Source organism: Schistocerca piceifrons, chromosome 7 (genome assembly GCF_021461385.2).
Source record: "Schistocerca piceifrons isolate TAMUIC-IGC-003096 chromosome 7, iqSchPice1.1, whole genome shotgun sequence".
Taxonomy (NCBI): Eukaryota; Metazoa; Arthropoda; class Insecta; order Orthoptera; family Acrididae; genus Schistocerca; species Schistocerca piceifrons.
The window spans coordinates 337,519,404-337,807,761 of record NC_060144.1 but is presented as its reverse complement, the minus strand read 5'-3'; the positions used below and the strand labels follow the sequence as shown (position 1 = coordinate 337,807,761).

The following is a 288,358-nucleotide window of genomic DNA, read 5'->3' as shown; positions in this document are numbered from 1 at the left end:
GTAGTACTTGAAAGCGTTAAAATGCCTGGGAACGCTGTAGCTTTCTAAGTAAACGAACAGTTCGTAAAATTACTCTGTTTACTGTTCTAATATGCCTCCGGTAGCTGTGTCTCCGTCAGATCCGGCTGAAGAATGATTTTCGAAAGTAGGCTGAGTCAAGTGATGTCCACACGAGATTTATAGTCCAAACCACTTTAACTGCAGTTTCATATTAAATAGCCTACAGTTTACAGCCAGATCGAGTTTCATTTACTATTATCTACGCACAGATACACTCGATTGATCTCCTGTAATGATGATGATTATCTGAGTGCAATAACTTAACATGTACTGATTCACAATATTTAATGTATGGCCATTAAATCATGAACACATTCATTAATTACACTGTTCTTCAAGGATAACTGCCATATCAATACGAAGAACGATGTGCACAGTAAGTATAATTCAGAAATAACACAGTAGACAGTCTAACAATATTGTAACAGTTTGCAGAATGCATTTTTTAAGTTCGACACAGATTTGAAAATTGACGGGAAATTCACAGCAAAACTTTAAAAACAGTCGCTGAATTACAGTAAGCTTTCCTGGATATTAAATTTAGATAAAACTCGGCACATTGTACGAATTGTAATTTATGCTAAATCGTCGGCTCTTTATTTTTAGACACAGATTTTTCTCACATGATACTCTTCCGCAGATTGACTAAAATGATTTCTGAGGAACTTCTTATATAGATTTACAATTATAAGAAATACTTTCAGGTATTGTTCTTTGCTGACTTTTTATAAACTACAACTAATGATTTCTATTCCTGAATAACGAAACAGTAGTGGAATAAGATACGTTTGACTAAGATCTTTTAGATAAAACAATAATTTTTGTTTGCCAAAACATAGGATTCTGCTTTACCAACAATGTTTTGGATAAGACTGCTAATTTCTCAGAAACTAAATAAGGGCAAAAGTTACTACCAAGCTTCGAACATTGGCAGTATAAATGATGTAATTATTCATCTGCTTTTTCCTCTATTATATGCAAAAGTTAATGACTGGGTATATGTGTTTACATATGAACAATGGTAATGAAGTTTTAAATTACTGGTATTTGTAATTAGCTCGGATTTTATGTAAAACAACCACACTCACGAATGAATCAAAAGAATGTACTGCATAATAAAATTAGGTAAGCCCTGAGCTAATATTCAAGATTTCTGGTACTGTGCACATGTCATGTAAGTGATAAACTCGAATATATTTGCAAAAAAAGAGGGAGAAGAGGAACATAACAGGGGTGAAAATCCACCTGGTTTGTTACAAATTGATGAACGACAAGCGGTATCTATCACCATCAACAAGTTCATACAGGTGGACAGAAATCATCTCTAAGTCATCAAGTGGTGCAAAGTAGCTGAAGTTCAGATTTACATCGGAGTTAACGTGATGATACGAATTTTGGAACCTTGGTAGAACTGCTCGTATCAGCCCACATCTAATCGTTGCCATTTCTTTCTAATCTCAATGCCATAGATGATGATTTTTCAGTTATTACTGGTAGCTTCCTAAATTCAACTTAAGAGACTGACTTTCTCACCTCTCTTATGTATGAGGATAGAAGTGACTCAAGGTAGCCGAAGTCTTCAATATATCAGCCAGGAACTTTTTCCTTTCAGATTCTTAGTGGCTGAAGTTAAACTGACGACATTTTAGTGCCCAGGAGAGTAATTAATAAGCATTTATTAAGTGCAGGTATTTTTTCAAAGATGCTACAATTTTCAATATTTTTAAAAGATTTGTGGAATTTATTTAATTTTTCAAGTGATTCATCAGGTAACCTATCGGATTTGTGTGGGGGAGTCTTTGATGGCTACCCATTTTTCATAAATTACATTATTCTAGTTAATTTCGTAACTTTATTTTTAGTAAAAAGTGCACAAGTGGCTAAATAACTTCTTCACTTTTTGGTTGGTGGGTCGGTATTCAGTACAAGAATACTAACTAGTATTCACACTCTTACTAAGTACAGCACCTCTCTTTTGTGCACCGAGAGAGGCAGCGCAGTGGTGAAACACAAGGAGTTCAAATTCCTATCCAGTCATCCAGACTGATGGTTTCAACTCACTTAAAGTAAATAGTAGCACTACTCCTTTTTAAAAAGGACACGGCCGAGTTCCTTTCCCAACCCAGACTTTCCGAACTTGTACTTCGTCTCTAAAGACCGTATCGTCGACGGGGTGTTAAACTGTACTCTTCCTCCCTTGTTTTAGATTCTGCTACTTTCACAACCATGAATAAAGTCTGCAGAAAAGCAGATCATAATATGCTGAAGGTTGACACCAGAAAAGAATTAAGTGGTAATTCCCCGATCATGTTGCCATACAAAGGAGCATTTAAAATTTCTATCAAATAACTAGCACAGTCACCCATTTCTACTACCCACACAGAGATTGGCATGAAATCGAACAAAGTGTTATCGGACATTTACCTTGATCGGCCTGTTTGACAATTCAACAAGTGTGCAGTGACAGTGCTGTCTCTATGCAGATAGTTACCAGATTCTAAACGCCCTGCGATATAAGGAAACGTTTTTCTGCTCAAAAGATCTGACCACAAGTTAACTAAAAATTAAATGAAAATCACTGAGTTTCGTGTACAAGGGACTAAGTGAAGGAACTATAGAGATTGACTGAATTCAGTTGAAATGTAGTATTGAGAGCATACTTCATGAAAATGAAGGTAGTGAGAAATGGTAAAGATTACATACTTCGAATAATTACCTTAGAAAGATGACCAAGAGAAAAAATTAGACCATGGTTCAAGAGACGTAATGAGAGTACAGGGAATACAAAATTTAAAAGAAATCAGACAGTGAGTAGACGTTTGTAGGAAACCTGCTACAAATTGTTTCTATAACGTATAAAAAAACAAATAAGTTTTGATTACACAAAATGAAATGATTATCTGAGTACTCGTCAAGCGAAACATCGGTTAACCAAAGCGTTCCATTTAGCATTTGTTCACGACTCTGTGAACAGTTGCGTTCAAAAATGGCTCTGAACACTATGAGACTTGATATCGGAGGTCATCAGTCCCCTAGAACTTAGAACTACTTAAACCTAGCTAACCTAAGGACATCACACACATCCATGCCCGAGGCAGGATTAGAACCTGCGACCGTAGCAGTCGCACGGTTCCAGACTGAAGCGCCTAGAACCGCTCGCCCACCCCGGCTGGCGAACAGCTGCGTATTTATATTATATAAACCACCACACATTCCTCTTACCAAGTCAAACTGAAACTGGTGAGAGGTATGTGCGGATTGTGGCATCATTCTGCGGGCATTTATAAAGTATCTGTTGCCATTTGATGTTTATTATTAAGATCAAACACTGTCAGTGTAGCCTCAGTAAGATAGGCTTGAAAATGAACCTGTAAAGTTCGAAACTTGTCGCTGATGTAACTACTGAAACAGTTGACAGAAACGTTAACAAACGTTTCAAAGAAGTTAATAATGTTGCTGGTTCCTTGTCAATAAAAATTGGAAACTGTGGAAATGAAGCAAAGCGTTCCAGCCGACGAGTTTAAATTTGCGAATTCGCCACATAGAAGTCCGACTGACGCTGTATTGGCCAATTCAGTGGTTTCCTCCTTCCTGCCGACCGCTGTCTTTGTTGACGTCTGAACCTTCTCTTGCGACAGGTCGTGCTCTTGTGTCGTTCTCAACGATGAATCAACGTAAACGCGTTTTTCTTAGAATCTCCGATAAACTTAAAATAGTAGAGCAGTTGAAGAAAATTGGAAGTGGACCAAACTTACCTCAGTAATTTGGAGTCAAACATAAAAATTAACAGTGATGTCGTCACTAAATTTTCCAGAGTACTTGACTGTGAAGGTGGAAACTTGCATACGAAAACAATGAAAAAGACACGAAACCAGTACTGAGACTATACAGTTTACATGTGGTTAATGCAAGTACCTAGCCAAGGACATGGCTAAGCATGGTATTAGGGAATTAGACATCAAGGACAGAAACCGTCGGCTGGTGCTGAAACGGCTGAACCTTCCAAGGTGTCTTTCAAAAAACATAGTTGATTTGGAGGGAGAAAAATTAATGTCTACGAAGCGGATGTAACTGGTTTTTTATGGAATAAAATCTGTAGTTTCTTAAAATGAAGCGCCATAACCTGGTTTTAAGGCAAGTAAATTACGTATCACTGCTATATAATGCGGAAAATTTACTGGAGCACAGAAGTGTGTGTGTGTGTGTGTGTGTGTGTGTGTGTGCGTGTGTGTGTGTGTGTGTGTGTATGTGTGTGTGTGTTTAGAGGTTATCAGCGCCTTTACAAATATTAAAAGCAACGAACTTAGTTAAAAGGGCTAAAATGTTGTCACACCATGAGGAGTAAACCCACAAAATGACATTCTCTCACTCATTCCCACTTCACTCGCGTTGGTCCACACCATCATTCCATCTCAGACGCCTTGAGACAGCTAAGAAAGGGTGAAAAGTGCTATACCAGGGATTAAAACATAAAGTAAACAATAGAGGAGATAAAACAACAGCTCAGGAATATGTGACTGGTGGACCACTTACAAAGACTGGGGTCAGCCGGTCTGTAAAGGTGCTAAAACTGAAAGTAAAGTAAGAAATACAAGAGCTAAAACAGAAGCATAAGGAAATGTGACTGGCTGGCCATTTAGAAAAAAACATGAGGGAGACAGTCACTCCGTTAACACATTAAGCACATCTTCCTGAAATTTTATGAAACAAATTGGACATATCACAAACCCTCACAACTCTTAGCACATTTATTTGAATGTCACTTAAGGGGAACCCGAACGATGAAAACGACAAAATTAACGTTTTTTGGTTTTTTCATTGTAAAATTATTTGGAGTTTTCTGACTAAAACAAATCAAGTTTCAGCCTTCTAAGTGAATTCTAAGTGTTTTTTTATAGCTGCAAAGTTGACGCGCCGCGTAAACGACTGTAACGACTTGGTGTGTCATCTCTGACGGCGCCGCTCGCTGGCTGCAAACAGGATATCTCTGCGGAATTAGACAGTGTTTTGTTTTCCAACGTTGTATGGCTAATGTGATCAGACAGGTTTACTCACCTACTAATTTGAGGATTAAATGGCGTAGCGTTTACCGATATGAACAGTCACTTGTCACAAAGATAAACGCTATACCGTGTGTGTTGACTTGTGGAGTTTTCTTTGTATTGTTTAGCTGTTCAACTTTGCGTATTTGACGAATTTTGCTCGTACCTGTAACATTGAACATATGAGGAGAGCAGTATGGGCATTGTTTTCTCATACTGCATCAACAAATGAGCACCCACAACATGCACTGTGCCCCACAGGTGACGACTCATGGTGTAAGTACCAATCAGGAAAGGAATATGCCCATAAAAACAGTTTGCGAAATGCTGTAATTGATGTATTCAGAGATTTATCAAAGCCAATTTTATTGGAAAGTGTTTACATGGGAAAACACAAAATCCAAATGAAAGTGTAAATAATTTAGTTTGGATTGGGATTGCCAAAAAAGTGTTTGTACAGATAAAAACATTGCATTTTGGAGTTAATGATGCAGTGACAACATACAATGAAGGAAACATTATCAAATGTGATGTGCTGAATCGTTTAGGTTTCCAACCAGGACACAAAACCATTTCCACAATGCGCCTAATTGATGAAGAAAGACTAAGAGGTGCAGGAAGAAAAGACAAAAGCCTACAACATGCAGCAAAAGGGAAGAAAAGACCAGTGAAAAGGAAACTTTCATTGGCAAAAGAAGAGGATGCTGATAATCCATCATATGGGGCAGGAAAGTACTATTAACTTTCGAAGCCATTTCCCATAACTTTAAAATTTTCATCTTTGAGGAACATTTTCTTAAAAACTGCTAACAGTATATTAGTAAAATTTATACACAATATTGTTTACTTCTTTTCCTTCATTTTTATAACAAGTTGTAAAAACATTTTGTATAATTCATGAGTTACAGAAGAAAAAGTGCAAACGTTTGGAGAAAAAAATAAGCATCTGTTTAGAAAAATTGTAAAACAAAAACCAATAAATATTTCTTAACATGGCATTATAACTTTGTAGAGAAATATTCACTGGACATATAGTCCTTCTATTTGCTAAAATTAACATGGAGGAGATGGATCGTTCCGGCTCCCCTTAATGGAGCACACAAGCTTCCTTTGCTGGTCACAAGAAATCTACATATCCGGAGTGCTTTAAGGGAATTAAAAGATTTATCGGTCACCTACAATAACCAAAAAAATTCATAGATGGAGAAAATTAGAAATTGGTGTTGTACAACAAAATAAAAAATACTTTATTAGTCACTTCTTCTGTAACTTATGAGAGTATTTAGAATGATTTATATAAATTCTGGTCGATACTTAAGTTCATAAAATACGTGATGAAAAGTATCCGGACACCTGACTGAAAATGATTTACAAGTTCGTGGCGCCCTCCATCTGTAATGTTGGAATTCAATATGATGTTGGCCCACCCTTAGCCTTGTGTCAGCTTCCGATCTCGCAGGCATACGTTCAATCAGGTGCTGGAAAGTTTCTTGGGGAATTGCAGTCCATTCTTCACGGAGTGCTGCATTGAGGAGAGGTATCGATGTTGGTCGGTAGGCCTGGCGCGAAGTCGGCGTTCCAAAACATCCCAGAGGTGTTCTACAGGATTCAGGTTAGGGCTCTGTGCAGGCCAGTCCATTACAGGGATGTTATTGTCGTGTAATCACTTTGCCACAGGCCGTGCATTATAAACAGGTGCTCGATCGGTTTGAAAGATGCAATCGTGATTCCCAAATCGCTCTTCAACAGTTGGAAGCAAGAAGGTGCTTAAAACATCAATGTAGGCCTGAGCTTTGATAGTGCCACGCAAAACAACAAGGGGTGCAAGCCCCCTCCATCAAAAAGATGACCACACCGTAACACTGCTGCCTCCGAATATTACTGTCGGCACTACACACGCTGGCAGATGACGTTCACCAGGCATTCGCCATAGCCACACTCTGCCATCAGACCGCCACATTTTGTACCGCGATACGTCACTCCACACAACGGTTTCGCAATGATAAATTATCCACTGTTTACGCTATTAACACGAAGCGAGGGGTCGTTTGGCATTTACCTGCGTGATGTGTGGCTTATGAGCAGCCACTCGACCATGAAAGCCGAGTTTTCTCACGTCCCGCCAAACTGTCATAGTTCTTGCAGTGGATTCTGATACGCTTTGGAATTCCTGTGTGATAGGCTGGATAGATGTCTGCCTATTACACATTACGACCGTCTTCAACTGTCGGAGGTCTCTGTCAGTCAACAGACGACGTCGGCCTGTACGCTTTTATGCTGTACGTGACCCTTCACGTTTCCACTTCAAAATCTCGCTTACAGACGTGTGACACAAATGATGCCTGATTACCTGACCACAATCTAAGTCCGTGAGTCTCAGGGAGCGCCCCGTTCTGCTCTCTCACGAAGTCTAATGATTACTGAGGTCACTGATATGGATTACCTGGTAGTAAGTGGGAGCACAATGCACGTAATATGAAAAACGTATGTTTTGGGGGTGTCCGGATACTTTTGATCACTTAGTGTATTCAGAGGCTGTGTGTGTGTGTGTGTGTGTGTGTGTGTGTTTGTCATCCTTTCGTAATTGCTCTGCAAACCAAGGCTTTAATTTCCTTGCACAGTGCTTTCCTGCTGCAGTTTAGCCTTGAAAATGACAGGTTGATTTCCTGCCAAAATATCGGCGATTGTCGACGATTTCACATGGCTCCATTCTCGTAAGTTATTTGCAAATTGTACACGCCGTGAGAAACTCAGGTCACATATTTACTATTTTTTCTTTACTTTTCCGTAAGATTATTGCTTATCGCCTCATAGCGATTATTACAGGGTGGCCGGGCTAGAGGTATACACAAACAAATGCGTATAACGAAGTAAACCGACAATTTATGCAGTTGGGTAAATACGCAATCGATAGAGACAGTCTCCAAGATGTCATCCTCACTATTTCATGAACAGCATTGAGTAGTATGATGCATGCGTGCAAATTTTGCTGTGCAGCAGACAGACATACTCCTGGCATTCAACATGTGGACGCGACGGAGAAAGGTGCAGAGTGTGTTATAGTTAGCAGACTTAAAATCTGTAACACGTTTTCAGTGACGAGCAAAAAATGGAAAGTCGATCCTCCCACACGTAAATGAGAACTTTGATTTCACATGCTGGAGAACATCCGCCAACACATGTAAATGAAGAGACGGTGAACGTATGCGCAAAGCATTGTCTAAAAGCCAATGTTAATTCATTAGATAAACTATTGGGGAACTAGGAGTCCTCCATTCGACAGTCCACGACATTGTGCACAATCGTCTCCGCTTGCGTGCTTACAAACTATAACTATTGCATCAAATTAAGCCGGAGGATCACCACAAACGAAGTCATTTTGCTGCTGAAATGTTGCATTGTATAAATGAAAACAACGACTACCTCAACGCAATGCTGTTCAGTGATGAATCTACCCGCCTCCACTCCCTTCCAATCTCTGGCAAAGCTAACCGACATAACTGGGGAAGTGAGACTCCAGAAGAAGTGACTGAGTACGAAAGGGACACTCCTGTGGTTGGGATTACATTAAACATCGTGTGATCCGTCAATTGTTTGGAGTCTACAGTGACAGAGAACAACTATCTCGACATGTTGACGAACTTTGGAGTTCCACAATGCCTCCCTAGGTCATTTTCCAGCAGGGTGGTGCCCCACCTCACTATCAAGGGGATGTTAACACATTTCTCCATGAAATATTTCCTCAACGTTGGATTGGAAGGGAAGTCTCATTTTCTGCCTCTCTCTGTCTCCTAATATGACTCCGTTGGATTTCAATGTATAGAGGTTATCAAGGACATTGTGTACAGGAGAGGGTAGATTTGAGACAGTGGATCTACGCCACAGTAGAGACCACAACACCTGTCATGCTTATCAACATGTAGCGAGAAATGGAGAACCGTTTCGATATCCGTCGAGCTACAAAAGGTGTCTACACTTAACTGTACCAGCACGCTTAAAAATGCATGAGCTCCTGTGTTCAGTGTCGGACGAAAAAAGTCACAAACATTAATAGGTAGCGAGATATATACGATTGTTTTTGTATACCTCTAGGCCAGGCACCCTGTATATTCATGTAGCTACAGTCGGTTAAGCTGTCACCAGCAGTTCAGATTAGTCTTCAACTGCTCACAATACTTTTGGAATTATTATTGTTGTAAACGTGTCGTCCATACGCTTGGTGTACTACGTCAGGCAGTCAGATGGCAGCTAGATTCTGAAGTTGTCATTGTTCAGCTGCGCTCGTTAAATGCTGACAGATGGAAGTGGGCGTTCGGATGCAATACATTCAGTCTAATTTCACTGAACTACAAATTTGAAGTGAAAGTGTATAAATTGCATGATTTTGAGTTAGTTATGGTTATTTCAGTATATGAAGATACAAAATCATCACCTTCATAAATATTTTTTTTTAAGTAATCTACATTTTTGTATATATAACTCACTGACTAAATATGCATTCACGTTCCAAGATTCAGTATAACAAATTTTACATGAATAATTACTTGAATTATGTTATGTGTTATGCACTGATGAATTTCAGTGCCATTCTGGAAGTACAAAAGTAAAATATTAAGAAAAAATGAAGATAATATTACATGAATGAAAATACTTTGTAAGTCTACTTTGTACCACAACTATATAAAGCACAAAAGAAAATATATAAATTAACTGGTCACAAATGTATATAAAGGATTACAAATGTTACAGGTCCATATGTACAATATGTAATTTAAATATTTTGTTCAGAGATAAATTCAGAAGATGACCGTTTTCGCTTGGCTTGACGTTTATACACGTACTCGTTAACATCCCTTATGACAGTCCAGCAGTAATCTGCTAAAATAGTAGGGCTCCACTTTCGGGCACACCTCTTCTTAAATGTGCCAGTATCTTGATGAAGTCGCTCCCCATGTTCATCACTAACTGCACCACAATCTTTGGGGAAGAAGTCAAGATGATTATGTAAGAAATATATTTTCAGTGACATTTTGCAATCGAGTTTTTCATAAGATGACAACATGTTATCTACAATCTCCTTGTAATTTATTGCTCGTTTGTTCCCTGATAACTGTAAACAGACTGTCTTAAAACATTTTCATGCATGCTTCCCATCACCTTGTATGATTCCATCAAAAGTATGGTCTCCAAAAAGCTCACCAATCTGTGCGCCTACAAACATTCCCTTCTTTACTTTGACATCACTTAAGTAAGGGAATTTTTGCCTTAAGTACTTAAATGCATCAACTTTTTTGTTCATTCCCTTTTTTTCATGAAACCCAACCAGAGTTGCAAGGGCGGGAGCAAAATTTACTAAAGGTTCACTCTTAATGCTCTTTATACCTGGTTGAATAGATTTTCGGGTGGGCCATTCATGTTTACTGTTCATGTTTACGACTCGGTTATCCCATTCACAGAGAAAGCAGCAATATTTAGTATACCCTAACTGCATACCTAATAGCAGTGCAACCACTTTCAAGTCACCACAAATCTGCCATTGAGAGTCATTATACTTGATGGCTTCTAGTAAAATTTTCATGTTTTGGTATGACTCTTCCATATGCACATTATACCCAACTGCAATAGAAGTAAGGTCATTACCAATATGTAAAATCACAGCTTTTAAGCTCAACTTTGACGAATCAATAAAGAATCTCCACTCATCAGGGTTGTAATTAATTTTCTGAGAGCCTTCATTAGAAGATTTATTTCTACACATGCCAAAAGATCTTAAATGTTAAAACAGGAGTGAATTGTTGCTCTCTTCTGCGGTAGAATGAAACATTTACATTGCTTTCCAGAAATTTGTGCCGCTGCAGTCTTGATGCTAAAATCTCAGCCTTAGCTTTAGAGAGCTCCAAATCACTAATGAAATCATTTAACTCATTTTGAGACAATTCTTGTGGATCATCAGTTGATGACATATTTGATAGAAACTCTGTATCTTGTGATGTACATGGTTCAGGACATTCAGAATCCCCATCAGAAGTAATCTCATACTCTGTCGATGCTTGAAGTACTGGCAATCCTTCCCCATGTAGAACTGGATGAATGGCAGGTGGAATGTTAGGATGGATCACTGTCTGCTTCTTCTTCTTAAGTATTCCCTTCTTGATAGGAAGAACCATACAAAAGCAGCAGTCACTGACGTGGTTAGATGGCTCACGCCAGATCATGGGCACTGCAAAGGGCATTGAACGTCTTTTCCCATGCATTCGATTCCTGAGGTTGCTGGCACAAGGATTCGAGATCACATGTGGAGCCCAGGGTTTATCCTGATCACCTATTTTGCACCCAAAATTACAACTGTAAGTTTTTTTTAATCAATGGAGTTATTTGCTGTTTTATGAAGCAAATGTCACTTCTCCATACACATAGAAAAATGTGTCAACACTGTTAACACAAACTCGTGGCATTTTTGTTCACTTCAATAGCAGCCAACTCGAACAACTGGTAGTTAATCTGGGAATAAATGTCCAAAAATTATTACATGCATTAATAAAATCACTTAAGTTGAAGAGAAGGGAGACGAAAAGATCACTAAAATTGGTATCAAAAAGTTTATATCCAAAATATTGCAGACAAGTAGGACCAGGGACAATAATATAACCCATTGTTACTAGTTATTATGACTCTGACAAACCATTATAACATTTGATTGTAAACTTAACATAAAAATCTCTATACAATTACCTCACCATAATAAAACAGTGTAATATGAAAACTAGAGATAATTTTGAATTGTCTTTGTGATATTTGCGATCAGCACATTAGAATTGATAGGAACTGGCTATCTTCATTCGATTTACATTTTCATTGTTGCACAGTGTTATTTGTGCCACGTTTTGATGGTATCAAGAGCTTCAATGTGAAGGGGTTAATGTTGAATTGTGGCATATGGGACGTGAAACTGAATGTTGTTGTTTTAAGAAGACGAAGATTTGCCAGTTTCAGTCATTAACAGACCATCTAATGGTGCCTGGAAACAAAAAATACCACATAGGGAACAATGTTTCGTCACAAAGATAATCTTGCATATAGTAACACTCTTACACAAAATACTGGAAACTTAAGACAAAACTGAATTCATGAGCGATCCTCAGTACAAAACACATCGTCAATGTAGGTGGACAGTAGGAAGTGACCCTACACCACGCCAAAGAATAGGCATATATTCTCGAAGCTCAGATAACATTCGATATGTAGCACCTGAATAGCATAAATACAATAACAAATTAATACTGTAAAACAGACGCTATATAAAATAATTGAACAAACCACATGAAAAAAAATGGCCTTTCCCATCCTTCACCCTCTCCAACCCAAACCACCCTACTTTCATTTCACTTCGTACTCCTCGCCATTTCCTCCAGCTCACTCTCCATCACAGACTAAGCACTTATGTCCACTCATCTTTGCTTCTCCCTCCCCCACTTATTCACAACAATAAAATTCTATCACAATTCCTCCTTTCCTCTTACACAATGAACAAACACACAGCAACATAATTAAGTAGAATAACACACATATAATTAAGTAAAGAGAAAAAGGAAACAAAATACAGGTCAAAGACGAAGCAGTGGCAATACTTACAACACTACAAAATGCAATACAAACTTAGAAGTATACAAATAAACAGTAAACAGTAGTGTACTAAAAAGCGTGTTGTGTAAAATCTAAAAAATTCATAGTTCTGCAAAGCAACGAAACGTTAGACTACAAGTATCACTCTTTAATGAAGAAAGAAACAAAAGACGTGCCAGCACACGGCATTTCCTGATGTAGAAGAAGAAATTACCGTAAGCAAAAACCAACAAATTGTGACCAAACTGTTTTTCGATCTCAAAAACAAACTACATTGCAAACATCTTTAATTACAGATCACTGATTATACTTTAATTTAATAAATCGAAAAGTGTCTGGTGAGAAATACCCGCATTTCTTATAGTCGTAATGACGAAACACAACTACTCTCCAGAACAATAACAAAATACAAAAGCTAAACGGAAAAATGATGAAGAACATTTCGGATCTGAGCCAAGCAATAGCATATTATAAAATTATATACAATAATGTAGAATGTTATTTTACGAGTACATCGTCATACAATATACGCATACAAAAGAACAATAGGAAACATGAGAACATAATTCTCTCAAAAAAGTCTAAACATCCCATTTGTCAAAAAAACTTAACAATATTTCATACAACCATTTGCCATAGAAAGGTAACACACTGTATGAATTGAAGTATTTATAAAAATAAAAGACATACCATGATAAACCAACAAACACCCTTAGTAAACATTTTCAGAAGCTTAAGTTAACTTACATACTATCCTCATTATTTGTATGTGCACAAACCATCATCTCATTTCATAGTGCTATATAAATTTACAGAGCTGATACCGCATTATGTTGTTTAGCAGTAACGAATAAAACCATGGACGTCTTGTCAATGAGAAATTGCCTCTCAATTATGGACTAAATTCACAGTATCAGTGAGAACAGTCCAAGAACTGAAATGCTTTGTCCTGTACTTAAGGTAACAACAACATAAGACGTAAAACAAAAATGGTGTTAATCTCAGTTTATATAAATTAGAATAATAGTGTGCATTCAGATCATATGGTGACAAATCTCGTGAAAATAAACTACCAGAGTCTCCTGTACTGCATTATGTGGTTCAGCAGTAACCAATAAAACTATGTACATCTAGTCAATGAGATAGTGCCCCTCAATTATGGCCTACATTAATTGTTACATCATGGTACAGTGAGTGAAATGTTCATTCAACTTGACAGCTAACTGGACAGAACCTGCAACAATTGGCATTGACGTTATGCCTATCTCATAATTCCTAGGACAATCTAACATAATCAAACAAAAAAATGGTTCAAATGGCTCTGAGCACTATGGGACTTAACGGCTGTGGTCATCAGTCCCCTAGAACTTAGAACTACTTAAACCTATCTAACCTAAGGACACCACACACATCCATGCCCGTGGCAGAATTCGAACCTGCGACCGTAGCGGTCGTGCGTTTCCAGACTGTAGCGCAAAGAACCGCTCGGCCACTCCGGCCGGCCATAATCAAACACCTTATACAAAGTTTACACCACTGTGTAATGGGTGGTGTATTCCCTGCATCTTCAAAGGGGATTGTGATGAAGTACTTGTTGGTAAATAAGAATAAAGGCAAGTAATAAATCTTAACGAATACAGAAAGCGCAGAGTTATATGCTCAGTAACCCTCCTCAAAAAGCAAATATATTTTTTTCATGCTCTCTCGTGGGACACTAGTTAGGTCATTGCACGAACCAAAACCAATCAAGTGCTCAGTAATGAGCATCATACCTGCTCAAATGGCGTGAAATAGGCTCTGTAGCGAATAAACATCATAACCATCTGAAAGAGTTCAAACACCAGAAACCATTTCTTGAGTGAAGGTTACCCCTGGAACAAAGTTCAACAATATGTCATTGCCGTTTATCTGTTCAAGTAGTAATTTAGACATCGTCATGTCGAAACGTTATCAAAAACGACCTGCATCTGTACCGCTACAAATTTTACTGTTGCAGATGAGTAAAAGCAAACACATAGGAACCATAGTGAGTTGAGTTCTGCCAGTGTTATCTGAGTGAATGGAATCAGAACTTTTGGATCCTCAGACTTCATTTCTTCAGATCAGGCCTGGTTCGGTCTTTCAGGCTATGTGAATTGATAGAACAAGCGCTATTATGCATCAGAAAATCCTCATCTTTACTTTGAAAAGCCGTTACATAATCTCAGGTTTGGTGCATTAAGTCTGGTGTCCACACAGTATCACGACTGTTTCAACACGCTATTAATGCTAACTGGGAAGTCCAGGAACGGTTTTATTCGTATATGGATCAAACCACAGAAGATGCACAACTGTATGGTTATTCTCACCAAGATGGAGCTACAGCACACACTGCTTTGACAACCCTGTCATGTGTCCAGAAGGTGTTCGGTGAGGAAACAACAATCGGCGGAGGCAGTGCAATCTCCTGGCGACCTCTGTCGCGTGATCTCTCTCCCCATGCTTTTTACCTGTGGTGCAAATTGAAGCATCAGGTGTACTCATATAAGCCTCACACAAGAAAGGCTACAACAGAACATTGAAAATGCCATTGCTTGTCATCCACCAGACACAGCTGACTCGCGTGTCCCATGGTTTATAAGTAGAACAAAGCGCTGCACTGACGACAATAGTGGCAATTCCCAGTAGCTTCCGTGGTGCATTAGCAAGAGTCAATGCTACATCAGCCGTATTGTCAGTATTTTCTGAACCAGTTTTATTTTTCCCACATTGCACAGCGTAATATGGATATGTAGAGGCACAATCTTCATCTGAATTTACCTCCATACTGCCCAAGTCACCTTATGGTGTGTGGTGAAGGATACTTTGTCTATCATTGGCTCTAACCTCCTTTCCTATTCCTACTTTGAATGGTGCGCAAGCGCCTGTGTTAGCTTGAATAATGACAGAGCATATTAGCTTCATGTTCTTTCCCTGAGGTACACGTAATTCTAAGAAGTATACGGGCTGACTAATTTGGGAATGTACACTCTCAATATTTTAACAGTCAGGTACTGCGAAACCATTTTTCCAGAAACAGTCACGTAACGTTCCTAGCAAAAGTTCCATCTGATCACAATGTTTAATCGACACCAATGAATATGATAAGCCACAGTGATTGTTGGCAACTGGATAATGTAGCTATACTCTTCATTTCCTCTTCATTCAGACATGCAGGCCTTAGATAAGCGAGAGGATGTTGAAAACATTCTAGAAACGGCAGAAGCACACGGGCTTCCAGGGGAAGGTAGGCCGCCACATTTGGAGCCATTTTGCAGAAGGATGCCCGAGGGAGGCGCAGGTGAGTAACCAACAGGCCAGACAGCTCTGTATATTGCCGTTTTGTGGTGCCCAAAGCATCATGGATGAAAATAGATAGGATCTCCTGTGGGGCAATCCCCCTGCAGCCAAACATTTTACAGCCCAGGATAGTGGAAAGTGGAGGGCCGTTTTTATCAAAATGCACTACTGTGCAAAAAAGTAGAAAGCTGAGTTTTACCCGTAAAGCACCAGATGCCAGAGATAAACATCTCGAAAATGGAATGGTGACCCGCAGTGTTTGGGTCTTTAGAGGCGTGAGACACCGTTGGATGTGATGACTCCACAAAAATGCAATGTTTTTGCGATATGAGAATCACAGGGATTGGCGAACTTAAGTAAACATGTTAGACTGAGAGGCTCTACTGTGCCAATGAGGATCACAGAGAGAGAGAGAGAGAGACGGAGAGCAAGACGACTTTTTTCTGTGCAAAATGGTGGAATACGCGTTACTGGTTAATCAAATAGAGAACAGCCCTGGGAAGGGGACTAGCGTTGGCAGTTGGCACTCCGATTATCCGAAGCCCAATCAATCGAAATACAGTAAGAGATGCAAACTGCAGCAGTGCGAGATTTCCTTACAGAAAACGTTCGATCAGTAATCACTCCATCTTAGACTCCACCGGGAGCCTTTGATGGCCTTCTGCCACCAGAGCTGATGTATCTAGGGACTTGGAGAAACCTTGGGCTGATTTGCACTTCACCATTAATGAGGGTCGTTGGTGAACCAATGACTGATTCAGCGGCTACTTCAGTCTCTACCTACAACACTGTGGTTAAATCAAGCCACATCCGCGAGACAATACGTACAGCTATTAGTCATTTCATAACATTTTCATTACCTCAGGCTTCACTTTGAAGACTTGTATTTTCATTCAATGAACAGTCTGCTTTCAACTCCAACCACAGATGTGACATATTCCTTCCTGTAGCGCTATTTGTCTTTTAGTTAACATCACAACAATTGTTGTGCACTGTCTAGTTCCAATTAATTCACCAGTGATTCAGCAGCCACTTCAATCTCTACCTACAACACTATGGTAAAATCAAGCCACAACTGCGAGACGATGCGTGCAGCAATTAGTCATTTCATAAATTTTTTTTTACCTCAGGATTCACTTTGAAGACTTGTATTTCCATTCAATGAACAGTCTGCTTTCAACTCCAACCACAGATGTGGTGTATTTCTTCCTATAGCGTTATTTGTCTTTCAATTAACATCACAACAATTTCTGTGCACTGTCTAATTGCAATTAATTCACTTTTGTAATTATTAGAATCCTCCCCTATCCCTTTTGTCAGATATTCCAAGGTCTTATACGAATACTGCCCCTGCTGGTCGACTGTTTATCCATAACTTTACCAGAATAAAATAAAATAATTTTGATTCATGTCTCATTTAGTTGTTTGTAGGATTCCTAATTTATTATTTTGGAGGGTGATTAACGTTTTTCAGATGCAGGGTCCACTTTCACATTCTTACATAAATTAACAACCGCAAGCAGTGTCAACCAGCAGAAGCAAACCATATTGCACAACTCCTCTCTTACAAACTCTACATCTGGAGCTAAATGAGCATCTCTGTGACGCTTTCATGCTTACTAAACGAACCTACGACGTCTTCGGATTCGATCCATATCCTCTAGCGATCCTATCTTGTAAGCTTCTCCTGTTGATGAGTAGTACTGAAGAATTGGTAGAACACGGGTTTTGTTAGCTACCCCCTTCGTAGGTGGACTATACTTCCTGAGGATTTTACCAATGAATCTATCAGTCATCTCTCTTTTCTACAAATAGTTTTATGTTGGCGTTCCATTTTAAATCACTTGTAAAGCATGTGCCCAGATTTTAATGGATGTGACTGAGTCCAGTGATTGTTTGGAAATCCTGTGACCGTATAATAATGGGTCTTTCTTGCTATTTATGCAGAATTCATTACGATTCTTTATGTTGATGGTCAGCTGATAATCTCTACACCAAATGTCAAACCTCTGCAGGTATTCTTCATTTTGCTAAATTTTTCTAGCGTTGCCCTATCGTTACAGGCAACAGCGTCATCACGAAACAGCTTCATCGAGCTTCCGACTTTATCCAGTTGGGAATTTATATATACACTGTGAGCAGTAATGGTCCTATAACATCCTCTTTGGACCCCATCAATGTTAACATATTGCGAGAGGTAAAAATTGCGGAGACCAATACATTGATTACAGTCAATAGGTCATAATGGATGTAGGTTGTGGTAGTTATGTAGAGATGAAGAGGTTTACACAGGCTAGACTAGCGTGGAGAGCTGCATCAAAAGAGTCTTCAGACTGAAGAACACAAAAATAAAACAACATAAGCATCAGTTATCACAAAAAATCAGTAAGAAATTCTCTCTTGTGGTTAATAAAGTATATAAGCATCTGCAAAAATAGACTAGTTGTGAAGCACTACATGTTGTGGAGTTAAAGAGCAATCTTCATGAAGTGGAGAATTTTTTTGCTGTAAATATTTAATTGATTAGATTAATAGATCTTGCATTTTAGTCTGTGATCTAGCCACACAATTTAGTTACAGATATTAGTCGCATCTCCTCAAACAGAAGTGAAACAGGCTACTTCCAAATACACAAATAAACTTTTCACAGGGTAAATATTCATCGGTAATTACACCTTAGCAACCAGGCAATCAGTGGCTCTCTGAGATTATCCTCACTTCGTTCCAAAGATAAACAATATCTGCTCATCAACAGACGTGACAAGCCCCAAACATACTGCAAGGTACTTGAGATTTCGATCAACATTCATGGCTGGAGCTGAGAGAGACTACGTTATCACAACATCTGCTGTTGGCAACGGATATCAGTGATTATTTCAAACATCAATTTGCAGCGATAATATTTCCTTATCTCTTTCCACCGTACTAGGTACTTATACATATAAAAGCTTGTGATGCGGCCTGTAGCAGCATAACAGGAATACGTCTGTTCATTAAAATATCTCGACTGCACACAGTAAGACGACAAAGTTGATATTCCCAGTGAAGATGGCAGTTTGTGTTCAAGCAGTCTTTGCTGCGATGGTGCTCGTGACAGCCCATCTAACATTATGTACGGTAAGTAAGTATTTTATGTAAACGCCCAGATTTATGTAGTATCTCCAGCTCCCTTCCATTAGAAGATAGTCCTTCATTGATTAAAGATTCAGCAATGAATACTTACGAGAGGTTAAAAATATTTGTTGTCCGTAGAGCCCACGTCTTGGCGTGCCAAGGTAGTCCGTGCAATTGCAATGAACACTGTGTCCAGGTGGCACATTGGTTAACGCAGCTGCTTAGTAAATGGGAGATCTTGGGTCGAGTCCCGATCTGGCACACATTTTCACTTGTCGTTGCTGATTCCGCATAAAGTCCCGATTCAATTGACATCAATAGTCCCTTCCCTTTCCTTTCTTTCTCTTCCCTCCACCTTCTATTTACATAATATGAATCACAGCTGTGGATTCCACGTGGTGTCTGTTCTTTTGGACATGACGGATTCGCCTCGATGGGCAATGAATCCACCACTTTCATCGCACGTGCATAATTACGTCCGACCTCCTGTGGGAATAAAGTAGCAAGTATGGATGACATGGACAGGTACTGTGGATAGGTGGTGCTAGGTAGGAATGTGGAGCGCCCAAGGAGCATGCAAATATAGTCCACGCAGTTGCAGTAAACACTGTGTCTGGGTGGCGCAGGGGTTAATGCAGTTGCCAGGTAAGCGGGAGGTCCCGGGTTCGAATCCCGGTCCTGCGTGCATTTTCACACATCGCCGCTGATTTGGCACAAAGTTCCGATGCAGCTGACATCAACAATCGATTCTCTTTTCTTTCATTTCTCCCTTTTCCACCTTCAGTTTACGTAATAGCCCCACTTGAAGTATCAAATGTAAAGTGCAGTCTGATGAAAACGAGACTGATGAAATAAAAGTAGGTACGTTGTTTATTGTTCCAAAAGTAATTGCCGTAACTGTCAACATATTTATCCCACTGTGGGACAAAACGTTCAATTTCTTCAATGCGATTACCTACTGATCCATGATTATACACACTGTGTATGCTTCATCCGAAGCAAAAAGACAGCCATGAATGTCTTTCTTCATTGCTAAAGAGATGCGAAAATGGGATGAAGAGAAATTGGGACAATATGGAGGATGGGCAACGGCTACCCAACGAAATCTCTAAAGCGTAGTCGAAACAACCTTTGCAACCCTTGGGTGGAGAACTGTCTCTGGCTGATCACTAGAATTAAGAGGATGAGTCGGTTACTCTGCAACAACTAAAATGTCCTGTATGGAAGCTTGGGCCGGAGTCCAAACACAACTTTAAAACCTTTTGTCATATATTGACGACGTAATGAGTTGTACACTGTTACTTTTAAGGCTGCTTGGAGCCAAGATAGGAAATCAAAGACACAATGCAGAGAGTGGGCAAAAGCGATAGCGTTTATGTTACCAGAGCTATGGGCAGTTCTCTCGAGGAAAAAGTTTCACTTCAGAGAATTACACCTAGGCGCTGGTACAGGTGTCACAGAAGAAATAGAGGCAGCAAGCTTGATACTTGCCCCTGAGAACTGCAACATCAGTGGGTTTACACAGGTTAGAGTGCTACTGCAGCCGTTGCCACTCATAAAAGGACTGAGGGCGGGCACAAGTGACGTAAAACACTGTTGTTGCTGCCCATAATGGAGCTGGCAGTGACGTTTAGCTTTCAGCTGAACGCTGTTGCTACCAAAATTGCAGTTGTTTAATGTAAAGTCAAGAAGTATCCCTACCTACCGAGTAGGAGAAGGGGAGGAAGCTAAATGTGATTGGAGAGATGCACCCTGGAGGTGTAGAGTGAGTCGTGAGATTGGCTGAAGCTTGTTAAGTGCAAGTGGATCGGTGGGTCGACTATAGGATGGGAGAAATATTGCGCCGACATGATTCTTTAAAGGAAATGTTTTTGGGTTCAGATCGAGGTCTCAATCAGATCGCTGGGGCGCTGACTCCTTGTCGCTTATGGTCAGCCTCGTTAAGCTCCAACATGTCTGTTTCTCTCACTTGGACTGCTGCTCCCAAATTTGTACTAAACATGCTGCTAGTGTTCTCTACTTTTGGTAGCCTCAACCCTGAGGTTTCAGACACTGACTTCTGTTGTGCAACCAGCTGCCCTCTTTGCTTATTCTAATGTGGTAGTTAGTCTGATTGCTAATAACCAGTGTTAATGAGGATCCCGGATTCCATGAGTCGACATCCTGTCAAGTTCCAAATCCTCGCCTCTCGTAGATGTCATGTGACACTGTTTGCGGATGATCGAAGCCATCACCCTGCCTTCACTGGGAATTTGTCTTCCTGCATTTGCTCCTCACCGCTCAGAAATTGCAGACTGACCTCAAACCCCCCGTCTCCACCTATCCTTCGTCGGGACACGACTCTTGGCCAAACATGTCGTCAGCTAAAATAGAGGACAGATTCCATCCGAAATTCGCTTCCACCTTCTCATCACAATAACGAAACGCACTCAGTTAAAATGTGGAGTGCAGTGATTTGAACACAGTAGGGATCACAGACTGGGTGATCCTTTCGCCGGAGTAAGAAGCCATGCAGTAGGGGAGAGTGTTCCATTTGGAGGCGGATCAGAGTCATTTCATCCAGCCTGAGTGAATGGCTTGAGGAACGCCGTGGTCAGTTAGCTAGATTTGGAGCAGATGAGAACCTGTTTGCCATGAAGGTGCTTCACCTCCTCCAGTGCCTTTAGAGGCGTATGGAGCTCTGCAGTAAATACAATATATAACGAGGAAAGTGAATCCTCAATACGCGGTCGGGGAACACTAGTGAAGAGCTAATGAAAAGTCCTTGTTTGGAACCATCAGAGAACACAACTGTAAACCTGTGATACCTATCTACATAGATGAAAAAAAACGCTACACCAAAAAATAATTAATGTAGGGTAATAACTTTCGGAAGCATGTTTGTCTCTGTAACATATTTCAGAGTTTAACATTGCAGGATCACAGGTTAATGTAAGCGCGAGGTAAGCCAATGCGAATTTGAAACACTGTTACACTAATAGCCGATTTAACCTCCAGAATGTTGAACGCAATCATGGAAAAGTGCATACATCGTGTTGTACAGGTTGTCGAAAGTAGGACTATACCACCACAGATCACGTGGTGTATGGTCACTCCTGCCCAGAACTTACACTTCCTTACGGACGTTTTGCAGGCGCAGGACGTGTACGTGACGGTGCAGCAGGGCAGGCTGAGAGGCGCCGTGGAGACGAGCGCGCTGGGCCTACCGTACGCCAGCTTCAGGGGCGTGCCCTACGCACAGCCACCCGTCGGGGAACTCCGCTTCCAGGTAAATGATGTCACTTCTTATCCACAGTTATTAGACGCTCCCTGGATCATGCATTTGTACGCACACTTCCAGAGCACATAGACACACCTTCATGGAAGATACATGGGAGATACAAAAACACGCTGCTGTTGCTGTAGACCTCACTCTGGAAACTGCGCAAACTCTCACATCTGTGCACAAGTACTGCAGCATACAGTCACTTGAGCCTGCTCACTATAGTCGAACGTCAGCTTCGCTCTAAAGTTTTTACCAGCCACACCCCTTTCCGTTAAATAATCCCTTTTTACTTGATGCCTGACGATCTATCCTGTCAAACTGTATCTTCTTTTACTCAGTCCTCCTGCTTAGCTGGGTGATAACGTGCTCGCCTCCCATGCAAACGGGCTCGGGTTCGATTTCCGGCCGGGTTGGAGATTTTCTCTGCTCGGGGACTGAGTGTTGTGTTGTCCTCATCATCATTTCAGCCTCATCACCGGCTCACAAGTCGCCCAATGTGGCATCGACTGGAATAAGTCTTCCACTTGGCGGCCGAGCTTCCCCGATGGGGCTTCCAGCCAACGATGCCATACGCTCATTTCATTTCTTTTATTCAAATTGTACCATGCAGACATTACTCCCAGACACAATTCAGTTCCCGTTCCTTGGTTATCAAAGCTACATATTTAATCTTTATCATTCTTCAGTAACGCCACAATTCAACAGTTTCTATAGTTTTCTTGTACTGAATTGTAATAGTGCCTGCCATTTAATGGCCTAGGTAGCAGATACGGCACAATTAAACAGTCCCCAACAACACCGACCCACAAATTAACGCAGAACCGCACTTTATGAGTGACATGTGGGTTATCCTCACTCCAGACATGCGAATTGTGCGTGTTGAAGACTCCATCACGCCCGAACTTTGCTTCATCGGTAAACAACACAGAGGACGGAAATGTAGGATGCATTTCACACTGTTCCAGGTACCACTGCGGAAACTGTGCTCTGGGTGGATAATCAACTGGTTCCAAGTGGTGGACACGTTGTAAGTGAAATGGACGTAACAATTGCTCTCGAAGGACTGTTCTTACACTCGTCTGATTCGTCCCCATGTTACGTGCAATTGCACGAGTGCTGATTGAAGAATCCCGCTCCACATGCTGCAAGACAGCTTCCTCAAATCGCAGCGTTCTTACCGTGCGACGGCGTCCCTGTCCAGGTAATCTGCTAAATGACCCGGTCTCACGCAGACGTTGGCACACAGCAGCAAAGGTCATATGATGCCTGATACGACGATTAGGATATTGTTGTTGATAAACCCGCTGTGCAGCTCGTCCGTTGTGGTGCGTTTCGTAGTACGCACCAACCATATCAGTGTACTCACTCCAGGTGTATCGTTCCATTAGTAAACAGAGACAAAGCACTGGGGGACAGCAGTTGCCTGCAACTGAAGAGCGTAATACGCCCTCTAACAACTGAAGATCGTAATACGGCCTCCACCGGTTCAGATATCCTCATAGGAAAAAATGACATTAGGGAAAAATATTTGTTTTGATATCCCCTACAACCTCCAAGAGTTTGTCGGTTTAAATACTTTTCACTATGTATACGGAAACATTTCTATACGTCTTTCTTGCATTAACAGGCCAGATTTGCACCTGGCGGCCGAATTTGAACTAATTCTTTTCCAGCGTAAACTGATTCTACATTAACTCATTAGCATATATACTAAGATTCGCTGCCGTACCATAATCGAGCGAGGTGGCGCAGTGGTTAGCACACTGGACTCGCATTCGGGAGGACGACGGTTCAATCCCGCGCCCGGCCATCCTGATTTAGGTTTTCCGTGATTTCCCTAAATCGCTCCAGGCAAATCACGGGGTGGTTCCTTTGAAAGGGCACTGCCGACTTCCTTCCCCAATCTGATGAGACCGATGGCCTCGCTGTTTGGCCTCCTCCTCCAAACAACCCAATCCGTACCATAACTACAGCCCACACTGGACCTCTGCCAGTAGCTATAATTAAAACTATCCGGTGCTTAAGAATAACCTGTACAACCTCTTTGCTTCGTTAACCGTCAGCTACTTTCATTGAGGTATAATAAGGGTTATTCTTATGGTGTCACAAATTTGAATTAGACGTTCGCCATGTCAGCTGACACAAACATTAGCTTCTGATGGAAGCGTTTTGATAAAACATGCAAGCCTGCATCATTTGCTGATGTACTAGACATCTTCATTATAGTCTAAAGTCTAAAGGAATCACATTTAATTCGGAAGTGGACTCGACCAAATGATGTTGTCTTTTATCTACACGAAGTCTGTTTGCTGTGTTTACTTTTCTAATAGTGCTTTTATTTCTAAGATTTTACTTTAGATTTCCTATCTATCCAAGTCGGAAAAGCTTTCTGGGAGAACGCTATGAGAAGGAAAGATTGGAAAGCAACCAAACTTATGTTCCGTGCATTTTTCAAAATGGTTCAAATGGCTCTGAGCACTATGCGACTCAACTGCTGAGGTCATAAGTCGCCTAGAACTTAGAACTAATTAAACCCAACTAACCTAAGGACATCACACACATCCATGCCCGAGGCAGGATTCGAACCTGCGACAGTAGCGCGTGCATTTTTGGGAAGAGATCGTAGACCGAACATCAGTTTCGCTAGTCCGAATTTTGAGAAGATTACAAAAACAGCCAAAAACAAAGTCACATTAATTAGGCAAAATGCTTCGTATTACTTTATCAGATACAAATTTGAGATCGGAAAAAATTCTGAAAATTGCTTCCAGGCACTCTTTTATCCATGAAATCACAGTAACACTTTCTATTTAAAACAACTGTTACGTAAAGATGGAAATTAAGACCAAGATGCAATCGTAAAAAGTAGTCTGCTAATGTTTTGGGGTATCTAACATGATGGCGGTGGCTTCACAGCAATGTACAGGGTAAATCTGTAGCGACATCTCTACGTATTATATTTCCATGGTTATTTTACTACCCAATCGCAAGATTCCTCTACTAACTTCAGTGTCATTTGCTAATTACCTCAACGTCACCTGATTTAAGTCTTCTATTCTTCATCACCTTCGTTTTAGTTTTGTTGATGTTCATCCATTGGCCGATACAGAAAAACCTCAAGGAGGGGGCATTAAAAATATCTGGAGCTACCTTTACTTTTACCGTAATAGTGTGGCAGACAGAAACGTATAAAATGCGATGACGCGGACGCGCGTGCTACATAGGAAAGTACAACTACTCGATAATTCGATTCAGCCGAGTGGACTGACGAAGGAACCCAACGAATAGCTGCGGGCTGACTGGCGGGGGCGGCGCGGGTGGCAATGCGGGTGGCTCTCAAGGGCCAAGGGTATCTGCCACTGTGTTCATCTGGTGCCCTCTCTTCAGGCCACTATCAATTACACTCAACTAATCTTCCAAGTCATTTGCCGTCTGTGTCATAATTACAAGTCATTTTTCATCGCTTCAGCAAGGTCCATGTTTAGTGAATCGTTATATACGTACATACATTGCTCCTTGTTCCATAAATCATGAATACGACATTTCGTAATGATTCGGAACGTGTCACTTTAACATAAGTTTTCTTTACACAAAATAATTATTTTTTTACAGTTAATATTTCAGTTAAGAATTCATCTATTGAGTAGAAGGAGTTGTCATTCAGAAATTCTTTTAATTTGCTTTTAAATGTTAGTTGGCTATCTGTCAAACTTTTAATTTTATTTGGCAAATGACCAAAAATCTTTGTGACAGCATAATTCACCCCTTTCTGTGCCAAAGCGAGATTTAATCCAGAATAGTGAAGATCATCCTTTCTTCTAGTGTTATAGCTATGCACTTCGCTGTTATTTTTTAATTGGGATGGGTTGTTAATGACAAATGAATGTCTATTTATTACGAAGGTACTGTGAATATCTCGAGTTGCATAAATAAATGTCTGCAAGATGCCGGCCGCAGTGGCCGTGCGGTTAAAGGCGCTGCAGTCTGGAACCGCAAGACCGCTACGGTCGCAGGTTCGAATCCTGCCTCGGGCATGGATGTTTGTGATGTCCTTAGGTTAGTTAGGTTTAACTAGTTCTAAGTTCTAGGGGACTAATGACCTCAGCAGTTGAGTCCCATAGTGCTCAGAGCCATTTGAACCCCATTTTTTGTCCGCAAGATGATCTTGGGTAGGCTCCAGCTATTAATCTGGTTACACACTTTTGTGCAATGAATACTTTCTCTCTTAATGACGAATTGCCCCGAGTCAAAAAAGGCTACAATAATATAATAATCCTCAGTCCGACAACACCTCAGTTGTATGCCACAACTATCAATAGGCACTAGAAGGTAGTAGGAGATTGTACATACATTAAGAATAGCTCTGTAAAATTGCAAACCTTAATTTCAGTACAGGCGTGAGAGCACAGAGGGCTCCACCCCATCCATCTAAGCGACGTTATACTCTGATTAACGAGGCTTGGTGCTTTTTCATCTCTAACTGAAGAGAAAATCAGCACCTGTTCCTCTTGTATATGTTTTACAGTTTTGTAGTGTATGACAGATAATGTAAAATAATTTCTAAACAATTTTAAATTACTTTCATGAATTTAGGACTGTTGATGTTTATAACCTCCCCTCATGAACCATGGACCTTGCCGTTGGTGGGGAGGCTTGCGTGCCTCAACGATACAAATAGCCGTACCGTAGGTGCAACCACAACGTAGGGGTATCTATTGAGAGGCCAGACAAACGTGTGGTTCCTGAAAAGGTGCAACAGCCTTTTCAGTAGTTGCAGGGGCACCAGTCTGGATGATTTACTGATCTGACCTTGTAACACTAACCAAAATGACCTTGCTGTTCTGGTACTGCGAACGGCTAAAAGCAAGGGGAAACTACAGCCGTAATTTTTCCCGAGGGCATGCAGCTTTACTGTATGATTAAATGATGATGGTGTCCTCTTGGATAAAATATTCCGGAGGTAAAATAGTCCCCCATTCGGATCTCCGGGCAGGGACCACTCAAGAGGACGTCGTTATCAGGAGAAAGAAATCTGGAGTTCTACGGATCGGAGCGTGGAATGACGGATCCCTTAATCGGCAGGTAGGTTAGAAAATTTAAAAAGGGAAATGGATAGGTTAAAGTTAGATATGGTGGGAATTAGTGAAGTTCGGTGGCAGGAGGAACAAGACTATTGGTCAGGTGAATACAGGGTTATAAATACAAAATCAAACAGGGGTAATGCACGAGTAGGTTTAATAATGAATAAAATAATAGGAGTACGGGCAAGCTACTACAAACAGCATAGTGAACGCATTATTGTGGCCAAGGTAGACACGAAGCCCACACCTACTACAGCAGTACAAGTTTATATGCCAACTAGCTCCGCAGATGACGAAGGAATTGATGAAATATATGATGAGATAAAAGAAATTATTTAGGTACTGAAGGGAGACGAAAATTTAATAGTCGTGGGTGACTGGAATTCGAGAGTAGGAAAAGGGAGAGAAGGAAACATAGTAGGTGAATATGGATTGGGGCTACGAAATGAATGAGGAAGCCGCCTGGTAGAATTTTGTGCAGAGCATAATTTATCATAGGTAACACTTGGTTCAAGAATCATGAAAGAAGGTTGTATACATGCAATAACCCTGGAGATACTAGAGGGTTTCAGATAGATTATATAATGGTAAGACAGAGATTTAGGAATCAAGTTTTAAATTGTAAGACATTTTCAGGGGCAGATGTGGACTCTGACCACAATCTATTGGTTATGAACTGTAGATTAAAACTGAAGAAACTGCAAAAAGGTGGGAATTTAAGGAGATGGGACCTGGATAAACTGAAAGAACCAGAGGTTGTACAGGGTTTCAGGGAGAGCATAAGGGAACAATTGACAGGAATGGTGGAAAGAAATACAGTAGAAGAAGAATGGGTAGCTTTGAGGGATGAGATAGTGAAAGCAGCAGAGGATCAAATGGGTAAAAAGACGAAGCCTAGTAGAAACCCTTGGGTAGCAGAAGAAATACTGAATTTAATTGATGAAAGGAGAAAATATAAAAATGCAGTAAATGAAGCAGGCAAAAAGGAATACAAACGTCTCAAAAATGAGATCGACAGGAAGTGCAAAATGGCTAAGCAAGCGTGGCTAGAGGACAAATGTAAGGAGGTAGAGTCTTATCTCACTAGGGGTAAGATAGATACTGCCTACAGGAAAATTAGACCTTTGGAGAAAGGAGAACCACTTGCATGAATATCAAGAGCTTTGATGGAAACCCAGTTCTAAGCAAAGAAGAGAAAGCAGAAAGGTGGAAGGAGTATACTGAGGGTCTATACAAGGGCGATGTACTTGAAGACATTATTATGGAAATGGAAGATGATGCAGATGAAATGGGAGATATGATACTGCGTGAACAGTTTGACAGAGCACTGAAAGGCCTGAGTCGAAACAAGGCCCCCGGAGTAGACAACATTCCATTAGAACTACTGACAGCCTTGGGAGAGCCAGTCCTGACAAAACTCTACCGTCTGGTGAGCAAGATGTATGAGACAGGCGAAATACCCTCAGACTTGAAGAAAAATATAATAATTCCAATACCAAAGAAAGCAGGTGTTGACAGATTACCGAACTATCAGTTTAATAAGTCACAGCTGCAAAATACTAACGCGAATTCTTTACAGACGAATGGAAAAACTGATAGAAGCCGACCTCGGGAAAGATCAGTTTGGATTCCGTAGAACTGTTGGAACACGTGAGGCAATACTGACCCTACGACTTATCTTAGAAGAAAGACTGAGGAAAGGCAAACCTACGTTCCTGGCGTTTGTAGACTTAGAGAAAGCTTTTGACAATGTTGATTGGAATATTCTCTTTCAAATTCTGAAGGTGGCAGGGGTAAAATACAGGGAGCGAAAGGCTATTTACAATTTGTACAGAAACCAGATGGCAGTTATAAGAGTCGAGGGGTATGAAAGGTAAGCAGTGGTTGGGAAGGGAGTGAGACAGGGTTGTAGCCTATCCCCGATATTATTCAATCTGTATATTGAGCAAGCAGTAAAGGAAACAAAAGAAATATTCGGAGTAGGTATTAAAATCCATGGAGAAGAAATAACATATTTGAGGTTCGCCGATGACATTGTAATTCTGTCAGAGACAGCAAAGGACTTGGAAGAGCAGTTGAACGGAATGGACAGTGTCTTGAAAGGATGGTATAAGATGAACATCAACAAAAGCAAAACGAGGATAATGGAATGTAGACGAATTAAGTCGAGTGATGCTGAGGGAATTAGATTAGGAAATGAGACACTTAAAGTAGTAAAGGAGTTTTGCTATTTGGAGAGCAAAATAACTGATGATGGTCGAAGTAGAGAGGATATAAAATGTAGACTGGCAATGGCAAGGAAAGCGTTTCTGAAGAAGAAAAATTTGTTAACATCGAGTATAGATTTAAATGTCAGGAAGTCGTTTCTGAAAGTATATGTATGAAGTGTAGCCATGTATGGAAGTGAAACGTGGACGATAAATAGTTTAGACAAGAATAGAATAGAAGCTTTCGAAATGTGGTGCTACAGAAGAATGCTGAAGATTAGATGGGTATATCACATAACTAATGAGGAGGTATTGAATAGAATTACTGAGAAGAGGAGCTTGTGGCACAACTTGACTAGAAGAAGGGATCGGTTGGTAGGACATGTTCTGAGACTTCGAGGGATTTAGCATTGGAGGGCAGCGTGGAGGGTAAAAATCGAGGAGGGAGACCAAGAGATGAATACACTAAGCAGATTCAGAAGGATGTAGGCTGCAGTAGGTACTGGGAGATGAAGAAGCTTGCACAGGATAGAGTAGCCTGGAGAGCTGCATCAAACCAGTCTCTGGACTGATGACCACAACAACAACAACAACAACAACTTCTCTATAAATTAGTTGACACTGCAATAAAGTTTAGGTCCATTAGAATGGTAGGGAAAAATGTAGCTTACAGAAAAAAAAGTAGTGAACTGCTTTATAAACTTATGAAGATATGTGTACATAAATTCTGAAAAACAATACTTGTGAGAAATTGTGGATGAAGATTTGAGCACATTAAATTCTGTCTCAGAACATTTCTGATGGGTAATATTCATCCTCCTTCATTTCTGAGTCTTCAAGCTTCTTGACTCCCTTTAAGCACTTTTTCCTGATTTGGTGAAAATACGTTAATTATATTTATCTCCAAATATTTCAGCAGAAATAACTATCAAATTCCTGTTTGTACCATTATGTTACTATTTTACACGAATGAATACATAATCGCCTACAATCAATAGAATTCTACTGTTGATTCGTTATTATGCTTAAAAACTGTGGGAGGGAGTATTCTAATATAATTCCTTTTCTGATGATGGAAACTGCGTAATGTAGACAATGTGATTGTATAGATTTTCTGGAAGTAACAAAAAGATATTAGGAAGGGCTTAGCGTCGACTAAAAACAGCATTACAATTAATATAAAAATTTCAGCCATCAGAGAGACTAGCCATATGAGAGTTTCTTCCTTAAAGAACTGATACAATAGTTCCTCTCAGTAGTATGGACTGGTCTGTTTCTAAATTGGTTACACAAAAATCTGTAGCACTTAGGCAACAAACTTTCACTAGGATGTAAACAAAACACTTCTCCAAATTCAAAATAAACAGGGATGAAGATGATCATTTACAGTTCATGGAAAGCAGCAGTGTTACCAGCATATGCAATGCAGCCTAAACTGAATCGGTGAAAGCGAAAATGTTGCGTTTCTTTTGTGAAATAATAATGGTTTTCTATAACTGAAATAAGGGGAGTGTGGCAGCGTAGATGACTATAACTCTAAAATTTAGTACATAGCGTCATTTTCCTTCTAAACCCAATAAAGTTAATGAATTTATAAAACAGATCAGTTTCCCTCATCATTTAAAATATAGTGTCCTTGAAGCGTCTTGTTATTTGTCAAGCAGCGCTACAGCGTTGCCACAACGTCTGTCAGCAGCGTTTCGGCTAAGGCCTGGACAACAGGGAGCCGGCTGCAAAAACTGAAAGAAACTGCTTTTGCTTCCCGCGGCATGTAACAGTTAAGCTGAGTGCTTGGAAAGCTTGATTAAAAAAACGAAAAAAGGACAAGGAAATGGTGCAAAAGCCAGAGTTCATAAATAATGCATAAGAACTGATACGTTGCTGTGGAACATTGGCAACAGTGGGCACCTCAGGTGCGATACTGAGAGCTCTGATTAGAGAAACTAAATGCCGGTTAACAAGTAATTATCATCACATGAAACATATAAGAGCCAGCAGGTAGTATATGGATTTCTCTTCCATTTTCTGCAGGTGTCTCACAGATCACCCTTAATTATGCCCAATTTGAAAAAAAAAAATCAAGTGGTGTTAGCCTGGATGAACCTGCTGGCACAGAATAATGACCTCATATTCCACTCTACCTTTTTCAGAGGACCCATGAATGCGATACGCAACCAGGACAGTGCACATACACAGAGTGATTCATGAAGATATGAAAATATTTTAATACGTTATTCTACTAGGAAAACTAAAGAAAAAAGTTCCTGATAAAAGATTTTGCCTGAAATTTAGCAACTTTGTGTTGTGGCGTAACAAGACAGCTACGCCACACTGAAGTAGCCGAAATGCACGCGTAATCTTAAGTAGGCTAGATAGAGGTCTGAAACAGGATACTTATTAATGTTATAAAGAAAAGTATGTAGCTACTAGAACACTTAACTTTTATATCTTCATTGGTTTACAACGTTCTTGGTGATACAAGTGAGACTCTATCTTGAGGTACATGCAATGTTACAAATGGCGCCTTGCTAGGTCGTAGCCATGGACTTAGCTGAAGGCTATTCTAACTGTCTCTCGGCAAATGAGAGAAAGGCTTCGTCAGTGTAGTCGCTAGCAAAGTCGTCGTACAACTGGGCGAGTGCTATATCGTATCTCGAGACCTGCCTTGTGGTGGCGCTCGGTCTGCGATCACACAGTGGCGACACGCGGGTCTGACATGTACTAAATGGACCGCGGCCGATTTAAGCTACCACCTAGCAAGTGTGGTGTCTGGCGGTGACACCACACTTTGCTAATATGAAGCCATCACAAAACTGTATGAGTTTAAAGTAAAGCACGGTTTTCATTTACTTTGTTGTTATTGGTCTGGTGAATCTAATAAAACATGTCCCAAAAGTGTATCTGCAGTAGTTTTCCAGAACATTCAGAGAAGCAAAGAAGTAATTTTGTAAAATTTTTAATTTATTTATTATTTGGATCAATTTGTTTCTTAAATTCCAGACTATTGCACGAAGTTTTCAACAGAAGTTGTAGAGAATTTAATTTTGGAAAAATGATGGTAATAACGTTAACTGAAACTGTATGAATGTGTCAGATAATCTGCTTTTATTAATACCATAGCACATGTGAATTCATGTTAAAACGGAAAAAACAAGGCTCAGTGTTAAGAAAGTTGTACAGTGTATGCACAATTTCACAATACATTCACAACAAATGTTCAAAAATGTCTCGACCAAGTTGAATGCGTTTAGCTGCACGTGTATGAACAGATTTTGTTGCTTGTTTCAGTTTCACAGGGTTGTTTTTAATTTCGCCTATTGTATTCGTGATGCGAGCAAGTAATACCTCACGTGTGCTGACTTGTCCTCATAACCATATCTTTCGTCCGTCCCCATGCTTTACTTTGACCTCGTACAGTTTTGCGAAGGCTTCATATTAGCGAAGTTGATAAATTTTAGGTAAAATCTTTTACTAGCCGTAACTCCGTAACTAAACATTTGCGGACCTATGTATATATGAACTTTTTTCTTTAGCTTTACTTGTAGAATAACATATTTGTTTCTGACCTATGCTAACGTCAGTGAAATTACCTGGGTACGTTAAGTAATCGCTCACTATGCTACTTCATATGCTCTCACGCTATTTCTTGGTAACTAATCCCAACTGTCACAGTGGAAGTCACGCAGGTCCGCATTTGACAATTCCTACTACTAACTATGTCATTTATGTTGAAATAGTTCACACATTGTTTCCTTAAGCACAGATTAAACACACTGCCAACTCTGAAGTCAGTTCAAGGTACTAGCTCTGTGGACTGTTGAGTACAACAGTTTTTCTATGATTTCCAAACATTGTTGTTTCATTGTTACATAGCACTGTTACCCAGGCTTCTCAAGAAGTGTCCGCGGAGTGCTACAAACCGCACAGTATAATGCCCTGAATTAGAACTGAGATTTCCCTGTCCTTATATACACCAACACATAATGGTTGCCTAATTTCGGTTTGGTTAAGTGGATTGCCTCAGTGTGCCTGCCTGCGTTTTGGATTAGAAAGTGCACCGGTATTTCTGGATTGATAAGTGTACAAATTCATTTGTCATTCTCAAGAGATCCTGAGTACTACGCTCTTGCTATAAGCAATAAAGGAAGGTTTTCCTCGACGTATTGCAGGGATTTATTAACTGCAATATCCCTTCGTTTAAAATCCTCTGTTGGTGAACAGCATTCAGAAAAAATTTGAGGAATGTTTTTCAAAGCCACTTATTACATCGCCAATTCTGACTCATATTACCTACAGTTAGAAGCTTTTCACAACATATTGGCCACACGTGGGTAATTGGAGCACGATACTGAAATGCTCTACGAGTCTGCTCTGTCATAGCACATATCCTAGTGAAGCAGCTTAAATCACTTAATAAGAGCAAGTCTTCCGATCGAGACATTATACCAATTAGGTTCTTTTCAGCGTATACTATGTAATAGCTCCACACTTAACAACCACATACAACCGTTAACTCGATGGAAGATCCGTACCCAAAGACTGGAAAGTTGCACAGGTCACATCAATATTCAAGAAAGGCAATAGAAGTAATCCACTGAATTACAGGCCCATATCATTAACGTTGATATGCAGCTGGATTTTGGAACATATATTGCGATCGAACAATTTGAATTGCCTCGGAGAGAACGGTCTGTTGACTCATAGTCAACGCAGATTTAGAAAACATCGTTCTTGTGACACAAAACTAGCTCTTTACTCAGACGAAGTTTTGAGCCCTGTCAACAAAAAATTTCAAATTGATTCGATATTTCTAGATTTCCAGAAAGCTTTTGACACCGCACCTCACAAGCGGCTTGTAATCAGTTGCCTGCTTATGGAATATCGTCTCAGTTATGCATCTGGATTCGTGATTTCCTGTTAGAGATGTCAAAGTTCGTAGTAACTGACGAAAAGTCATCGAGCAAAACAGAAGTGATTTTTAGCGTTCCCCAAGTTACCAAATAAGCAGCAATTAGTCGCAAGATCATGTTTTCTTTATTTAATTTTGCATATCGATTTCAACTGATTTAACAGCCATCATCGGTGCTTTCAACGTGTATGTTCCCTGAGTGATAACACTGTCTTAAACAGGCGTCAAACATGGAGGTAGTGTTGTAGGCCCTTTGTTGTTCCTTCTCCATATAAACGATTTACGAGACAATCTGAGCGGCCGTCTTAGGTTATATGCAAATGATGCCGTCATTTGTCGCCTAGTAAAGTCATCAAAAGATCAAAACAAATTGTGAAACGATTTAGATAAGATGTCTGTATGGTGTGAACACTGACGATTGACGCTAAATAATGAAAAGAGTGAGGTCATCCAGATGAGTGGTGAAAGAAATCCGTTAAACTTCGGTTACACGACAAATAAATCAAGTCTAAAGGCCGTGAATTCAACTAATTACCTAAGAGTTACAATTACGAACAACTTGCGGCAGGCGAATCAAAGCCTGCGTTTTATTGGTAGAACAGTTAGAAGATTCAACAGATGTACTAAAGAGTCTGCCTGCACTACGCTTGTCCATCTTCTTTTGGAGTACTGCTGTGTGGTGTGGGATCCTTACCAGATATGATTAACAGAGTACATCGATAAAGTTCAAAGAAGGGCAACACGTTTTGTTTTATCGAGTAATAGAGGAGAGAGTGTCACAGACATCGTACAGGATTTGGGGTGGACATCACTAAAACCAGAGCATTTCTCGTTGCGTCGGGTTCTTCTCACGAAGTTTCAATCGCCAACTTTCTCCTCCGAATGCAAAAATATTTTGCTGATACCGACCAACATTAGGAGAAACGAGCAATATCATAAAATAAGGGAAATCAGAGCTCGCACGGAAAGATATAGGTGTTCGTTTTTTCCGCGCGCTGTTCGAGAGTGGAATAACAGAGAATTATTGTGAAGGTGGTTCGATGCACGTTCTGTCAAGCACTTAAGTGTGATTTGCAGCGTAGCCATGTAGATGTAGATGTAGACAGTGGTCGCCTTCATTACCTTTTTAGATGCCTTTACAGTCCATACATATCTAGAGGAAGTCGCTCTATCCTCCATAGCAGACGAGAGGTTCCTGACAGCAGGCAGTTATCGGATCCATGTAGGGCTCTGTATTAGGCCTATACTCTAGTGTGTACCTGTCTAGTGACCTGATGAATCTCTTGGCAGGCACCGCAACCCCCGGCCAACTGGGATGGTGACCGCGATGCCTTGGAGGACCCTGATCCCTGCCCACAGGTAGGGATGTCTGGAGGGTTTCAAGGCAATGAAGACTGCCTATACGTCAACATATACGTGCCTCTCAATGCTTCGGGCCCTTTCCCGGTGCTCACGTGGTTTCCTGTAGGCGCCTTCAAAAGTGGGTCTGCGACAGACACAGGTCCAGACATATTCCTGTCACTAGACATCATTGTAGTCGCTGTCCAGCCTCGAGTCAGTGCCATGGGTAAGTAGTTTTGATATGTTCCTTGTGATCCATACATACGAGGTGTCGTGACCGTAGATTATTCTAATGACAAATCAAAATTAGCATAAGGAAATGTAACTCATCCACGAAAGAAGCTGTTAATAAGGCTTTTGTTCGCCCAATTCTTCAGTATTGTTCATCTATCTGGAATCCCTATCAGGCAGGACTGATAGAGGAGATAGAGAAGATCCAGCGAAGAGTGGCGTGTTTCGTCACGGGATCGTTTAGCTGGCGACAGAGCGCTACGGAGATGCTAAAGAAACTCCACTGGCAGGTGTTACGAGAGAGGTGTTGTGCATCACAAAGATATTTACTACATAAATTTCGAGACAGCACTTTTCAGGACGAATCGAGCAACATATTACTTCTCCCCACATACATCTCGCGTATTGACCAGAACGAGACAATTCAGGAAATTAGAGGCAATATAGAGGCCTACCGACAATCATTCTTCATAAGCACCATTCGCAAGAGGAACAGGGTTGGAGGGATCAAATAGTGGTACCGAAAGTACCCTCCGCCACAAACCATTAGGTGGCTTGCGGAGTATGATGTAGATGTAGATGCAGATGCTCTGCCAACAAGCAGTATTAAAGTTCAATCATAGAGACAAAACATTATGACCATCTACTTAATAGTTTTTTTGTCCGCCTTTGGAACGAAATATTTCACTGATTCTGTGTATCAGGCATCCGACAGTTTGTTGGCAGGTTTGTCGAGGTATGTGGCACTAGATGTCTGCGCACAGATCATGTAATTCGCGTAAATAATGTGTCACTGATTTGCATTCGCCGTGATGCGGCCGATAGCGACCCAGATGGGTTCTGTAGGATTTACACCAGACAAATTTGGTCGTCAGGACATCAACGTGAGTTCACTATAACGTTCCTCAAACCACTGTAGCACGGTTCTGGCTCATAGACACGAACAATTATATTGCTGAAAGGTGACGTCACCGTCGGGGAAGACATCAAATATGAAGGGATGCAGGTGGTTCGGAGCTGTCAGCGTGTCTTCGATTATTGCCACATATTCCATGAAAGAGCAGGGGAATGTCTCCCATAGCATAATACCGATCCCAGCAGCCAAAATCGGTGGCGTGCTGCACGTTTCGAGCGACCGTTCAGATCGATGACGGCGTTTGTGGAGACGATCATAGGCTTAGTGTAGCAAATATGTGATTCACCCGATGAGCCAACACGTTTCCATTGATCGACGGTCGAATCCCGGGGTCCAGTGACCATTGCAATCGTAATTGACAATGTCGTTGGGTCAACATGTCAACACGTAGGGTGGTTTGCTGCGGAGCTCCACGTTCAACAATGTACGATGATCGACGTGCTCCGAAACACTTTTGCGTGCCCCAGCATTGAGCTCTTTCGGCAGATAACCATCTATCCACTTTACAGAGCAGACAAGCCTCCGAACCCCACCTTCTGTGAAGAGTCGTGGACGTCCAGCCATTTAACGGTTAGTGGTAGTTTCACCGTCCTCTTAAATCTTTCTGTAGGTGATCACGACAGTAGCGCGTGAACATTCGACGAGCTTCGCCGCTTTCGAGACACTCGTTCACAGGCTTTGCGTAATAGGAATCTGCCCATTGTCAAAGTCTCTTATCTCTATTGATTTCATTGGAACAGCACTGTCTCTGTCTCAAATAGTGAGCGTTTAGTATTTTTCAGTAAATAGTAGGAACAAGACACTGGTTGTCTCCTTTCATTTCGGCTAAGGGGCCGTAGAGTATTAGTTAAATAGGCCAAGGGGCCAGTGATCAGTGATGAAATAATTAGGCCAAGGGGCCAGAGATAAATTATTTAGGCCAAGGGACCAGTGATTCAGTAGTTAGCAGGACAAATTATACCATAGGTGTCTGTCTATGATAAAGGTTATAGACTGCGTGTTTTCAGAGGGGTATCCTCAGGAGAGCTGCTGACTGAATCTGTAGGAAGTTACTGGGCTTCATATTTATCAAGGTGTAATTGGTCCTACAACCTCACATTTAACTGTGTTTACATCGAATAAATGCTGTTAAAAGAAGACTAATAATTTGCTACTTCGACAGAGCATTTCTGCCAAACACAAGTCCTGTTCCCAGTCGCAACCGAGGAGGTTCTTCTCTCTCTCATCTCCGTTATAAAGGTTAATTAGAGCAGCACAACGACCTCCCGTTGTCATCAACGTCCTGATTGCGCCATGCGACCCACACCGACCCCATATGGGTTTGTCCCAGGACGCGGGAGACGTGCGTTCAATTTCTAAGGTCTCCGGTTTTCGTTTCTACAAAATAATCTCATAACAAATATGAATCGTCTCAAAGTTTTCCCTCTGCAGCCATAGACATCGTTCACAATATCGCCGGTGTGAACGCTCCTTTAGGAGTCTGTTTTGACGACTGGAAATAGCCGACGACTAGAAAATTTTTGACCATGGAGTGCGTCTTTCATCGTTGGAAAAAGATAGAAACCGTTAGGAGGTAGGTCAAAGTTGATTTCACGAAGACACTCGCCGGCCGGTGTGGCCGTGCGGTTCTAGGCGCTTCAGTATGGAACCGCGTGACCGCTACGGTCGCAGGTTCGAATCCTGCCTCGGGCATGGATGTGTGTGATGTCCTTAGGTTAGTTAGGTTTAAGTAGTTCTAAGTTCTAGGGGACTGATGACCACAGATGTTAAGTCCCATAGTGCTCAGAGCCATTTGAACCATTTGAACGAAGACACTCCTGCATTGTATTCGCCCTGTGCACCGGTGCATTGCCTTGAAGAAAGAGCACACGTGTGGTCTTTTACGTCCCTTTTTTCATGTAGAGCTTTTTCTTTAAAATACAGCTCGCACCTATCGCTGTAGACCCATATGACGCAGTGGGTAAGGATTACGCTTTCGCTGACCCTACATATGGCTACCTTTGCCTCTGTAGTGCTAACTCTGTGTGCGTCCACTGAGCTGCTGGCACCTCTCAGTTCAGTACTGAAAAATGGCAACCATGCCCTACCCATTGCCACAATTGTTGAAAAAATTAAGCTTCCTGCTGCCACCATCGCCGGCTGGTGTGGCCGAGCGGTTCAAGGCACTTCAGTCTGGAACCGCGTTACCACTACGGTCGCAGGTTCGAATCCTGCCTCAGGCATGGATGAATGTTATGTACTTAGGTTAGTTAGGTTTAAGTAGTTCTACGTTCTAGGGGACCGATGACCTCAGGTTTAAGTCCCATAGTGCTCAGAGCCATTTGAACCATTTGAGCTCCCACCATCACTTGTCAACATCATGTGGCAAATTGCCCCTCGCGGAGCCATACGATCGCCTTTCGGTATTTGAGATACGCACCTAGTTTCACTTTCCGCATTGTAAGGTCATCATGCATAATTGGGCCCCCTTAACCCACTGAAATGCCAAGGATCCTCCAAAATTACGGTCTCGAGGCCGAGACTGTTTGGTTCGCTGTCACATGACGTTTGGCCTTCTTTGGATGCACGTTCTTCACATTCACCACCACCAAACGTTTCACTCAACCGACTGTGAGTTTCAATGAGTGTCACCAGAACCTGTTCTAGTTACACGAGCGACATATCATTTGCCCACTCGTTCCCTATAGTCCTCCCCCCCCCTCCCCTACACATACACACCACGTGCTGTGGAGAAGAGATATCACGCCCGTAAGCTTGAGATTAGTTTGTCTGAGAAAGGCGAAAGCTTAAAGGTAAACGGATCCTTGATTCCCGTGTTGCAACGAACGACATTTCCAAGGAGCTACAGCGATAACGACCAGGGTAACAACCCCCCTCCCCCCCTCCTCCCCCCCTCCCACTTCCACACCATCCCCATTCCGCGGTCGTTATTACCTACGGCCACGCGCTTGACTTCAGTCCGCTGGCAGAAATGGAGGGAGGATGTTGGAGAGCGCCAGCCACTCGTCTTCGCGAAACAGGAGAAAAGTAATAAAGAAACGTCGACTGAAGATCCCGAGATGAAAGCCGGCAGATAATACATCGACGGTTCAGGTCTCGTAGCTGTAGGGGGGTCCAGCACTTCATCTCATAGTATTTCTATTAGAGGAAACAACTTGTTTACAAGATTTTTCGCTGCTTGTAGAAGGCGAAGTAAAACATCTTTCACAGCCTTAGCTTAATTTTCATTTTCCTTCTTTCCATGCGCTTTTCTTTTTCGATAACATGTGCCACATAGTTCCTTTTCTAGACGTATTTTTGTCAGTTAGATCTTCGTTATGAAGGCAGTAAAATCACAAAGTAACTTCACTAAAGCGCTGGACATGCGGACACAACACAGTGTACTTGCATGGCTCAGTATTACTCGTACTATAGGAGACCAACTGAACACTACGCTCAGAAAGCAAATGTTGCTAACTGCATTGTTTGGATGCCATTATCGGGTATGTAGTAGGGAAGGAGAGAAGGGAGGCATCGCATAGCTGCCTAGGGTGCATGATTCTTTGTCTTTAAATGGTTGATTCCTCATCACTGAGCATTGGCGAGGCGTCCGGTATTTTGCTGTGAAGAGCTGTTACAATTTACTAGTCGAAATGTCCTCAGGTTCATAAGCATTCACAAATACGGTAATCGCTGTGAATGGTAGCGTTCATGCTTTCCACGCTGCGGATCTGGGTTCGATTACGGGGGCAGCAACAGGACTGACACATCTGTCACTGAAATGCCATCCAATGAAAATACGAGGGTAATCCCAAAAGTAAGGTCTCCTATTTTTTTATAAGTACATTGACCTGTTTATTTTTACAATGGTTTACATCAGTTTACAGCTGGAACATTTAGCTATTTTTCGACATAATCACCATTTCTGTCGATGCATTTTTGTAGACGCTGTGGCAGTTTTTGTATGCCCATCTCATATCAGCTCACCGCCATGCTGTTCAGAAATTTACGAACCTCTCCTTTAACCTCGTCGTCGGAGCTGAATCGCTTTCCGACCAAATGTTCTTTTAACCTAGGGAACAGGTGATAGTCACTGGGCGCCAAGTCAGGATTATAGGATGGGTGGGTGATTATGTTGCACTGAAACTGTTGCAGGAGAGCAACGGCTTGCTGAGCGATGTGTGGGCGAGCGTTGTCATGGAGAATGTGTACGCCCTTGCTCCATATTCCTCTTCTCCGGTTCTGAATGCCCGTTTGAGTTTTTTCAGTCTCACAGTACCTGTCAGCGTTAATTGTGGTGCCAGCGATTCAGCTCCGACGACGGGGTGAAAGAAGAGATTCATAACTTTCTGAACAGCATGGTGGCGAGCTCGTATGACATGGGCATACAAAAACTTCCACAGAATCTACAAAAATGCATCGACAGAAATGGTGATTATGTCGAAAAATAGGTAAATGTTCAAGCTGTAAACTGATGTAAACCATTGTAGAAATAAACAGGTCTATGTACTCATAAAAAACAGGAGACCTTACTTTTGGGATTACCCTCGTATTTGTACCAAGCTGTGAGCCATAGGAGATTTATAATTTATTTATCTATAAATATTGTAATCAAACTTTTGTTATTATACAAGGGACTATAAAAAGCTTCCGTCCGTTCAGAATCGGTATGCCGATCACATGAGAGTATTGACGCAATCATCCCACCCACGCGTTAGGGTCAAGATATCTATCTGTAAAACACCGTGTCATGCTGTTCTTAACTGCCAGCTGCACGTCCTCGTTCGATAGGAGTCTTCGACCCTCCGAGGCCTTTTTTTAAGGGACGAAAGAGCCGTACTCGAGTGACTCCCACTTGAGTTGGCGCAACTTCAGCATTACGATATTTGCAAGATAGGGACGTGTGTTATCACGACACAGTAGCACCTCTTGTCTCACTATTCAACAACGGGGTTTTCGACAGGCATGCTGCCCCATACGCACTCTTCATTCTCCGATGGATGCTGCCACCGGAGTTTGTCCTTCAACAACCAAGAAAATAACAACTACACGTTGGTCCAGTTTAGACGCATTTGGTAATAAAGTCGTCCCAGTTCACGTTCCTGAATTTACCATACGCACGTAGTAAAGATACAAATGCCACACACCTCCTTTGCCCGTATGTCGCTGCTTATACGGGGTGTTCCAGAAATGCTGCGACAAATTTCGAGGAGTTGTAAAGTGTGTCTTGAGGAATAAATCGAGAATAGGAATCCATGTCCGAAAACGTCATCCAACGACGCTACAGAGCGTCGAAATTACGTATAGGCGCCGGCGCTTGCCTCTAGGCCACACCATTGGCTGCAAACGTTACTTTGTACGCTGACAGACCGTAGACAGAATGTCTCGCAATGTTTTGTTTTTTTTACTCTGTGATAGTGACTGATGGCCATGATAGACAGTGGCGTGTACATGCCTTACGTCCCATGAACGCGATGCTCTGTTGGCTTGGTCAATGTTTCAGACACAGTTTCCATCTGAAGTTTATTTTCCTCCTGTGTACCGAAAAATAGTGGAGATTTTGGAAGGTTTTTGCTGCTGATACAAGACGACATCCAACTATGTAACAGGTCCCAAGACGGAAACGTCGAACAGGGCCTATACCTTGGTCTCTAAGATCATTTTACCTCATTCCTCGATATTTCTGTCTGATGTCACCCGAAAAGTTAAGTGTACAGCACTCCCGTCGACATAGCTGAGGAACTGGAGCTGCAAGTTGTACAGTCTTGGCAAGATTTGCGAAATAATGCCGGGGTGTATGAAATAATTCTTCATTCACTGCAAATTCCAGAGTAGTATTGCATTCAAATGTGATGATGACACGTGGAACACCTCGATTAACTGATAAAGTGTAACGTTAATAGTCACTTCGAATGTGAGTTTTCGCTACGAATTATAATACACCCTGTACACAGATTCGTGTATCGTCAGGGCATTAAACCGATTGTGGTGCTACCCAACACAAGTAGAGAAAATAAATGAATAATCACTGTTCTTGCAGTGGGGGAACACCATTTCTACAATCAAAATCAGTCCTCAGTCTCGACGCTGCCGCTAGCATTCTGTGTGTGCCATAGAGTGCTGCCATCTGTGTCACCTATATTCAAGCGGCGTCTGTATGGTTAATGTGAAAACACATGAAGGATAATAAGAAAACAGATCATGTTTTGCTGGACGTATGCCAGTCTTTTCGGAAGTGATCAGTACAGTCTCAATTTGTTTCTTGGTAGAGAAAGACGACGGTCTTCCAGAGCTTTTACAAAAATTAGTGTTCCACCAACTTAACCTGACTGGCACCAGTCATGCACATGCCTCAACTCCACCCTCCCTGTCAACTCCTCCAAGTACTGGTCAGCATCCTTCCACCGCCTTACTGGTAGCCATCCTACCCCGCATTACCCTATCCTCTACAACAATCGCCCCTTTCCTTACAACCTCAGTAAGGCTAACCACATCGCTTCCCACCCTCTCCGAGGTCTTCTCCATTCCTGACAATCCCCACTTTGACTACTCCCTCTTCCCCATTATCCTTGACTGGACTGATACCTGTTTCCCACCACTCGCCCCTAGCTTTCAGTACTTGGATCAGTCAGCCCCCTCAGACATCAACACTCCCATCACCGCACATGGCATCACACTCGTCCTCTGCTCCAAATGCAACACCGCTGCTGGTCATGATGGCGTCACCTACCGTCACCTCAAGGAATCCCCATCCCCCCATCCTCCCTGGCTTTCCTTGCTAATCTGTACAATGTCCTCCTCTCCACTGGCTTGTACCCCAACCTGTGGAAGACTTCCCGTATCCTGCTGTTCCCTAAGCCCAGCAAACCTCCCTCTGGTACCTCTTCCTATCGTCCCATCTGCCTTACCTCCACGTTCAGTAAGGTCTTCGAGACCATCCTCTCCTGCCATATTCACGCCACCTTAACCAACACCACCTCCTTCCCCTTACCCAGTGTAGCTTCTGGCCTTCCTTCTCAGCCAACGACCAGCTCCTTAACCTTACCAATCTTCTTTCCCTCCAACTTAGCTCCCATTGCTCCACTATCTTTGTTTCCCTTGACCTCCAGAACACGCCTACGACCATCTCTGGCATCCCGGGCTCCTCTTCAAACCCCAGATCTATGCTCTCCCTATAAATTTCGTCCATCTCGTTGCTTCCTTCCTCTCCCGTTGTTCTCCTATGTCACTATCCACAATTGCAACTCCCATACCTTCTATCCCTCCGCCATCATGTTCCAAGGCTCCGTCCTTTCCCCTCTCTATCTCCTGTGCATGGCTGATATGCTCAAACGTCCACCACCTGTTCATCGCCTCCAATTTGCTGATGACATCGCGTTCCTAGCACTTTATCCTACCCTTCAAGGGTCCTAACATACCCTGCAAACCCACCTTGACCAGTTCAGCACTTGGAGCAACCAGTGGTTTCCTTCATAACAACCCCTCCAAGACCCAAGCGTTTATCATAGGCCACACCACCCATTCCTTTCGTCTCTATGATTTCTACTAAACCATTTATGGCCATCCTATCCACCTCACTCCTACTCTCAAATACCTTGTTCTCACCCTCGACCACCACCTCATCTGGACTTCACATCTCCTTACAATCCAACACAAAGCTCACAACAGACTCCACCTCCTGAAACTCCTGTCTGCCTGGACATGGGAACTGCATCCTTCCACCAGCCTTCACACCTACAAATCCTTGATCTGCCCCATCTTTCGTTATGCCAACATTGCTTGGATTTCCGCCTATCCCAGGTTCTATAAAGCCTTCCAAATCCCAGAACGCCACGCACTCCACCTCGCCTTCTGTATCTGCCTTCCGTCCCCCATGCGCATCCTCTATGATCTCATCCCTTTCCCCCACCTTCTCCCTTTCTTTGAACACATCCGCACCCCGTATATTGCACACCGACTTGATACCCCCAACCCTTGTGTCCCCCTTCCTCTCCACCCCCAGCCCATTGCTGTGCCTTTACTGTGTCCCATCTCCACACCCTTCATCTCCTTTCCCAACAAAACTTCCAGCACCTACCCCTCCCAGATGATAAACTTCGCCCTGATGTCTGTCCCTCCTACCAACTCTAAGCCCACCTTCCTCCTGCCTCCTCCTCAGGGCTCCCTCTCCTCCCCCTCCCTTCTCCTGAGTGGCTTTCCCCCCCTACACTCCCTCCTTCTCCTGTGCTCGCCTTCAGTGTCTCTGCACTCCCTTTTGCCTTGTCTTCCCTCTTCATCTCCCACCCTACCCATCTCCTGCCTCTCGGCATGCCTCCTGCTCCGTTTTTTCCCCTCTTCCTCCCACCCCTCCCAGCCACCCCCTCCCCACTGCACCTCCTCCCCTCTTTTCCTCTCCTGTCCAGTTCCTCAGCAGGTCCCTACCAGAGGTTTTTTTTTTTATTCTTCATGAGTACTCTGTGGTTTCCAGTGTTTTTTAAGTGTCTTGCTCTGTGTGATTTTTATCCTGTGACCGACTTTTAACTTGTGTTTGCCTCCACGTTTTTAAGTGCACTTTCAGTTGCCAGCTGTGTTCTTTTAACTTTATGCCGACTTTTTAACTGTCCGCCATTGTACATTCCCATCTTTGCGTATATTTTAACTCCCATCATTTCCGTTTACTGTGGTTTTTATGTACCCCTTTTTATCCCCCCTTTTTATGTAATCACCCTTCTATACTTTTGTAAAGCCAATTGAATGAAGAGTAGTGGACTGTGCCGTTGCCAGCCCTCCCCTGCCCATATGGGGAAGGGAAATGAAATTACAATTAAAAAAAAAACAAGTTAATCTATGCTGCTTCAGATGAGAGCCATTTCGGTATGGATGACCTGTTTCATGTTCACTTATTTTCCTCCAGACAATCAGTGACTCATATCGCCAACTTACGAATATTTCATGATCTGTTTGATGACATTTGTTCCTTGATTATTTCCGCAGTTGGTTGTGGAAAAAAACGTAGTCAGAGGGACATTACTGATTTATTTCACTGCTCTTTACATAACTCTAAAATAAACAGACAGTTCTCAAAACCAGCCTGTGCTTTGACTAAACGTGATAGACAGCTACGCTAAAGATTCACCAAGAAAATTCCAGTCAGTCGCCAAGTAAAACAGGAGGAATAACCACAGAGAAGTGCTAAATTGTAGCCAGGCAGAACGGGGTACAGTGGCAGCAAGAGTTGCTGTGAAGCACAGAACGGTCTGGTAGTTGTGCTCCACTGGACACGGAGCTATATTAGCTGCCTGACGTCAACAGCTCCGAACATGTGATCCATTTATTTCGCTGTCTCGAGGCAGTCACTGAATTCTGTGCAAAGATGAATTCAGGCCATTGAAGGTATACTTGTATCAGGTTCTAAGGTACCTCTACAGCGATATTTTGTGTTAATTGTCTGAACAACGAATCCATTCGTTCAATGCGGCATTTCAGTTACTTGTTTTGTGGTAGTAGCTGAGTTCCTTATAGTGTTTCCTAATTCACATTTGCCTGCATATGCCTATGGTACACATAGATATCAGGCATTATAACGCTTTTTTTACCCTACTCCCACCCCAATGGGAACCAGATGGTGGTTACCCCAACAATGTTTCTTTCCAGACAATCAGTAATACATGTGCCATATTTGGTTGAAATCCCATCCAGTGGTTTGGAAGGAGATGTGGAATGTGCATACACACACACACACACATATATATATATATATATATAAATAATTGCTCGTTTCCAAATGGTACCAAACTGGACAAATTGTTCAGTATAGCAGAAAAATTTCCTGTAGCCACAATGGTTCTCATATGCAAACCATAGTCGATATGCACAAACCATAGTTGATATGCAACTTGTCTGGGACTCACTAATATATCTTTTAGAAAAATTTAAAATATTTCTCATTATTATTCTACAGTTATTGGGAATTTAATGTTGTAATTGGTACTTTTAGTCATAAAAAATATTTTCAAAGTGTACAAACTACGCTTCATGAACAAATAACACTCAATACTAATATATTTTGTGTCATTTGTTGCAAATGACTTTGGAAGACATGTTTATCAATCAAAACTTTAGAACATAACTTTATCTTTCTCTTACTTAGAGCATAACTTGTCATATATTAATTCTCTACAGGACCTTCTAGAATGGTAGTTACTTCAAGTCTTACAGAATTGTAAGAATTGTTAACAGGTACTATCTCAATAATGATCATAGTATAGGAACTAATTGTTTCTAGTACTACTGTTATTTGCTGCAAAACATCAGTCATCATTAAGAATGTCTATCTTGTCACTGTCTCCATCCTCATTAACTAATAATACTTCAGTATCCTCTACCACAAACATTTTTAGAAAGGGATTTGGTTCAATTCATACCCCACTCCAGAAAGTCATTTTTCTTTGCTTGTTGTTTGTTTACTTGAGGCAAAATACGACCACACCTTACCCTGCCTCTGAACATTTTGTGTTTACACTTTGGTGTCATTGCGTATGTAGCATGCAGACCAACCAGTGCTGACGGATGACGACCAGTGAGACGGTCAGCTTCATTAATTTTGAAGTTTTTTTTTTTTAGTTTGGAACTAATGTTTGACTGATTTCTTACCAACTGTTTGAGGAAAAACCAGAACTTAGGGAGTAAAGTGTCCCTACTGTCTCAAATACATTATGGTGTTCTTCTGGGAGCATTACAGTTTCAAGTTATCAGGGTTTCTTTTCTACAATACCAAAAGACCTAACTGCAGGCCTCTATAAATGACCATATACAGGGAAGAACCACTCGATCTGAAATCCATATTGTCAGGCATCACACAGAACGGAAACAAAATACAATAATTTTTGTTTTCAGACGAATAATTGTCACAAAACAATCGAATACGCTCTATATTATTTGCATCACAGAAAAAAATGCCACAGATGGCTCAGTGCAGGGGGATCTGGTACTTCTTGCCATAAAAGTTCAAAGGGATTTGGTATGCTTTGCCGGCCAGAGTGGCCGAGCGGTTAAAGGCGCTACGGTCTGGAACCGCACGACCGCTACGGTCGCAGGTTCGAATCCTGCCTCGGGCATGGATGTGTGTGATGTCCTTAGGTTAGTTAGGTTTAAGTAGTTTTAAGTTCTAGGGGACTTATGACCACAGCAGTTGAGTCCCATAGTGCTCAGAGCCATTTGAACCATTTTTTTTTTTTTCGTATACTTTGATGTAAAATGCTGGATCTGACGATCTCTGTATAAGACATTTTGGTGTGTGTGTGAGGGGGGGGGGGGGTGTCTGTGTGAATCCTAAAGGCACAATTGCAAGGATTCATTTTTTAATAGTTGCACTATGGTGCACTTTGCAGGCTTGCTGAGCACTGGTGACGAGGTGATCCCTGGGAATGCCGGCATGAAGGACATGGTGATGTCCCTGCAGTGGATACAACAGAATATCGCTGCCTTCGGTGGGGATCCTAACCAGGTGACCATCGGTGGTGAGAGCTCTGGAGGCTGCTCTGTCTCGCACCTGGTACTGTCACCTCTCACTGCAGGTTGGTGCATAAAACCATTTCATATAACAGTGGTACACTTTTGGATGTCACTAAGGAAACCCAATTTTGGTCAGCATTTATCATGGTGGCAAAGCTATCGCCTCTCGCCACAAATCGGTGCATAAAATGAGTTCACCCGACTAAATAATTTCGAAAGAGTAGCACACTGAGTGACACTAAGCAGGTCGCCATTTAGGTCTTTAAAGTATACCGGGTTTGTGTTCTCTTGTCCAAATTTATTCTCTACGTTCAGAAGAATACAATGCTGAAGTCTCCATAAATGTATCAAACTCAAGGGAGAAAGGGTCTTTTCACGTTAGAAAATTTTAGTTACATTCTCCCAATCAGTAGTCTGGTATCCAACGGTTGCTTAATATGTTAACATCTTTATATAACCAGTTTCTAAATCTATGCACTAGCAAAACAGTTTCGCTAATGTGGCACTGGTGAGTGCAGGATGCCTGTCCGCCGAAATTAAAACCGAAGTCTCAAAAGTGCTACTGATATGGCTCGTCTCATCCAGTTGTTGCTATTGTCAGCTAGTAATTAAAAGATCTAGGGCTCGGTTTCTACAGACTATCTCAATTTTTACCAGGGGGCTTACACAGACATAGAAAACCTAGCTTCTTCTTCCATAGGTTGGCATATAAACCATAGTAGTATTAAATACATTTCACTATCATACAATAAACTCTGATGCCGGCATATCATTACTTAGTTGTTATGTAAAATGCTAGAGCTGGGAAGGATTATTCTGTAGCCGATGTACATGCATACTACGATCAGATACTCTAGCAACTCACCTTTCAATTCCTACTACCATTGTTAGTGAAATCACTACACTGTGTTTGTTCTTACCTTAGACTTTTTACTTGCAGTGCACTCTCGAATTTTTCAGAAAAGATCTGCTTTTCCCCAAGCAACAGCAGACATGCAGAATTCCTTAGCGCAGACGTCACAGAATTGAGGGAATCTTTGATTTCGTATTTCGTTTTTCGTTTGCTTTGTAAATGCTGAAAGTTCCATTTGATCCCTTAAGACACAATACCCTTGGCACAGTACTCTCATCTCATATACCATTCTTATTTCAGTAGATGTATAAATACAGTCACGACAGCTGTCCTCAATGAATATACAGGGTGGTCCATTGATAGTGACAGGGCCAAATATCTCACGAGATAAGCGTCAAACGAAAAAACTACAAAGAACGAAACAGCTAGCTTGAAGGGGGAAACCAGATGGCGCTATGATTGGCCCGCTAGATGGCGCTGCCGTAGGTCAAACGGATATCAACTGCGTTTTCTTCAATAAGAACCCCCATTTTTTTATTACATACTCGTGTAGAGCGTAAAGAAATATGAATGTTTTAGTTGGATCACTTTTTTCGCTTTGTGATAGATACCGCTGTAATAGTCACAAACGTATAAGTACGTGGTATCACGTAACATTCCGCCAGTGCGGACGGTATATGCTTCGCGATACATTACCCGTGTTAAAATGGACCGTTTACCAATTGCGGGAAAGGTCGATATCGTGTTGATGTATGGCTATTGTGATCAAAATTACCATCGGGCGTGTGCTATGTATGCTGCTCGGTATCCTGGACGACATCATCCAAGTGTCCGGACCGTTCGCCGGATAGTTACGTTATTTAAAGAAACAGGAAGTGTTCAGCCACAAGTGTGACGTCAACCACGACCTGGAATAAATGATGATGCCCAAGTAGGTGTTTTAGCTGCGGTCTCGGCTAATTCGCACATCAGCAGCAGACAAATTGCGCAGGAATCGGGAATCTCAAAAACGTCGGTGTTGAGAATGTTACATCAACATCGATTGCACCTGTCCCATATCTCTATGCACCAGGAATTGCATGGCGACGACTTTGAACGTCGTATACAGTTCTGCCACTGGGCACAAGAGAAATTATGGGACGATGACAGATTTTTTGCACGCGTTCTATTTAGCGACGAAGCGTCATTCACCAACAGCGGTAACGTAAACCGGCATAATACGCGCTATTGGGCAACGGAAAATCCACGACGGCTGCGACAAGTGGAATATCAGCGACCTTGGCGGGTTAGTGTATGGTGCGGCATTATGGGAGGAAGGATAATTGGCCCCCATTTTATCGATGGTAATCTAAATGGTGCAATGTATGCTGATTTCCTGCGTAATGTTCTACCGATGTTACTACAAAATGTTTCACTGCATGATGGATGTCCGGCACATAGTCGCGTGCGGTTGAAGCGGTATTGAATAGCATATTTCATGACAGGTGGATTGGTCGTCTAAACACCATACCATGGCACGCACGTTCGCCGGATCTGACGTCCCCGGATTTCTTTCTGTGGGGAAAGTTGAAGGATATTTGTTATCGTGATCCACCGACAACGCCTGACAACATGCGTCAGCGCATTGTCAATGCATGCGCGAACATTACGGACGGCGAACTACTCGCTGTTGAGAGGAATGTCGTTACACGTATTGCCAAATGCACCGAGGTTGACAGATATCATTTTGGGCATTTATTGCATTAATGTAGTATTTACAGGTAATCACGCTGTAACAGCATGCGTTCTCAGAAACGATAAGTTCACAAAGGTACATGTATCACATTGGAACAACCGAAATAAAATGTTCAAACATACCTACGTTCTGTATTTTAATTTAGAAAACCTACCTGTTAGCAACCGTTGGTCTAAAATTGTGAACCATATGTTTGTGACTATTACAGCGCCATCTATCACAAAGCGAAAAATGTGGTCCAACTAAAACATTCATATTTCTTTACGTACTACACGAATATGTAATACAAATGGGGGCTCCTATATAAAAAAACGAAGTTGATATCCGTTTGACCTATGGCTGCGCCATCCAGCGGGCCAACCATAGCGCCATCTGGTTTCCCCCTTCAAACTAGACAAGTTTCGTCTTTGTAGTTTTTCGTTTGACGCTTATTTCGTGAGATATTTGGCCCGGTCACGATCAATGGACCACCCTGTATACAGTGACGTCACAATAATCATAGGCGCAAAGGAAAATGTACGAGGAGACACAATATTTCTAGCTCAGAGACTAAATAACGCTTTATGATACCCTTCTGTTTTGCTAACAGTGCTGTACATCTTCATCATTCATTTCTCTATTTATCGTCTTCCAGCATAGGAGAATAACTTCGAAACGAGTCCAAGTACACAATGGCAACACTTAATGGATACATGGAAAGCATGAGCTTGCACTTAGTATCTTAACAGTTTGTCTTTCTACTTTCCATTTCACGTTCTTGGTCTATGTAAGACATACATAGTAATGACAAGCGGTTTGACCACCCCATATATCTCTCAAGAGTCACAGTTTACTTATAAAGTCCACCAAATATTTTAAAAAATCAGTATAGGTAAATGGCTAAACATAGCTAACGAACAATACAATCAGTGATGAACAAACTCTGAGAGTTTCTTTTGAATGTGGTATTCCCAAGTTAACTTGCAAATAGCCAGAAACGGTGACACCGACCGATGTTGCACAAAATGGCAGCGAAGAAGGCGAAGAAAGCATTTTGTATGACCGCATTTGCCCATTGCCAAACGGTAGTGAGTATGCAAAGAGCTTTCCATGGCAAGTTTCACAAGAAACCACCACTTCACAATAGCATTGTTGCAATGATACAGGAAATTCGAGAAGGATGGTTGTTCGTGAGATGCGAAACGATCGGGCATGTCGGAATAGACAGTGGACCATGTAAAGAACGTGAAACTGTTAAGTCCCAGAAAGCTCTGCTACGTCCTACAAGACAGTCTATGGACCATTTTTCTTCACTGGGAGAGTGGTGTCGCCTATCTCGACATGTTGCAATCATGGCTCATGACACAACTTGAAACTAATAGCAGCGATTTCATTTTTCAACAAGATAGCGCCTCTCCACATTTTCACAATTGTGCACGAGATCACCTGAATGAGACTTCGATACGTCACTGGGTAGGCCGCATTGCTGGCAGTACTACTCGAGTGGCTAACCATAGTCGTCAGAGTTGACACCTAGAGATTTTTCGTAAGGGTTTCCACCTCTATCACTGGACCTCTAAGACTTGTGACACAGCAGCTGTTTTTACCTTCACTCCTGATATACCGATTCGGGTATGGGCTGAATTGGACTACAATTGAATGTTCCACGTGACGAAGCGTGAACACACAAAACGTTAATTATAACTATTTAAAAAACTGAGGTTCTGTCTTTCACATACTGTATCATTTTTACGTTGTTCTTGGCCTTTTATCTGTACCGATTTTTTGGAAAGTTCGTCGGACTGTATAATTACTCCATATTACATGATGCAGGCCGCTACAGAATATGGCTGCCACCGAAGTAGCATTTGTTGGTTGATTTCACAGTCCGACCGGAACACGTGGTAGCAGTTGTTTGTTTTCCTCACAGGCCTCTTCCGTGGTGCCATAATCCATAGTGGAGAGGCAGCCAGCCCCTGGGGAATAATGGCCGACCCTGCGGCCAAGGCGTTCCGTCTGGCAGAGGTCCTGGGATTTACTGCGAACAACACTCAGGAGCTGCGAGACTTCCTCCTGACGGTTGACCCACAGGACCTCGTATCTCACGATGACGACATCATCACTCCAGAGGTAACTCCAGCAGATTTGTACAATAAGCAGCCGTATCGACCACTACGAGGACTATTATCCAGCTATATGAAGGTGTCAGACAACCCCTTAAAGAACATGATGGACTATATACTCAGGTCAGTGTATCTTCGTCAGAGGCACAGGTGCACAGTGACAGTGTGTCGGGATGGTTCAAATGGTTCAAATGGCTCTGAGCACTATGGGACTTAACATCTGAGGTCATCAGTCCCCTAGAACTTAGAACTACTTAAACCTAACTAACCTAAGGACATCACACACATCCATGCCCGAGGCAGGATTCGAACCTGCGACCGTAGCGGTCACGCGGTCCCAGACTGAAGCGCCTAGAACCGCTTGGCCACACCGGCTGGCGTGTCGGGATGGCGTAGTAGATAAGAGCCAGGCTGCAAATCAAAGGCCTGGTCTTCAATCCCTTATTCGACTCTCGAAATTCTCTCGGTCACTCACATCACTTCTTTCAATTGCGGCAATGATTTGTCAGTGTGAAAGATGCCAAGTTGTATCGTGCTTCGGGTTCCACATGAAACTGCAGACTCTCCTATAAAAGTCTAGGAAAATAAGTTCAGAATTTGGAGGAAGACGAGGGTATACCACATACAATAGTATGCACTACGGTGTTCAAACCACATTCCGGTTGACAACAGCTTTGCTTTTATCTGCACTACAAAGATGACAGACAGAACTACCCATATACCGAAAAGATTTGTAGGTATCATCATTAAGTAACTGAAAGGAACTGTAAATTACACAGAATATTTTGTTTTGGATAGTAAGTGACAGCAGACTGAGCGATATGACATAGTAGTTAAGAGACTGAGCTCCCATTCAGGACAGCAGTTAAAATCCTTCTCTGGCGATCCAGTTTTACCTTGACTGTCGTTTCCTAAGTTTATTAAAGCAAATGTGGGAAATGTTGTTTTGAAAAGGACATGACCGAATCCCTTACCGAATATAAGTTTGTGCTCTATTTACAATGTGTAAGAGGTCCATGACTAAGGAATTTATTACTAGCGCACTCGAGATGTAATTTTGATGGATTGCTCACGCGCTGCCTGCGATATGTAAGCTATAAGAGAATCTCAGAGCAGAGAGCAGTGTTGGCTGCGGTAAAAGCAGTGTCAGTAGGAGTAAGTAGTGGCGAGCAGTCAGGTGTATGGAGTTGGCGGGACCGGTCGTGGGGAGCGATGAGTGGTTTGTTTCTTTTAATAATAATCTTTTTTATAAAATTAACCTTTTTGACAATCATTCATTTGAATTTAAAGAATTTACTAATTTCTGCAATTCATGGTCATCCCAATTATCGTAAAGAAAAATCAGTTGTTTCTTTTTATACATGACAAATCTAGCGGCCAGCATTGCACTGCGCTGTGCCAGAAAAATTTATCATAGGAGTAGATATATACGGGTTATCCGGCGACTTCATTGAGGTAAGAATTTTCAATTTATTCAGAATGATCTTTTAGGGCCATGACGCAGCACTGCTGACGTCCAAAATTTATCAATTTAAATTCACAGTCAATTATTGAAAGGTTATAAGTGAGCCACAGTTTTATTGAGAGGTTAGTCACATTTTTATTACGAGGTTACGGAATGTTATACGTATTTTTACTGCTGGAAGGTTACAAATGGCTTTGTCATTAACAGAAAACTAAGCCTCAATCTTCCATTTCCTTCTAGTTGTTGACAGCTTCTCTTGTACACGACTAAGTGAAAGAGAATATGTAGAAACGAAGTCATGTTTGCAGTGACTAAACTATTGACAAAAAGCATATCGACTCTGCCACATCAATTACATAGCTAAGGATATATTAAAATGCGATACGAAATGAAATAAACATTTAAAGTTACTTATAGGGTGTATGAATGGTACACTTTATAATCTGAAATGTTTGTCAGCGAAATTCTGTGAGAATACAACAGATACCGAATAAAGGATTCTTGTGAGAAGTTTCCTCGTGTGCTCTTATATTACTGAAGTTTCATGATACATTAAGAACGTGTGCTTAATTATCTCTTGCAGCTATATCTTTCCCTTTTAACTGACACACCCAATCGCTGGGTCATATGCTATCAGATACTGTTCTCACACATTGAAACTTTTGTACACCTTCAAAAAATTCTTTCTATTTATAAATGTCGCTGCTCGTTATCATGAAACAAGAAACTGCTCGACTACAAGCTGTTTATAGAATAACGCTGTCACTGAATCTCATGTCTCCACAACAAACCTTACGGGCATGTGGTTTCCTGAAACTGGTTCAGGCAAATCCTGAATCGTTCCCTATTCTAGCGCAATTAGAACTTTCCTCCATCTGTAATGATCTCTTCATTGACAGGACGTTTCTTCTTTTGCTAGTAACGAAAACTAAGACAGGACTGGTGATACTGTTTAATGGAGGTAAGTCTCATTGTCCTCAAAGGTTTCGTCATGTCCATGTAATTTGGAACCAGTTGATTATAAATAATACAATAAAATTATCAAATCTCATTTCTTTCGGTGAACGAAGATCTGAGTAAATTATTGATAACGAAGTGGTGGAAGAGTGGATTTCCAATAAATCTTAATCATTTGCCTTATATCAGTTGCTTGAAAGAAAGGATGCTTGAAAGATAGGATTAATGAGATGTGGGCAATTTGACATTAACGACTATCAGAAAGGTTCATCTCGCTGAAAGACTCCTGTGGTGTCCCAAGGCAAGTTGCGAATAGTATCGTAGTTTCTTTCTATCATTTCAGTGCAGATGTTTGTGTTGATTGCAAGAAAAATGTGGTGATATTTATATGGTAGATAGGAATTTTTAACAATGAACGAGCATTAAATGTATTATCAAAAACCACACGTTCACTAGTAACACAAAGAGTTGATATTGATCCGTATGTAATCAACATGAAACCATGGCGAATCAACCGCATAATAAAAGGAAGCGATGCACAGAGTATAATAAATAATTGCAGGAATAAAATTTTGTCAGAAGCTGACTGAGGCATCACTAAGCGGGGAACGTCTGCCGGCTATGAAACAGCGTCATAGCCGAATGTCAACACGGATGGTCCAAAGTACAAACAAGCTGGGAGCTCGTTTCATCAGACTATGTGAGAGGGAAGCCAAGAATAACTGATTCAGCACTTTGAAAACAGTGCGGAACAGACAGAACGCTCTACTGTAATGACGATAAATACAGTAACTTCACCTATAAATTCATAATAACACCTTTCAGGAGGCAAACACCCTCAAACTCTGAAATGAAACACTAGAGCAACTGAGAGTGTTGATAGGCTCCGAAAATGAGAGCATACTGTAGGGCGGTGGGGGGTGGAGAGGGAGGGCAGGGGAACTATGTCATCCCCTGCTATACAATCTCTGCCCTCCTCAAGCTTATTCTCAGAGAAAGGCTATTCCTTCTTCATCACCGATACCAATGCCAGACCAGCTCTATAAGTTGCAGAATGCTCTGATGAATTCAACAAGTATCTACAAGGTGCCGCTAATCTGAAGCCCACAGATGCAAGTCCACAGCCATCTGACAGTGGAAGAGACTTCTGAACGGCAAGCCGCAGTCATTCCGGTTATAACAGCACTGACAGAGGTTGGGGGCCTGACCGATCTTCCGTTGATGAACAACCGACCTGCCCATCTACAAACTGTCCAACTTGGGCACTGGGTGCCTATGTCGCCGCAACCGGGGCAGCATTAATACCGCAATACCGCCTTGCCGGCTGTGTGCTGGGACCGTCACTCAGGCTGTCCTTCGTGTTGCTACTGGGTTTTTTGCCTTCGCGCCATCTCGAAAACCGACTACAGTGGGATGCAGTATTCTGGGAACAGGCCTAAGTACAGCTTCACTCATAGAGGGTACTGAGGCTCTGACGTCGCCCACAGCCACGCTTCGATGCGCAGGCGCACAGCCGCTACACCCTCCTACAGGTCTCGGTACAAACCAAAGGCAACGTCAGGGCCTGCCACCTCGACCTTTCAAGCAGCGGATTCGGTATTCAGCACGGTCGTTCCTAGGCAACGCCGGCAAGAAGACTCTCGCCAATAAATGATTGTTAATTGAGTAATGTTTAATTAGCGCCCTGGCACTCCACAGTGTGAGTTAACGAGCATTGCGTTCTCATTTAAATATATGGCCGAAAGAGTCAGCCTACAGGAACTGTGAAACGAACCCTGTCGTCCAGGACCGCGTACCACAAAGGGCGCAGATTCACCACGAGGTGGGGAAACTCACAGACGTCTCTTGTCTATTGGGGCCTAAGCACTGTAGCGTGCGAGTGAGACAGATGAGAACCTACGTCACAGGGAAACCCAATAGAAGGCTTTTGTGGCCGAGGAGACGTAGCAGTGTTAAATATGGCGGACCTAAGATCGGCTATAAAGGGAAACATTTATGGAAACTATTTAATTCTATAGTAATACGGGGAATGAAGCCGCAGTAATTTCAATTTGCCATCCTCGATAAATTTTCATGGTGATCCCAATAAAACTTGAATATTGATCATATCTATAATAGTTTAGGATTTATTGTTAAAGTGAAATTAATAAGTTTTTTAACAAAGATCTGAATGCTAAAATCTGAACGCTTTGGTCTTAACGATCTACATTTCATATAGAAGCGCATCATTAAAATGACAAACGTTGTAAATATCAACTCTGTAACTTTACTTGTTTAAAAGATATAGCAAATTTAAATTATCAGCATTTTAATCTAAGCATCAGATCATCATTTCCTGCACTCTAAACCGGTTGAACGATAACAGCATGAAACCTTATTGAATCATTAAGTAATAGAATATTTGTTGTAAAATATACTGCAGAATAGTTACTTTTGTTCTTTATTTATTTATCAGAAAGCACGTTGGTGCAAGGCTACTGCCCGTGAGATTCAAATTTATGAATGACATTGTTTTGGTTTTCTGTATAAGAATTTACCAAAAAAATGGCTCTGAGTACTATGGGACTTAACATCTTTGGTCATCAGTCCCCTAGAACTTAGAACTACTTAAACCTAACTAACTTAAGGACATCACACACATCCATGCCCGAGGCAGGATTCGAACCTGCGACCGTAGCAGTCGCGCAGTTCCGGAGTGAGCGCCTAGAACCGCTATACCACCGCGGCCGGCAATAATTTAACGTTTATTATGTAATGGATATTATTGTTGCTCTATTTAGAACTTGAAAGTGGTCAGGTTTTGATCATTTAAATATATTAAAATGTAAAATAATGTAGAATAAGCTGTAGCCAATCAGACGGACGGCTTCAGGAAAGGGAACTGCGCTGGCAGTTGAGCGAGTATGTTCGGCGCGCGGGAGACGCTGCCTGGGACGGGCAGAGGGACGGTGTTGGTTCAGACGCGAAAGCGGACAGTTAGGCTGGAGACACTAGACGGTACAGATCGGAATGAGACGCGAAAGCAGGCAGTTGGTCTTTAGGCAGCGAGGAAGTGAAACGACTTAGAAAATTTGCCGTTATGTGGTAGTCTCTGAGCTGTGAGCAACCGCGCGCCTGGTGTGAACTCTTGACTTTTCGCGTAGTTAACCAGATGGAGTATTGGACTCGTTATTCGCAATGAGATTGTGAATGATCGAACTGTGTCAAATATATATGCACTCGAGTGTAACAGTAACCTTAAATCCGACCACTTTCGCTATTAGTTTGTTTTCTGAATAATTCGCAACTGTGTGGCCTACATTATTTATGGGTCGTTAATTTAGTTCCCGATATTATTATTGCTGCTATTTTATGTTATGTGAACTTAGCATTTCGCAAACTTGCCATTGGCCAGACAATTTAACGAAAGGGTCACAAGTGTCTAATTCAGGGCGTGTAATGCGACATGTGCGGTTCAACCCTAGACGAGTTTGAGCCAAGACATTTCGACGAAGAGGGATCACATGTGAGCCCGAACATCTTCGGGATGTTATCTCGCAACAGGATCACTCACCATCACTCTTCGCTCAATCTTATGATAATAACTCGATCCCGGATCCGGACTTTACAGAAGTACTAGTCGAGCTTTTGCTACCTTCACATTATTTCAGCACTATAGTTGTAGAGGCCTCCAGCGCTAAAAAGGTAATGGAAAACAAACTGATACCGTAATGAAAAATCGTTTAACTGACTGATAAGTTTTATTACTTCAGGAGATGCATCTCGTCGTGCAGTCAAGAGCATCTAAAACAACTAGGCAAGACACAAATACGTTATAGATAAACTTAAGGACTTCTGTCATTGGGCCGGTCGGAGTGGCCGAGGGGTTCTAGGCGCTTCAGTCTGGAACAGCGCGACCGCTACGGTCCCAGGTTCGAATCCTGCCTCGGGCATGGATGTGTGTGTTGTCCTTAGGTTAGTTAGGTTTAAGTAGTTCTTAGTTCTAGGGGACTGATGACCTCAGATAGTGCTCAGAGCCATTTGAAACACTTTTCTGTCATTGGGGAAAATGTACCACTCTGGGTAATTTCCAAACAGTGCGTGATTAATCCTTCATAGTTATAGACATGCTGCTAACTCCTTATCTGTTTCTCGAATTCTATCTAGTTCCAGATAATCTGATGTCTGCTTCATTCATTAGTGGTTGGTTGGTTGTTTGGGGAAAGAGACCAAACAGCGAGCCGGCCGCGGTGGTCTAGCGGTTCTGGCGCTGCAGTCCGGAACCGCGGGACTGCTACGGTCGCAGGTTCGAATCCTGCCTCGGGCATGGGTGTGTGTGATGTCCTTAGGTTAGTTAGGTTTAAGCAGTTCTAAGTTCTAGGGGACTTATGACCTAAGATGTTGAGTCCCATAGTGCACAGAGCCATTTGAATTTGAACCAAACAGCGAGGTTATCGGTCTTATAGGATTAGGGAAGGATTCGGAAGGAAGTCGGCCGTGCCCATTCAAAGGAACCATCCCGGCATTTGCCTGGAGCGAGTTAGGGAAATCACGGAAAACCTAAATCCGGATGGCCGGACGCGGGATTGAACCGTCGTCCTTCCGAATGCGAGTCCAGTGTGCTTCATTCATTAGTGAATCATACTGAGCTATACACTATCTCCTGTGTCTGCCATTATTGAATCCAACTAGCTATATACAGGGTGTTCTGGTGTATCGCATTTATCTTGAACCCTTCAAATACGTTTTTTTTTTTATTTATGGAAAAAGTTATTAGGCAAATGCTGTTTAGATATATGTAACACAAAATGGTAGTACACGGTGAAGGTATCCAAGGTAAACTAGTCCACTTTTGGAGTTGACAGTAAACAACTGGAAACACAAGTAAACTGCACACTAGTCATTCATTCAATTGACATCAGCTGATGGTTTGTGTAATAGAAAGACAATGTCGCATTGTTACTCATCGATGGACAATACAAGTTAGCAGAACGGTAATGACTGGCGTGCATTTTCCTTGCGTTACCATTTGTTTACTATCGACTCCAGCATCTGGACGAAGTAAGTTACTCTAGAGAACTGGACTAATATAGGAGAGCCAAAGTTAAAACTCTTTTAGTGTTTTAGTGTCGTGTTTACTTGAATGGTACACTGTGATACGTTTCTGAACAAAGTGTATTACCGAAAATGATGTAGCATGCTATTTAAAAAGGCGTATTGCTGTTCATACTTTCGGTAACGCGGAAAGTTACGTTAGGCGCACTCATACTAGTTAATGTTCCCCTGTCAGCTAAACAACATTCGGTTGATACATTTTTTATTTTGCTTCCGGACAAAAAGTTACCGGCGTGATCAAGTTAATTGGGACACCCTGCGTAATCTGCTACCAGTACCCTTTATTCTTACAGCCTACTAATTCTGCCGTTGCCGCCTTTGCAGGAGGAGATCCGCATCCAGCATCTTGCCTGGCTCCCCGTGATTGAACAGGACGTGGAAGGCGCCTTCGTTACCGAGTGGCCGGCCGAAAGCCTGAAGGCAGGTCGTTTCAACAAGGTCCCCGTCATCACGGGCTTCACGTCCGGGGACGGGCTCGAGCTGATTCGACGTGAGTTGAACCTGCCCATCTGACTCTGACCACCGTAGTTTTCTATTCGTTAAATTGACAATCTGGTACACTACTGGCCATTAAAATTGCTGCACCAAGAAGAAATGCAGATGATAGACGAGTATTCATTAGACAAATATGTTATACTAGAACTAGCCTGTAATTACATTTTCACGCAATTTGGGTGCATAGATCCTGAGAAATCACTTCCCATAACAACCACCTCTGGCCGTAATAACGGCCCTGTTACTCCTGGGCATTGAGTCAAACAGAGCTTGGATGGCGTGTACAGGTACAGCTGCCAATGCATCTTCAACACGATACCACAGTTCGAGTAGTGACTGGCGTATTGTGACGAGCCAGTTTCTCGGCCACCATTGACCAGACGTTTTCAATTGGGGAGAGATCTGGAGAATGTGCTGGCCAGCGCAGCAGTCGAACATTTTCTGTATCCAGAAAGGCCGCTACAGGACCTGCAACATGCGGTCGTGCATTATCCCGCTGAAATGTAGGGTTTCGCAGGGATCGAATGAAGGGTAGAGCCACGGGTCACAACACATCTGAAATGTAACGTCCACTGTTCAAAATGCCGCCAATGCGAACAAGAGGTGACCGAGACGTGTAACCTGTGGCACCCCATAGCATCACGCCGGGTGATACGCCAGCATGGCGATGACGAACACACGCTTCCAATGTGCGTTCACCTCGATGTCGCCAAACACGGATGCGACCATCGTGATGCTGTAAGCAGGACCTGGATTGATCCGAAAAAATGACGTTTTGCCATTCGTGCACCCAGATTCGTCGTTGAGTACACCATCGCAGGCGCTCCTGTGATGCAGAGTCAAGGGTAACAGCAGCCGTGGTCTCCGAGCTGATAGTCCATGCTGCTGCAAACGTCGTCGAACTGTTCGTGCAGATGGTTGTTGTCTTGCAAACGCCCTCATCTGTTGACTCAGGGATCGAGACGTGGCTGCACGATCCTTTATAGCCATGCGGATAAGATGCCTGGCGTCTCGACTGCTAGTGATACGAGGCCGTTGGGATCCAGCACGGCATTCTGCATTACCCTCCTGAACCCACCGATTCCATATTCTGCTAACAGACATTGGATCTCGACCAACGCGAGCAGCAATGTCGCGTTACGATAAACTGCAATCGTGATAGGCTACAATCCGATCTTTATCAAAGTCGGAAATGTGATGGTACGCATTTCTTCTCCTTACACGAGGCATCACAACAACGTTTCACCAGGCAACGCCAGTCAACTGCTGTTTGTATATGAGAAATCGGTTGGAAACTTTCCTCATGTCAGTACGTTATAGATGTCGCCACTGGCGCCAAGCATGTGTGAATGCTCTGAAAAGCTAATCATTTGCATATCACAGGATCTTCTTCCTGTCGGTTAAATTTCGCGTCTGTAGGACGCCATCTTCGTGGTGTAGCAATTTTAATGGCCAGTAGTGTATTTATCATGCTAATGAAGTTCTGTCAGTTCTAAAAGACACAGTCAATATGGAGATAGGTTTTAATAAATGACATAAAAAATTTATTAATTATTAGTTCTCAACACTAATTTTAATAGAACAGCTTCCATTCTGATGGTACAGCGAGCAACTGCCTCCTATTCGCCTTGACAATATTCCAGTACTGTATCAGAAGACAGTTAATAACTCAGTTGTAAGTCTGCATGATCATTTCAACTGCTGATTGTTTTTTTGTTGGAGCTTCAGGGTGCAAAACAGCTGAGCTCATAAGCGCCCAAATACCGACTTAAAATATGACATTTCAGGGAATTCATTCCTTGGTTGAGTGAAGTTAAATGACACATTGGTGCCGAAACCTCATTAGCAGGAGGATGAAACCTTAATGAATAATAATATTGAGCCTAGAAATCTAGTTACAAACTAACAAATGTAGTGGAAAGGTAAAATGAGCAATTATAACGTTCCTCCTTTTTTTTAACGGGCCGTTCGGTAAGAGATTCTAGAACAACCAGGTCTACAGCCGAAAATTAATATTGTTTCTCCACGTTGTTATGGCGAGTAAATAATATAACGCGTACTACCGCCTATGCTGTACCTACTAAAACTTCGTGTAGCTCAGATGAGACAAATCTGACACAGGATTAGGAAGTGGCTCACTGTCAGTAGTTCGTTATAGTGACAGCAAAGTGGTGTGGCGTCACCGATTAACAGATGACGATGACTGAAAAGACAGTGACCTATACGTAGTCCAGTAACAGTGACCTAGAATGAAATTTTCACTCTACAGCGGAGTGTGCGCTGATATGAAACTTCCTGGCAGATTAAAACTGTGCGCCGGACCGAGACTCGAACTCGGGACTTTTACCTTTCACGGGCAAGTACTGTGAGGACGGGGCGTGAGTCGTGCTTGGGTAGCTCAGTCGGTAGAGCACATGCCCGCGAAAGGCAAAGGTCCCAAGTTCGAGTCTCAGTCTGGCGCACAGTTTTAATCTGCCAGAAAGTTTCAACAGTGACCTACTTGCAACGAGATGGGCGAGAGGAAGTCACGCAAACGATAGGGAGGGGGTTTAATCACCCAAAGTTTGTTCCCACCGAGACTGACCAGCGTTCGTATCTGTGTGATAAAGTATCCCTACGTATAGCAACGTTGAGATCGTCCGAAGCAACAGAACTGCTAAAAGGCCAGGACAGCAGGGTTGCGGCCCTGACAGCAGGAGCCTCGTCCCTCGAGATGCCAACATAATAAGGCGACACAAACGAACGTTACGTTGGTAACAGCATCAGCGAGCGATGAGGTCATTCCTAGATCCGATATACTAATGTGTGGTACGTGTACATCGCACCCGGTCTCTGGAGAGCACTGAGGAAATCAGAGTATACAATAGGGATGTGTAAAGCACCGTGATAAAGGGCGATATTCAAATATCTCTCAAAGGTGCATCAGGTACCACGGGCAGATAATACTGTTGCCACATTTAGGAAGATTCCCGCTTGCCTGTGTAGACTCTATTTCGGAACATATTTGCAAAGGATGGCAACGTATACTTCTGCAGTCATTCGTTCTAGTAAACTTTCATTCAAATGGTTCAAATGACTCTGAGCACTATGGGACTTAACATCTGTGGTCATCAGTACCCTAGAACCTAGAACTACTTAAACCTAACCAACCTAAGGACATCACACACAGCCATGCCCGAGGCAGGATTCGAACCTGCGACCGTAGCGGTCACGCGGTTCCAGACTGAAGGGCCTAGAACCGCACGGCTAAAACCTTCATTATTGTGAAATAATCCAACATATCATGAGTGGTGAGAATGCTAGGTGGTTACAAGTAACGAAAAATTCTTTTGTGCGGTACATCTGCAACATACGTCCGTTTGACGATCTGAGTACTCCATACCCTCGTTAAGGTTGGCTGCGGCCAGATAAGTCGCGGGACTACCATACACTCAGTTTACTTCACTGGCTACTCGGTGCGAATCCACCCCAGCACCTCACATCACATTTTAAGTACATTTAATCTCATCATAATCGAAGCACAAGACCTAACATATCTAAGATCCTAGTTGTGCCCATTGTGAAAGAAAACGTTCGCAGATACTTTTCTGTTGGTGAGGTCCGCCTTTGGAATAAGCTGCCCTGTTTTCCGCACAAAATTCAATTTCCTGTTGCTAAGGCTAAGCACTTTTTCTGACACTCCCGTAACATGCTGCAAAAATTAACTCTCATGACAAGTGTTTTCCTCTGTCAAACAGTGTAACAAATGCCCCCATCTTCTCGCAGCTACACTTCTTTCTCTCTTCATTTCTCGATCAGTCGCAACCCATTCTAGTCCCTCATTCAATCTTTTTCTCATGGTCATCTCCCCCTTGGCAGTCACTTCCTGCACATCTCAATGGGGGACTACTCCGGAATCTTTTGTAATGGAGGGACCATGATGACATTCTTTCAATTACAGGCCACATTTCCCGTGGATACACATCGGGTCTTTAATGCAGTGGTTTCCTTTGCCTCCTGCATCCTCATGCCGTTGATCACTACTGACTCTTCTCCCTCTCTTACCCCAGGGGTAAGAGAGTGCCCTAAACCTCTATCTGCTCATCCGCCCTCTCTGACAAAGCCATTCGCAGAATGATGGTGACTTCGAATGCCGGAAGCCTTCAGCCGTTGTTGCTCATGATTTTTACTCAAAATTTAAACGGTGACAGGGTTCGAACTCGGGACCCAGGACGATTTGATTGCTAATCAAAGACACTACCCTTAGACGACGCTCTCTTTTCCCTTATCTTCATTAATTGTGTTTTATAACTTTCCTCTTTCTCTCCCTCATCCCCCATTCTGTTACGTCCATTGCTGGCAGCTCTCATAAAGTGATGAGCCAAAACATTATTACCACGTCTTAATAACAAGCTAATCCATCTATGGAACGCAATACAACAGCAATTCTTCGTCGTATGGATTCATCAAGTCCCTGGCAGCTTTCCTGAGGTACGTCCCACCACATGTCAAGGCACAGGTCACACAGTTCCCGTAAACTGCGAGCCCGTGGTTTGCGGGATCGGTGCTCGCGCCCAGTAGCGGTCGCGAATATGGCGGCAAAACATGAAGTGTACTCTCATACTCCACAGACCACTCTAGCGCCATTCTGGCTTTCTGACATAGACATTCATCACACTGGATGAAGGCTTCGCCATCAGAGAAGACATCATCAAGAATGGGTGCAGGCAGTCCACAGTAATGTTCACGTAGACATACCTGACATGTTTCCACCGATTACTACCAGAGATCCTATGGAAACACAAGTGAATGTCCCCACAGCGTAGTACCCCAGCGTCCAAGGCGCAGTGCGCCCGTGTAGCAGACGTTCTCATGGATCTGAATACGCCCATCGACCTGGCTAAACAGGACACGTGGTTCATTCCACTAGGCGATACGTTTCCACTGATCTATAGCCCCTTCTCGATGATCTCGTGCTCACTACAGTCGTAACTGACGAGGTCTTTGTGTCAGCTTAGAAGCATGTAGCGATCGTCTAATATGGAGATGTTTGTATGCAGATTGAAGCGACTAATGAAAATTTAGATCGGGATACGAACGTGGGACTACTGCTCACTAGGTGGATGCGTTAACCACTACGCCACCCTGGCACAGAAGCTTTGCGCAACTGCACGGACTACTCTAGCACACCTCCCTCCTCAGTCCAAATTCCCATTCATGCCTCAGCCCACTTGGTATCTACGTTCAATACCGAGCACTGAATGGTCTTCTCTATTGCTTGCATCAGCATTGTACTCTGTCTCCCACAGATCGCTAGCTATCCTGCTTTACAGGCCGGACATACCTCACGTCCTGTCGTGCAACATCTGGTCATGTGGTTTCATCTCCGATCAGCAGTTTTCCATCGACGTTCAAGACTGTAACAAGTGAACAGCCGACCAGCTTCGCCATTTCGAGAAGCTCTTTCCCAGGTGCTGGACCATAATAATCTGCCCTGTGTCAAAGTATCATGTGTCAGTAGATTTCCCTATCTGCGATCCGTATCGTCGCTAAAATGATTTTCCCTTGCGTCTCTGCTCCGCTTACATATTTTCTCTACTGCGCCACGCGCCTGCAACGCTTTCTGGCGGTTTACAGTCTCACTGTGGGCAGTAGTCACAATGATTTGGCATGTCACTGTAGTTTAAATCCACTTTCCTGTTATTTGTCTTTATTGTTGTACCTCTCATTAACTAATGTTATCTCTGCCTTTTTTTCTCTGCTCTGGTGTAATTTCTAAATGTTATGTTCTATATTAGATGAAGCTTATAACGTTGTTATAGTTGTTGTTGTTGTTGTTGTGGTCTTCAGTCCGAAGACTGGTTTGATACAGATCTCCATGCTATTCTATCCTGTACAAGCCTCTGCATCTCCGAATAACTACTGCAACCTGCATCCTTCTGAATCTGCTTCTGTATTCATCTCTTGGTCTCCCTCTACGATTTTTACCCTCTCCCCTTTCCACCCCACATATACACATACCCTTCCAATAACAAGGTGGTGCTCCTTTGTTGTCTCAGATCTTGTCCTATTAACCAATCCCTTCTTTCAGACAAGTTGCGCCACAAATTTCTTGTCTCTCCAAACTATACTCAGTACCTCCTCATTACTTACGTGATCCAACATTTAATCTTCGGCATTCTTCTGTAGCACGACATTTCAAAAGCCTCTATTCTATTCTTGTCTAGACTATTGTTGAAACATGTACGTTTGAAATATGATTGAAATTACGTAACTGACAGTAGTCTGAAACACAACTGTCAGAATGGGGATGTGTATTTTGTCTCGCCGTTTATGTGCTTGGCCCTGTAGTGAACTTTTCTGTGTGCAAGAATGTAATTGTAATTTAGCTGTGAGAATGTGAAATGTCAATAACTTTAAACCAAACCAAACTGCATGAATTTACGTAACACGAAAACTGGATCTGGTGCAGCAGTATTGATTTGAAATTGGCTCTGTTAATAAAACAAAACTTGGTCAGTTTGAAAATAATAGTCCTCGTGGTTAATGAATGCTATCCCTGCAGTACTAAAATTTCTTACCTTTATCTGCGCTATGGTAATGCTCTTCGCACTGCTCCCTGTTAGTACTTAAAATTGTATAGTTAGCAAACAGCTATTGTGCAAAGCTGTTGCTTAGCACACATTTTCATTAAATAAAATATGACTGAGACAATAACTTCTTGAGAAAAGTAGTTAATCAAAATGACATGGATCGGGATCTCGTATTGACTTGCGTAAGTAACAATATGGCACTAATTTTAAAACTTGTATTTTGACTTTTTGAAAATTAATAATGATCACAATTAACACATTCAATAAACTGTTTATACATTAACAACTACCTTTACAAAATCATTGGATGTGAGTGATATACACTGTCTTAATCATCACTTATGAATACGCGCATTGCATTAGTAACAAAACAACTTCCTTTACCTTAATTTTTGCAACTTCTGTTGAGTTTTATTTTACAATTAGCAATCATCATAGTATCTTACAAATAAAAAAATCAATACTACCTTTAGCGAATAAGTATATATCCAGCACACACCAGATACAATACATTTTTACACTTGAGGGTCCTCCATACATCACTCGATCTAAAGATACTCTAACACATTACCCATAACACCTTGAATTAGCGATCGCTGTTGAGCAGCGACGCTACTACACAATCGATACTACATTTGACCACCTCTGATTCAATGCAATATTTTCTTACAAAACTTGAATTAATTTACCCTGTGTATGACCATGCTTCACTTTAATACATGGCTACAGTCCAGACAAATACCTTCAGAAAAGCCTTCATAACATTTAAGCTCATATTCCATGTAAGCAAATTTCTCATCTGCAGAAACTTTTTTCTTGCCGTTGCCAGTCCACATATTACATTCTCTCTACTTCGCCCACCATCAGTTATAGAGGAACTACGAGATTTATGAAAGTAGGAAAACCTTATACAACAATACATGTCCACGTTCTGTGTTGTTTTATGTACGGTACCTAAATAAATTCTATTCAGTTCCCAATGACGTTAGCTGCATTTGGGCATTGAAGTGAATCAATGGTAACAGGCGAAAATTTATGATAGACCGGGACTCGAATCCGAATCTGCCGCTTGACACAAGCGGTCGCCTTATCCACCTCGTTCATCCGTGCACGCCCCACAGCCGCCCCAAATTCCCACCCTGTCACCCTCTTTATAGCGTAGCCTCACCTACCCGTGAACACTTACTCGCCATTTCGGATTCCAGCAAGAGGTCGGGCTTGGTGTGCATTCTCACTGAAAGAATGGACTTTGGTCGTCGCACCTTGTGTGTATGTGTGTGTGTGTGTGTGTGTGTGTGTGTGTGTGTGTGAGTGAGTGAGTGAGTGAGTGACTGGTGTCTGTTCTTTAGGACACAACATATATCTTTTAAACTCCTCATCTTGCGAGTTTTCGTGCCATGGTGCATCATTAGATGGCTTTATTACGAACGATTGAACGGTTACAATTGCCTCTTGCAATGCTTTCCTGACATTAGATCGCTTATTTTCGATAAACATGGTTGCTACCCAATTCTCCTCTACTCCAGTGATTCTACAGCCAATTACAACTGCTCTTCCGCTGTTCGCGCTATGTTTTCGCGTCTGCTAGCGACTACTCTTCTAGAATAATTGATAAACATTTTTCCCACAGAGAAGCTGTACCTCTCTGACCCGGCAGCAGTGCAGGAGCTCAGCGACAACTTCGTGCAGATAGTGTCTCCAATCCTGCACCTGCCAACGGCCGAAGAGCGCGAGGAGGCGGCACTGATGATGCGAGACTTTTACTTTGGCCATGAGAACATCACCATCGACGATGCTCAAGCCATCACCGATGTAAGTGTCAACAGCACTGGACAGTCTGGGTGTGGAAGAGTTACTTCCTGCGAATTAAGAGATTTCTTATCAGTCTCCCTGCTTGTGGTAGACTACGATCCCGCAGTAATACTGGAGGAGAATCCTTTGAGTAGGTCTGTATTTGATATATAGGTCATGGCTTTATGGATATACCGTTAAAAGACTACTGCTTTATCTACACATTGAATTCATGAATTGTTTGAAAAGAAACAGAGAAAATTTAGTAATGCTTGGAAATATCTTTAGCAATGCGAAACGAGCCCTTACAAACGGGATGTACACTACAAACCATACTGCTGGTATAACAAGAGAACAGGTGGAGAAAACTAAAAATCTGTCAGTCAGCAACGACAGAACGATATTGATCGGTTGATAAACGAGGGCTGTTCGGAAAGTAAGGTCCCATAGGTCGCAAAATGGAAACGTCAGCGAAAATCAAATGATGCTTTGCACAGATGTGCTGGGCAGTGTCACTAGTATGCCTGTCGATCGAGTCACGTCGCTCCTTTCAGCTGTGAGACCACAGTGAACATGTAAAGACACCTGGAGCAATAGCGTCTCCCGCCAGATATGGGTACCCACTGCGAGATTTCGCCTGATTTCACGCAACCCCAGAAAACGTACCTGTCATACATTTTTTTCTTCATGGCAATTCTCCGGCGCCCAATGGAGGGTCAATGAAGACACCCCTGCGGCGTTTCCGATGGGAAGTGTTTGATCACCCACCATACAGCCCGGAATTGGCGCCCTCTGACGTTCACCTCTGCTCACATGAACCGCTGGCTGTGAAGACAACATTTTGGCACAGACAACGAACTGCACACCAGCGTAGAGAAGTGGCGGGAAGCAGAAGCGGCTGCATTCTATGACAAGATTCAAATGGCTCTGAGCACTATGGGATTTAACTTCTAAGGTCATCAGTCCCTTAGAACTTAGAACTACTTAAACCTAACTAACCTAAGGACATCACACACATCCATGCCCGAAGCAGGATTCGAACCTGCAACCGTAGCGGTCGCGCGGATCCAGACTGTAGCGCCCAGAACCGCTCGGCCACCCATGCAGGCCTATGACAAGGGCATTGTGCAAGTTGGTACAACGCTACGACGTAAGTCGGAGCGGCCACTTTGTAGAGAAGCAGCTGAAAGGCGTAGCTAATTAACACAAACAAAACATTTTTTATTTTCACTGTGGTTTCCATTTCGCGACCGATCGGACCTTACTTTCTGAATGGCCCTCGTACCGTCATTGACATCCAAAATTCCCTAATACCAAACAGGCGAGACAAACGCTGTTGGGATAGGTACTCAAAATAAACACTGTTTTGCTGTTGTGAAGTCTCTTACAACAACTGTGGAAAAAAATCTGATGTTAGGTTACAATCAAATTTCCTTGTTCAGTCACGTAGATTCTAAACCTTCATGTTGTTGTGATCTTCAGTCCTACGACTGTTTCCAAGTAGCTGTCCACATACCTTGTTAACCGCTCAAAAAAGGTTTTGCAGCATCTCCTAGAGCTGGATAGTTTGCGCGTAGTTTAATAGATAGCCTCTTTCTCAATAACTTTTTGGTAGTAGGAAATCGCTCTGTACAACCCCCCGGGTAGAAGGGATGCAAGTAAATCCGCATTCTCGGTGCACCTCAGCAGAACTCGTTGTGTCTCCAATCCTGGACTGTTCAGAGCTGTCACCGTGTTTAGAAGCGTTATTTTCATCTTAGGCCGTACCTTCATTCTACGTCAAGAAAGCTTGTCAGCATGGGAAAGTGTCCGCCGAATTGGCGCACACCACAGATCACAGCTACGTCAACCGAGCAATCAGCCTCTATAGTTCTTCTTCTTCACTTAATGGATTAACCACTCTTGCTCGTTCCGGCTTCACAGCTGTATCCAACGCGACCCGGGTCGTTACTGATCTGTTTTTCCCATTGGTATGTAATCTAACACTCTCTTGGGAAGTCTAGTATTTTCCACATGTTGTTAGTGGTCGGCGCAGTACTATCTGCTACTTAGTATTTTGTTATGTACTGATTCTATATTTCTTTCTTTCCTACTATCTCCACTTCGTTTCCTATCCATCGATAGTTCTGCCGATTGTATTTTGCTCACTTGTTTTTGAGTCGGCACCCAGGCTTCACTGTCATAAAGCAATGTGGGTAAATCCATTACATTACAAAATGTAGTTTTTGTTTCTTTCGTAACTTTATTTTCAAAATATTTTTCATTTGTCCCACATACAGCTTCAAATTAGCTAACTTTTTTCTGAATGTCCTCATTATAAACACTCTTGGCACGAACAAGATGTTTAAAATTCGGTACTTGTTCTAAAACGTTATTTCCTGGCAAAATTTTTATCTGACTGGATCTTTTACTCTGAAAGCCATAACTTTCGTTTTATTAAATGAAACTTTAGAATTCTAAGGTTTATATTGATTAATTAAATGATACGTGGATGTTTGTAACTTTCTCTCATTTACTTAAATCATTGTTTCATCATCTGCATGTAAGAGTGTTTGAACAGACTCTGTTTGATAATGAAATACCTAGGTCTGGCACCAATTCCCTTCACTTTAAAATGTCGTCAATATATATATATATATATATATATATATATATATATATATATATATATATATAGCTATAAAAAATTTGAGCGATAGGCTACACCCTTGTCTAACTAATATATTTGCTAAAATCCGTTCACTTCTTATAATTCCAGGGTCTATGATGAAATTAGCATTTGCATAATGACTCCTATACCAAAAGTAGGTGTGGTGGATAGTCCTCATTTTATAGTATTTTTCATAATTCTATTCGATTTATTATGTCAAAAATCTTCTCAAAATCTACAAAAGTGAAATGTGTTCCGAGCTATTTTCTGTTCTTTCTTCTATCTTTTGTCTAAATGCGAAGACATTATCCATGCACGATGTCCTATTCCCAGATCGAATTCGCTCTTTTCCTAACAAACAATCTGTAACAACTTTTAATCCCTTAATTATTACGTATTTTAGTATCTATGTTATAGTTCGCAGTTTTGAACATGGTTTTTACTAAGGAAGCCTATACTAATTTCAATACAGAATTAAAGAGCCAACCGGTTGCATAGTAACTGTACGTACATTGACCTAGGTTTCGACACCTACTAGAGGTGTCTTCATAACTCTGTAATGTTGCTAAATCGAAAAATTACATTGCTAAAACTCAATAGTCAGAATCTGGAACAGCTATACTTTTGATATGAGCATAGCTGCTCCAAATTCTGACTATTGCTTTTTAGCAATATAATTTTACGATTTAGCAATATTTCATTTCAGATTAAGACACCCCAATTAGGTATCGAAACCTAGGTCAGTGTATCTACCGTTTCTGTGCAACCGGTTGACTGTTTAATCCTCTGTTGATGTTATGTTTTGTATTCACGAAGCTAACTGCTTTACAATTTTCACGATTTTTGCAGTCTCCTCCTTTGAATATATATTTTAACTACAGATGTTGACCAAGAGAGAGGTATTTGCCAATTTTCGCAGCATTTATTGAGTACATGTAAAATTCGTAATTTGTATATCATATAACTCTGTTTAATAAGGTCATATTCATTCTGGCTAATCCGGGTGCCTTCCCACTTTTTTCAGATTTTAACTGTCTACCTAATTCTTGTAACGTTGTGGGGTCTGGATCTGGAACATTATTACCAAGGGAGCTGTCTATTTCTGTTCAACTTTATACAGTAAAACCTCTATCGTTAGACACAAAACTTTGAGGATCTACCTCATAGTGGCCGCCTGCGGTTCAGAACGGCAGCTGATGACCGTCGACGTAAAAATTATGGTTTCCATCAGGAGTAGAATCTGACAGAATCGCTCACTGTCATTTTGAAGGCAACTGGGAGGGCTGTGTTGACGCACACAGTAGGTGCTCTTCTCCATACAATCTGTTTTGTCTCTAGGCAGCCATTACTAACAACAGTACGAAGCTTTCAGCACAACAGTGAGTAAAGAAGGTGGGCGAAGGAACTCTTAGAAAAGAACCTGGATCAGTGATATTGAGTTCTCTTCATTGACGAATGCTGGACTTGTCTGATACCTTAAAATCGTTGCAAAATAGTGTGAAGGAGACCAAAAACCAGTTCACGATTCAGGCCTGCAGTCCCATGGGTTCAGGGTAGGTGTCTTGTGCTGGTATCATGTATGAACGCCAGCCACCTCTCACTATCATCGATGGTAATTTGGGAGTTCTGTATTAACATAAAAAGTTACTGGGTATGTCCCGCCATACTGTAAAATAACTATCACTGATAAATTCAACGTTTCGGTCGCGGTTGCGGTCGCCTTCCTCTCGGTCTGCTGAAGCCCTATAACAAGAAAACAAGATTAGAACTGTGGAAATGTGCCAAACAGAGCGCTGAGCAGTATCGGTACAGGATACTCCCCACCTATTGTCCAACCTTACTGTCAGCAATTCGGCGATGGTTTTGATGTGTTGGCAAATGTGCCAACACCTTGTAGATAGAGGAGGCCGAAATGCACGCTATCTAACGCAGATGGGCGTGAATTCTGGAACAGGATAAGTAGTGAATGCTAATAAGAAAAGTTTGCAGCTCCTCGAATACTTAACTTTTAATCCTTGTTGTATACATCGTTCTTGATGAGACATTTCATACGATAACTATCAAACTATGTAAGGCTAATGGCGCCTTGCTAGGTCGTAGCCATGGACTTAGCTGAAGGCTATTCTAACTGTCTCTCGGCAAATGAGAGAAAGGCTTCGTCAGTGTAGTCGCTAGCAAAGTCGTCGTACAACTGGGGCGAGTCTATCTCGTATCTCGAGACCTGCCTTGTGGTGGCGCTCGGTCTGCGATCACACAGTGGCGACACGCGGGTCCGACATGTACTAAATGGACCGCGGCCGATTTAAGCTACCACCTAGCAAGTGTGGTGTCTGGCTGTGACACCACAGGTTTCGTCTTTGAAGACGATAACAGACGAACACATGCCCATGTTCAGAACAGCTTCCTACGTGTGGCAAGAATCAATCAAACAGAATGGTCTGCGGTATTTTAGTCATCAACAAGACTGTAACATGCACCTGAAACATGCAGTCCGTGGTCACAGCAGCCATCCTCACACGCTGAATGACTTCAATACGTCCGCCGTCGTAGTGTGGGACGAACTTGAGCGGCAAAACTGCTGCCACCTTGCTGACAGACTGGGAAAGCGGGTCCAGGAATATTAAAACGCGCGGGTGTAGTGTAATGGTAACGAATAACACCCAGCAGTAAATTACGTATTACCTCTGTATTGATGAATTGTTTTTACGTCATAATTCTCTCATTTCCTGCTCCCCTTGAAACTCTAGTTCGATGTTTTGCGCAGCTCGTGGTCTTGTGGTAGCACTCTCGCTTCCCGCGCACGGGGACCTGGGTTCGATTCCCGGCGGGGACAGGGAGTTTTCCTGCCTCGAGATGACTGGGTGTTGTGTCATCTTCATCATCACCATTCATTCCCATTACGGTCGGAGGAAGGCAACGGCAAAACACCTCTGCTAGGACCTTGCCTAGTACGGCGGTGCGGGTCTGCCGCATCGTCCCCTACGCTCCTCTGAGTATGCGACCTCATCATCATCAAGTTTTTAGAGCCATAAGTCATTTCTTTCGTGACCGTGGTGATCTAGTGGGTAAAGATGTAAGCTGCGGGCCTGGACGTCCAAGTTCAGTCCAGGATAGGAGTGAGGATCTTTGCTCACTCTAGTTCCTCCAGGATTGACCAAGTCCACTCAGCCCGTTATCAAATGCGTACCAGAAATCATTCCCAGGAGTACAAGGTGGCTGGGACGATGGACCTGTCACTCTCCCCCTCCTAGAATCGACGTTAAAAAAGAGTGCACTCGACCTACAGTCAGGGAAATATTTGTGTCACGGGCTTCTGCCACAGTCTTCACCATATTTTTAAGTTATCTGTTTTATTCTCAGCTTCCCTAGCCTCTAAGTCCCTACACCTTCATAGATGATGTATTTACGTCATTTGCAGACTAATACACTACTGGCCATTAAAATTGCTACACCAAAAAGAAATGCAGATGATAAACGGGTATTCATTGGACAAATATATTATACTAGAACTGACATGTGATTACATTTTCACGCAATTTGGGTTCATGGATCCTGAGAAATCAGTAGCCAGAACAACCACCTCTGACTGTAATAACGGCCTTCATAGATTGGCATTGAGTCAAACAGAGCTTGGATGGCGTGTACAGGTATAGCTGCCCATGCAGCTTCAGCACGATGCCACAGTTCATCAAGAGTATTGACTGGCGTATTGTGACGAGCCAATTGCTCGGCCACCATTGACGAGAAGTTTTCAGTTGGCGAGAGATCTGGAGAATGTGCTGGCCAGGGCAGCAGTCGAACATTTTCTGTATCCAGAAAGGCCCGTACAGCACCTGCAACGTGCGGTCGTGCATTATCTTACTGAAATGTAGGGTTTCGCAGGGATCTAATGAAGGGTAGAGCCACAGGTCGTAACACATCTGAAATGTAGCGTCCACTGTTCAAAGTGCCGTCAATCGAACAAGAGGTGACCGAGACGTGTAATCAGTGGCGCCCCATACCATAACGCCAGTATGGCGATGACGAATACACGCTTCCAATGTGCGTTCACCGCGATGACGACAAACACGGATGCGACCATCATGTTACTGTAAATATAACCTGGATTCATCCGAAAAAATGACCTTTTGCCATTCGTGCACCCAGGTTCGCCATTGAGTACACCACCGCAGGCGCTCCTGTCTGTTCAAAATGGTTTAAATGGCTCTGAGCACTATGGGACTTAACAGCTGAGGTCATCAGTCCCCTAGAACTTAGAACTACTTAAACCTAACTAACCTAAGGACATCACACACATCCATGCCCGAGGCAGGATTCGAACCTGCGACCGTAGTGGTCGCGCGGTTCCAGACTGAAGCGCCTAGAACCGCTCGGCCACACCAGGCCGGCGCTCCTGTCTTTGATGCAGCGTCAAGGGTAACCGCAGCCATGGTCTCCGAGCTGATAATCGATGCTGCTGCAAACGTCGTCGAACTGTTCGTGCAGATGGTTGTTGTCTTGCAAACGTCCCCATCTGTTGACTCAGGGATCGAGACGTAGCTGTACGATCCGTTACAGCCATGCGGCCGGCCAGTGTGGCCGAGCGGTTCTAGGCGCGTCAGTCTGGAACCGCGCGACCGCTACGGTCGTAGGTTCGAATCCTGCCTCGGGCATGCATGTGTGTGATGTCCTTAGGTTAGTTAGGTTTAAGTAGTTCTAAGTTCTAGGAGATTGATGACCTGAGCTGTTAAGTCCCATAGTGCTCAGTGCCATTTTTGAACAGCCATGCGGATAAGATGCCTGTCATCTCGAATGCTAGTGATACGAGGCCGTTGGGATCCAGCACGGCGCACCGTATTACCCTCCTGAACCCACCGATTCCATATTCTGCAAACAGTCATTGGATCTCGACCAACGCGGGCAGCAATGTCGCGTTACGATAAACCGTAATCGCGATAGGCTACAATCCGACCTTTATCAAAGTCGTAAACGTGATGGTACGCATTTCTGCTCCTTACACGAGGCATCACAACAGTGTTTCACCAGGCAACGTCAGTCAACTGCTGTTTGTGTATGAGAAATCGGTTGGAAACTTTCCTCATGTCAGCACTTTCTAGGTGTCGCCACCGGCGCCAACCTTGTGTGAATGCTCTGAAAAGCTAATCATTTGCATATCACAGCACCTTCTTCCTGTCGTTAAATTTCTCGACCGTAGCACGTCATCTTCGTGGTGTAGCAATTTCCATGGCCGGTAGTGTAATTATAGCTATTATAAGTTGTATTTTTTGTGTTGGATAGTTCTACCAAGTTCACGTGGCAATAGCAAGCCATTAATTTTCTCCTGGGCAGCAGGTCAGTTGTTGATGTGTGGACACATGGACGTAAGAGGGTTGGTCTACAATGAGAGAAGTAGTTCACTTACCGGCGCATTTACGACTGTGCAGGAAACATCAGGTCCTAGGTTGTGATTTGTTCGTGGTAAGACTGTTCTACACAAAGAGAAAACAGTCAACACACAGACGAATGTTCTTATTAAAGGGCCACGTATAAAAATATCTGAATTTATATCCATACGCTGGGTCTCATGGATATAAATGCAGATATTTTTATATGTGGAACACGAGGAACACACATAAAGGAAATTACTCAACAAATCTTTATAGCTTCAGCACAGGAGATACATCAGTAACTATATGCAGTTTCTGTTAATCAATAATAGAATAGTTCTTGTGATATGGTACCCACAAGTTCATCAAGGCACTGTTGGTCCAGATTATCCCAGTCCTCAATGGTGATTCGGCGTAGATCCCTCAGAGTGGTGGGTGGGTCACATCATCCAAAAACAGCCCTTTTCAATCCATCCCAGGCATGTTCGATAAGGTTCATGTCTGGAGCACGTGCTGGCCACTCTAGTTGAGCGGTGTCGTTATCCTGAAGGAAGTTCAAATGGTTCAAATGGCTCTGAGCACTATGGGACTCTACTGCTGTGGTCATAAGTCCCCTAGAACTTAGAACTACTTAAACCTAACTAACCTAAGGACATCACACACATCCATGCCCGAGGCAGGATTCGAACCTGCGACCGTAGCGGTCGTGCGGTTCCAGACTGTAGCGCCTTTAACCGCTCGGCCACTCCGGCCGGCCTGAAGGAAGTCATTCAGAAGATGTGCATGATGGGGGCGCGAATTTTCGTCCATGGAGACGAATGCCTCGCCTATATGCTGCCAATATGGTTGCACTATCGGTCGCAGGATTGTATTCGCATATTGTACAGCCGTTCCAAAGCCTTCCATGACCACCAGCGGGGTACGTCAGCCCCACATAATGCCACCCCAAAACAGCAGGGAACCCCATCTTGCTGCACTCGCTGGACAGTGTATCGAAGGCCTCCAGCCTGACTGCGTTGCCTCCAAACACGTCTCCGATGATTGTCTGGTTGAAGGCGTATGTGACACTCATCGCTGAAGAGAACATGATGATAATCCTGAGCGGCCCATTCGGGATGTTGTTGGGCCCATCTATACAATACTGCATGGTGTCATGGTTGCAAAGATGGACCTCGCCATGGACGTCGGGAGTGAAGTTGCACATCATGCAACCTATTGCGCACAGTTTGAGTCGAGTCGTAACACGAGGTCCTGTAGTTGCTAGAAAAGCATAATTCAACATGGTGGCGTTGCTGTCAGGGCTCCTCCGAGTCATAATCTGTAGGTATGGTCATCTACTGCAGTAGTAGCCATTGGGCAGCCTTAGTGAGGCATTTCATCGACAGTTACTGTCTTTCTGCATCTCCTCCATGTCCGAACAATATCGCTTTGGTTCACTTCGAGATCCCTGGACACTTCCCTTGTTGAGAGCCCTTCCTGGCACAAAGTAACAACGCGACCGTCTAGGCACGGCTGAACTACAGATAACATGAGCCGAGTACCTCCTTCCTGGTGGAATGACTGGAACTGATCGGCTGTCGGACCTCCTCCGTCTAATAGACGCTGCCCATGCATGGTTGTTTTCATCTTTGGGCGGGTTTAGTGACATCTCTGAGCAATCATAGGGACTGCGTCTGTGAGACAATATCCACAGTCAACGCCTATCTTCAGGAGTTCTGGGAACCAGGGTGATGTAAAACTTTTTTTGATATATATATTATGTTTGTTTCTTGCGTTCCAGATGTGTACCGACATATACTGGGGCGAGCCAGCTGACGCCACCGTGAGGGCGGCATCCAACCATACCGACGCTGGGCCTATCTACTACCACCTGTTCGATTACCGAGGACCGGAGCTTGGCAACGGCACATATGGTACGTCTGGCTTACAACAACTAAAAACAAAAAAGTTTTTTTGTGATATGATTCATAGTGACACAATTTTCCCACGAGCCCATTCTCATCTGTTGCCGTGCACTCGTTTCTTTTCTTTATTTTATCTTTTTAAACAAAAAACTTACCTGTTATTCACATTCCCCACAATGCTAGGGCCTGCCAGCAATCTCCATAATGCCGCTCTTCATCCACTGAATGAAATGATTTGAAGTTCATTGATAAGAATAAAAATTATTGCTTGATAAGTTAATGATGCGTGTGGTCCTGAATGGTGGTTGAAAACAGTGAGTAAGATATTTTGATTTAGATGTCTTTGAGGATACCGAACGAAATATCAAATACTGTGCGACATTTAAGGTAATAATGTATGTAAATAGTTTATATTGCGTAGATAAATTTACGATACGAGCATATCACATAAATAACCTTACCTAAAAGCTTACTATATCGCACACTGAATAATAATACTACTCAAAAGCGTACATCTCGTTATCTCTTATCTTAAAATCCTTGTCATTGCTTATTTAAAGTATTCAACAATAAAAATTCAAAATTAAGCAACCGCCGCTAGAATAACTCGCGTGAATAATTTTGGCGAGAAATGTTGCAACAACCAGTCCAAATTATGAGTATGATTGGTTGAAATAAGCAGAAGAAACAAAGTATGCACCACAAGATACGTTCAACTTTTCAGTCCTTATTAAAACTGTCTAAATTAAACTTGTTTTACCCGAAAATAAATTTTCCACAATACAGCATAGAAGTTTTCAAAGAAAATGCAGTAAAGCATTTTATATTGGTTATAAACAAGGTGACCTTTTTTCTGATGGTTATTTTCGTAGTAGTTTTTGCATTAGTTTAATTTTCTGTGTGGCCACCGACAAAGCTTTAAATGTTCGATCAAACAGTGTATCTTTTTGTGCAGGGTTGGACATATTTCTGGATTGGTACATGCATTGTTTAGCAAATCCAAATATTTCTCGATGGTTTTAAGGCACCGGTGAATGGAATATTTAATGCATGAACAACGAAACGATAATGAAGAGTAATAACCAGGTTTTTAGGGTTCCCTGCCTCAGTTGATAAAAACGGAACCCTTATAGGGTCACTTCGTTGACCGTCTGTCTGTCTGTCCAACTGTTAAAAACCCCTTTTCTGAGGAATCGACACATTTATCAACTTGAAATTTATCTCACATATTAAGGTCAACGGTCCCCCTTTGATTCTGTGTTTCTTGAAAAGTGTTGCAGAAGTGTCATGAAATGTTAGAATTTTTCAGTCTTTATTCGGCGTGTACGTTTACTGCTGAAATAATAGCAATAAAAGCCGAAAATTGATTATTTCAGAAACCGGTTATCTTCAGCGGTTTTAAAACACAGGTTACACTGGAAATGAAAAAAACGGTATAACCGAAAACCGGTTGTTTCAGTCATAACCCCCATCTCTAACAACAATATGATTAGGAGAACTCAGATCAGAGTTCTCAAGGATGGAGGAAACAGTGTCGTGATGAAATGTAGTTTCGCGGAAATACGTTTGACAATGGTATTCCTAGTGTTTGACGATATGTGAGAACTTTATCAGCCGGTACAGCATACGAATAATGGGAGAAAATCCATGCGGATAGCGAAGCGGAGAGCATGACATTCAACGATTTGAAGTGAGGGTTGAATGGAGTGGAGCGGTGGTGGGGGAGGGGGGGGGGGCGATCCATAGATCTGTCCAACATCCGTGTGCGCTTGCTTGTTGCAATCTCGAGCAATTGTCGTAAACGACAGTAGAGTCAGGTAGACTTAAAATTGTGTACAAGTTGAGCTTTCACAAGGAGAACACGGTAAGCTCCACCCGATTTCCCAGAAACTTCGCTCAGTGGAAGATGAGCCAAAAAAAGGGAACACGTCTTATCCGTAGATACTCGCCCGTTTCTGAGAAAACAACCGTCAAGGTTTTCGACGAAATTTGTTATCAAGTTAGGTTACAAAAAGGCATTATACGAGGGTGAGTCAAATGAAAAGCTTAAATTTGTAATAACAAATCGAAATTTTGCGCCGTTATCCTGTAAGTTGGTAAGCGTGCTACAGGCAGCGTGCAGAATGGCCTGTAGGTGGCAGCATAGTGCAGATGCATACATACCGTCACAGTATCAGTATAAAGCTGGCCGCCTCACTTGCGACTTGCACCAGGGAATAACAGCGTTCTGTTATTCGGTTTTTGCGTAGTGAAGGTGTGAAACCTATTGACATTCATCGACGAATGAAGGTTCAGTACGGTGATGCATGTTTGTCACAGCAGCAAGTCTACGAATGGAGTGGGAAGTTCGCAAATTGTGTGGCTTCAGTGGAAGATGCTCCTCGTCCAGGTCAGGCACAACGAGTTGTGGCTCCACAGAACACTGCACCAGTTGAAGCCATAGTGAAGGAAAACCGCCGGGAGACACTGAATGACACTGTAGCATGTTTACAGATTGGTCATGGGCCGGCACACCACAAGGTGCATGATGTGCTCCAGTTTCACAAAGTGTCTGCAAGATGGGTGCCACGGCAGCTGTCTCCTGAAATGAGATAACGACGTGTTGATGCTTCTGAAGAACGTCTTCGGCGCTTTGAACGAGAAGATGATGGCTTCCTTGCAAAAATCGTTACTGGGGACGAAACCTGGGTTCACTTCCACCAACCGGAAACGAAGAGATCGAGCAACCCAGACCTTGGCCCAAGTGATTTCCATATGTTTGGACCACTCAAAGACGGAATGGGAGGAAAGAAGTTTCCTTCTGATGAAGAGGTGCGTCACGCGGTGCATGAGTGGTTGCGCGGACTACCAAAAGAATTTTTTTCTAAAGGAATTTATGCACTTTGTAAGCGCTGGAGGACTTGCATTGAACGTGCGGAAGATTATGTTGAAAAGTGATACAGCATTGTACCACTTCTGCACAGTAAATAATATTTTAAAAAATATTTAAGGTTTTCATTTGACTCACCCTCGTATTAATTGTAAGATAACAGTGTCATTTATTACACATTTAAAATTATACATGACTGTGTTTAAACTGACACACAATATTTTTTAGCGCAACGCAATCTGACTTTCAATAATCCCTACAAAAGAATGGCCCTGACTAACATTAACCTATACCTTTCACAAATCACTTACCTCACAAAAATCTTCGTTACTCGAACTACTGCAATACAGCGAGCGCCACTACTGCCAGCTAAATAAAAGATTCAAACTAAGGAAGGTGCTAACTACTGATAGGCATAGTTAGCAAATGAAAGATTTTAATAGAGAACAAACAATGTATTTACCTTAATAGTGTTGAAAAATCATAATATACTAGCAGTTCATGACATCCAGTCTTACAAATTTCAAAACTCCGCCATTTCTCTCCCCACATCCACCACTGCTGACGGCTCACCTCCAACTGCGCAACGCTACGCTCTGTTAACAGCCAACAGCCCAACACTTCAATGGCAGACAACGATGCAAACTAGCCACAGACTGCACACAGCACAGCCAGTGATTTTCATACAGAGCGCTACGTGACGTTACCAATATAAAAACCTAAACAGCCTACTTACAAATTATATATTGTGTATGGTCTTTTCAAGGGTTACAATCTCTTTAAACTGTCATATTCTTATATTTCATTCTTATATCAGTTCTTAATCCTCACATTTTATTCTAATTTTATTCTTCTGGGATATTTGGAGCATTCCCGCGGATGATGCCGATCGTAGAAACATTCGAAACACAGAACTTCTGAGCAGCAAGAGCATCACACGAAGGCGATATTTCTTGGTATGAATCTCACTTGCGAAAGAAACGTCGTTACCATTGTTGAAGGTTTCAAGCCTTGACAATAATTTCGCGGCAAACCACGCATAACGGATCACCTTTCCGAAAACTGGCACCAACAATTGATTATGAATCAAGATACATTACAGGATTTCCACCAAAAGCAATTTCAAACAGTTTTTCATTCATTTATTGTTTCTTTAATTCATTCGCTAGACATTCAATTAGCTGACGAATAAGGACATCGTTATTTCAGTATACATTGGAAAACATTAATGTAGTAATGTTCTACGGGCATGGGTAGATACTTATAAATGAAAAACAGAAATAAAAATAATAATCGGGTTTCGACCACGGGGCCCAAAAGTAAAGCCGCGACGCTGACAACTGCGCCACCTCTTTGTTTGGATTGTTTAATGGCTAAAATACACCTAAAGTACCTCGAAACCTTTGACCGTAGTTTGCTCAGAAACTGTCAAACATCTACGGATAAGCCGAGATACGCGTCCGCTAATGTTGCCCCCTCTTTCATCAAGCGAAGTTTCTGGGAACTCGGGAGATGGATTAGCCGTGTTCTCCTCGTCAGTGCACAAAATAATCTGAGAAATAACGAAGATGTGTCTGCTGATAATGATACTGCCTTTGGCACAAGTCTCATCCCTGAAAAGATGTAAGAAAAACCCAGAATTTTCGCTACACGTAATAAATGACAGCTAACCTTACCGGATCAAAAATGTAAAAGGAGTGTAATAGGCGAGAGAAAAAATTTCAGCACTATTCACTTCCTGCATTCTTATACTCTGATGCGGAATCAGTACTACTCCGATTCAATATAGAACGAAACTAACGGCAACCGCAAAGGTGATCTGCAGAATACGATATTCTGGGTGAGTAAAGGGGAAGTAGGGATTACTAAAGGCTGACGTTGCCGCGTATAAAACACTTATAGGACCCCTCCTTCCACATTTTTCGAGTTTTCAGGACCCGTATTAATTTCATTTCCCGTCGTTTCAGTCGCGATTGGAATAAACGCGGGTACGGATAAGAATGTAAACTCACATGCGTTGATAATGGAACTGGGAGTCAATGGTCAATTTGCTCTCGCGCTATTGAAGCCAGCACAGCGTGAAATTCATAGATGTAGCAACCACGTCCCATACATTTAAAAACAATCAGTATGGAGTGAAATTAACACGTGATTTCTGAACGGGAAAAGTTAATTGAAGCTGTTGATATTCTGGGTGAGTTCGGGGCAACTAGATCTTATCAGTAAACCATGTCGCGTATCAACCATTCTATTTCGCTGCTGTCTGCACGTTCGTGGTTCACCAGCGCAAAAACTAAAACGGAGCCAGTAAGATTTGGTGTGTAATTCCTTAGCTGCATCATTTCATATCATTTTTTCTAGTTATAATACGTAATTGTAAACACTCTCTAACCTTACAATAATAACAATTATAGCTCCCCATTAACAACTGTCACAAAATGTAGTGAAAATAACTGAGTGAACATTCCTAATGCCGTAAACGCCTTCGAAGAAGAGCACGCAGACACCATTTTACGCAGGAGAAACTACACTACTGGCCATTAAAATTGCTACACCAAGACGAAATGCAGATGATAAACGGGTATTCATTGGACAAATATATTATACTAGAACTGACATGTGATTAATTTTCACGCAATTTGGGTGCATAGATCCTGAAAAATCAGTACCCAGAACAACCACCTCTGGCCGTAATAACGGCCTTGATACGCATGGGCATTGAGTCAGAGCTTGGATGGCGTGTACAGGTACAGCTGCCCATGCAGCTTCAAAAAGATACAGTTCATCAAGAGTAGTGACTGGCGTATTGTGACGAGCCAGTTGCTCGGCCACCATTGGTGACAGATCTGGAGAATGTGCTGGCCAGGGCAGCAGTCGAACATTTTCTGTATCCGGAAAGGCCCGTACAGGACCTGCAACATGCGGTCGTGCATTATCCGGCTGAAATGTAGGGTTTCGCAGGGATCGAATGAAGAGTAGAGCCACGGGTCGTAACACATCTGAAATGTAACGTCCACTGTTCAAAGTGCCGTCAATGCGAACAAGAGGTGACCGAGACATGTAACCAATGGCACCCCATACCATCACGCCGGGTGATACGTCAGTATGGCGATGACGAATACAGGCTTCCAATGTGCGTTCACCGCGATGTCGCCAAACACGGATACGACCATCATGATGATGTAAACAGAACCTGGATTCAGCCGGAAAAAATGACGTTATGACATTCGTGCACCCAGGTTCGTCGTTGAGTACATCATCGCAGGCGCTCCTGTCTGTGATGCAGCGTCAAGGGTAACCGCAGCCATGGTCTCCGTACTGATAGTCCATGGAGCTGCAAACGTCGTCGAATTGTTCGTACAGATGGTTGTTGTCTTTCAAACGTCCCCATCTGTTGACTCTTGGATCGAGACGTGGCTGCACGATCCGTTACAGCCATGCGGATAAGATGCCTGTCATCTCGCCTGCTAGTGATACGAGGCCTTTGGGACCCAGCACGGCGTTCCGTATTACCCTCCTGAACCCACCGATTCCATATTCTGTTAACAGTCAATGGATCTCGACGAACGCGAGCAGCAATGTCGCGATACGATAAACCGCAAAGCCGGAAACGTGATGTCACGCATTTCTACTCCTTACACGAGGCATCACAACAACGTTTCACCTGGCAACGCCGGTCAACTGCTGTTTGTGTATGAAAAATCGATCGGAAACTTTCCTCATGTCAGCACGTTGTAGGTGTCGCCACCGGTGCCAATCTTGTGTGAACGCTCTGAAGAGCTAATCATTTGCATATCACAGCATCTTCTTCCTGTCGGTTAAATTCTGCGTTTGTAGCATGTCATCTTCGTGGTGTAGCAATTTTAATGGCCTTTAGTGTACATTCCCATTAAGGATTTAATGAATGTTGTGATGCCACTAAATCTTGAATTGTTCTCTAGCGTTAGCTGTTGTAATTGGCGCTTCATGTCTTCCAAATTGAACGCCGCCTTCCCTAAGACCTTCAATGTACAGAGTTTCGAAGTGTGTGCGAATATTTGAAAGACAAGATAACATGTTAAAAGCTGATGGTAGTTGAGAAAAAATAGCGTGCTGTATGATGGTCGCAAGTTATCACGCTGGAATGTAACTTTATGGAAATATGTGGGAAGTGCAGGCCATGTGATTATAAAGTTTTCCAAAACTGAGACGTCATTATCTCACTGACGACAAATAAAAGATACTGGAGATCTTTTTCAGTGGCACCGCACGACATAACAAAGGAACCTTTTGTTTGACAGTCAGTCAGGACCCTCAGTACCCAAGTTCGATTTTCATCCGTCCCCACACTGTAACCTTTCCGTACAAATTAAAAAATATAAAATAATGATGTGTAAGCTTCCCACACAAAAAAATAAAAATAATTAAATTTGGATAATTAAATTCTGACATATGAAACTGATAAATCTTAACTCATGAAAAACTGATAAATTTTGACGTAAGCACCGCTACGCCATGGCCCTGTTAAATCAATCTGAATCTGTCCGTGAGAAATAAACTGAAAATTTTTTACATCGTGATGGTGTCGCCGGATAACGCTGTCTATATATCTGCTCGTAAATGGCACACCTACGATACTGGCCTATCTACTAATACTGGATAACATTTGTCTGAGATATGAATTACGAGAAAAACTGACTTTACTTAATTCCACAGTTGCACAGCTGGTCGTCTGATTTCTAAGAGCACATGACTATGATCTGACAAAAATTCTGGAATATTTTAATTTAGATAAATGACTGGATCGGGACTGGCAATGACTTAAGGGGGAATTATACTTTTATAGTTGACTGGTAAAAACAATTATATTCTGACAATTTATTACGTTATTGATAAATATCTACAATCCATTACATGGGAAAATTGAATATATTACAAATATGGGTCAATTGGTGCTGACGAATCACAAAAGAAAACATTGAAACAAATTTATATTAACATGTCAGACAAGTGACTTAACTACGCGCATGCCAACAAATATAATAAAATTTACCTTACAATAGATGGTTGACTTAATTACACTGTTGATTTTTCATTATATTAACAATTATTCATTTGTTCGTCATCATTTCAATCCATGGAATCATTTAGCTCTGCGGCTGATCACAATTATTATTCAGTTCCATATAATAAAATTTTACAATTTTTTCTGCACTGTGACTTTAACAACAGCGACATACTACAACAGCAGTGTAGCAACGAGTGCAACTGTGACAAAGACTGCTCTGACCTGCGACTATTGCAGCTTTCTTTTAACAAGGGCAAAGATATTTTATGTTTCAGGCAGCGCCTGTGAATTGTCGTTCTAGCAAATGAGCAATACATCGAGATTACATTTGCTCCAGCAGGGTGCTGAACCCCTTACGACACTCATCTTGATTCAGCAGTTAATGTCATTCAACGCTCTTCCACATGTTCTAACAGTCAGCAGCCTCTTATTGCCCAAAAACGATTCATCAGTTTGGAAGTACCGTAAGGTTAAATTTTGGCGGCTGGTAACAATTTCACAGCATTTGGCACGCTGAGATAGTAAGTGAGAGGTAGCAAACGGTAGAATTTAAATAAACAGTTTTCATAATACTCATCTGTTATTGTTCTTCTCTATTGTCGGAAATTATGGGCTCGTAATCGATGCCCATCCTAGATTCTGAAATGCAACTTCATATACTGGTCTAGAGAATACTCCGCTTCATTTTCTTAAATGATATGAACACTCGTTGAGTTTCTGTTGTCAAACAGATATATTTTTAGTTATTTCACTTCGCAATACAATTGAGTTCAACTTCCATGCTAGTTGAACACATACATAAATCTTACTCCGCACTCGAACTGGACAAGAACAAAGATTTACCTATGTCAACATATAAACATATAGCAAAGAAAATAATATCGTATATTTATCTATTCATGCAAAGTCATCTATGGAACATACATTAAAAAAAATGTACGAGTAATTGTATATTGTTGTCTATCATTTTGAGATGTCCATACTAATCATAGTAATTACATAAAATGTTTATATATGTTGACGTTTATGCACTTTCGAATAGCTATTTGGTAGTGGATTTCTGGGTTTTGAGTCTTTAATTTGGGAATCAGTCATTTTATATTATTCAAGATTGGTCATTGGATTTTGTCTCACCATAACCACTTTTATTATAATGTGCTCCTGCAAATCACGTTCAACTAACGGAAGTAGTACACAGAGTTTCACAGGCAAGACAATATACTGAAATGACAATCTTTAAAAGGTAAGAGAATATTAACTGTGAACGGCACTTGAGATTTAAGTTATTTTTTCCGTCTTAATAGTACAGACTCTATACTATAGAGCACCGTCTAATGTGAGCAAAATGGTGGACACCATGCTTACGGAATAGATGATGGTATAGAATCAGACTAGCTCATAAGACGTGTAAGTAGCCTCGTTGATTTGTTCTAATCATCCATCCCATTCTCCGTTTGTTATTATGGTGGGTGTACATTTAGTTTTCACTTATTTGTAATCCTGGTATCAGTTGTTAATTGATTCAGAAATGTACAATATTAAAGCTTCGTGTCTGGGTTTTTGATATCATTAGAAACGGTGATATACTTCAATTAGACAAGCATATGGCGTTGAAACTGGTAATAAATTTCAAAGAACTGTCCCAGTGATTACCTGGGGCAGTTCAGACAGTGATGCCGAAACACTGTTTTGAGCTCCACTTCCCTCTGAAACACTTCACATTTTCAAATTTAGTTACATCCTAATTGTTTTATTATAAAACGGCAGCCAGAGTTTCTTTTACTTAGGTACAAGCCACGCCTCGCAGGGCTTCATGATGTTCTACAACGAGCGTATGGGCCTGCCAGATCCCAATACGACGTTTGGTCAGTTGAGACTGGCCATGATACGGCTGTGGAGCAACTTCATTAAATACGGGTAAGTGGAGGACACATGCTGTGTTTTATGTACTGTAACAGCTAAGAGAGTTTGTTCCTTTCTTCTTTTGTTATTATTACCCCAGCACCTCTTCCCTAATAGTGTAAAGGGCTCTAAGTTCTGTAGATAGTGGACGGCGGGGGAAGGTGATACGGGCGCGAAAAGTGGCCACTGCATATTTTTTGCCGTGAGCAGTGCTGCTGCCTGCCGAGAAGAGGTAAAACTAGTTCTTGTCAGTGAATTTGACAGAGGAGGCTTGTTTCGTTACTTTTGAGTTAAAACTTTTCTGATTTTCAGTCGTCTCGTGTATGGTAAGTCATTTTTTTTTATTCTTGTTACCTCACTTAGATGCAGAGTAATAGTATTTTACGATGTAAAAGTTTAAACATCTTTTGGTTTACAAATACAGTATCTTGTTGTTTCTTGCTACTTGATAGTTTCGTATGTGAACTACTAATGCCGGCATGGTGTCCGAACGGGGAAAAGTGGGCTGGCAGTGGATAAAAACCGCTCTTCAGCCAAAGGTTACATAAACTGTATTTAAGGACGGTTAAAATATATAAAAGGTGACAATACTAAGAGATTTTGTGAAAAACACATATGTGGACGATATTTACGGTTTTTACATCAAAACGAGTGACAAAAGGGAAGACGGGGGAGGAGAATCGAAAGAAAACTGTATTTGAGTGACGCTCATCAGTTATTCACAGTCTACATCTACATCGATATCCAGTATATGGCGCGTTGCGGAGGTTACCCCGTACCACTACTAGTCATTTCCTTACCTGTTCCACTCTCAAATACACTGATCAGCTAGAACATTATCACCAGCTACCTAACAGCCGGTATACCCATTTTCGGCAAGGATAACAGCGGTGACGCGTCGTGGCATGGAAGCAAAGAGGGCTTGGTAGGTCTCTGGAGGGAGTTGGCATCACATCTGCACACAAAAGTAACCTAATCCCCGTAAATTCTGGGGAGGGTTGCGATGAGCTCTGACGCCATGTTTAATCACATCCCAGATGTGTTTGATCAGGTTCAGATCTAGCTAGTTAGGCAGCCAACCAATCAATTGGAACACACCACTGTGTTCCTTGAACCACTCCATTACACTCCTGGCATTGTGACATGGCGCATTATCTTTTCAAAAACTGCCACTGCCATCGGGAAATATTATCGTCATGAAGGGGTGTACGTGGTCTGCAACCAGTGTATGGTACTCCTTGGTCATCATGGTGCCTTGCGCGACCTCCGCTGCATCCATGGATGCCCACGTGAATATTCCCCAGAACATAACGGAGCCGCAGCAAGTTGTCTCCCTCCCGCAGCACGGGTGTCAATGAGCTGTTCCCCTGGAAGACGACGGATTCGCTCCCTCCCATCGGTATGATGAGGAAGATGTCGGGATTCATCATACCATGCAATGCTCTGGCATCGCGCCGAAGTCTAGGGCTAATGGTCACGTATCCATTTCAGTCATAGCTGCTGATGTCATAGTGTTAACACTGGCACATACGTGGGTCGTTGGCTGTGGGGGCTCATCGTTAGGAGTGTTGAGTGCACTGTATTTTCAGGCACACTTGTACTCTACCCACCATTAAAGTCTGATGTTAGTTCTGTCACAGTGCGCCGCCTGTTCTGCTTTACCAGTCAGCCCAACCTCTGACATCCGGCATCTGTAATGAGAGACAGCCGCCCAACGCCATGACGTCTGGACAAGATTTCGCCTTGGTTTCGCCACTTGTTGAAGACACTTACCACACCACTCCTCGAACACCCGACACGTCCTGCAGTTTCCGAAATGCTCGTGTCGAGCCCTCAGGCCATCACAATCTGCCCTCAGTCAAACTCAAATAGATCGCACGCCTTCCCCACCCTACACACGGTCAGCACGCCAACCGATACTACATGCACTGTTCTTGTGTTTGACTAGCAGTCATTCCTCGCCAGGTGATACTGCTGTCTGCTGGATGGGTTTCTGTAGATGGATCGGCGGCCGTAATGATCTGGATGATCAGTGTAGAACGAGGGAAAAACGACTGTCTGTACACCTCCGTATGAACCCTAATTTCTAGTGTCTTATCTTCGTGGTCCTTACATGCAATGTATGTGGGAGGCAACAGAATCGTTCTGCAGTCAGTTTCAAATGCCGGTTCTCTAAATTTTCTCAATATAGTTCCTTGAAAAGAATGTCGCATTTGAGTTCCTGAAGCAACTCTGGAACATTTGCATGTTGTGGAACCCACCAGCAACAAACCTAGCAGCCCACATCTGAATTGCTTCGACGCCTTCCTTTAATCTATCCTGGTATGGATCCCAAACACATGAGCAGTACTCAAGAATAAGTCGCACTAGCGTCCTATCTGTGATCTCCTTTACAGATGAACCGCACTTTTCTAGAATTCTCTCAATGAACCGAAGTCGACCATTCGCTTTTCCTACCTCAGTCCTCCCATATTTGTTCCATTTCATATCACCTAGTAACAGATATTTTAACGACGTGACTGTGTCAAGCAGGATACTGCTAATGCTGTGTCCGAACATTATGGATTTGTTTTTCCTATTCACCCACACTAACCTACATTTTTCTACACATTAATGTGACCACCAGGTGTGTTCGAAGTCAACATGCAATACCTAGTCATAGACGGGAGGTGGCAGTCCTAGCAGTGGAGAGTATACACTCCTGGAAATTGAAATAAGAACACCGTGAATTCATTGTCCCAGGAAGGGGAAACTTTATTGACACATTCCTGGGGTCAGATACATCACATGATCACACTGACAGAACCACAGGCACATAGACACAGGCAACAGAGCATGCACAATGTCGGCACTAGTACAGTGTATATCCACCTTTCGCAGCAATGCAGGCTGCTATTCTCCCATGGAGACGATCGTAGAGATGCTGGATGTAGTCCTGTGGAACGGCTTGCCATGCCATTTCCACCTGGCGCCTCAGTTGGACCAGCGTTCGTGCTGGACGTGCAGACTGCGTGAGACGACGCTTCATCCAGTCCCAAACATGCTCAATGGGGGACAGATCCGGAGATCTTGCTGGCCAGGGTAGTTGACTTACACCTTCTAGAGCGCGTTGGGTGGCACGGGATACATGCGGACGTGCATTGTCCTGTTGGAACAGCAAGTTCCTTTGCCGGTCTAGGAATGGTAGAACGATGGGTTCGATGACGGTTTGGATGTACCGTGCACTATTCAGTGTCCCCTCGACGATCACCAGTGGTGTACGGCCAGTGAAGGAGATCGCTCCCCACACCATGATGCCGGGTGTTGGCCCTGTGTGCCTCGGTCGTATGCAGTCCTGATTGTGGCGCTCACCTGCACGGCGCCAAACACGCATACGACCATCATTGGCACAAAGGCAGAAGCGACTCTCATCGCTGAAGACGACACGTCTCCATTCGTCCCTCCATTCACGCCTGTCGCGACACCACTGGAGGCGGCTGCACGATGTTGGTGCGTGAGCGGAAGACGGCCTAACGGTGTGCGGGACCGTAGCCCAGCTTCATGGAGACGGTTGCGCATGGTCCTCGCCGATACCCCAGGAGCAACAGTGTCCCTAATTTGCTGGTCCCCTACGGCACTGCGTAGGATCCTACGGTCTTGGCGTGCATCCGTGCGTCGCTGCGGTCCGGTCCCAGGTCGACGGGCACGTGCACCTTCCGCCGACCACTGGCGACAACATCGATGTACTGTGGAGACCTCACGCCCCACTTGTTGAGCAATTCGGCGGTACGTTCACCCGGCCTCCCGCATGCCCACTATACGCCCTCGCTCAAAGTCCGTCAACTGCACATACGGTTCACGTCCACGCTGTCGCGGCATGCTACCAGTGTTAAAGACTGCGATGGAGCTCCGTATGCCACGGCAAACTGGCTGACACTGACGGCGGCGGTGCACAAATGCTGCGCAGCTAGCGCCATTCGACGGCCAACACCGCGGTTCCTGGTGTGTCCGCTGTGCCGTGCGTGTGATCATTGCTTGTACAGCCCTCTCGCAGTGTCCGGAGCAAGTATGGTGGGTCTGACACACCGGTGTCAATGTGTTCTTTTTTCCATTTCCAGGAGTGTATAAAACTTGTCGGCGGGACGCGGAAAACATTGCAGTCGTTGTCGGAATGAGGAAACAGAGCGATTTATCTGATGTCTAAAAGGGTTTGATCATTAGGTTTCGTGCCAAGGGAGGAGATATTTCTGAAACGGCTAAATTTGCAAACTCTTCGCGTGCCGCAATGGTTCAAGTACAGCGTGCATGGCAAAGTGGAGCTATCCAAGACAACTGTGGTGCACCATGGCCTTAGATGACAGGGATGAATTACAGCTGCGGAGATGACTACGGGTGAACAGATGTGCAACTGTCGAGCAACTGATCGCCCAGATGAACCAAGGGGCTACAAGCAGTGCCTCTTCAACGACCATTCTGCGAAAGCTGTTGCGTAAGGGCCTTCGCAGCAGGCACCTGAATCATGCACCCATGCTGGCTGGTGTTCATAGGTGACGAAGGACGGAATTTGCACGCCATAACCGCAATTGGACGTGCGCTGAGCGGCGGAGGGTGGCTTTTTCAGATGAATCACGTTTTATGCTCCAATGGACAGGTGGCCTCTGGTGTCTACAGCCCTGCAACAATCGTCAGAAGGGTCCAGGCCAGAGGAGCGAGCGTTATGATCTGTGGAACACTTTCACGGCATTCCCTGGAAGGCACAACGGATTAAAATAAACTTGCATCCATCCTTGGGAACCATGTCCATCCGTACATGCAGTTTTTTTTCCCCCAGCAGTTTGCATCTGCCAGCAGAACAACGCAACGTATCACGCAGCTCACAGTGTATGTCTGTGTTTCAAAAAGCACCAGGATGGGTCTACCGTACTCCCCCGGTCATTAAAACCCCCAGATTTACGAGGAGGTACCCAGAAAACCGGAATTACTTCTTATAAGCTATATATTTTCAAACTCTATACAAAACAGACTTATCGCCTCCAAAATACTCTCCATTTCAACTAGTATATCTGTCCCGTCGGTGCTTCCACATTTCGAAAAGTTTTTTATAGTCACCTTTAGAAATGGATGACAGGTCCTCCCTCGTTTCATTCTTGACTTCTTCAATGTTATCAAATCGATATCCTTTCATGCCCCTTTTCAGTCGCCCAGTGTCAGGTCAGGCGAGTAAGGTGCGTGGGACAGCCGAACCATGCCATTTTTAGCTAAAAACTGTCTAACAGAGATGGCTGTGCGTGCAGGTGGGTTGTAGCAGTGGAAGAACCTGTTGACCGCAAATCGGGTCTTTTTGGACGAACACTGTTAAACAGTCTTCGTAAAACATCCAAATAAAATTTAATTGACGGTCTGACCTGGTGGAACATAGTCTGAATGAACTACGCCCTTAGCATCAAAAAAGCAAATCAGCATTGTTTTGATGCATGATTTGACTGGACGACATTTTTTTGGAGAGGGTGACGATAACGTCTTCCACTGGCTTGACTGTTGCTTTGTTTCTGGGTCGTAACCATAGCACCATGACTCATCATCAGTAATGACCTCCGACAGATAATCTGGATCAGTTTCAAGCTGTTGTTTCAAAGCACGTCAAGTTTCAGCTCGATGTTCCTTTTGATTGTCAATCACCCAAGGAACAAACTTGGCAGCAACCCTTTTCATCCCGAAATCTTCCTGAACCTAGCTCCAAAACAACCCACTAATCTCTGACAGTTGATCAATTGTCTGTCGACGGTCTGTGAGCACAAGCTCTCGAATTTTTCAATATTTTTGTCGATTCGGGTAGTTGATGGACGTGCAGAACGAGGTTTGTCACCAATAGACATGTCGCCATTTTTAAATCGAACAAACCTTTCGTACACTTGAGTTTTTCCCATAGCTTCATCTTGGTAAGTTGTTTTCGAAATTAAAGCAGTTTCAGCGGCATTTTTACCGAGTGTAAAACAACATTTCGGTGCTGTACATTGTGCATTTAAATTTTCCATCATAAAAAACTAAACAAGAACAAAACAGCACTAGCAAAAACAATCACTGCAGATGAACAGATCAATTCAAGTCGACAACACAGGTGGCGCTGAACCGGCAATGAGTTGCACTATACCCTAGCAACAGAAATGGTTACTACACAAGCTCCGTTCACGCCAATGTAATTGCGTTTCTTTTTTTTTTTATACTACCTCGATGAGGTGGTACCTAGCAGAGCTGACCACAGCACTGGAGTCCGTATGGCTCCACAGCCCTGTCTGTACCTTCCAGAACCTGATTGGCTGTCTTCATGCACGTCCGCGCTACGGAAGGTGGGCTATTCAGGCTTTTGACGGGTGGTCACATTGATGTGACTGGACCGTGTACTAAGCATAATGTAGTCTTCATTATCTGTGATTTCACATTTTGGCGCTTTCAGTGTGAGAAGCTTGTATGAAGGAGTACAAATTTTTAATTTCGCCAGGCGACCAGACTACAGCACAGAAGTAAAAGCACAGTTCTGGTACTGGCATACGGCCAACCTCCCACTACAAAGGTTTAATAATCTTACTGGAAGCAGCCTCACACAACGCAACGTTTCTGAACTATAAATAATTGCGACTTTTGTTTCTTTTACAGAACACCATCGCCAGAGGGTGAGGAGTTCATCTGGGAGCCTTTCGACAACACAAATCTTTATTATGCGCACATCACAGACACCGTCAATCTGGAGCAAGCCTTGTTCAAGGAACGCATGGAATTCTGGCAACAGAATATCCCTCTCTGAACTTTATGTAATAGTTGACGTGCGCCATTGCTATACTTCCTGCGCACGACTGATATTATATTTGTCACTGTTGTTCGCTCAGCATGTTTATCACGCAATGTTTCGTAACATGGCGTCTCAAAATGGACTCATGTGCTTCATGGGAAGTCACAGTGCTGTGTACTGTTTTGATAGCTCCAAACAGAACACTTTAATAAAGAAAACAAGTAGAAAAGTACTGACTCATTTTATATTTGAGCGCCTCGGCTATGAAAAGATTCGGCATGCAAATGGTGAGTTTATTCGGGGTTATTTTGGCATATGATGGTGCTTAACACTTCAGCAAGAACTGCTACACATCTGCATCGTGAAGGAGAAATAAGCCGGCCGCTATGGCCGAGCGGTTCTAGGCACTTCAGTCCGGAACCACACTGCTGCTACGGTCGCAGGTCCGAATCCTGCCTCGGGCATGGATGTGTGTGATGTCCTTAGGTTAGTTAGGTTTAAGTAATTCTAAGTCTAGGGGACTGATGATCCCATAGTGCTCAGAGCCATTTGAACCATTTTTAGGAAAATACAGTAGTGGAAATTCAAAAACGACTGCTCCAAAGTGTTATTTTCACATGAATGAAGTTTTATCCACACAAGTGAAACTCTGCATATGTTTATACACCTATGTGCTTAGATGCGTCTCTTAATGTGTTTACCTGAAGAGAGTATTGTTGAGCTATTTTGCATATTTTCACTCTTTGTTGTCTTTAGTATATTACCTTCTCGTGCAGTGGATTTAAGGTAAACAAAGTTTTTATTCGGCTTAAGCGAGTAAGAATAACATGAGCTATTTTGCGTATTTTCACTCCTTGTTGTCTTTAGTATATTACCTTCTCGTGCAGTGGATTTAAGGTAAACAAAGTTTTTATTCGGCTTAAGCGAGTAAGAATAACATGAGCTATTTTGCATATTTTCACTCCTTGTTGTCTTTAGTATATTACCTTCTCGTGCAGTGGATTTAAGGTAAACAAAGTTTTTATTCGGCCTAAGCGAGTAAGAATAACATGTAAAGTAAATAACAACACATCCCTGCAAAGGGATATGCACTATCAGGGTCGTAAGAACCCACACATTCACTCACGAATACAGTTATACCACAACAGTTTTTGTTGCTCACTATTTTCGTGTATACTTTGCCTGCTTGTTTACGAGTATCAGAGTGGAGTTATTCAGTCTGGTGAAAAGATAATTAACAAGTTCCACCCATCTAACATCAGGCAAGAAATTATGAATGCCGACCATTTCACATCAAAAGAACATGAGCTTATGGCATCATGTAGTCTCAGGTGCGTATAATATTACGTATGTTGATAATTATTACTTTCTGCCTGTACACATATCAACATCGTTAACGATAAACAGAAAATTAAAAACATTACTCACAGGTATTTTCCCTTGATAAGCAGATTGCAATGGTTGCATATTAAGCCTCATCACGATACTCTAGAAACTACTTGAATGAGAAGAAGAGGCTCGAAGGTCTAGAAATCAGACAATGGCCAGGAAATCTTTTTGTTTCATGCCTGTTCATACTACATCCAAACGACGCCATAAGGATGACTCAGGACTCAGTCGACATAACATGGGTCTCTAGGCCTGATGGTAGAGTTACTTACGTTAGTAAACACTCTTTCTGCAAATTACCTCAATATATACTTTCAAGGATTGAAACGTTGTGTGAACTACAAGGCAGGTAGCACTGTTCTTTGTAAAGCTACTAGACAAGCAGTAAAATACTATCAACAGGGCTTAATATCTACAGATGCAAGAAACTATTTACTACGAAATATACCAATCTAAACAAGTAAATACTAAGCTGTCATTAGAAGATAAAACGATAGCTATGTAATGTAACTGGCGAGGCAGTAGAATTTTTTATTTGAAGTAGCCACTTTCTTTATGGATCACTTGGTTAAATTTAGCTGACATACGGATTTTACAAAGAAACTGAACTTCAGTATAATATTATACAAGGAAAAGAGTGAGTAGATGAACAGGCAATGTCAGATACGATACTTCAAAAAGAGTTTGAAAGAGCACTCGAAGATCTATGTAAAATCAGGACATTTGAAGCACACGAAATACCTTCATCCTTAGAGCAAAATACCAGGACAAATAGTCCCCCTTAAACATCCCAACAACCACCACCACCAGGACAAAACAATCCCATGTGCAATGCAGATTGTACGAGATGGGCGAAATACCTTCAGACTTGAAGAAAAATGTAGTAATTCCAGTTCGAAAGAAAGCAGCTGTCCATAGGCTTGAATGTTACAGTTGCAAAAGCACTGACAAGAATCACTTACAAAAAAATAGAACACTAATGCAAGCTGATCTCGGGGAAGATCAGTATTTCGGCTCCAGAGAAGTGTAGGAACGTGCGAGGCAATACTGGCCCTAAAATTTACCTTATACGAACCAGAACGAAATGCACCGCATTTTTTTCTTCGATAATCCTTTACTGAACATAATGAGAATTACACACACGAAAGAAAGGTGTTTTATCTACACATCCTATTTTTCAAAGTAATCTCCTTCCCCCAGAGCCAAACAAGAACGTGTATGCCCTGTCGGTACCAACCCTTGTCGTGGTGGTGGAGCCAATGCTTCACTGTGTGAATCACCTCCTCAACGTCCTCAAAATGTCTTCCGCGAATAGCATCCTTTAATGAATTTTTTTGCACAACGCAAGTATAAACATGAGAGCCACTAAATACGGCATTGTAGCTTCGCATACACAAACATCAACACAACGCCTGCTCAGTTTGCTTCTATCAGCCAATCACGACACAGGATAAGTGATGCCTCACAAACAACAATGCATCACACTTGATAGAATAAAGGCTTTAAATCATGGTGCACAAGCACTATGATAGCTTCTCATGGAATCACGTTTACTGGCTTTTACCACCTCACAACCAAATACACACCCTGCATTCTAACCTAGTTGGCAGCTTCTCCTACACAAGAAACTTTACTTACGAAATAGTAAAAACGATACTGAATAAAAGATGAAACAAATATTTTCAGCTGCAAAAATCAGATAGAAACAATGAAACCCACTGGGCTGCATTTGCAAACTAGGCTGATGACTCTTAATTGTCCAAAGACTCGTCTGTGTTCTAAGTCATAGGTTCTTGTTTCAACCACTTGATGACAATTATGACTTCTGCTAATCCTGAGATGGCAAAGAATTCTTGGAATGGGAGATCCGCGCAAAGTAGGTGTTCTGAAAAGGTAAAAATCCCCTCCCAATTTAGTGGAAAACACCTTTCCGTCCCAGCAGGGAACGGTAAATTGTCACTTATCTGCAGTTGTGTTCAGGCAATTTATCTTCCATGTTCAAATATAGACTATGTGCAACAGTTTTCACACAATAGTGAAGTGTTGATTGACCGGCGGCGCAATGTCTCAGAAGAAAACTTTGAAGTTATGAGAGTGCTTTCTTTTCAAAACCTGTCAACACTGTAAGGTTGCTTTATTTTTTTCATTAACTGACTATATTCAGCGAATTTAATTTCAATATTTCTTTCTTTTTTTAAATGGAAATAAATGTGATATATGACATCATTAAATACAGGGCTAATCGTAAGTGCCTCCAGCGTTTCAAAAGACGACTGCGACATATCTACAAGACATACAGAAAAATGACCCAAATTAACGGACAGAACATTCCTCCTAGTTTCGATACAGAATTATCGCCGTACCATAGCTGCAGAGTGCACAGTAGGGGGGACGTGTGTCAAAACAGGCATATAATGGTGCGATGTCTACGTTTTGTATCCTTGATTCTCTAAATGTGAGTCAGTTGTAATAGTTAAGCGACGATTTCGTAGCAAACATCAGGCAATAGCTCCAAAGTTAACATCTCTTGTGCCTCGTCCTCTCCAAAAGTTGACTGACAATTTTTCTTTGCGGGAAAAACCGTGCTCTGTCCTCGTTCACATGGACGTGCTGCAGCAATGTCTTATTTCACAATTAGAGCAAGATTTCGTTTTGTAGTAATATGATGCTCCACTCCTCTTTCTTTCAGACGTTTGTGATTACTTCTGTAACGAGCTGGCTCAGCATTGGATTGAATGTGCTTCCAATCACGACTTCCCTCTTCTTCAGTGACCACCATAGTCACCTGACTTATCTCCATGTGATTTCTTCTTATGGGGTTACGCCAAAGGTCATGTGCTCCTGCCTCCACCTTCACTTAACCTGGAAGAGTTGCAGATGAGGATAATTAATGTGGTCGCTGACTTTGACCATGACTTCTTGGAATATGTACAGCAGGAGGATGACTATTGTATTGACATTAGCCGTGTCATAAATGTTACTTATACTGAGCATCTGTAAAATGATTAAAAACGCTGACACATGTTCTATTTTCTAAATATCTAGTAGTTTTCACGTGGTCAACTTCTGATATCAAGGAGGTACTTCCGAATAACTCTGTAAAATATAATCGAGAGGTTTATTTTCAATATAACACTGAAACACAGTGAAATTAGACAACAATAACGAACATATGGGACATAAAAACTAACATGGTAGAAAATATCACCTAAATTGACGAGAAATAACAAAATACTGGGTACAACAAAACAAAAATTGGGAAAAAAACGCTAATATATGCAAGAAATAAAACCAAAGTCAGCAAAACAAGTAGACCTAAATTAATCATAAGAGAAAATGATTTTTTCCTCTTCCTTCACGTGACAGTGTAATTCTGTCAGACAGAAAATGACTTCGAAGATCAGCTGGAAAGAGTGGACAGTGTCTTGAGAAGAGGTTGTAAGATGAATATCGACAAAAAGTCAAACAAGAATAATTGAATATAGCCGCATTAAATCAGCGATTGTGAAGAAATTAGATTAGGAAATACGATTAAATGTAGTAGAATAGTTGTGTTGTTTGGGGAGTAAAATAAGTGACTATAGCTGAAGTAGAGAACACATAAAACTTAGACTGTCGACAGCAAGAAAAGCGTTTCTGAAAATGAGAAATTTGCTAATGCTGAATATGGATTAATGGTGCAACTTGACTAAAGCGAGGCGTGAAAAGATAGTATAAATTCTGAGGCATCAAGGAATCTTCAGTTTGATAATGGATGGAAATGTGGAGAGTAACAGTTGCTGAAAAATACCAAGGCTTGGTTTCAATGAGCAGATTCAAATGGATGTAGGTCGCAGTACTTAATATAAAGATGAAGAGGCTTCCACAAGATACACTAGCGTCGAGATCTGTATCAAACCAGTCTTCAGACTGGGGTGTAAACTAGCTCGCGTCCGTTAGTGGAATACTACACGTGCACCCTGAGTAACGTTCAATGAGCTACAACGAATAGGCAGCCAGACCGGATATTGGATTTCCTGGCTACAAACATGCAGACAAATCAAAATGAAAAAGCTTTAAAAAATGGGACTTTTAAGGACCAATTGATTAAAAGATTTGACCCTTCAATCCGAGTATCCCATTTGAACATAGAAGGTATTAGCCGAGCTAGAAGCGAGTACCTATCTAAACTTCTTGTAGATAATGATATTGACGTAGTTCTAATCCAGGAAACACATGCTTCAGCTATGGAAGAGCAGCGTAGAAGAGGTAGTAGGATCCATGGCTACGATATTATGGGTGCAACATATCAAAATGTGTATGCCGTTGCCACCTATGTAAGGAGCAGTATCGAGCATGCTCGTCTCATTTCAACAAATGCAGGAAATAAGACCCATTATGTGTCTACGCAAGTGGAGGAGACTACTATGAATAATATTTACAAGCCACCAAATGTGCCATGGCCACTGGATGTTCTGCCAATTACTGCCCACCCATCGATTTATGCTGGAGATCTTAATTGTCAGCATGCTCACTGGAACTATGCACGTGACAATGAGTGTGGTACTGCACTCAACGACTGGGCTGAAAATAAAAGTCTATACCTGGTTTATGATGCCACAGATTTGGAAACTTTAAAATCGGCCGGTTGTCGAAGAGATTACAACCCGGATCTCTGCTTTGTGTCCCGAGACTGCAGAGGGCACCCAGTGCCTATACCCAGAGAGATCATACCTAATTCTCACACAGCCAGCACAGGCCAGTAATCCTCAATATGGGGCTCTCTGTCCCAATAGCGAGATCTGTACCACGACCCAGATGGAATCTCCGCAGGGCTCATTGGCGGAGTTTCGCTGCCCACCTAGGTATATCTGTTTTATTCCACCAGAACCTAGAAACTACCCTTGATTAGAGGGGGTTTTTCTACTGCTGCTAAAGTTTATTCCTCGTGGGTACAGAAAGGAATATATACTAGGCTGGAATGAACATTGTGAACAACTTTATGAACAGTATAGCGAAACTGGGGCAGTGATATTACAGACGATCTGCCCCAAAGTCTTGACGCTGCTAGAAGAGTACGATGGTGTGAGATGGAATAAAAAGTAAACTTCAGAAATTCAAATAGAAAGGCATGGAGCCTTCTGCGTAAGCTAGGCGGAGCCTCCAATAAACCTGGGCAGAAACATGGTATTTCATGTAACCAAATCGCTAACCATGTAGTTGAAACATCTAGATCATCCCGTGACAGACAACGTACTTCTAAAATAAAACAAGAACTCATCTCCCTAGCCGCTCAGTGCCCAAACGAATCCAATTTCTCTTCACCATTTACATTGACTGATTTGGATGAAGCCATGAAACAAACGAAACATGGTAAGGCACCTGCTCTGGATAATATACACCCGGAATTGATCACTACCCAACGAGCTAAAGAGAACAAAAAGAGTGGCAATTTGGAAACCATGTAAACCAGCTGACCAACCTCAAAGTTTCAGACCAATTTCCCTTTTGAGCTGTACTTATAAAACTCTTGGAGAGGCTTATCTATGAGAGAATCAGCGGCTTCATTCTGGAACATATCACAGCTGAGCAAGTGGGTTTCAGGCCACAGAGAAGTTGCTGCGAACAGGTACTGGCCCTAACAACTTTCATTGAGTCTGGTTTCCAAGAAAACGTGAAGACATCTTTTGTGTTTGTAGACCTAACCGCGGCATATGACACAGTCTGGAGAGAAGGGATGATATACAAGTTACTAAAAACAATCCAATGTCGAAAAACTGTCACCCTCATCAACACCATGATAAACAATAGATATTTCCCTGTTTACTTGGGGGAAAATGCGAGAAAGGAGAGGAAATTAAGTATTGGTCTACCACAGGGCTCCGTCTTAGCCCCTCTATTATTCAACCTATATATCTCCGATCTCCCCAATACCAGATCCACAAAATTCTGCTACGCGGACGATATTGCTCTTACTTGTAGAACGAAGGATCTTGGACGAGCGGAGACAATTCTCACAGAAGATCTAGCCGTTATGAGCGCCTATTTTAAAAAGTGGCGACTTAAACTTAGTACACGTAAAACTGAAGTATGTACATTCCATCTCACCAACAAACAAGCAAATGCGGAGCTCAGAGTGAAACTTGATGGAAAGACTCTTTGCCATAACAAGTGCCCTAAATACCTTGGTGTCACCCTTGACCGCACCCTTTTGTATAGGAAACATCTTGAAAATATTGCTGCCAAGATAAATACTCGTAACAATATTATTCAAAAATTGTGTGGAATGACGTGAGGAGCTTCAGCAGATACCTTGCGCATATCACCCATAGCGCTGGTCATCTCAGCAGCCGAGTATTTTGCCCTGTTGTGCTAAACAGCTGCCACACCAACTTGATCGACGTCCGGCTGAACCACACTATGCGGTTAATAACGGGGAAAATCCGACCAACGCCGATTTATTGGCTTCCTCTGCTGAGCCCACCCCCAATCCGCAGAAGCGAGGCCTTGGTTAGGGAATAGCGCAACCTACAGGAGAACCTGTAATTACCCATACAGGAAGGCATATCAAGTTTATGACAAAACAGACTCCGTTCAAGAAAGACAACTTTACGGCAAACAGAAGAGTTAGATGCCAGTAATACTGGGGTGGGGGACCTGTGGAACCAGAGCTGTCAACTTACTGAAAATCCTGAAGAGCGTGAGTGGTTTCGAAAGGATTATTGTGATACTGCTGCCTCAGAGTTCAACAGGAAACTGTGGGTCAAATTGAACAGAGCTCGCACTGGGCAGGATGATGAGCAGACTCTCTTTACAAATGGGGTGCTACAGAGTCTCCAGTTTGCGACTGTGAGGCTCGAAAATAGACAGTCAAGCACATTAGAGATGAATGCCCCTTGCGTTCCTACCAGGGGAGTTGGGGCGCCCTTATGAAAGCTGAAGATACGGCTCTTACTTGGATTAGATACCTAAATATTAATATTTAGTTAGTTTTGTATGTAGTTTTGTGTTTTCATATTCCTGTTATATATCGTATTACTAATGTTACATACCTGCAATTTTAAACTTCATGTGAACCATACAATAAATAAACAAAGTAAATCGGACTGGAACACAACGACAACAACAAGCATAAATAGTATTTAGCAGTGTAGTGACAGTTATTTGCTAATACAGTGCACGGATTAAGACCGTATGACTTGCTTGTATTTTATTAATGAATACCACGTATCGATCGTCTTCGGTAAAGGATGTCCTCGTTGATGGGGTCTCTGGATGAATTTATAAATAGACGAATCGTCTCTGATATCAATTTTCATAGCTTTTTTATTGCATCCTGTAGCTAGTAAATATTTTTGTAGTTATGCTTACAAACAGTCAAAGAAGTACCAGATATTATCTCGAGAGACCGTCTTCTGTACCACCACAACTTGATTTAACTGATGAAGGAACACTGTAGCTAATGGGAATTGGTCCAGACACTGTCCAGTCATACCCAAACCATGGCCGCAGAAAGAAAGAAGTTTATTATTTTTTCCTTTCCCATCCAGGGATCATCTCAGAATGACACAGGATTGTCACCATAATACAATGAAAATAAATAGTTAAAAATGTGTATACAGAATTTATAAGTATGTTTTTTGTGAGGATGGAACAGATGGTTCGACGTAGCCTTGTTGAACGAGGCATCCCAGCATTTGGGAAAACCTAAATTAGGACCTCGAACAGAGCAAACTCTGTCCTCCCAAATATAAGGTCAGTGTGTTAACTACTGCACTGCCTCGTTCTGTTAGTCCCTACTGTACAACGATTTTTGATTTATACACAATTTCCATCATGATCACACACTTCTTGGAGTGCTTCTTGTAGCACACCAACACAAGTATTCTCCAAGTAATGTATACATGAGCATTGTCCTTTTGTAAGAGCAGATCTCCCTTTCATTATACAGGGGGTCCCAGGAGGAATGCTAAATATTCATGGAATAACAGGGAGGATCATTCATAGAAAAACTTCTGTTAAAACATGGAGTCTGGCATATACAGGGTGTTACAGAAAGGTACGGGCAAACTTTCAGGAAACATTCCTCACACACAAAGAAAGAAAATATGTTATGTGGACATGTGTCCGGAAACGCTTACTTTCCATGTTAGAGCTCATTTTATTACTTCTCTTCAAATCGCATTAATCATGGAATGGAAACACACAGCAACAGAACGTACCAGCGTGACTTCAAACACTTTGTTACAGGAAATGTTCAAAATGTCCTCCGTTAGCGAGGATACATGCATCCACCCTCCGTCGCACGGAATCCCTGATGCGCTGACGCAGCCCTGGAGAATGGCGTATTGTATCACAGCCGTCCACAATACGAGCACGAAGAGTCTCTACATTTGGTACCGGGGTTGCGTAGACAAGAGCTTTCAAATGCCCCCATAAATGAAAGTCAAGAGGGTTGAGGTCAGGAGAGCGTGGAGGCCATGGGATTGGTCCACCTCTACCAATCCATCGGTCACTGAATCTGTTGTTGAGAAGCGTACGAACACTTCGACTGAAATGTGCAGGAGCTCCATCGTGCATGAACCACATGTTTCGTACTTGTAAAGGCACATGTTCTAGCAGCACAGGTAGAGTATCCCTTATGAAATCATGGCGGTGAATCGAGGAAGTACAGTACATACTGACAAAACTAAAATGAGCTCTAACGTGGAAATTAAGTGTTTCTGGACACATGTCCACATAACATCTTTTCTTTATTTGTGTGTGAGGAATGTTTCCTGAAAGTTTGGCCGTACCTTTTTGTAACACCCTGTATACCATAAGAGTTATGGGTACTTCTTCATCTTTGCTACTGTGAAACACAGCTTTTCTGCTGAACAAGTGTTCATAGTTCTTAAGGTATGCATTTCAGAGAAAATGTTTGCTACAAAGTTTCTCTTATTTTCGTCCTTGCTACCTTTCTCCAAAATACGATAAGCAAAGTGCTTGAAGTAAAAGAGATTTGTTTCACAGTATTGAAAATGATGAAGTGCTCAGAGCTCTTAAGGTGTACATGTTGCCCATGTTCACTACACTTTTTTGCTTCGATGATCGTTTCTGTCAAATTTCTCAATACTGACCATTCCTCTGGGACATGCTGTAATAATGATGGAACAATGGGTCTGATGGGATTCTAAAGGTGCCCTTAACTTCTCTGTGCAATCTTGATGAACAACAGAGATGTGGGATTATTGTGAGCGACGCTTCTGGACATCACGATGCCCTTAGTTGGGCCGTATGGTGCTACCTGAGACATTCTCACTACCAACTAGACAGAATTGCATATTTTCACTAAATACAACTAGGTTCCATTCTTGCTCAGATTTCTGATTTTCATTGCACCACATAATGTAGGCTGAATAGTGACGAATTAGAAATATTGAAGAGCGATACATTTGCTCACATTTTAGCTTCCAAAAGACGTTTGCTGTTGGTTCTAGCAGACACAATGGGTGCAACGTTGGTTCTGATTTGCACTACAGTTGCTGTGCGACCAATTCGTCTGATTCAATAGTCAAGATGTACACCTCTACGCCGATGCTATCTGAAATTAGGACGGCGAGCAGCTTTCTACAGCCAACAACAAAAATAGTATTAAATCTCGCATTAGAAATCTTTTTACAATTATTCAAACCAGTGGACTCGAGCGAAATTTTCACAGTTTTAAATAATGACAGTATTCGGAAAAGTGCAGTCGTTGGGATAAGGGTAGTTGTGGTAAGTGTGAGAAAACATAATTAAATATGATTCGAACGACGTGAAATAATAGTCACGAATTCATGATACGTCCTTTTTGATACATTTCCATGTGTCCAAAAATGTGTTTTGTAATCGAAATGTTGATCAGGGACTGTTAGTAGGGCCGCATAACCAATAACTCTTACTTGACAAACATTTTCAATTACAATTTCTCAAGCACGTTAGGCTATAGTACCAAGATGTAAATCACAAATGAAAGAAAGAGTGACTAATATGTTTGTCGTTCGGAACAGTAGCTATACTCGTTTAGTAAAGTCAACTTCTATAACAGGCAGATATAAAGGACTGCTGCAGTAGTTGTTCCCTGTGACAAAGCTGTATACAAATTAATAAGTACTTTACAGCAAATAAAACGGTAGTTTTAATTAGGTAACATAATAACGCAGTCTCTTATTCGTGATTAATAAGTTAGTTTCGTAAAATATATGTATGAAACTATGATAGTTAAAAGTCTCTTTTATGTTAAAGTGTCCCACAAACAATAAGTTTTAGAGTAAAATCAGTAGGCAGTGTCATAAGCCGGTTAAAAAACCTTTCTAACGATACCTCATTCTCCCTGTACGATTACAACCTGTTGAGAAATAATGATGTTGATTTGAGAAGTCGGTGTATATAAAAGGCAATGACCTGACTGACTGACTGACTTATCATCATCCAGCCCAAACCGCTAAGGATAGAAACTTGAAATTTGGAGAAGGCGTGGATCTTGTAGTTTAGGCGTCGTTTAAGGAAGGATTTTTCGAATTTCCAACCCTAACGGGCATGAAATAGGGGAACAAGGGTTTTTTTTTAATGTCATTATGAAGGCAATTTTGAAACTAGAACTACGAAAATTGGTATTTGGTTTCTAGGTCAGAAATAAAGGAATGCGTATTTCAGCATTTTTGGAAATTTGATCCTATGGATGTGAAATAGTGGGTAAACCTTTTTTGAAAATATATAATTATTAAACGATCACTAAAGCATTTTTGAAGCTACATCGATGAACACTGTTTTTGACTCCTTGGTTACAAATAAAAAAATACTTGTTTGAGTGTTTTTGGATATTGAACCCCTAATGGGATGAAACAGGGGATGAGATTTCTTATGAAAATATTTTAAAGCCAAATCAGTGAAAATTTAAATTCGGCTTCTCACTTGGAAATAAAAAAATACGCGTTTCACTTCTTTTGAAAATTCAGTCCCTATGGGAGTGAAACGGGGGATGAAAGCTTTCGTGAAAATATTTCATTCTGCAAACATTTTCGAAAATGAAACTGAAAATTTTTACTTGGCTTCCCTGTCAGATATAAAACAAACGTATGTTACTGGGTTTTTTTTTTTTTTTTTGGAAATTTAACCCCCAAGGAGCTGACATAGGGATGAAAGGTTTTATGAAAAATTGCATTGCCAAAGTGATTTTAAGGCTAGATCCTTGAAAATTGTTGTTTGGGTTATCGATTGGAGGTGAGAAATACGTGTTTCACTGTTTTTGAAAATTCAATCCCTAAGGGGATGAAATAAGTCAGACTGATACGCTGACTCGTCATCGCCCAGCCAAATCGCTAACGATAGAAACTTGAAGTTTGGAGAGGCTGTGGATGTTATAGTGTAGGCGTCGTTTGAGATGGGATTGTCCGAAATTCCACTCCTAAGGTAATGCAATAGGGGATGAAAGGCTTCTTGAATGTATGTCACTCTTGCCGCGGCGTGGTCCAGTTCCGCGCACCATAGACCGACGTTTCCCCACCGCCATCTCTGTTCTTGCATTCCGTGTCTTCTTCGTGCCTCCGCTTGTGGTTACGCCAGATCATTCCTCTCCCCCCCCCCCCCCCCCAAAGCGACCGACCATCGTCGTGTATAGAGTGCGACCACGATGGGGGATGCAAGAGCGTGGACGCTCTGATGGACCGGAAGCTGTGGATGCAGGGAACGTGCAGCTTCCGGCCGTACCCCGTCATCTGGCTCCCTGCTGCCAGAAACCAGATGAAGAGGGCGTTGACTGTTGCGGTGTGCCGGCCATTGTGGCCGAGTGGTTCTAGGCGCTTCAGTCCGGAACCGCGCTGCTGCCACGGTCGCAGGTTCGAATCCAGCCTCAGACATGGATGTGTGTGATGTGCTTAGGTTAGTTAGGTTTAAGTAGTTCCAAGTCTAGGGGACTGATGACCTCAGATGTTAAGTCCCATAGTGCTTAGAGCCATTTGAACCATTTTTATTGCGGCGTGGGAGGGTCCAGCTCCATCGTTAGGACGAGAGGAGGCGAAGGCTCCGTCTCCATGGGGTCATCCCGTGGTGTCGTGATGACGTCTGGCGGCTGCTGCGGATGCGTTGTCCTCTGGACTAGTGAATCTAGGGAAAGAGAAGCTGAAAGATCATCGTGTACGTGACGGAGGCGAAGTTGATTCTGATGGAGGCGCTGCAAACCATCTGGACCTGAAACAAGACAAATGAAAGCGCCAAGTCGACGGACGATCTCGCCTCGCGCCCACCTTCGGCTGCCGCTAAAAACCCTATAAAAGACAATATCATGCGACACGAAGCAATACGTGAGGCATTATTCGACGCCAGAGGAGGGTGGAACAGTGTGCGATGGCGGCGGCCGTGAAGCAATTCCTCCGGCGATGGTCCATCTCATGGGTGCGATCGATACGAGGCGAGAAAAAGTTGCCATGCTTCATCCCTGGTGTGTGCAGAGCGTAGTTTGGCCATCTGCTATTTGAATGTTCTGACGAAACGTCCCGCTTCGCCGTTTGACTGTGGATGGAACGATGCACTAGTTAGATGCTGTATGCCATTACATGTTTCAAATTCATGTGAAATGAACTGAGGTCCGTTATCTGACACTATTACTTCAGGTAAACCTCCTAGGCAAAAATATTGATTACAATACCTGAACTGTGCTATGGGAGGTTGTCGAATTCATGGGCACGGCAAAAGAAAACTTGCTCTATGAGTCAATCACAATTAACCAGTGAGTGTTCCAAAAAAGGTCCCGGAAAATCAATGTGTACACGTTGCCATAGCGATTGTGACTTAGGCTAAGCAGAGAATTTTGTGGTGGAGCCGACTGATTTTCCGCACATGCTTGACACTGTAACATCATCTGTCCTATTTGGAACTCCATTCCCTGCCAAGTACAGTGTCGACGCGCTAACTGTTTCGTACGAACAATCCCCCAGTGTCCTTGGCGAAGTAACTGCAACACCTCTTTTTGCAGAGCTTTAGGGATCAACACACGGGACTGTTCACTGTCATTTTGTACAAAAATTACACCTTTCTGTATGGCGAGGTTATGCCGACGTGCAAGGTATCGGCACACTGCACAGTTCTTTACGCTATTCAATGAGTGAGGCCACAATGTGCGAATGTGTTGAGCAAAACGTTCAAATCTGGATCATTGTCCGTGGCATGTGCAATTTTCTTACAGTACAATGGAAAGACTGAAGAAATTCAAAATCCCGAGCATCGATGTGACAACAACATGCAGCAGAATCGTCAAAGTCTCTGACAGGGTCAATCGGAAGGCGTGAAAGTGCGTTCGCATTACTATGTTGAGCTGTCGGAAGATACACAATCACGTACTGGTATTGAGACAACAACAAAGCCCATATTTGCAATTTTTGGGCAGTTCGTACAGTAACAGGTTTCGTCGGACGAAACAAATATTACAAAGATTTGTCATCCTTTACTAAGCAAAATTTTCTGCCGTACAAATAGTGGTGAAGTTTGGTGATACCATACACAATAGCCAATGGCTCTTTTTCAATTTGTGAATAGTTACACTGAGCTTTGGACAACACTTTTGATGCAAAAGCAACAGGTCTGTCTTTATCACCAATTTTGAGCGGAAGCACTGCTCCGATTCCGTAAGAGGAAGTGTCAACTTGCAATACAACTGGTTTTTGAGGATCACAGTGGACTAAGCATCACTGAGCAATGCCTCTTTAAGTTTTTGAAAAGCTATTTGGCACTCATCTGTCCAAACAAAGGGGACATTCTGCCGTGCAAGCTATGCAATAGAGCCGCGATTTGTGCAGCATTCGGTATGAACCGAATATAATATTTCATTTGATTCTTGAGTTTCTCCCGGCGTATTTGATAAAATATCCACGGGTGTACTGCCGGTCTACAGTGTCCAACGGGAACAGTATTTCGGCGATCATACATGTCGCCATCAGCAGGTGAACTGACGGACTGAGCTCTTGTGAACGTGCCGGTACGGAGATCCGTACGCTATGGCTGCTCAGGGTGAACTGGGTTCGGTCGCGGCGGCGGCCGATTTAAATACCCTCCGCCCGCGGCGCACTCCCTCCGCCGTCCGCGCCCCGCGCCCCGCGCCACGGTCGCGCGGTGGAAGAGATTGCGACGGCGTCTGAGGTGACGTCGGAGTGATGGCCCTGTCCGCCGTGGTCGTCACAACTACACGTTTGCTCGATTTACTCTTGATTAACCCAATCGCTGGTTCCCAATCCTTGCTAAGATTATAGCCACAGTCACGGTTTATGAGGTCGTCATTGGTGCGAATTTCGATGGCCTCTCTAACAACGCTGTCCCAGTATCTCGACGTCTGCACCAAAATCCTCGTGTGTTCATACTCCATAGCGTGGTTTTCCGACAAACAATGTTCAGCGACCGCCGACTTGCTCGGATACAGCAGTCGAGTGTGCCTCTGGTATTCACGGCATCGATCCTCGACGGTACGCATCGTCTGACCAATATACGACTTGCCACATTGACACGGAATCTGGTACACGCCGGCCTTCCTCAGACCGAGATCATCTTTGGCGCACCCCACCAGTGCACGAGTTTTATTTGGAGGACAAAACACAGTTCCGACCCGGTATTTCTTCAAAATGCGGGCGATTTTCCCCGAGGGTGCGCCTGTATATGGAATAAACGCAGTGCCTACCTCCTCCCTCGTGATTTCATCCATCTCCACAGGTTGTGCTGCAGTGGTTGGGCGGAATACACGTTGAATCTGCCACTCTGAGTACCCTTTTGATTGATCTTTAAATTTTTTGTGCTTCAACTTCCTACCTTCACAATTTCACTTGGAGCAGTCCATAAACAAAGCAACCAAATTTTGCTCTTACTTTAACTTTTTCCACTCCTTTTACTTTAGACAAAAATCACTTTTAACACATGAATGCCAGAATTGTTCATTTAAATCATGATACTCGGTTTTAATAGCACTTAGGTGATGACCCTGCAAAGGTTCGTGATCAGGACTGAAGTTATGGTTTCGCAGACGAACTGACGTTTTATGTGATTATTACTGAAACAACACACAAATTAACTGGACCATGCCAATACGCATTACTTAACTGAATGTATAAAGTCTGTGAAGCAGTGGCGAAGATTAGTGGCAGCCGAAATGGCGGCTAACTGTACTCACGACTCTTGACGTGCGAATGGTCTATAAAATCTCTTCTTGGCGTCGGATTTTCGACATATTAGAGCCATTCTATTATTCCGTGAACACCAAATAATAGCCAGATCCACATCCGAGGCAAATCCCTTCTAATACAGCTTCCAATTGCCTCTCTTAGCACCTTCGAGGTGTACCGTGCCGTTCACCCAAAGGAGCCGCTCAGTTCGACGGCCAAACCCACCTTTTACATCGTGCCATGCCACTTTCGTTGCGGAGGGACTTAACCTACTGCGTTTACATGTTACAAATACAGGGCTCTAAGCATGAACCAGCTTTTAACAATCACGCTTCTTTCGTAAACATATTCATATTATAATAATTTAAAATTTCAACATATTCTTTTGCTTTTTTTCATACATTCATTACAAAACTCTAATTTTCTTGCCGTACATCAAGGAGTTCAAACAACACAGAATGCACACTTCACAAATTGCAGATACACAGTTGCTTAAAATAAACCTACTCCTAATCGATATAAATGTTACACAGTATATTAAAGTCTTACTTGAATGGAAAGTAAACACAGCCGCACATGTTCGGGGATGTGCATATTTATGAAATTTATATCACTTTTGAGACTTCTTCTTGTCCTTCTTCACATGTTTTTGTAATTAACTACTGAAAGCTTACAAGTAAATTTTTCTTAATTGGTTTGATTGACCTTTTAAGCATACGTTTCTCAATAAATATTTTGGTCACAACCCTTACTTCGGACTAGTCCTCCCCATCCTAGACAACTCCACGCAGTAGCTGTGCACCAAGCTCCATACAATAATCCGTGATAGGTGCATATGCTCCCCCACATGTTATGTTCAGGCATCACAAGTGCTAGGCTGAAATTGTGGATGTCGTGCTGAGGAGGCTTCTGCACTGGGCAATTACTCATTTAATTGTTAAGTTGCTTGCTGTGTGAGGGGAATCGGGATAGCCCCCGATTATTAATTAATTCACCTGCTACCTGGATTATTTTGTTTCATTGAGTACTACTATGATAAAAAGACCCCAAGTAAATTACACAGCATATACTGACAGTATTTTAATGAACTAACATTAAAATATAAATTACGCAGCCAGCAGGTTGCAAATAACTGTTTGGTACATTGACCTAGGTTTCGACACCTCTAAGGGTGTCTTCACGAGAATGAAATTTTTAGAAACCCTATAAAATACACATAGAAAATTAAGTTTGACAAAAATATTATCAAGATAACAATTTTCATAGCATACAATGGTTACTTACGTAAAGTTACTTAGCGAGAAAGCAATTGTCAAAGCTACTCCCAAGTTAAAAATTAAAATTAAACACATTCCAGAGTTTGGCACGTACGCCTTGCTAGGAACAACATCAGACTGATCGGTCCAGTGGCTTACAAGTTGCGCCGCCTATCGGGCGCGGACAGTGACTTGTGCCCACCTGAAACATTATAACAGACACAACTGGATTAAACAGAAGTTAAAACAAAACAAAATAAAAAGGAAGAAAGCTTCGTGTATTTTTGAAAATACAAAAAGAATCAAGCAAATGAAATATAACAGAGCCATCTCTTAGGCCTTACAGAAATTACCATTATGTAAAGCACAGGATACAAACAGCTGCACAACCGAAAGTAAATATTTGCATGAAGGTAACGTTAGTATTATACATCTATGAGACTCGAAGAAAAAGATGTTTCGGAACTAAAGGCAGGAAAACATAGTAAAAAATAAAGGACAATTGTCATCTTTGTTAATCTTTTTGTCAAACTTAATTCGTTATGTATTATTTTCTAGGATTTCTTGAAATTTCATTCCGATGAAGACAAGTTTAGAGGTGTCAAAACGTAGGCCAATGTACCAAACAGTTATTTGCAACACGGTGGCTATGTGATTCCTAAGCTGAAACTTATATACGGCTGCTGAGGAACAGCCATGTTTAAAACTGTAAATTACAGCTGTTCAACGTAAGACACCATTATATAAAACCATTCAACAGCCATGATCGCATAAAATATTTCTTTATTTAAGATAACCGGTTTCGGCAGACCATGATGTCATCTTCAGGTCTTAAAATCTTTTGTCGTAAAATATGTTCATCTTACGCTGAACCTCTCTCATAATATGTCAAGTGGATAAAAATCAGCACTTAATAAAATACCGCAAGATCACAGCATAGTCTGTTGAAACAGGTTGTCTTAAATAAAGAAAAATTTTATGCAATCTTGGCTGTTGAATGTTTTTTACAATTAAAACAGATCACCCTTCACAATTCTCAAAATTAGAAAGTTCAGTTAAGTCATCATTCTATCATTTACAGTATTTCTCCAGTGGACGTCCCTTTTTCAAAACACATACTAGTGGTACGGTAATAATTGAAGTATCGTTAGAAAGGTTTTTTTCACGATAAAGGATAACAGCCAAAACAGTGGCAGGATAAAGATTTATTAAAATTCTTGACCAAGGTTTCGGTATATACAAATATACCTTCATCAGAAGTAAAAAATCTAAAATTACATCATGCAATGGAGATTAATAAACAATTGTGCCAAGGGCTTCGTCAATAATTAAGACATCTTCTCCATTTGTACAACATTATTATGGGCACAGGGTCAATGCGAACAGTTTAGCACCAGCACTTCGCCTATGAAGTCATCCTTTATCGTGAAGAATTTCAGCAGTTGCTGTTTCAGCCATGTTTAAAATCTTGAAAGGTTTCTTTAACTGGCTTCTAACATTTCATACCGCTTTTGCGCCAAAAATTATTATTTGCGAAGAATTTCAACATCTTAGGCGAAAGGGAATCGTGGATGCCCACTTAATATCTATATTTTACGAAGCTAAGTTATCAATCACGAAGAAGAGATACCCTTTTCATATTATCTTATTACAAATACAATTTTGTTTTAAAGTACTTATTAACTGGATAATTTGTATGCAGCGCTGTCTTAAACAATAACTGTGATCATTACGGTAGTCCATTATCTCTGACCGTCGTACAAATTAGCTTTCCTAAACGAACATATTTTCTGAAACAACATACATCCCGTAGAATTCTTACATTCATTAGATCCGTCAGAATTCCGCCACAAAAACGTGTACTAAAGAAAAACGCTACTGTCACGATGTAAAGAAACCTGAACATTAAAGAGTGGAGAACGCATGGATGTAACAAATTCGAAGAATTTACAATTAATGCACAACTAATCCCGGGAAAACTGTTGTAATACCACGGATAAACATAACACCATTTGGTCCAAGCCTCTCTTTTCAACTGACAAGAAGACAGTTGCCTATTAATTGTAAAGCTCTGTAAAGAATTTTGTTCAAATTATGTGCATGTAAATGTATGCACAAGGATGTATCATAAATTCATGACTATTACTTCACGTCGTTCGGTTCATTTTTCGGGACTTTTCTCTTCATTCCCACAACTACCCTCATCCCAAAGACCACACTTACGCCAAATGCTGTCATTTAAAACTATAAAGGTGCAAATGTTTGCATGGGGGCTTAATTAAAAAGAAAAGGGACTAATATTAATGAATAAAGGCAATAATTTTAATAGCTGTGTGACCGATTACGAAGTCTCGTAACCGGTTGGCCCTGACTATTATTAACACGCAATCTGACTGCATAAAATAAAAATAAAGAATGACAAGGAATTTCCATTAACACAATTGATTAATTAAGTCCCCTGCAACTACAAAAGCTATGAAACAAGAAAGCACAATTGTCACTGTTATGTGTGTGGTAATGTGACTCAACGTACATGTATCTGATTCGGTTCTTTCTCAATACGACTGGACCTGTGAGCAAGAGGGATCGTCACTAAAGAAAACTGTAATACTTTTTACCTCATTATATATTGACGAAAATATTCCATTACACCAGCATCATAAATAAAAAGCCCATCCACTTTCTCAAATATATTCTGACAATTGCAACTTCTTCCATCTATACATCACACCAACCGAACAGCGTCTACTCTCTCTCCCAACAGAACAACGATACCCCACGACATCCTCTGAACTACTACTGCACCAGTGGAGGCGGCGGAATAATAATCTTTGGCGCAATCTCTGCCGCTGTGACTCAGTGTAGTCAGCTTTCAAATGCCCCTCCTCCACGGGCTAGAATTTGGTGGTATTGTTGACAGCATTAGTGGTGAAAACACCACCAAATTCGTCCAAAAAACACAGACAAAAATAAAAGATCATATTAATAAGGAAATATCACACAACTAAATAAATTTTGGCATTGCGCTGACCCTTCAGTAACCTAATATATAAAAATACAGTAAAGAATACAAATGTCTGCATACATGTGATTTTACACTCCTGGAAATTGAAACAAGAACACCGTGAATTCATTGTCCCAGGAAGGGGAATCTTTATTGACACATTCCTGGGGTCAGATACATCACATGATCACACTGACAGAACCACAGGCACATAGACACAGGCAACAGAGCATGCACAATGTCGGCACTAGTACAGTGTATATCCACCTTTCGCAGAAATGCAGGCTGCTATTCTCCCATGGAGACGATCGTAGAGATGCTGGATGTAGTCCTGTGGAACGGCTTGCCATGCCATTTCCACCTGGCGCCTCAGTTGGACCAGCGTTCGTGCTGGATGTGCAGACCGCGTGAGACGACGCTTCATCCAGTCCCAAACATGCTCAATGGGGGACAGATCCGGAGATCTTGCTGGCCAGGGTAGTTGACTTACACCTTCTAGAGCACGTTGGGTGGCACGGGATACATGCGGACGTGCATTGTCCTGTTGGAACAGCAAGTTCCCTTGCCGGTCTAGGGATGGTAGAACGATAGGTTCGATGACGGTTTGGATGTACCGTGCACTATTCAGTGTCCCCTCGACGATCACCAGTGGTGTACGGCCAGTGTAGGAGATCGCTCCCCACACCATGATGCCGGGTGTTGGCCCTGTGTGCCTCGGTCGTATGCAGTCCTGATTGTGGCGCTCACCTGCACGGCGCCAAACACGCATACGACCATCATTGGCACCAAGGCAGAAGCGACTCTCATCGCTGAAGACGACACGTCTCCATTCGTCCCTCCATTCACGCCTGTCGCGACACCACTGGAGGCAGGCTGCACGATGTTGGGGCGTGAGCGGAAGACGGCCTAACGGTGTGCGGGACCGTAGCCCAGCTTCATGGAGACGGTTGCGAATGGTCCTCGCCGATACCCCAGGAGCAACAGTGTCCCTAATTTGCTGGGAAGTGGCGGTGCGGTCCCCTACGGCACTGCGTAGGATCCTACGGTCTTGGCGTGCATCCGTGCGTCGCTGCGGTCCGGTCCCAGATCGACGGGCACGTGCACCTTCCGCCGACCACTGGCGACAACATCGATGTACTGTGGAGACCTCACGCCCCACGTGTTGAGCAATTCGGCGGTACGTCCACCCGGCCTCCCGCATGCCCACTATACGCCCTCGCTCAAAGTCCGTCAACTGCACATACGGTTCACGTCCACGCTGTCGCGGCATGCTACCAGTGTTAAAGACTGCGATGGAGCTCCGTATGTCACGGCAAACTGGCTGACACTGACGGCGGCGGTGCACAAATGCTGCGCAGCTAGCGCCATTCGACGGCCAACACCGCGGTTCCTGGTGTGCCCGCTGTGCCGTGCGTGTGATCATTGCTTGTACAGCCCTCTCGCAGTGTCCGGAGCAAGTATGGTGGGTCTGACACACCGGTGTCAATGTGTTCTTTTTTCCATTTCCAGGAGTGTACATAATAGTTTACACAAGTATCACTTCTCAGAGTAGTTGAACTATTCAATCAATAGCACCAGCAATGACGAATAGGTGCAGATGAGAGTCTCATAACATTTCATAAACAGTAAATACACAATAAATCAGTTTACGCAAATATTCACATAAAATCTTTTCAATAGTTCAGTAAACAAGTAGCACTCCTCAGAGTAGTTGACAATTCCAACAGCAGCACCCAGCTATGGTCAGATGCAGACAGCAACAGTTACATCATCTCACTAGCAGCAGTTCCAACAGTGGCACCTAGCAATGGCAAGCAGGTGCAGGCAACAACAAGTGACATCTCATCAGTGGTTGAGCAGTGCCAACAGTAGCACCCAGCAATGTTGAACAGGTGCAGATAGCAACAAGTCACATCATCTCAGGAGCAGCAGTTCCAACAGTGGCACCTAGTAATGGCGAGCAGGTGCAGGCAGGAAAGAGTGACATCACATCAATAGTAGCAGTTCCAACAATGGCACCCAGCAATGGCGAGCAGGTGCAGACAGCAGTCCCATAATATTCATCAGCAATAATTAAACAGTCCATCACATTTCATCAGCAGTAATCAAACAGGTCATCACATTTTGTCAGCATAAATTTAACAGTTCATCACATTTCGTCAGCAGAAATTAAACATTTCCAAGTGACACCCACCAATGATAGTAGGTGTAAGCACGAACAACAGTTTGAATGCACACACAGTTGCTTTTACAAAATTATTATCAATGCTCTTACACTAAACATACAAATTATAATAAGCACACAACTGACATCAGGTAATTATCTCATTAACTATTACAAATACAAAAATATCAATAAACCTATAATATTTATGGGTATCAGTGCAAGCCACAACAAGCAAAATAATATTTAGGAGGTAGGTCAGTTCCAATTATTTGGGAATAGGAAAGGGAAACACAAAAACACACTCACTCGTCTTGCATCCACATACTAAGTACTATTGTGTGATTGAATACTGTTAACTGTGTAAACGCAATTCTGTCAAAATTTGATGTTTAACATGTGTATCAATTAGTGGTGGCAGCAGTGTATAATAGTCAATAGTAGTTAGTCAACGTCATAGTCATCATGTCAAGACCAATGTTTGCCAAGCCACATCAAAATATATGGTTGCTGAACAGCTGTAAGTTTGCCAACATTCGCAAATACTTCTTTCCGAAAAAAAAAAATTTACTGCTTATTGACTTAACAATGTGTGTGGGTAGACAATCTTCCTTCCACCGGAGTGTTCTAGTCTGCCATCTTCATCCTTCTTGTTCTATATAAACCAACAAAAGAAAATATGTTCCTCACTTACCTTACCTCTTATCCACCTAAACTACAATAATCATCAGCATCACACAATCTCAATACTTCAATAATACCTCTTCAATAAGTCAATACATATAAACCTTATCACCAATACCATTTCACTTCCATAACAGCTCTTACCTCTAGTCAGTCTCCTCGAACAAGTACAGATAGAATCCTAGTGCAAACTTCAATTCATCATCCCATACAATCCAAAGACATAATGTCCACACACAACCTCTGTGTAATCCACCTGAGCCAAATCTTCTATTCATTAAGAACTATAATCACCAATATCATTTCACTTCCATAACAACTCTTTCCTCTAGTCAGTCTTCTCGAACAAGTACAGATAAAATCCTAGTGCAAACTTCAATTCATCATCCCATACAATCCGAAGACACAATGTCCACACACAACCTCTGTGTAATCCACCTGAACCAAATCTTCTACTCATTATGAATTATAAAATACATTTTGGTTACCTTGTCCATCATAAAATAAAAGAAATGCATACATGACCTCTAACAGCCTTCAGTTTGAATAACTTTCAGTAAGTACGTGCGAGTATACAGTGTTAATGATCTTATAAGAATTTGAATGAATAAATCGTAATATTTCACAGCGTGTACACTACTTCAAGAATCATGGCAAAACATAAGCAAACATGTGGAGTATTTCTTTGTGTCGAGTGTCACTTGTTATTTCAATTGCTCACGAAGAGTGCAGTGTAATAAATGTCAACGTTCTAAAGCTAGTGTTGATATTTCATGTCGTCAGCTACCTTTCTATAATGATGAATTTATACAGCTTCCATAAAATCTCCAGGTCATGTGACTTCAATGAAGTTTCTTGTACCCACGTAGTTCATGGAATTATAGCAGTTCATTTTCTTATCCTCAAATACAAAGCACTGAGTGTAAGCAAAACATGCAATACCGAGTAAATATACCAGTAGAGCACAGAATGTACACAAGTGGATGCAGCACAATCCCTACAATGAGGCTCTGCCAAGCGAACAATCTATAATTAATACCATTGTGTAACCTAAACTCTATGTTCGTGCACAGTATGCAAGCATTTCTATATACTAATTAAAGAGTAGTTATGACAACAAAACAGAAATGTGTAAATATGCAATCCATATGCAAAGCAGTAAGTATATATCTTACATAATAAATAAGTCATTAGCATCATATCACCATAAGCAAATAAATGATCATATGTAATCTTACTAAGTAAACATGAAGGCGGAAGCAGATAAATCATGAAGTATAAATTACATACATAGCCATACCAGCACAACTAATCAGGTGACAAATATAATTTAAAAAAATAAGAACAGCAGGCACATAATGAAAAATATCACATCAGTGAAAAAGCATAGCAGCCAAGCGATGCATAATATACACAAGTATCAACCCTGTTCATTAATAAACCATTGTAAAAATCAGCCATGTACGTAAGCATGTCGCTTCACAAGTAAATTCATAGAGCATAAAATTTAACACAAAGTATAAATCAGGTAATTGCGAGCAGCAAATTATGTATAAGGCACATACCTAAGTAGAAATATGTTACCTGAAAAATAAACTCAATTAATAGTTACCTTTTGAGTTTATTACTTTCTTCCTCCAAATTACATTCCTCCTGAAATTTTCTCGATAGCAAGTCTTCTTAATGTAGGACACGCAGAAAATTTACCTGTAGTTCTTAAAGATTTTATACAACCGTATCCTGGAAAAACTGAACGTTAATAACAATAGTTATCAAGTCACTATAGCTTTAGACCGAATTTAACCGCAGACTGTGTATTTGTCTACGGCTATCAGTGCATTTGCACTGAGCTGTAGGTAAGCGTGACGTAGGTAGTAATTGTTTGCGGTCAAGGCTCCCTTGTGCATCGCGCGGACTGACTGTCGCTTTGTGTATGTGCTGCCGCTAGAACACGGCGCGGTATCACTGTGTTCTCTGCGTGTTTACGTGTAACTGTTAATTTTCTCAAAAGTATGTCATTCCACAAAAATTTTAACGTTCGATATATGATGTATTCCCTTAGAGTGCCGTGATTTAAGAGTTTCTACTTCATCAGTGTTATCATGAATAGTTTTTCGAACTATATATCGACCATTATAAAGCAGAAAAAATTGCGACACAAGCCTTTTCCCTCGTGAGAAAAACGATGAGACTTAATTAACACCTTTTGACCAACTGACAAAGTTTTTAAACGACCAGGACGTTTAGACGATTTCTCTCTTCTAGCAACCGCAGATCCAATATTTTGTAGAGCCAGGTTGACAACTTCAGAATGCCACAGTTTCCACGTAGGTGGAGAAAGGAACGATTTCTGAAATACTATTTGTCGGTGCTTTAGTTTTTAATATCAATATAGGGGGTAAAGAAGTTGAATCATTAGGGAGTTCGTTCAGAATGTCTCGAAAAATATGGAGATACTGATCCCACGTTCTGTGATTAGGATGACAATAAAGACGACACAGTTTATTAATTTCCTTCATCCAACTGCCTAACGCGTTGGATTGAGGGTGAAAAGGTGAAATGAAAATTGGTTTAATCTTACGACGCCGTAGAGTACGAAGCCAAATTTTAGAGCGAAACTCTGATCCATTATCTGATATAACTTTATCAACATGACCCACTTCTATAAGAAAATGCTTGATGAAAGCATTAGATACTGAACAAACTGTTGCTTTGCGTAAAGATGTAAAATACACATATTTTGATGTCAGTTCCACTACTACCATAATGTACGCAAAACCATTAGTAGAACGAACCACTGGACTGAACAAATCGACTGCAACCATCTCTTTTAATCTCGCTGGAATGATAGGAAACAACGGTGCTCTGTGAGAAATAGTTGGTGGCTTAGCCTTTTGACATAATTTGCATTTAGCAAGAACAAATCGAATACGTTTTCAATATTACTGATCTAACAATTTTCTCGTAATTTATGAAAGCATTTTCTGGGACCAAAGTGTGCATAGCTGAAATGTGTATACCAAATCAATTTATTAACCCACTCATCAGAAATGCAAACTAACCAAACAGAGTTATCAACCGATTTTTGTTTAAACAGAATATCATGACGAACTAAATAATACTGTCTAATCACTACGCTTTCCTTTCTCCTCAACTTCTCCTTAATGTCCTTCCAGATTGGATCCTTGTTTTGCTCCTTAGCGATGTCCTGGAGTGAAGACGAAATGAAATTTTCAAATGCAACACCTTGAATATACATCAAACAATAATTGTTTTCTTTGCAGTCTTCCTCAGCACTTTGTTTCAAACCCATAGGTGCACGTGATAAAACATCATCAATAATATTAGAAGAACCCTGGATGTAAATAATACTAAAATCAAATTCCTGTAGATACAGTGCCCATCGTGATAATCTTCCATGTGTTAATTTTGCTGACATAAGAAATTCCAGAGCTCCATGATCGGTGTAAACCTTAGTATGTCTGCCATACAAAAAGATGTGAAATTTTTTGAAAGCCCAAACAACAGCCAAAGCTTCAAGTTCCGTGATCGAATAAATCTTTTCTGATTTAGAGAGAACACGACTTCCAAATGCAATAGTTTTCTGTACTACAACGCCGTTTTCTTCTATCTCTTGAAATAAGTGTGCACTGAGGCCTTTGTATGATGATTCCGTCGCCAAACAAAAATCTTTAGATAAATCTGGGTTTGAAAGAAGTGGAGCAGTAACTAAAGCATCACAAAGTTGTTCAAATTCTAATTGAGCTTCTTCATCCCAACAACAATTAGAATTCTTTCCAGAAAGTTCACATAAACGAGGTGTGGCCATATTGTCCAATCTAACAAAGCGTCTAAGAAAATTACAGACACCAAGGAAACAACAAACATCACGTTTGATAGTAGGAACAGCATAATTACGAATAGCATCTAGTTTCTCTGGATCAGGAAGAATACCTCCTGTAGAAATAATATGACCATGAAATTTCACCTGAGAACGACCAAATTCGGATTTTTCCAAGTTCACTGTAATGCCAACCCTTGCAAAAATACGTAATAATGAATCCAAAATTCTGTTATGCTCACTCCAAGAACGTTTAGCAATAAGAATATCGTCAACATATGAAGTAATGTTGATACGAAGATAAATAGGTAAAATTTCATTTAAACCACGAATGAATGCTGCTGAAGATACACAGTAAGTCCAAACAGTAATTTCCGAAATTTATAACAGTTACCAAAGACTAAAAAAGCAGTGTATTTTCTGCAGCTGGGGTGGAGTTCAATTTGCCAATAACTTTCACAGAGATCAATTATGGATAAAAGTTTAATTCCATGAAATTGTTGAAGTTCATCTAAATTTTATGGACGGTCAGTTTCAGGAATTATGATATTATTTATCTGTCTGGTATCCAGAACCAAACGAATAGACCCATCCTTTTTAAGAACGACATGTAATGAGCTGGTATAAGGACTGACTGCTGGCTTAACAATGCCTTGATCTAACATGTATTGAAGTTCATTCTTAACCTTGTCTCTATAAGCAAAAGGAATAGCGTATGTTTTTCCCCAAAATGGTGTGTGTTCTTTTACTTTAAATAAATATTGTAAGCCTTGTATAGTTCCTGTGTGATGACAAACTACTGTAGCATGTGAAGTCAAAATTTGGTGTAATTCTTCTCTTGCAACGTCATCTGTCACTTCAGATTTGTAAACCTTTTCATTAATTAATTCTTCACTATTAATCATATCATCCATCGCATCTCTGTATCTATTATCGTTGTCATGAATGAAAACAATGAAGTCATAATACTCAGCGAAAACATCAGAAGTAAGAAACCTTAAACAATTTGTGTCTGATTCAGATTTCGTTACACACTCGAAAAATTTCAAACATCTCGGCATTCCAGCAACAGTAAAGTTCACACTTCCTTCCTTACAGTTTAAAATTGCTTTATATGTGTTAAGAAACTCCATCTCCTAATATAATTTTTGTACTGAGTAATGGAACAACAATAAAATTAGCAGAAAATTCATATCCTTGACAAATGAAATTTAAGTTGGTCTGTTGTTTGACTTCCACGCTTTTTCCAGAAGTAACTCCTCGAATTGTGGTTTTAGAAACAGATAACACAGGACAAGCAATAGTTCTCACACATATAGGAAAAACTAATTCACTAATAACTTTCAATGGACTCCCGGAATCTAAAACCAGAGTGAACTTATTCTTACTCACACATACTTCAATAACAGGATGTAAAAATGCGTCTACATTATTTTCCTTTTCGTCTATCAAAATATCTCTCATGTCTTCCAAGCGTACATAGTGTAGAGTCGTAGTGTCATTACTTTCTGAACCGTCTATATTGCTGCCAGAAGCCAAAGCTACAAGTCATTGTCGATTGTTTGCGTCACGTCTTTGATTATTCGCGTCACTTCGCGGATCAGTTTCTACGATTTGCACTTGCCTCTCTGAATTTCTGTCACGTGGAGGATGCCAATTAGGACCCTCCTGTCTGTTACATGTAAATTCTTGGTTCTGTCTGTTATTAAAATTTCTATTTTCACATCTATCTGCATGCCTACTTCTTGTGTAATTTCGACTGTCACTTCTGAAATTATTGTTAGGTCTACTACCCTGGTTATTTCTGTAGTAAGAATTTCTATTATTGTATGAATAATTTCTGTCTTGATGATACCGATTACTGTTTCTGTATGATTGATCATTCCAGTAAGTATTTCTGTTATTATAATTGTCTATTTCTGTTACAACGTGTGTTATTGTCAAGGCTGGTATCTATTGTCCTGTCTGTTTCGTCTGTCATTTTCAAAATTGCCGCTATAAAGTCCGTTCCGATCATTATCCCTTTTCTCTGAAAATCTATTGTGATTACCGTTACTGAAAAAATTACAAGAAGTTCCGTCATCGATGTCATACTCCAGTTCTTGTAGCAAAGTCTTAAAAGTTTCAATGTCGTCTTTACATCTTCCGGCTATAGCAATGTGTCTTATCGATTGTGGCAGCTTAGTTAAACAAATACGAATTAATTCAGCCGGGCTATAATTGTTGGAAAGAAATTGATTCTTTCGAATCATGTCTTCAAAGTATTCTGCCAGCGTGCAGAACTCAGACTGTTTAAAATTACGCTGCATAATAAGACTATGTTTGACTCTGTCTTGCGTGTTTCGGACCAATATGCCGATAGAAATGCATGATAAAAATCATTAAAATTATTACAATCTCTAATAATTGCGCGCATGCGCGTCACCGGTTCGTTTTCTAAATATCCACATATAAATTACATTTTGTGACTTAGTGCCCAATTTGGCGGAAGTACGTGCATAAATTGATCTAACCATGAACATAGGTGTATGTCATTACTAGAATTGCGAAAGATCTTAAATTTCCGAATAGTTAAAATGTGTTAGTTTTCGCCTCGTGGTGACAAAGACCTACCGCGCCTGTTCCAGTCCGAATGTCGATTATTGTCAAGTTCGCGCGCCTGGCGCTCTCTTGTTACATCTCGTAAATGAAAAAAATTACTTTCTTCAAACACCCCCCCCCCCCAACTATTGCGCTATTGGTGATTCTAAATTTCTTCTACTGTCTTTTCCTACGATATCGCTTTCAATTTGTTTAATTTGCTTTCGTAAAGCCTCAAATTCCCTTTTAACACGGGGATTACATTTTCCCTGATTTTCAACATGTTTATTTATATTCTGGTACTCTTCTGTTTCTGCAAATGGCAATGTAGCTGTATCATCTGAATCTCTGTCCCCAATTAAACTAAGACTTGTCAATTTATCTGAAATCTCCTCAACTTTTTCTGATAAGTCACCAATTTGTTCTTTCTGTTTATTTACGTCTTCCGTAAGTGTCGCGACTCGGGTTTCAGTATTGACGCATTTAATAGTTAACTGTTCACATTGTTGTGTTAGGTTATTTATTTTGTCATTTGGTTCGGATTCCTCGATTCCTTCAAATATTTCTTCCTTATCATGTGCACGTTGTAAATTTAACTTTGAAAATTTTTGTACTATCATGCGATCTCTTTCTTCCTGTTCTCTACCCTGTTCCTTTTCTCTAATTTCTATTGAAGTTAACCTACTATTGTTAGCATTCAAAATCGGTTGTACTTCTTCTCTAATTTCTTTCATGTTTTTAGAACATATCCCTATTCGTGAGTCTAACCGTGTTTCCATTGTTCCCATATCACTTTTAATTGTACCTATTAGTGATCCCAAATTTAATATTGCACTCATCAACTGCTCCATATTAACTGATTCGAAATTTTTTTCGCCCCTAACATTTCCTTTAAAACTAACTTCCTTCGTCATAGCCGAAAAGCTATCTGTGTTCGATACTATTCCAGAATCCTCTACCGTTAATCTCGTATGCTGAAAATTTTTTGATTGTGAAAAATTTTGAACTGGTTTCGGACTATTTTCCCGGCTTATTAAATTGTTTTCTACTTCTCTTGTGTTGGCGAGTTCGCCATGTTAACAATTTCGTTATTGTGACTATCGATCATTCTTGCCTTTTTCATTGATCGATTTACAAAACATACAAAGCTCGTCACTATACGAAAATTACACACAATGTAACACTTTATCACCAACACGAAATTCTTCCCGACAAACATGATTAACCAACAATGAAAACCTTCACAACTGCACAAAATTGTCAAACCCTTATACGACACACCAAAAATTAAATTCTACAAGAATACCATCAGAAGAATGACAAGACAACTACAAATGTTCAATTACAAAATCTATATGTGCAATATAGACTGCAATTACTAAACTACAAACTACTACAACAATAGTACTGTCTACTATTTTTACTATCAAAAGAATTCCGAGGGACGATCTGAAGCAGTGGTCGCCACGTGCATTAAAAAGAAAAGGGACTAATATTAATGAATAAATGCAATAATTTTAGTAGCGGTGTGCCCGGTCGCGAAGTCTCATAACCGGTTGGCACTGACTATTATTAGCACGCAATCTGACTGCATAAAATAAAAGTAAAGAATGACAAGGAATTTCCATTAACACAATTGATTAATTAGGTCCCCTTAACTATAAAAGCTACGAAACAACAAAGCACAAGTGTATCTGTTCTGTGTGTGGTAGTATGACTCAACGTACATGTATCTGGCTCAGTTCTTTCTCAATACGACAAAATATTTTAAACACCATTTACAATGAAGTAATTGAAAAGCCAGAAATACGATAATTGCACATAGAAACTAGAATTACAAGTCTAATAAATGAACATGAGCCAGACGCTTTGTTGACTGGACCTGTGAGCAAGAGGGATTGTCATTAAAGAAAACTGTATTACCTTTTTACCTCATTATACATTAACGAAAATATTCCATTACACCAGCATCATAAATCAAAAGCCCATCTCCTTTCTCAGATATATTCTGACAATTGCAACTTCTTCCATATATACATTACACCAACCGAACAGCGTCTACTCTCTCGCCCCACAGAACAACAACTGCCCTCGACATCCTCTGAACTACTACTGCCCAGTGGAGGCGGCGGAATGATAATCTTTGGCGCAATCTCTGGCGCTGTGACTCAGTGTAGCCACCTTTCAAGTTTCGCACTGGTCCCCTGGTATTTATTCAAGAAACAAAAAGTTAGGTTGGGATCTTATTGACATCAGTGGTAGTTGGCAAAAAAACATGAAAAAATTACAATATGCTGTAAATATAAAACTGAACAAAACAGCACTGGATACAACTGACTCGTAACAATTTATATATTTTCAAAATAATAGCTTTAAAAACAAAGTAGATATATATTTCCACTGTGCTTACGGGATCACATTGACGCCAATGGTACTAGGAGGCTTAATAGGTTATATATTTTGGTTTTTCTGCAGAAGACTTGGAAGATTAATACCTACATAAGTTGTTACAAATCCTAGTGCCTAAAACCTATAAGTGCCTAGTACTAAGTTATTCGTAAAGGGCGCTGGCGAGAATTAGTAGTGCTTTTGCCTTGGGGCTAAGTATACTAGCGATCCAGATTGGTAAATATAATAGCTAGCTAGACACCGAGTGGCGTCTGAGAGGTTGGTATCATTGGTTCGCTGTGTAGCTGTGTAGTTGCGTGTGTTTTGAGCGTTAGTGGCGTCATGTGTGTGTCTTTGTGGCCGAGTCTGATCAGCATCATATACAGATGTACCTGTTAATTACAATCCATTGTAAAAAGATTTGATTTTCACATTTCAAGACTTAAGGACTTTAAAGGAATTAAAATCGTTAGTTATCTTACTATGATATGCTTTCTAGCCGAAGAGTTGCTTTTTAACTTACTGAAACATTTTATGACTTGCAGTAAATTTGAAGAAATAAATTTTAGAGTCGTAAAATTCAGTTCTCAATATCGCAATCAGATTAAAATTTTGAAGTTGCGTAAATGTAATAGTGAGTTATTGTAAGCTGCAGAGAGGATCTTTGCCAAACAATCTAGAGTTGGTATATCACAGTGTTCTGGCGAACGATTTCAACCCGCCTCCTCCCTTCTATGGCAGACGACAGAAAATAAACTGTCGCTGGAGCAGCCATTAAAGGCCCTGCGACTGACGCCGACCTCCGTTTCAGAGCGCACTGCCAGTCCTTGTCGCAAGAGTCTATTACTGCTGATTTCATATGGTGTACTTACTCCCTCACTGCTAGAAAAAAAGAGGCGACAGAAGCTCCTTGCAGATTCTACTGCATTTACTAAATCTGAATAAAGAAAGTTCAGCTCAACCGTGTCATTCACATAAACCCCACCCTCCACACCTTAGTCATACCTCACCACAATCCATATCATCGATTCATGAGAATGCCACGACTGACAGCTATGAAGGCACTTACCAACACCTTGCATGAGCCGCTGAGCAGGAAGGAAGCACCAGCAGCTTAAACCCAGCGTGGCAAATACGAGTATGTCACCGCGGACGGTAGAGGGTTACATCAGCGGGGAGGTGGCGGTATTTGTAGGACCTCTCAGAAAAGGTGAGAATTGTTTTTAGAGTACGCTGTGAGCTGATAAGAGTTTAGTAAAGTCAAATGTGGCAGGAGCAAGCACTGAACATACAGTCAAAGTTGAGTACCAAGACTATGCCAGTCGCACAAGCCCTGATAAGTGCTGCCTGCTACTCCATTCATTGCTTGAAGACTTTCCTGAACGACAATTTCACAATAATATTGTCTTCGGTGTTCTCTGCAAACGTTTTTATACTAACAATACTAATCATATAGTGCTTTTTGCTAACTTATTAATACGTTTATAGATCTTTATTTACAAAGACCTTGACGGTACATTTCAGAATTTAATATACGTACACAGCGCCTAACAAATATTGGTTTACAACAGTTAACACGTTATTTCAGAAAAGATTTAAAAATGTTTCTTAAGTCTACTACAGGTGATTCTATGAGAGCGTGCTGAAAAGTAATTCCTCCGAATTTTATGAGAAAATTCTTAAAGCTTTTTAAATCAAACAAACATTATTAACATTCCACATCTTTATTTTTCATGTCTACATATTTGCCGCTCTCTGCCACTAGAGAGTTCAGCGTTGTAGGCTGTAACATAGCTGTGTGTAAAGTAAGTATCTCGGTGCGTGAGAAACAGCGTGCTGTAATTGAGTTTCGGATTCGAAGAGTTCATCCACACATGGAGCATTCTCTCCTTCAGCATTATAATTTCAGATCACTCACCAGCGCTGCGACATCTGCAAAAATCCGATGCCTTCATTTCTCTGACATCGATAATCCTCCATACAGTTCCATCTTGGCCCCACCCGATTCACATCTGTTTCCAAATCCTAAAGAACACCTTCGAGAGCTTCACTCAGATAGTGATGAAGTGGTGAAAGCAGAGGTGAGGTTGTGGCTCCGTCAAGAAAGTCAAACGTTCTACAGTGACGCCATCAACAAACTGGACTCTCTTTGAGAGAAATCCGTTCGTCGCCAGGGTGACTATGTTGACAAATAACTAAGTCGAAATGAAGAAAAAAGATGTTGAATGTTAATAAACCTTGTTTTATTTAGAAAGCTTTAAGAGTTTTCACATAAAAAATTTGGAGGCATCTTATGGATAAAGCCACATAGCAGTTGACTTCCGTAGTATTTATTCAGCTACGCTTTGCATGGTATACGGAAAAATTCAACTATGTCTGACATTGACACATCTCCACTTTTTTCTGAAATTGATGTAAGTGAACACAAGATCTGAATGATGATAGAGGTTCGAGATATGATTTTAGCTTCGCACAAATGTAACCCCAGTATCTATAGCGTTGATCAAATTTGGGCTCTCAGGCACAATGAAAGTGACAGTAGACTCATATATGAGTATCAGAACTTTGATAGTGTCAGCTATTTATTTACAACTTATACTAAATTGTGACATGTTTCCAAGTTTTACTTCCCTTCAGAGTGGTCACCACTATTGTGTATACTCAGTTGTCAGCTACTCGGAAGTCGTAGGATACTCTTAGCAGAACCAGTTTGAAGTCATGACGGCTTCAGTCCTGAGAGTATTGTGCGTGGTTCAGCACTTCCACGCCCCGTCGATCGAACTAACCAGTCACAAGTTGCGCCATATACTCCCAAGAACTGTCATACAAAACGACGGCCGGTTCCTGCTGGGTCGCTGCTTCTTCCTTTAAGCTGTTCGCTTTTGGAACACAGCCTGCGACCCGGTTAGAGAAAGAAGCGGCGACACCTTCTGCAGGACCTGCTCTCATTTTCCAGGACAGTGCTCGGGTGCCTACGACGCATATTGTGACTGATTTGTTCGATCGATGGGGCTGGGAATTGCTCCACACCCAACACACTCCACGGAATTAAGCCCACGTAACTTCAAATTGATTCCTAAGATAAAGGAAGCAATTCATGGCACTCTCTCAAAGATGATCAAGATTGACATTATCGATAGTAGTGACCGACAAGAAAGAAGGCATGGATGACACCGGCTCTCGACATTCAAAAAATCCGAACTTCTGACTTGGCGCAAATTAAAAAAAAAAACTTATCCCCTGAATAATCCAGAACAAGTTGAGAGGCAAAGGGTGGCAACTTTATATACTAAAATGATCATTTAAATAAAAGCCCATGAAATGCAATCTTATATAAAATTCTACAAGGTTGGCCAAACAATAGTTAAGATGCTCTACAGTACACAGATACCGCCTCTCAAGATCATAAGTAATAATATCAAAGTTTCCAAAGATCAAAACATATTTCAGGTATTAGGCTGTTACACTCCAAGCAATAAATTCGTTAACACACCAAATCCGACAAACAGGACAGAGGCAGCTACTAACGTACGGTAGATTGATAGGGAGATTACCGAACAAACCGAACCGCAGGTTGCTCTAACCCTCCCCTACTCCACAAGGGAAAACGGACCACCCAATTTATAAACAACCACCTTCCCGCGGCTGGGCAAACGGAGGAAATGGGGGGACGACCCCAAAGCAAAACGGCTTGTGACCTCACCAAGAAAACAAGTAGAATTTAACAAGAGTAAATCAAACAAGATATCACCAATCACTTAACTTCTAATAAACTGCGATTTCTCGAGAAGACGTGGCGCAGCACCCCCAAATCGCTCTCTCGAACCGTCCGCTGCCAGTCGCTTCAACGGACGCAGGAAGGCGCGCCGATCTCCCGTCTCACGGAGTCGCAGCTCGCACCGGCCAGACTGATGTCGTGGGTTGACTCCTGTTGCTCTCGTGTCGGCCGCGAAGTCACTACCCCTCGCTATACGCCGCGGCCCACTCGACTCATGTGCCGACCTCACATGCGCCGACGCTCAAGACGGACAAGTCATCTTGTGGCTCAGTGCGCGACCGACCAACCGATCGATCCAACTGCCAATGACCATTGCCTGAGCAAACTCGAGCAGTTTGGCGGCCTAACGCGCAGACTCAGATGCAGGAACTAAACCCCGACCGGGCGACCACTCGCTGAGTTCTCTTACTGGCGGAGTAGAAAGACTCCCATTTTGCCGGCTTTAAGATTGATCCGAACGACAGACATACTAGCACTCGGAACGACAGACAGACACTAACTGCCTAACAAATGCGGACGAGAGACAGACCCACACTGACCGACTGGCGAGCTCATAGCGCCCGTTAAATGCGCGTGAACAGGCAACCTTTCCCCTTTCCCACCAGAGGGAGACACCAAAGCTGCGATTGCCACAGCAGCGCCACCGCCAGAAACGGAGGGCGACTGCTTCACACCACGTGCTGCGGCGCGCTCTTCAAAACAGCAATTTTTACCACGGCACAGGCTTCAGCACTGTTACAGAGATTCGTCGGGTAACAGACCCCTCCACTCGACCTATCAACACAACCGGCACTGCAACGGCTATCCTACGACTTCCACATCGTCGGCAAAGCATTATACACACTGCTGGCGACCACCTTGAAGGACACTAAAACTTCGAACATGTATCTATTTTGTATAAGTTGTAAATAAATAGTTCCCACTATTAAAGTCCAAATCCTCGTACATTGCACCTGAAAGTTGGAACCCCTCGTCGACTCACGCAATAGACAGCTGTGAACTCTCTAGAGTACTGTACAAGACAAAGCTTCCTCTCCCCTGCTGATCCGTGTATCACTCACCACTTTCGTTCTCTTCTGCAGAGTGAATGGGAACTCCACCGATAAACTGTGAGCGGTTTGGGCGATATCCCGAGTAACAAATTATTCGACAGGAAACTAGACTGTATCTCGATGAGAGATGACATGGTTAGCTTGAAGGTAACAGCGATCCAGTGTTTGAGAATATGTGGAAACCAAAACAGTCTTTCATTGTAAGCTTTTATCTAGTTCAATAACCGGTTTCGATAGCTATGACCGTCATTAGATTCTTAAACTTAGTGAACAAAGCAAATAACATTCATAACCGTGCTTAGCATAGTCAGATAACACAAAAAACATATAACTGCGATGAACACGTATGGCCAGCGATGTAGGGCCGACAGTAGAACAGAGATTACAGTCTTATTGTTACTAGTCACAATGCAGTCGGAAGTCGAAAGAACGAAAACGAGAAAAAGAGAAATACGATTTTGCCAACGAAGAAAGAAGTAAGGGAGAACATGACTTGGTAATCATAACTTGTCAAGAACAGACATTTTCCTCTGTTCCTGCGTTGTGGCGACCCAGAAGTGTAAAACTGATAGTGCACTGAACGGTGTATGCATACTGCTCTTACCTGCTCAAAAAGTTTTTACCCAAAATATTCAGAGAGTTGCCTTAGTTTCCTGGCGAGTTCCACAAAGGTTTTTAAAAGAACTGTTTTGTAAGGTAAAGCGTATTTGTACATTAAATGGCAGGAGCGTAGAAAGAAAACAAATTGCTGCTCTTCTTCGATTGTCAACAACAAAAATTAAAAACACAAGAGCAGAACAGAACAAAAGAGGACGTGATGCTATCGTACCAGTAAACTATTATTTAAAGGATCTAACTCCCATGAATAAGACAGCTTCAAACTTTTGATTACTCTACGAATGAGTTAAAGTGTTAAGCGTGTAAGTGAGAAAAGGTTGGAAGAGGTTCAAAATTATTTTCAAACTCTGTCGAATATCGCTCTCAGTATGAAACACTGGATAAGTATAGTCAGGGTAGTTTGTACTCCGTTTTAAGGAAAAGCTACTTTTTCAAACATCTGTGTTTGTCATGTCAAATCTCCAGAACTATGTGTTGTGCAATGATATAACTTTGCAGATACATTTACCAGTATATGTTGATACTGTCTGAAAAATTTGTTACGAATAGAACTAGCAGGGAAGAAGCAATAAATGAAAACGCCATGCCTGATGTGGCAGTTTTATTTCATTAACAGCAAAAAGATAGCTAGCCTTAAACTCTTTCCCTTTCATCATTTTGTGCGGGGTGTCAGCGACGAAAAGTTTCGTAAAGTTTTGTAATTACATTTAAAGTTTATTGAGGGTCAGCAAGTAGGGGAGACCGGGGCACTTGGCCATACGGGCAGGATGGCGCAGTCGAGTTAGTTCATACAATAGACGCTAGATCGTGCTGGGAATCAATCTGCAGGTTGGTAGCACTGTCCCGCTCCCTCTACAGGAGCAATATGGCCGGCGGAGCAGTTTTGGACAAGTTGTGTTGATTAACTGTTTTTGTGCGTGTGTGAGTAAAATTCCACTCGTCGGTTAAGTGTGTGTTATGTAAATTTTGCTTACTTTAGGCGCAAGAGGTGAGTAGTATAATTAAACGTCGTAGTTTAAGGATTATTTCTACATGGCATACAATCTAAATTGCTTCAGTGGGTTTAGTGACGAATAGAATTTATTGTAAACATGGCGACGGGGCAGGTTGGCCCAGAGACGACGGGGTACGATGGCCACCCAGGCCAATCTGCCCCGTCCTATATATTTTCCTTTTTAGAACATCAGAGTTGCGGCCTTAGTTTAAACCATTTGTTTTATCTATAGGAACATAAAAATGGTGCAAAGTTATAAAAGAAAAAGTGAAAGAGGAATGATTTCTGAAGATACGATGCTAAAAGCAGTTTTAGAAGTAAAAGAAAAGGGAAGATCTGTGAGGGCTACTAGCGAAGTATTTGGGATTCCAAGAAAAACTTTGGGGAGGTACTGTGCTAAGTACTAACAGACCTCATGTCAGCCTACACAGTCAACTGAACTTCAGGAAACAAAAACTGAAACTCAACCCATGCCAATGAACCAAAACCCTCAGCCTGGAGGAGTCCTACAAATACTTAATGACAAAAAGAAGCCTTGTGATAAATTTGGCTATGATAAAAGATTTCAGGTATGAAATTTTGTTAACTAAAATTATTTTTATTTGCAAAGCTATTTTTCAATTTCTAATGTTCTCTATCCCTGTCATTGTTATTGTGTCCGTTACTACATCGTCTTGTGCACTGTAGGACTACTGATTTGTCTCTCTCTCTCTCTCTCTCTCTCTCTCTCTCTCTCTCACACACACACACACACACACACACACACATACACAAACACATACAGACTCACACATAAACACACATATGAAAAGAAAAACTGTGCCTCTATAGATAACTTAACTAGAGTTGTTTATTTTCAGATATTTAATTCCGAACGAGAAGATATGCTTGAACAATACCTCACGAATGCAAGTGACATAATTTGTGGTCTTTCCCCGAAAGAAATCATGCGGTTTGCTTATAGATATGCTATTGCATGCAACAATAAAATACCCCAAACATGGACCGAGACCGAAATGACGGGAAGTGATTGGTTCACAGGATTCTTGAAGAGGCACCCTCAACTCTTCATTCTGACTCGTCAAGCAACTAGTTTAGCCCGATGCACCATTTCAACAAGCATAATGTAGAACTACAGGGTTATAAAATCAAATAGGGGTAATGCAGGAGTAGGTTTAATATTGAATAGGAAAACAGGAATGCGGGTAAGCTATTACAAACTGCATAGTAAACGCATTATTGTGGCCAAGATAGATACAAAGCCCACGCCTATTACAGTAGTACAAGTTTATATGCCAACTAGCTCTGCAGATAACGAAGAAATTGAAGAAATGTATGATGAAATAAAAGAAATTATTCAGATTGTGAAGGGAGACGAAAATTTAATAGTCATGGGTGACTGGAATTCGAGTATAGGAAAAGGGAGAGAAGGAAACGTAGTACGTGAACATGGATTGGGAATAAGAAATGAAAGAGGAAGCCGCCTGGTAGAATTTTGCACAGAGCACAACTTAATCATAGCCAACACGTGGTTTAAGAATCATGACAGAAGGCTGTATACATGGAAGATGCCTGGAGATACTGACAGGTTTCAGATAGATTATATAATGGTAAGACAGAGATTTAGGAACCAGGTTTTAAATTGTAAGACATTTCCAGCGGCAGATGTGGATTCTGACCACAATCTATTGGTTATGAACTGTAGATTAAAACTGAAGAAACTGCAAAAAGGTGGGAATTTAAGGAGATGGGACCCGGATAAACTGACTAAACCAGAGGTTGTACAGAGTTTCAGGGAGAGCATAAGGGAACAACTGACAGGAACGCTGGAAAGAAATACAGTAGAAGAAGAGTGGGTAGCTTTGAGGAATGAAATAGTGAAGGCAGCTGAGGATCAAGTAGGTAAAAAGACGAGGGCTAGTAGAAATCCTTGGGTGACAGAAGAAATACTGAATTTAATTGATGAAAGGAGAAAATATAAAAATGCAGTAAGTGAAGCAGGCAAAAAGGAATACAAACGCCTCAAAAATGAGATCGACAGGAAGTGCAAAATGGCTAAGCAGGCGTGGCTAGAAGATAAATGTAAGGATGTAGAGGCTTATCTCACTAGGGGTAAGATAGATACAGCCTACAAGAAAATTAAAGAGACCAGAACCACTTGCATGAATATCAAAAGCTCAGATGGAAACCCAGTTCTAAGCAAAGAAGGGAAATCAGAAAGGTGGAAGGAGTATATAAAGGATCTATACAAGGGCGATGTACTTGAGACAATATTATGGAAATGGAAGAGGATGTAGATGAAGATGAATTGGGAGATATAATACTGCGTGAAGAGTCTGACAGAGCACTGAAAGACCTCAGTCGAGACAAGGCACCGGGAGTAGACAACATTCCATTAGAACTACTGACAGCCTTGGGAGAGCCAGTCCTGACGAAACTCTACCATCTGGTGGACAAGATGTATGAGACAGGCGAAATACCCTCAGACTTCAAGAAGAATATCATAATTCCAATCCCAAAGAAAGCAGGTGTTGACAAATGTGAAAATTACCGAACTATCAGTTTAATAAGTCACGGCTGCAAAATACTAAAACGGATTCTTTACAGACGAATGGAAAAACTAGTAGAAGCCCACCTCAGGGAAGATCAGTTTGGATTCCGTAGAAATGTTGGAACACGTGAGGCAATACTGACCCTACGACTTATCTTAGAAGCTAGATTAAGGAAAGGCAAATCTACATTTCTAGCATTTGTAGACTTAGAGAAAGCTTTTGACAATGTTGACTGGAATACGCACTTTCAAATTCTGAAGGTGGCAGGGGTAAAATACAGGGAGCGAAAGGCTATTTACAATTTGTACAGAAACCAGATTGCAGTTATAAGAGTTGAGAGGTATGAAAGGGAAGCAGTGGTTGGAAAGGGAGTGAGACAGGGTTGTAGCCTATCCCCAATGTTATTCTATCTGTATATTGAGCAATCAATAAAGGAAACAAACGAAAAGTTCGGGGTAGGTATTAAAATCCATCGAGAAGAAATAAAAACTTTGAGGTTCGCCGGTAACAATGTAATTCTGTCAGAGACAGCAAAGGACTTGGAAGAGCAGTTGAACGGAATGGACAGTGTCTTGAAAGGAGGATATAAGATGAACATCAACAAAAGCAAAACGAGGATAATGGAATGTAGTCAAATTAAATCGGGTGATGCTGAGGGAATTAGATTAGGAAATGAGACACTTAAAGTAGTAAAGGAGTTTTGCTATTTAGGGAGTAAAATAACTGATGATGGTCGAAGTAGAGAGGATATAAAATGTAGACTGGCAATGGCAAGGAAATCGTTTCTGAAGAAGAGAAATTTGTTAACATCAAGTATAGATTTAAGTGTCAGGAAGTCGTTTCTGAAAGTATTTGTATGGAGTGTAGCCATGTATGGAAGTGAAACATGGACGATAAATAGTTTGGACAAGAAGAGAATAGAAGCTTTCGAAATGTGGTGCTACAGAAGAATGCTGAAGATAAGGTGGGTAGATCACGTAGGTATTGAATAGGATTGGGGAGAAGAGAAGTTTGTGGCACAACTTGACTAGAACAAGGGATCAGTTGGTAGGACATGTGTTGAGGCATGAAGCTATCACCAATTTAGTATTGGAGGGCAGTGTGGAGGGTAAAAATCGTAGAGACCAAGAGACGAATACATTAAACAGGTTCAGAAGGATGTAGGTTGCAGTAGGTACTGGGAGATGAAGAAGCTTGCACAGGATAGAGAAGCATGGAGAGCTGCATCAAACCAGTCTCAGGACTGAAGACCACAACAACAAACAATAACAATGTAGAACTGTTTTTTAATAATCTCGACATAGTTAAAAGTGACCCCTGCGGACATCTGGAACATTGACGAAACTGGAGTAACTACCGTCCAGCGTCCTGATCTTGTAGTCGCTCGAAGAGGTTTTCGCCAAATAGGGCGAGTGACATCGGCTGAGAGAGGGTCATTTGTTACGATCAGTTTTTCAGTTAGTGCGTTGGGTAATAGTGTGCCTCCATTCCTCATCTTCCCAAGGGTCAACTTCAAGCCTCATTTTATCCTTGACATCCCGATTGGGTGTGATGGAGCAGCTCATCCTTCGGGATGGATGACGGAGACAAACTGTGCAAAATACATGAAACATTTTGTTCTACACGCTCGCCGCTCAAAAGAACGCCCTTGCTTGGTTTTGATTGATAATCACAGTTCACATCTCGACTCTAAAGTTCTTGATCATTGTAAAAATAATGGAATCACCTTTCTATCTTTTCTGGCGCATTGTAGCCACAAGCTGCAGCCTTTAGATAGAAGTGTTTATGAGCCTTTTAAAAAGTTTGTGAACTCAGCATGTGATGCATGGGATACCAATAATAAACGGCCTATAACTATTTACGACATCCCATCTATAGTGCGGATAGCACTTCCAAATCCTGCAACTATCAATAACATAACCAGTGGATTCAAGGTAACTGGGATCATTCCCTTTAACAAAAATATTTTTACTGACAGTGATTTTATGCCTTCCCACAATTCGGAAAGGCCAGACCCAAACACTGAAAACAGTCCATCAACTCGAGCTGAAATAAATATAAGACTGTTTCCAACTCCAGAAGAGGTCAGACCTTTTGGAAAAGCAGAGCCCAGAAAAGTACGGGAGCAGGGAAAAGGAAAAGAGTTTCTGCCATAGTGACAGGCACTCCAGTGAAAAAAGCCCTCGAGGAAGAACAAAAAGGTGCAAAAGAAAATAAGGCGAAAGCATTGGAAAGAAAACTTAAATCACAGGCTAAAAAAGCACTTTTTCAAAAAGAAAGTAGGAGGAATGGTAGAATGAAATTAACTAAATTAACTGCAGTAGGACTAAAACGCAATAAGAAGCCAATGGAAGATGATGATGACGATGAGGAAGATGAAGATTCACTGTGCCTAAGGTGTCTCAAGCCTTTTTCAAACAGTCAACCTGGAGTACAATGGATTCAGTGCACAAACTGCAAGTGGTGGGCTCATCAGACATGCATGAAAAACGAAATTCGTGGACTATTTTATGAGTGTTATAACTGTGCTGACCATTTGGATGTGGACAGTGATTAAAGTTGATTGGTTTGTATTAAGACACTATAATTCCTAATAATTTTAAGCTTTCCCATTGTCATAATAAAATGTTAAGCATTTAACTCAATATGCAAATTGATGTGATGTACATTAAAGTATGTTTCTTGATAACTGTTGGTTTTATTTTGATATCCTAAAGTTATACTAGTTTAACTTATCAAAATACACTCCTGGAAATTGAAATAAGAACACCGTGAATTCATTGTCCCAGGAAGGGGAAACTTTATTGACACATTCCTGGGGTCAGATACATCACATGATCACACTGACAGAACCACAGGCACATAGACATAGGCAACAGAGCATGCACAATGTCGGCACTAGTACAGTGTATATCCACCTTTCGCAGCAATGCAGGCTGCTATTCTCCCATGGAGACGATCGTAGAGATGCTGGATGTAGCCCTGTGGAACGGCTTGCCATGCCATTTCCACCTGGCGCCTCAGTTGGACCAGCGTTCGTGCTGGACGTGCAGACCGCGTGAGACGACGCTTCATCCGGTCCCAAACATGCTCAATGGGGGACAGATCCGGAGATCTTGCTGGCCAGGGTAGTTGACTTACACCTTCTAGAGCACGTTGGGTGGCACGGGATACATGCGGACGTGCTTTGTCCTGTTGGAACAGCAAGTTCCCTTGCCGGTCTAGGAATGGTAGAACGATGGGTTCGATGACGGTTTGGATGTACCGTGCACTATTCAGTGTCCCCTCGACGATCACCAGTGGTGTACGGCCAGTGTAGGAGATCGCTCCCCACACCATGATGCCGGGTGTTGGCCCTGTGTGCCTCGGTCGTATGCAGTCCTGATTGTGGCGCTCACCTGCACGGCGCCAAACACGCATACGACCATCATTGGCACCAAGGCAGAAGCGACTCTCATCGCTGAAGACGACACGTCTCCATTCGTCCCTCCATTCACGCCTGTCGCGACACCACTGGAGGCGGGCTGCACGATGTTGGGGCGTGAGCGGAAGACGGCCTAACGGTGTGCGGGACCGTAGCCCAGTTTCATGGAGACGGTTGCGAATGGTCCTCGCCGATACCCCAGGAGCAACAGTGTCCCTAATTTGCTGGGAAGTGGCGGTGCGGTCCCCTACGGCACTGCGTAGGATCCTACGGTCTTGGCGTGCATCCGTGCGTCGCTGCGGTCCGGTCCCAGGTCGACGGGCACGTGCACCTTCCGCCGACCACTGGCGACAACATCGATGTACTGTGGAGACCTCACGCCCCACGTGTTGAGCAATTCGGCGGTACGTCCACCCTTCCTCCCGTATGCCCACTATACGCCCTCGCTCAAAGTCCGTCAACTGCACATACGGTTCACGTCCACACTGTCGCGGCATGCTACCAGTGTTAAAGACTGCGATGGAGCTCCGTATGCCACGGCAAACTGGCTGACACTGACGGCGGCGGTGCACAAATGCTGCGCAGCTAGCGCCATTCGACGGCCAACACCGCGGTTCCTGGTGTGTCCGCTGTGCCGTGCGTGTGATCATTGCTTGTACAGCCCTCTCGCAGTGTCCGGAGTAAGTATGGTGGGTCTGACACACCGGTGTCAATGTGTTCTTTTTTCCATTTCCAGGAGTGTATTGCATGGGTCAACGTGCCCGAGCCTCTGGGCCAACTTACTCCAAGGTAGGGTCAGATTTGCCCACTTGACATATGTCCAGTAATTAATTTTTTTTAAACTTTTTAACTCATATTTTCAAGGTTAATAATTGTGATCAAGATTCAGCAAGTCTGCTCTAAATATTCAGCAATAATTTCATAAATTCAAATACGTAAAAAGTTTATATATATATATATATATATATATATATATATATATATATATATATATTAATATGGCCAACGTGCCCCAGTCTCCCCTACTATCATTCTCAAATACTGTACTGGATGAATATAGTATGGGTATTTGTGCTGTGTTTGAAGACATACATACTTTTCTAAAGTATGATTTGTCTAACCGGGTTACCTTTCAACATAAGATTACACTTCTTAATCAGTAGGTTATGACATCATCTTAAATTTTTTTTAATTCGGTCAATAACTATATGAAAGGCCGAAAATCAAATTTTTGTTCTCCCTAGAAGCCGTCAGATAGGCAGTCACCTACTAGGACCCTGCATAGCGCACCAAGTTAGCCATTTAACAGCATGCACTGAAGGAGAAAAAATCGCAACACCAAGAAGGTGTCGTGAGACAGACACGAAAGTTGGTAGGAGTGTTTCTACATCTGAAAGATGACGTCTAGTCAAATTTCGCGCCAGTCGCATGAAAATGGCGCTAGAGGCTCCATTATCATTAGGATGCAAATCAGGTTTACTTTAAGTACACACTATAACGGTCGTGAGCGTTAGTTACCCTTGAGGCTAGACATGATGAACTGATGTTAGTCAAGAATGCCTTTAAGACGACAAAGATGCCATTATCAACACCACACTGAATTTGGACGAGATCGTGTAATAGGGCTACGAGAAATAGGATGTTCGTTTTGCAATATTGCAGAAAGACTTGGATGTGTAGCCATTGTACATGATTGCGAGAAAGTAAAATTGCAAGAAGAGCGGGATCCGCACAGCTACGTGGAGCTACCGAGAGGAAAGACCAGTGTATGGCTCTGGCGCATTGTACTGCATCTGCAGCAGCAATCTGAGCAGCAGTTGTCACCTTAGTGACACAACGAACTGTTGAATGTTGGTTACTTATAGGACAGCTCCGAGCTAGACGCCCTGTAGTACATATTCCACTGACCCCAAACCACCGCCACTTTCAACTTTATTGATGTAAAGCAAGATACCATTGGAGGGCAAGGTGGAGGTTTGTTATGTTTCCTGGTGAAAGTTGGTTCTGTCTCGGTGCCAGTGACGGCCGTGTGTTGGTTAGGAGGCCAATTGAGGACCTGCGCTCAGCCTGTCTGTGTGCTAGACACAGTGGACCTACATCCGGAGTTATGGGCTGGGGAGCGATTTCGGATGATAGCAGGAGTATTCTCACGGTTACATCAAAACGCTGACTGCAAAACTGCACGTCATTCTGGTAATTTGACCGGTGGTGCGGCCATTCATGAGCAGCATTCCATGGGGCGTTCTCCAACAGGATAACGCTCGCTCACATTCCGCTGTTGTAGCATAACATACTCTACCGTGTGTCGACATGTCGTCTTGGCCTACTCGATCACCAGATCTGTCTCCAATCGAGCACATATGGAATATCATCAGACGACTATTCCAGCTTCATCCACAGCCAGCATTAACTGTCCCTGCATTGACCGACCAAATGCAACAGGCATGGAATCCCGTCTCACAAATTGGCATCCGGCACATGTACATGCATTTACGTTTGCATCCTTGCATTCAGCATTCCAGCGGTTTCATCCTTCATTAATGTACCAGCATTTCAAATGTTCAATGGTTTATCTCGCTCTAACATCAAATTCTGATTTTGCAATGTTAATCACTTAAATATATTATCCAGACAAACGAATTTCCGAAATTTCATTACTCTACATTTATTATTTTTTGTTGTTAGGATTTTTTTCCGTCAGTAGAGATACCAATAACAACACTCTTAATAAATCATAGGCGACGCTTCTCCTTCACTGGCTTGTAGATATACCGGACGTGCGTCGAATCTATCAACATTGCGCAGACAGCTGGCTTTATAAATTCAGTCTTTTTTTCGTTCAGCAACAGAGACGTCCGTTTTATAAATGTATTTTTTCTTTTGTGACTGAGGCACACCGGACATAGTCATTCTCGCGCTAACATCAGTTTGCCATATATCCTTTTCTCATGTCTCCTTTATGGTATTTTTCCAAATTCCCTAGCAGTCCACTCGCGTTGAGTATTTGTTTCTTTTTTGTTCGGTATTGTCTTTTCGGGTTTCCTTACCTGTTCCGGAATGAAGTAAGGAGAGCGCGAGCTAGTTACATCAATAGTCTACGAATTTAGAACCCTCTGTCCTGTATATTTTCAATTTTTAATAGTTAACGTGTACTACTTATGAGGTGAAAATAAGGAACCAGTTCATAATTTCTCCAAAGCCGGAAAAAATGGCCTGAAACCGTATAGGTAAGGCAGGAGGTTGTTATCTGGCTCTAGAAGGTGTATGCTGTCTCTACACGTCGCTGACAATGGACCTGGTGTTCTCCACCATTTATATAAAAAGAAGTAGCGGATCGCGTATTGCGTAATGTGGTTAAAATTGTCGGCACAGTTGCCTGATAACGTCGTGTAACTCAAGGTTATCTGATCATCTCACGGGAAATAGTGTCAGATGATAGGTGACAAGCAGGTCCACCGAGTGACAAGTGGCCATGAAAGACAGGCATTACCGACGTGAATGAGGGGGTCTTCCCAGTGCTGAAGTATTTCAATTCGCGTTACCTATTACTACCTGAAGAGGAGGGCTTCCCAGGGACTTTGTCAGTTCTTTCAGTTAAAGCAAAAATACTCTCTAAATATGTGAATTCATTGTCTTCTTTTTTTTTCTTTCAAGTATGCTATTCAGTTCTGCGCTCTTCGACTCATCATTGAGAAAGTAAAAGAAAGAAAGGTTAACATTCACTAGTGATCAGTAGAGATGAAGCACAAACTAGAACCTTACAGTGGGACAGGAATAAGAAATTCACCACGTTATTGTCGGAGGAATTCTTATTTAAGGAAACCATGGAGGTTATCATGATGTCTAACACAGAATTTTAATCTCACTCCTGCTGAACATTAGCCCAATGAGTTCACCATTTTACAATTATTGGCGTCATCTGTGCGTAAATATGAAAGTTGCAAGTAACAAACTGCTTGATACTTGCAGTGCCTCGGGCATGGATGTGTGTGATGTCCTTAGGTTAGTTAGGTTTAACTAGTTCTACGTTCTAGGGGACTAATGACCTCAGAAGTTGAGTCCCATAGTGCTCAGAGCCATTTGAACGATTTTGATACTTGCAGTTCTCCGCCATCTGAAATGAACCGGAGACTCATTGTGGTGTCTAAGAGTGAGAAAGAAACATTTCTTTTTGGCGTTAAAGTCACAATAATCTAGGCAATTAGGTTCTCAATAGTGACTTACGCTGTAAGCGTGCTAATGACACCTTCATAGTGACAAACTATGTCTCAGCACCAGTTAAATTCAGTCCATTCACCCTGCACTACCTCAACACATAACGTAACGCTCATCTATAAGAAACTCACACGTCTTCATTTTCAAATAATGAAAAACGTAAGTGTCTTAATGACTCAGGCATTCCACGACTCAATACAACCGCCAACTTGGTGCTGCACATCTCGCTTTCACTTCCCTTAAGACACTGCTAAATCACTATCGAATCAATCACTATTTACAAGTGCATAATTTGTGTTCGCTCCTCATGTTAGGAAGTAATGATAAATGGCGACTCTGCAGACAGTAACCCGGGAGCTTTACATCGTCCATTTCGTGATTTTTCAGCATCAGCTATATTTTGATTTTATAGTGCTTGCTTGACATCTTTGATAGTAGCTTAAGCCGGGCGACGTCACAGTGGTCAGCACATTGGACTCGCATTCTGGAGGACGATGGTTCAATTACGTGTCCAACAATCCTGAGATACGTTTTTGGTGTTTCCATAAACCACTCCAGAAGAATACCGGGCTGATTCCTTTCAAAGGGCACGGCCGAGTTTCTTGCCCATTCTTAACACAATGCGGGCTCGGACTTCGTCTCTAATGACCCCCATGTCAGTGGTACGTTAAACCCTGATCTTCCTTCCTTTGATAGCAACTTAAACATATTCATACGGTTTTTGGACATGTGTGAAGAGATATTTAATTTTCTTTTGCTTCGTTCTTTCGTTCTCTTTTCAAGAAGTCTTTTTTCTTGCGTTAGTGCATTCGTACTTCTAAAGTAAATGTGCGTAACGGATATTTATGACAACGTGTTCTTCACGGAAACCTCCAGTAATAGGAATAAATATCCAATAAAGAAATTTAAGGGGAATTCACAACAGGGCAGGACTTCAAATCATCTGAAATATCATGTTAATGCTCATGTTCCATCTTTGATAGGCCCTTCGTTGGGACCCCTTTAAGGTAAAAGCAAAGTTGGAGGAGCCAGACACGGTATGTGTTATCAGCTACGAGTGAGATTGTACAGGTGGTAAGAAGTCACTTCAACTACTGTAGAAGACATCAAGTGGCGCAGTATAGCTGAAGTAGAGATTTCCAGCGGAGCTACTTACTATAGAGGTTGCACCGGAAGACTTGCTTTTATTAAGTGATGTAAGTTGCTTCGCTGCACCGAGGACATCTACTTTTAAGTTATACATAGTGGCACCTCTTCTTGATTCGAATTCTGGAATATTTACTTTGTCTTCTTTGGTGAAGTAATATCGGAAAACCATGTTTAGTAACTCAGCTTCAGTGACGCTGTCATTAGTAACATTATCGTTGCCACCCCTCACTGAAGGTATTGATTGTGTCTTTGGCGCTGGTGTACTTTACATACGACCAGCATCTCTTTGGATTTTCGGTCATATTTCGAGACAGAGTTTCGTTATGGGAACTGTTAAAAGTAACTCGCATTGAAGTCAACACTAATTTCACAATTCTGTAAAACTTCACCAATCTGGGAGATATTGCGTTCTTTCAAATTTGGCATGCTTTATTCGTTGCTTCTACAACTGTGTTGTGATCTGTTTCGTGTGCTATGAGAGATCATTTCCGTCTCTCGTTAATTTATTTGGTATAAACCTCTCAATTGCTACCTATGCCACATCTAAGACAAAAAATACATACATCACGAAGGAATCATCCAAATGGGACGGAAATCGGTAGATGCGATTACATATACAGACAAACAAATAATCACAATTTCAGAAAAAATAAATTATTGATTCAAGAAAAAGAACTTGACAAATTGAGCAAACCAGTAACACATTAGTCCACCTCCGGCCCTTATGCAAGCAGTTATTCACCTTGGCATTGATTGATAGAATTGTTCGATGACCTCCTGACGGATATAGTGCCATATTCTGTCCAACCGGCACCTAAAATCGTCAAAATCCCGAGGTGGTTGTAGAACCGTGCCCATAATGCTCCAAACGTTCCCAGTTGTCCAAGGTATTGTTTGGCAGGGACGGAGACAAGGAAGTAACTCTCGACGTGTGGGGGCGGGCATTATCTTGTTGAAAAATAAGCCCAGGATGGCTGAAACGTCCCCTTTGAAAAATTATAAATGGATGTGCTGGTAAACTTCTACGTTATTTGGTTTTCAAACAGCTGAGCAAAACTGAACGTACTCAGACATTTCTGTCTTTACTTATTCTGATCATCATTAAACTGGCACACAATATTTTTTAGCGCAACGCAGTCTGACTTTCAATAATCCCTACAAAAGAATGGTCCTGACTAACTGTAACCTATACCATTCATGAATCACTTCCCTCACAAAAATCTTCGTTACTCGAACTACTGCAATACAGCGAGCGCCAATACTACCAGCTAAATAAAATATTCTAACTACTGATAGGCACAGTTAGCAAATGAAAGATTTTGATAGAGAACAAACAAAGTCTTTACCTTAATAACGTTCAAGATTCATCATATATATACTGCACATAGTACAGTCAGTGATTTTCATACAGATCGCTACGTGGCGTTACCAACATAAAAACCTAAACAGCCTACTTACATAGTCACTATGCTCCCCACAAAAATTTTTCAAATTGTTTTGAGTAGTGCCCAATAATTATTTGCTAAAATTTTTTATATTAACGATAACAAATATATGAAATGCACACAATTATTGATACAATGTTGGTCAAAAGCAAAAATTGTTCTCATAAAGACAGTCCTGATCATTCATCACAATAGTAATTACATTGCACAAAGTCTGATCAGTAAAAGAAAATGCACACGGAAGTAGTGGATTTCCATGCTGTCTTGAAGAAGTAGTGTTGACCTTCCAACAGAAAGACAGTGCTAACTCTTGACATGCAGATAGGCAATGGGCCACAACACAGCAAACCCACAGCAGAGTCAGTCGAAGTTTTGAAGAACATTAGTAGGTAGGTCATCACAGAGCAGACCCACTGTAGTCCTGGTAGAGATTATGGTATTGGTGGGCCACCAGAGGTGCAGACCCACTGCAGTCCTTGTAGAGGTAATGGTACTGGTGGGCCATCAAAGGTGCACACCCAATGTAGTCCTTGTAGAGGTAATGGTATTGTTGGGCCATCAAAGGTGCAGACCCATTGTGGTCCTTATAGAGATGGCCAGTAGCCATCTGTTGCGACTGTGCGGGTGCACAGTCACCATTCAGTCTTGTGAACAACACAGCAATTCCATAAACCACCACTTCTGCATTCACAAACTTTTTGGAATGGCCTTAGAACCAGCAGTGCTGTTAACCAGTCCCTTGCTGAATTATCAACACACGTGTGAGCACTAACAGTTCCCCTTTTTTAACTTCTCACATATTGTGCATATACTATGACCAACAGAAACATGTGCAGTGAAATAAAACTTAATTTGAAGAACTGGTGTCTACAATTACACATTTATGACATGAGAATACAATTACAAAGGTACAAAATACATCATTAAAGAACATTATAATAGAGGTAACATTTGTAGTAATACAGAATTTACAAAAGAATAGAAATAAACATGTACATCAGTGTTACAGAAATTATGACATAAGTAAATAAATAAAAAAATGGGAAGAGTTTTCGAAACATATACTTCACACATGAGCATTAATACAGAACAGAATAAATAATGTCTAAACATCTTTAGAAAGTAAATAACATATTATTAATGCAAATTATATTTGAGGATAACAGTATTCTCGTCATAGTGAATGTAGCTTAGTATTAAAAAAAATTCTACAACATAACTCTTATAAGATAAACACATAAAGACAGGAGGAACACAAATACACAAGGGTACACAAACACATAGCGGAATAATACAAAAGGAGAGGACAGGATTTATTTTCAGTGTGACATTTGGTACTGCAGTATTTCTAGTATTTGATTTGCAAACAAAATTTTCTTTACTTCTCGGAGATCTCCCTTAGTTCATCATTTGTTTCCAAGAAAATCCTACCTAAACCTGTTGTCCCTAAAACCTACTTTTTTGTTCATATCCTCTTTCAAAATAATTATTCTTCATTGTACACTGCTTTTTTGGCAAAACCTGTTTCTTATACCTTGTCAATGAATTTCTTCCAATTCATCACAACTCATTCTCTTACATAGCCTACCCCCTCTTAAGCTAACTTAAATCTACTGAGCTCAGATAAATATACTGGAGAATGAGGCAATGCAGCAGCAGAAAACAATTAACATAAACAGCAATGACAAAAAAATGCAAATTAGCAAAGCAAGCAGCAATAAATATATATTAGCCAAGCAAATGCAACATTACAACTAATAGAAGCCAATGTGCAGCAACAAGAAAAATAAATCAGTAGTAAAACTGGCTTAATACAACCTAAAATTCAGTAGGACAATGCCTGACAAATGCAATAACTTATACCTGAACACGATAAAGCTCAAGCAGAAAAAATACTACAGTGAAGATAGGAAACGTCTAATATCTATGTCAGATCTTAACACTAGAGTGATACATCACAATAGCTTACTCTACCAAACAACTTACCAAATCGTTGAAAAAATTATGTATGCAATTTGTGTGAAGGGAAATATCTGTTTGTGCTCCCCTTTTTTTAAGAAAATAATTCATAAAATTATTATATATTGGGTCTGTAGACAGAAAACATTTCTATTAATACATCTATTAAATTTTAGTTTTACCAATGCTGCAGTGCAGCTAGAAACTAGGTATTAAACAAAATAGACAAATATATACAAGGCCAAGTACACTCCTGGAAATTGAAATAAGAACACCGTGAATTCATTGTCCCAGGAAGGGGAAACTTTATTGACACATTCCTGGGGTCAGATACATCACATGATCACACTGACAGAACCACAGGCACATAGACACAGGCAACAGAGCATGCACAATGTCGGCACTAGTACAGTGTATATCCACCTTTCGCAGCAATGCAGGCTGCTATTCTCCCATGGAGACGATCGTAGAGATGCTGGATGTAGCCCTGTGGAACGGCTTGCCATGCCATTTCCACCTGGCGCCTCAGTTGGACCAGCGTTCGTGCTGGACGTGCAGACCGCGTGAGACGACGCTTCATCCGGTCCCAAACATGCTCAATGGGGGACAGATCCGGAGATCTTGCTGGCCAGGGTAGTTGACTTACACCTTCTAGAGCACGTTGGGTGGCACGGGATACATGCGGACGTGCTTTGTCCTGTTGGAACAGCAAGTTCCCTTGCCGGTCTAGGAATGGTAGAACGATGGGTTCGATGACGGTTTGGATGTACCGTACACTATTCAGTGTCCCCTCGACGATCACCAGTGGTGTACGGCCAGTGTAGGAGATCGCTCCCCACACCATGATGCTGGGTGTTGGCCCTGTGTGCCTCGGTCGTATGCAGTCCTGATTGTGGCGCTCACCTGCACGGCGCCAAACACGCATACGACCATCATTGGCACCAAGGCAGAAGCGACTCTCATCGCTGAAGACGACACGTCTCCATTCGTCCCTCCATTCACGCCTGTCGCGACACCACTGGAGGCGGGCTGCACGATGTTGGGGCGTGAGCGGAAGACGGCCTAACGGTGTGCGGGACCGTAGCCCAGCTTCATGGAGACGGTTGCGAATGGTCCTCGCCGATACCCCAGGAGCAACAGTGTCCCTAATTTGCTGGGAAGTGGCGATGCGGTCCCCTACGGCACTGCGTAGGATCCTACGGTCTTGGCGTGCATCCGTGCGTCGCTGCGGTCCGGTCCCAGGTCGACGGGCACGTGCACCTTCAGCCGACCACTGGCGACAACATCGATGTACTGTGGAGACCTCACGCCCCACGTGTTGAGCAATTCGGCGGTACGTCCACCCGGCCTCCCGCATGCCCACTATACGCCCTCGCTCAAAGTCCGTCAACTGCACATACGGTTCACGTCCACGCTGTTGCGGCATGCTACCAGTGTTAAAGACTGCGATGGAGCTCCGTATGCCACGGCAAACTGGCTGACACTGACAGCGGCGGTGCACAAATGCTGCGCAGCTAGCGCCATTCGACGGCCAACACCGCGGTTCCTGGTGTGTCCGCTGTGCCGTGCGTATGATCATTGCTTGTACAGCCCTCTCGCAGTGTCCGGAGCAAGTATGGTGGGTCTGACACACCGGTGTCAATGTGTTCTTTTTTCCATTTCCAGGAGTGTATAAAGATGTCATTCACTAGCCATATGGCATTTCATAAGGCAGTAAAAAAAATCGCTCATCTAGACAGACAGTAGACATAAAATGTTTCTCATCATTTCATTAGGCATTTCAGTAAATGTCAGAAATTACGAGCTCAAAAGTGTAATCATATGTCTTCAAGTATGAGCGTGTCGTATTTGCGATGCTTTCTACAAAGAAATGTCAATAGCGAGGTTAATGGTCTCTTTTTCTTCACCTAATGGCTTTTTTCCAGGCAACTGTCATGCAGCTGGGCACCCACAACGCATCATGTCAAGGTCACCTACCTTCCTTACCGAAATATTTACAACAGCAGTTTCCGCTACAGTGACAGTTCGATACAAATAAAATTTCACAGGTCGAGAAATTACAGTAGAAATGTGTAGAAACGAAATCTCATGAATAGCAGTGTTGCATGTACACACATTTCATAACTCTTAAAGTATGATTCTTTCTATCCAACATCCTTTTCACAAATCAGAGTCCCTAACCACTACTCATTACTCATAGACATATAAACACATAATCACATTCCTCGTATAGCATCATCTTATTGATCATAAACATATCTCACCAGCATAATTCACATCGTTGTCAACAGTTAACAAAGTACAGACAAAATACAATTTCATAAGTGTTACATTATCCAAATGTGTAATTACGTAAACATGTGTCACTGATGTAGTAAAAAATGTTATTTCTCTGTTAAATAATCAGATAGCTGCGTAATTCTGTGTTAGAGAAATATGGTACCGATGTGTAAAGTTGTATAAGCAAATGCCGTATTAGCTAGGGCTCCTAGGGCTTGCCACATGCTTAGTACACAAAGTAGGTGCGTACCCCCTGAGGATTAATGTAATTATACTCTCATGTGTTACAAATTACAGCAATGTAATGAAATGTATCGCCGAAAACTTTCTTTGTACCTTTGTAATTCAAAAATTAATCATCACTCAAATGCGTGTCCTGTAGCGCTAAACTGTGCGTCTTGCTGTCAGATAATTTCTGTCATTACTTGACAGTAAAATTGTGCCAAGTGTCGTAGTTATCGTCCTCCATAAGCAAAGTTCTGCAGAATAAACAAAAGCGAAATGCTTTGCATATAGATATCGTAGTTATTACGCTTATTGCTGTGATCAAGAAAGTACTCCACTGTAACGTATTGTTGTGCTACAGAAAAGGCTGTCTCATTGTAGCTATACCACAAAAGTTAGAACTAAAACATGTTTTACTTTTCATAATAATGTAGAAAAACTGTGCATATATAAAACAGATACAGCGCAAAAGCTATAATGCAAATTGTGTCGCTCATTAGTAGCATCATGATATAATCGTGTAGCTGTCAAACATACCAAATACTAAGTCATCTGTAATCTCTCAGAAAGTACTTTAAATCCAGAATGTCTTTTCAAGTAAACCAAAATGTTGCATTAAAGTCTCGTTAGCAGTATATGTTCCAAATATGTAAGCCTTATAGTCGTTACACAATGGTGCAACGAACAAGCAAGAATGTACATACAATAACACTGTGTCGTCTGTTCACTATAACAATGCATTCGTCATTACTGCCTAAATAAGTTCCCTAGGTTCTTACCTGGATAGTTGACTTCAAAACAATGTTGCATGTTAACAGTTTCTAAGTGTGACAAAGCATACTAGTAACGTGAAGTGGAAAATTTTACGGCAAAGACTAAGTTACAAAGCAGATTATCTCTCAATAAACGGTTTTACATGTGAAATGGGGTGTAAACCTTTATTCTTCCTTGTACGCAGAGTTTCAACTTCAACGCAATTATCACATGGTATATGTCGGATTCTGTAAGGTCCATTGTGAATCAGGAAGAATTTGTGACAAGTGTTTCTTCTTATATGACAATGAATGAGCTTTAGTGAGAACTTTCTGACCAATATATAGTTTCTTTGCATTTGCTTTACCATGTACTTTTCTCATTTTGTCTGCAGCAGAATTTATATTTTTAATAGGCAAATCAATTAAGTCTTTGTGTCAGGGTTTATGTGTATTCGGAAAAGGTACAAGCTCTCTGATTCTGTTTGGTGGTTCTTCATTCTTCAGTACAAGAGTAGGTGGTAAAGCAGTGGAGTCATGAGGCATTTCACTCAGCACGTTTTGAAATAAGTGTAAATATCTGTCCCAATACTGATGCTTTCTGTGACAATAAAGCCTGCAAAGCTTATTGATTTCTTTCATAAGCCGTTCATAATTATAGGAAACAACGGTGCACGATATGAGATAGTAGAAGGTTTAGCCTTTTGACAAAGTTTACAAATAGACAAGACTCTTCGAATTCTCTTTTCCATATTATTAAAATAATAAGTCGTCCGAAGAATATTATAACATTTTCGTGGACGAAAATGTGCGTAGCTGAAATGAATGTACGAAATGAGCTTATTAACAAAATCGTCAGGAATGCAAAGTACCCATAGCTTGTCATCAACAGTGCAGCGTTTGAAGAGTATGTTGTTTCTAACCAGATAATAATGCCGAATCTGCGTGTTTGTCCTATCATGCTATTTACTTTTGATGTCTTTCCAAATCGGATCCTTATGCTGTTCAAAAGCAATGTCTTTTAAAGATGTAGTGATGAAGTTTTCAAAGGCTGCTTTCTGAGTGTAAAGAACACTGAAAATTTTTTTCGAGGTTAGCCGGTGCACGTGACAGTGCGTCCGCACCAATGTTCTCCTTGCCTGGAATCAAGACTATTGTGAAGTGGAATTCTTGCAGAAACAATACCCAACGTTTTAACCTGTTCTGATTTAATTTTGAAGGCATAAGAAATTGTAATGCACGATGATCACTGTATACTCTTACGTGTTTACCAGAAAGAAAGAAACGGAATTAGTTAAATGCCCAAACGATAGCTAAAGTTTCAAAGAACTGAATTCCAACTGTGCCTGTCCGTCCCAGTTTCCAAATAGTATTTTACTCAGTGAGAGAACAAAGTTTTGGTGTAACTAGAATTTGCATATTCAGAAAACGACGGTAAAAATTTACGAGACCAAGAAAACTGCGGATTTTTTTTTTTTTTGTAGATGGAACAGGAATAGCTCAGATTGCTTCTAACTTTTCAGGATCCTGCTGAATGCCTTCAGAAGAAATAATGTGTCCCAAAAACTTCACCCTTGACCTACCGAATTCAGACTTTTCCAATTTAACTGTAATTCCAGTTTCTGCAAAAATACGTAACACACTGTTGAGGATGCGATTATGTTGTTCCCATGAGGCTTCTGCTATCAGAATATCGTCCACATACAAGGTGATGTGACGTTTTAACAACTCAGGTAATATGGAATTTAACCCATGAATGAATGTTGCCGAAGAAATGTTAATACCAAAAGGAAGTTTCCGAAATTGATAACAAACGCCGAAAGAAAGAAAAACTGTGTGTTTTTTATATTCTGGATGAAGTACGATCTGATAAAAGCTGGGTCTGAGATCAATAGAAGACAACACCTTTACACCATTAAAATTTTGAAGAAGTTCTTTCAACGTTTGGGGTCTGTCTGTTTCAGGAATGATGATAGTATTGATTTGTCTCGAATCTAAGACAAGCCTGATCGATCCATTTTTCTTCTCAACAACATGTAATGGATTGTTATATGAGCTTACTGCAGGCTCAGTAATGCCCTCGTCAAGCATAGATTGTATTTCTGTTCTAACACAGTCCCTATAATGTGCCGGAATTACGTATGGTCTAACACAAAATTTAGTATGCTCACGAACACGAAATTGATATTGAAATCTCTTGTTTGTTCCTGTTTTGTGAGTAAAAACTGTGGAATGTGCTTGTAAAATCTCAAAAAGGTCCTGCCTATCAGTGTCATTACAATTCTCAATTGTTTGAATTTTATTCTAAATTAACTCATTAGTATCAAATACGCCGTCGATGTGATCCCCGTCAATACTTGCAGAGTGATTGTTAGTATCAAGTTCCGCCGAAAGTTCAGAACTGTTGTCTAACAAGAGGTAAAGCCGATTAATTTCCTCGTAATGGTTTGATTGGTTGGTTGGTTTGGGGGAAGGAGACCAGTCAGCGAGGTCATCGGTCTCATCGGATTAGGGAAGGACGGGGAAGGAAGTCGGCCGTGCCCTTTGAAAGGAACCATCTCGGATTTGCCTGGAGCGATTTAGGGAAATCACGGAAAACCTAAATCAGGATGGCCGGACTCGCGATTGAACCGTCGTCCTCCCGAATGCGGGTCCAGTTAATGGTTTGAGAGTCAATCTTCAACTTTCAAAGTTATTGACTTACCTTCTTTCTCTAAACTTATTTCAGCATCGTGAAAGTTATGATTGCTTTCTATTCATTTAAAAAGTCTACCCCCAACATAATTTCTGTCGACAATAAAGGAACAACAAGAAAGTTCATCGTGAATTTGTGGCTCTGAATTCTAAGTTAGTTTGTTGGCGTGCATCTACACTTTTTCCAAAAGTTGCGGCTTGTAATTTAATCTTATGTAAAGGAAGTGTGGGGCAATCGTTCGATTTGTTGCATTTGCTAAAAGCTGTTTCACTAATTACTGAAATGGGACTGCCAGGTCAAGTACCTGCCGTAAATTTTACGTCATTTACTGTAATGTGAATTACAGGATATGCAATGTTGTTATGTTTTACGTCGTGATCCTGGAGTAAGATGTCCCTAATGTCTTCCATTTTCGCGTAATTAATTGCCACGACAGCTGTGTTGTTAGCTTCATAAGTACGTTTTGTGGCTGCCAGCAGTGTGAGTCATTGTCTACTGTCCGTTGTCGTTATTGGGATTTGGATATCTAACTTCTACAATTTCAGTTTGTCAAGAGGGCCCTGCCCTGTTTGAATCCCGCCAGCTCTGATTAAACTCTGATCTACTGTTAAGATTATATCGTCTGTCGTCATGTCGGTAGTTTCTGTAATTTCTTTCTTGTCGGCCACGTGTTCGAGAATTTCTCCATGAGTCGTAACTGCACGGTGGACCATTGCGTCTGAAGTTATCCTGTGTCCTTTAATAAGAATTATTTTGGTTCCCATATTGTCTGTTTCTCTGATTATCTCTGTCATTGTCATTGCCTCAGAGAGATGATAATTCCCTGTAATTATTATTACTCTGCCAACGGTTGTCATACGGGTGGTGTCGGTTTTAGTCACGACTTTCGTTGTAAGAATAGCCTTGTCGTGTCGAGTTATTATTTCTGTCATCACGGCATTGTGACGGATGTGACCTGTAATTGTTGTTCTCCTGGTTTCGCGTGCCACGATTGTCGGTGTCAATTTCCAATTCTTGTAAGAGTCCCTGAAAAGCTTCAATGTCGTCTTTGCAACGTCCTGCCAAAATAATATGTCGTAAATGTTCAGGCAATTTGATTAAGAAAATGCGGATGAGTTCTGAGGGGCTATATGGGTCTGACAGGTACTAATTCTTGTGCAACATGTCTTCAAAAATATTTGACAAGACTGAGAAATTCAGATTGTTCAAAGTGTTTCATCATTATGATGCTATGTTTTACTCGGTCTTGAGTAGCTTGAGACCAATATGCTGAAAGGAAGACGTAATAAAATTCTCCTTCACTGTGACAATCGCGAATGATCGAACGCATTCTTACAGCAAGTTCATTTTCTAAATAGCCACACATAAATTCCAGTGTGTGCTCTGATGACCAGTTGGGAGGAAAACAATGTGAGAATTGGAGAAGCCATGCTTGTGGATGAATGTCGTGGCCAGAACTCTTAAATTGTTTGAATTTACGTGTAGTAATGAACAGCTTATAGTCAAAGTCATCGTGTCGGCGAGTCGCCTATCGGTCATTGTTACGTTGTGTCGGCGGTTCCATCTCAAAATTCGGTGCACCATGCCAACTTCTTTCATAATTTACAAAACACCCTGTGTTATTATTTTGTGGCTTTTCCGTATTACTAAGTCCCTCTTCCCGTGCTGGAGCGCGAGTCTCCTCTGAAATATGTAATTCTTGTATTACCTGTGTCAACTGATCTTGTACTTCCCAGACTTCTCATTTGTACTGTGTATTGATTTGATCCTGATTTTCTTCAAAATTCTTAATTTGTTCATACTCTTCTGTGTCAGTGAAGGCTACCGGTCTTGTGTCATTCAGATCATCATCTACCTTAGTAGATAAGTTAGTGAACTGATTTCCAATAATGAACTGATTTCCTCCGTGTGTTTTTCTGAATCAAGTTTTAGAGTATCTTCTGTGTCTTTTAAGTTTTCCTGAGTTTTTGCAAGTTGCGTAACTGAAACGGTAGATGCAACTGAGTCAATTTTAGCTTGCAAGGTGTCATGATTTTCATGAACAATAGTTTGCAGTTCTTTATAGCTGCTTCGTGATTCTGTAATGCGTTTTCATGGCGCCAAAAAATATGTTGAAAATGCTCACAAATTTGTGTTTTTCGTCATTACAAACTTTTTGACATTTAGGTTCAATTTTAAGTAACTCTGCAGTTAAATCTTCACGCATTTGTTCCATGGAGTCTAAATTTTGAAGCTGTTGCTGTGTTTGTCTCTGATTTTGTTCCATTGCGTCTAACTTTTGAAGCTGTTGTTGTGTTTGTCTCTGATTTTGTTCCATTGTGTCTAACTTTTGAAGCTGTTGCTGTGATTGTTTCTGATTTTGTTTCATTTGTTACATTAATTGCAATAACAGTGTATTAGTGTCTGGAATCTGTTCCTCTATACTTCTCGGCAGTGCATTTGCACCGGCAACATTCGCATTTTGAAAAGCAGAAAATGTGTCTTGACTTAATTGAGAAAAAGATGAGGACGCAAAACCTGAATCCTGTCATTTCGAGTTCATGGGGTGAGCTGTTGCCGACCGATCGATCGACAATATCACCCTGTTCACTTGCTGTTTCACTGTCTACACGATTATTTATTGCCAGGTCCATTACCCTATGCACGATTACCAAATTACTATGTTGAACATTAGTTAATTCATTACACGGTGGCGCTAACACACTACTCTCGTCTTCACTGTCCTTTCTCAGTTTACTTTGGAGCCTAGTATTACGTTTTTCACACTCCATAATTGTCACAATATTTCACACGATAAAACAGAAAACCACAATTTGAAGAGCAAAATAAGAAAACACATTGAAATAGCACTGAAAATAATATCTAATTAATTGTAAGCACGGCTATGGAGTACTTGGTGCAATCTACATGCGTGTCACAACTTTTTTATTGTACAACAACGAAAGACTATAACTAGAAAGGAAATTCTCTCTACAATTACGTGCTAGCAATAAACAGTGTGCCATTCAAGCTGCGTAGTTGCTAGATACCATGATGTTATGGTTATCTGAATGCATGGTGTCTGTTCCTTCGAATGAACAACCATCACGCATTTCCCGCAGCTATGAAACATTATATCTAAAGAAGGGGATCGCTGGTATCAGCTGCAGTGGGACATTAAGCGGAATCCGCGGCGATGAGCGATAATATGTACCGGACGGGGATTCTAACCTGGGTTCTCCTGCTTACTAGGCAGGTGCAGTAACCAATGTACTTCACGGCCGATCCACACTGCCACCGAGCGCCACATATCCGCAGTCCTTGTCCATCATACAGCTGCGGGATCTGCATGATGCTTGTTCTTTCGACGGAACAGACACCATGCATTCAGATAATTGATAATCTTGATTGGGCATTGACTCCGCTTTCGTCTGATCCTCTTTGGGAGTCTCTATGTATCGAACATTTGATGCCTGTAGAATATTTTTTTCTGTGGAGAAAGCTGAAAGATCCTGTCTACAAGGACATACCAACCACACTCGATGGTATGCAACGGCGTAGTACTGCAGCGTGCTCAGACATCGCTAAAGAGCTAGTAAGTGTGCAGCAGTCGTTCCATACCGGACTGGAAGTGTGTATTGCCACTGTCGGTGCTCATTTTGAACACAACCTGTGATGATCGCCTGTCTCGTTACTGGCCAGAATCCATATCCACTCATGTTGTTCTTCAGAGTAAGCTGCAACACATATTGTACAAGTGTCTGTGGAGGAGCTTTTCAAAATACGATTTCCTGCGAAAACCATCATCGACATCCTAACTTACCCTACTTTTAGCCTGTTAAAGTCAATATGCATTGTTCGATTTAAAAAAGTTTATGTTTGCTCAAAAAATACACTTTTTAAGAATTATTGTACTCTGTTGATTGACTAACAATACTAGCCCATGATTACCAATTCATTCTGTGAAATCCGCCCATCAATAGCACTTTCCATTTGCGCAATATTTGAGGGTCAGGTTTAAGATGATTCACTATTTATACATAGTTTCAAACTGTAATGCTCGTCTTACTGAGTTACATCTTTAACGTAAGATATACTTCTTAACGAGTAGCCTGCTAAAGCATTTTAAATTTGGTCAACAATTATGTGAGATACTGTATCAAATTTTTGCTGCCGCTGTAAGCTGTGAGATAGGCAGGCTGCAACTAGGACCGTACACTGTGCACCGAGTTTCCTGTTTAGCAATATGGCTATTAGTAACAACACTGCTACTAAATGATAGCCGACGCCAATTCTTTTCTGGCCCGTATATCCTGTCTAAGAATAATGGGCAGATAGCTAGCACTATAAATTCAGTTTTTTTCGTTCAGTAACAACGAGGTTTGTTTTATAAATGTATTTTTTCTATTACGGCTGAGGCACATCGGACGTTCCTAACTATAGTCTTTTCCGAGCCGACAGCTATCTCCCATAGGTCACTTCCTAATGTCTCCTTTCTGTATTTTCCCAGATTTCCTAGCAGTCCGCTCGCGTTGAGTGTCTGTTTCTTCTTTATCTGGTACTCTGTTTCCATCTTTCCTGTCGCCACACCCGCCTAACTGGTTTTGGAACTAAGTAAGGAAAGCACGAGTTAGTTACGTTAGTAGTCTATGGACTGCGAAATCTCTATTCTATATATACATATCGAAAAAAGTTTTGCATCACTCCGGTTCCGAGAACTCCTGAAGATGGAAGTTGACTCTGGATTCAGTATCACTTTCACAGTCCCTTTGACTGTTCAAAAATGTCACCAAACCCGTCCAAAGATATAAACAACCATGCATGAGCAGCGCCTATTGGACGGAGGGCGTCCGACAGCCGATCAGTTCCAGTCATTCCACCAGGAAGTAGGTACACGGCTCGTGTTGGCTGTAGTTCAACGATTCCTTGACAGTCATTACCGCGGTTCGGTCGCGTCCGCGTTGTTACTTTGTGCCAGGAAGGGATCTCAACAAGGGAAGTGTCCAGGCGTCTCGGAGTGAACCAAAGCGATGTTGTTCGGACATGGAGGAGGTACAGAGAGACAGGAACTGTCTATGACATGCCCTGCTCAGGCCCTCCAAGGGCTACTACTGTAGTGGATGACCGCTACCTACGGATTATGGCTCGGAGGAACCCTGACAGCAACGCCACCATGATGAATAAGCCACAGGAACGTCGTGTTACGACTCGAACTGTGCGCAGTAGACTGCATGATGCGCAAACTCACTCCCGACGTCCATGGCGAGGTCCATCTCTGCAACCTTGACACCAAGCAGGGCGGTACAGATAGGCCCAACAATATGGCGAATCGATCGCTCAGGATTGGCATCACGTTCTCTTCACCGATGAGTGTCGCATGTGCCTTCAACCAGACAATCGTCGGAGGCGTATTTGGAGGCAACCCGGCCAGATTGAATGCCTTATACACACTGTCCAGCGAGTGCAGCAAGGTGGACGTTCTCTGCTTTTTGGGGTGGCAGTATGCGGGGCCTGCGTACGCCGCTGGTGGTCATGGAAGGAGCCATAACGGCTGTACGATACGTGAATGCCATCCTCCGACGAATAGCGCAATCATATCGGCAGCATATTGGCGAGGCATTCTCCTCTTGGACGACAATTAGCGCCCCCATCGTGCACATCTTGTGAATTACTTCCTTCAGGATAACGACATCGCTCGACAAGAGTGGCCAGCTTGTTCTCCATACATGAACCCTATCGGACATGCCTGGGATAGATTGAAAAGGACTGTTTATGGACGAATTGACCCACCAACCTCTCTGAGGGATCTACGCCGAATCGCCGTTGAGAAGTGGGACAATCTGGACCAACAGTTCCTTGATGAATTTGTGGATAGTATGCCACGACAAATACAGGCATGCATCAATGCAGAAGGACGTGCTACTGGGTATTAGAGGTACCGGTGTGTACAGCAGTCTGGACCATTACCTCTGAAGGTCTCGCTGTATGGTGGTACAAAATGCAACGTGTGGTTTTCATGAGCAATAAAAAGGGCGGAAATGATGTTTATGTTGATCTCTATTACAATTTTCTGTACAGATTCCGGAACTCTCGGAACCGAGGTGACGCAAAATTTTTTTTGATGTATTTTAACTTTTTTAAGTTAAAGTCTTATGAGGTGAACGTAAGGGACCAGGTCATCATTCGTCCTTAAACCCTAAGACTGACCTGATAAGGCGGAAATTGTGAACTGGCTCCAGAGGTTGTATACAGTCTATTCATGTTGCTGACGGCGGACCTAATGTTCTCCACAATTAACTATACGAAGAGGTGGTATGTCGCATATTACACAACATGGTAAAAATTGTCAGAACAATTGTCTGATAATGTTGCATTACGCGAGGGCACGTGATCATTTCGTGGGAAGTAGTGTTAGATGATAGCTGAGAATGGGATCTCGAATGATAAGTGGCCACGGAAGACTTGGCAGTATCGACATGAATGAGAGGGTCTTCCCAGTACTCAATCATCTCAATTCGTGACTTAGCATTATCTGTAGTGTAGAGATTTCCAGTGGCTATGTGAGCTGTTTGATTGCCCAATCAAGTGAAATATACTGGACACAAAGATGCGCGTTCATTGTCATCAATTCAAGCATGTAGCTGAGCTTCACCCTCTTGGACCCCTAGAAGTGTAGAGAAAGCATGACAAAGGCAGGGAGGAGGATGGTTAGGGGTGAATAATGGTATTGTAAAATTTCTTTTTCCTCATTTCTTTTCAAATGGTTCAAATGGCTCTGAGCACTATGGGACTGAACTTCTCAGGTCATCAGTCCCCTAGAACTTAGAACTACTTAAACCTAACCAACCTAAGGACATCAAACACATCCATGCCCGACCGTAGCGGTCGCGCGGCTCCAGACTGTAGCGCCTAGAACCACTCGACCACTTCGGCCGGCCCTCATTTCTTTATTTCTTTCCTTAAAATATTAATTTTCGTTTGATTCTGAACTCTTACTGGCTTGGTTGGATGGTTTTAACTTTGCTGTTGTTTAGCTTTGGGTGACTTCGTGCATTTACAACTGCGAGAGAAACCAAATATATATGCCTGCGATCTTCAAAACTAATGAAGTTAATATTTCACAATGACTAACACTTTCACAATGAACCTCTGAATTAACAACTTTTAAGTGCTTCATACAACTTCGACATACGATATCTCAGATGAGAGCACTGCACTATAGCTATCATCGCCGAAAGCTAGGTATCTGCATAATTTACTTCTTAATTTATTGTGTTTTTAAATCTTTTCATTATGCAAATGTTTGTCAGAACATCATATCCTCCACAATTACACGGAAAATGAATACTGCGTAAATACCTCATATGTCGTCATACGTGTGTATTTATTTAATGAACAGTTTACTATTTTGGTAGCAACTTTGTTTAAAAATTAACCACAACTGATAGCATAAAATCATGGGAATTTAAGAAATGGTCAATTGCATGTGTTAGCTGACACCACCCTTTGTAAAAGAGTGGCAAAAGACGCTTCTGACAAGCAGGCCTAAATATTGTTTGAACAGTATTGATGATAATATTGTTATTCATCAAGAGGGCACTACTGAAAGAATGCTAGCATATTTATTTATGGACAAAACTTTACTTATATCTATCGCGAATTATTTGAGTCTGACTGAATGTTTATAACATTTCTTTATTTAAACATTGTTGTAATATATTAGTCTAGTCGGGGAAGTTTTCAAGATGAATAAAATCATGTCTGTAGGACACTCAAATGATAACAGTAGCTCAAACATCTCAAAAATGAACTCCACAACCTGATTTGGCCGCCACCAGTTTTATAGAGAGATATTCCCCTATATCTAATACGAGCGCCTACTTTAAAGCTGTCCTGCATCTCGCGACTGTTGATTTCTGATTTTTTAAAAATTTGTTTCTGCTCTTTAACCTACAGTAAAAAAAAACACTGGAGTTTTATGTCATTGACGTTATGCGTAGAACTTTGCTCATAGTGCTCGATCAGCTTAGTTAATTTCTCCTAATTTCCAACGGATCATTCAAATTTTATTGAAGCCATTTGGCATCAGAATGAGGGAGAAATTAGTTTCTGTTATTAATAAACGACATCAGCGTGTGCAAATATAGACTTTTTCATGTTTTGCAGCTAAAGGGCTATCTCCATGGACTGAAGAATTTTCTTTCAAATAGTATGCTGCCCCTTGCTGAATCTTTATGGATTGTACAGGTTGCGTTTCCTTTATCTGGTGAAAATAAAGCATACAACGGAACCTAACAACAACTGAATTGCTGAAAAATATTTAATTGAGTAAACTAATACAACTAATATTTGAATCTGTGATGTAGCCACATGAATTATTTTACATATACTCGTACTAGTCGTATATCTTCAAACAGAAATGACATAGGCTACTTCCAGTTAGCATTTCACACAGTGAATATTCGTCAGTAGGTACACCTTCCCAGCCAAACGATTCAGTACCTCTCTGGGAAGATCCTCACTTCACTCCAAAGATAAATGATATCTGCTCATCAGTAGATAAGCGTAGTCCCAAAGATACTGCAAAGTACTCGAGAGCTCTATCGAGATTCGAGGCTGGTGCTGTGAGACAGACTGCGTTATCACACCATCCGCTGTTGGCAGCAGATAGGTGTGACGTTTTCAATTACTACTTTGCATTGATGGTTTTTCCTTATCTCTTGCTAAATATGTTAGTTAGCATCCGTATAAAAGCCTCCGATGCAGCTCAGCGCAGCATTACGGGAGGACTTCTGTTCGTCTAAAGATCTCGACCGCCCACAGCAAGGCGACAGTTAGCACTACCAGTGAAGATGGCGGTTTGCGTTCGAGCAGTCTTTGCTGCGGTGGTGCTCTTCACAGCCCACCTAACGCTGTGTGTGGTAAGTAATCATCGCATCTACACGTCCAGTATTAGGTAGCCTCTTCAGCTCCCTTCCAGTAGTCCTTTTTTGTTTAAAGACGTACAATGTTCAGCAACGATTATTTACAAGAGGTTAAAAATTTGTGCTGTCCGTGAAAGCAGCCGTATTGGAAGAGTAATGACCGTGAAAGCAGCTGTTCGAGCAGGGGTTCTGACCCAGGACAGGGTTTTAATATGTGTTGAATCTTCTGTGATGAAAGATGCATCAGACTCAAACAAAAAATGTGTTCAGATGTCGATAGTTCCCCCTTTGCAGTTATAAGTATTTTATTTAGCATGGCGGTGATGTAGATGCAGCAATTGTAATAATAGTAGTAGTTGACTCATGTTGGTAGTTTTCATTGCCCTTCACTGGTTTGACGTCCAGTCTTACAAGAGCCCGATGAAACCCAATAATAAATAAAATTACAGTGTGTAGTGTAAACATGTTGTGGAGAAAACTCTTTATGATGGGCCAACAGTCGTTGATTTGTTCATTTAATGTAGTTACCTTCTATATATTTACATGTGCTGCAATTTTATCTGCGCTAGACTTCACACAGGCGTTGTAGTAGTAGTTTTGTCATATAAATCTAACATCGAACGGGAATTTGTTGTTATCACAGCGTTATAATCTAATGAAATGGGGACGGCCGCTGTGACCGAGCGGTTCTAGGCGCTTCAGTCCGGAACCGCGCTGCTGCTACGGTCGCAGGTTCGAACCCTGCCTCGGGCATGGATGTGTGACGCGTCCTTAGGTGAATTAGGTTTAAGTAGTTCCGAGTCTAGGGGACTGATGACCTCAGATATTAAGTCCCATAGTGCCTAGAGCCATTTGAACCATTAATGAAATGGATCCAAATTACGGCATGTATTTAATAATCAACACTGTGGGAAGTGCTACAGTTCAGTGAGGAAGTTTGTGTAAAATTGTCCTGTGCTATATAAAATAGTTTAATAGCTATACACTGAGGCGACAAAGGACATCCTAATAACGAGTCGGCCTCCTTTTGCTAGGGCTAGTGCAGCGACTCGATGCAGAATGGATTCAACATGTCGTTGGAAGTCCCCTGCAGAAACATGGAGCCATTCTGCCTCTATAGCCGTCCATAATTGCGAAAGCGTTGCCGGTGCAGGATTTTGTGGGCGAACTGACCCTTCGATTATGTCCCATAGATGTTTGATGGGATTCATGTCGGGCGATCTAGGTGGCCAAATCATTCGCTATAACTGTCGAGAATGTTCTCCAAACCAATCGCGAACAGTTGTGGCCCGGCGACATGGAGTATTGTCATCCACAATATGAAGTCCATGAAAGGCTGCAAATGGTCTCCAAGTAGACGAACATAACCATTTCCAGTCAATGATCGGTTCAGTTGTACCAGGGGACCCAGTCCATTACATGGAAACACAGCCCACACCATTACGGGGCCAACACCAACATGCACAGTATCTTGAAAAATTGATTCCATGGCTTCGTGGGGTCTGCGCCACACTCGAACCCTACCGTTACCTCTTAACAATTGAAATCGCGACTCTGTGACCAAGTCACGGTTTTCCAGTCGTCATGAGCCCACAAGAGGCAGTACAGGTGATGTCATGCTATTAGCAAGGGCACTCGCATCGTTCGTCTGCTGCCGTTGCCCATTAATGCCACATTTCGCGGCACTTATCCCAACAGATACATTCGTCGTATGTCCCACACTGATTTCTGCTGTTGTTCCACGGAGTGTTGCTTGTCTGTTAGCAGTGACAACTCTACGAAAACGCCGCTGTTCTCGGTAGTTAAATGAAGGCCGTCGCCCTCTCCGTTGTCCGTGGTGAGGGCTAATGCCTCAGATTTGGTATTCTCGCCGTGTCCTTGACACTGTGGACCTCGGAATACCGAAATCCCTAGTGATTTACGAAATAAAATGTCCCATGCATCCAGCCCCAACTATTATTCCGCGTTCAGAGTCTGTTAATTGCCGTCGTGCGGCCATAATCACGTCGGAAACCTTTCCGCGTGAATCACCTGGGTACAAACGACAGCTCTGCCAGTGCACTGTCCTTCTGTACCTTGTGTAAGCGACACTACCGCTACGTGTATATCAGCATATCGCTGTCCCATTACTTTAGCCACCCAGAAATGCAACCAGTCGTTTTTTGAAATATTCGTTGATTTTTGGACTTTTTTCAGGCTGCTCTTCAGATGGGTCACTTGGAAATTACAGGTTTATTTACATAGTATGAAAGTTCTGGCTCTGTGACAAAAAAAAGGCTTTAATGCACCGCCCTGAGTGATGGTTGTATGACGAGTTGTATCAAAAAAGTGACTAGTTGCAGCTCTACGTACCTGTATCTAACATACAGTCATAGATTCCCGATCATCCATAATGCATAAGCTTCATTACTTTCATAACTAATTTGGAGATAGTGACCCACACACACACACACACACACACACACACACACACACACACACACACACCTGTTTACACATTCGTTACTTTCACAAAATATTAGTCTTGATCTACTGCATAACTATATAAGGACAGGCCGTTGTCTAATATTGTTACGAAAAATCTCAAAACGTACTTCATCACTTTGACAAGCTGAGACATAGTCGTGAATAGAACAGTGATCCATGAAGTGTAGAATAAATTTCTTTATTTTCCCCTATGATCACAGAATTTTAGGTCTTTAAAATACCGGTTTCGGTCAACAGTAACAGATCTGAAGATGGTCATTGCGGAACGAAACCGGTAGTTTAAGGGCCTAACGTTTTGTGATAATACAAGGAAATAAAGTAATTTGTTCTACTTAATGACTTTACTTGGCTCTGAGCACTATGGGACTTAACATCTGAGGTCATCAGTCCCCTAGAACTTAGAACTACTCAAACCTAACTAACCTAAGGACATCACACACATCCATGCCCGAGGCAGGATTCGAACCTGCGACCGTAGCGGTCGCGCGGTTCCAGACTGAAGCGCCTAGAACCGCTCGGCAACAACGGCCGGCAATGACTTCTTCAAATTTTTATACGATACTCTATTAAACTACCGGGCAGACACAGGAAAGAGTAGATGTTGTTAGCAAAAATCTTGAAAAATTCTTGACAGATTTATTTCAAATTTTCATATAGACACGGGCTGTCTATTTTTTAATGTGGGTAATATATAAATATATTTATAATATAAAAAGGGGAGACATTGTGACCAAAATCTAGAAAAGCACTTGACAATTTACTTCCAATTTTTACACGATTGTCTAATGAACATTCGGACGGACATAGCCTATGTACATATTTTATATTTACGATTATAATATGGTAATGTATATTTAGTACAGAAAGGGGAAACATTGTTTGCAAAAGTCTCGAAAAGTTCTTTACCGATTTACTTCACAATTTTGTACTATATGCTACTATCATTCCTACGGACTTAGGCTATATATTTTTTGAATGACAATGTACAGTTTTCTGTTAAAGACGAGTGCGGGAAAGTAAATGCTGTGCACTGCTGTGAATATGTACAGTTTCGCAGCCTTTCTCGCAGTAAGTTTGAATTACGATAGCGTGGCATGTAAAGCATTACACAAAATCGATATTGCAGTGCCTGTGTTATTCAGAAATACGTTGTATGCATGTCCGAAGAAACTTTGTATTGTATTTCTGAATAACAGAGGCACTACAATATCGTATTTATCAGCCAACACCTGGCAAGCGACTTTCAAGTAAAATGTCTCCCTACACGGGAGTACGGATAATGGATGTACACTATGTGATTAAAAGTATCCGGACACCCTCAAAAGCCCGTCCGTTGTGGCCGAACGGTTCTAGGCGCTACAGTCTGGAACCACATGAGCGCTACGGTCGCAGGTTCGAATCCTGCCTCGGGCATGGATGTGTGTGATGTCCTTAGGTTAGTTAGGTTTAAGTAGTTCTAAGTTGTAGGGGACTGATGACCTCAGATGTTAAGTCCCATAGTGCTCTGAGTCATTTGAACACCCTCAAAAACATAGTTTTTCATATTAGGTGCATTGTGCTGCCACCTACTGCCAGGTAATCCATATCAGCGACCTCAGTAGTCATTAGACATCGTGAGAGAGCAGAATGGGGCGCTCCGTGGAACTCACGGACTTTTACGTGGTCAGGTGATTTGGTGTCACATGTGTCATACGTCATTACGCAAGATTTCCACACTCAGACATCCCTAAATCCACTGCTTCCGATGTGATAGTGAAGTGGAGACGTGAAGGGACACGTACAACACAAAATCGTACAGGCTGACCTCGTCTATTGACTGACAGAGACCGCCTACAGTTGAAGAGGGTCGTAATGTGTAATAGGCAGATATCCATCCAGCCCATCGCACAGGAATTCCAAACTGCATCAGGATCCACTGGAAGTACTATGACAGTTAGGTCCGAGGTGAGAAAACTTGGATTTCATGGTCGAGCGGCTGCTCATAAGCCACACATCACGCTGGTAAATGTCAAACGACGCCTCGCATGGTGTAAGGAGCATAAACATTGGACGATTGAACAGTGTAAAACCGTTGTGTGGAGTGACGAATCACGGTACACAATGTAGCAATCCGATGGCAGGGCGTGGGTAAGGCGAATGCCCGGTAAACGTCATCTGCCAGCGTGTGTAGTGCCAACAGTAAAATTCGGAGGCGGTGGTGTTATGGTGTGGTCGTGTTTTTCATGGAGGGGGCTTGTACCCCTTGTTGTTTTGCGTGGCACTATCACAGCACAGGCCTGCACTGATTTTTTAAGCATCTTCTTGCTTCCCATTTTTGAAGAGCAATTCGGGGATGGCGATTGCATCTTTCAACACGATCGAACACCTGTTCATAATGCACGGCCTGTGGTGGAGTGGTTACACGTCAATAACATCCGTGCACAGAGTCCTGACCTGAATCCTATAGAACACCTTTGGGATGGTTTGAAACGCCGACTTCATGCCAGGCCTCACCGACCTACATCAATACCTCTGCTCAGTGCAGCACTCCGTGAATAACGGGCTGCCATTCCCCAAGAAAGCTTCCAGCACCTGACTGAATTTATGCCTGCGAGAGTGGAAACTGTCACCAAGGCTAAAAGTGGGCCAACACCATGCTGAATTCCAGCCTTACCGATGGAGGGCGCCACTAACTTCTAAGTCATTTTCAGTCAGATGTCCGGATACTTTTGATCACATAGTGTACGACTACAGGATGAAGATACATGGTTCACGGCATATGGAAGTTTGAGTCTAGTCGGAAATCGTGCTCGGATAGCCAAATTGTAAAGCGACCGCGCTCTATAAGCGGGAAATCGGGATTCGAGTCCTGGTCCGACACAGATTTTCATTGTCGTCGTTCCATTACACAGGTAATGGTTGTTCACGTTAGCAACTGCGAAAGCATTTAATGGATTAGAGAAAATGTTTCTCCCATATACATTCTTCCAAACAAAAATTATATAGACAACAAAGTGCTGTTTTTTGTTTTTGTTTTTTTTTCCTTCCTCGCTATCGATTTTATAGAAAATAAGAAATTTGTATGTACATTTATGGCTTATCGGTGTATGATTAGAATACTAGTATGGAAACTGACTCGTGTGAAACTTTGTAACCCTACCAGTTCGATAGCTAAAGCTATGCGAAATACTGACACTGAAGCTAGATCCAGCAGAAGGAGGGGTCACTCTCATAACCCATAAACGAATGAGCCCAATCGATTTACCCATTCATTTGAAGGGACTTCAGTTCCCAATCAAAGTTTCGTTTCGTTTGTAGTACACAAGATTCAAGGTCAGAGGAATGGGTGAGATGACAGGTGGAGGGGGGGGGGGGGGGAGGCAGGGATGCAAGAAAATGGACATAGATAGGAGGGAGCAGGAGATGGACTCAGACAAGGGGAAAGAGATGATGCACGGAGAGAGGGGGAAGGATGGGGAGTTGGACAAAGAATTGGGTGCGAGATGGTAGCAGAGAGAGGTAGAGTGGAGTTTAGGATGTATAAGCAATTTCCATAGATATTTAATAACTATGAAGCATTGCCGACTTCGCTAGTTTACGCAGGAAAATCGTACAGACATACCGTCGTTTGACCATCGAACAGACTCCCATATTGACGGCATAGTAACAAGCACTCGTGGCGTAGAGAAACAACTCAAGGAGCTGAAAACAAATAAGTCACCAGGACCGGATGGAATCCCAATTCTGTTTATCAAAGAATACTCTACGGCAGTGACCCCTTACTTACTTTGCATTTTTATCGCGAATCTCTCGCCCAACGCAAGTACCAAGCGACTGGGAAAAAGCGCAGGTGACTCCTGTGTATAAGAAGTGCAAAAGAACAGACGCACAAAATTACAGACCAATATCCCTAACATCTGTTTGCTGCAGAATCTTTGAACATATTCTCAGTTCGAAAGTAACAAATTTTATTGAGACCGAGAAGCTTATGTCCACGAATCAGCATGATTTTAGGAAGCAACGCTCGTGCGAAACTCATACTGTCCTTTTTTCGCTGTGAACTATGGCTGATGGGCAACAGGAAGATTCCATATTTCTAGATTTCCGGAAAGCGTTTGACACGTTGCCCAATTGCAGTCTGTTAATGAAGGTACGAGCTTATGGAATAGGTTCACAGATATGTGAGTGGGTTGAAGACTTTTGTAGTAATAGAACCCAGTATGTTGTCCTCGACGGCAAGTGTTCATCAGAAACAAGGGTATCGTCAGGAATGCCCCAGGGAAGTGTGATAGCCGGCCGCGGTGGCCGTGCGGTTCTAGGCACTTCAGTCCGGAACCGCGTGACTGCTACGGTCGCAGGTTCTAATCCTGCCTCGGGCATGGATGTGTGTGATATCCTGAGGTTAGTTAGGTTTAAGTAGTTCTAAGTTCTAGGGGACTGATGACCGTAGATGTTGAGTCCCATAGTGCTCAGAGCCATTTGAACCATTTTTTTTGAAGTGTGATAGGAGCATTGTTGTTCCCTGTAAACATAAATTGGCGGACAGAGTGGGCAGCAATTTGCGGTTGTTTGCTGATGCTGCTGTGGTGTACGGTTGGTGTCGAAGTTGAGTGACTGGAGGAGGATACAAGACGACTTGAGAAGATTTCTAGTTGGTGTGATGAATGGTAACTAGTTCTAAATGTATAAAAATGTAAGTTAATGAGGATGAGTAGGAAAAACAAATCCGCAATGTTCGGATACAGCATTAGTAGTGTCCTGCTTGACACAATCAGACTTTGAATATCGGGGCGTAGCGTTGCAAAGCGATATGAAATGGGACGAGCATTTGAGGATTGTGGGAAAAGGCGAATGGTCGACTTCGGTATGTTGGGGGAACTCTGGGATAGTGTGGTTCATCTGTAAAGGAGACCGCATATAGGACGCTAGTACGACCTATTTTTGAGCACTGCTCGAGTGTTTGGGATCCGTATCAGGTCGAATCAAAGGAAGACATCGAAACAATTCAGAGGCGGGCTGCTAGATTTGTTACTGGTAAGTTCGAACAACACAAAAGCGTTGCGTGATGCTTCGCGAGCTCAAATGGGAATCCCTGCAGGGAACGCGACATTCTTTTAAGGTCAAACTATCGAGGAAATTTATTTAAAGAACCGGCATTTGAAGCTGACTGCAGAACGATTCTGTTGCCTCCAGGTTCGAATCCTGCCTCGGGCATGGATGTGTGTGATGTCCTTAGATTAGTTACGTTTAAGTAGTTCTAAGTTCTAGGGGACTGATGACCTCAGAAGTTAAGTCCCATAGTGCTCAGAGCCATTTTTTGTTTTTGTTGCCTCCAGCACACATTGCGCGTGAGGTACGAGAGATTAGGCCTCATATGGAAGCGTATAGATAGTTGTTTTTCTCTCGTTCTTTTTGCAATTGGAACAGGAAAGTAAATGTCTAGTAGTACCCTCCGCCACACGCCGTAATGCGGATTGCAGATTATCGATGTAGACGTAGATGTAGAATCTTATAAATGACACACTGGACACCAGACCACTCAAATTGCAAAATGAAATAACTGACATCATGTTGAGACAGTAAATGAACAGACCGATACCCCGTTGTAAGAAACACCATGTCACTAAAATAAAATAGCCCATCGCCTTTCAAGCAGTGAACGTTCCTTTAGCTGGAGTTATGTGACCCAGAAGTGACATCCTTTATTTTTGGGATCAAACCATACATTCTACGACCTGTTGTGAAATTAAAAGCAACCAAGAGTTAAAACTATGCGCGAGATACGAGAGTGGCTAAGCGATTAGGACCATATCATCACACGTCATTGGATATACGGTTTCTCTTACTCAGCAATATCACTTCCCTACATGTGTGTCTACAGGCGCAGGACGTGTACGTGACGGTGCAGCAGGGCAGGCTGAGAGGCGCCGTGGAGACGAGCGCGCTGGGCCTGCCCTACGCCAGCTTCAGGGGCGTGCCTTACGCACAGCCACCCGTCGGGGAACTACGCTTCCAGGTAAATGTTGCCACTTCTTATCTACAGACCTGCAGACGCTTCCTGACTCATGTACGTGGGGCATTCAACAAGTAATGCAACGCATTCCTTTTTCATGAAAGAAGATTGCTTTTATTCAATATTCCAATACACCATATTATTCCGCACTCCATTGGCTGCAGAACCCTACTTTTCAACATAATCTCCGTTCCATTTGACGGTCTGATGCCACCTTTCTGGGAAGGCCTGTATTCTCGTTTCGTACCACTCCACTGGTCGATGTCGGAGCCAATGTCTTGCTGCATCAATAACATCCCCATCATCCACGTACTGCCTCCCGCGGATTGAGCCGAGGAAGAACAGTCCAATGAATTTTTGTGGGCTGCTCTCGGGTGCGCAGTCTTTCATGAGGCCTAGAGTTGTCATACAGAAGGAGAAATTCGTTGGCATTGTTGTGGTGATGAACATGCTGAAGCCGCTTCTTCTGTTTTCTGAGGTAGCACAATACACTTCAGAATATATGGTTGCACCAAGAGGGAGGAAATCATACAGAATAACCCCTCAGAGTCCCGGAAGACAGTCGCCATGACTTTACCAGCTGAGGGTGTGACTTTGAACTTTTTCTTGGGAGCAGAGATGGCGCCACTCCGTGGACTGCCTTTTTCTCTCCGGTTCGCAGCGATGAACCCATGTGACAAAAAATTTTCCCGATCAGCGTCGTAATACGCAAGCAATTCCTCACAGGTGGTCTGTCGTTGCTCTTTATGAGCTTCTGTTAGGCGCTGAGGAATACAACAGGCATACACTTTGAGAACCCCCACTGTGGACGATAGTGTCAGCAATGAAGACAGAGAGGCCCAGTTGAGCAGTGAGGTGTTTGATTGTGATCTGTCCATCACCTCGAATGAGAGTGTCCGCACGTTCCAATATTACAGGAGACATAGCTGTGCTCCGCCGTCTGGCATGTGCTAGATCCGACAGATTTGTGCGATCTTATTTCGATGATGACCGACGCCTCGCCCAGCGACTCACCACGATTTTGTTCAGTGCCAGGTCTCCGTAGACATTCTGCAAGTTCCTATAAATATCTGCGATACTCTGGCGCTCCGCCAAAGGAAACTCAGTGACAGCTCTCTACTTGGAACGCACCTCCGTTAAAGACGCCATTTTGAAGTTTGCATATAGCGCCGCCATGTATTGGAATTTCGTGGAACAATACGGGCAAAAGCGGGGATATTCCAAGATGTCCCACAACGAATTTTGCATGTTTTCCAAGCGTAATTGGCCTAGAAAAGAAACATTTTGCATTACTCATTGACCGCCCCTCGTATTTGTGTGCACACATCTAGAGCGAATGGGGTTGGGGTTGTTTGGGGGAAGAGACCAAACAGCGAGGTCATCGGTCTCATCGGATTAGGGAAGAACGTCGGCAGTGCCCTTTCAAAGGAACCATCCCGGCATTTGCCCGGAGCGATTTAGGGAAATCACGGAAAACCTAAATCAGGATGGCCGGACGCAGGATTCAACCGTCGTCCTCCCGAATGCGAGTCCAGTGTGCTATCCACTGCGTCACCTCGCTCGGTAGAGCGAATGGACAAAACCCTCAAGGGTGATACAAAAGCATGTTGTTGTTGCTGTGGTTCCCACTCCAGAGGCTAATTTGATGTAGATGTCTATACTAGTCTGTTCTCCATAATCTCTCACATCTCTGATGTAATTGCTGCGACCTACATTCACTCCAGCTTGCTCATTATAGCCGAGAGTCGGCCTCCCTCTAGAGTTTTTATCAGCCACACTTCTTTCCATTAACTAATTAACTATTTCTTTGATGTCTCAGGATGTATCCAATCCATTTCTCTTTTCTTTTAGTCAAGTTGTGCCATAAAGAGCTTTCCTGCCAGACACTATTCAGTATTCCTTCATTGATTAACATGTCTACCGACTTGATCTTTAGCATTCTTCTGTAAAGTTGTACTTAAAAAGCTTCTATAGTATTCTTGTCTGTACTGACTGCTGTACATGTTTCAATTCTCTGTAACGCTACACTTTGCTACAGAAGAGACTTCCGAAAATTTAAATTTATACTCGATTAGTTAGTTAGTTAGTTATTTCATGTTCCATGGATCATTTTGCTCGATAAATCGTATTTACGTGGAAAGAGTCATTTGACATTCACTTTGCAGATTAACAAGGCAAAGAATATTCGTCAATTCTACAAACGCTAAAAACATCAACAGGTGGTGTAGGACCATAAATCAATTCCCGAAAGTAAAATTAGTAGTGGCCATCTTTGCAGAATAAATTGAATCAAGGGTCCTATAATTAACAATTCTGTGACTCTTCAAAGATTTATAATGCTGACAATCAACTAAAGGATACATATACCAGAGATAATCACACAGTGGATCCTACAGTAAAAGATTCAGTGAACAGAACATAAGCATGCATATGGGTGTATTCCCCTGCCCCCCCCCCTTATGTCTCAACTGATTAATCAACAGAACAATACGTGGCCATCAAACTCTTTTTATTTTTTTTAATATACAGATGTGTGTTAGTAATTTCTTTCCACCACCTTTTACACATATAATAATAGAAATTCTTACACAGAACAGTAATGTTTGAGGACAAACTTTCTCAGTTTTTGTTTCACTTTTATTTCACTTCGCTGTCTCTCAGACACCTTATGTCACTGGGTAAGTGATCAAAAGCGTCAGTTGCAGCATTATGCATCCGTTTTTGTGCTACAGACAACCTTAATGTTGACTAATGAATGTCATTTTTCCTTCTGGTATTGTAATTATACACAATACTATTCCTTTTGAACTGCAATGTATTATTTACTCATGCAACAAACTTCATGAAGGAATAAATGTATTGACAAGCAGTGGGCAGAATGCCCAACTACCCAAACAGATGTCTACAAGATGATTTTGGGTGAGCACCACACACAGTTCTTACAGCACGGTTTTCAGCAACGAATACTTTCTTTCTTAAAAATGAGTTAAGCTGGAATATTATTCATATCAAGTTATTGAATGAAAATATAAAAAATATGTCAACTTACTGATGTCTCTCCCCAAGATTTGCAAAGACTCTAAGTGCAAACGTGGCTGAACTCGATGTTAACATACTGTATATCTCTTTTTCAGAAACTCTTTTCTTCCTATTTTCAGTCTGCGTTGTACACGGTTGTTCATAGATCATAACTACATCAACGTTTTCAGAAATCAACTGCGTGAAAAGTACAAGACATACAGAAAAGTGACACATATCAGTGAATAGACTGACTCACCAAAGTTAGATTCGTAATACAAGACGTGGTGTACTTGCCTAGGGCGAAGGCCTGTCGAACATGTAGACAAAGCATCTGCTCCATATCGTTGCATCGAATCAGTTAGCGCTTGCAGATAGGCAACCCAATGAATAGATTTCCAAAGCGGGTTGCAACATCAGTGACACACATTGTAATGTTGTTGCATTAATTTGAGGTGTAAGCGGTGCTGATATTCAAGACCATAAAAGTGGGTTAAAAGCTGTGAGCTATGTGGGGAGGTTAACCTTGCATTACTGCGCAACTGTTTCACCAGGTATCCAGTCTACCTTACCAAATTCCCAACCAGTCTAACATTAATTATAATCTTTTAATCGTCATACGATAACCGGTGATATATATATATATATATATATATATAAAGAGAATTTAAATAAAAAGAAATGAATCAGTTTATATTTGGAAATTTATTTTAACATTGATCTTTGAAATTTCAGCATATTAAACTTGATTCATAACTGAACTGGTGCCTTATTTAGGATTGTGAAAATGTGAGTTTGTAATCTTACAGAACACATCAAATATGGAGCCAAGATTGGGAGACTGCATACAACACTGCATTCATAAAATAACACACAAAGAACGTTGAAACATATGCAAGAGGAAATTAACCACAACCAACCGGTTCAGTTTTCACCCAAACAAGTTACATTCGTAGTGCAATCCTGTCCGTCATGCAATTACCACACACTGGTATACTAAATTCATACTAAGTCTCTGTGAAATCTTCCCAAAAAGAATAGCTGAGGGCTACTTTGATGATTACACCACATGCTTCACGTGGTCAACTTGGTTTACACAAAGAGCCTAACTCCACAATAATTTTGATAATTAAAATAAATTAGATCGAAAAGCAATTTACAAAAGAAAAACCTCAAACTGGTTACTATTGTCTTACTATTAACCTGATGGGTCAAACAATTGTATAAGCGTGTGGTAGTGGTCTCACAAAGTACACCCCACGTGGGTTGAACATAAAGAAAAGTTGCTATATTGAAAAATATTGTCAAGACGAGACATTCGCATTTAAGATTGATGATCTTAGTTAGAGTTACTGATCAACACGTGGTTCCACTTTACTCACAAAGTAGTGACAAAGCAACTACTGGAAGATATTCTGAACTTCACACTCAAAACAAACTGCGTTGCAATTTAAGATAACATTAGATATTTTAGAGCCAAACCTGAAATAAAGATGATTAAATTTTCAGTTAGGCTGCACTTAAGAAATCCATTGTCCTACAGACTTAGCAGAAATGCACTTAGTCGGAGATCTTACCACTTCAGACGCTCGCCGCGGGCAAACTGCCATGGGTCCCTCCTGAGGGGTGCCTCACAAATACAAACGGAAGTGACCAGAGAGGCAGCTTCCTATACCAACATGACAAGGGACGGACAGGACCATACTAAGAATAGAAACTTCTCTGCTTTTAGAAAGTGTAGCTACCTATTCCAACTTTGGTCCTACTGTTCTCTAGCAGACAGGCTTGTCTGCTACCATCAAGCATGCAACTAGAAATACATTTGCTCATTCATCCTCTCACACAGAAGGGAAGGGGGATGACAGTATCTTATCATATACAGTATATAAAAGAAAGTGTATGAAGGTTCTGTATGAGACTGTGTGACATGAATTACATATAAACTGTGTTTTAAAGTGTAGTAGTGTGACAGATCGTTCTTGTTTATGTGTAAAAGTAACACGTTTCACTGCTCAATCTCCTCCCAGATAGTCAGAAACACCACAGTAAATTTAGAAGTAGAATTTATGCCGTAAATGACAACAGATTTAAGAAATTAACATGAAAGGAATCCAACAGAGACCTTTCATAACCCCAACGCTCCGGGAAAAGACTGTGCAGGTAATTTTCTGGCCATGCTAGGACATTACCAAGCAGGCTTCTCACACCCAACTTAAACCAAAAATGTAAAGAAAAGGCAAAAGGTCACCAGCTACTTGCTAAAACACAATAATTTCAACACATCTTTAGAATCTACCAATTTCAAAGAGAAAAAAAACAACCTGTGACACCTATTTAAAAGATAGTGTAGACCTAATTCGGTCAGCAAGTAAAAACAATGGTCCCTGTGCCATTAATATGAAAACAATTTCTGGTTGTTACCCTTATGGAGTTCACCAGTATTTGCTCATTGCAAGAGCCAACTGATCACAGGAAAACTTATGACTGTTTATTAACAAGTAAAATTTATGAAAATAGCAAATTTGCCACAGCAATTTAAAAAATATGAAAATAACATCAGTATTATAAAGCTGAACATTACAATGCACAATCCGCAAAATCAAAAAAAATGATAAGAGAAAAAAACATGTTTTACAAAGTGGCTATCGCAAAAAAATTCTATATCTTATAAAACTAATAATTTGTAGAATTAAAATAACTTTGTGGCACTAATTTAATCACTCTACGAATATTTCAGTTAGTTAGCAAACAATGATCACTGTGTCATTATACTGAAACTACAATTAATTAAGTGATTGTTACCCTTATGGGGTTCCTCACTATAAATATGCCCCATGCAAAAGCTAATGGATCACAGTCCAATGAGAATGAATAGCTATCTGACTGATAAACGAAGCAATGCCACAGAAATGAATTTACGAAACAAAATATCACAAATCTAATACATCACACAAGAACAAACATTGATCAATAAAACAGCTCTGAAAGTACAATAGTCAATGTCTAAAAAAAACTTCAATAAATAAAACACCTGCAAAATACAAGAGTCAGTCTAATAAAAAAAAAAACCAATAAATCGAAACCCGGCAAAATACTCGATGAAAGTTTCTCTGAAAGAACACACGTATATGCATTGGACTAAGAACTGTATAATCACTGTTCACTGGCACACTCAGTAGATCCACTGTTCCGAGGCACAATATATGAGGGGGGGGGGGGGGGGGGGTTCGTCGCCACAGCTGTCAGTAGGGATTTTTGTCCATCTGTTGCGTGCAATCCCACCATCTCTGCCCTCTCATTAAGTTTCTCTTGGTGGCCCGTGTCACGTACATCTCGATTTGGTTCCATGTTTGTGTTGTCAAATTCGTGCGGTATCCTCGTTTGACACGCCAGGTTGATGTTCCTGGGCAAGGATGACACTTAATGGCTCTTCTTTGTGCCACCCTTAGCTACCAGAGAACATCGAACTATGATTTACTGTCGCTTGGCAGTGGGTATCCTTCAGGAAATGTTGATAGGCGTTGTTGAAGTCTGCCAATTTCTCTGGACAGTACGTGTCAAAAGGCTCCATGCCCCTTGCGTCGTAAAATTCTTGAGTTATCCTCAATTGGCTCGCCGATTTGATATTCGTGGGCAAGGATGACACTTAGTGGCTCTTCTTTGTGCCACCCTTACCAACCAGAGAACACCGAACCATGATTTACTGTCGCTTGACAATGGGCTTCCGCCAAGAAATGTTGATAGTTGTCATTGACGTCTGCAAGTTTCTCTGGACAGTACCTGTCAAAAGGCTCCATGCCCCTTTATCCCCTGTCTTCTGTCGTTTCACCACAGCCGTTTCGTCAAGATCGCGTGCGTGTGGTGCGTTGCCAGCAGATGGATTTCCTTGCGGTGGGCCGCTCGGCCATCTCAGGTCATCGCCTCCAGGAAGGGTCGCATTGGTGCGGGCAGCCATTAACTCTGGGTGCAAGGGAAAGTGTTTGCCGCGTACCCTTCTTTTGTTGTCGACCGCGCTCCCGAAGTGGCCCGGTTGACAGTGTGTCCTGCTGGGAAACCCGCCTGTTTACAACTAGTACTTCTCCTTGCTGCTCCCGCTGCCTCGCAAGAGTTTAGCCAGTTCGTTTTCATGTTCTCAACTGCATTCACAGAAATTGTTCATCATAGTTATATGATTACAAAATGTCATACATCATGCCACAATTTTTAAGAACAAAAGTGAGACAATTTTTTTTAAATAAAAAAGTTACATGAATCGACAATATAAAAATAAAAGTTAAATGACTTGACAACATAAAAAAAATAAAAGTGAAATGACTTGACAGTATAAAAATAAAAATTAAATGAACTGACAATATAATATTTAAATCCACATCACTAATGTCATTCACCTACGTTTTAATAAATCAAATGCTACTTATTAATTCACTAAAATGAATAGGATTATGCCTTGTGCAAGTATAGGTCAGGACAGCATATGGTTTACATGTTATTTACACACACACATGCACACCTGTTGTCTATTCTACAAACTAACTACCCATAAACATGAATTACTCAAATTTTTACTTCAGTCCACTACTAGTTAATCCAACAAGCTACTTCAATGCTACTTCAACACAGTGTTTATACCAATACAACATTGTTCTAATTTGTCGTCTTCCTGACGCTCGCGGCATATGTCTTGTCACGTGATAAATATGGAGAAACTTTCCTTAAACACACACAGTAGAAAGAACAATGGTTATTTACACGCCAAAACATTTATACCAGTTGACACACCTGATAAGAGACTCGCAATTATACATTTATCATATATGTTTATACATAAAACAGTAAGACAATTTCATCTAAAATTACGTTATCGCAAGAATTAATCACGCAGATGACTCTGAGAAGGGTAAAAATATTTTCATCCTACAGGTTATATTACATTTTCTTACCCATTTTGCTCCAATTTCGTTCCTTCTTTAAGTTACCTTTCGCTTCCAAATCAGTTATTTCGCCTGTGGCGGTTATTCTGGATTCATTTCTCATGAATGGCAAAACTGTGGTCTCCTCTATTCTGTATAACAGTTTCATCTTAACATATAGACTTACAACAGACACAAAAGATCCGAATCCTCCTGTAGTTTTAATGACAAATGTTTTGCTTAATCCTTATTACATTAAACCAAGCTTTCCTTTGGTCCCATAATCAAAATTATTTAATCTTCCTCTACCTTCAAGAGGGACACTTCTTCAGTTCAACTCATATAGGCTGCAGTGCATCCCGCATCAGCGAAAACAGTAAGCTGTAATGCTCACAGCATCAGCAAAACACATAAACGTCACTTTTCTAGGACAAGTATTAAACCAGAATAATTTTTCAGGCTCTGGCTCAACATCAGTCAAGACTACAAAAAGGATCCATATTTCCGTTCCATTCTCCATTTGCTGGAAAACTGGTCGTCATTTGACTATCACAATAATATTTCAGGGCCATGTTAATTACACAGACCACAATTCTTCTTTCACATTGAAGGGAATCAATCTACTTACGAAATCCACAGACAGCACTTTACGTACACAGCTATAAAGAACAAAAAAGACATATATCATCAATATTAACATACCATCGCATATAGGAAGCCATTGGTTAAACAATCGTATTATTGCATCCTGTTTTCAAGATTCCAAACTTACTCATTCCTTTCTCAGAGTTCTCCTATCTTAAAATATTCATACAGCACGCATACTATAGTAAGAGATCCTCATTTATACTGACAGATATAGAACAGTAATAGATAGATAGTAGCAAAAAAAGCAGAAAATCGGAAACACGGCTACTAACAGCTGGGGACCTGGGTTTGCCAGACCCATAATACCCACAGTTCGAATATTCCCCTGAGTTTTGCCTTAATTCAACACAGATCTTGCTTCTCTCAGGAGCGCCTCTTTTCAATTTACACCAAAAAACCATAAACAGCATTTCACTCGTTCACAAAGAAACCTTTTATCTTCACATTTGAACCAACCTAAATCCTAATTGCACAAGGAAAGAAAAAAAACTAAAAACATCATTTCAATCAATCACATACAAACATCATCATTATTTTTACCAACATATTATTCAAAATGCATTTATCACAAATGTAAACTAATCAATTGTTTCTCTTCACCATCCTCTCTACTCCTCACTGTCCTTTCTACTCAATGTATGGTTTTACGTTTGACACATGGTGCAGCCCTTTTGATTTCTTCGATCGAAGAGTTTCAACTTCTACGGCGTTTTCAAGGGGAATCTTCCTTATGCGATACGGGCCGTTAAAGAGATTAAAAAATTTCTTGCAGACACCTGACCGTTTGTTAGACAGCTTGTGTGATCTGATGAGAACTTTTTGTCCTACATGAAACACTGTTTTTCTCACGTTTTTCTTATACGCCTTGACTCTGGCTTCTGCTGCACGCTTGATGTTGCGTAAAGCTAAGTCAACAATTGCGTGCCGGCGTAGTCTCGGCTCTAGTGGCCAAGGCACCACCTCTTTGATTTTGCTCGGGGGCTCCTTGTTTTTTAGCACAGTGATTGGCAGAAGCTTTGTTGACGTATTAGGCAACTCATTAATTATGTTCTGAAATCCTTTTAGGTGTATGTCCCACGATTGGTGATCACAACTGCAATATAACCTACATAATTTTCCTAATTCAGGCATAATACGCTCACTGGGGTTCGAGCTGGGGTGAAATAGAGAGATATATATAGGTTTAATTCTTCTCTTTCGAAGCATCCGCTGCCAGTATTGCGATCTAAATTGTGGTCCATTATCCGAGATAACCCTTTTCACACGCCCAACTTCAAGCAGAAACTGCTTTGCAAATGCAGTTGCCACTGCCCTTCCTGTGGCTCGCCTCAACGGAGTCAGACACACAAACTTGGAGGTTAGCTCCACCTCTACGAAAACATATGAAAAACCTGCTTTAGATCGTATTAGTGGCCCAAATAGATCCACGGCCGCGAGGCCACAAAGTTTGCTTGGTATTATCGGGTGCAATGATGCAGCATATGTCACTGTGGCCGCCTTTGCTCGCTGACAAGGTCCGCACACTCTAAGTACACAACGAATACGCCGTAGCATGTTATTAAAATAGCATGTCTCCTTTAGTTTTTCACAACATTTCTATGCTCCGAAGTGGCCATAACTCAAATGTATGTACCATATAATTTTGTTTACGAGTTCCTCCGGAATCACCAACACTCATCTGGAGTCGTCCGGGGCTCGTTTCTTGAATAGTATTCTATTGCGCACTAAGTAGTACTGGCGTATTCCTACATTCTCCTTGTCCTCCCACTTCTTCTTTATATATTTCAATACTGCGTCCTTATCCTGTTCGTCCGCTATACTCCCTAAAGAGGTGGTAACAAAGTTCTCGAACGCTACATTCTGTAAGTATAGGATGCTAAAATTATTTTCACCGAGTTCCCCTTCTTCTGTGTGAACCAAACCTATAGGAATGCGCGATAAAGCGTCAGCAATTACATTTTTCTGTCCCGGAATGTATTCTACAGTGAAATGATATTCCTGTAGGTATAGTGCCCAGCGTCCTAGTCTCCCATGCGTGATTTTTGTGCTCATAAGAAATTGGAGCGCACGATGGTCAGTGTACACCCTGGTGGTCCTCCCAAATAAGAAATACCTAAATTTTGAGAATGCCCAAACTATCGCGAGTGCTTCGAGTTCTGTCACGGAGTAATTTTTTTCACATCGAGAGAGCACCCTGCTCCCAAACGAGATTGTTTTACAAGTTGTAATATCATCATTTCCTTCCGTTGAAACAGTACCGCACCTAATCCTGACAAGGAACTGTCCGTCATTAAACAGAATTCATGTGTCAGGTCGGGATGCGCGAGGATGGGAGCCTCTACCAATGCCTTTTTCAATTTATAAAATTCATCCTGTGCCTCTTGATCCCAGACCCACAAAGCGTTCTTCCCTGTTAGTCCACATAGACGGGGTGTACCAAGTACACTAAAATTTATAAATCGCTTATAAAAATTACACAGGCCTAAGAACGCTCGCAACTGTTTTTTATTTGTCGGCATTGCACACTCCGCTATCGCCGAAATTTTCTCCGGATCAGGTTGTATTCCATTTGCTGAGACAATATGACCTAAGAATTTTATGTTCTCTCGTCCGAACTGTGACTTATCTAAGACGACTGTTACACCTGCCTTCTCAAAAACATCCAATAGTCTGTTCAGAACGTCATTATGATCCTCCCACGACTTTTCCGCTGTTTCAAATCATCAGGCAAAATGCTATTTAATCCCCTTATAAAAGCAGATGATGAGACGGTTAGTCCGAACGGGAGACGCCGGAATTGGAAACAATTTCCATAACACAGGAACGCTGTATATACTCTGCAAGATGAATGTAGCACGATTTGCCAAAAACTCGAACGGAGGTCGACAGATGATAGTACCTTTCCCCCAAGGAAACGTTGTAAGAGTTCCTCAAGGTTCTCAGGCCTGTCCGTTTCCGACATAATAATTGTGTTTATCTGTCTCGAGTCTAGTACCAAACGAACCGAGTTGTCGCGTTTTGGTACGACAAGCAAGGGTGAGTTGTACGAGCTTACTGTCCGCTCAATTATTCCTTGTTCTAACATCTTGTTTATTTCCTTCTCCACCTGGGCTTTATACGCCACGGGAATAGGGTATGGTCTAACAGAAAACTTCTGATGGTCACGTACTCTGAATTGGTAAGTAAAACCCTTAATCGACCCCGGAGTCTCAGAAAATACCCGTTCATGATTCCTAAGTAGGCAATACAATTTCTCCTTTTCCCTGTCCGTGGTTCTGACACCCGCGATGCTCTTTCTCAGTGCATCAGCTTCTCTGCTTTTAGAAAGCGTAGCTACCTGTTCCAACTCTGGTCCTACTGTTCTCTAGTAGACAGGCTTGTCTGCTACCATCAAGCATGCAACTAGAAATACATTTGCTCATTCATCCTCTCACACAGAAGGGAAGGGGGATGACAGTATCTTATCATATACAGTATATAAAAGAAAGCATATGAAGGTTCCGTATGAGACTGTGTGACATGAATTACATATAAACTGTGTTTTAAAGTGTAGTAGTGTGACAGATCGTTCTTGTTTACGTGTAAAAGTAACATGTTTCACTGCTCAGTCTCCTCCCAGATAGTCAGAAACACCACAGTAAATTTAGAAGAAGAATTTATGCCGTAAATGACAACAGATTTAAGAAATTAACGTGAAAGGAATCGAACAGAGACGTTTCAACATATACGTGCTCTTCTGCGAGCATCGATGGTTGCTGCAGAAAAAACGGTGCACAAAGCACATGTAATGTGAGTAAAAAGCTGGAGAGATGCTTTGTCTAAGGGTGTGCTTCTATTTTCTTTATGTCTGGTAGTGTGCATGTAGTAATCTTCTGAAAACTTGGAAGTACTTCTGACTAACCATGTATACATTCTTTTACTTGGCCATCGACACTAATTTTGCTGCCCAAATGGAAAAATTCCTCTGCTAGCTTTAGTGTCATTTCCTAACCTAATTGCCCCGGTATAACCTGGTTTAAGTCGACTACTATGCATCACACTTATTTCACTTTTGTTGATATTCATCTTATAACCCCTTTTCAGTTCCACTCAACTGATTTTCCAAGTTCTTTGTCATCTCAGTCAGATTTCCAATGCCATCAGCAAACCTTTAAGTTTTGTATTTTTTTTTTTTTTTTTATAATTGCCAAGAGAAGGTCTTTGATTCATAGGACAGATACGCATAAAAATAGCTACATATGAAAACAGACATCTTTTTGACAATGCCTCATTGTATGTCTTAACTACCGATGGACAGAAAGAGGTAGTAACCTTTTTGGACGACAGTAGGAGATTGTATTTACGTTAGCATTAACTGTGCAAAGCTGCAACCCATTATTTCAGTTGAGGCGTAACAGCAATGCAGTGGGCTGTGCCCCATCCATCTTAACAAGTTCTGTTACAGTGTTGCCACAATGGCTATCAGACGCGCTTCAGTTAAGGCTCAGAGAACGGGAAGCGTGTTGTGAAAAGTGTGAGAAAACATTTCTGCTTGCTGCGGAAGGCGACAGTTGAATAGACTGTGCGGGGTCTTGCCCACTCGTCGCTAATAAGGTGCCTATGGAATGATGCGTTCTCGGAATGCTCTACAACAATTCCAACAAATAACATTAGTAGTTTTATTTCTAGAAAGCAATTGCCAATACTTAACTTTGGAGATTTACAAGTAGTAGTCGCAAACAAGGGGGCGACTTGCAATATAATTTAGAGTCCTCGATATGTGAAATGTTCAGGCAAGTTTACACATGTCACTGATAACTAAGGTGCCGACCTGCGCGGCCGAGGCTAGCAGGAGCGGCGAATGTTCCCTTCTTCTAGGTGTCACTCTTGGCGCGGCTCGGTCCAGTTCCGCGCACCAATGGCCGCCGTTTCCTCACCGCCTTCTCCACTCTTGCGGTCCGCATCTTCGTTTCAGCGCTTATGGTTACGCCAGAACAGACAGGTAGCAGAGCTTCAACACAAAAAGAACACAAAAAAGGACATGACGTGTACATCACGCGATGCAAATAATGCAAATTAATTGATGGGTTGCTATGGCGCATTGACAACAGTGGACAGTTCAGGTATGACGTTAAGAGCACTGATTACAGAAACTAAATGCTAAGACGTGCAATGTCAATTAACAATATTTTTCATCCAACTATGGTATAACTTGCAGCAGATCACAGCCAGCATTTAATATTTCGAGTTCTCCTTTTTCTACAGTTGTCTCAAAATTCACACTTTCAAATGCCCAATATGAAAAAGGTCGAGTAATGACAGACTGGATGAATGTACTGGTACAGAATGAAGATCTCCTATTCCGCTCTACCTTTTTTTTTCAGGGTATTAGCTTACAACCAACTCAACGCACCTATATGTCGACAAACAACTGGGGGAGATTTTCTATAACTTGGGAGGTTTGTTTCTGACCCATGTCAACATCATTTTGTTAATTCGAGTGGAAGATGATTTGGGTATATACGCACATAAAAAAAAAAGTTTTGCATCACCTCGGTTCCGAGAGTTCCGGAACTTGTACAGAAAACTGGAATATCGATCAACATAAACATCATTTACGCCCTTTTTATTGCTCATGAAAACCACACATTGCATGTTGTACCACCATGCAGTAAGACCTTCAGAGGTGGTGGTCCAGACTGCTGTACACACCGGTAACTCTAATACCCAGTAGCACGTCCTCTTGGAGGACGACGGTTCAATCCCGTCTCCAGCCATCCTGATTTAGGTTTTCAGTGATTTCCCTAAATCGTTTCAGGCAAATGTCGGGATGGTTCCTTTGAAAGGGCACGGCCGATTTCCTTCCCAATCCTTCCCTAACCCGAGCTTGTGCTCCGTCTCTAATGACCTCGTTGTCGACGGGACGTTAAACACTAACCACCACCACCACGTCCTCTTGCATTGATGCATGCCTGTATTTGTCATGGCACAGTATCCACAAGTTCATCAAGGCACTGTTGGTCCAGATTGACCCACTCCTCAACAGGGATTCGGCGTAGATCCCTCAGAGTGGTTGGTGGGTCACGTCGTCCATAAACAGCCCTTTTCAATCCATCCCAGGCATGATCGATATGGCCACTCTAGTCGAGCGATGTCGTTACCCTGAAGGAAGTCATTCACAAGACGTCCACGATGGGGGCGCGAATTGTCGTCCATGAAGACGAATGCCTCGTCAATATGCTACCGACATGGTTGCACTATCGGTCAGAGGATGGCATTCACGTATCGTACAGCCGCTACGGCGCCTTCCATGACCACCAGCGGCGTACGTCAGCCCCACATAATGCCACCCCAAAACAGCAGTCAACTTCCACCTTATCACACTTGCTGGACAGTGCCTCTAAGGCGTTCAGCCTGACTGGGTTGCCTCCAAACACGTCTCCGACGATTGTCTGATTGAGGGCATATGCGACACTCATCGGTGAAGAGAACGTGATGCCAATCCTAAGCGGTCCATTCGGCATGTTGTTGGGCCTATCTGTACCGCGCTGCATGGTGTCGTTGTTGCAAAAGTGGACCTCGCCATGGACGTCGGGAGTGAGTTTGCGCATCATGCAGCATATTGCGCACAGGTTGAGTCGTAACACGACGTCCTGTGGCTGCACGAAAATCATTATTCAATATGGTGGCTTTGTTGCCAGGGTTCCTCCGAGCCGTAATCCGTAGGTAGCAGTCATCCACTGCAGTAGTAGCCCTTCGGCGGCCTGAGCGAAGCATGTCATCGACAGTTCCTGTCTCTCTGTATCTCCTCCATGTCCGAACAACATCGCTTTGGTTTACTCAGAGACGCCTGGACACTTCCCTTAATGAGGGCCCGTCCTGGCACAAAGTGACAACGCGGACGCGATCGAACCACGGTTTTGACCGTCTATGTATGGTTGAACTACAGACAACACGAGCCGTATAGCTCCTTCCTGGTGGAATGACTGGAAATGATCGGCTATTTGACCCCCTCCGTCTAACAGGCGATGCTAATGCATGCTTGTTTACATCCTTGGGCGGGTTTAATGACATCTCTGAACAGTCATAGGTACTGTGTCTGTGATACAATATCCACAGTCAACGTCATCTTCAGGAGTTGTGGGAACCTGGGTGATGCAAAACTTTTTTTTGATGTGTATTAAGTAATCGTTCTCTATGCCATTTCGTATGTTTCCTTGCTGTTTCTTGAAGACTAATCCCAACAGTGATGGTGGGTCTTACCTAGGCCAATATATGACAATTCCTACTGTTAATTATGTCTTGTAGGTTGAAAAAGACTTGGAATAAGAACAATAGTCGCGGAAACCAATTTATTTCACACAATGTCTCAGTAAGCACAGGTTAGACAGATACGAAGTCAGCTTGACTCAATGTGTGAACCTTGCGGCTGTTGAGGTAGAACAGTTGTTAGGATAGGAATTTCCCAACATTAATGTTTCATTGCCGTAGAGCACTGTTACGCTAACACATCGACAAGTGAACACGGACTGCTGCAAAACACACAGTATAATACCCTGGGCTCAGATTCCTCTGAATTATTGACCAGTAAACCTAATGGTTATCATATTTACCAATCCTTCGTTACTATACCTCTACACCGAAGGATTAACCATTTTTAGTTTGGTTGCTTAAGCAGTGTTCCTGCCTCCATCTGACCGCCAGAGCTTTCAGTTGCAAACTACAAATGATGTGTTTTAGTACTGAGATTTGAGCAAATTCGCTTATCACTGGCAAGATGTTATGAGTACTGCATTCTTGCTATAAGAAACAATGCAAGGTTTTACAGAATGTATTGCAGAGAATAATTAACGATAATATCTTTTCGTTTACAAACATCTATTAGCTGTGAACAGTACGGAGACAGATCTTGGTGAATGGTTCTCAAATCCACTTCGTACACCGACATTTCGAACTGCCATCCATTGGCTATATAGATCCTTTTTACGCGACTAGGAGACCTGGTGCGAAACTTTCGCACTTCCATAGTTTTAAATAAAGACAGTATTTGGAATACGTGTAGTCATTGCGGAAAGCGTAGTTGTGGGAATGAAGAGAAAACATCTTCAAAAATGAAACGAACGACGTGAAATAATAATCATGAATTTATTATATGTCCTTAGATATATATTTCATGCACATAATTTTGAACAAAATTCTGTAGTGCTTTACAATACCTCGGTGCAAACGATATTTGACATAAGAACGTTATCTTCGTATAGATTTTGTTGTTGACAAAAGTTTATAATTAATGATAAAATAGAAATACAAAATAAAAAGAAGTAAATAAATGTAATTTACCGCTCAAGACAATATTTGGCTATCATTAGTTGCTTGTAATTTCTAGCCGGCAGGAGTGGCCGAGAGGTTAAAGGAGCTACAGTCTGGAACCGCACGACCGCTGCGGTCGCAGGTTCGAATCCTGCCTTGGGCATGGATGTGTGTGATGTCCTTAGGTTAGTTACGTTTAAGTAGTTCTAAGTTCTAGGGGACTTATGACCACAGCAGTTGAGTCCCATAGTGCTCAGAGCTATTTGAACCATTTTTTTGTAATTTCTAAATTTCGACAGTTGTATTTATATTATTTACCTGTTGTTGAAGGAAAGTTTAGTATCAAATACGAATATAAAATACAAAGAAATAAATAAGTGCGAAATGTAAAGGTTAGAACGTAGTGTTCGCTTCTTACGTGGTATAACAATGAGACTACCATAAATTATAACTGTATTTTGAGATATTAACTGCACCTCGTACTTCATGTATGTTAAGCCATAGTGGCAATAGGTAAATCTCATCTCAAAGCGACAGTGACAAAAATATGTTTGTCGTTTCGGAAAGTATATTCGTTTAGAAAAGTCAACTAGTACGATGGGCAGAGATAATGGACGACCGCACCGGAACGGTTATTAGCTATGACATTACTGCACACAAATTATCCAGTTATTTAAAGCAAATAAAATGGTAGTTGTAATAAGATAATATGAAAAGGGCGTCTCTTATTTGCGATGAATAATTTAGCTTCGTAAAATAAGGTAAGTAGGTGGCCATTCCTGACGGTCTTTTGCCTATGATATTTAAAAGTCTCTTTTATGATAAAATTTTTCACGAATGGTATTAGAGAAAAATTGGTATGCAATGGCTGAAGCCGTTTAAAAAACCTTTCTAATGACATCTCATTCATCCCTGTAAGATTGGTATGTGTTGAGGAAATGGGGTGTTGACTTGAGAAATAATATATACGATGTTTGTCATCCCTGTGTTGGAACAGAGTTGTAACCAAGAGGTAACCATCATCTCTATGGCACTGAAGCCGTCTGCGCTATCACAGTAATCGCCACCAGCAACTTCCTGGCTGCCTTCACATTCCATATATGCAGGGTGTTCGTGAATTCCCGATACAAACTTCTAGGACTTGTAGGGGGGTGGGGGTGGGGGGGGAGGGGGAACGAGTACATAATATTATGAATAGGAGTCCACGTCCGGAAACGTACCGGTTCCGTGCTACAGGCATTTGAAAACGTGTTTGCTGTGTAGAATAGTCATGGTGAGGGGGTAGGGGGGGGGGTTGCTTACGTTGGATTAGCTGATATCATTTGACGTCTATCCAAGCTCTTTCACTGTTTCAAGCCTCTATCACATGTCTGTGAGTGTTAGAGCAACTTGGTTGATTACATGTCTGCAGAGTAAACCGACATGATCCAGCTGTACGGCGTCGCCTTTATCAAGATAGTTATACAAGATGTCCGACACCATCACATTCCTTTTTGGCACAATTACGCAGTTCGAGAAAGGAGACCTTCACCATCAGCAGGCATGACTGTGGTGTTCCAAGCAGATGCCGCACATCCGAACTGGAAGAGGCTGTACTGCACCATGTTGAAAAGAACCCGTTAACGAGTATATCAGAAATTATGCATGCAATGAATGTTGCCCCAAGCACCATCTGTTATGTTGTGGATGACTAACAACTACATCCATACTACCTCCAGCACTCCATACTACTTCTAACACACACACACACACACACACACACACACACATACAAACACACACACACACACACACACACACACACACACACACACACACGTGAATGTGGCTTGAACCAGGTGAGAGAGGTAGGACAAAATGGTTCAAATGGCTCTGAGCACTATGGGACTTAACTTCTAAGGCCATCAGTTCCCTAGAACTTAGAACTACTTAAACCTAACTAACCTAAGGACATCACACACATCCATGACCGAGGCAGGATTCGAACCCGCGACCGTAGTGGTCGCGCGGTTCCAGACTGTAGCGCCTAGAACCGCACGGCCACCTCGGCCGGCCGAGGTAGGACAAACATCAAATGAAATGAGCCAATCTGACTAAAGAACAGTCCACCATGAGTACCCTGTTGCAAACCTGCCTAGCAAACATGGTCTCAAACGGCTGTAGAACGGCAACGGTACGTTTCTGGACCTGGGTTCCTATTCAAAATTTTATGAACTCCGTGATGACTGGGTGTTTTGTGATTTCCTTAGCTTAGTTAGGTTTAAGTAGTTCTAAGTTCTAGGGGACTGATGACCATAGATGTTAAGTCCCATAGTGCTCAGAGCCATTTGAACCATTTTTTTTATGAATTCACCCCCTTCTACAAATCCCAGTAGCCTGTAATGGGAATTTCTGAACGCCCTATAGCTAGCGCGAATCGCTTTGTCCTCTTGAGAGGAGAGGTTTTCGACTGCAGGCAACTAGAGGACCTTCGTAGGGCTCTGAATTAGGTCCATACTATAGCGAATACCTGTCTAGTGACCTTGTAAGTAGGCTGTTTAGGCTTTTATATTGGTAACGCCGCGTAGCGCTCTATATGAAAATCACTGACTGTGCTGTGTGCAGTCTGTGGCTGCTGGGCATTGTTGAAATAGTCGCTATTGTAGTGTTGGGCAGTTGGCTGTTAACAGCGCGTACCGATGCGCAGTTGGAGGCGAGCCGCCAGCAGTGGTGGATGTGGGGAGAGAAACGGCGGAGTTTTGAGAGCGGATGATCTGTACGTGTGTCCATCAGAGACAGTAAATTTGTAAGACTGGATGTCATGAACTGCTATATGTATTATGACTTTTGAACACTATTAAGGTAAATACATTGTTTGTTCTCTATCAAAATCTTTCATCTGCTATGCCTATCAGTAGTTAGTGCCTTCAGTAGTTAGAATCTTTTATTTAGCTGGCAGTAGTGGCGCTCACTGTATTGCAGTAGTTCGAGTAACGAAGATTTTTGTGAGGTAAGTGATTTGTGAACGGTCAGGGCCATTCTTTTGTAGGGATTATTGAAAGTCAGACTGCGTTGCGCTAAAAATATTGTGTGTCAGTTTAGTGATGATCAGAATAGGTAAAGAGTGAAATGTCTGAGTACGTTCAGTTTTGCTCAGCTGTTTGAAAATCAAATAGCGTAAGAGTTTTATCAGCACGGTAATTCATAAATTTTTTCTAAGGGGACGTTTGATAACCTGACGAACCTGTTGTGTTGGCAGGCACCGCAGCCCCCGGCCAGCTGGGAGGGTGACCGCGATGCCTTGGAGCAGCCATCCTCCTGCGCGCAGAACATGGGTCAGCGTTACGAGGGTTCCGAGGACTGCCTCTACGTCAACGTGTTCGTCCCTTACAACGCGTCAGGACCTTTTCCTGTGCTTACATGGTTTCCTGGAGGCGCCTTCAAAGGCGGGTCTTCGGTAAACGTGGGTCCAGACCTCTTTCTGTCGCAAGACATCATTGTAGTCGCTGTCCAGCCACGAGTTGGAGCATTGGGTAAGTACAGGGTGAGTCAAAAGGACTTTAAAACTCTGCAATGAGTTGAAATTTATTGAGGTGACTTACAGAATCGTCAGATGTGTCATTTTGTAGGAAACAACCTCAAGTTACAGATAAAGGCGTCAGCTGTCGTTTTGATTCGATCTGACTACTGTTTGTGATGCGGCAAACATCCCGCCGGTAATTATTTCCTTCCACACTCGTTGCAGCAAATCGGGCGTAACTTGTGCAATGGGAGGGTAGATTCGATTTCTCAAATGTTCAAATGTGTGTGAAATCTTGTGGGATTTAACTGCTAAGGTCATCGGTCCCTCAGCTTACACACTACTAGGTCATCGGTCCCTAAGCTTACACACTACTTAACCTAAATTATCCTAAGGACAAACACACACACACATGCCCGAGGGAGGATTCGAACCTTCTCCAGTACCAGCTGAACAGTCCATGACTTCAGCGCCCTAGACTGTTCGGCTAATCCCACGCGGCTGGGTTTCTCAGGTCGGCTAAGTTATTTAGTAGGGGAGGAACATTCATACGGTCTTTAATAAAACTGCAGAGAAAGAAATCCAGTGGTGTCAAGTTTGAGGGGTGAGGTGGTCATGTGATTGGTCCTTCACGGCCAGTCCCCATAAGTAATCTTACCTGCATCACTAATATACTGTGCCATTGTGAATCTGGATGGTTTCAAGTGTAAACGTCTACGCAGTACTCGCCAAACAATCTTTTGTAGAATGCCAGTCAAGCGAGACGCACATCGCGTTGATTTTTGTGGACTGCAGGCAAAGCTCTCCCTAACCTGTTCGACGTAATAATCAATACGCGGGCGACCTGCTGATCATGTCGTAGTGAACAACCCGTCTCAACAAAGTTCTTGTGCTAAGAGTAATAGGTAGGCCTGCTTGGACGTTCTTTAGCGTATTCACTGTGAATTTTACGCCGAACCGTTGTTACAGAGTTCGTTTCTTGAAACCAAAACACACAACGAGCACACGCTGCAGCAGTGAAAAGAGCCCTTTCAATACTGCACCACGCTGGCGCTCGTGGTGGCGGAATGCTGTACTGATGTACTTTGTGAATTAAACTTGAGGTTGTTTGCTACAAAATTACACATCTACAGTGTAAGTAGGCTGTTTAGGTTTTTATGTTGGTAACGCCACGTGGCGCTCTTATGTAAGTAGGCTGTTTAGGTGTTCATGCTGGTAATGCCACGTAGCGCTCTGTATGAAAATCACTGACTGTGCTGTGTGCAGTCTATGACTGGTTGGCATTGTTGGAATATTCACTATTGTAGTGTTGGACAGCTGGATGTGAACAGTGCATAGCGTTGTGCAGTTGGAGGTGAGCCGCCAGCAGCGTAGGGTGTTACAAAAAGGTACGGCCAAATTTTCAGGAAAAATTCCTCACACACAAATAAAGAAAAGATGTTACGTGGACATGTGTCCGGAAGGCTTAATTTCCATGTTAGAGCTCATTTTAGTTTCGTCCACCTACGCTCAATGGAGCACGTTATCATGATTTCATACTGGATACTCTACCTGTGCTGCTAGAACATGTGCCTTTACAAGTACGACACAACATGTGGTTCATGCACGATGGAGCTCCTGCACATTTCAGTCGAAGTGTTTGTACGCTTCTCAACAACAGATTCGGTGACCGATGGATTGGTAGAGGCGGACCAATTCCATGGTCTCCACACTCTCCTGACCTCAACCCCCTTGACTTTCATTTATGGGGGCATTTGAAAGCCCTTGTCTACGCAACCCCGGTACCAAATGTAGAGACACTTCGTGCTCGTATTGTGGACGGCTGTGATACAATACGCCATTCTCCAGGGGTGCATCAGCGCATCAGGGATTCCATGCGACGGAGGGTGGATGCAAGTATCCTCGCTAACGGAGGACATTTTGAACATTTCCTGTAACAAAGTGTTTGAAGTCACGCTGGTACGTTCTGTTGCTGTGTGTTTCCATTCCATGATTATTGTGATTTGAAGAGAAGTAATAAAATGAGCTCTAACATAGAAAGTAAGCGTTCCCGGACACATGTTCACATAACATATTTTCTTCCTTTTTGTGTGAGGAATGTTTCCTGAAAGTTTGGCCGTACCTTTTTGTAACTAGTGCCTTCAGTAGTTAGAATCCTTTATTTAGCTGGCAGTATTGGCGCACGCTGTACTGCAGTAGTTTGAGTAACGAAGATTTTTGTGAGGTAAGTGATTTATGAAAGGTATAGGTTATTGTTAGTCAGGGCCATTCTTTTGTAGGGATTATTGAAAGTCAGATTGCGTTGCGCTAAAAAAAAATTGTGTGTCAGTTTACTGTTGATCAGAATAAGTAAACAGAGAAATGTCTGAATACGTTCAGTTTTGCTCAGCTGTTTGAAAATCAAATAACGTAGAGGTTTTCCAGCACTGTCATTTATAAATTTTTTTCTAAGGGAACGTTTCATAACAGATTCTGTAAGTTATTTCAATAAATTTGCATATAGAATAAATTTCTTTATTTCCATCTCTAATCACAAATTTGTTAGGTCCTCAGACTACCAGTTTCGGTCAACAATGACCATCTTCAGATCTGTTTTAAGCACATGTCCTAATATAATGGACCATCGTCAAAAGATAAATATCAAATCAGCTCAGTTTGTTTTGAACAGTAGTGCTGTTAACAAAATGACTATAGTATATAGGATATTTAATTTATATATGACGATGCTGAAATGATTTTGTGTTTATCTTTTGACGATGCCACTATGACTCCTTTATATTAGGACATATTTTTAAAACAGATCCGAAGGTGGTCGTTGCTGACCGATACCGGTAGTCCGAGGGCTTAAAAAGTTCTTGATCATGAACGGAAATAAAGAAATGTATTCTACATTTTCTGGATCATTGTTAATTCTTGAGCATGTAGCATATCATTTCAAAGCCGTAGTTTAGATATTTTCCTTGTGATCTATGCATACGTTAAATTTCTAAGGTCTTCGATTTCCGTATTCACAAAATAATGATAAAAAATATGTAATGCTACTGAAGAGAGACGTTGTTGGACGGGAACAATCACAGGCAATGACGGATGACACGAAACAATGTAAATACATAACAGAGGAGGAGTGATATATTTATAGCGAAAACTTGTATAAGTAGGAAAGTAGTATGGCAGACATAAATAGGCCTACCATTCATGTTTAACACAGGTCAGAATACCAACATAAAGGTGAGGATTACACTCTCCTTAGGCACTAATGCATATTTTGCACCTGTTATTTATGCTGGCTAACAAATTTTTAGGAGTCGTTGGGGGGATATTGTTCCACTCCTCTCTCAAGGTGGTTTTCGCTTCTTGCACATTTCAGGGAGAGCGTCTTCACTGAGAAACAAGTCTGCCAAGAGGATTCCAGGCATGGTCTATAACACGCAGGCCATCCATAAGTTCTTCATTGTATACTCTGTCCTACACCGCATCGATCTTACGTGGGGTGGTATTCGCGTCCAGAAACGGAATGTCGGGACCTCCCGCACCCTAAAGAGACGGACATGATCCAGAATAATCTCTCTGCAATATCGACGAGCTGTAACGGTAGCTCGCACAAAGATACGCATTGTGTTTGCCCATTGTGCGCAGTGCCTGCCCACATCATAACGCTTGGGCCTTACCGAGGACGTTCATGATTATTCTGTGGTGTGCAACGCGTTCCCCTCTCTCCCCACACTAACTAATGAGAAACATAGAAGTAGATATCCTCGGTGTAACAAAGCAGCTTCAATCACTTAATAAAGGCAAGGCCTCCTGTCCAGATTGTATACCAGTTAGGTTCCTCTCAGAGTATGCTGATAAAATAGCTCCATGTTTAGCAATTATATTCAACCACTCGCTCACAGAAAGATCCGTACCTAAAGACTGAAAAATGCTCAGGTCACACCAACACCCAAAAAGGGAAGTAGGAGTAATCCGCTGAATTACCGGCCTATTGCCGTTGGTGGGGAGTCTTGCGTGCCTCAGCGATACAGATAGCCGTACCGTAGATGCAACCACAACGTAGGGGTATCTGTTGAAAGGCCAGACAAATGTGTGGTTCCTGATGAGGGGCAGCACCCTTTTCAGTAGTTGCAGGGGCAACAGTCTGGATGATTGACTGATCTGGCCTTGTAACACTAACCAAAACGGCCTTGCTGTGCTGGTACTGCGAACGGCTGAAAGCAAGGGGAAACTACAGCCGTAATTTTTCCCGAGGGCATGCAGCTTTACTGTATGGTTAAATGATGATGGCGTCCTCTTGGGTAAAATATTCCGGAGGTAAAATAGTCCCCCATTCGGATCTCCGGGCGGGGACTACTCAAGAGGACGTCGTTATCAGGAGAAAGAAAACTGGCGTTCTACGGATCGGAGCGTGGATTCAGAAAGATGTAGGTTGCAGTAGTTACTGGGAGATGAAGCTTGCACAGGATAGAGTAGCATGGAGAGCTGCATCAAACCAGTCTCAGGACTGAAGACCACAACAACAACAATATCACTAACGTCCATTTGAAGTAGGGTTTTGGAACATATACTGTATTCGAACATTATGAAGTACCTCGAGGAAAACGATTTATTGACACGTAGTCAGCACGGATTCAGAAAATATCGTTCTTGTGAAAACACAACTAGCTCTTTATACTCATGAAGTAATAAGTGCTATTGACAGGAGATGTCAAATTGATTCCATATTTTTAGATTTCCAGAAGGCTTTCGACACCGTTCCTCATAAGCGTCTTCTAATCATGCTACGTGCCTACGGAGTATCGCCTCAGTTGTGCTACTGGATTCGTGATTTCCTGTCAGAAAGGTCACAGTTCGTAGTAATAGATGGAAAGTCATCGAGTGAAACAGAAGCAATATCCGGCATTCCCCAAGGAAGTTCTATAGGCCCTCTATTGTTCCTGATTTAAATTAACGACATAGGAGACAATCTGAGCAGCCGTCTTAGATTGTTTGCAGATGATGCTGTCATTTACCGTCTTGTAAAGTCATCAGACGATCAAAACGACTTGCAAAATGATTTAGATAAGATATCTGTATGGTGCGAAAAGAAGCAATTGACCCTGAATAAAGAAAAGTGTGAAGCTATTTACATGAGTACTAAAAGAAATCAGCTAAATTTCGATTACGCTATAAGTCACACAAATCTGAAGGCTGTAAATTCAGCGAAATACTTAGGGATTACAATTACAAATAACCTAAATTGGAACGATCACACAGATAATAATGTGGGTAGAGCAAACCAAAGACTGCGATTCATTGGCAGAACACTTAGAAGGTGCAACAGGTCTACTAAAGAGACTGCTTACACCACGCTTGTCCGCCCTGCTCTGGGGTATTGCTGTGCAGTATGGGATCCGCATCAGGTGGGACTGACATCGAAAAAATACAAAGAAGGGCAGCTTGTTTTGTATTATCGCGAAATAGGGGAGATAGTGTCACAGACATGATATGTGAATTGGAGTGGCAATCATTGAAACAAAGGCGTTTTTCGTTGCCACGGGATCTTCTCATGAAATTTCAATCACCAGTTTTCTCCTCCGACTGCAAAAACATTCTGTTGGCTCCCACCTACATAGGGAGAAATGATCATCACGATAAAATAAGAGAAATCAGGCCTCGCACAGAAAAATTTAAGTACTCGTTTTTCCCGCGTGCCGTTCGAGAGTGAACGGTACAGAGACAGCTTGAAGGTGGTTCATTGAACCCTCTGCCACGCACTTTATTGTGAATACCAGAGTAGTCACGTAGATGTAGATGTGGCCAGAATCACTCTGCCACAGTAAAGCAGCATTCGGCGGAGAACATCACTCCAGATCACTGTTCCTGACCGCAACCAACACTGTTTTACGCACTATACACCAGGGAACTCTTTCTCGACGATGACGTGGTTAAAGTGGGATGCATTTAAAACGCTTCCGAGCGTACAAAGCAGCCTGATTTAATCGTCATGAAATGGTTCTGGCAGAGGCACCAGTGGCGACTGCAAGGTATGAAGTGGTCAGGCTAGGAGTGAGCTGTCTGTCCCGTTTCTCCACTTGGGTTACGTACCGATCCTCTTGAGGTATGGTGGTCCGTCTACGACCACCAGCAAGCTTTCGCTTAGCATTTCCTCCTTCAGCAGCCGCAAGATGACACTTTTGGACGCACCCATTACTATAGACACAATAGCATTACTTTGACCAGCTCCCAGCCGTCCAACTGCTCGCATACGATCTTAAGCACTCAAATGATGTCTTGCAGACACGTTATTGTACCACACGGAATACCGCACTAATCAGCTCCACAAAAACTTTCCTCACACACCGTACTACACGAACTGTCAACGCATTTTTTGTTCACAGCGTCTATTTTGACCAGCGGTAAATTGCTGATGCAATAACACCATGACCGGTGAGTGTGCAACCACTGAGTGTGTCTTTCATCGCTGGAGAAAGAGATAAAACGCTAGGATCCACAAATAAACTCCTGTGTCGCGTTCGCCAGCTGCATTGGTGCACAGCCATAGCGAAAGAGAACACGTGCAGACTTTCCCGACCTTTAACTGTATTTGGCAATGCTGGAAGAAGCTTGTTCTTCAAAACGTCTTGTTAACTCGTACCTGCTCATGTATAAAAGCCTTGGAACACAATGAGTAAGGATTAAGCCATCTCTGTCCCTAAAAGAGCCCCCATTTTTCAGAACTGGCCCTTACCCGAGATATTTTTGGTGACAGAGAGTCTGTGTGCCTCCAGGGAGCTGACTGTAGTCTACACTACTGGCCATTAAAATTGCTACACCACGAAGATGACGTGCTACAGACGCGAAATTTAACCGACAGGAAGAAGATGCTGTGATATGAAAATGATTAGCTTTTCAGAGCATTCACACAAGGTTGACACCGGTGGCGACACCTACAACATGCTGACGTGAGGAAAGTTTCCAACAGGTTTCTCATACACAAACAGCAGTTGACCAGCGTTGCCTGGTGAAACGTTGTTGTGATGCCTCGTGTAAGGAGGAGAAATGCGTACCATCGCGTTTCCGACTTTGACAAAGGTCGGATTGTAGCCTATCGCGATTGCGGATTATCATATCGCGACATTGCTGCTCGCGTTGGTCGAGATTCAATGACTGTTAGCAGAATATGGAATCCGTGGGTTCAGGAGGGTAATACGGAACGCCGTTCTGGATCCCAACGGCCTCGTATCACTAGCAGTCGAGATGACAGGCATCTTATCCGCATGGCTGTAACGGATCGTGCAGCCACGTCTCGATCCCCGAGTCAACAAATGGGGACATTTGCAAGACAACAACCATCTGCACGAACAGTTATACGACGTTTGCAGCAGCATGGACTATCAGCTCGGAGTCCATAGCTGCGGTTACCCTTGACGCTGCATCACAGACAGGAGCGCATGCGATGGTGTACCCAACGACGAACCTGGGTGCACAAATGGCAAAACGTCATTTTTTCGGATGAATCCAGGTTCTGTTTACAGCATCATGATGGTTGCATCCGTGTTTGGCAACATCGCGGTGAACGCACATTGGAAGCGTGTATTCGTCATAGCCATACTGGCGTATCACCCGGCGTGATGGTATGGGGTGCCATTGGTTACATGTCTCGGTCACCTCTTGTTCGCATTGACGTCACTTTGAACAGTGGACGTTACATTGCAACCGAGTTACGACCCGTGGCTCTACCCTTCATTCGATCCCTGCGAAACCCTAAGTTTCAGTAGGATAATGCACGACCACATGTTGCAGGTCCTGTACGGGCCTTTCCGGATACAGAAAATGTTCTACTGCTGCCCTGGCCAGCACATTCTCCAGATCTCTCACCAGTTGAAAACGTCTGGTCAATGGTGACCGAGCAACTGGCTCGTCACAATACGCCAGTCACTACTCTTGATGAACTGTGGTATCGTGTTGAAGCTGCATGGGCAGCTGTACCTGTACACGCCATCCAAGTTCTGTTTGACTGAATACCCAGGCGTATCAAGGCCGTTATTACCGCCAGAGGTGGTTGTCCTGGGTACTGATTTCTCAGGACCTATGCACCCAAACTGCGTGAAAATGTAATCACATGTCAGTTCTAGTATAATATATTTGTCCAATGAATACCCGTTTATCATATGCATTTCTTCTTGGTGTAGCAATTTTAATGGCCAGTAGTGTATAACATCTTGTATAGACACCTTTTATTAACCTGACACGTTCCACATCATTACGAAGTATCGTATTGATTATCTATGGAACAAGTACTAATCTAATCACTAATGCAGACACAGTGTGTGGCGGCAGTATTATCTGCGCAGCAGAAAGTTCAACTTTTGGAGACCGCGACTCCAGATGTCGCAGCAAAGACAACAGACAAGGATAGCCGTTGGCCTGCTGAACGATAAATATATCTCGCCTGGCGTTTGGGTCGGCAGTTCACATCTTGCTACTAAAGCCCCAAACGCCCATTCGCAAATACAACTGATATCTCGCATTCTGGACCTTGTAGGGCGTCCGTAGGCCCTTACTATAAATTTGCACTCGCACAGGTCGATAGGGCGGACAATCGATCGTGACGTGTTGCGAGAGCGAGTGTGGAGTTGAGCCAGTGCCATGTTGCGGGTAGAAGTGTGTGGAGGTCTTTGTGGAAATGTAAGGCTTTAACGGAGAAGGGAGTCGCCATCGCCGTGGTTAGACCCCTTTGTACAAAAATAATACCGGGAAGGTGAAGAAGTATTATTACGAAAGTGATCAGTGACATTTCTAGGGCCGATATTTGGTTTCGCGTCTACCGCGCCGGCATCACCTTGGATTGCGGTGTTGGATTGCAGTGTTGGATGCAGTGATGGATTAGCGTGTGACGATAATGGAAAATGAAGAAGCCTGTGCTGAGATTAGCCGTAATTAGATATGTATGACGAAGGCAGTGGCTGTCTCCTTTTTTTGTGTTTTTGAGACGAATATAGGTTCGTAATTAGTGAAACTGTGTTGGTGTTTTTCTTGTTACCAGACATTTCATTATTACAACCAGACATTTCATTATTACAGTATTGAACAGGACGAACTGGAAAGTAACAACTTCCGTAGCAGTCAATTCCGATTACCAGCCCCATTAGGTACACGGTCATATTAATAATAAATATTGGGCTGCTATTCGATCAGATCGGGTCGGGATAAATAAACGGAGGTGTTACAACCTGGACTTTTAATTGTAACTCTTGATTATTTTTAATATGGTCTTGGCACTGTTTTTTGGTACTGCTTTGATCTGACAATACGTTAACGCTCGCTCCCTACCACTTAGGACATAGACTTAACATCGATCTTGGTTTTCGCACACTTCTTGGTTCGCGGTAGTGATTTGTGTAGTTGGCTACGGCAAAGAACAATTCTTATTTCGTAAATGGAATGAGAAAAGGGGAAATTAATTCTGGTGGACTGCGAAGCCTATGCTACACGCCATACGGTAGCTCTCGGTTTGTAGAAGTCGATGAAGAAGGCATAAAAATAAATAATAACTTGATCAAAGAACCCTTCTGAATTAATTCTGCAAATCATTTATTTAAAAACTAATCTCGAACAACTAATAGTCCTACTACTTTTTGCCACGTTTGGATCTCCATCGGCTGAGATGTTAGAATTTCGTCCCACAGGAGAAATGACAAAATAAATCTCGAAAGTTGTAGAAAATCGGTATAAAAAAATTAACGTATGGTATGATCTGACACTATGTCTGACTTCATCCTTCTGTTCGAGATCTATTGATATATCTTATCAAAATAATTGTTCAGTGGCATAGTTACGAGAGAAACAGATCAAGTTCAGATGGACGCATGACATTCGACACTAAATTAATCAGCACAATCTCAGTTTCTATCTTGTTAGCGAAATACAATGGCCATGATAGGTATGCCACTTTTGCATGATAAAACAGTTCTCCTTGTCAAGTACAGTGTATAAGTCTTCTAGACCTTCTACAAGCATCATTGTTCCACCAACTTACCATCACGTTGCTCCAAGTGAGAGCAAGTTCGTTATGCAAGACCTATTTGATGTTCACCTGTGTTCCTCCAGACAATCAGAGACCATAATGCCAACGTACGACTGTTTCCTGATCCGTTTAATGACAACTGTTTCCTGATTGCTTCCATGGTTCATTTTGGAGAAATACCGATAACCTGCGCTCATCTATGACACCTGATCGGTATAAAAACAACTGATTTATTTCGCTGGTCTTTATACAACAGCACTACATAAATGGCCCACAAAACTAATCCGTGCCTTAACGTTGTAAATGTGACAGACAGGCGATCCACCAAGAAAATACGTAATGTCGTTCAAGTCCAATCAGCTACCAAATAAAAAAATCTGAAGAAGAAACCTTAGAGTCCTAAATTACAGATGGATAGAATGGAGCACGGTGTCAGCGAGAGTTGTCAGCGAAGAATAATACGGTCGGATGTGTTTGTATTCCATTGAACGCTGAGTTACATTAACTGCGTGACGCCAGCAGTTCCATGTGATTACCTTCTTGCGCCGTCTCGAAGCAGTCAGTGAGGTCTGTGCAGAGATGAGGCTATTCATCTCCATGTCGGAAGACAGACATATAGCACATTCCAGAATGAGATTTTCACTCTGCAGCGGAGTGTGCGCTGATGTGAAACTTCCTGGCAGATTGAAACTGTGTGCCCGACCGAGACTCGAACTCGGGACCTTTGCCTTTCGCGGGCAAGTGCTCTACCATCTGAGCTACCGAAGCACGACTCACGCCCGGTCCTCACAGCTTTACTTCTGCCAGTATCTCGTCTCCTACCTTCCAAACTTTACAGAAGCTCTCCTGCGAACCTTGCAGAACTAGCACTCCTGAAAGAAAGGATACTGCGGAGACATGGCCTAGCCACAGCCTGGGGGATGTTTCCAGAATGAGATTTTCACTTTGCAGCGGAGTGTGCGCTGATATGAAACTTCCTGGCAGATTAAAACTGTGTGCCCGACCGAGACTCGAACTCGGGACCTTTGCCTTTCGCGGGCAAGTGCTCTATCATCTGAGCTACCGATGCACGACTCACGCCCGGTCCTCACAGCTTTACTTCTGCCAGTATCTCGTCTCCTACCTTCCAAACTTTACAGAAGCTCTCCTGCGAACCTTGCAGAACTAGCACTCCTGAAAGAAAGGATACTGCGGAGACATGGCCTAGCCACAGCCTGGGGGATGTTTCCAGAATGAGATTTTCACTTTGCAGCGGAGTGTGCGCTGATATGAAACTTCCTGGCAGATTAAAACTGTGTGCCCGACCGAGACTCGAACTCGGGACCATTGCCTTTCGCGGGCAAGTGCTCTACCATCTGAGCTACCGAAGCACGACTCACGGCCGGTCCTCACAGCTTTACTTCTGCCAGTATCTCGTCTCCTACCTTCCAAACTTTACAGAAGCTCTCCTGCGAACCTTGCAGAACTAGCACTCCTGAAAGAAAGGATACTGCGGAGACATGGCCTAGCCACAGCCTGGGGGATGTTTCCAGAATGAGATTTTCACTTTGCAGCGGAGTGTGCGCTGATATGAAACTTCCTGGCAGATTAAAACTGTGTGCCCGACCGAGACTCGAACTCGGGACCTTTGCCTTTCGCGGGCAAGTGCTCTATCATCTGAGCTACCGATGCTTTAAACGCGTGATACGCCAAGTGATTTCACTCGACCAAACCCAGCTAGGAGGAGCTAGCAATTTACAAACGGCACTCAGCGACTACCGCGATGTTATCGCACTGGCTTCATCATGTCGTCTCCGGGGTGTATTGGTATCGATAGACTTCGATCGCGCATTTGACAGGCTGAGTCATGCTTATCTCACGGACGTGATGACGAAAATGAAGTTTCCGGAAAGTTTTGTCACCGTCGTCATGAGACTACTCCACGGAGCCGCATCCAAAGTGCTCATCAATGGACGCTTGGTGGGGCCCATCACCATCTCACGATCGGTCAGACAAGGGTGCCCGCTGTCAACGATATTGTATGCCATCGCTGTCGAGCCGCTGCTTTGCGGGCTCCGGAATCGACTCCAAGGAATGACGATAAGGCACAACACGTTTATATGCCGAACATACGCAGATGACCTAGTGTTTTTAGCAAGGTCCGGCGACGAGGCAAGAGTGGCCTTGCATTGGATTAATTTGTATTGTATGGCTACGGGAAGTCGCCTGAACATGGCAAAGTCAGGAGCGATGAACATCGGGAGAGGACTCCCGACAGGAAGTGTAGCACCATTACAGCCGATCAACAAGATGAAATGCCTAGGAATTATCTTCACTACAGACGTTCGACGCACGGCGGCACTGAGTTACAGACATCTTCTGCAAACAATTCGTGCGAGTGTCCGAAGTCACAGGTTAAGGGCACTGGATATGATACAACGGGTCACCTTTGCCAACACTTATCTAGCCTCTCGCATCCTCCACCTGGCACAAGTTCTTCCTATGCCGGTGGTGTTGGCCCGCCGAATCCTGGCGGCACTAGGATATTTTGTGAGCACAGGTCTGCTTTTTAAGGTAGGATACGAAACCCTCACCCTTCCTCGTAGTCGTGGAGGTCTTGGACTCGTCCACGTACGCGACCGAGCAGTGGCTATTTATGTAACCACAATGATAAAGATGTGGACACGACACCAGACAAGTCTGACGGGCAGCTTGATAGACGAACTCGCTCCAACTTCGCTTTCGGCTCCGGTAGCGGTGGCTCACATCTCACCATCGCTTGCCCATATGCGAACTTTCTTTGTGGAACACAGTTATGTACATATGGAACTACCGACTACCAGGACGGCGACGGCACGTGATATATATCACATCTTGACTCGACGACGGCCGAATAACGCCGTAGAGCGCCGCCAACCAACAGTTACGTGGTCAGTGGTATGGCGTACAGTGCACCACCCACACCTTGATACGGGAACGCGCGCACTGTGGTATCAGGTGGTAAATGGGAAGTACGTGACTCGTTCCAGGTTGCATAAAATTCATATGGCGGACGAGCCACTGTGTCCGCAGTGCAATGTTATAGACACTGAGGAGCATCGCCTGATATGCGGTCCTTCGGCGGACGTATGGTGTTTGGTCAAAAAAATGATCGCCTTCCTCCTTCGGGAGGGGCCGCAAACAATAGAACCACGCACACTACTTCTCCCAGATAGGACATATTATCCCCGAACGAAGACAAACGCAGTGACTTGGATTCGAGGTTTGACTGTGCGTTATCTTTTCCGAGACGGCAGTAAGAATGTGCTTGACTTTTGGGCCTTACTACAGGAACATCACTCACAGCTTATGAGACATCCGAGATATCGAACATATTACGCAAATTTTTTAGGGAGTGCCTTGCTTGATCCCCCACCCAGTTGGGGTGTCCCGGGTAGGAGAATGTAATTATTGTCTATAAGTATCAGAGCACGAAAGGACCAGGACAGTGGAGAGGATCCACAAACACACGTGAAGACGTACCCGACACCAACGCGAGGTATGACGGGATTAGTGAGGTACGCGCCTAAAAGAGGAACGTAGAACGTTATGGTTTTGTACTGACAGAAGAAGGATATTTTATTTTATTTTTCACTATTATGTAAAAAAAAAAGGAAGTCCACTTATTTACGTTTCCCAGAAAATTTTATTTTATAAAGTTATCGTCTTATATATTTTAAAAAAATGCTAGAAGCAGTTTATGTTTGTTACTGTTACACAAAAAAAAAAAAAAAAAATGGTCAGCGCGAAAAAAAACATATTTATATATATTAAAAAAAAAGTTGGTAGAGCACATGGCCCGCGAAAGGCAAAGGTCCGGAGCTAAAAAAAAAAAAAAAAAAAAAAAAAAAAAAAAAAAAAAAAAAAAATGGTAGAGCACTTGCCCGCGAAAGGCAAAGGTCCCGAGTTCGAGTCTCGGTCGGGCACACAGTTTTAATCTGCCAGGAAGTTTTATATAGCACATTCATTGTGCTAATGGTGTGTGTAGCTAATCTATTCGTTCTATGGAACGCTTCATTTATTTGTTTTGTGCTAGTAACTGTGTTCCTTATAGTCTTTTCGAGCTGATGAAAGTTCTCCTCCACACAAAGTACGTTGTCTGGGAGAGTCATCAGGGATCAGAACATGGTCTGAAGTGGTTGTGCTCGACTGGACGCTGAGCTACATTGACCACATGATGTCAGCAGTTCCATGTGTGTGTGTGTGTGTGTGTGTGTGTGTGTGAGAGAGAGAGAGAGAGAGAGAGAGAGAGAGAGAGAGGGATGGAAAGAGGAGGGAGGGGAGAATACTGAAGGAGGAATTGGAATGACCCAATTTTTTAATGGTTGCGCTATGACGTCATTTGCAGGCTTGCTGAGCACTGGTGACGACGTGATCCCTGGGAACGCCGGCATGAAGGACATGGTGATGGCCCTGCAGTGGGTACAGCAGAACATCGCCGCATTTGGCGGGGACCCCAACCAGGTGACCATCGGCGGTGAGAGTTCTGGGGGCTGCTCTGCATCACATCTGGTGTTATCGCCTCTCGCTGCAGGTCAGTACATCAGCCCATTTCAGACAAGAGTGGCACACCTTATGAGTTTCACTAACGACACTCGAAATTGGGCAGGGCGTCGCGATGAAGGTCTTTAATAGTGCATCAGGTTTCTGTTGTCTCGTCTACATTGATTTCCTAGTGTCCGAAAAATCTAGTACCAAAGTCCCCATAAACGTAGCGGACTCAGGAGAAATTAGATCTTTTCGTGTTACGAAAGTTTTTTGCATTGTCGTACTTAGTACTCTGGTTCTCAATGATTGCTTTGTATGCTTACCAATTTATTTAACCCAGTTTGTGAAACTGTGTGCGCCAGCAGGAGGGTTTCATCAACGTTGGTGAGTTTTCATCACACCCAAACATATAACTAAGTCCTAAAGTGTTGCTCATAGCTCATCTCATTGCTGCTATTGTCAACTAGTAATTCGAATGTCTTGGACTCGATTTCTTCAGACAGTCTCTTCTTTTTCCTCTTTTAATGCTATGGATTGGGGTTTTCGCGAGCTCAGGAAACATATGATTGCCGCGAGGTGTTCTGCATGCTATGGAGAGTAACGATAAGCATAGCTGGCTGGCATGTCGTGGGTCCCCAGCACAACTCTACATTTTTATATGCTTTTAATGTTTGCATATTCTGAAATACTCCATGTTTGTATAAATAGCAGCACCTGCCCTCCGGGAAGCAATTCTATTCTGTCTGTACGTTGTGTCTGTAATTAACGTGCTTTCAGTGGTAGGTGTTGTACTTCCTGATGACCCTGCTTTCTGATTTGAATTTGATTGTAGTTACAATGTGACATTTTTTGGTGGAGACGCCGGGTACTTTGAAACATCTACATCACCGTGGTTCCCATTAGGCAACGAAAAAGCCATTGCCTACACGGTCAGGAACCAGAGTACAAGCAGTACATAGTTCCCAAGGTTCAAAAATGTTCAAATGTGTGTGCAATCTTATGGGACTTAATTGCTAACGTCATCAGTCCCTAAGCTTACACACTACTTAACCTAAATTATCCTAAGGACAAACACACACACCCATGCCCGAGGGAGGACTTGAACCTCCGCCGGGACCAGCCGCACAGTCCAAGACTGCAGCGCCTCAGACCGCTCAGCTAATCCGACGCGGCAGTTCCCAAGGTCTGTACGTTCTAGAGACCAATGGATTCCAAAAAAAAAACAGTAAGTCAGCTGCACATCACGCATTCATCAGTGTTTTCTGGAGACGATGGTCAGGGCTCGACAAAGTGGGTGAAGAGGTTCGACCGAGTTGCCAGATACAACAGTTGGTATGATACGAGGCGTGTTTTTTAAGTAAGTACCGTTTTGAAATTAAAAAAAGACGTGCTAAGATATCTAAATAATGTTATTTTTACATAAAAGCCTGTACCTTAATCTATTTTTCTACATAATTTCCGTCAATATTGAGGCACTTGTCATAACATTGTACCAGTTTTTTAATACCTTCCTCACAGAAGTCTGACGCCTGACTTGTTAACCACTGCATCACCACTGTTTTAACTTCGTCATCGTCTTGAAGACGCTGACCGCCCAGGTGTTTCTTCAAGTGCAGGAACAGATGGTAGTTACTGGGCGTAATATCGGGCCTGTACGGAGGATGATCTAGAGTTTCCCATCGAAAAGATGTGATGAGATCTTTGGTCTGATTCACCACATGCGGACGGGCATTGTCTTGCAGCAAAACGATGCCCTTGCTCAACTTCCATGGACAGTTGCTTTGATTCTGGTGTGACGGAGGCCACCCATGTTTCATTGCCCGTAACTATTTGGCTTAATAAATCATCACCGTCGTTGTGGTACCACTCAAGGAAAGTCAATGCATTGTCTAAAAGTTTGGTTTTGTGCATATCCGTCAACTTTTTCGGTACCCAACGTGCGCACAATTTTCAGTAATTCAAGTGCTCGGGCACAATGCCATACAAAACACTACGAGAAACATTAGGAAAGTCATCCCGCAAGGAGGAAATCGTAAAGTGTCTGTTTTCTCTCACCTTATTGTCCATTTCCTGCGCCAAACTTTCATTAAGACCGAAGGACGCCCACTCCATTGTTCATCATGCACATTTTTGCGGCCATCTTTAAATGCTCTCTCCCACTTTCATACCATTCCATCACTCATAATGTTTTCTCCGTAAACTGCACAGATCTCACGATGAATATCGAACGCTTTTAGGCCTTTAGCACTGAAAAATCTTATAACAGCCCGTACTTCACAGTCGGCGGGACTCACGATTATCGGAGGCATCTTAAACACTCAGTACACAACGTAAATAAGGAAGAATCAGACTGTAATGGCGTCAGTGCGTACATTAAGGTACAGGCTTTCATGTAAAAATAAAATTATTGAGATATCTTAGCACGTCTTTTTTTAATTTCAAAACCGTACTTACTTAAAAAAACACGCCTCGTACCATGTGTTTAGTAAACGTGTACTTTTACTTGGACAACACAGCCCAGCAATGGTCCGAAAGCAACGAAGAGAAGCTCGATAGCTGGAACAAATTCCAGAACGAACCTGCAGAAAACTTTCGGTGCAACAAGTCCACTTGGTGGAAGAACAGCTGAAGAACAAGGGTCAACGTCGTTGGGAAACGACTCAGTCTTACAAACAGAATGTTTTGGCCCTATGCCACATTGTGCATTCAAATATGACAGAAGCCAACAAAATCTCACATTTGATGAAAGGAGCCACAGAAGACTTGTGCCAGGCTCTGCTGGTAAAGGATATCACAAGAAACGAGGAATTCATGAACTGGTGCCAGCAAATTGAGGAAATGTAACTGGAAAGAGGAGGGTAATGACCGACTCAGAATGTGGTCCATATAGCATTTGTGGAAGGCTCTCTCATACTCCTCTCTCTGCTATCCAGAACTGTCGGATCGAATAAGCGAGAGAAAACACGAACGTCGACCTCATATATCGGGAACTGATAAAAGAATGTTGAAGAAGAAGTGTATCGATCTTTAGCACCTACCTACGTCCCCAACCGAATGTTCCACAAGACAAGTGTTCGTCAATACTACACTGCAAGACGGTAACCATCAAAACGGTCCTATTCACACCAGTCAACTGCAGACGATTGTATTCGAGTGTTGGACGAATGCTATCAGCATAGCCTGGCCGCGATCGCTGCGCAACACGCTGCAGCTGTTGCCAGTTGCCACACAGAGGTGCCAACTGCTCGCATAGCCGCCAAATTCAGGAAAACGAAGTGATGCAACCGTCTATGGAGGTGAGATCGAAACAGATGAAAATTTTCCGTGAACGGCGGCTACCAAGAGGTCAGGAAATCTTATTGACGTCCTCATTGGCACACAAACTATCCGGCTGCTAGTCAACTCCAGGGCTTATTTACCTGTAATGTCGAATGCTTATCATCACCAGCTAAAAAACGCTATATTCCACGAAACTCAGGCCATTGTGCTGAAGTTTCAAATGGTAAATACGTCCAGCCGACAGTAACAGGTACTGCAAGAATAACTGTCAATGATAGAAAACAGCCATTCTAATTTCCGTTGATCCGTCATGGACATGGGACATCGGCTGGTCAAGTAAATATCAATGAAATTTGACAACAGCCGTGTAATTGAGATGTTATTTTATTCTGACAACCAGTTTCGGCATTCCACTATGCCATCTTCAGGTCCCATATGCATCTCTCAAAAATAAACGATACTGTCGTACAGTGCCATATATTCCTGGATGTCGTGAATGCAAAACCGTATCCCAAGTGTTTCATTCGAAGACTTGATTGCCCTACTAATATGTGTTTTAACAGAATGTTGTCATCGGATTATTCTCAGATGGGCCTTCTTGCAGGCATCACAACAGTCACAGAATGTGGAAGACCAGAATTTCAGATTGGCGAGGGCATTCCAACAAGCACACATACCAAACATTGCTCTGGGAAGGTGCTTGCAGTTGAAAATGTGCTTATTCCCTCCTTTATGGACGAAACAAGCTTTGGTCTCAATCTAACCGCTCAGTTAAGCTGTGAAGCTACTAAGGCTCACAAAAGAAATCTGCATACCAGCTATAATCTCTGCGGGAGTTCAAGGATATGTTCGGATCACCAACTGTCACGAGAGGCCACAACTTACCAAGGACCGTATGTGCGTAGGAACATCAGAAACAGTCTAAGCGATCACCACCAAATGTTTGTTATTTAGAATTTATCGCATCTAGAAAAATTCTCGAAATTTCTTATGTTTGTAATATTTACTTATTCTTGAATACTCTAGTATAAACAACGGCTTCCCCGTGAAGGAGGCAGTTCTGCCCTGTCTGTTCGTTGATATTTGCAATTAACGCGCTTTCAGTTCTTCGTTGAGAACTCTGCTTTCGGATTTGGACTTGATTGTGGTTACGACGTGACTACAGCAGTGCTAAACACATTTTGTTATCACCTAATAAATTCTGATACTGGTTCATCATTAATGTCATTACACAAGACACTACAGATCAGAAGAAACATTCTTCAGTCCATGTACAACACCTATCTTCCCTCAGGTATTCTAGCAAATATATTTTATCCACCTTTCAGTTTCTGCTACCGCCTTTACTATAAGTGCTACATGCTGCTTGATGTGATCATAGGATTCTCGCTTGCAGTTGCACACCAGACTTTTTCGCAGAAGGCTGCTTTTCCCCAGGCAACAGCAGAGCTATGGAATTCTGCAGCCCAGACAGTCGCAGAATTTGGTTTGAAACTTCATTTTTCAAATGCTTCGGATACGCAGAACACGTAAACTTCTACCTGATTCCCGAGGCACAACATGCTTTAAGCTGCACCCTCATCTCATATATCGTACATACGTCTAGTTCAGTAGATGCACACATGCACTCTTGACAGCTGTCCACACTGTATATACAGGGTGGTCAGAAATATCCTGAAAAGCTTCAAACGGTGTTGCAGGCGAGATTGTGCTGAGAAATAATAGCTAACGAAACAGTCCCATAAGTTGCGCCGTTTACGAGTTATTTAGCATTAGCAATTCAAGCAGCCCGTCCGAGACAGTGTCGCCAAACGTGTTCCTCGTTCGATTTCCTAAAACCGAACAAACGTAGCGTTTACTCCTCTAGCTTAAATTTATCATTTCTGAAAAAGAGACCTTTTAAATGGTAATGAGCATTTGAACAAGTAGTAATTCACCGTCCCATAGACGTCTGTGCATTATCGCATTTTAGCGCGTGCAAGTGTTTGAATTTGCACGCACAGCGACCTAATTGGCTAACTACAATGCTAAATTGCTCGGAAATGGTCGCAAAGTGCCGATTTTTTTTTCTTAGCAGTTATTTCTCAGCACTTCCTCCCATCAACACCCTTACAAGCTTTCCAGACTGTTTCTGACCACCCTGTATACAGTGATGTCACAACACAGGCGTCTACTGCAGATCACGGTGGCCACCAAGTTACCCTTGTCGGTTGGTTTTACAGTCTCAGAGGTACATGTAGTAGCAGTGCGTTTGTCTTCCCCCACAGGCCTCTTCCGCAGCGCCATAATCCACAGTGGAGAGGCGGCCAGCCCCTGGGGAATAATGCCAGACCCAGCGGCCAAGGCGTTCCGCTTGGCGGAGGTCCTGGGCTTCACGGCGAACAACACTCAGGAGCTGCGAGACTTCCTGTTAACGGTGGACCCACAGGACCTCGTATCCCACGATGACGACATCATCACACCAGAGGTAACTCCAGCAGGTTTATACTATAAGCATCCATATCAGCCACTACGAGGACTATTACCCAGCTACCGTATTTTACGGACTATAAGACTCACTTTTTTTCGAAAAATTGCCTCCAAAATTCATGTGCGTCTCAAGCTCGAAATTAATATTCGATGCTGCGGGAAACCTATATCTGGCAACATTGGATTCAACTGGCAGCAGTAGTGCACCGATGCGACGAACACGAGTTACTGGAATTCACAAGCTTGCTAACACTCTCTCCCTCCAGACCTGCCATCACAAACCCAGAACACTGTCTAGCTTATTGCAGCTTACGGTGCCAGTGAACTTGAATTAAAAGTGATTTGTGTCATCGGTAACAGTACAATATTTTTGTTAGTAGCTGGTTTCGTAATAGAAAAGAATAAAAGGTATTCACATGATGGGAACTATAAATTGAAAGTAATAGCACATGCAGAACGATGTTGAAACAGAGCAGCTGAGCGGCATTTCGGCCCTCCACCAAAAGAAAAAAAACCATTCGCGATTGCCGGGCTAGTAAAGAAGAACTGAAAAAATGAGGACGACTAAATATGCAAATAAAAGACTGAACGCAAAATTACCAAAAGTAGAAGATGACGCATTGGAATGGATTCAAGGACACCGACAAAATAGCATTGCAATTAATACAAAAAATTATTCAAATGACACGCTTGTAAGCTAGTGCTATAGTGGAGCTTAACAGACGTTAAGGGTATTGGTTAATGCTACAGGTTTATGAAGCGTCGTGGTCTTAGTATGCGAAACAAAACCAAAATATCTCTGAAAATGCCAGACGAGTGTGAAGAGAAAATATTACCTTTATATCGCTTTATTATTCAGCATCGAAAGAAAACTAGTGTGGAACTAAGCTACACAGCGAATATGGACGAAACTCCTCCGACATATGTTGTTCCGAGCAACAGAATTGGTTCCATGAAAGGCGCTAAACTTGTATCTATAAAAACAAGTGGTCATAAAAAAATACAATAAGCTGTTGTCTTTTCATGCTATGCTGACGGTACTAACCTTAATCCGATGACCCTTGTCAAGCGCAAACCAATGCCAAAACCTTCTCACATACCACCAGGTGTTGCTCCCGTACATGACAGAGGCCGGATGGAAAGGACTAGTATGAAATTATGGAATAACCGAGTGTGGGAGAGAAGAGTTCTCTTCTTGCGCTAGATCAGTTTATAAGTCGTTTGAAAAATCCTGTGAAAGAGAAATTGAGACAGGGAAATACAGAGCTTGCTGTTATTCCGGGAGGACTTACTCCACGGTTGCAATCTCTTAATGTCTTGATAAATAAACCACTCAAAGTATACCATATATGAGAGAGGAATGGAACGAGTGGATGCTGGATGAAATCCATCATGAATTCACTCCGAAGGGTGCTTTAAAACGACCTACATTCAAACAAATGTCAGTGGATAAAATAGTCGTAGTACAGAGTGAAAGAAGACATTATTGCTAAATATTTCAAGGAGTGGTGCGTAAGTAACGATCTCGGTAGCCGTGAAGACCATATTGTATATGAAGACCACAACGGTGACGATGAAGAAGAAGAAAGTAAGCTCAGATGTCGATTTTCAGAGATTTTAAAGGTCATTTGGTTTTATAAAATAACAATTTTTTTCTAATCTGGCCTTGCAACCTAATAATAAAAATAGTAAAAATGTTATTTTTTTTAAAATTTCGTAAAAATTAAGGCGTGTGTTACAGTCGGTAGCGCCGTATAGCCCGTAAAACAAGGTATTGAAGGACTGAATAACTGTTAATGGAAGATGGGGTGCCAGATAGATTAGGTTTTCGTATGTTAAAAGAGTGGAGGAGCACGAGGGCATACCACATCCAATAGGACCATATCTAGTATAGCACTGTAGCATTCAAACTATCAGATTGAAGATGGCTTTATTTGTACCTACACTACAAAGTAGACAAGCAGAACCATTCACATTCTCGAACTATTTAGTACTTTTATAACGCATCGTGTTACAAACCCTCCCAAGAACGCCACGTGCAGTGACGAGCGGGCGGGCGGCCACACAAGGCCGGAAACAAATAATGAGCCGAGAAGTCATTAATGAATATGAAATCAGGTGAGAGATTCGGGACCTTTTGATGAGGAACCAACAGCTGCTCTGTCCGTAATTTGCTTATTTACGTGTATCTAAAAATTCAACCACCAATTAAGGAGGAGGAGGAGGAGGAGGAGGAGGAGATTAGTGTTTAACGTCCCGTCGACAACGAGGTCATGAGAGACGGAGCGCAAGCTCGGGTTAGGTAAGGATGGGGAAGGAAATCGGCCGTGCCCTTTCAAAGGAACCATCCCGGCATTTGCCTGAAGCGATTTAGGGAAATCACGGAAAACCTAAATCAGGATGGCCGGAGACGGGATTGAACCGTCGTCCTCCCGAATGCGAGTCCAGTGTGCTAACCACTGCGCCACCTCGCTCGGTCACCAATTAAGCCATCTAAATAATTACAGAACGGAGGGGAACCTTATAATAATAATTCCCTACGTATATTCTGAGAAGAATTAATGAATTGTTTAATATGGCCGTGGACGTTAAAAAGAATCAAGTATAAACTAAGCGTCTCCTTGGCCTTGAGGAGCACACGAGTACAGAAAAGCCCACTGTTCCAACGGCTGGCGCTGTACCAGGATAGGATACCTCTGGTGCAAAAGGGAAGCGGCCAGTTCTATGGCCCAGCGGGCGGCAACTAACCGCTTGACCAGTCAGCAAGTTTGCACCAGAATTACTTTTTAGGCTACAGCCGGACGCATGCTAGTGTGAGGTACTGACCAGCTAATAAAACCCCTGTGCATCGCCACTCCGAGACATTTTACTAAGTCTTCTTGGAAGGCCCACCAGCTGCCACCTCGCCTGCGATCGCCACTTGTCCGCAGATACGTACCGCGATGCTACGGCAAAGTTGAACGGTTCGTTATTTCGGGCACAGTCTAGTAATGATACTCAGATTTGTCACCAAATCCTAGTTCTCGTGGTTCGGTATTCTCTCTCACAACTGTTCTCGAGGTAAACTTGTGTAGTTATAGGGTACTTCTCTTCCTATAGCCTACGTCATCCTGGGAATCTGTCTATGTCAGTGAAGGCTATTCTCCATTAAGAGTACGTTGTTCTGCACTAATTTCAGAACACTTATCTTGTGTTCTTTACTAAATATTCACTCCAGCATCCGTTCAAACCAGTGGCCCCTTGCAAGTAGGTTCGCAGTACATGCCTTCCCACGGTCTGATAGTGGGTAGTATATTAATAGGAGATCTCGATAGCCTGTCAATATGTATCTTGCCGGCTAACAGGTGGGTAGGGACACGAGACTGTGGCAGTCAGTTTAGGTGGTATGCAGGAAATCGTCATAGCTAAGTAACAGAAAGAAATTTAAAACCTCCTAAAATAACATTTTGTTTTGGACAGTAAGTGACAGTAGACCTAGCAAAATGATTCAATAGTTGAGAGACTGAGCTTCCATTCATGAGGACGACAGTTCAAATCCTCGACTTGTCATCCAATTATACACTCCTGGAAATTGAAATAAGAACACCGTGAATTCATTGTCCCAGGAAGGGGAAACTTTATTGACACATTCCTGGGGTCAGATACATCACATGATCACACTGACAAAACCACAGGCACATAGACACAGGCAACAGAGCATGCACAATGTCGGCACTAGTACAGTGTATATCCCCCTTTCGCAGCAATGCAGGCTGCTATTCTCCCATGGAGACGATCGTAGAGATGCTGGATGTAGTCCTGTGGAACGGCTTGCCATGCCATTTCCACCTGGCGCCTCACTTGGACCAGCGTTCGTGCTGGACGTGCAGACCGCGTGAGACGACGCTTCATCCAGTCCCAAACATGCTCAATGGGGGACAGATCCGGAGATCTTGCTGGCCAGGGTAGTTGACTTACACCTTCTAGAGCACGTTGGGTGGCACGGCATACATGCGGACGTGCATTGTCCTGTTGGAACAGCAAGTTCCCTTGCCGGTCTAGGAATGGTAGAACGATGGGTTCGATGACGGTTTGGATGTACCGTGCACTATTCAGTGTCCCCTCGACGATCACCAGTGGTGTACGGCCAGTGTAGGAGATCGCTCCCCACACCATGATGCCGGGTGTTGGCCCTGTGTGTCTCGGTCGTATGCAGTCCTGATTGTGGCGCTCACCTGCACGGCGCCAAACACGCATACGACCATCATTGGCACCAAGGCAGAAGCGACTCTCATCGCTGAAGACGACACGTCTCCATTCGTCCCTCCATTCACGCCTGTCGCGACACCACTGGAGGCGGGCTGCACGATGTTGGGGCGTGAGCGGAAGACGGCCTAACGGTGTGCGGGACCGTAGCCCAGCTTCATGGAGACGGTTGCGAATGGTCCTCGCCGATACCCCAGGAGCAACAGTGTCCCTAATTTGCTGGGAAGTGGCGGTGCGGTCCCCTACGGCACTGCGTAGGAACCTACGGTCTTGGCGTGCATCCGTGCGTCGCTGCGGTCCGGTCCCAGGTCGACGGGCACGTGCACCTTCCGCCGACCACTGGCGACAACATCGATGTACTGTGGAGACCTCACGCCCCACGTGTTGAGCAATTCGGCGGTACGGTCACCCGGCCTCCCGCATGCCCACTATACGCCCTCGCTCAAAGTCCGTCAACTGCACATACGGTTCACGTCCACGCTGTCGCGGCATGCTACCAGTGTTAAAGACTGCGATGGAGCTCCGTATGCCACGGCAAACTGGCTGACACTGACGGCGGCGGTGCACAAATGCTGCGCAGCTAGCGCCATTCGACGGCCAACATCGCGGTTCCTGGTGTGTCCGCTGTGCCGTGCGTGTGATCATTGCTTGTACAGCCCTCTCGCAGTGTCCGGAGCAAGTATGGTGGGTCTGACACACCGGTGTCAATGTGTTCTTTTTTCCATTTCCAGGAGTGTACATTTGCTGTCAGTTCCTTAAGTTGCTTCAAGCAAACGCAGTGATTATTCTCTTGAAATCTAATTTTGTGCTACATTTACAATGACCTCATGGACGACAGAACATTAGTCCTCATCTTCCATTTCCTTCTAATTATTGACAGCTTCCCTTGAATTTGGCTACGTAAAAGATGAACATATCTGAGTGGTGTCTGTTCCACCGGACACGTCTGACAAAACAGACACCACGCGTGATCACATGACTGATGCATACATTATGTACTCCTCTGTATAAGTCCTATAAGTGTGTAACGGGTATTTTCGAACATCCTGCATAATGAAAAGCAAACTGAGATCGTAGCGAAATTTCTTTTAACTGACTGAACTATTTAATTACATCAGGTGATTGATATTATCGTTAAGCCACCACTCATCTAAAAACAACTAGACAAGACATAAATACGTAAGACATAGATAAGTTTAAGGGTTCCTGTCGGAGAAAATGTACCGCCTTACATCATTTGCTGGTGGTGTAGGATTAATTCTACAAACTTATAGACAAGCTACTAACTGCTTACATGCTCGTAGTTCTCGAATTCTGTCTAGTTGCAGAAAATCTGCTACATGCTTACATTATTACTGGATGACGCCCAGATGTACAGGATCTGCTTTGTATGCCGTTCTTGAATCCAGCTGGCTGTAGAAAGGATGTTCCGTGGTGTCGTATTTATCTTGGTAACCCCAAATAACTTTTTGTCCAGAAGCAGAAAATAATGTTTGAAGCAAAAGTTGTTTCTCTATGTAAAACAAAATTCACTTGACGCTTGTATAGTAGCAAACAGTGCAGCTACACAGGGTAACCTGACTCGTTCGCTTGTTGAAAATAATAGTAAGCAAATGGAAACTCAAGAAAAGTGTGCACCAGTCATTCAGTCAACTGTCTTCAGTTGGAGGTTTTTGTGTACACAATTACACCAACGAAGATAAGGTAGAGATACTTCTGATTTATGGAGAATGTTAGTTAGCAGAACAGTAACGACCGGTTTGCATTTCCTTTGTGCTTATACATGTTTACTACCAACACCGGAAAATGTACAAGTTACGTTACCCTGAGAAAATGCAACGTATACTAGAACGTGAGAGACACAGTCAAATTCGTGTTACGTTTTTTTAATATCGTGATGTTTATTTGAATGGTACACTGTGATACCTTTTGAACATGACTTGAGGAGAGAGAGTTTATTACTAGAAAAAGATATAGGGCACTATTTAAAAATAGGAGTGCTGCGCATATCTTCATAACGAACAAAGTTACAAGAAAGGCAACCATGCTAATTAATCTCACCCCTGGTAGCTAAACAACATTCGCTTGATACACTTTTTATTTTGCTTATCAAGAAAATAGTTACTGGGGTTATCAAGATAAATGTGACACCCTGTGTAATATGCTACCTGTATCTTTTATTCTTACAGCCTACTAATTCTGCTGTTGCCACTTTTGCAGGAGGAGATCCGCATCCAGCACCTTGCCTGGCTCCCCGTGATTGAACAGGACGTGGAAGGCGCCTTCGTTACCGAGTGGCCGGCCGAAAGCCTGAAGGCAGGTCGTTTCAACAAGGTCCCCGTCATCACGGGCTTCACGTCCGGGGACGGGCTCGAGCTGATTCAACGTGAGTTTCAACCTACCCATTCGACTATGACTACCGTAGTTTTCGATCCGTTAAACCGACATTCTGCTATTTGCTACTGCTCGTAACGTCCTGTCAGCTCTTAAAGACACGGTCAGTACTGAGACAAGATGTACTGACAAAACAGTTTATTAATTGTAGCTCCTCAACCCTAATTTTAACAGAACAACTTACACTGTAATGGTGTCGAGACAAACTGACTCTTATTCTTCTTGACGGTATTCCATATCTAATCAGAAAACAGTAAGTATTCAGACGCAAGTTTGGATGATAATGTCAACTGTTGCTTGTTTGTTTGTTTGAAACGCTGGAGCTAATAAGCGCCCAAATCTTGACTTAAAATTGACCGTTTTCTACGGAAAACACTCCGTGATTCTTGAAATTAACTAACACGTATGTGCCTAAACGGCATTAGTGGGTAGGTAAAACTGTAATGAATAACTATAGTGAGGCTAGAACCCTATTTAAAAAGCAACACACCAAGTGGATAGCTAATATTAACAATTATAACACCCTCCTCTTTTGGACTGGCCATTTGGTAATATTTCCTAGGACAACTGATGTCCACAGTCGAAGAGTAAATCTCCTCCGCCATGTTGCTACAACTAGTACATGGTAGAATGAGATCTACAGCCTGTGCCGTATCTGCCAAAAACCTCAGATAGCTCAGATGACACACATTAAAGTGAATGGGATTAAAGAATTGACACTGGATTAGTATGTGCCCTACTCTCAGTGGTTCTTTACAGCAAGAGCAAAGAGGTGCGGGGCCACTGCTTACCAGCTGACGATGGCTGAAAAGACAAAGACCTCCTCGCAACGATATGATCTGAAGCAAATCGCCCAAGTCGTAGGGAGGGGTTTAATCTCCCTGAGCTTGTTGGCACGGGGAGACAACCAATGTTCGCGCCGGAGTGACAGGTCCTATATACAACACTGATGAGATCGTCCGAGGGGGCTGAATTGCTAAGTGGTCAGAGAAGTAAAACTGCAGAATTGTCAGAGGCAATGGCACTAGCAGCAGCAGCAGCAGCAGCCTCATTCCACGACATCCCGACAGGTCCAGGTACGCAAAAGATTGTTGTATTGGTACCAGCATCAGCGAACGAGTGAAACCATTCCTGGATCCGTTGTACTAAAGGGTGGTACGTTTTCATCGCACACGGGCTCTGGAGAGCACTGAGGGTATCAGAGTACGCAACAGATTTTCAGAATCCGTGGTAAAGGGCAAACGTCTCCGCTGTAAAAATCGAGCACTGGTCTGAATGGCGATATCTAAAACCCTCTCCGACGACAATAAAGTAGTATCCAACATCACGGAGCAGCACATATTGTTGCTTCTTACAGAAGGACACAAGCTTACTTCTGTCCTCTCAAAAAGTTCAGCGACATATTTCCACAGAATGTTAAACGTCAATACACTACTGGCTATTAAAATTGCTACACTAAGAAGAAAAGCAGATGATAAACGGGTATTCATTGGACAAATATATTATACTAGGACTGACATGTGATTACATTTTCACTCAATTTGGGTGCATAGATCCTGAGAAATCAGTACCCAGAACAACCACCTCTGGCCATAATAACGGCCTTGATACGCATGGGCATTTAGTCAAACAGAGCTTGGATGGCGTGTACAGGTACAGCTGCCCATGCAGCTTCAACACGGAACCACAGTTCATCAAGAGTAGTGACTGGCGAATTGTGACGAGCCAGTTGTTCGGCCACCATTGACCAGACGCTTTCAATTGGTGACAGATCTGGAGAATGTGCTGGCCAGGGCAGCAATCGAACTTTTCTGTATCCAGAAAGGCCCGTACAGGACCTGCAGCATGCGGTCGTGCATTATCCTACTGAAATTTAGGGTTTCGCAGGGATCGAATGAAGGGTAGAGCCACGGGTCGTAACACATCTGATGTAACGTCCACTGTTCAAAATGCCGTCAATGCGAACAAGAGGTGACCGAGACGTGTAACCAATCACGCCGGGTGATACGCCAATATGGCGATGACGAATACACGCTTCCAAAGTGCATTTACCGCGATGTCGCCAAACACGGATGCAACCATCATGATGCTGTAAACAGAACCTGGATTCATCCGAAAAAATGACGTTTTGCCATTCGTGGACCCAGGTTCGTCGTTGAGCACACCATCGCAGGCGCTCCTGTCTGTGATGCAGCGTCAAGTGTAACCGGAGCCATGGTCTGCGAGCTGATAGTCCAGGCTGCTTTAAACGTCGTCGAACTGTTCGTGCAGATGGTTGTTGTCTTGCGAACATCCCCATATGTTGACTCAGGGATCGAGACGTGGCTGCACGATCCGTTACAGCCAGGCGGATAAGATGCCTGTCACCTCGGCTGCTAGTGATACGAGGCCGTTGGGATCCAGCACGGCGTTCCGTATTACCCTCCTGAACCCACCGATTCCATATTCTGCTAACAATCATTGGATCTCGACCAACGCGAGCAGCAATGTCGCGATACGATAAACCGCAAGTCGGAAACGTGATGGTACGCATTTCTCCTCCTTACACGAGACATCACAACAACGTTTCACCCGACAACTCCGGTCAACTGCTGTTTGTGTATGAGAAATCGGTTGGAAAACGTTCCTCATGTCAGCACGTTGTAGGTGTCGCCACCAGCGCCAACCTTGTGTGAATCCTGTGAAAGCTAATCATTTGCATATCACAGCATCTTCTTCCTGTCGGTTAAATTTCGCGTCTGTAGCACGTCATCTTTGTGGTCTAGCAATTTTATGGCCAGTAGTGTATGTCCAGTCACTCTTCCCTACCGTGATGTAATCTAACAAGGCACGAGTAGTGACAACACAAGACAGTTAGAATTAACCATGAATGCTTGTTTGTATTACACCTGCAGCATTCGTCTATTTGATCAAGTGACTGATCCATTCTTCCAGTTAGGTTGCTTGCAGACAGACAAGTTACCCGACTCCCAAACGCTCAGTTTACTTGACCGGCTCCACAGTGTGCATGAACCCCAGCACCTTGCATCAGATATTAAGTACCTGTCACCTCACCGTAATCGAAGCACAAGGCCTCACTTAGCTAATTCATATAAAATTTGATTCAGCTGCTCCTACCATTGCGTTTTATGCAACCTGCAATGCCCTAAAATATCACGTCCACATTTTCATATTCTCTCTCTTGCTACAAGCAAAATATCAGTCCTACAGAAAAAATGAATTTAGTTAAATTTTGTACTGGGATACGGTTTGGCTAGATGCCATAGTTTTCGAGTTATTCAAGAAAAACCTTCAAAGGTAACCATCAAATTGGTTTTCCTTTAATAACTCGAAAACCGCGAGCTCCAACAAAAACGTATCTAGTGCAAAATTTTAACTATGTTACATTTCCCACAAAAAGGTCCAGTTCATTTTTTCTGTAGGACCAACAGTTCGTGCATACTGCGTGAGAGAATACAAAAATCTTGAGCGTTGTATTTGAAGGCGTTGTGGATTGCCTAAAACCCAGTGGCAGGGGCAGCTGAATCACCCGGTGTATGCCCGTCCATAAAATAAAAACAGTAGCCAACTATTTCCTCTCATCCGCCTCTGGAACACGCTGCCTTGCACTCTGAGCAGAATTCAGTGCCCTTTTGTTTTTAAGAAGAAAATGAAGCACGTCCTTCTGTCACCCTCATACATTGCCCCAAAATTAACATATATCGCACTTTTTTCCATCTGTCTGGCAGTGCAGCAGTTATGCTTGTAACTCTTTTCATTTCTCAGTCAGTCATGGCTCTTTTATTTTTCCTTTCTTCATAAATTCTGTTTTATTAGTTTTCTCTTTTTCCCATCTCCCCTCCTCTCATGTCCACTGCTACTAGCACTCATACACTAATTGGCCAAGACATTGTGGGCACCTGCTTAATAGCTTGTTGCTCCAACTTTGGAACGTAGTACAGCAGCGATTCTGTGTGTCATGGTTTCGACAAGCCCTTGGTGGGCCTCCAGAGATATGTGACAGCAGCTGTCTAGGCACAGATCACGAAATTCCATTACATTCTTGGCCAGTGATTTGAGGGCATGAAACTGGCGCCCAGTAGCACCCCAGTTGTGTTCAGTCAGATTGAGATGAGGCGAATCTGGCAGCCGAGGAAGCAACATAACTTTACTATAACGCTCCTCAAAGCTCTATGGCATCATTCTAGCCTTGTGACAGGAACAGTTATAATGCTGGAAGATAACCGCCTTCACAGAAGATATCACCATGTTAGGATTCAGGTGGTTCACAATAGTGTTTACGTGATCACAGCCGTCATGTTGCCTTCGGTTACTACCACAAGTCCCATGGAAACGTAGGTGAATGTCCCCTACAGCGTAGTACTGCCCCCATCTCTGTGTCTGTGGGCGCTGCATCTTTCGAAACATCTATTAAATAATGTCAAGGAGTAGTTGGGACTTATACTGACAGCACATAATTTTGTTGTAGGTTTAGTCAGTAGGAAGACTGGCCACAAGCTCAGTATTTAGACTTCAGTTATGTGGAACTGCAACTAGTTCTGATTACAATTTGCGTACTGTAAATTCACATGATATAATTAGTCATATATGTGTTCTACAGCGCGATAATCATATTTTTCTTTTCAGAATCTTTTTGAGTTTTCTGACCCCACACTTTATTTTTTCTTGACTTTGTGCCTTGTGTTGCCGTGTTGCATATTAGGTGTTCGTGTGACTACCACAGAACTTCGTATAGACAGTTAGGACGCTGTAATCTGTCAGTAACAATTAGGTACAGTCAGATACACCTAACATCCAGCTAGTTCATTGTAATTTTATAGATCTTCTTGTACATTATTTTTCTTTACGTCGGGAGTCTAGAGAGCAGTGTTACTGTTGACACACAGTAAAGCGCGTAACGCTAGCTAGCAGGATAAGTTAGAAAAGGGAGACGAAATGGCATAAAATCGTAATGTTCGCAAACATATTTTGGATGAGGCAGATAGCATCATTCCGGCTGGACAATCAGATTCTGACAGCGAATTATCTTTTCTAGATGATACTAGTTATGATGATGTGAGGGGATGTCACTCAGATGACGAAGAAGAGACGAGTGGGCACGCTGAGGCAGTATGACGATTCGGTACTACCCTGTAGATGCGTCAGACAGTCCGAGAAAAAAATTTTGTGGGCCGCCGTCACTTGGGTCAGACTGTGAGAGTCTCATAGAAGCACGCGGATGTGAAATGTTTGATCGGGAACATGCAGGATCACGAGAGGGGGGGACTCTCGCTTGTCAGTTTAGATGGAGGCACAGAAAGATGAGTAATGAGGTTCTGTGCATACTCGATTTAAGAAAGTTGAAGCAAGACGGAGAGGCAAATGCGAAACGTTTACAGGGGGAAATCGATAAGACACGGAAACAGATAGAGAAGGAAAGCAAATTTGATAGCTGGACAACCAGATGATGGTTTTCCACGCTGAATTAAAAAAGTAAATCTTTGAGGCGAAGAAAGAGGCGAAGGATGCGATAGTTACCACAAGGAGTGCTACCATTGTTTCAACGATGTCAGTTCCCACATCTCTTTTGTTCACCTCATAATATTTCAATAACTGATCGTGACTAACGGTAGCATTTCGATATTCAGAGTGTAGAGCTCGATACACGCTATGAACGAGTGAGTGTTCGAGAGAAGTGACTTCGTTTGTATGTCTACACTTGACGTTTAAATTAGTTAATATGCATCTAAACTCTTCAATGTTGACGTCTTGCAAGCCAGGTCCACTATGCAGTGACAAAGTATTTTGATTCTTTCACTCAATCGTATATTGTATGCAGTCATATCGTTATATAATGCTTAATAAGAAAACAGTTAGTTAGATTATTTGGATAAAAACGTATGGGGCCTGAAGATGGCAAAATGATTTGCCGAAACTGGATGCTTTCAGAATAAAATGAAATATCGTAAATATACAACTGTTGATGAAGTTTATTGACATTGAAAAGTACATACCAGCCGATCAGCAGATGTCCCCTGGCCGTGATGGACAAACAGAGACTGACAAGTTTGGTTGTACAAGATTTTGCCACTTTCTTAAAGCTCATAGCTTGACTACACACAAGTGAAGCAATAATTTATATACCGATTGGAATTCACGTTATCCAGTGTTTTATGGCGCTATACGATAAGTTTGATTATTTGGATAAAAGCGTATGGGGCCTGAAAATGGCAAAATGAATTGCCGAAACTGGTTGCTTTCTTAATAAAATAAAATATCGTAAAGTATACGGCTGTTGTTGGATTTATTGACATTGAAAACACTTGTCAGTGCTCTGTGTTTTTTTTATGTAAGGGTTCATTTCTATTCAAAAGTTTTCAAAGGCGCTAGCCGCATTTGGGCATGGAAATGAATCAGTGGTAACAAGTGTAAATTTGTGCCAAACCGGGACTCGAACCTTGGTCTCCCACTTAACGTGAATGGTCCCCTTAACCGCCTTGGCCACATGAGAACGCTTTCCATCCGACCCAAATTCCCACCCAGTTGCACTCTACTAGCGTAGCGTCACATACCCTTGAACACTTACACGTCTTTATATATATATATTATGAAAAGGATAGTTGCTTCTCACCATACAGCGGACATGCTGTGTCGCAGATAGGCACAGCAAAAAGACTGTCGGAAATAAGCTTTTGGCCAACAAGGCCTTTGTCGAAAGTAGGCGACATATTACAATCTCTGCCAGCTGAAGTCAACCGGATTCAGCTGCCAGAGGCTGTGAGTGTGTTTGTGTGTGTGTGTGTGTGTGTGTATGTGTGTGTGTGTGAGAGAGAGAGAGAGAAACAGAGAGAGAGAGAGAGTCGTCTATTTTCCACAAACACCTTGTTGGCTGAAAGATCACTTTCTGACAGTCTTTTTGTTTGTTATGCCTATCTGCGACTCAGCATCTCCGCTAGACAGTGATAGCAGCTATTCTTTTCAAGATACTGTTACACTGCACCCTGGATTTTCTATTGCTTTATATAGGGTGGCGCATGAAATGTGTTACCGACTGTTTCTTTCACAATTTACGAAGCACATTAGATATCCCGCTGGGATCTCTACAGCAGTACCAGCAGAGCTTGGAAAAACAAATGAGTTACGAAATGACGTGTAATTCACGATACTGCAGCTAGGAGACTAGTAAGCAGCAATGGCTGACAATGGAAGACTGACGACACAGCAACGATCTGCAAATGTGTAACTTTTTCATGAAACGAAAAACATTGCTGTGACTCAGAGGCGCTTTCGACAACAGTTTAACACACGATGGCTTCCTTGCAAGAAGACCATCCACAGGTTGTACGATAAATTTGTACAGGAAGCGAAGCAACCATGGCCTAAGCCTGTTTGTTCGCCGGAGAATATTGAAGCGGTACGAGTTGCTGTACAGAGAAGTCCCGGGAAATCGTGTAGAAAGGCAGCAGTGCAATTGCTCCGTTCAAAGCATTCTTAAAAGTGACCTCCATATGTAGCCATAGAAAATGACCTGTGCACAGAAACTCACTGAAGAACACAAGCAGCAGAGACTACTGTTTGCTCAGTGGGCGGAGGATAGAGAAGAAACTCTCAACAACGTTTGGTTTTCAGACGAGGCGCATTTTCATTTAGACGGTGTGGTTAACAAACAAAATGTACACTTTTAGGCCATTGAAAACCAACAAGTACTTCATGAACGACAACATTATGCTCCGAGGATTACAGCGTGGGCAGCAATTTCCAGTCACGGACTTATTGGACCCTTTTTCTTTGAAGAAACTGTGAACAGCGAGCGTTATTTGAGCATGCTGCACAATAGCTTCATTCCACAGCTTCTTGCTACTGCCTTGCCCTTCAACACACAGTGGTTCATGCAAGATGGAGCAAGGCCACATACTGCAAACACTGTGTTGGAGCTTTTACACGAGAATTTCGACATGCGGATCATTTCACTCAGGTTTCCAAGTCGCTTCAATGACGGACAAAATTGCCCCCCCCCCCCCCCCCAATAGTCCAGACCTCAATCCATGTGACTTTTTTCCGAAAGGTCCACCTGATTTAATGGAGCTCAGAAGACTTATTCTTCAAGCTTGCAGCGAAATTACGGAAGACATGTGCCGTAGGGTAATCACTAACTTCAGTGTTCGTTTGAAGGAAGTTAGGAAACGAAATGGTGGACATATTGAGCATGTGCTGAGTTAGAACAAATCTCCATGGACGACTCTTCATTGTAGTATATGTTCCTTTCAGACTGTATTGACAATAAAGTTTATATTCAAAAACCAAATGGTAACACATCGCCACCCTGTATATACATATATGCCTGAAAGAAAGGACACAACATATATGTATACATCATTTCCTTTAAATTCTTCATCCTGTAAGTTGTCGTGACATGATACATCACTTCTTTATGAACGACTGAATAGCGATATCGGCTTTTTGGAATGCTTCCCTGACATTAGATCACTTATTCTGGATGGTCGTGGTTGCTACCCACTTCTCTTCTGCTCCAGTGATCACACAGCCAATTCCAACTGCTCTTGCACTGCTCGCTCTATGTTTACGCGTTTGCTAGAAATTAGTCTTCTAGAGAAATTGATAAATATTTTTTCCCACAGAGAAGCTGTACCTCTCTGACCCGGCAGCAGTGCAGGAGCTCAGCGACAACTTCGTGCTAGCCGTGTCTCCAATCCTGCACCTGCCGACGGCCGAAGAGCGCGAGGAGGCGGCACTCAAGATGCGGGACTTTTACTTTGGTCACGAGAACATCACCATCGACGATGCCCAAGCCATCACTGATGTAAGTTTGAACAACACAACAGAAGTGTCTTTGGAAGAACTGCTTCTTGTGAATTGCATTATTTTTGTTATCAGTCTTCTGAACACAGCGAATTCTTGAGGTAACCGAATCTTGAAAACAGGATCAGGGACAACAACAGAGCATTTTATCGAATCCCCTCCCCTGTCTAGACCCATCCTTGAATATAACCAAAAGTTGTGGTGCTGATTTAAAATGTCGTAAAATATTGTATTAACAACATATGCAAGAGCGCAGCCTGGCCGTAATCAATCTAAAATTACTCTGGTTGTCTGGAGTAGCCAGGTTGGGTCTCTACAGTGACTCCAGCTCATGCCTCGTGTGGATCCCAAACGTCCTTGTCGCTCGTGGATGATATGAGAAAAGGTGTTCCATAGATGGACGATCAATAATACGGCGTGCTGGTGAATGGGGAACAGTTTGATGCACCTTTACAAGCTGCCATTGGATAATGAGTGGCGGTTCCCCAGCTTCAGCACAAACTGGATATGGGGCTGGTCCTGCAGTGGCCAGCTTGATACCCTTATGATGGATAGCACCTGTGGTTTTCAGGTGAGAAAGCCTGGCTGACCCCAATGCTGTACACCCATAATTTACCCGTGATTGCACGAAAACACTGTAAAACGCGAGCAATCGCTCCTCGAGATCTATGGGTAAGGTACGTTGAGATATTCAGTGGTTTCTGGATTCTGCCTCCAGGTCCTTTATGTGTGGTAACCATGACAGTTTTAAATCAACAATGAGGCCCAGAAGCCTTAGCTACTCCATATACTGTAGAACTGTGTCCTTCATATGTAAGTCAAGTAAATTAAAAATATAACGAGAACGACGAAAATTAATGCAAAAGCTTATGTGCAGAAAATGTAAAACCTGTCTTTGCAGCCCACTCATTCAGTGTAAGTTATAACTGACGAGTCGCTGTCGCAGTGTTAGAAGAGGAACGAAAACCTGTATACTGAATCTTTTTGACTATGGTATATTTTATAAATATGGGTGAATATTATTATGGAATTGTAGAAATTTATGCTTCGGCTAGCCTAAATTTCGATAAATGTAACCTAATCTTATAGTATATTCATATATTCGCAATAGTTCACTAATTGAATGACCGTTAAGAAAATTTCTTCAAACTTAATGTATCCCAATTAAATTTTCTGTTCTAGTATTATTTAAATATACGTATGAGACTAGCTACTTTTAATACTTAAATATTCACACACAACTATTAGTACGTGGAATAATTAGAGGTGCCACTTCTTATCCTTAATTAAAAGTAAATGAATTAAATATTTCAGACACACGCCACTTTTTTTGACTTTATAATAAAAATTATTTTGATCAGAAAATGCACACAATACTATTGAACGCACAATATATCACTTCACTTCTTAATGTACGAGGTGCATTCAAGTTCTATGGCCTCCGATTTTTTTCTCCAGACTGGAAAGAGATAGAAACATGCGCATTGTTGTAAAATGAGGCTGCGTTCATTGTCAATACGTCCCAGAGATGGCAGCACCGTACGGCAGATGGAATTTTACCGCCAGCGGCGAGAATGAGAACTGTTTTAAATACTTAAAATGGCGACGTTTTCCTTACTTGAAAAGCGTGCAATCATTCGTTTTCTGTATTTGCGCGGTGTGAAACCAATTGAAAATCATCGACAGTTGAAGGAGACGTGTGGTGATGGAGTTATGGATGTATCGAAAGTGCGTTCGTGGGTGCGACAGTTTAATGAAGGCAGAACATCATGTCACAACAAACCGAAACAACCTCGGGCTCGCACAAGCCGGTCTGACAACATGATCGAGAATGTGGAGAGAATTGTTTTGGGGGATCGCCGAATGACTGTTGAACAGATCGCCTCCAGAGTTGGCATTTCTGTGGGTTCTGTGCGCACAATCCTGCATGACGACCTGAAAATGCGAAAAATGTCACCCAGATGAGTGCCACGAATGCTGACGGACGACCACATGGCTGCCCGTGTGGCATGTTGCCAAGCAATGTTGACGTGCAACGACAGCATGAATGGGACTTTCTTTTCGTTGGTTGTGACAATGGATGAGACGTGGATACCATTTTTCAATCCAGAAACAAAGCGCCAGTCAGCTCAATGGAAGCACACAGATTCACCGCCACCAAAAAAATTTCGGGTAACCGCCAGTGCTGAAAAAATGATGGTGTCCATGTTCTGGGACAGCGAGGGCGTAATCCTTACCAATTGCGTTCCAAAGGGCACCATGGTAACAGGTGCATCCTACGAAAATGTTTTGAAGAACAAATTCCTTCCTGCACTTCAACAAAAACGTCCGGGAAGGGCTGCGCGTGTGCTGTTTCACCAAGACAACGCACCCGCACATCGAGCTAACGTTACGCAACAGTTTCTTCGTGATAACAACTTTGAAGTGATTCCTCATGCTCCCTATTCACCTGACCTGGCTACTAGTGACTTTTGGCTTTTTCCAACAATGAAAGACACTCTCCGTGGCCGCACATTCACCAGCCGTGCTGCTATTGCCTCAGCGATTTTCCAGTGGTCAAAACAGACTCCTAAAGAAGCCTTCGCCTCTGCCATGGAATCATGGCGTCAGCGTTGTGAAAAATGTGTACGTCTGCAGGGCGATTACGTCGAGAAGTAACGCCAGTTTCATCGATTTCGGGTGAGTAGTTAATTAGAAAAAAATCGGAGGCCTTAGAACTAGAATGCACCTCGTATTTTACTCTTTTTACCTTTTTTGCTTGAACTGAAGATCAGTAGGCAAGCAGCGTGCTGAAAAACGGTAAATTTGTGTTTTTTGTAATCTCAGGGAAATTTCTGTCTTATCGCCTTGCGAGAAATTCAGAATAATTTGATTTATTCTCGTGAGTATCGCGTTGGCACCGTAATAAAAAAAGTATTAAAGAAATAGCTATAACATTTATAAATTGGAAATTTTGGGACTGCTATTACGAAATGAAAGTAGAAATGTTAATTTAAACAATTATTATTTAACGAAGTAAATAATTTGTACGGAAATCTAACATGTTGTGAATAATTCTCACAGATTTAAACATAACAAAGAATTGTGGCGTATCTCGGCGAAATACTTGGAAATTACAATAACCTTAGCTCAGCTCTGGAGCGAAAGAATAAAACATTCATAATGAGGTCATATTAGTACTCGCAATTGGCGATAATTATAGAATGATTAAATAAATTCCCAGCAGGAATACAAGTTTAGTTCATACGAACAAAATGGAAGAAAATAGGAGTCAGATCGCTTAAGATGCTGTCGGAAAGGCGCGCGATTAAAGAAGAGAAAGAAAAGACGAGCGTGAATTCTTATACAGAACAAAATACAGATGATGATGATACGCCGCTCTCATTATACTGGGCGTACATATTCGCTGACTTGCAGCGCAGTTCATTGACTCAGTGGTTAAATTATATCTTTAAACCTTAATACTTCGATAGAAAAAGAAAATAGTATGTTATTACATCGCGGACATGGCACAATATTGTATCTGCAAAATCCTTCATAAATAAGGAACACTGCACAGGTCTCCTTACTGCAAGCGTTCTATAGAGTGAACATTAATAAAACCGACAAACTGTAGGGGCAGATTGCCGACTGGAAATGGGGGGAAAAAGGTCCTATGAACATGCTGAAAATACTTCGTTACCGCGGTAGCATCATGTGCTGATGAATGACAGTTCCTCTGACCACGTGCCGCGTGTTCCTTGTGTGCTGCTGGCTGTGTGATTGACGCAGCGTACTGTGAGCAGCAGAATGATCCGTTATTCATATCGGGAACAAGCCGTCATGATGACTGTGTACGCCCAAGCAGATGGAAACTATCGACAGGCAGCATGTATACACCAAAACAAGTACACTCACAGTAAACAACCATATAACACAACATTTTAACCCCTTTTTGGTCCTTTGTGTGATCATGAGGCCTTTCAGTCAGACGAACGTGCGGGAGGCGATGGATTGTACCTACACCAGATTTGGAGGACCAGGTTCTACAGGATATTGAGACAATTCCCAGTACAAACTCCAGGCAAGTGGCCTGTCAACATGGCGAAAGCCAAAGTACAATTGTGTGCCCTGCTTGACAACTGCTACTATCCCTGTCACTTTGAACAACTGTTGTGACGTGGATGCGAAGCAGCTCTGTACTGTTTTCTGGGATGAATTTTTGTCGTTGCACGCACACCGTCCATTTCCGGAGACATGTTCAAAAGACGTCTTTTCTTCCATTCCTACTCAGGGATCCATCCCTGCACTTTGTCGGTTCTATTGATCTTCACTCTGTATAGTTTTATGGCTGTGGCAGAGAGTATAACACAACACTTCCCTGCGAAACTTCATCCACTTGCTGAAAACTATTTGACAACACGTCGCCAAGCCGGTACGCAAAAAATCGTTTTGGTAACAAGCACCAAATGAATATGGGTAGGTAACCACGGAAGTCCCAATGAGGAATCTGTGCTAGAATACTACACCTCCAAGTAGTATCATAAGTCTTATTGACGTCAAAAAAAAATCCCTGTACAATGCTGCCTGTGTAGAAAAGTGCCGGCACCGGTGGCCGAGCGGTTCTAGGCGCTTCAGTCCGGAACCGCGCGACTGCTACTGTCGCAGGTTCGAATCCAGCCTCGGGCATGGATGTGTGTGTGATGTTCTTAGGTTAATTAGGTTTAAGTAATTCTATGTTCTAGGGGACTGATGTCCTCATATGTTAAGTCCCATAATGCTCAGAGCCATTTGAACCATTTTGTAGAAGAGTCTCCTGGGTAGCCGCCTCTAACAGGATCAGGTTGCCGACAGTCGATCGACACCTCTTGAATCCACTCTGAGAGTGGCTAATCAGCTGTCTGATCTCAAGACCAGATGACGGTTGATCATACACTCCATGTTCTTTCCTATACTTAGAAAAATCAGTAGTGTTTGGAAACGTCCTTATCAAGACGAAACAAGCCCCTACAAAGGGGCAGTCGGTGCAAACGATGTGACATAGCCGGCCACTGTAGCCGAGAGGGTCTAGGCGCTTCAGTCCGGAACCGCGCTGCTGCTACGGTCGCTGGTTCGAATCCTGCCTGGGGCATGGCTGTGTGTGATGTCCTTAGGTTAGTTAGGTTTACATAGTTCTAAGTCTAGGGGACTGATGACCTCAGATGTTAGGTCCCATAGTGCTTAGAGCCATTTACACCATTTCGATGTGACAAAGGAGAAAGTGTACAAAAATAAAAAAGTGTCAGTAAGTGATGACAAATTGGTACTAACTGATCGATATACCCTACTGACTTCCAAAATATCTTAATAGCAAACACACAGAACAAATGCTTTTGGATTGGTACCCAAAATGACTATTACATTGTTGTTTAATCATCTCTTACGCCGCAAGGGGTAGCGGCGCGGTCTGAAGCGCCTTGTCACGGTCCGTGCGGCTCCCCCGTCGTATATTCAAGTCCTCCCTCGGGCATGGGTGTGTGTGTTGTTTATAGCGTAAGTTAGTTTAAGTAAGATTAAGTAGTTTGTAGGCTTAGGGGCCGATGACCTAAGCAGTTTGGTCCCATAAGACCTTACCACAAATTTCCAAATTTTTCATATCTTACAATAGCTGTGGAACAAAAATAATATTGAAATCAATGTCCTCGTTCAGTCACAGTTGTTGTTGCTTTCAGTTCAAAGATTAGTTCAATGAAGTTATCCACGTACCATGTTAGCTGCACAAAGAAAAGGTTTTGTACCATCCTCACGAGTTGCATAGTGTGTTGGGCTTTTTAATAGGCAACCTCTTTCTCAACAATCTTTTGTCCGCGGTACATCGCTCTGCACAGCCTTCTGGGTAAAGGAGTTACAAATGACCCTACATTCTCTGAGGAGCTCCATAGAGCTCTTTGTGCTTCAAATCGTGAACGAAACAGTGAGGCTTTTGTACACTGCACAGTGTGTTAACATGTCTTGAAGGCTTAAGAGTATTTCAAGTTTAACCTGTACCCTTATTGTCACTTTACGGCAAGGACTGTCAGCACGAGACGTTGCCAGCTAAATTGACGTACACTACATCGCCATCATCCGAGCAGTCAGCTTCAATCGTAAGACATAAACCACAAAGATCTGCCTAGTAATGGTCGCCAGCTGTGTACACCGGCCTCTACCCTGACGAGATTGCGGCAGACGTACTCATTGCCATTTTGGAAGCAACGGGGAGAACTATGCAGACACAGACAGCAGGTGCTCTCCTCTACACCACCTATTTTGTTTCTAGGCGTCCACTTCTAACAACATTACAAACCCTCCAGCACAGTAGTGAACAAAGAGGGTGGACAAGGGAACTCTTGGAAGAGGACCTGAGTCAGTGGCGTTGAATTCTCTTCACCGGCTTGTGCAGAATTTGTCCGATACCTTATGGTCGTTATAGAACAGTGTAGAGGAGGCCACGAACCAGTGTACGTCCTAGGCATGCTATCGCACGAGTTCAACAACGATGTGAGTCAGGTTTTGGGCTGATGCCATGTACAAACGTTGCACTCCTCTCACAGCTATCAAGGGAAATGTGCATACGGTATCCGGTCATTTTGTAAAATAACTGTCACTGAATAAATCTGATGTTTCGGCCACAGCTGCGGTGGCCTTCCTCTGGGTCTACTGAGCCGCCACACCCGGAAAATTGTTAGGTCAACTGACTACGGCTGTGGAAGCCTATGTGGCTGACGGCTGTGCAGTATCGGTGCAGAATACTACAATCTGTTGTCCAGCCCTACAGTCAACATTTCGGCGATGGGTTTCTTTCAAGACGATAATGGACCAGCACACGCCATTCCGAGGTTGAGAACACCTTCCTCCAGGAGACTGGAATCAACTGTATATAATGTTTTGTGGTATCCGCTATCATGAACCTGACTGAACATACTTCTGAAAAGTTGAAATTTGGAGTGCGTGGTCACAGTAGCCCTCCTCTCACAATGAATGATCTCATGACGACCGCTGCCACAGAGTGGGACAGCAACATCATGGCCACCTTGAGGACATCATACCAAGGGGGACGGGAGGAGGGGAGGGGGGGTGGGGAAGGAATATTCCAGTGCTCAGGGTGTGTCTAAATGGTACTGAATGTTACCCAGCAGCAGATCATAGATTACTTTTATAAGTATATTGGTGTTTTGCTTTTATGTCACAGTCTTTTTTAAGACATAAGTTAATTCTTTCGCGGTCATTCTTGTCTAGTGGGTAGAAGACTAGGTTCCTGCCCTGAAGGTCCCAGGTTCAATCCCAAACAGTGGTGGGAATTCCCCTCAATCCAGTCCCTCTGAAATGACCCAGAGCCAATTCAGCCTGCTATCAAATGAGTACCAGGGATTTTTCCTAGGGATACAAGGCGAGCGGGCGATAGGGTCGCTATTCTACTTGTGCCACAGTGAAGAAAAGCTGCACTCTACCTGCACTCTGGGCAATAACCCAGTCACGAACTACTACCAAGGACTTTACATTTCTTTTGTTACGGCGTAGAATACTAAGGGTTAGAAATTATAAAAAAATTATTATAACTGATTCACAAAGCTACAGGCAAACTCAAGTCATGTCAGAGACAGAGGTGGAAACGGGAAGCGAGTCATTATGTCGCAAGTGGGTCAGGTCGACGACACTGCGGAATAAGCATTCAGCAGAAAAGAGGACGGAAAACCAAAGGAAGAGAGACAAGCATGTTCGTTAGCCCGTAATGCATGTTGCAAAAAACTGTAACCGTTTTAAAAGCCTGTTAAGTGAATGTAGCAGAATAAGGAGGACACATTCAGTCATTACAAGCCATGCTTTTCGTCATAGCCTCAAGCTAGCACACCGTCTTCAGGCCACGAGTGGCCTACCGGGACTATCCGACCGCCGTGTCATCCTCAGAGGAGGATGCGGATAGGAGGGGCGTGGGGTCAGCACACCGCTCTCCCGGTCGTTATGACGGTATTCTTGACCGAAGCCGCTACTATTCGGTCAAGTAGCTCCTCAATTGGCATCACGAGGCTGAGTGCACCCCAAAAATGGCAACAGCGCATGGTGGCTGGACGGTCACCCATCCAAGTGCCGGCCACGCCCAACAGCGCTTAACTTCGGTGATCTCACGGGAACCGGTGTATCCACTGCGGCACATAGCCTCAAGCTAGCTCCCTTTAAATTCTCCAGCTCTCCAGCTGTTGTCATGAGTCGATCACTGAGACTGATGGCATTCACAGCAACAGCATTTGATTCCATGATTTCGATACTGAAGTGAATCTAGATTCCATCAAGTGAATCTAGATGCTCCAGCACAGTCTGTGAACTAGCCAGAGATGTACTCAAGATGATGGTCTTCACCGGATGATATTCATGCTGCTCGCCGTCTACCATCTTCTGATGGAGAAGCTGACAGTCTTCCGACAACACCACATCACAGAATGCTGCAGGTACTAGACTTCAATTCGGAAGCCAGCAACAAGGCCTCTTGGGGTCCTCATCAAAGAGTGCTGCAGGTACCGGACTTCAATGGAGTGTAGAGGAAAGGTGCCTATTATGCGATAGTTCCCTAATATGAGACACCCCAACTGTGCTCATGTTAGGGGTTGCACTCTGGTGGAGAGTTTCTTAAACACGTCTATTGCGTGTCAGACGACGACACAGCGTGTAGGACGCCATAGTTGAGCCGGACACAGTACGTAGAGGTTGATACAAAATTTGTTGTGTTTGGAGTTTTTGCGACATCGGTGTTGAGACAATATTTCAGCTTAAAGGTGAAAGGATATTACTGTACGCATTTGTTGTTGTGATTTGTAATGGTATTACCTATAATTATTGGCAATTAGGTTCATTTTCCAACGAACGTTGTTAGCAAGTGCGTTATTCTTTGTGTAAGATGGCGAAATTCCTAATGTGCGATAGTATGGGGATCCAAATACGCGACAGTGTCGCATATTACGATACCTATCGCATATTGGGGGAACTCGTTCTCTCACGATTTTTTATATGTAATTTACGCAATACTTTCATGAGATAACAATATTTCATCATTTTTGTAGTAAAATTTTGGCAACCGCGTTTATTTTAATTCGATTAAATTATCATAAACAGGGATTACTTTGACTAGTCTTATGATCAGAAATTGGAATGTTTTCTGGAACTTGATGGACGGTGCACCTGCAGGATCAATATCAGCTTGTCATCCAAGTGGTTGGATACAAACTCACATTTTTTACTCAGTGGTTTGGTCATTTTGTGAGTCATGTAAAGCCATCTTCAAATGACCCTGTCATTTTGATTCTTGATGGGCATTATTCCCCCACAAAGAATCTTGATGTGTTAGATAAAGCACGTTAAAACAATGTTCATATTGTGTGTTTGCCACCTCACTCAACGCATAAAATGCAGCCACTTGACGTCGGATTTAAGGGGCCTTTGAAAACCTACAATGCCCAAGAGATAGAAACGTGGTTGGCAAGTAACCCAGGTCGTGTTATCACCCCATTATTAATAGCCAAGTTATTTGGGGCAGCTTACAACCGAGCAGCAACAATGGAAGCATCTGTGAATGCCTTCAGAAAAACAGGTCTCATCCCATGCAACAGAAACATCTTTAGGGAACATGAATTTTCAATTCATCGCCATGCTAACACTCTTCAAGAAAGAGGTGCCAAAAACGAAAATGAAACTACTGATGGTGATGGTCAAGCTGTCAGCACAGCAGACATCAGACCTCTACCACACATCGCAAAACCACCTGGAGTTAGTCAAATAGGTCAGACATCGCGTTCGTGCTCTGCTGCGTTACTAACTTCAACTCCTTATGTGAAGCAACTGCAAGAATCTAAACAGAAGAAATCAGAGGCTGAAGCTAAGAAAGCAGCGAGAAAGTTATTTGGGTAGAAGAGTGGAAAATCTTCCAATCGGAGACCTAAAGCAGAAGAATCGTCTAGTGACTCGGCATCCGATGTCCATCTTGATGACAGTGGGGATTCAGACAGCAGTGATGACGATGACGCGGAGTGTCTGTTCTGTACTGGGCGCTTTTCTGAAGGCAAACACGGGGAGGAATGGGCACAGTGCACGGAATGTTATCGCTGGGCTCATGAAGATTGCGGTGTCACAGAAGACAATTTTGTTTGCCCCGGCTGTCGTAAATATACACCTAAGTAGTGTGAAATGAGTGAAGGATAACAGAAATGAATGAACATGTAAAAATTGTATATTCATATGTCATTATTATGTAATAAAATAATTAAAACAAAATATTATTACTGTCTCATATTAGGAAACCTTGATCTCATCTCTACGAAATGCCTTGTTTGTGAAGATTTAATAACTACTCTGAAAGATTGTTTATTACTGCAAATACGATAATTGTACGATAAAATTAAATGATGCAAGATCTTATTACCATCATAAAAAATACAATTGCACTTACTTTTAGGTCTTTCAAATGGGTTTACAAAAGTGTGTCTCATATTAGGCACCTTTCCTCTACGTTCCTGTTCAACGCTCAGATGCCTTTGGGTGTTGAAATCTACCAGGGGTAGGGAGGAGATCAACTGACCCTACGACTATCGACATCAAGTACATCGCAGATGATCATCAAGCGTCATCGTAGAACTCGGAGTGGGACTAAGCACACTCTGCAGCCTGCTCGAGAACCACTTCGCTCTGGGCAGCCGCCGTCCCTCTCGCCGGCAACCGCCTGAGTCACAGGCATCACCTCCTGGTTGTCCAAACGCTGAGCTGACTCGACGGACGTCAGCTAGTAGCCAAAAAGTATCTGAACTAGGACCGGCCGAGACTGCTACAGAAGAACGACGACTTATAAACATTGTGAATAAATAACTGAACTCTAACAGTGTTTTACTGGCATCGTTGACGCTTCACAGGTTCCCAATAGCTTTCGTGACTTCAAGCACAGGTGCCTCCGTCCAACCCTCTGTTCTTTTTAAGTTAATTCTTTCATTCTCTGCCCCCCTTGAATCTCAGCCCACAAACGTTCATAAAAATGCGGGTGGTGAAAACTTCTTTTTGATCAGTTTAGACCTTGTATACTATACCATATGAATTATTCGGTTATTATCTAACAGGAAATGAGCAAGCAGTTTCTGCTATCTCTCTCGTGGCCTAACTATTTAGATTTGTGAAGTAATTTATTTTGTATGTTCCAGATGTGTACCGACATATACTGGGGCGAGCCAGCTGATGCCACCGTGAGGGCGGCATCCAACCATACCGACGCTGGGCCTATCTACTACCACCTGTTCGATTACCGAGGACCGGAGATAGGCAACGGCACGTACGGTATGTCTGTTATACAACAACTAACAACGAACAAGACGATTCAAAGTGACACTGTTCCCCTTCAACCCCTTCTCCTCTGTCATTAAGCACCTGCTCTCACTCTTTAGCCTTTGATTAAAAAGATTAAAAAATGCTTTGACAAGGATAAAAACTATTGTTTAATGAGTTGTTTAGCATGTGGTATTGAAATTGTAAGAATGGTGGAGCTGTGATAAGCTAAAAGACCCTGGTCCAGAAACTTCTGAGTCGAAAGTCACAAGCGGAATCGTTATGATAATTATGACAGTGCAATACATGAGCTGGTCGTGTTTTTGCTAAAATTTTAGGATAGGAAACTCTCAGAGGTGGGCTGCAAAATGCATGCATTCGTCCAGTAGAAGACACGTGTGTCACATTGTCCAGGATGGTTGGTTGGTTGGTTGGTTTGGGGGGAGGGGACCAAACAGCAAAGTCATCGGTCCCATCGGATCAGTGGAGGATGGGGAAGGAAGTCGGCTGTGCCCTTTCAGAGGAACCATCCCGGCATTTGTCTGAAGCGAATCAGGGAAATTACGGAAAACCTAAATCAGGATGGTCGGTCGCGGATTTGGCCGTCGTCCTCCCGAATGCGAGTCCAGTGTGCTAACCACTGTCAAGGATGAACAAGTACTCATAATTCTTAAGGTGTCCATTTTAGAGCACATGTTTAATAGACACTTTTTTCTCGTTTTGGTCCACACTACTTACTACCTCTGAAATTCGGTTATCCTACAATCTCTCAGTAAAGGAGATGTGTTTTCCAGTATCGAGGATGAGCAAGTGCTCATAGCTCGTAAGGTATCCATTTTAGGGCCCAAGTTTACTAGACTTTTTTTCTTGTTTTGGTGCACACTGACACTTTTGAAAGTTCCCTATCTCGTAATATTAGTAATAACAGACCGATCCGTGTATTCCACTGTGAAACATACCAGAAAGTTTTTCGCTTATAACTTTCGACCCCGTTGTTTCCACCACAGCCCCTTACCTCCAACTGGTACATTTACCCTTATCTATCATCCCTGAAAGTTTGTAATGTCAGCACGAAATCATCTTGTAGACAACATTGGAGAGGAAGTGCTATGAGGAAGGATGTGGGATGAATATTGTGAAGGGCCAAGAAACGGAATATACTTGAAATAAGTGGTTGTAGATCCGTCATAAGTTGCATTGAGAAGTAGCTCTTTTTATTTCTTGATGACGACTAGTTTCGGACACTTGTGTCCGTTTTCAAACCATTCATATCCTGCAGTGATGATCAAAGTGACATTATGGTAGACTCAAAAACAGTAAACAGATCACATAGGACGGTCCTCAGAAAACTCCTGGCAGAACAGAGCACGAAACATGTTGTGCCGGGGAGGGGGGGGGGGGAGGAGGGAGGGGGACAGGTGGGGAGGTGTACGATAAAAACACATCGGTATCGCATTGTTCTCGTCTCAAGGATATCAGTTACGGCGCTTCTGCTGTTTCTATGTGCTCTGCGAAGCGGGTTGCAGGTCGCGTCATCTGTCGTATTGTATTTCATATCATCTCGATGTGAACTGCTCCATACGGTTATTTTCGTTGACATTTTATTTCAGAATTTTCCGTAAATTTTTGGCATTTCCTAAACATAATTTTGCATAAAATTCCACTTGGGGCCGAACCACACAGTATCCCTGGTTTCGGTGTGGAGCAGCGGTGGAGTGGGTGGACTTCTGTGGCCTGTTGTGGGGTTGTGAACCACTGAGGGCTACAGCGGGACGAAGCATCTCCATCGTTTCTAGATCCCCGGTTCAATACATACATACAAACTGTAACCGCAAAAATAATTTCTTTACTCGAGAAGGATGGTGTAGCTTATGCTTAAAGTCACCTTATTGGATCTTTTTTGGGTTGTGGCAGGCGAACATCAGCTGTTTACAAATTATTATTACTGCTACCAGCCTTTTTTTTTTTGCCGGTAGGATTGGTGATTCTGTTATATCAGGTGGTTTGCAATTGTGGTGTATATGTTTTCAGTTTGCAGTGCTTTATGTGTTCAGAGTAATTATTCTAAAATTTATGTTCGTTTTCACACATACGCTAAATGACCGTTATGGTGGTTAAACCGACGTATGTCTGTTTCACTGAATTTAGTTGAAGTTGTGCAGAGTGTATCTAATTTTGCTTTCCAGTGTCAGCACGAACCATCTCGTGGATGTAATAGAAAGTTTCTCTCTTCATCTCATATACTCGTAAAACTCATCTGGTTAATCCTGTAACTGAGGAAAGAGTGTACAGTGCTCATCACTTTCTGCACGAGACACATATAGCTCATTAACATGCATTCAGCGTCTTCGTAATAGCAAAAGCCACAATCTAGCATTCGTCTTTAGTCACAGAGGCGTCCTGACACCCATCACGCCCCTTGAGTTTAAAATATTTTCTAGCGTCCTTAATAGAACCTAACTACCAAAAACTGACGTAGATCATTCGCACGAGTGATCAAACTGTCGTACGATGTTATCGGGCGACTTCTGGCGACGGTTTCTGGTATTCGTTGTCGGTACCACTATGAACGCGAAAGAAGTTTTGGTGCGGAGAGGGGGGGGGGGGGGGGGGACGCGGAGGTCCGTAGGTCCGTTCAACATTTGTGTGTCTCTACTTCTTGCAATCTCGTGGTAAAACAAAGTTGCGTTTGGGTGTACTTATAATTCGATACAGGACGAGCTGAGCTCTAAATATACAAAATAATTTACCAGGCAGAATGACAGACAAGAAAAGAAAAGTGACCTAGGAGACATAAGGAACCCCAGACTTTTCGACAGACGCAATGAAAGACAACTCACCTCACCTGGTCAAAAATGTAAAATAAATCTAATAAACGAGAGGAAAAAGCACAGCACTATTCACCTACAGCATTTATGTACTCTACCGCCAATGACTCGTTGACGACAAGCACGAGATACAAGATATCTTTTGGTGGCACCGCACGCCATAAAAAATGAACTTTTCAGGGCTTTTTGCATCCGAGTTCGGTTTCATCCATACCCACATTGAATCTGAATTCAGTACTGGAGCCGGCCGCAGTGTCCGAGCGGTTCTAGGCGCTTCAGTCTGGAACCGCGCGACCGCTACGGTCGCAGGTTCGAATCCTACCTCGGGCATGGATGTGTGTGATGTCCTTAGGTTAGTTAGGTGTAAGTAGTTCTAAGTTCTAGGGGACTGATGACCTCAGATGTTAAGTCCCATAGTGCTCAGAGCCATTTCAGTACTGGACGTCATTAGACGCTGTTTCGTAAATGCCCCTGCAAATCACCTCCAGCCGACGGAAATACATATAGTTTCAAAGGCAAGTGCAAAACACTCAAATGACTTAATCTTTAAAAGGTGAGAATAAATTAAATGTGAGTGGTGCTTGAGGCTCAAGTTACTTTTGTGTCTGAGTAACATGAGAAAAGTGTACAGCAACGCCTGATGTCAGAAGCACGTTGGGCACCATGCTTACGGAATAGGTAATGATACAGCACCAGACTCCCTCGTGAGACATGTAACTATCCTTGTTGATTTGTTCTACTCATCCATTCCATTTTCGTGTGTATTCGGTTGTTATTCCGGCGAGTGTATTATGATTTTCACCTATTCACTAGAAATCCTGTTCTCACTATATCTAACTTCAACCTATTCCTCGCTCCCCTTTAAATGTTTAACCTACCTACATGATTAAGGAATCGAACATCTAACATTCGGACCCATAGAATATCAGATTTGTTTTTCCTGGTGACATAATACAACCGAAACTGCACAATATGCCAAAATATTTGTTACCAACTTCCGATTTGAAATTTCGTAATTGATCACGTTGCCTTCAGTTTTCAGAAGAGCCCATTCTGTTCGTCCATCATGAGCTACCCAAAACGCATTTTTCCCAATAACGTCCACATCTACATCCATACTCCGCACTGCACCTTATGGCGTGTGGTGGAAGGAGCTTCTGAACCCATTCTCATTTCCTTCCATCTTCTTGCATTCGCAGTAGGCGCGTAGTAGTGACTGTCGCTAAACCTCCGTATGAGCTTTAATTTATCTGATTTTCTTGTCGTGGTTATTTCGTGAAACGTTTATAGGAGGAAATATGAGTAATATGTTACACTGTTCTTAATGGAACACGCTATCAGAATGTTTCAACAGGAAAACGCTCCATGATGCAAAACTCCTCTATTGTAACATCTGCTGCCGGCGTGTGCTGAGCATCTCTGACTAGGGGGCCTCGCCTATTCGTCATCACCGATTTCGTCCCAGTTTGTAGTATGCTAGCTTTTGGCCACGACTTCGTCCTCGTGGATATCGAACTCGCACGACTTTTGAAAAATCCTGAATGTTATTATCGGTGAGAAAAACGGATGTAAAAAAAATCGTGGTCAAGCTGCCAAAAGAACGCAACGGAGATTTTTGGTGTCAACTCGACAAACTTATCAACGATAATATTTACACCGATTCAAGAATGTATATGGGTAACGGGATTAAACTGTTAACATTATAATTATTATTGTTATTGTGATAAAACGTTCAAAATACTACTTTTTACGAACTCTATCATTTCTAACCTGGTTTATTTAGTATAGTTTTATAAAACTTCAGCTGTCCCGATTTTTTTTCTTCCAATATAATGAAATGATCCGTACACGAAACTGAGTCCATCCACATCCAGAAAAAATTTTGCCAATTTTACTCATTTTCACGGACAACTTACACTTGACCAATTATGGCAAAACTGTTTTCACTAAAAAGCGTCTAAAGGTTCCTAAGACAGCTTTCCTGCGTTTCCTATGGAGCCGGCCGGTGTAGTCGAGCGGTTCTAGGCGCTACAGTCTGGAACCGCGCGACCGCTACGGTCGCAGGTTCGAATCCTGCCTCGGGCATGGGCGTGTGTGATGTCCTTTAGTTAGGTTTAAGTAGTTCTAAGTCTAGGGGACTGATGACCTCAGAAGTTAAGTCCCATAGTGCTCAGACCCATTTGAACCATCTCCTACGGATTCCGATTTCCCCGTACTGACACAGATAAAAAAAACACATTGTATGCATAGATAACACGGCCTCTAGGTGGCGTATCAAGATGAGACACGGGCCAGATTTTAAGGTACAACTCCAACAATGCAACTATGAAAACCACATCCAATTCGTGCAGTAGTTTCTGCGTAATTCGCTTAGAAACATAAGGACATACAGACAGACAGACAAACAAACAAAACTTCTAAAAATAATTGTTTAGCTTCTTTTACTGTTATAAAGATCCCTCGTATTAAGTGACTCCTATGTGCAGACGTGGGCCAGATACATTTGTATTAATGTAAGGATATAGATAATACGTCAGTTGTTGATCGACTCAAAAGTATATGATATTAAAGTTTAATGTCCGGGTCATTGATGTCATTAGAGACAGCGATATACTCCAGTTAGAGAGGCATGTGTCGTTGAAACTAGTTTTGACTTTAACAGATCTGTCTCAGTAGCCGCCGTAGCGGTTCAGACAGTGACGTAAAACCTGGTCAGGATGCCGAAACATAGTTTCTATGTTTACTTTCCTCTGAAAAGCCGAAATCGTATACACCTTATAATAGTTTATTTTTAAATTTAATTTTGGTGTAAGATTAAACCACAGCCAGACTTTCTGTTATGTAGGCACACGCCACGCCTCTCAAAGCAGCATGGTCTTCTACTCGCCTAGTGATGGCGTGCCGGACCCGAACACAACGTTTGGTCAGTTGAGACTGACCATGCTACGGCTGTGGAGCAACTTCATTAAGAACGGGTAAGTAGTGAACCAGTGCTATGTTTTTTTATACTACAACAGCTAATGTAGTTATTTCCTTTCTTCTTTTTCTACCAACGCATCAGTATCTCTCGGCCCTTGTAGTATAAAGAGCCCATAGGCAATAGATAAATCTGTTGAGGCACATGGAGCGACTAAAAAAGAAGACAATGGCCAGGCGATCTAAAACCACAACTAGTTCGCAATTGGCTGGCAGCACAGTTCGCATATAGCACAACTCTGAAATGAAAAACTGCAATTGCCGTGTGCGAACTTCGAGTAGAGGAAGTATTGTTTGTTGCACACGAGCATCTTTCGGTTACACCCGGCATGTGACTATAGATTCAAGTTCAGAGGAAGGTATGGATCACAGTTATTACACACGAATGAGAAAACGAAAATTCTGGATTCATCTATACATCCAAAGAAACTTAAACTGAAGATTGCATGTATCATACAAGGAACTGTAACAGAGTCGTCATTCATATCTTTTTATACGAGGGAGGATCGGAAAGAAACACACAATAACTTTCATCTTCTCAGGTATTTCAGCTGGAATACTGAAATTTCACGTCGATATAGTTTGAAGCCTGCGGCTATAGAAGGTCTTTTGTTTTCATGTGCAGCTTTAGTGAGAGAAGCCTGAACTACGAAGTAAACATGCCATTCCTGTGCAGCTTTAGCGAGAGAAGCCTGAACTACGAAGTAAACATGGCGCGCATGTTACTGTCGTCAACTTGTGAAGAGCAGTGAAGTGTAATTCCATATTTGTTGGCCAAAGGTCATAAACCGCGTGAAATTGACAGGGACATGCTTGGCGTGTATGGGGACGACTCTATGGAGCGTAGCAATGTCACCAGGTGGTGTGCAATCCTCCGAGAGGCCCTGTGAGCCACTAAGATTCGCCACGCTCCGGGCGGCCAGCAACAGCTGCAACCTCGCAGGATGTCGGAGCAATTGAGGCAGCAATTTTGAACGACCTTATCGCAGCAGTGCAACATTTACTATGGTACGGTGTACGGCAATGTTCATGACAGGTTGAAATATCGTAAAGTTAGTGCTTGCCAGGTGCCTACGAACCCAACACACAACCACAAGAGCCAGCGAATGATGACAATCTGGGTTCACTTGACGCGTTATGCTGCAGAAGGGCATGATTTTCTGGAAGGAATCTTCACTGTTGAAGGGTGGTGGGCATGCCACTACATCCCCCAAACCAAGCAGGCCCTTATGGAGTGGAAACATGCCGGTTACCCAATACGAAAAAAATTCACAGTTACTCAATTTGCTAGGAAGGTGGTTGCGACAGTGTTCTGGGATATGTATGGTCTGTTACTGATGGACTTTGCTGATACAGGACCACTGTGAATTCTGCAGCCTACTTTAAAACTTTGGTTTAGTTCCGCCGTACCCTTCGTGGCAAACGCCACAACAGTAATGTTGACAGTGTCAGACTTCTTCTTGAGAACGCTAGCACCCATGCTGCTGCTCCTGTTCGAGAGAAAATCGCCATATTTGGGTAGAGGTGTTTCATCATCCACCATACACTCCGGGCCTTGCACCGTCGGACTTTCATCTGTGTCGTCCCATGAGGAAATTACTGACCGGCAAATGCTTTGGGATAGATCTGGAAGTGAAATCAACAGTCTTTTAGATGGATATACTCCAATCAAACGGACTTTTACGAACGGAGCATATTGAAACTGGTACCACAATAGGAGAAACGTGTTGAGAACGTTGGTGACTATATAGAAAAGTAGGTACATGATGTGAGTTCATTTGTGATTTTTTTTTTTTTTTGTTACCTATGAAACTTTTTGGTAAGAAATTTGCTGAGCGTTGCTTTCCGATCTTCCCTCATAGAACGACTGATCAGTGCTGTAGTGATTTCGCGTAGTTGATTTCTTCCGCCATAGCACAGATAATATGCCGGCACACTACATACATTATACAGGCCACATGAAATTCTATTCCCTCTTCATACCACGTTTTCTCTGTCTAACCCTACTGCAGTAAGTTGTCTGGGAGCTCATAGGTGTATGAAATGGGATATTTTTCCGTTTCCTGTACAAAACTATGATAACTTGCTCGTTCACCTTCGAATGAAACCAATACAGAGCTGTGTTCGAAGAAACGACGCAACTGAGATCGCTTGGCAAACGCGGGCACCGAGTCACTGGCAACTTTGCAGTCGCGCCGTCTGCGGAGCCCTGTTTTAACAACATAGTAGCAACTTTATTAGGAATGAGTAAGTGGAGAACACTTGCTGTATTTGATGCACTGTAACGAGGACCGGTTTAAGGAGCAAGGGGCACAAGCTGCCGCTTGGGGTGCCAAGCCGAGATTTCTATACAGTACATATCATAATTGGTAGCGTCCGGTTGGGGATCGAAGCTGAGAGGGGAGCCAGGGCCGCCCAAGTGCTAGATCTGTGTACAGTGCGTATCACAATTTGTAGCGAAAACTGACACGAGTGAAAGCGTACGGCGCCAAATAATACGCCGCTTGTGCGGAACAATGTTCTCGAACTGAATACAACAGTTAACGTAGTTTTTGCAATCTGTTACCAACTCGGACGCCAGCAGTTTTCATTTCAGTCGCTCCAGTGTGCGAGGGGCCTTTTTAGACCACACACGATATCGCCTACAATCGGACGCCCGCTTTGATCCCCACGCGCAAGTCATTTACCAATCAATTTCGAACGTCACTGCCGTTGAATTCTGCTGTGGTAAATGAGCTGCTATGTTTACCAGCAGCAGCAGTTAATCTCTATGTGCCCATAAATGCTTGCAAAAATATAAGGAAATAAAAAAATTAACATTTCAACTTATTAAACTTGTTGTGAAACGGTTTTCTCGGAAACTGCAAGGTATGTCACAGAATATATTACATTTTTCATTGACATCAGGTATTCCCGTTTGTATCTCACGAATATAAAATCGTTACTATCTTTTTTAAGTTGTCAGTCTTGTAGTTTAAGTAAGTACACAGTTGGTTTTGCGATCTCGATACTGGTATGTCTACAGAAATGCTACCAAATATAGCACTACTGACTTCCACACTCTTGTAAATTGTGTGAAGGAGATTATAATGATATGAAATGACAAGGGGCTGCAGAACAGCTGTAGAATAGCTGAGACTTAAACGTTTAACTTAAAATGACCACCTAATAACACGGCACCTCATTCTGTATGCTTTAACACTGCGTCTAGTTGTTTCACAAATAAATCGAAATCACAAGATAGGGCCCTGTGTATACCACTACTGCTATCAACTTCCCATGAATTGTACTTCTGCAACACAAGTAAATGATAATCAATGCAAAATCTGAAGGTGTCATTGTTTTTATATTTGTATTTCTTCGTAATATACGCAGCAGAGGTAAATGCTGATCCATGAAAAGTCTAAAGGTGTAATTGTTTTTATGTTTGTATTTCTTCTTAATTCAAGTGGAAACTCCGGCTTCAACTTCATATTTCAGAATGGTTTGTACTCCCTGAAAAACTATGGAGTATAATGTAAAGTACCTACTCTCTGTGAGCATAGCGAAATCAAAGAAGACTACACCGTCACGCTTAAGAACTAGACAAATGAAATGCAGCTAGGAGACATATCGCCATAGATGGCCGATTTGTTGAATCTGATTCATCGGGGAATTAAGAGTGTTCAGCGATCAGCCGCAGCAATCTGCGGACAGAGCGACCTAAAAACGGTCAACAATGCTAAGAAACGGTGGCGTTCTCCAACCACGAAGTTACCCCATACTTTTCTATCAGCAGAATACCAAAAATTAGAAGGCATTTAATTTAGGCCATGCAGAAACTTCTCGGGAACAGAACGGTCAACATAAGCGTTAGCTATAGTACTTTATTCCTTTTTTTTTCTTATTCTTCTATTATATCATTAAAGCATCTTCAGGTATTGCAAAATGTCGCTACAATAGAGGCAATACATGTTCCTAATGCTTATATGGTTACTACAGTTTTCAATCGACGCAAGCAGCTTTGTTTCTTTATTCGTTTTCTCGGTTTATTTCTCATAATAGATGCGCTCAGATGATGGAAGTCAGGCGTTAAGAGAAGTCATAATTTACTCTGAACGCTTGATGGTGTTTAAACGAAAATTCTCTTTATTCTGGGAACAACGTAAAGTAGCTACACAGCGTTAATAATATGGAAATAAATCATTGAGGATAATCAAACCAAAGTAACTAAACCATCATGTGTTTCTGTTCGCGAAATGTCTTTATTTTCGAATTTTTGTGCGCCTCGTATTTACAACGATTCTCTTACAGTATACTCCTCGTTACCTATTTAATTTAATTCGCATTTTCAATTTTTCCTAGCCCGCTGTGGAATATTTCTTTTCTCAATACATCACACAAGTAATACTAAAGAATATGCAACTGTCACATTACAAACTGGAGTCCGAAAAGAGAAATCTAATTGTCATACTGCTATTACAATTCATACATACTATCAAATGCCAAAGTTTGCAGCATCAACAGTGAACAGAGAAGAATGTATGATTTTAACAGATAAATGAGTCGTTAGTGAATATGAACCGAGCAAACTTCGCAAAAAAATTCTGGAAGTATTGACAAACGCAGTTAACTGTTTTCTTTGCCGTAATATCAATAATATGGATCCTTACTTTTTATGAACGTTCTACCTAAAATAACTAATACTTGAGATCTAACCACCCTTTGTCAGAATGCAAAACACGGTTCTGGAAGCATTCCTTCCGTAAGCGACTGTAACAGCTTTAAAAGGCTTCTAATTCTGCAGTAACTTCAGTGGAATGCAAAAAGAGAACTAACTTGTTACAATGGTTGCTCCTCATATGTCTTCTCTAGTTTATTGTTAATGAGTCACCGGTACTAAATGACACTCCTCACTCGTCGAGAGCTGTGGGGGAAAAAAAACAGGGCTCCTCTCCCCCTGATAACAATGACTGTGGGTAGTGCTTTGAGGTTGTCATGTTTGGTGATTCTTTTGACAACACAGAATTTCTCGTCTCTTTCCATGTACAAGGAATTCATTCAAAACCCTGCAGCACTGAAATCAGGCAAGCGGTGTTTTCACATAGGAGTTAGACGATCCATGAAAAGAAATTCACAGTGTTTCCTGACTGATTTTCCGATCATTCTGATTTCGCGACACTCCGATTGGCACTTACCTCTACAGCTGGGAAATTATTAGAGGGCAGACAGGGGAGCAATACCAGAAAAAAAGCTGGATTTGAGTTTCGGGCGTCAGTTACACTAATTTTCATTCTCTTTCATATTTTAGTGAAAACTTTGAATGAGAGAAGCTTCTATGAAGGAATAAGCGGTGTGAAAAATGACTTACAAACCAAATTGATACTTTCTGGCAAACTCAAGAAATGGTTGTTAATATAGTGCACAGATATAGTGGCCTACCACCCCGTCCTACAAACCAACGCACAGTATGCCCCTTGATGCGAGCAGGGCAGATTCACGTATAGTTCATTGCGTCAGGTCTCCAGATGAAGTGTACGATCTTCCAATAATAGGTTAATCACGCAATGTATATTCCTCCATCACAATGCAGTCGCTACTCAACGATATACGACAAGTATGTAGAAGTAAATTTTCGTTTCAGCAGGTGATCAGACTACAGCATAGAAATGGAAGTGCAGTTATTATACTACTGACACACAGCCAACTGCCACCACACACCTTCAGTAAATGTACTTGTACCAGCCCGCACAACACTCTTGAGCTATAAATGATTGTGACTTTTGTTTCTTTTACAGAACACCATCCCCGGAGGGTGAGGAGTTTATCTGGGAGCCTTTTGATAATACAAACCTTTACTACGTGCACATCACAGACACAGTCAATCTGGAGCAAGCCGTGTTCAAGGAACGCATGGAATTCTGGCAACAGAATATCCCACTCTGAAGTTTAAGTAATTGTTGATAACTGCAATTGCTGTGCATGACTACATTTGCGCACTGTTGTTCACTCTATGTGTCTATCCTCACAATTTACATAATGTACGAGCATTATTGATCTGTTAATTTGGACTTACGTAGTTCATGAGAAGAAAGAGTCCTGTACTGATTTCATACCTCAAAACAGAATACCTTATTGAATAAAGAAAAGAAGTAGAAAATTTTTGTATTATCTTTCTGAGTAAAAACTACTGACACAATGTACATCTGAACTAGTCAGCTATAAAACAGAGATTACGGCATACTAGGTGTAAAACAAAGCATAGGCCTATAGCTAGAGAGATGCTCAATGAAACACGTTTAGCTGTCAAGAGAGTAATGCCTGAAGCTTTCAATGACGAGCGAAGTAGAATATTGTCAAATGATGGCACCAAAGTTAGCATCCAGTCCGAATCGAATGAGGCAGGAACTGAAACTGAGAATAGGAAAGCAAAAGCTGAAATGTTAAAGTATGTTTCCAAATGTTCCTTTACAAAAGGAAACATATGAGAACTGCCCCAATTCAACCCTCCTACCACTGAAAAGAAGAGTGAAATAAGTGATAGTGTCAATGGCGTTGAGAAACAGATGAAACCGTTAAGACTGAACAAAGTTCCAGGGCCCGATGAAATCCCAGTCAGATTCTATACTGAATTTGCGGCTATTTTCCCCGCTTCTAACTATAATCTGTTTTTAATGCGATTTTGTCTGTTTTAATTATTCGGGAGTTGACCGTGTGGTTTTAAACTTTCTTTGCTTTTTGCGTTTAATTTGATTGGTAAACCGTTGAGATTGAACTTAACATATACGTGGATGGACATGAGACATGAAACGTTGCAATAAAATTTTTCATCTGTGATTATTACTTTACGTATGAAATATTGTTGCAGATTAATAAAAATGATTTTTTTGAATATTCCAAAACAATTATTCAAGTTTTACTTTTATTCAGGTACTAAATCTGTTTGTGCAAGAATGAAAATATTATTGTCCATCGAATTTGGCAAACATTTTCACGTTGCACTAGATTTTTGTTTAACTGAATATACCCCAGCTAGCTTTGAAGCATAAGACTATCTTTACCAAATGAAAATGCTCTCATGAAAATTATCCAGTTTTAAATACACTTTACGATATGTTCAGAATTTATCACTTTTTTTAATGAAAATTTACAAAAGCTGCAACTTGTATCCACCTGTGAATGCACAAGATAAAATCTACTATCTCCTTTTATCCTGCGTCTGGAATGCTGTGAAAAGAAACACTTTATTATTTTCGTTCACCTCTACCTGTACCCTTTTTAGGATGTGGTCGTTATTGCGATCATATATTTAAATCTGCCGCTGCTGCAGACTGCTCGCTCGCGGCGCAGCTCCGCACCGCCAGCGATATCCTACAAAATGCTGAAATTTCTTAAATAAAATGGGTAATGTCCGGTGCGAACTTTGCAGTAATTGTGATAAACAGATTTTACTAGATAAATATATTTTAACAGAAACAATTAAAATCTTTACACACCTTTTACAATCCCAGCTACAAATGGCGTCGATCATCGACAAACGAAGACTACTTACGAGCCTAAGGCAACGTGACGGGTTCCTCTCCCATTCAGTCCGTGCAGAAGACAAGCGATTCTTTTACAATATATTCCCTATTTACACCTTAACTAATTCTTGCACTGTCTTTGTCTTTTTTGATTACTTATCGTTTTTTCCAACGACCGATATTATACACCTCCCTGGTTTATTCTGTGGCGGTTTTCACATCCTCCGCCACAGATAGTATTTCACATTCTTTGAATAATCATTTATAATAGCAAAATTCAGCATTATCTTTTTCCTCACAAAATTAAGTGTCCTTTTGAAATTCAATTAACAGAAATACATATAAATTATTTGTTACTGCAAGCATTACACATCGAAATGTTCTTTTAACTTTCACTTTGGATGCGTGCTACTAGAGAACGTTACATGTTGTATATCCCTCGAACAAAAAACTGTACCCAGTTCATGGAAAAAAGCACAGGCCACACGTCTCTACAAGAAGGGTAGAAGAAATGATACACAAGACTACCTCCAGGACCCTTGACATCGATTTGTTGTAGAATCTTAGAAAATATCCTGAGTTCAAATATAATGAGACATCCTCAATGCCACTCAGGATGGATTCCGAAAACATCGATCATATGAAACACAACTCGCACTTTTCTCACATGACACACTGAAAGCTTTGTTTCATGGCAGTCTGGTAGATGCAGTCTTTCTTGATTTCCGAAAAGCGTTTGACTCAGTATCACCACAAAATTTATGTTAGACTGTGGTATCACACCTACTGTCAAAAGTATGATCGTATTGGTTATCAACTGAAATTTGTCACTGGATTGAGGACTTCGTTGTGTGTGTAAAGCTTCACAGCTGGAAATGCCACATTTAATGAAATGTTTCAGGCTATTCTATCGTGGATTTCACCTTAAAACAATACGTTTCGTCACCATCTGCGGAGGACATTTTCAAGAGGGATAGTAGCTACTTTGAATGTCCGATTCACACCCTGGCTCGCTACTGACTACAGCAAAATTCCGCTTCCGTGCTGCGTGACGTCGCATGTTTTGAATGTACGAGCCCAATTGGCCTTTGTCTACTGCCGTCGACAGCTGTTGCTATCATCCCACGGTGGAAGACTGGTACACATGTTCTTCAGCGTTAGAATCCATATGTCATTCAATTTCATGTCCTCCTATCGAAATTCCTGGAGAGCTTTACAATCTCTATGGCCTCTCTGTACAACCTTTCATGGTATCCGCTCGTGGGTGTCAGTGCTTGAGTCCTATCAAAATGAATACGGCGGTCTCCTGGATGCAAAGCATGTTTCGCAACAGCTGATCTGTCAGTCTCCCCTCTTCTGCAATTGCCCTTGTGCTCTTCTAGTCGTTTGAACTGTCAAAAAACATTCACTTTGATGGGACTCAAGTACTGGTAGCCAAACATCGGATGCCATGAAAGGTTATATGGAGAGGCCATAGAGATTGTAAAACACTCCAGGAATTTCGATAGGAAGCAGGGTAGCGTGAAACTGAATGACGTCTGGATTCCAGATGTGTACCAGTCTTCCACTGTGGGGCAATGGCAATAGTGGACGACTGCAGTAGACAATTGCGCTGGTGCATTCAAAACAAGTGACACCATGCCAATGCTCGGAAGCACGCGAAAGCGGAATTTTGCTTGGGTAAAATATTCTGGAGGTAAAATGGTCCCCCATTCGGATCTCCGGGTGGGGACTACTCAGGAGGACATTGTTATCAGGAAAAAGAAAACTGGCGTTCTACGGATCGGAGCGTGGAATGTCAGATCCCTTAATCAGGCAGGTAGGTTAGAAAATTTAAAAACGGAAATGGATAAGTTAAAGTTATATAATGGGAATTAGTGAAGTTTGGTGGCAGGAGGAACAAGACTTCTGGTCAGGTGAATACAGGGTTATAAATACAAAATCAAATAGGGGTAATGCAGGAGTAGGTTTAATAATGAATAGGAAAACAGGAATGCGGGTAAGCTACTACAAACAGCATAGTGAACGCATTATTGTGTCCAAGATAGATGTGAAGCCCACGTCTACCACAGTAGTACAAGTTTACATGCCAACTAGCTCTGCAGATGACGAAGAGATTGAAGAAATGTATGATGAGATAAAAGAAATTATTCAGATAGTGAAGGAAGACGAAAATTTAATAGTCATGGGTGACTGGAACTCGATAGTAGGAAAAGGAAGAGAAGGAAACGTAGTAGATGAATATGAAATGGGCATATGGAATGAAAGAGGAAGCCACCTGATAGAATTTCGCACAGAGCATAACTTAATCATAGCTAACACTTGGTTCAAAAATCATGAAAGAAGGTTGTATACATGGAAGAAGCCTGGAGATACTGGAAGGTCTCAGATAGATTATATAATGGTAAGACAGAGATTCGGGAACCAGGTTTTAAATTGTAAGACATTTCCAGGGGCAGATGTGGACTCTGACCACAATCTATTGGTTATAAACTGTAGATTAAAACTAAAGAAACTGCAAAAAGGTGGGAATTTGAGGAGATGGGACCTGAATAAACTGAAAGAACCAGAGGTTGTAGAGAGTTTCAGGGAGAGCATTAGGGAAAGATCGGCAAGAATGGGGGAAAGAAATACAGTAGAAGAAGAATGGGTAGCTTTGATAGATGAAATAGTGAAGGCAGCAGAGGATCAAGTAGATAAAAAGACGAGGGCTAATAGAAAACCTTGGGTAACAGAAGAGATATTGAATTTAATTGACGAAAGGAGAAAATACAAAAATGCAGTAAATGAAGCAGGCAAAAAGGAATACAAACATCTCAAAAATGAGACCGACAGGAAGTGCAAAATGGCTACGCAGGCATGGCTAGAGGACAAATGGAAGGATGCAGAGGTGCATATCACTAGGGGTAAGATAGATACTGCCTACAGAAAAATTAAACAGACCTTTGGAGAAAAGAGAACCACATACATGAACATCAAGAGCTCAGATGGAAACCCAGTTCTAAGCAAAGAAGCGAAAGCAGAAGGGTGGAAGGAGTATATAGAGGGTCTATACAAGGGCGATGTTCTTGAGGACAATATTATGGAAATGGAAGAGGATGCAGATGAAGATGAAGATGAAATAGGAGATATGATACTGTGTGAAGAGCTTGACAGAGCACTAAAAGACCTAAGTTGAAACAAGGCCCTGGGTGTAGACAACATTCTATTAGAACTACTGACAGCCTTGGGAGAGCCAGCCCTAACAAAACTGTACTATCTGGTGAGCAAGATGTATGAGACAGGCGAAATACCCTCAGACTTCAAGAAGAATATAATAATTCCAATCCCAAAGAAAGCAGGTGTTGACAGATGTGAAAATTACCAAACTATCAGTTTAATAAGCCACGGCTGCAAAATACTAACACAAATTCTTCACAGACGAATGGAAAAACTGGTAGAAGCCAACGTCGGGGAAGATCAGTTTGGATTCCATAGAAATGTTGGAACATGTGAGGCAATAATGACCCTACAACTTATCTTAGAAAACAGATTAAGGAAAGGCAAATCCTACGTTTCTAGCATTTGTTGACTTAGAGAAAGCTTTTGATCAAGTTGACTGGAATACTTCATTTCTTATACTGAAAGTGGCAGGGGTAAAATACAGGGAGCGAAGACTATTTACAATCTGTACAGAAACCCGATTGTAGTTATAAGAGTCGAGGGGCATGAAAGGGAAGCAGTGGTTGGGAAGGGAGTGAAACATGGTTGTAGCCTATCCCTGATGTTATTCAATCGGTATACTGAGCAAGCAGTAAAGGAAACAAAAGAAAAATTCGGAGTAGGAATTAAAATCCATGGAGAAGAAATAAAAACTTTGAGGTTCACTGATGACATTGTAATTCTGTCAGAGACAGCTAAGGACCTGAAAGAGCAGCTGAACAGAATGGACAGTGTCTTGAAAGGAGTATATAAGATGAACACCATCAAAAGCAAAATTAGGATAATGGAATGTAGTCGAATTAAGTCAGGTGATGCTGTGGGAATTAGAGTAGGAAATGAGATGCTTAACATAGTAAATGAGTTTTGGTGTTTGGGGAGCACAATAACTGATGATGGTCGAAGTAGAGAGGATATAAAATGTAGACTGGCAATGGCAAGGAAGGTGTTTCTGAAGAAGAGAAATTTGTTAACATCGAGTATAGATTTAAGTGTCAGGAAGTCGTTTCTGAAAGTATTTGTATGGAGTGTAGCCATGTATGGAAGTGAAACATGGACGATCAATCGATAAATAGTTTAGACAAGAAGAGAATAAAAGCTTTCGGGAAAAAAAATCATTACTCATGGGGAGTTTTTCTTGATGAGGAGACTGCAATGGATGTGCATTTAGCCTTATGAGAACCAGTAGGAGCTTCCTGAATGAGAAGCAGTCGCTCAAAGGTCAAGAAATCGTTGAAACGGTGCCCAATGGCAGAGGATGAGACAGCAGGCAACTGGCATTATGAGGTTTTCTGAGCCCTCATCATGGAGTTACTTTTATTCAGTAACCACACTTTCCACAATTTATCTCAACATTTTAAACATTATGTTAACTTCGTGTCAGGTAGCAGTGTTCAGTGTAAAGCCATACTACAAACAGGAAAGGACTGTAAACAAGAATTAATATTCATAGATGTACATTACTATTTATTTTAAAAACAAAGATGATGTGACTTACCAAACGAAAGTGCTGGCACATTGATAGACACACAAACAAATGCAAACATACACACAAAATTCAAGCTTTCGCAACCAACGGTTGCTTTGTCAGGAAAGAGGGAAGTAGAGGGAAAGATGAAAGGATGTGGGTTTTAAGGGAGAGGATAAGGATCATTCCAATCCCGGGACTGGAAAGACTTACCTTAGGGGGAAAAAAGCACAGGTATACACTCACACACACACACACACACACACACACACACACACACACACACACACACACACACACACACTCCATCCGCACATACACAGACACAAGCAAATGTCTGCTTGTGTCTGTGTATGTGCGGATGGATGTGTGTATGTGTGCGAGTGTATACCTGTCCTTTTTTCCCCCTAAGGTAAGTCTTTCCGCTCCCTTAAAACCCACATCCTTTTGTCTTTCCCTCTCCTTCCCTCTTTTCTGACGAAGCAACCGTTGGTTGCGAAAGCTTGAATTTTGTGTGTATGTTTGTGTTTGTTTGTATGTTTATGACATGCCAGCACTTTCGTTTGGTAAGTCACATCATCTTTGTTTTTAGATATATTTTTCCCACATGGAATGTTTCCCTCTGTTGTATTACTATTTATTTTGAAACATATACACAACCCAATGTAATCAAGTAAATATAAGGTACCATGAGAACATAAACAGCAGTTATTTAATATAAATGAGGAGACAATAGATTTTTATTCAAAGCTGCCCCTTTCTTTATAATTTACTTCACTAAGTGTAGCTCACATAAGCATGCCACAGAGATCTATGTCAAAACAAGGCACCTAGACGAGACAAAATTCCCAGTTACCACGGCAAAACTATTCCATCTGCAGTGTGGGGCATATGCAACAGGCAAAATACCTTCAGACTTCATGAAAAATGCAATAACTTTTATTTGAAACAAGGCAGATGCTGACTGGTGTTTTTCTATTTTTTTTGAGTCATCAGTCTTCTGACCGATTCGATGCGGCCCGCCACAAATTCCTCCCTGTGCCAATCCTTTTCCTCTCAGAGTAGCAATTGCAACCTATGTCCTCAATTATTTACTGTATTTATTTCAATCTCTGTCATTCTGTACAGTTTTACCCTCTACAGCTCCCTCTAGTACCACTGAAATTATCCCCTGATGCCGTAATAGATGTCCTATCATCCTGTCCCTTCTTCTTGTCAGTATTTTCCATATATTCCTTTCCTTGCCGACTCTGTGGAGAACCTCCTCATTCCTTACCTTATCAGTTCACCTAATTTTCAACTTTCTTCTGTATCACCACATATCAAATGCTTTGATTCTCTTCTGTTCTGGTTTTCCACAGTCCATGTTTCATTACCATACAATAGCAATGTCATCCACCAATCTTAACATTGATGTCCTCCCACCTTGAATTTTAATCCCACTCTACAATCTTTCTTTTATTTCCATACTACATCCCTGTCTTACATCATTTTTAATTTGTGCACTTCATTCTTGGTCTTTCACCCTTATTGTACCTTTTTGGTTCTTGCACATTTTGTATATTGCCTGTCTTTCCCTATATGTTACCCCTATTTTTCTCAAGATTTCAAACACTTCACACCTTTTTAGGTTGTCAAATGCTTTCTCCAGGTAAACAAATCCTATGAATGTGTCTTGATTTTTCTTGAGCTTTGCTTCTATTATTATGAACCACATAATAACTGCCTCTCTAGTGCCTTTACCTTTCTTAAAGCCAAACTTATAATCATCTATCACATCTTCAATTTTCTATTTCATTCTTCGGTACATTATCGTTGTCATCAATTTGGATGGATGAACTGTGAAACCATTGTGCGATGCTTCTTCCACTTGTCAGCTCTTGCAAATCTTCAAAATTCTGTGGATCATATTTCCCACAAGTCTGACAGTATATCGCTAGTGTCATACATTTTACACATCAACATGAATAATCATTTTGTTGCCACTTCCCCCAATGATTTTAGAAAATCTGCTGGAATTTTATCTATTCCTTCTGTCTTATTTGATTTTAGGTTTTCCAGAGCTCTTCTAAATTCTGATTATAATACTGGACCCATATCTCTTCCTGCTTCTTCTTCTATAACATCACCAGGTAAGTACTCCCCTCAGAAAGGCCCTCAGTATACTCTTTCCACCTATCAGCTCTTTCCTCTGCATTTACTAGTGGAATTCCTTTTGCACTCTTAATGCTACCAGCCTTAATTTAATTTCCCCAAAGATTGTTTTTACTTTTCTATATGCTGAGTTAGTCCTTCACATTTTTCATGCAGCCATTTTGCCTTAGCGTCCCTGCCCTTTCTATTTCTTTCATTCCTATGTGCCTTGCATTTTTGTATTCCCAAATTTCCTGAAACATCTCCATACTGCCTTCTTTTGTCTATCAACTGAAGCATTTCTTCTGTTAGCCATTGTTTCTTCACAGTTACCTTCCTTGTACCAATGTTTTCCTCTCCAGCTTCTATGACTCCCTTTTTTAGAGGTATTCATTCCTCCTTAACTGGACTGCCTACTGAGCTGTTCATTATAGCCCCAGAGAACTTGAAGCATCTCTCTCATCATTCCATAGTCCTTCTGTATCCTACTTCTTTGTGCATTGATTCTTCCTGGCTAGTCTCCAAAACTTCACCGTACATTACCGAATTGTGATCTGAGTGTATGTCTGCCCCTGGTTAAGCCCTACAATCCAAAATCTGATTTCAGAATCTCTGTCTGACCATGAAGTAATCTAACTGAAATCTTCCTGCATCTTCTGGCCTTTTCCGATTATACTTCCTCGTCTTGTGATTCTTGAATAGAGTATTTGCTATTACTATCTGAAATTTATTGCACAACTCAATTAGTCTTTCTCCTCTCTCATTCCTAATATCAAGCCCATCTTCTCCCATAACCCTTTCTTCTACACCCTCCCCTACAACTGCATTCCAGTCCCCCATGACTATTAGATTTTCATCTTCAGTTACATACAGGATTACCTATTCAATATCCTCACGTACTTTCTCTCTCTCTTCATCTTCTGCTTGTGATATCAGCATATATGCCTGAACTAATGCTGTCAGTGCTGGTTGACTGTCAATTTTGATGAGAACAACCCTGCCACTGAACTGTTAACAGTAACTCACTTTCTGTGCTACCTTCCTACTTATAACGAACCCTACTCCCCCTTATGCCATTTTCTGCTGCTGTTGATATTACCCTATACTTGTAAGCTCTTTTCATTTCACTTCCCTTTTTAGATTGTCTAGATAGATACAACCCAAGCAGGTGGCACATTGATTTATGTATTAGTAAAGCTCTAGTGCCTTTTTTGTGGCTTTCCTGTTTATACTTGCATACTACTAAAATACATTTTGGCGTCGATAGGTCATATCGACCATAGACAATATTAATCTTTGCGACTCAGGTCGCTCATCCGAGGCGCCATGTAAATTCAGTCTGTTCTTATACCTTACACTGTGTGCATGTGTATGATAATTGTCAAAATATATGTATGTGCAGATATTAGTGGGGATAGTTTATTCCATATACCGCTATTTGTATCCTGTTCCCATACTGGTGACCCTGAAGTTTCTATGTCTTCCGCGACTTCTGCGCTGAGTATTGTGAATCAACAGGTTATGCGCACGCTGCCATGACCATCTCACCCAATGCTTTGTTCAAAGATTTGGAAGCCCAACTATGACCGCCAAGCCCCTTCAATCCTTCACTAATGGCCAGCTCTCCATTATTCCATAGTGATTTGCGACCTCCAACCATGTTACCCTCAAACTTTGTTGTTCTACAACGGTCAAGTACTACACCGTTAACTCAAACAATGGACTTGGGTTTCGTGTCGCCGGACTGTGCTCGCCAACATATGAAGTGTGAAGTGGATAATATTCAGAACTGTGTACCTACTGATCGAGCGTATAATGTTCACAGCAATCTACATTTGCACACGTACTTTGGCTCTCAATGGGCCACAACAACAGTTACTGTCGTGCCATATGCAACACTGCTATTTGTGCAAAATGCACCCGGCCACTATCAATCGTGACCAGTTCCAGTTTTGCCACATTTGCAGACTAACGATGGACATTTTCGTGCGTAAAATTCTCCTTGCTCACCTCTCAGACTTGTTGCTCAACTTTTCGACCACGTGGGTTTGAGTACATTTTTCGGCGTTTCGCCTTCCGGGGGTGTCTTACCACACCACAGCGATCTTCGGCAAGTTCCATCGGTAATTTATAGTCCGATCCCATGGGGCGTGTTTTCAACGTGCGTGGAGAACTCACACTTTTGTCACACGAGTTACCAACCCCCCACCCCACCCCACAACCTCGCAGGGCGTCCCTGCTCCGACTGCTCAGCCACAGCTCCACCTGTGTCTACCATGGCGGCCTTCCACGTTATTTCCAAGGTAGGCAAATTCAAATCAGTACCTGTAACCTACAGTCCAGTTTACGAGACCCCTACATGTACCGCACAACCCTGGTTCCCACAGTACTGGCCGTGCCAGCCACGTCATGTTTTCATGACCCGTCAAGGACAATGCAACCCGCCATTGCTACGGATGTTCTTACCAGTAACACATCCATGCCTACTGTGCCGGCCTGCTGTACAGCCTCTCCTGCCAAGGACCAGCCGGCTTTCCAAGGGACACCGAAGCTGCCTTCATCCCCTCCCCCAGGTCGTCTGCCAAAGCTGCCACCTTTATAAGAAGGCAACCCTGTATCATGGTTTGCGCTTGTCGAGCACCTTTTCGAGTTGCATCACGTGTCCATGACAACTCTAATTCTAGTGCTTCGTCACGAACCTCCATGATCACTCGGACTTAATTTGCAATCTACTCCTCTTGCCACCGCCTCCACCAAAGTACGAGTTCGCGAGGAAAACGATCATGAAACGACTCACTTGCTCACCACAAGAATTGATCATCAAGATCTTGTACGAGGAACACCTGGGGGACCAAACTCCATCACAACACTGGCGCCACCTTCGGTTACTAGTGAGTGAGCCTACCATGCCGGACGTCACTCTGTGGGCGGTGTGGTCGGCCAGATTGCCTACCAACCTACAGATCCACCTGCTACCGGACTCCTTCGAGCCAATCAGCTCGTCTCCGCATCCCAGACCAACTGTATTCATTGCTACGACAACACCAACCAGCTCCCCACCCACTGCTATGGCACAACTGCTCCTGCTTACTGGCTGTCTGCTGGCAGAGGCAGGGCTCGCTCCGCCTCCATGCCTTCTACATCGCCTGGCAGTATCTGCTCGCTCTCTCCACCGTCCAAGCACTCCAGGATTGCCCAAGCACCATACATGCCAGTATACATGCCGGAACAAATCAACTAGAGCAAGCCTCCTCCACTGTCACAGTCACCACAACCACCACATCCAGTTCATCCATACTGCTGGTACCACAAGATTTTCGGTGATAATGCCAATAAGTGCCGATTACCTTGCCAGCACCCAAACGCCGACCACAGGACCTAAAAAACGCTGAGTCCTGCGAGGAGCCTCACAGGCATCCTCATACATTGCACTCCGTCCAATCGTCCGCCCGGCCAAGTGGTGGTTTGTACGTGACTGACATTTCATCAAGGCTTGTTTTCCTAGTCGACACTGGTGCTGACATATCTACCATACCTACATTGATGGCTACCCCCTTCTTTTCACCGACGAAGTCACTTCTATGAGATGTCAATGCATCATTGTTACAAACCTCAGACTCTGTCAAAGGTACGGTGCACCTATCTCCTTCTCTGTGTTTTACGTGGACTTTATACATTGTCGACAACAATGAACCAATTTTCTGTATGGATTTTATGCCCCATTATAAACTCTCTTAGAACATAGTTCAGGGCTCAGTGCTACACCATCCCACTAACACTCAGATACTGTGCTCCCGCACTTATGTTCCACGTTCTGTTTCTCTCGCAACATGTGAATTGGTACACGAGTTCTCCACCCTCGCGGGCGACATTGTGACCTGCATCACTAACCTACTGTCAGAATACGACTCGGCAGCACAACTACACCGGGAAAATAACGAGCTGAAACAACGAATAGCACACACTTACAACGAGCACGTCACCGCTCGTACCTCGCTGCTGAAACTGCAGTCCACAGTACTGCCACCTAATCGTATTTCTACAGCAGACAAAAACTCGGACACTCATCAGGTTAGTCCAAAAACATTAATTGTGTGTGACGACTCATGTCCGGTAGACTCCGCATCCTCGAAGTGCTCGCCACGTTTACTGCCATATGTGTCAGACAGTGCTTCTAATAACAGCTGCACGTGCGATACGACCATGCCCGCCCCACGTGTCGATAAACATTCCCCCTCTCTCGCATGCCAGCCACGTGACTCGGTGGCCATCGCTGTTCCACACACGATGCCAACGCCGCTCTCGCCCGTGCCGGGTACCAAGTGCAAGGTTGACAGCAGACAGTTGCCACACATTCCAAGCTGCTCCGCGCTGCGTGCGCAGCTACCCTCTCCAAACAAGTACACGCCACGCTCACTTACTAGACATATGACCTTCATGCTGCTTTTTCCCACTTGCACTAACGGCTATGCCTCATCGCATCCTACCCGTCCAAAAACTTCGCGTCAGGACATTGATCAGTCTCATGCGCAGTTCTCAGTTTCTTCCCTCATTGACAGATCAATACACAAGATAGTTACCTCTGTCGGCCCTCCTATTAGGCACAAGGTTAGACGCCTCAACCCTATTAAGTTGCTTGCAGACCAGCAGCAAATTAACTAACTTTTGGAGGCAGGTATCCTGCAACCGTCAGACAGCAACTGGTCTTCATCGATCCACCTCGTCCTCAAACATGACGATTCTTTCCGAATGTACAGCGACTACAGGTGTTTAAACGCTCGTACTGTCATGGACAATTACCCTGTGCCTAACATAAATGATTTCACTCATATGTTATCGGGTGCTACAACCTTCAGTGTTATTGACTGTAAACGTGCCTACCACCAGATTCCCGTAGGGCCAGATGACATCCCTAAAATAGCTATTATCACACTGCTTGGTTTGTTCCAATGCAACTTCATGCCATTCGGCCTAAAAAACGCGGCGCAAATGTGGCAGCATTTCATTGACTCCATCTTACGACAGTTCGAGTTTTGCTTTGCATACCTGGATGACATGCTCATTTTCAGCAAGTCAGCTGAGGAACATGAAAATCGTTTATCCATGGTCCTCCAGACCTTGAACTCCAAAGGCGTTGAGGTTAACAAAGAAAAATTCCAGTTGCATCAGCCTTCCGTCACTTTCTTGGGTTACACCGTCTCCACCGACAGAATACAGCCTCCCAAATCTCGCGTGCTCGCTATCACTTCACTGCCGCTCCTGGCTACTTACAAAGAACTCGCGTTTCCTGGGCACAATAAATTATTGCACCTATGCTGGAGGCTTTCAATGCATTAAAGACTTCTTTAGCTCACGCCATGACACTCACCCACCCCAACCCCTCAGCCAAGTTGTTCATCACTACGGTCGCCAGTGACATCGCAGTGGGAGCAGTACTACAGCAACGCAAGACAGACACGGTTTCCCCTTTTCATTTCTTCTCTAAAAAACTATCAACAGCTCAGAAAAAAAATACTCCGCTTTCGATAGAGAACTCCTTGCAGTCTACAAGGCCGTCAAACACTTCCTCCCTGACATGGAGGGTCGCTCATTCTTCATCCTCACAGGTCACAAACCACTCGCAGATGCTTTCTGCAGCCCCCCCGAGGACCCACCCCCTCGGCATTTCCGTCACTTTGATCTAGTCTCCCAATTCAGAACCAACGTTCGCTACATCAAAGGCAAGGGCAACATTGCCACAGATTTTTTTTTCATGGATCAATAATATTTCACGCATCATTGACTTATCCAACCTGGCCGCCCTACAAGCCTCCGACGAGGAATCTCAAGTTCTCCTCACAGACTCTCAAACATCCCTTGTGTTTACTAAAGCTAAATTCCTTGGCGTTGTGGACGAGGTGTGGTATGACTCTTCTACCAGTACCTTATGCCCATTATTCCCAACCCCCCCTGCGCCGGCAGGCCTTAAACACTCTGCATAACCTCACTCACCCTGGCATCCGTGCCACTACATGGCTCATCTCTGAGCATTTCATTTGGAAAAATATATAATATGGGACTGTCAGACCTGGGCATGCAGCTGCGTCACCTGCCAATGCAACAAAATCGGCCGCCACACCACCCCACTACTGGGCGAGTTCGACATCCCTCCAGGATGATTTTGTCATGTACATATTGATCTTATCAGTCCTCTTCCACCGTCAGAGGGCCACAGATACATTCTGTCTACAATTGACCGCACGTCCCACTGGGTAGAGGCAGTCCCCTTACCTAACATCACTGCCAAGGGTTTTATATCCTCATGGATTTCTAGGTTCAGTTGTCCGACTACCACCACCACCACCACCACCACCACCCGACCAGGGTCGGCAGTTTGAATCTTCCCTGTTCACCGTTTTATGTAACGTCTGCGGTATAAAGAAAATTCACAACACAGCCTACCACCCACAAAGCAATGGCTTAGTGGAACAGTGGCACTGCACTCTAAAAACGGTGCTTAGGTGCCACAACTGCCTCTGGTCCGAAGCACTTCCATGGATATTGCTCAGCCTCTGTTCAACTTTCAAGCCCGACTTACAGGGAACTATCTCAGAATTCGTTTTCAGGGAGAACCCTGTCCTACCAGGGGAACTCATTCAGCCTCAAGTATTTGAAGACTTCCCCCCTTTCCCTGGATTTTATAAGTTGCATGCGAACCCACTTCTAGCATGCACGCCTGCACCCACCTATCAGCCACTCCCCACCGGACACTTATGTGCCAACCGCTCTCAACACTTGCTCCCATGTAATGCTAGGAGATGATTCGGTCCGACAACCTCTGTAATCACCTTATCTCGGCCCCTTTAAAGTCCTCTGGTGGGGCGATACAACTTTCGACATCATCGTCAAAGACAGTGTGAAAACTATTTTGTTACACCAACTCAAATCTGCATTCGTAGACCCTGATATCCCTCTGCTGGCTCAGTCTGGCTCTCCTAATGACTCTCCAGCCAGTCTCCCTCCTGCTGTGGAGTCCTACAATGTTTCTCCTTGGGCCACCATGCCGTTCTGTGCAGCCGACGTCTCCCCATCGCCTTTCGCGGGTTTCTCAGACACGTCATCCTCCACCCCGTGTGCAGGTTTCACTGCTACTTCATTGATTATGGAGACACCCTCTCCCATAGTCTCTCTGCTCTGCAACACACCCTCACACCACGTGGACGACATTTCAATCATCACTCTCAACGACTGAGTTCTCATCCTACTCACAGAGACACTGCGGCCCCACCACTCAAACGACCAGTTAAACGTCAGTGTTGCGCATAACCTCACCCTCCCTCATGAGTGAAATCCGATGACAATTCGCACCTTCATCTCGCCAGACAGCTTGATTAGCATGTGGGCTTGCCACACCTACAACCCGCCTGCTCTCGGATTGGCCGCCGCATCGTCCGTCCTCGCTGGCTCAACGACTTCAAAGTGGACCTGCTTCCCGTCGCTCCACCTCCCCACTTCCGACCCCACCCCGGTTGAGGTGGAGGTCACAGTCGTGCGTCTACCAGCTCATACGGCCACCAACAGCATCGAGGCCCACATGGTCTTCCCTCAAGACTCAAATGTGGTACTCCGTACTGCGGGGGGGGGGGGGGGGGGGGGGGGGGGGGGGGGGGGGGGGGGGTTGTTGTGTGGCGTCGATAGGTCATATCGACCATAGACAACATTGATCTTTGTCTGGGACTCAGGTTGCGCATCCAAAGCCAATTTGTCTTCCATGTTCAAATATAGACAGTGAAGTGATGACAGATGGGCAGCACAATGTCTTAGAAGAAAACTTTGAAGTCATGACAATGCTTTCGTTCGACAACCTGTCACGATGTTGTATAGTTGCTGTTATTTATTCTTCAACTGATTAGATTTAATGAGCTTAATGTAAATGTTTCTTTCTTCAATAATGTAACAATGAAAACAATTTTTGACAATATAATGTGATTGGATAGATAAAAAAAAAATCTACTCACCAAGTAGTGGCAGAACACACCCATAATTATAACCTCCTTTTATGTGCATGTTCTGCAACCACTTGATGGCTAGATCTTTTTACCTATTCAGTGACATTATATTTCTTTAATAAAGGTAATAAATGTGATATATGGTGTCAATAAATACAGGACTACTCACAAGCACTCCACAGTTCTACAAGATGATAGCATTTAAAACTACAAGAAATAAATAACATAGCAGTGGATGAAACATTTCTCCAAGTCTCGATATGGAATGAGTGCTGTAGGACAGTTGCAGAGTGCACCACTAGGAAATAAGCATTTCTGAACATGGCATATAATGAAGCAATGTGTGTGTTTTGTGTCTTTGAATTCACTAAATTTGAGTCAATTGTGACAGTTTATGACCCATTTTATACCATATAGGAAGAAGCTCCAAAGCTAATATCTTTTACACCTTGTTCTCTTCAAAAGCTCACTAACGTGTGTGTGTGTGTGTGTGTGTGTGTGTGTGTGTGTGTGTGTGTGTGTGTGCGTGCGCGCGCGAGCGCACGCAAGCGCATGCACTTTTGAGTGAGTGACTGTTTTCATGTTCCAGCAATGTCTTATTTCACAAGTACAGGAAGATTTCATTTTGCAACAACACAGTGTTCTTTCGCATTTTCTTCCAGATGTTTATGAATACCTCAGTCCTGAATTGCCTCTGTGTTGGAGTGTAAATGCTTGTCATACTGACTCTTCTCTTCTTCAGTGGCTCCTATGTTCACCTGATTTAAGTTTATGTGATTCTTCTCATCATGTTGCATCAAAGACTGTGTTCCTGCCTCTACTGCTGGGCACACAGTGGGTGCAATAGATATTTTATATATACTTTTTTATGGCTTTGACAAGGCAATGTGGTGTCGTTTCCTATGAGTGGAAAGTGTTCTCATTGTATTGATGGCAGTATGCATGTTAATAAACTTATCTGAAGAACTGATAATGACAGCAAGATTCCGTCAAAATCAATCATTTTGAAATAAAATAAAAATACCAAGTGCCCTTAGAAGCAGAAGATTTTACTATTGATAATATGGAAAAGATGCACGGAAGGATAATTAATGTGGCTGCTGACATTAACCATGATGTGTTGGAATATGCATGGCAACAGTTTAACTATTGTACTGAAAAAATTGTGCCCATATTGAGCATCTGTAATTTGAGTTAAAAACTTGGAGAGATACTGTATCTATTGATACTTGAGTATTTTCTATATGTCTAGCAGTTTTCACACAATCATCTTCTGAAACCAAAGAAGTACTTATGAAAAACTCTTCATAATGCAATCAACTGGTTTTTTTTTTTTTTTTTTTTTTTTTTTTTTCAACACTATATCGAAAGGCAATGAAATGAGACAATGGTAAAAAACATACAGGACTTGAAAAATAAGATGACACAAGAAGCACCTAAATTGATAAGAAATAACAAAATAATGGTAGAAAACAATACAAAAACTGGCAAAAATAAACAGCAATACTGGCAAAAAGAAAACCAAAATTAGCAAGACATTGATCATAAAATGAAACAATTTTTTAGTGTTCCTATTGATGACATTGTAATTCTCTGAAACAGTAAAGGATTACATGAACAGAATGGATAGAGTCTTGAAAAGAGTGTATAAGACGCATGTCAACTAAAGTTAAACAAGAGTAATGGAATGTAGTCACACAAAATCAGGCAATGTTGAAAGAATTAGATTAGAAAATGAGAGACTAAAAGTGGTAGATGAGTACCGTATGGTCATTTGGGTAGCAAAATAACTGACAATGGCTGAAACAGAGAGGTCATAATGTAGACTAGCAATAGCTTGAAAAGCATTTCTGAAAAAGAGAAATTTATTAATATGGAATATAAATTTAAATGTTACAAAGTATTTTCTACAGCATTTGCATGATGTGTGGCCTGGTACAGAAGTGAAACATGACGACAAGCAGAACATATAAGAAGAGAATAGAATATTTCGAAATGTCGTGCTGCAGAAAAATGTTGAAGACTGGACATATAATGCGGAGGTATTGACTAGCATTTGGGGAAAAACATATCTACATATACGCAATTGCTCTGCAATTCACAATTAACTGCCTGGCAGAGGGTTCATCAAACCACCTTTTCAGTTATTTCTCTGGCATTCCATTCTTGAACAGTGTGCAAGAAAATCAAATACTTAAATCTTTCTATGTGAGCTCTGATTTCTGTTATTTTATTGTGATAATCATACTACATATCAGAGGCTGCTACTCAGGTAGTTGACTGTGTGGAGTGCACACAAGCGTTTTTTAGATTAGACTACATTCCATCCAATCCAGACAACAATAGTTGTAGGAAACCCAGAAGCATCAGTTAAGACTGAAGGAAGATTCCCACAGGTGAGAGTATTAAAATCCTAATGGTAAGCTGCCAAACCATTTGTAACAACATGCAAAAGTTTGAAGCACACATGAAACCCAGTAAAGATCACATAATACTAGGTAAAGAAAGCTGGTTGAAACCTGAAATTGATAGCAGTGAGATTTCTGGGGAAAATTTAAGTGTGTATCGAAAGCATAGGCAAATGGAGGTGGTGTATTTGACAAGAAACTCAGATCTAACGAGATAGAAATTGAAGCTGTATGTGAAATTGTTTGGGCAAGACTCAGTATCAGGGGTGGGCATAAAATGATAATTGGATCCTTCTATCACTCACCAGACTCATCTGCTGATGTAGCCAAAATATTCAGAGATAACCTAGTTCACTTGTATGTAAGTTCCCCAATGATACTGCCATCACTGGTAGAGACTTTCATCCAGCAATTAACTGGGAAAATTATAGTTTTGTTAGTGGTTGGCATGACAAGAAACCCTTTGAAACTTTACTAAATGACTTCTCTGAAAACTATCTAGAACAGATAGTTAGGAACCCCATTCATGGTGGAAATATATTGGATCTATTGTTGCTCACTTTATTTTGTATTTATTTTGGTGGGTTTGGATATTATGGTATTCAGTCTAGCTACAACAGACTTGTGTTCACTAACCCCTGCACCTTCATGATGATCCCTATTTGGGCAGGATTATTTGTTGCTGAGAGGCCAAGTCCATTTTTGCAATCATTTACACTTCAAGTGGACTCCTGAACTAGTTGCTCCAAATAATTTTCTGAGAAGGCATTCATTATGATTTTGGACAATGTTTTATGCTTACCACCAACTTTAAACATGTATTTTTGCCAACATATCGTTGGTGGATTGAAGTCACCACCAACTATTTCCAGTAATAAACTTCTGAACCACTGTTTACATTGTCGCGAGTAGGCCTAATTTTTTGTACACGTACGTTCATTGTTTTCCAGTAACTTAATTGTCTTTCTGTCAGTAAAATCGATTTGTACCATGAGTGTAAAGTGCCTGACGTGCCGTAGAATCGTTAGCTCCGGGGTCTGGTGTGATGGATGTAGTAACTTTTTTCATTGGGGCGATTGTAGTGGCGTGGGAATTGGGAAAATGAGCGAGACTCATCAGTGGTTCTGTAGGCTATGCAGTAGAGATAGAAAGATTGTGGAACAGGAGAAGAAAATTGCTGCCCTTCACGCTGAGTTAGATGAGGCTAGGTGAGAACTGGGCAGGTTAAGGGGGGAGAAGGGTAAACAGGGGTGGGAAGTGGCAACAGGCATAAGGAACAGGCCAAGAAATTCTTCTGACAGCTTTGTTATTAATGTACAAAATAGGTTTGACCTGTTGCCTCAGTCAGAAACTGATGAGCCTCTCACAGAAGTAGATGTAGACAGGGCTCAACAAGCTTTCAGCAGCAAATTGAATAAGAATGTAGGGAAGTCTGCAAAGAGAAAGAAAGTCTTATTGCTAGGTAGTTTGCATGCTAGGGGTGTGGGCCAACTTCTGCAGGATGAATTAGGGTCAGAATACCAGGTCACAAGTTTTTTCAAACCTAGTGCTGGACTGGGGCAGGTTACAGAGGATTTAGGTTCACTATGTAGAGGCTTTACTAAGGAAGACACCGTGGTTATTGTGGGTGGGCCGGGCAACAGTATTGACAGAGATCCGGGGTACAGCATAGAGTATGACCTGGCAAAGATTGCATCAACATCAGGTCATACCAGTGTTGGGTTTTTGTCGATTCTGGAGCGCCACGACCGATCTCATTTGAGCTCTTCTGTCAGGAGAGTTAATTTGGAGTTGGAACAGCTACTTGGATCTGGTGCAGGGTCACACATTGGTGTGGTTCCTGTTGATTCACTCTGTAGGTGGGACTTTACTAGACATGGCCAACACCTCAACAAGAAAGGGAAGGTTAAACTGGCTGGGCTGATAGCAGGAAATTTAAAGGGGGGAGGAACTACATCTCATGGTGGAAACTCTTTTTTAGTGTAAGATCAGTGTCCAGTGGGAAACTCAGCCAGGCAAGTACTAAAGATGTTAAAAAAGTTCAAGATACTCACAAAAGTAAAGTGAAAAATAATGTTAGTATATTTCATCAAAATATTGGGGGATTGAAGAATAAAATTGATGAGCTTCTGCTTTGTTTAGAAGATATAGAAACTGAGAATGTAATAGATGTACTATGCCTGTCTGAGCATCACATTGTCACTGATATGCAAAAGGTTAGCATCAATGGGTACAAATTAGCTGCACATGTAAGTAGAGATAATATGATGAGAGGAGGAGTTGCCATATATGTCAAAAGCTTCCACAGTGTAAAAAATTTAGAAACTAAAAAATTTTGTGTAGAGCAACACATGGAAGCATGTGCCACTGAACTAAAACTAAATGATGGCACTTTCATAATTGTAACAGTGTATAGGTCCCCCTCAGGGAATTTCCAGCTATTTCTAGAAAACTTGGATGCTTTGTTGTGGTATCTGTCAGACAGGGGGAAACAAATTATCATTTGTGGGGATTTCAGTGTTGATTCCCTGAAAGAGTGTAATAGGAGGAATGACCTAGTAGTATTACTCAGTTCTTTCAATTTGAGCTCCGTCATTGATTTTCCTACTCGGATAACAAAGAACAGCAAGACATTGATAGATAACTTTTCTATAGACCAAGATAAGTTTAAGGACATAAATGCTTATCCTGTTGAGAATAGTCTTTCAGATCATGGTGCACAGCTAGTTACAGTACATGACATAGCTCCATGCAGTATATCAAATCAGAATTTCAAAGCAGTGCATTCAATTAACAATATAAATAGTGCAAACTTTAGGGAAAGCCTACAGCAGCTAGACTGGAATGAAGTGTATAAGGAACCCAATGCAAACATGAAATATAACTAATTTCACGATAATTTTTTAAGGGTATTTGAAAATTGTTTTCCCAAGAAAATAGTTAAACATAATTCCAAGAAAACATATAAAAAACCTTGGCTAACTAAAGGAATAAGAATATCTTGCAACCATAAAAGAGAACTGTATCTAACAGCAAGAGGGAGTACTGACCCCGAAATTGTTCAATATTATAAAAACTATTGTGTGGTACTAAGAAAAGTTATTAAAAAGTCCAGAAGCATGTGTATCATGTCTGAGATCAGTAACTCTGATAATAAAATTAAAGCAATTTGGAATATTATTGAAAGGGAAACAGGGCAACCAAGAGCACAGGAAGACTTTAGTGCCATAAAGCTGAATGACAAGTGTACTAACAAACAATCAGAAATTTAAAATATTTTCAATAATCATTTTTTTAAATGTTGTGGAGAAAATAAGATCTAGATCTTCACTAGAAGAGGCAAGGCTACTAATAGAAGAGGCCATACCTGTGCAGTTTGAAACAACTGTATTTCCACCAACCTCTCCCTCTGAAATCAGTAAAATAATAAACTCGCTGAAAAGTAAAAGCTCTTACCGAATTGATGGCATTTCCAGCAAGGTACTTAAAGCTTGTTCCCCACAGATAAGTAGGATTCTCAGCCACGTATGTAATAGCTCTTTGGAGCAGGGTGTTTTCCCCCATAGACTGAAATATGCCATTGTAAAACCATTGCATAAAAAGGGGGATACGTCGGATGTCAACAACTATCGCCCAATCTCTCTTCTGACAGCTCTATCAAAAATTTTTGAGAAAGTAATGTATTCAAGAGTAGCCTCCCATATTTGTAAAAATAAAGTACTAACAAAGTGTCAGTTTGGATTTCAGAAAGGATTTTCAACAGAAAATGCTATATACGCTTTCACTGATCAAATATTAAATGCTCTGAATAACCGGACATCACCCATTGGTATTTGTGATCTCTCAAAGGCCTTTGATTGTGTAAATCATGTAATTCTTTTAGATAAGCTAAATCATTATGGTTTGAGGGGGGCAGTGCACAAATGGTTTAATTCATACTTAACTGGAAGAATGCAGAAAGTTGAAATAAGTGGTTCATGTAATGTTAAAACAACAGCTGATTCCTCAAACTGGGGGGCTATCAAGTACGGGGTCCCACAGGGTTCGGTCTTAGGTCCTTTACTGTTCTTGATGTACATTAATGACTTACCATTCCACATTGATGAAGATGCAAAGTTAGTTCTTTTTGCTGAAGATACAAGTATAGTAATAACATCCAAAAACCAAGAACTAAGTGATTAATTGTAAATGATGTTTTTCACAAAATTATTAAGTGGTTCTCAGCAAACGGACTCTCTTTAAATTTTGATAAAACACAGTATATACAGTTCCGTACAGTAAATGGCACAACTCCAGTAATAAATATAGACTTTGAACAGAAGTCTGTAGCTAGGGTAGAATTTTCAAAATTTTTAGGTGTGTCCATTGATGAGAGGTTAAACTGGAAGCAACACATTGATGGTCTGCTGAAACGTCTGAGTTCACCTACGTATGCCATTAGGGTTATTGCAAATTTTGATAATCAGAATCTCAGTAAATTAGCTTACTATGCCTACTTTCATTCACTGCTTTCATATGGCATCATATTCTGGGGGTAATTCATCGTTGAGTAGAAAAAAGTCCATTGCTCAAAAACGTGTAATCAGAATAATTGCTGGAGCCCACCCACGGTCATCCTGCAGACATCTATTTAAGGATCTAGAGATCCTCACAATAACCTCACAGTATATATATTCACTTATGAAATTTGTTGTTAATAATCCAACCCAGTTCAAAAGTAATAGCAGTGTGCATAGCTATAACACCAGGAGAAAGGATGATCTTCACTATGCAGGGTTAAATCTGACTTTGGCACAGAAAGGGGTAAATTATGCTGCCACAAAAGTCTTTGGTCACCTACCAAACAGCATCAAAAGCCTGACAGATAGCCAACCAACATATAAAAATAAATTAAAAGAATTTCTAGATGACAACTCCTTCTACTCATTGGCTGAATTTTTAGATATAAATTGAGGGAGGGGGAAAAAAAACAACTTAAACATTAGTGTCATGCAATATTCTGTGTAATGTAATATCTTGTACAAACATCTTTTATTAACCTGAGACGTTCCACATCATTACGAAGTGTCATATTCGTGATCTATGGAACAAGTATCAATCTAATCTAATCTATAATTTTACAAATGAGGTGCCTGTCTGAAGTGACATTCAAGTTTCCTTTGAACTGTTCAGCAGCTGTATAAACTGAGTTGGCAGGTCAGTAAAAGGAAACAGTTATTAATTTATGTCAGTTGTCAAGTATAATCTCTTCCCATACTAATTTATAAGAACTGTCTACTACAATTTCACTACAAGTTAAACTACTTCTGAAAATAATAAACACTCCACCACCAAATGTCTTTAATCTATTCTTTCTGAACATGGTTAGGTCCTTTGTAAAACTTTCAGCTGTTATTTCTGGCTTTGACCAAATTTCTGTACCTATAACAATTACAGCTACAACATTGATTGTTTCTATGTCTAACCTCTTCTTGTGTTTGTCCTGCACTCTTTGAAACTTAAGCCATTTCTGCACTTTTCCGAGAGCCTCTAGCCTAAAAAAAAACTGCCCCGTCCACTATACACAGCTCCTACTAACTGTGTAGCTACTTCCTTTGTTTAGTGGGCTCCTGGCCTATTTAGTGGAATGCAGGAACCCACCACCCTATGGCACAAGTTGAGGAATCTCTGTCACTGATTCAAAACCTTCACTTTGCTCTGTACTAAGGGATCACAGTCAGTCCTGTTGATGATGCTGCTGCAGACGGTGAGTTCCACCTTCATCTCACAAGCAAGACTGGCAGACTTATCTACTTCAGCTAGCACCCAAAACCAGAGAGAGTCTCTTCTGATCCAAAGCATCACACATCATGAGTACCAACATGAGCCACCACCTGCAGTTGGCTGCACTATGTGCTCTTCATGGCATACTGAAGCACCCATTCCACATTTGGAATGACTCCTCCTGGTATGTGCACACAGAGCAAACTGGCTTCCTTCATCTCCTTTGCAAGCATATCCCTAAGGGCTCCCATTACCTGCCTAACATTGGACCTCCCAACCACAAGTAATCCCACTCTCTGTGAATGTCCTGATCTTGTAGGCTGAGAGGATTCCTTTGGAACAATGTGAGCAACTTCATCTGGCTCAGGGACTTTATCAGCCACAGATAGCAGCCGAAACCTGTTCATCAGATGAACTGGGGAGGCCCTCCGATCAGCCTCTCAGAAAGTCTTTCACTGCTGGCTACAGTGTGTAATGACCTCCCACTCCATTGCAGATGAGGCATCAACATCAGTGTGGGCAGTACCTGTGGGGGTCACAGCAGTAGACCAATCAGGAACATGTGGGTTGAGGTGAACTCCCCTTGGATCGCCCTGTCAGGTCCCCCACAGTGATGCCCACTGGCAACAGCCTCAAGCTGCGTGACCAGAGCTAACACCATCTCGACACAGCAATCACAGTTCCTATCCATACTAAAGATGGCTTGATAAGTACACATAATGCATGAAATATAAGAACTGAAGCTAAAGAACATTCAGTAGGTCCATTTTTCTCTGAAGAAGACAAATTTATATCTGTCAGCATAATGGTACAGGGTTCATAAACCTTTAGTTCAGCAACTGATTGACTATTACTTTCCAATCACATCAAAAACTATAAATATATGTTGGTGGTCCATCGATCATCATTAACTATTCATACATGATATTATTATATTTGTTTTATTTTATTTTAGTATTTTTATAATATAAAAAGGCATAAATATGGAGAGCCCTATTAATCAGCAAGTACCTACCACGAAAAAAAAAAAATCTTATAAGCAGGAGAGTAACAGATTAAAATACAAGCAAAAAGGCAGAAGGGGGGCATGGAGAGGGGAAAGGGGCAGAACAGTCAGTTATACCATACAAGGTAAAAACTAAGGAAAGTAGCCATGAATAATAAAACCTATTATGGAAACATATTTACAAGTTGTTCTCTTGCTGCTTTATGCACGCATATGCAAATACACTGTGCAACAGAATTAATTGATCACTTTCTCAAAACCCTGCAATTCCCACCCATTGAGATGATTAAGATTGAAATTTGGTTCACAACTGCACAAAACCTTACACTGTAATGCTACAAAAGCACAGTACCCTGCGAAGTCACCCTCAGGCTCCACAACACTTCAGTTAGCAAGATGTTAACATAAGTGAAAAAAAAGCTCACAGCTCAGAAGTTCATGTGACGTGTAAGGTGAGTTAATGCCACACTGGCACCATACTTTACCACAATTCTGCCCAATGCTACCGTGGACGTGTAACATAATCGGAAGGTCATCACAACCCCTCTTACCCACATCTCACCCTTTTTTTGATGCCTCTGGATGGCGGTCATAACCATAATGCTCAGTGTTAAAATCATGTAGTTTTTTTATGAGTGGCCAATGAAAACATTTGAGACACACCTCCATTGAGAATTGGCAAGGAATGGCCACAGGGGGTGGCATAAAGGATGTCAATGAAACCACCCTTCCTCTGGGTTGTTGATTCCCACACATTTTGCTGTCGAAAACAGTTCGCCCTGTGATGAGCAACAGGAAGATGTTCTTCACAACCTTTGACACTGCTGACACCCTCAGGTGTTTTAACCCATCTCTAAGGACATTGTGGGGCTGCATCCTCATTGAACGTGATCGCACCCATTTGGAGCGCAGCACATCCACAGTTTTTGGTCTCATGTACAGGCCAAAACCCCTACAGACAGAACCTATGACAAAGTACTAGACACTTGCAGACCAGCAAACCCTTCAACACTCTCAGATTCCAAATGGCCTAATGTCAGGCATAAGAGGAGTATTGAGCGGCAAAAGAGCAGCAGTATAGCCTGCCTGCAGGTATCTGGGACTCTTATCACAGGTTCTGTCTTTACAGGTACATTTTTAAAATTCTTAATAAATGTGGGTGGCCGAAGTGGGGAGTCTTAGAGGGACCCTTTGCTATTTTATTCATGCATGCATGAATGTCGCATTCCCCCATGATCACATCACAGGATGGCACGAAACAGAAGTGTTAAAAAATCAGTAGCACCCTTTGCTGCTTCACATCACAGTCAAATTTCATTGGATGGTCACTAGTGGTTCCAAATTTTAATACAAGAGCAAGAACTGCAGCAGCGTTGCACTCCAATGGGTGCAGTCACATTCAATGGAGATGCAGCCCCACATTGTCCTTAGAGATGGGTTGAAATGCTCGAGGATGTTAGCAGTGACAAAGGTTGTGAAGAATGTATTCCTGGCACTCATCACACTGCGAACTGTCGTTTTTGACCACGAAATGTGTGGGAATCAACAACCCAGGGAAAGGGGCAGTTTCAATGACGTTTGTACCATTCCCTGCGGACATTTCACACCAATTCTGAGTAGCAGTGTGTCTGGAATGTTATCCTTGGCTACTCATACGAAAACCATACAATTTCAATGCTGAACATTGCAGTTTCACCTCCATCACATAGGTGTCAAAAGTACGGGTGAAGTGGGGATAACAGGGGGAGTGACGACCTTCCAATCATGTGACATGTCTACTGTGATACTGGGCAGAATTGTAGTGAAATTTGGTGTCACTTCGCCATCATTAACCCAACTTATGTGTCAAATGAACTTACTTCTGAGCTATGATATTTTTTCCTCATGTGGTGACAGTTTCCTGCATGAAGCATCGTCAAATCTGAGGGCGACATCATCATAGGGTGCCACAATTTTGCAACATTGCAGAGGAAGGTTGCCCACCCCTTTTAGCCAAATTTCAAACTTAAACATCACAATGGATGGAAATTAAGTTTTGAAAAAGTGATCCTTTAATTCTGTTGTGCAATGTAATTAGCACTGTTCACCGGAGCCTGTTGCTCTTTACATGCCGTATGACTTTAATGCCTCCTCCCCCTTTCCCTATTTTCATTAGTTTTATTCTGTTATTACTTTAGCTGTTAACCATTTTGTTGTTGAAATCAGGTGCTGGGTGCTCAGTGTGGCTTTGAGTAGACTCATTCACACAGTAAGCACCACCTACCCTAGATTACATATCACCAGTGCCTGCACATCCTAGTCAGTCTGCTAATGTCACTTGCGTAGCATGTGCCATACTAAATGTCTGTTGGAGACAATGTCATGTGTATTTTGTTTTAAAGTTTTATGACAAAGCCCTAAAGTATTGGGCTGCTACCTTCAATTATGCCTTTTAGCTGTTGATTTTGAATTGCACATGTACTAGACAAGAACCTTTTGGCTTCAACATCCATATTTGTAAGTATTGTGTGATAATTTGTTCAGTAGGTCCATTTTCCTACTGGAGAAGACAAATTTATATTTATCAAGTCCATGGTAAAATGTTTTAAAACTTTAATTCTGCAACTGGTTGGCTGTTATTTTCCAGTCCTATCAAGTTTCCACAGTCGTTGATAATGTTGACTGGAATATGTTACTTGAAATTCTGTCAGCTGTAGCGATAAATTACAGGTAGCAAGAGGTTAAATACAACTTGTACAGCAACCAAACAGCAATTAATCTGTACACTGAGCAAGCAATAAAGAAAAAATCTGAAAGAGAATAAAAGTTCAAGGAGAAGAAATAGGTCTTGCTGTTTACAAACAAACTGTGCAGTGTTGTCAGCAATGTAAAGGTGGTTTGGATACTTTTCATTAGCACATATTCCTTCTTTGTTTTCTCACTTCACAGACCTGAAAATTTAGTTTACAACAGCTGATATTAGTTATAACGACATGGAATCACTTTGACTGATTCTCCTTTCAATTTTGAATTCCATCAATTCTTATGAAATCTAATGCTAGTGTAGTATTCATGCATATATCAGAATCAGTGTCTTGTATCTCAAGGACACATAACATTGATTTTGTCAAAATTGAGCCAAAAGCTTTCATAAAATCTATGAATCCTACATAAAGTAATAAGTTATACTTAAGGAACGCTTCTGAGTCAGTCCATGTGCGAAATCAACCAGTGGTCTGGTTCTTGATCTCTCAGATTTTGATAATTTTTGGTATGTTTGTAGTAGTAGTTGTTTGCATGAAAAACTCCAAATTAAAGTTTTTCGGATCTTTCTTATTGAGTCATTCATTTTTAAAACTTTAAAAAATTATGCAGTTTTTGTTACATTTTGGAACCTTACTATCACCATATCTCAAAAACTATTTGACTTACAAACCTAAAATTTGTACCATTTTATGCAGTTTCTTAAAATCTTTAAAAGTATGTGCTAATTGATGACATTCACAACAATGCTGACTTAACCCTGCTGAAATATGTCAAAAACCAATGCTGTCGAATCATTATTTTTTATTTAATGACCATCACTTTATTACATTATTAGAATTACAGTCTTTAAATTCACATTTGGATTTCCCACGTTAGCTGTGAAGATATTTCAACATACAGCAAGACAAAATATGCTCAGGAAAGATTGTGTGTAATTTACTTAATTATCCCATCAGTCCATGGACACATTATTATTAAGCAATGTTATCATGTAAACAATGATGTACCTGTTGTTATTTAACAATTGCTTTTCAGTGCCTAGAAAAGTGAAATTTTTTACTCATCTTCAGCAAGAAATATGTTATTGTGATTTACTAACAATCTCGTTAAGAGTCTACAATGATGTTTCTTTCAAACAATATAATTTAGTCCCCCAAGTAATAATGACATAACTGATATAGCAACATGTTTTTATCAGAGCTCTTCATGTGATTGTCTATACGATCTTCCAGTGGCTTTTGAGGGACTTAATTTATGAAGTATGAAGTAGGTTTTTTTGTGTTTTTTTCTTGGTTATGGAAAAGAGAGAGCTGATCAACACAGATGTATAAATAAAAGATAAACTTTCACTTTTTATGTCTGGATCCCACAGAAGCCATCCTCCATTTGTTGTCAGAGGCACAAGCAACAAGTCCTGTAATCTCTTCAAAAGCATGCAGCATTTGGATCCATTTGATTTTTATGAATATCAAGATCTTTAACATCAGAAACAATTTCTGCTTTACCTTTGGCTTTTCTCATACAAATACATGCATGATACTACTGCATCCATGTGACTGCAGAGGTTTGATAAGGCCTTTTTGCCAAGCTTCTTTTTTATGCTGCAAGCTGATGATTTAACATACAGAAGTGACTAATGGCATGTAACCTTTATCCCAACCAAATAACTGGAAAGAAGTTAATAATTAATCATCTGTGCTTCTGCAGTTGATTAAGTATGAATGTTAAGAAAACCATTTCAGCTACTCACTTACGTGCACTTATTAAGCCACTGTTTTCATTCTTGATGAACACCCTCAGGTGACAAAGAGGCACAAACGTACAGTGTTATGATTTAAAACGCTTAGTTTACTAATAAAACACTGAACTGCACGTCAGAACATGACAAGTAAAATATTCCATTTTGTGCCTTTGGTACATGTTATATTCCAACAAGTGTCCTTCAACATTTTATTGGGCGATTACGCATTTTAACTCATGACACCAGTTTTTTTTTGCCACTTGGTCCCCTGAGCACATTTGCTTAAAATAGTTATACATGTACAAAGCAGCCTGGTGCTCTTTCCCTCACCAGTGCTTTGCTAATTTTATCTCAATAATTCATCTCTACTGAAGTGAATTACTGTCAATAGAACTAAAACTACTATAAACTAAATGTTACCTAAAATGCAAAGTTCAAACTATCTCTTACATTGTTTATGTTAACTGTTATAAGGGGTGGTTTATAACAATTTTAAACGATAAAGTGAAGTTCGTTTACCTAGTATTCAATAATTTCATTTTAACAGTAGTTTAATGAACCAGCTTGAAAACCAAGTGCAGTTGAGAGATATTCAGCAATACGAATAGTATTAAAATAAAATTTATTTCCATACGTTTCCTTTGGAATACCATCATGAAACTGGCACACATTATATGATTTAACATACTCTTTTTTCAAAAAAAAAAAAAAAAATTGAAATTTTCAAAATTTAAAAAAGCTTTGGCTTGGAAAAATTTAGCATTTTAATGAACTTGGTCAAGTAGCACATATTTTCAAGGCCTATAAAAACTGAATAACATATATATATTTTAGGTTTGTATGTCAAATAATTTTTAAGAGATGGCCATTTTAAGGTTTCGAAACATGGCAAAATACACACACCTTTGGGAATTTTAAAAATTAATAACTCAAAAACAGAATGTCCAAAAAGTTTAATTATGGATACGATAAAATTGGTTGATTTAATATGGAATAACCCTACTATAATTACATTCACAATATGCAAGTGATCATTTTACAACATCTACTCCTTAAGCCAGCTTACTCCTTTATTTAATTAGGATCCAATTTTCTTTCTTCATAGTTGATGAAAATTTTAGTGACTCTCTTGCACTTTACACAGAGGAATCTAATAAGTCTATACTTTATTATGTGTTTTCTTCTTCCTTTCTTTTGAAATAGAACAAGTACACGTCTGTCACAATTTTGGGCACAGCCTTCTCCTTAGGTATGCTGTAGATAATTTTGGAAGTTCTTTATGTAAACAGTTAACATAATGAAAATTTCATGTTTTTAATTATAGACTTTTAAAAGTACAACAAGCATTCTCAAGTCATGTGTGAAAAAGAAGGATGTTGACAATAAAGTGCGACAGAGACATTTCAACATCAGAAAAACAGTAATAAGTTGTAAACATGGTCAATGTCAATGAAGCACTATTACAAATTTCTTATTAAGCCTTATTGTCTCCTATGGACAAAAACGACAAAACAAAACGTAACACCAAACAGCAGAAAAGTACTAGTAGGCAAAAAATAAGTACCTATCAACCAGCAAGAATAGGTAAAATTAGTCTAAGTGCAGTGAGCCATGGTCAAAATTTAGTTGTCAAATTGAAAAATTGAAGCAGTCGCAATATAAGGAGCACAGCAAAACCAAGTGCGAAATTTCAGGCAGGGACTTTTATGAATCATCACGATATCAGCATCGACAAACAAAGGCATTTTTGTGATCTTAGTTGGAACAAATGCTGCAGCAAGAAATGAAACAAAAGCGCTAGCAATCTCACTCAAAAGAAGACTACACATGCTGAAAAGCACCAGTGTGATCATCTTCCCTTCTCCACATCACCACCACTTATCAAATTGCTGTATGTAAATAAAGAAGTGGAAAGTGCAAATAAAAAGATACAAAGTATGTGTATGAGACTTAAAAATGTAATATTTATTAATGCAAGATGTATAGGAAGAAGATTCTATTCAGTGCACAATCTATATTTCAATGGGTTACCGAAAGAATGTAACAATACGGAAAGGATAGATTACTACTCACCACATAGAGGAGGCACTGAGTCACAGACAGATGCAGTGGAAAAGAATGCTATTGAGCTTTAAGGCAAAGCTCTTTATAAGAACTAGAAAACACATACACACAAGCGCAATGCACAGACACAGATGGCCACGGTCGCACACACAGGGCCCAACTGGCAGGCGTTCGGACATGATGGAAGTTGTGTGCATGTGTGTGTGTGTGTGTGTGTGTGTGTGTGTGTGTGTTAGAGAGAGAGAGAGAGAGAGAGAGAGAGAGAGTGTCTCTACATCATGAATACCATTTATCTTTTCCATATTGTTTTTATTCTGTCCTGGACTTGCCATTGTTAGATTACGGCATGACTTAATAATAACAAGGATTCTAGAAATAGTAAGCAATAAATTGAATGTGAATCTGCAATGTAATTTCTCTCATGGACAAAAACTGGTTTTCGTGTAAGAAAATACCTGTGTGGGGTTGTTAGATCCCTCCTAGGGTGCCTACCCAGGCAGAGGATAGGGGACAGCTTCCCAGATATAGGTGGTACTGGGGACATGAAATACCCAGGACAGACCAAATACCATCACAAAACTGGTATCCAGCAGCTGCTGGTCAGCGTTTGTTCACCTAGTCGGTGTGGCCAATAAACATACAGCTTGATCTCAACATTTAAGTCTTACACTCTTGTTATCTCCATCAGAGATTACCCAAAAATATTGTTAAACTTGAAGCACTGGACTCCCATCCTGGTAACAGGATTCTGGTGGACTAGACATGTCACACAGAGGAGGATTGGAGCTTCTCAAAACCTCTTTGAAAGAAAAAAAATTTTTTTCATAGGTACACTCAATGTAAATACTTCACTGAAACAGGGGAACTGGACCACCTAACGAATACGCTGGACAGGTTCATCATCAAAGTTATGGCATTGGAAGAAATCTGGTTTACTGATGAAAATCACTTTTACTCTGAGAACTACAGGTTCTATAGCAAAAAACATGCAGTGCAAATCAACATAGTACTGAAACAATTTGGCGTAGGTTTTGTAGTTCATTAGTTAATCACACATTTAGTCATTGATTTTATGTCACCTTGAAAAAGACTCTCAACACTGTCAATAAAATCAGGAAACGAGGATTACACAATGATTAACATGCACACAGCAACAAATGACTACAACAGAAAAGATCCATAGGTTTAGAGGATTTCTGGAAGATATCACAAACAAAATTCCTAAACTCACATCAAGATTCTATTAGATGACTTCAACGGGCAGTTAGGAAACACAGGAGAATCAAAGGACTGTACACCAGCCACAGCATGCCCAATACAAATGATGAACATCTCATAGGCTTCTATCATAATTTTACTCTTGAAATTACATCAATAGAATTCAAGAAAGCCACACAAAAATCTAAGAGATTTAAATTCCCCAATAAAACACTTGGGGACTGCCACACTGACCATACTGCTATCTCCAGGAGGACCACCAAAGAAGTCCTCAACATAAAAACCAGTAAAGGCTTATTCAAGTCAGACCACCATTACTTCAAAACAAAAAACAGAAAACAGTCAAGAGTAACCCAGAGCTTTTGGACTGATCCCGAATACCTAGGACTCAAGAAGAAGAAAATTATTGGAGAAATCCAAAAGGTGGATACCATTAACCGGTCCGAATTTGAGGAGAAAGTGAAGTGAACAATAAAATTTGGTCAACCTATGAGGAGGAGGAAACACAGGTGGTAGAACATCACATGCGATCAAGCTGTTGAGTATAGGATTAAAGCATGGAATGATTTCAACAGTCATGAAACAACAGGAAAGTGGCAGGTATGCATAGGGTGACAGGGAAACACCTCAAAAATTATTCAACAAGAAAAACACAAATACGATGAAAACAGGTTGATTGAAATAGAAGAAGACTTTACCAAGAACAACACCCACAAGTTTTAGAAGACCTTCAGACAAAATTTAGCTGACTACCACCTCTCAGCCCATGCTCCCAACAACTGATGAATCACTGGAAACAACTACAAAAAGTAATTGTGAAATTCTAGCCAAATATTTCAGTACACTCCTCAACTGCGAAGAGCCATCCGAACAACTCCGATTTGTCAAACCAGCACCAAACGCTGGTTTGCTTCCACTTTCAACAAAGAAATAGCGAAAATAATCATTAAAAAACAACAGAGCACTTGGCAAAGATGGGAATGAAAATTGGACCACAGAGAAAACAGAGAAAATCCCAAAGGAATGGAAGAGAGCCTTGATACACTCACTCCACAAGAAAGGAGACAAAGCAGAGTCAAACAATTACAGAGGAATCTCATTTCTCCCAGTAACTTATAAAATGCTTTCTAAATGATTAATGGAAAATCTCATATAAGATGTGAAACAAATACTAACAAAGAGATAGAGGGGCTGGCCAGTACTTACCTCAGCTCAGTACAGCCGATAGATACACATAAAACAGAACTGAAAATTTACATTCCTAGCTTTCGGAACTTTGTTCCTTCATCAGGGAGGAGAGAGGGGAAAAAAGGGAAGAAAGGAAAGTGGATTCAGTTACTCACAACCCAGGTTATGAAGCAACAGGGAAAGGTAAACAGGGAGGGTAGCAAGGATGGAGGCATGGTTGTCAGAGGGAAGCCAAAGATATTCTACTGTAAGTACTGTGCCAGCTTCAAACCAAAGAGGATGCATACAGAAGTAAAGAGGTATATAGTATAAAGATAAACACAACTATGTAGGATGAAAAGATGCGTGAATGGCTAAAGAGGAAAGGGAAAGAGGAGAAGACTGAAGAGTGAATGATGGGAGTGAGGTTGTTTAACGTAGGTTCAGTCCAGGGGGATGGCGGGATGAAAGGATGTGTTGGAGTGCAAGTTCCCATCTCCGCAGTTCAGAGGGACTGGTGTTGGGTGGGAGAAGCCAAATGGCACACACGGTGTAGCAGGTTCCTAGGTCCCTAGAATTATGCTGGAGGGCATGCTCCGCTACTGGGTATTGGGCATCTCCTAGGCGGACAGTTCGTCTGTGTCCGTTCATGCGCTCAGCCAGTTTGGTTGTTGTCATGCCAATGTAAAAGGCTGTGCAGTGCAGGCATGTCAGTTGATAAATGACATGTGTAGTTTCACACGTAGCCCTGCCTTGAATTGTGTATGTTTTACCAGTAGCGGGACTGGAGTAGGTGGTTGTGGGGGGATGCATGGGGCAGGTTTTGCAGCGGGGTCGGTTACAGGGGTAGGAACCGCTGGGTAAAGAAGGTAGTCTGGGAATATTGTAGGGTTCTCTACCCAGCGGTTCCTACCCCTGTAACTGACCCCGCTGCAAAACCTGCCCCATGCATCCCCCCACAACCACCTACTCCAGCCCCGCTACTGGTAAAACATACACAATTCAAGGCAGGGCTACGTGTGAAACTACACATGTCATTTATCAACTGACATGCCTGCACTGCACAGCCTTTTACATTGGCATGACAACAACCAAACTGGCTGAGCGCATGAACGGACACAGACGAACTGTCCGCCTAGGAGATGCCCAATACCCAGTAGCGGAGCATGCCCTCCAGCATAATTCTAGGGACCTAGGAACCTGCTACACCGTGTGTGCCATTTGGCTTCTCCCACCCAACACCAGTCCCTCTGAACTGCGGAGATGGGAACTTGCACTCCAACACATCCTTTCATCCCGCCATCCCCCTGGACTGAACCTACGTTAAACAACCTCACTCCCATTCACTCTTCAGTCTTCTCCTCTTTCCCTTTCCTCTTTAGCCATTCACGCATCTTTTCATCCTACATAGTTGTGTTTATCTTTATACTATATACCTCTTTACTTCTGTATGCATCCTCTTTGGTTTGAAGCTGGCACAGTACTTACAGTAGAATATCTTTGGCTTCCCTCTGACAACCATGCCTCCATCCTTGCTACCCTCCCTGTTTACCTTTCCCTGTTGCTTCATAACCTGGGTTGTGAGTAACTGAATCCACTTTCCCTTCTTCCCTTTTTTCCCCTCTCTCCTCCCTGATGAAGGAACAAAGTTCTGAAAGCTAGGAATGTAAATTTTCAGTTCTG

The 288,358-nt window shown here is 42.1% G+C and overlaps 3 protein-coding genes across 3 annotated transcripts; all 3 read left to right on the top strand.

Annotated features, from left to right (window-relative positions):
• Nucleotides 1-19,091: 19,091 nt before the first annotated feature.
• LOC124805689 (venom carboxylesterase-6-like) lies at nucleotides 19,092-53,011 on the top strand. Its single transcript, XM_047266258.1, has 5 exons — nucleotides 19,092-19,160; nucleotides 22,291-22,425; nucleotides 35,910-36,186; nucleotides 48,456-48,641; nucleotides 52,980-53,011. The coding sequence occupies exons 1-5, from the start codon at nucleotides 19,092-19,094 to the stop codon at nucleotides 53,009-53,011; spliced, it is 699 nt and encodes a 232-aa protein (XP_047122214.1).
• Nucleotides 53,012-53,132: 121 nt separating this feature from the next.
• LOC124805688 (pyrethroid hydrolase Ces2e-like) lies at nucleotides 53,133-96,162 on the top strand. The gene is made up of 6 exons (XM_047266257.1): nucleotides 53,133-53,392; nucleotides 61,079-61,275; nucleotides 69,483-69,664; nucleotides 79,440-79,572; nucleotides 89,267-89,396; nucleotides 96,015-96,162. Exons 1-6 carry the CDS (start codon nucleotides 53,133-53,135, stop codon nucleotides 96,160-96,162), a joined length of 1,050 nt encoding a protein of 349 aa, XP_047122213.1.
• Nucleotides 96,163-135,508: 39,346 nt separating this feature from the next.
• LOC124805687 (venom carboxylesterase-6-like) lies at nucleotides 135,509-252,199 on the top strand. The gene is made up of 10 exons (XM_047266256.1): nucleotides 135,509-135,607; nucleotides 172,985-173,119; nucleotides 193,220-193,493; nucleotides 207,850-208,035; nucleotides 213,536-213,735; nucleotides 220,203-220,368; nucleotides 228,995-229,176; nucleotides 240,350-240,482; nucleotides 246,144-246,273; nucleotides 252,052-252,199. Exons 1-10 carry the CDS (start codon nucleotides 135,509-135,511, stop codon nucleotides 252,197-252,199), a joined length of 1,653 nt encoding a protein of 550 aa, XP_047122212.1.
• The last annotated feature ends 36,159 nt before the right edge of the window (nucleotides 252,200-288,358 follow it).

Bases quoted from the DNA above. Each gene is read 5' to 3' on its own strand.
- LOC124805689 (XM_047266258.1), top strand. From the start codon at position 19,092: ATGGCAGTTTGTGTTCAAGCAGTCTTTGCTGCGATGGTGCTCGTGACA. The intron at 36,187-48,455 runs GTAAGTAGTTTT...TGCACTTTGCAG, and splicing joins GCCTCGAGTCAGTGCCATGG to GCTTGCTGAGCACTGGTGAC. The intron at 48,642-52,979 runs GTTGGTGCATAA...TACATGATGCAG, and splicing joins ACTGTCACCTCTCACTGCAG to GCCGCTACAGAATATGGCTG.
- LOC124805688 (XM_047266257.1), top strand. From the start codon at position 53,133: ATGGCCGACCCTGCGGCCAAGGCGTTCCGTCTGGCAGAGGTCCTGGGA. The intron at 69,665-79,439 runs GTAAGTGTCAAC...CTTGCGTTCCAG, and splicing joins ATGCTCAAGCCATCACCGAT to ATGTGTACCGACATATACTG. The intron at 79,573-89,266 runs GTACGTCTGGCT...TCTTTTACTTAG, and splicing joins GCTTGGCAACGGCACATATG to GTACAAGCCACGCCTCGCAG.
- LOC124805687 (XM_047266256.1), top strand. From the start codon at position 135,509: ATGCCAATGAACCAAAACCCTCAGCCTGGAGGAGTCCTACAAATACTT. The intron at 213,736-220,202 runs GTAACTCCAGCA...CCACTTTTGCAG, and splicing joins ACGACATCATCACACCAGAG to GAGGAGATCCGCATCCAGCA. The intron at 240,483-246,143 runs GTATGTCTGTTA...TCTGTTATGTAG, and splicing joins GATAGGCAACGGCACGTACG to GCACACGCCACGCCTCTCAA.